Source organism: Bubalus bubalis, chromosome 3 (assembly GCF_019923935.1).
Source record: "Bubalus bubalis isolate 160015118507 breed Murrah chromosome 3, NDDB_SH_1, whole genome shotgun sequence".
NCBI classification, from domain to species: domain Eukaryota; kingdom Metazoa; phylum Chordata; class Mammalia; order Artiodactyla; family Bovidae; genus Bubalus; species Bubalus bubalis.
In genome coordinates, this window is record NC_059159.1 from 162,148,479 (window position 1) to 162,373,070 (window position 224,592).

The following is a 224,592-nucleotide window of genomic DNA, read 5'->3' on the forward strand; positions in this document are numbered from 1 at the left end:
GAGAGTTCCTATTGCTCCATATCCTTGCCAGCATTTGATGTTATCATTCTTTTAAATTTTTGCTATTCTAATAGGGGAGAAGGAAATGGCAACCCACTCCAGTACTCTTGCCTGGAGAATCCCATGGATGGAGGAGCCCGGTAGGCTACAGTCCATGGGGTCACAAAGAGTCGGACACGACTGAGCAACTTCACTCATTCTAATAGGTTTATGGATATCATCACTGACTCAGTGGACATGAGTTTGAGTTGGTGACAGACAGGGAGGCCTGGCATGCTGCAGTCCATGGTGTCACAAAGAGTTGGGCATGACTGAGCAACTGAACTGACTGACTGATTGAATAGGTTTATAGTGATATCTTGTTCTTTTACTTGGATTTTCCTTAATAACATATGATGTTGAGCATCTTTTTGTATGTTTGTTTGCCATCTATATATTTTCTTTAGTGAACCACCAGTTCAGGTTTTTTACCAATTTTTAAAAAATTGTACTTTTTAAATTATTATTGTTTAATATTAAGAGTTCTTTGTATATTTTGGGAGAGTGCTTACCATCATCTTTTGCCGGTATTTTCTCTCAGTCTGCAGCTTGTCTTCTCATTCTCTTGACAGCATCTTTCACAGAGCAGATACTTCTAATTTTAATTTAGTTTATCAATTATTTCTTTCATGGATCATGCCTTTAGTGTTGTATCTAAAAAGTCCTTGCCAAACTTGAGGTCTTCTAAAGCTTTTTTTTTTTAACCTTTGTTAACGTCTAGATTTGTCGTTTTGCATTTTATATTTATGTCTTTAATCCATTTAAATTTTTGTGAAGAGTATAAGTTCTGTGTCTAGATTCATGTTTTTACACGGGGATATTCAGTTGTTCTAGTACCATTTATTTAAAAGCCTACATATGTTTCATTGTATTGGAACAAATCTTTGTTCCCTTCTCAAAGATCAGTTAACTATGTTTGGGCAGGTCGACTTTTAGGCTCTCTATTCTGTTCCATTGATCTACTTGTCCAATAATTCACCAGTATCAGACTGTCTTGATTTTAAAGTTGGATAGTGTCAGCCGGACTGTCTTGATCTTAAAGTTGGATAGTGTCAATTCTCCAATTTTGTCCTTCTTAATTATTACATTGGTTATTCTGGGTCTTTTTCCTCTCCATAAAAACTTTAGAATCTGTTAATATCTATAAAATATCTTTCTGGGATTTGGGTTGAGACTGCATTGAATCTATAAATCGATTTGTGAAAAACTGACACCTGACAATATATACAAACTTGGAATATCTTTCCATTTATTTAGTTTTCTAATTTTTTAATCAGAATTTTTAGTTTTTCTCATATAGATCTTGTCCATGTTTTGTTAGATTTATATCTAAGTATTGAGTTGGTCAAAAAGTTCGTGTGAGTTTTTCCATAAGATTATGGAATAAACTTTTTGGCCAATCCATTATTTCATTTTGGAGAAGGCAATGGCACCCCACTCCAGTACTCTTGCCTGAGAAATCCCATGGATGGAGGAGCCTGGTGGGCTGCAGTCCATGGCGTCATGAAGAGTCGGACACGACTGAGCGACTTCACTTTCACTTTTCACTTTCATGCACTGGAGAAGGAAATGGCAACCCACTCCAGTGTTCTTGCCTGGAGAATCCCAGGGACAGTAGAGCCTGGTGCGCTGCCATCTATGGGGTCGCACAGAGTCGGACATGACTGAAGCGACTTAGCAGCAGCAGTTCATTTTCTTCAGCACTAATGTAAATGGTGTTGTTTTTAACTTCACATTCCACTTGTTCATTGCTGTAAGAAGGTGATTAACTTTTGCACATCAATCGTAACACTTACCTTTCTATAATTGATTAGTTTCAGTTTTTTGTCGATTTGTTCAGATTTTCTACGTACGCATACTATCTGCAAGCACAGTCCGTTGTATTTCTTCCTCCTTCACCTGTATATCTTTTTTCTTGGCTTAGCACACTAAAATAGTAATTTTTTCTTTTCTTCTACTTACTTTGATTTTAATTTGCCCTTCTTTTTTATTTTCCTAAAGTAGATGCTCAGATGATTGATTTCAGATCTTACTTCTTTCCTAATATACACATTCACTGCTATAAATTTCCCTCTAAGCATCGCTTTCACTACATCCCACAAATTTTGTTAGGTTGGATATTCATTTTTATTTAGTTCAAGATACTTTTAAATTTTCCGTGAGATTTCTTCTTTTATGCATATGTTATATAGAAATTCTTTACATCTAAGTATTTGGGGAGTTTCCACCCAAACTTTTAAAGACACTCACAGCATCTAGTATTGGTGAAATAGTCTCATACATGTGGGACCATAAACTGATATGATTTTGGGGGGTATGTTTTCTGCTATTCTTTACAAAAAAAATTGTTTTAAGGTACATTCCCTATGATACAGAAAAGCTAAACAATTAGAAACCTAACATTCATAAAAATTTAATACTATTTATTAGTTATTATAAGCTATGTTGCAGTGACAAATGAACCACAAAAATCTTACCATACACAGAGTAAATGTTTATTTCTTGATCATGCTATACATTCATTATAAGTTGGCAGGGATTTTGCACTACAGAGTCATTCCAGGTCCCAGACTCATGAGGACATCATTCTCTTCATGTCCACATCACTGTGCTTGGCTTTCAGGGGGGAAAAAGACCTGGAGAGTAGCACAGGAGCTTTTTACTTCCTCCGCCTAGAAACGACACTGGTCAACATCTGCTTACAGGCTACTGGCCATGATGTGTCACATGGACCTGCTGACCAGAACTGTAGTTTTCCTACAGCCCAGGAAGGAGAATGTAAGACATTAATGGGTTCTAAACATCTCTACCTCAACTATACAATTAGGTAGATACATATTTATCAACTTTGGATCTATCTCTGTAATGTACTGTCAAAAAAAAAACCCCAACTACCACCAAATATGCTGTATTTAGCTAACTTTATTTTGTGAAAGAAATATCTCCAAGCCTCTGGAAAATATTTTCAGTTATTAAGTTCTGCTCTTTTATTCCTCCCCATTTCCTTGCTTTTCTTTCTTTCTATTCAGACAGGTCAACAGCTCTGGTGTGTCCTATCTTGAAGAGGAATGGGAAAGATGACAGCAGAGGACTATGGACTCCAAAATCTGGATCTTCAGTCCTGAGAAAGCACGCTGAGCTTCATGTATCAATCACACAGCCACTTCCCAACTGCACAGCTCTCCTTGGGTGGCTCAGATATTTCAAAATGTACCGTCTTCTTTCCGTAAACGTGCTCATGACCCAATGTTCCTTAGTGTCACCGAGGCCAAGGTCATAACCCGAGGAATGACTTCATTACACAATCACCAGGTCCCAGACATCTCGTTCTCCAGCCATCTCCTCTACACCTCCACGACCACCTTCATCTTCCATTAATGTGACAACCTCTGATCCTGTCATTTGCCTCCAGGCTTCCTCCTCTTCAATTTATTTTGACACATAAACCAGACTCTGTCACTCCCTTTACGTAAGTCCTTTAATACAGTCCACTTATTTCACAGGATAAAATCACTTTCCAAATCACTCAGACATCATACCTGCTGCCTTTCAGGCTTCTTTCTCATAGTCCTTCTTTCCAAAATGCATGCATTGTCTCGCCAAGCACTTACACATTTTGCCTGGAATTCCTACCTATTTATGTTGGATTCATGTCCATTTTTCTAATGGGGTGTTTTCATGGGCGCTGGTTATGTGGGTAGAAGTTGAAGAGCCTGGCAGAGCCACTCCTTCGTGCAACTCAGGCTCAAGGAGTGGGCTTTGAGAGGACAATTCCCGTCCCAAGAGGAAGGCTTTTTAGACTCTCAAAGGTAGTTCCTCTCTCTGCCTTCTTTATCCTTTATCTTCCTTTAATTTCTTTGGCATGCAATACTCTCCTTCATAGCATTTAATACAACTTGTAATTTTACTTTTAACTTACTTCTCCCCATTATCTCCCTCACTCTTACTGAATTTTAAGGTTCATTAAAGATCTTGCGTATCTCCTCTACAGCAGTATCTCATGGGCCTAGTACATAGAGGACCTCAAAAATGTCCTTTTGGATGCATAAATTAAAGAACAAGTGATAGTAACAACAATGACAACACCTAATTATGTTCTTCTAGTTCTCAGTCAAGAAGCATTTAGTAAAGGCATCGTATTTTCAGCTTTGTTCTAGTCACTTGAATTCATTTAAAGGAAGTGGAAAGTACCAGTCTATCTCATTCTCAAAGAATGTATAATCTAGCTCAGGATATAGGTATACTTGCAACAATGTCAACCCTACAGAGAACAATTCAGGTGCTGCCTATGACCTCATATTATCTATTACTTTTACTGTACTAGGTTCTTTAAAGGACTTTTTAAAATGCAATGCATTGTACTGATCAAGAAACTCATCATATGTTTGGCGAGCCAAGATAAGTACATATGAGGAATTAGGAATTACAAGATAAAAAATAAATAATTAGGTTCAAAAAGTTCTCTAGACAACAAATATCAGACCCCCAATTTTTCCTTTGAGACACAATTTCCTCATGCCTAACAATGTCATTGCAAAGATCAAAATACAAATTATATAAATGTAGATAACACTACAGATTCAAAACATAATAACATTAAATATCAAAATAAGTTAAATAAGCCACAGAAAGCACAAATGTTGTATCATTTGCAGCCCTTGTCCTTGTTTTTTCATTGCTCCTACTTAATTTTAACTGCAACATTCTTACACATGAAGGGAAACCTTTTATCAGGCTTATGGAACTAAGGAGCATTTCTTGGTTAAGAATACCTTTTCTTGTGGCTCACCCATTTTCTTTCATTTAAACAAGCGAGTATTAATAAGTAGTACCATTTAGCACTGTGTGAGGTGAGGTGGAGAATACAAAGTGAAGTAAGATTCCTTTCCTGAAAGAAAGATTAAAGTTAAGAGATAAGATGCAAAACAGGCAGCAAGACTGAAGCCTCGCTCCTGATGCCAGTGGGAAGACACTGAGAGTTTCAGGAAAGAAAACATAAAATCGCTTCGTGACAGTCTGACAGGTAATGTGCTCAGCCAGCGTCTGTGGTCTAGCTTCCATCCCGCAGGAGACAGTCTTACTTTTTACTTACTTCTGTATTCCTTGAAATATTGTTAGGTTTGTGTAGCTTTTACAATCACAAAACTCCCTCTCTCTCTGTATGGAGAGTACATAGCAACAACAACAACTTCTAGGGAAGTATCAAGACCCACATTCTGAAACTATTGTCATATATAGAGAAGTTTTTAGGAGTTTCAATACCAAAAAAGTTAAAATGTAACTGCAATGAGAACAGATTAGTGATTGCTAGGAGTCAGAATGGGGGTAAGGGAGATAGTGTGTTTATAAAGGTGTAACAGGAGAGAGGCTTGTGGGGGCCAATCCTTGTTCTGTACCTTGTCTGTATCCATGTCAGTATCCTAGCTGTGATGTCATACTCTGGTTTCACAAGATATTACCACTGGGAGAAACTGAATTAAGGGTATAAGGATCTTGTCATACTATTTCTTACAACTGCACATGGACTTAAAATTATCTCTAAAGTTTAATTTTAAAATAACAGCAACATTATAACCAACTGGATAAAATCAGAATTCATGAGCCCATATTAGTATAAATAAATGAATAAATAAATGGGAGAGGACAAAGCTTTTTTTCAAAGTAGAGAGCTAACTAATACATTTTAAAAAAGAGAATTAGAAATTCATTTGGCAACCATCAGTGAATGATTCATTCATCTAAGAAATATCAACGGATGGTAAAATCAGATGTTAAAATTTGATGAAGAACAGAATATTTCCTACAACATGCTTATTATAAAAGAAAAAACAGGTGTTCCCCACCCCCCCCCACAGTGGAGAAATATGGCAGACATCATCTTAAGAAATTGAGTTAACGTTACCAGTAATGCAGTGAGAAGAAACACAGTAGCATCTTACTTATGGACACTGAAATCTGAATTTCATATAATTTTCAAGTTTCAAAAAATATTCCCTTTCCTCCCTCAATCACTTTCAAGTGATTTTTAAATGTAAAACCCATTCTTAGCTCACAGGTCATACAAAAACAGGTAGATTTGGCCAACAGGCCGTAGTTTATCAATCTCTACTTTAGATTTGTAAATGATCTTTACCTGCCATATCATTAAACAGATTAACAGTAAGTAATCTGTGAATATGAGCACTATCAATCAAAGAATCAGAGAATTTTTATCTAGACTATACAAAGTACAGAAGAATGTTAGAGACTAACCGATCCCCACTGTGGAAGACTGGACTTGCTTTGGCTCTTCACTACACACATTTCTTCTGTCAGATGGTGCCTAAGTTCAAGTCCATCCCAACACAAAGAAACAAACCCAAGCCTTCTGAGCGTTTGGGATCAGGTGCAGCTCACTTTGTGTTAAAAAATAAGCAATTTGTTTCCAAAGGTCTTGTAATAATGAAGGGACCTGATAAAGCATTTCTACATTTTTTATCTAGCACAAGTCACACTCTGGGTTTAAGAAGAAAGGCTGGAAACAATATCACAAAATTCCGTTTTAGAAGTTGAGAGACTCATGGAATAAATGAGAAAGATAATGAACAATGGAGCATAATGCAATGGTTAACTGGGAAAGAACATGAGAAAACCAGTAAGACTCACTAATTGTATAATGTTAGCTGAGGTTTCGAATCCAGGAAATTATGTTTTCACTGGAAAAAAAAAAAAAAAAAAAAAACAAACAGCAACAAAACATGGTTAATTAGTGAATAAAAGTTTTAAGGCATTTGATTTCTAACAGTCTTACAACTACCTAAATTTAAATGTTTAGAATCCTATTTTAAATACTCACTGAGACATTCATTTGAATAAACCCCTTGTTATTTTCCTCCAACATCTTAGCAATATATGGAAAAGAATATATTTAGCATATATCTGGGAGGTAGCTATCACTTTTATCTTCTTAATTATTAAAAACATAAAGATAACCGTAAGTTTATAAACTCCTGGTGAGAGTTTACCATAAAGTCATCATAAAGTTTTTATAAAATTAGTTTTTCCAAAAGAAACTCACTCACATAGTTACACTGCTGGGATGAAGTATTATCCTAAGATGTTATCTCTCCTTTCAGACAACATAAACCACCATCTCTCGGACACTGAAGAGACTTATGACTCTGAAAAACAAAAAGCAATTCTGAGCTGGGGAAGCATATGGTGGGTTTCCCTCTGAGTTTAGAAGCCCCTGTGACAGGAATAGAGAAGAGGTCACAGAAGCAGACGCCATGCGGCACAAAGATGACTCTTGCACAAGAGAAGCAGCACTGACTAGAACCATACGTTGCCAAACACTGGTTGAGAATGATTTATTAAAGTCCAAGTAGCATGTTTTTAAATTTCAAATAGTCCACATCTTCAAAGTGTGCATGAATAAAAGTCCAAGTTCATTTCTTTCCTTCCTCTATAAAATGCTCTATATTTTGCATAAAATCTGTGCAGATACCTTCTGCTACCTGGTTCCCCATACTCCTTCTGGTTTGGGCACTTGTTAAGTGTGCTCTCTGCTCAAATGGGTGACCATACACTGACTTCCTCCTTCCTGAACAGACGTTCTTCTCCTGGACATCTCTCTCTTAAACGTACTCCTAACTTTCCCACACCTGCTTCATGACTGTGACTTTACTGGTTACATATTACTACAAACTGGTGCAATAATTAGTTGAGCTGGACTGTTAAATAGGTATCATCTAACATGGTGGGGTGGCCCTTAAGAACACACAGTAATCATCTAGTCACACACCGACACATTCAACCCATTTGCTACAGAAGCTGTTTAATATGAAGGTGATCCTTTATTCATTCGGCATGTTTGATTTCTTTGCATTTTCTTCAATTCCACATTAAAGTTGTGGTTACCAAGAGCTGGGTCATTGTTGCTCAAATGAAATCTGGAATTGCTAAGCATATTAAGTAGGGTATCCTGGCGGTTTGTGACCACAGACTGTTTCTAGTCCATTTTGTTATATAAAAAAGTCACTCTCAACTAAAGTAACCACTGTGTTTCCTTTGTAAAAAGGTAATTTAACTGGCTTTCCTCACTGTTGCCACCCACATAGGGCAAAAGTAGGAAATCTCCTTTTATAAAAGGTAAGAGCATAAAAAGACATTTCACATTTTTTAAAAAAACATCCTTCACGGCAATGTATCCTAAGTAAATAATCAATTATATGGACAAAGTTTTATGTACATAAATTTTTGCAACATTATTTATAATAGTGAAAATTAGACATAAAATCGTGAAAATTAGACATAACCAACAATACAGGAATGGTTAAACTGAGTTGCATCCATTAAATGGAATATTATATAGCCACTAAAGTCATGTTTTTGTAAAATTTTTAATGCCATAGGAAAATGTGGCAATTCTGCAGTGGAAAAAAACAAACTGGTTATAAAATTGTTTACAGTATGACTGCAATTATATATAAAGGTATACAATATACATAGCATACACGGGGGAAAAGCTGTTAACTGTGGTTACTTCTGGGTTGTGATATTATCAGTATTTTTTCTGTTTTATACATATCTGCATTTTTCAAGTTTTCTACAATGACTGTGTATTATAATACAGAAAAACACAGGTTATTAAAAAAAATTCCTCTGATGAACTGATAATTAGAATGTACTCGGGTACCATAAATATGTGGGACCATACCACTGTGCTCATCTTCTATAACTTTTATAGAGTACATATTCTTCTGATAATAAACTTACATTTCCTGTTTTATACATGTTACAACACTTTAATAAAAAAAAGGTAATATTGTGATTAGATCATTGTTTGTTTCATAACCTAAACAAATACTGGCTTTGACATCTAGGTTTTTCTACTTCCTAGAACATTTAAAATTAACACTCTTTTGTCTTTTTAAGTATGGCATACTGCACACACAGATTTTCATGCGTGCTTTCTAAAAACGTAATTCTAATTTACAGTTTTCCTAACATAAGGAAAAAAATGGAGTTATAAATCATTTAAAAACAGTCTACAGTCTTATCCATCACAAGCATGCTGATAGGCATAAACATGTTTATTAAATGAAATGTATCCTTTAAGAAGAAAAAAAGGGAAGCCTGCATGTAAATGAAGTTGTGGATTCAATTAGTCAGAATTTATTCTGACTTGCACCAAATCATACAAAAACTTTTGAAGACTAGTTAGTGTAGTGTATACGAACACTCCAGAGTCTGTGTATGAATTCCATTGCAAGATCTCCACTTTCTATTTTCAAAAGGAATGGGAGCAGGATGAGGGGTATCACATAAGCTAATTTTTCAATATATGTCAAGTCTTGGTGGGTCAAGGAACAAATACTGCCATGGGTTAGTGTTTAAGTACATGAATGTATTTTTCCTGTCTTTCTCACACCCCACCCTGCCCTGGCCTTTGGGGAGGGGGAGGCTATTCATCCCTCAATAGATGATGGCCGCCTCTCATCTTAGTTTCTTTCCTAAACCACGGAGTGGTCATTGCTGTGAACTCCAGCCAGGATGGTGTGGTTGAGGGAGGAAGCCGAGCGGTCCGAGCCTTCCGTGGGGCCGCTGGTGTTCTCACTGCGCTGGCAGCAGAGGATCTGCCTGAAGGTGGCGCTCATCTCCTTGTCACGGTAGGAGTAGATGATGGGGTTCATGGCAGAGTTGAACTCGGCAAGCAGAAGGAAAAATTTCTCATAGGCCAGAACGTCACACTGGGGGCAGCACACGTCGAGAAGTAACAAGACCAGTCCAGGAGTCCAGCAGATGATAAAGGCACCTGTAGGGTCGGGGAGCGGGAACGGGAAGGTTTAAAGAGAGAACAGAAAAAGAGAATGATGAAGGGAGCATGGTGAAATGATTTCAGCTCAAGGTCAAAATAATGAGCTCCAAAGGCATCAGATCATCATTTGAAATAAAATGTTCATTTTCTGAAATAATCAGAAAAGGTTCTGACAATAAAATGAGCAATTGAATATAATCTTATTAATTCAGGACCTTACTAAATTGACTATTTATGAGACACTGATGATTATTTTGAACAAAACAGAGTTTGCTAAGCAATCGAGATACGAAATAGAGATATTCAGCATTTAGGATACACACTTTGATGCTTATAAAAAATGTCATGTTTTATAGCATAAGATTGTTCTCAGGAAAAACCACTGTGACAAATGTCCTCTCATTTTAGTTAAGGCACAGTTTCTGGATTCAGTTTGACCTCAGATCCTTGCTTTGCTATTTATTAAATTGGATGAATTTAGGCAAAATACTGTCTTTTTTATTGAAGTATAGTTGTTTTACAATGTTGGGTTAGTTTCATGTGTATAGCAAAGTGATTCAGATATATATACTTTTTCAGATTCTTTTCCCATTATCGATTACTATAAGGTTGTTGAATACAGTAGCCTATGCTATACAATAGGTCCTTATTGTTGGCAAATTAGTTTTCTTACCTGTTTTCTCATCTGAAAAGTAGAAATAATTACATTTACCTCATTTGGTTTGTTGTAGGAGTAAATGAGCGAGTCAGTGAAAGTTGCTCAGTCATGTCTGACTCTTTGCGACCCTGTCCATGGAATTCTGCCAGGCTTCTCAGTCCATAGAATTCTCCAGGCAATTCTACTGGAGTGGGTAGCCATTCCCTTCTCTAAGGGATCTTCCCAACCCAGGGATTGAACCCAGGTCTCCTGCATTGCACACGGATCCTTTACTGTCTGAGTCACCAGGGAAGCCCAAGAATACTGGAGCGGGTAGCCGTTCCCTTCTCCAGAGGATCTTCCTAACCCAGGAATCGAACCAGGGTCTCGGGCATTGCAGGCGGATTCTTTACCAGCTGAGCTTCCAGGGCTAAGAAAATAATCACTCCATGTATCTTATCAGAAACAATAACAATAATATCACTATTATCTGCTCCATAACACAACCCTGTTTGGAAGTAGCAATTTCCAGTGATAAAATGTATATTTACTTTGATTTTTAATCAGCTGTCACTTAAATGGGGCTTTTCTACATGCTTTACAAATATTAACTCATTTCATCTGCACCATAGCCATATGAGATAGAAACTCTTATCCCATCACACAGAGGAAGAAACTGAGAAACAGCAAAGTAAAATACCCTGCTCAAGGCCATGGTCCTGGAAATCTGCAGACCAGAGGCAAACCCCAGGGTTTCTGCTCTTAAAGCCTGGCTCCAAAGTCTATGCTCCAGAAAATGTTATATTCCCACTTCTCAAATTAATAAAATTAAATTTCTTAAGCCAAAATTGTATGCTTTAGATGTTTTCCTATTTAAATTCTCTTGCTTTCCCAACTCTTCTAACTCATGAAGATTTTACTGTTACTATAAAAGGATGGAAAATATATTCTTAATTCCAATTTATTTAGCTACTGAAGTCATTCATTTGGCTTCCAGAGAAAAAGGAGGTTTAGAAATAGTGTTAAAATCTACCACTGTGTTACCCCCAGGATGAGCTGGGGATCCTTGGCTAAGAGAACATGACGGGGTGGGCGAGGTCTTGTCCCATTACATCTCCCTTGATGGGCCCCTTATGTGTTAATATAATCAGGCTACACAATGAGCAGACAGGGAGTGGGGATAATCCCAGAAGTGCACTGGAATATTTTGATTTAAATGGTACTGGCCTAGGGGGAGGAAGGCTTGGACTGGGGTCGAGAATCGGACTAGCCTCAAGGAATGAGTTTCACAAAATGTAAACAAATGAGAGTTAGTCTCCCAAACAGCCCAGTATTGAATGTGAGCTTTCTTTTTTGAAACTTTTCAGCGGGGAAATGAAAATAAAGAAAGGAGCAAAGTACCCCCATAAAGCTCTTTGTTCTAAACACAAATGTCTATTGGTTTTAAACTGCTGTTCACTTTGAAGACTGGCCAAGGTGCTTCATTTTCTAATAAATACAATACCTTACAGTTTCCTTAGAGAGAAAAGAAAAAATATTTCAAATATCAGGAGATAATAGCCATGGAGCTATTTGTACTTCAAGTAAAAATGTTAATAAAGCATTCATTCCAAGTCCTTGAATTTCCTTGCTTGAAAATCTCTCAGAAAGCTAAACATAAAGGAAAATCAAAGGAATGCCTCTTGAGTTTCAGATATAATGCATTATTCATTGAGAAGCTGGGAAGGGAATTATTCTCAGGATGGAAAATGCTTGGATGGAAAATACATGGTCCCATTATTCCATTTCCTTGGAAACTAAACACATGCAGGCCTTTCATGAATGGCAGAACATTCTTTCAAGACTCCTTTTCCCTTTCTTTCATCAAAGCTCTAATTGAGCTCAAATTCAGAGCTGGATTAGATACCAGCAACATGCATCTCAATAGATTTATTTTAATTAACATGATCTTTTTTCCCTTCCAGGCAGCAGAAGGGAACATCCTTATTCTCATGGATTGGCTCAAACTGCCTTTCTTCAAAAGTAACAGAATTCAAATACAGTCATTTGTTATTTTTAACTTCTTCTAATTTTTAAATTCAAAAAGAGCAAGATCTTTGTGATAAAAGCCATGGTCTCCAGAACTAGTCCAATGGGTTTTACCAACCATGCAAGAAGCCTTGCCAGGTTACAGAAGGGAAGTGGGAACTCCGTGGCCTCACCGGGAGCTAATACACATGGGTGTTTCATTGAAGCACTCCAAGTCCTCTCCCTTCTTCACAACCACACCGTTCCAACACTCAGTGTTTGGATCTTCAAGACCCGACTAATTTAAGAGACTCAGGACAGACCTCAAAAACTAACATCTAAAATCAATCACACAGAGCTTTTCTTTCTTTTCCCTTCCCCACTCTTTCACAGAAGTGTGAGGACCAAACTGACTGAAAGCTGAAGGTGGACTATTGCAGTGGAAAAGAGGCCCTGGAAATTCCTAAGTGATTAGAGACTTCTCAACAATAGTGATTGAATAGTATGAGATCAACTTTGTTCAAGTTATGGATTTACCATCTGGCTTCTTAAAACAAAAGCTACATCCAACCCCCTTTGGTAAAAAGGAGCCAACCATAATCCATTCAGGTCAGAGAACTTGAGAAGTGCATTGGGGACCCTGGATCTATAATCTGTGGACAGTCTACCTATACATAATCTGAGGAGAGTCAAGTGCACACCCATAAGGCAGGTTGATAAGAATGAAAAGAACCCCCAATCTCCACATGTGTCAAGTAGAGAAACAATAGCTCCCAGCCCCCTCCACTGGGTATGATGAGGATCAAACCGAGATACAACATGTAAAAGTACTGCTCCTCTGCCTGACCACACTACCTTTTGCCGTCACGGGAGGCGTAACGCATGTAGGCTGGTGTAGCAGAGTACGAGGGCAGAGTGCCTCCAGGCAAAATGTGGAAGCATGTTCCACACCATGAAGACCTGGCATTTCAAAAAGTTCTGACACCACCCCAATTATAAGAGATTCCTAATACTTGAAGATGGATGTGACAAGAATAACAAGAAGGAAAAGAGAGGAACATAGAGAAGCACAGGAAGCCCCACGTCATTTTGGAGTTTCTCACAGGTCGACTCAGTACCTACTGAAGATAATGGATAAAATATTGTGGTACTCAATAGAGACAGTTCTTTACGTAGTTTGTATATTTCCAGAACATTTCTGATGGATGAATCCCCACAGATTAAGGCATAAAACCAAGGAATGTTATGCAACAGCATGAAACAAAGAGGAAGCACAAGTCGTTTGTGGTGGCTTATTGTAAAGTCAGAAGCAGAAGTACCAGAAGAGAAGATGTTCAAGATCTTACATAGCCTGGCAAAGACATCTGAAGCTTTTCCAGCACTAACTCTCAGAATAGCCACATACTATGATTTATGGCTGCAGAACATATAAGAAATACTGATCTTCATCTACCCTATCAGATTTTACTTTCATCAGCCTCACTGGCCAGAATCTGGTTTAATATACAACACTGGAAGAGAAAGGAAGAAAAAAATGATCGAGGTAAAGATAAAAGCAAAACCAGGTATTTCCAAATTCTAGAGGAGAAAGAAGAACCTGAACAGAGGCAGTGGCAATGAGAAGAGAAATATGAAAAGACTGGCAAAGTATTTTAGAGATGAATTGAGAATGATTTCTAGATTTTCCATTTGGGAGAAGGAAGGATGGTGCTACCTTCCACTGAAGGAGGAAACACAGGAGAAGTGTTGGCTGGTGTTTTCTGAGGGGAGATAAGGAGAACGCAGATGATGCCCTTAGTTCTATTTAACTTTAGCTTGATTTGAGCGCCGAAGAATTGATGCTTTTGAAGTGTGGTGTTGGAGAAGACTCTTGAGAGTCCCTTGGACTGCAAGGAGATCCAACCAGTCCATTCTGAAGGAGATCAGCCCTGGGATTTCTTTGGAAGGAATGATGCTAAAGCTGAAACTCCAGTACTTTGGCCACCTCATGCGAAGAGTTGACTCATTGGAGAAGACTCTGATGCTGGGAGGGATTGGGGGCAAGAGGAGAAGGGGACGACAGAGGATGAGATGGCTGGATGGCATCACTGACTCGATGGATGTGAGTCTGAGTGAACTCCGGGAGTTGGTGATGGACAGGGAGGCCTGGCATGCTGCGATTCATGGGGTCGCAAAGAGTCGGACACGACTGAGCGACTGATGAGATCTGATCTGAACTGCATGAGTTCAGATGGGAGATGCCCTAAAGGCATCCTGATGGGCTCATGGCAATTTGAGTCCTGAAAGACACTCTAGGTGGGCTGAACAGGAGTGGTTACATTCTGCACGATTTGCCAACATTACAAGTAACATGGGGAGAAGACTACTCAAAATATATTGTGGGTTGGGATAAATAGCAGAGCAAGCTTCAGTCCTTTCTTCTGCATCTGTCAAATCGATCGGTGAGGGCCCCGGTGCCCACAAAGATGGAAGGAGAGGTGCTGGAATGTAGAAGCAGAAAACAGGGAGGAAAGAGGCTGTTTTAGAACAAGAGGTCACAGCTGCAGAACTAGATCAGATTACCACACCTTCCCCGAAATCTACACACCCCCATCAGCTGAATAATGCTTACCATCTGGTCTCACAATTAGAGGCTTTTTTTTTCTAGAGGGACTTTTTCCTAACTAGTTGAACTTTGTTTACATATGGAACTTAAGAACTAAAGTTAAAGAGAAAAAAAATGTCTAAGAGAGAAGACCTTGTGGGAGGGAGTCCAAAGTTTTTGATGAAAAAAACAGAAAACACTTCCAGTCTGGCAGGCAAATTTGTGCTTTTACAAAAAATCAGACATCCGCAGATCTAAAATCAGTCAAGGCAAGTCCATTCTATACCACTGCTGTGTCCAAGTTAACCTTTCCTTGGTCACGCTTTTCATGTTCCTCAAATGAGGATCTCTGAAACAGTCCCCCAACCTTAGAGACGTGTGGCAGAGATCAAATGGGAAAAAAAGCATTCAAACACATAAACTACTCTTTCTAGTTGCCACTAAAGTGTGTATTCTTTCAGAACAGACATCAATCGATTTTAGTTTATTTCTGTAGTTATAGTTTGATTTTTGCTCTTAAGGTGCAAATATGGCTAGCTAGGAAGTCATTCTAAATTATAAATCTTAGAGGAGAATGTTAGGTAAAAGACCACAGATACAAAGCTTATTGCTAGGTCTAACAGTAAAGGGGTCATTGCAGGAGAAGTATATGAATGGCTTTTAGAGAAAAAAGTTTTTCTAAAAGAGTAAACTATATTCATTATAAAATCTTTTCTGGAACACAGAAAATGATATTAATGCAAATGAGATATCTCCAAAAATAAGTCATTTCTATCTTAATACCAATTTTACTTCATTCAGTATAACGCCTACCACTTCTATTTCTTCATGGTCTTAATAAATGTTTCATGCATTTAAAGTTTCGTGATTTCATTCATTGTGTGATATATTCTAGTGTTTCTTTCACTTGTTCCTGAGAGCAACATTTATCTTTTGGAGAAGGACGTTAACAACACACAGATCTTCAAATCACAGTAGAATACTCATTATGTTCTCTCTCTTTTTTTAATATTCCTGTGCATAAGTTTTGCCCCATAATACTGTCTTGCTCAACATGATGCTGGCTTCCATATACACAGAAGAAGGCCAACGGTGCCTTCCTTCTGGCATTTTATATACTCTCCTACACATTAACCAGTCAGCAGCATACACATACATGCTCCATAATCTACAACAGACTCTAAATCTTGTCCTACAACCATACTTTGGAAAGCACAGGCTAAAGTGGCATGCATACTAGGACTAGCTCTTAAAGAAGACCATCTGTGCTTGAGAACAGCCAGTAGAAACCACTTCTCCACGGATACAAATCTAGCCAAGTAAGCAATACATTTTCTTTGCCTGTTGCTATAGGCCCCTAACCAATTCCTCTTCCTCCATGCTTCTTCCCTAAAGTCCAGCATGCACAGAACAGCCAGAGTGATCTTTCAAAAGCATAAATCAATTCACATGACATCACTTTCCTACTTAAGACTCTGCAAAGCTTCCTACTTGAAATCCTTCCTGTGATCCATAATGTCCGACATTACTAGCTCCTGTCAGACTCTTCAGCCTTGTCTCTTTCCACTCACCCCTCATTCACTGGGTTCTAGCCACACACATACCAAGCTTATTCCTGTGTCAGGATCTTTGCATGCATGTGTTTTCATCTTGGAATATTCTTTCTGTAGATCTTCATGTCTTCTTACTATTAAATATCACTTCCTCAAAAGCCAAACCTGACTATCCTAGGGAAAGCAGCACATTCTCCCCACTAACTATCTCATGTTATCATCTTCATTTCCCTTACCCATACCCCAAAATATCTTATATATTGGTTTATATGTTTATTTTCTATCTTCCTTCAATGAGAAGGTAAGCTTCATAAAAGAAGGAAAGGTAGCTCTTGCATGTCAGTATTTCTGGCATCTAGAATAGTGGCTGGCAAACAGTGCTACTCAATATTTCTGCCAAACAGAGTGGCAAATCACAGCTAACTACCTAATAGACATATCCAAAATGAGAAAAATTAATTAGAAAAGTCACTTAGCTCTGTTTGGAAAACAGTAACACATACACTGTACACGGTCTTTAAATGGGCACTATGAGACATTCAAAGGAGCATGAGGTGGATCCTACAATGTAAAAGTCTCTACATATGCACTTGTTACTCTAGCAAAAACTGGCCTGTTGCTTCTCATTCTGATGGGTGTCCAATTACCTACAGAATCGACTGCGCTTTAGGGAAGCAGGTCCGGTCAGGCAAGAAGGGAAACCAGCATCAGCCAAGTTACTGCTAAAGGAATGTTTCAACAGGATGAGGCCGCCCCATTAGACCCTGGATTTTGAGGTCGCTTCCTGGGAACAATCACTAATTGACCCAACATACCTCTCTGTTAATCCCTCAAGCTTCAAAACTCCCCTCAGGGAACTTTGACCTTGCCGCTCTTTACTTAGTCTCATATCCATGCTCTAGCTATCAGGAAGTAGGGAAAAAGAATACATCCTACCCAACAAATACATATTTTACCATTTTTAAAATATAAATTACAGTTCTGACCAATGTCCATCTATAATATTAAGCTTAAATATACACAAGATTTTTTTCAAGTGTAATCGGTTCAGTTTAGTCATTCAGTCATGTCTGACTCTTTGCAACCCCATGAACAGCAGCACGCCAGGCTTCCCTGTCCATCACCAACTCCTGGAGTCCACCCAAACCCATGTCCATCGAGTTGGTGATGCCATCCAACCATCTCATCCTCTGTTGTCTCCTTCTCCTCCTGCCTTCATTCTTTCCCAACATCAGGGTCTTTTCCAATGAGTAAGCTCTTCACATCAGGTGGCCAAAGTATTGGAGTTTCATCTTCAACATCAGTCCTTCCAATGAACACCCAGGACTGGTCTCCTTTAGGATGGACTGGTTGGATCTCCTTGCAGTCCAAGGGACTCTCAAGAGTCTTCTCCGACACCACAGTTCAAAAGCATCAATTCTTCAGTGCTCAGCTTTCTTCATAGTCCAACTTTCACATCCACACATGACCACTGGAAAAACCATAGCCTTGACTAGATAGACCTTTGTTGGCAAAGTAATATTTCTGCTTTTTAATATGCTGTCTAGGTTGGTCATAAATTTACTTCCAAGGAGTAAGCGTCTTTTAATTTCATGGCTGCAATCACCATCTGCAGTGATTTGGGAGCCCAGAAAAATAAAGTCAGCCACTGTTTCTTGAATATTTTTTTGCAGAGACTCAAATTGGCAAGTTGTTTTCACATATTTATGGCCTGATAATTTGTAGTACTGTTTCCTGAACTCAAGGAACACTTATAATTTATGCAAGGACAATAAGGATAAGTCTCATTAATCTAATTTTTCTTCCTGGAATGGTATATCAGCTGTTTTTCATTTCCTGATAGATGTCTAACTAATGGTATGAAGCTAATTCCTTGAATTATACTTTTTCCTATAGAAAAGTTTGAAAATACAAAAAGTATAAATAGGGAATGTAAACATAATTGTGCAGTCTCAAGCCACTTTAGTACATGACCCTGCACATTTTTTAAATGTTTCTTTTAATTCTAAATGTGGGATCTTTTTTTGAATTGCAAATGAAATTAACATAGAAAGATCGTTGGTTTATTAGTGGTGGTAAGGGATGCAGGCAATCAGATGTTATATTTTCAGAAAGATCCCCTGGAGAAGGGAATGGCTACCCACCCTAGTATTCTTGCCTGGAGAATTCCATGGACAGAGGAGCCGGGGGGCGGGGAGCGGGGGTGCCTACAGTCCATGGAGTTGCAAAGAGTTGGACACAACTGAGGGACTAACACTTTCACACTTTTGTTTCCATGTAAGATACTTCAGACACACAAATGCACTGGTGGGGGACAGGGGGCACCATGTGTCAGAGACTGGCTGTCCACCGTGCAGGAGATTTTCCTGAATGCGGGACCTCCTGGGAAGGCAGCACAGTGAACTGCCACCGAAGTCAGTTCTTTCCATACCTAAAGCATCCAGTGATGCCAGCTAATGCACAGGCCATGGTTATATTAGACAATCACATAAGGAAAGATGTGTTCCTCTGAAACTTTCTACGAGTAGTGAAATGAAGTTGCAGTAACATTCAGTACAGAATTAGTATGGCCATTCTCATCAGCTCCAAATTCTAAAAAATCAAGAGATAGCTAGCAAATTAAGATGCACTAAGTTATGCATCCTTACAAACAAACACCCATACCACTTCCAACAGTGGCCCATGTTTTCCTGGAGATATGACCCCTGAAGTCTCTGTGCAAGCAGACAAACAGCAAATGCATTAATTTACTTTCAATAAAACCAATGCGTGTTAAACTGTGGGTCACCATCTCGTCTCTTCCTCTCTAAACATGTTTTCTGACTTCTGCACAGCTCTTAGAGTGAAGTAACTAGAGTAAGACTGGCTCACCAGACCGTTATTACCCACTAATAACTAAAAAACAGTGCTACTCCAAATGCCTAGCAAAGGCTTTTCTTGTTAGCCCTTATCATTTTTAAATCAGATATATTTTAAACTTAAAAAATACACACACATATACTATATAGTGAAAGTTGCTCAGTCGTGTCCAACTCTTTGCGACCCCATGACTATAGAATCCATGGAATTCTCCAGGCCAGAATACTGGAGTGGGTAGCCTTTCCCTTCTCCAGGGGATCTACCCAACCCAGGAATTGAACCCAGGTCTCCTGCACTGCAGGTGGATTCTTTACCAGCTGAGCCACAAGGGAAGCCCAAGAATACTGGAGTGGGTAGCCTATCCCTTCTCCAGTGGATCTTCCTGACCCAAGAATCAAACTGGGGTCTCCTGTACTGCAGACAGATTCTTTACCAACTGAGCTATCAAGGAAGCCCTATATTATATATACTACATAAATGTGTGTATGGATTTATATACCCACACAGATTCACAACAGTCACTGCATCTTAGTAGCTTAAAAAAGACAATGAGATTTGGGACTTCCCTGGTGATCCAGTGGCTAACACTGAGCTCCTATGCAGGGGGCCTGGGTTCAATCTTTGGTCAGGGAACGAGATCCCACATGTCACAACTGAAAGCTTCCAACTAAAGATCATGCTGCAGTGAAGACTGAAGATCCCTGTGCCGCAACTGACATCTGACACAGCCAATATAAATAAATATTAAAAAAAAAAAAAGACAACAAGATTTCTTTTTTTTTTTTTTTTTCACAAAAGAACCAACAAAAAAAGGATAATGTCACTTATTCTTCACATAGGAGATACTTCACCATTCTCAGAAAAATTAAATTAGTTTTGCTGCCGAAACATAGTGATTACACAAATTTTCAAAACACATTTCCCTCCCTTATTTTAAAAATGGTCAGTCTTATATCACACAGTAAACCAGTCTTGTCAACCACTGTTCAGCACTGTCTAACTCAGAAAGTGATACCAAACATATTGCATGACTGTGGTCTAGCTGTTACCAAGGTGATGTAAGTAATATTTATCCCTTAAAGAGTAAATGAAATTCCCCCCATCCAGAATATTTCCCTAGGAAAAGTTCAGCATAAACAGAGAATTTGTAATTGGTTTTACAACATACTAAATTTTTCAGCTATGAATTTAGATTTCCCTAAAATGGTACAAGTCTAAACAAGTACCAATATCTGGCTGAAAGTACTCACAGAGTGTAACTGATGATGGAATCCTATGGATTTTATTCTTTGCAGTTCATGAACTACTGGTATGGATCAGCAAGATATGTGTCACTCAGAAGATAAAACTCAAGGACAAAAAATATAATGGAAATTTAGCTTATAATTCATAATTTTACTAATGAAATGAGGGAAAAAATAAAAATTTAATCCAAAAGAAAAATCAGAAATATTCTTGCAACCTAAAAATGTTTATTTAAAAATTATATTTATTTTATTTATGTATGTATTTAATAGCTGAAAGACCCAGAAAGGCAGAAATTGTAAATATGATAATTCATTTTGAGATTGGCTATGTCTCTTACAGTTGCTAAATGTCCTGGATTGATGTTTATGAAGTACAGATTCTTGACAGAGTAGGAAGGAGGTACAGTCTGTTTTACTCTAGTAAACAGCTGTGTGCCTAAGATATTTCCTGTTATGAAAAACTTTTATTAAAAAGTTTAAGTTGCAAAAATGATTGGGAAGTGGGTATTTAAAGATTTCCAAATTAAAATCACAAACATATTTTTCTACATAAATTTCAATCAGTTTAAGTACATGTTCAGAGTAAAATACTGATGGTTCAAAACTAAGACAAAATATCACAAAGCAAATTCTAACACATAAATCCTGAACAAAAATCAATGAGTTCTAAAGCATCAAAATAGACTGCAATAAGGTCATTTCTCAGAATTTATCCTATAGATGCATTTACATACAATACAATTACATATATGCCAGGAATTCTTTGCAGCACTTTTTTAAAAACTGGAAATAATCTAAGTAATCAGTAGTAGAGAAGTAAAATAAGTTGAATTCATAAAGTGAGATGCTATTCAACTTTCTAAAGTTGTTAAGAAATTCTATCCTTACCAGATGATCTCCAAGATACACCGTTAAGCAAGAAGAACAGATATTAAAACATATGTATAAAATGGTATCAATCATGCTTTAATGACTGCAAAAAAGAAAAATGTGTATACACACACACAGATACCCTATAATAAGCTTTAGGGGAGGCTAACAATCAATTAATTTCAAAAATGTTTATAACATAAAATTATAAAAATGATACCTTCAATGTTTTACTTGAATTTACAATGCCAACTTGTGTTCATCTGCCAACCCTTTAACCTAGAGCCAAGGCTTTATATTTGAACACTGGCCTGTTAACTGGAGCTCTGCATCATCTTCCAAGCAAAGCCACACCAATGAAGCGTCACAGACTAAAAACTCCCTCCAAACTGGCTTCTTCAGAGTGAAGTCAGAACTTAAAATTCTTGCAAAGCAATCTGAGTACAAAACAACCCTTGCTGATTTTTTATGGTTTTCCCCTACATGTACAGTTGTTCTCCTCAGCAAATTTCAAGCAATTTCTTTTTGCAATTTTCCCCCACTGAATATTAACAAAGCCTTCCCTTCAGCTTTCCCAGAAACATTTTCTGATTGCCCTCTTTTTTATTAAATGATAATGTGGTATTTACCTAGTTACATTTTTGTTATAATAATCTGGCACAAATAACTTTAGGAGTTAAAAAAAATTTTTGATTCTTCGTAACTGTCAGAGGCTGAGAGAAAGACTTGGCCTGAAGGCCTTAGTTGACTAATTTTTAAAAAAACCCTCATGTGTGTAACTACATATCAGGACACCTCCAGGCACTAAGGATGCCTCAGTGAATGCGACAGAAAACTATCGTCCCTCATCTGCATTTAGGCTCTAGGAAGGCTGTGAGAGACAACTAACAAAATGAATCAGTAAGGTTTCTTTTAGAGGGGCACAGTATTTGGAGAGGATGGGAAAGCAAGGAAGGAAGAGGGCAACTAGAGAATCACACAGTGATCCACGTAAGAGTTGAGGGCAGCTTTGACCACGAGAAGATGGTGACCACAGACACCGGCTGATGGTAAAACTGACATGATTTGCTAATAGACTGAGGGCTGGGAAGAGGGAAAGGAGGGGAGGAAACCTGTGAGCTACGGAAAGAAAAGGTTTAGCGACAAGGAGATCACTGAAGACAGTTCTGTGAGTCTTGGGAATGAAGGCTGACTGGAGTAGATTCAAGAGTGAACAGGACAGAAACTGGACACTCCAAGTACAGACCAAGCTTTTAGGCAGTTTTTCTGTGAAGCAATTTAGAAAGAAGTGGTTATGGGTATAAATTACTATCTTTACCAAGTTTTTGTTAATAGGTAAGAGAAAGCTAAGAATAGGTCCACGCTCTGTGTGTGTATGTATCATACATTCTCCACCGATATGTTCATTTTTGTTCAGATTTTTAGATCGCTAAACCATAAGTTGATCATTAACAATTATATGTAAATTGTACACTTTCAGTTCAGTTCAGTCACTCAGTCGTGTCCAACTCTTTGCAACCCCATGAACCACAGCATGCCAGGCCTCCCTGAACATCACCAACTGGAGTTGGTGTCCAAGAGTCCACCCAAACCCATGTCCATCGAGTTGGTGATGCCAACCAACCATCTCATCCTATGTCGTCCCCTTCTCCTCCTGCCCTCAATCCTTCCCAGCATCAGGGTCTTTTCCAGTAAGTCAGCTCTTTGCATCATGTGGCCAAAGTACTGGAGTTTCAGCATCAGCATCAGTCCTTCCAATGAATACCCAGGACTGATCTCCTTTAGGATGGATTGGTTGGATCTCCTTGCCATCCAAGGGACTCTCAAGAGTCTTCTCCAACACCACAGTTCAAAAGCATCAATTCTTTGGTGCTCAGCTTATATGTAATTTGTTATACGTCAATTATACTTCAATAAAGTGGGGGAGGGGAGGAAGAGGTGGGAAGGGAGGAGAAGGAAAGGGAGAGGGAGAGACTGACATTGAGATAACAGAGTGAACTAGCACCAAATCATCTTTAGTTTCTTTTCCCCATCTGTTGGTAGGAAGCATCTGTCTGGCCTGCTCAGAACCACACAGGAAGCTTAGTGGTGCAGATTGTGTGTCTGGGGTGGGGTGTGGGGTTGGCCTATGGTTGTCAAGCAATGTCCATGGCTGGGTAGTTGAGCTTTTCAATCTAGAATGAAATGTTACCAAGCTCTTTTGACTTTAGATCTAAAGCTCACCTGTATTAAATATTATATTCTTATCTTAAAAAGAACAGCTAACAGACTGGGGAAGATTTATAATCTGATTAATGACAAAATAAGTAATAAATCCATAGATTCACCCATATACTGTTGACAGAAGAGTCATCTAACAACCTTTTTGGAGGCAATTTGGCAATGTCTAAACTTAGGATGGGCTTCCTTCATGGCTCAGACTGTAAAGAATCTGCCTTCAACGCAGGAGACCCGGGTTCGATCCCTGGTTGGGAAGATCCCCTGGAAAAGGGAATGGCAACCCAGTCCAGTATTCTTGCCTAGAGATTTCCATGGACAGAGGAGCCTGGTGGGCTAAAGTCCATGAGGCTGCAAAGAGTTGGACATGACAGAATGACTAACACACAAACTTACAATGTTCCATCTATCAGTTAAGAATCCACCTTGCAATGCAAGGGACACCAGTTCGATCCCTGGTCCTGGAAGATTGCACATGCTGTGGAGCCACTAAACCCGTATGCCACGACTACTGAGCCTGTGCTCTAGAGCCTGCACGCTGCAGCCCCTGAAGCCTGCATGTCTAAAGCCCAAGCTCTGCAACAAGAGAAGCCACTGCCATGAGATGCCTGTGCAGACAACTAGTGGGTAGCCCCCGCTCTAGAGAAAGTCTGCAAGCAACAACGAAGAAGCATCACAGCTGAAAAATAAACACATCTTTAGAAAAGAAAAAAAAAAAGAAATGCATCACATTCAGAAATACTAGAAACAACATATAAAGTTATAAACACAGGATGTCTGGTGAGGCAATATCTGTACCAGTGTAGAACTATAAATCTAAACATTCATTGATGCTATACGTAAGTGGAGGAGCAAGCAGCCATCACATAGACTAACATGCCTCTACTGCACTGACCTACGTCAGAAGACACACAAATTAAATATTAAGTCTGTGAAGTTATACCATGCACAATATTACATTTATTATAAAACATCTATAAGTACTTATATACATATATACCCCACACATTACTACAAAAAGTCTAGAAGAATACGCATCAAATTGTTGACAGGAGTTACCTCGGGGAAGCAGGGGTGGTAATACGGACTTCAAATTTTAATGTAAATATTTTTGTAATTTTTGTTTGTTGTTTTTACAAAGAGCATGTTTGTTTTTAATAATTAAGGAAACCGTTGACAAAATTCAGGCATTATTCCTACAGGCCCTCAAAAAGCTAGCTGGTGGGAAAGAAGACAGACTGGGGCTCCTTGGAGATAAAACTTCTTTTAATTTCCTGGGCTGTGTGACTGGAGGGTTTTAAAGGCCCTGAACTCTCATATGCTTCAGGCAGAGGGGAGAGCTAGGGGCCACCCCAGCTTTTGCTGCTGCTCTTGTGTTCTGGAAAAGGAGGACATCCCTCCGGCTTTGGAGATAGCCTGGGAACACAGTGGACTGGAGAGCTCTTCTCTGAGCCTGTGCAGAGCTGGCAGCCGGTGGGGTTTCTGGGCAGCTTGCTCCAAGTTTCTCTGGGGTGGACTGGGACCTGGCCATGCGGCAGTGTGGGCCTCTCTATTAAGAAAAGGCAAGACTTGAGTCTCCAGGTCAAGGCCCAAGGTGGAGGCTAGATCTTCCTCCTAACTGAGAACTAGGGAGGGGCTGATGAGTTTTTAACGACTGGGCCAGACTGGGCTGAGACATCTGGGGAAAACAGATAAGGCTGGGAAGGAACTTCTTCAGGGGATGGACTCAGGCCTCACGTCCCTGTTGCTCACAGGTCACAGCTGAGGAGGCGGGTGTGGGGTCAGGTCAGGCCTCGAAAGCACCGAGGGTGGGTGGTCAGCGTCGGATGCCCTCCCGCCAACTCAGTAGGACTGGACCCCACCCTCTTGAAACACTGGGGCCGCTGGTAAAGGGCCAGGGTTGAGAGAATTCCATCACAGCCTAGTTTTGGCAAAAGGGGAAAAGAAAACAGATAAAACAAAAAATAATTTCCCAAAGAACAAATGAAGTCTACAGGGTTGCACGTTTGCTTTTGTAAGGAAAGGGAAGGAACACTTTGGACCACCCTTGGACATTTATTTCTCTGGCTTTTCTCACTATATTCACCCACCCACTTCGTATATTAATACATTTCTTAATCAAAGATCTTAATCAGATCGGGCTTACAGAGAGAAAAATTCTGTTAAGGAAGAGATAAGCAGTGGCGATTCATTGGCCAACCTCTTGCTCCAAGTTGTCAGTGAACTATCTGCTTCCAGTTCAGACTGGAGAGAGAATGGACTTTTGTCGATTTCATCTAGGGCTATGACACGGATGAACAGCTTCAAGTCTGATTTGTAATTAATCTTGTTACCTCTTAAGGTTTTAAACTCTGCTGATACTTTCCAGGGCTCTAATGTTTCAAAAATTACTACTGATGGTTTCCTTTTAATAAACCTTTATTTTTCAGACTTCCTGCTATTTCTTCCAGTCTTCTGTGGCTTTCTGACCTTAACTATGTAAAGTTTTAAAGTTCAGTTATCCCTTTCAAATGCATTTCTACAAGGTATTGTTTATAATGCTCAGCTGAACCTATCAGGGGCAACCCACACATGGAAGATACACAAGGCATCTCCAAGTGTGAGATGTAGTTGCTTGGTCTGATTCCTGACAGCTTATTTTGCAGTCTGCACTTAAATATTTGATTTTTTAGAATTCCCATTGTGCTCTATGGTACAATGTGCAAAGTAACCCTACACTTAAGTTGGTAGGAAAAATGAAGTAAAGGATCAGCAAAAACAGTACCATTGCATCTTATTAGATGGAACAGTACAGTAAGATTAGAAAGTTCCAGTAAGATGGAACTATCATTATTCTAATGTTATAATAAGAGTGAGGCTGCTTGATTAAAGGCTTCTGAAGACTTTACTACCACATGAAAATTTATCAAATAAATAATACATTTAAGCATGGCTTAAAAGTTGGGGCTGAGAGTGAGTAACTTGTATATGGACATACAACTTTTTAATCAGGGAGAACTTTTTTCCTGCATCCTGCCTTCCCATCAACCGACTCCATTAGCAGCTGGCAAAGCTTCAGCAGATCAGACCTGCAGACCGAGCATACGGGGAGAAACCTTTGTGTTAGTGCCAACTCTTGCTTAATTTATAGGCATCTATGTTCTCCAAATGAGAGCATCCCTGTCAGCTTCTTTGATAATCACAGACCTAGAGTAGATCAAGACAACTAGAAAGACAGGGAGAAAGACAGGATAAGTAGAAAGAAAAAGAACTGGGTATTAACTAAAATGAGCTCTTTAAAAATTTTTCAACTAAGCAAATACCCACACCACTTGTGTTAATTACTGTCATCTCTACACCACGACTATCAAATTTTCATCATTTGGGGATTATTTCATAAAAGGTACATGAAGTCCTCAACTATAGAAATTTCAGAGGAAGAAAGAAAACATTTAATAGAAAAATAGGGGATTCAAGAAATCCTACTAATAAAACTTGCTATCTTGCACAGGTCATGTTCTCAGAGGCCCTCAGATTATATATATATTCTTATACATAAAAAATTTCAGGAGTTGAAAAGACTGGTGGTTCTTAGTCATTTCTATGACTTCAGCCCCTCGCAGAGTCCAATGAAAGCCAATGCTCTACCCTGAGGGGAAAAAAGTATCCTAAAACAACTTTTTGCTTCCAATTCTAGGCAATCTACACCAAAATTTCTGGACCAAATTATTCTTTTCCAGTGCTAATGTGCTTTCAGGAATTTTTTAAAAAGTCTGTTTGACTTTGTCTAGTAGTTTGGAATTGCAGAACTATAACCAAGAATTTATACAATTTGGCACTTTTATTCATCTATATATGAAATTAAAACTTTTTAAACATAGATTAATATGTGTAAAGAAACATGAATTTAAATCTAACTTCAATACTAGTGTTGTGATGAGGGTTTGAATCCCAGATAGAAATAGTCTACAGAGAGGCAGCGTGAAACTATAAAAGGAACATTACTTTTAAAATAAGGAGAACTGGATGAAAACTATTTTCAAAGTTCCTAGGGGCACTCAAGGATCTTCGGGTTCATCCCATGTTTCATACATTTACGAGATAAAGACACGAGGTCGAAAAGAAAGGTCTCCCATGTTGCTCTCTCCACAAAACATAAGAACGGGACCATCTTTATCCCCACATTGACTTCTCTGGGCTCAGTTTCCTTACTTGCAAAATGAAAGAGAACCCTTACCACCCGAACAGTCTATAGCCTCTACACCAAATCCTCTTAGGTGTAATTAAGCTATTTCATTTGCTCCTTTGCTACAACAGTTAATTCTTATGCATGCTAAAAGCTGAAGCACTCATAAATCAAGTCATTCATGGAGTCTATGTCACCTTAACTCCAAAACATCTGATGAATATTTTCATTGCACTGGTGCAAAGAAAGAGTAAGTGAATTCCTTGCAGTCGTGTTTGTTGTTCAGATGCTCTGCTGCTAAGTCACTTCAGTCGTGTCCGACTCTGTGTGACCCCATAGACGGCAGCCCACCAGGCTCTGCCATCCCTGGGATTCTCCAGGCAAGAACACTGGAGTGGGTTGCCATTTCCTTCTCCAGTTCAGATGCTCAGTTGTGTCCAACGCTGCGACCCCATGGACTGTAGCCTGCCATGCTCCTCTGTCCATGAAATTTCTCAGGTAAGAATACTGGAGTGGGTTGCCATTTCCTTCTCCAGGGCATCTTCCCACCCCAGGGATTGAACCCATGTCTCCTGTATTGACAGGCAGATTCTTTACCACTGTGCCACAGGAGTTACCACATAAAGTAACAAATTTTGACTGATACTAAAAAAAAAAAACAACAAAACAAAACACTGATAATCCTTTTAGGTGACTCAAACATTAGGCATTTATTTTGTAATGCAATATAAAATAAATTAGATATATGGACATCGGTAATATTAAGAATAAAGATGCTGCTACATATTGTTACACAAAGAAGAATCTGAATACAGCATACTATTATGCATTCTCTTCTTTACATTGTGGAATCACTAGGAACCTTTGGTGGTGGTGCTCAGTCATGTCTGACTCTTTGCAACTCCATGGATTGTAACCCCCTAGTCTCCTCTGTCCATGGAATTTTTCAAGCAAGAATAATGGAGTGGGTTGCCATTTCCTGCTCCATGAGATCTTCCCAACCCAGGGATCGAACCCAGGTCTCCTGCATCTCTGGCACTGGCAGGCCACTGTGCTACCTAGAAAGCCCAAGGAAACTTAAATTCACAACATTTGAAAACTTTTTTTTCCTAATCAAAACTCTAGGAAATATTCAAATTAAATTTCAAAGTAAAAGGTACAAATAGCCATCCTTTTGGTTAAAAGAAAAAGGATCTATACTAAGATTTTTTCAGAAATTCAGTTCAGTTCAGTCGCTCAGTCATGTCTGACTCTTTGCAACCCCATGGACTGCAGCATGCCAGGCTTCCCTATCCATCACCAACTGCTGAAGCTTGCGCAAACTCATGTCCATCAAGTCGGTGATGCCATCCAACCATCACATTCTCTGTTGTCCCCTTCTCCTCCTGCCTTCAATCTTTCCCAGCATCAGGGTCTTTTCCAATGAGTCAGTTCTTCGCATCAGGTGGCCAAAGTATTGGAGTTTGAGCTTCAGCATCACTCCTTCCAATGAATCCTTGGGCAGATTTCCTTTAGGATTGATCTCCTTGCAGTCCAGGGAACTCTCAAGAGTTTTCTCCAACACCACAGTTCAAAAACATCAATTCTTCAGTGCTCAGCTTTCTTTATAGTTCAACTCTAACATCCATAATGACTATTGGAAAAACCATAGCTTTGGCTAGACGGACCTTTGTCAGCAAAGTACTATCTCTGCTTTTTACTGTGCTGTCTAGGTTGGTCATAGCTTTTCTTCCAAGGGAGCAAGCATCTTTTAATTTCATGGCTGCAGTCACCATCTGCAGTGACTTTGGAGCCCAAAAAATAAAGTCTGTCACTGTTTGCATTGTTTCCCCATCTCTTTGCTATGAAGTGATGGGACCAGATTCCATCATCTTTGTTTTCTGAATGTTAAGCGTTAAGCCAACTTTTTCACTCTCCTCTTTCACTTTCATCAAGAGGCTCTTTAGTTCCTCTTCACTTTCTGCCATAAGGGTGGTGTCATCTGCATATCAGAGTTGTTTCAATACAATTCAGCCCAGAAACAGTAATACTAAGAAACCATTTTGTGCAAGACAATGTGTTCAATGTCTTGGAGGGGTGGGGGGGCTGGGGTCGGGAGTGGATACAGAGATAAAATAAGACATAATTCTGGCTTGAAGAGACTAGAACTAATGTTGGAAAGAAAGGCATTTGTGCAGCTAAAAGGGAAACAGAAGCAGAAGGAGCACAAGAGTGGAGGAGAAAGAAAACAAGGCAAGAGAAAGTCACTGAGACTTTTCAAACTTAAATGCGAACATGAATCATCTAGAGATCTTATTAAAATAGAGATTCTGATTTTACAGATCAGGGTGGGATCTGAGAGGCTGCATGGTTAACAAGCTTCTAGAGAATGCTGACTTTACTTGTCCATTCATAACACTCAATGCAGCAATGGTATGAAAGACTAGTGCAACCCAACAGAACTTCCTGCAATGATACAGTGTTCTAATCAGAATTACCCAGTATGGTAGCCACAAGGCACTGTGACCAGTGAGCTCTTGAAATCTGACAAGTATGACAGAGAAACTTCATTTTAAAATAATTTAATTTTAAAGAATTTAAATAGTCATATGTCTAATAGCCATCCTTGTGGAGAGAGCAGGTCTAGATTATGCAGTTAATTTAGAGCCAAATGCATGGTAGACCTCAACTTTCTGTGAAAATCAACTTAGTTCAGGACTTCTCAACCTGGGCACTCAAGACATTTTGGACTGGATAATGTTTTCTTGTCAAGATGCTGTTCTTTCCATTGTACGATGTTTAGCAGCATCCTTGGCCTCTACCCACTAGATGACAGTGGTACCCATTCTAATCATGAAATTAACAGTGTCTCCAGACTGTGTCCAACGTGGGGGAGGGTGAAGTCGGTGGTTGACTAAAGCTTTTACATAGGAAAGCATGTGAGATGAACAGTGACCTCCTTAAGCACAACCTAGGTATTTGCATTAGTTTTCTACTGCTGCCATAACCAATTATCACAAACAAATTTTTTAGATTTTTGACCAAGGAATGGGTCATTTTCAGATACAAAATAATTAGTGATTGTGTTAATTGAATCAAATTATTGTTCAAAAATTTAAAAATAAATCCTTGAATCTGTTCCTATAAACTGCTCTTAAGAGTAAAAGCCTGTATCTGCTTAGCTTTTTCTAAGAGGTGGGTGATGAAGAGTAAATAAAGTCAGATGGCATTTACACTGAAGGTTTCTTTCTCTTTTTGAGTTTGATGTACAAGATGTGACAAATTGTCTTTAAAAGCCCATTTTCCTAGGCTTGAGAAGTTAAGCTTGGTGAGGTTGACAAGGAGGAAGGTGTAGGGAGAAGTGGTGGCCCAAGGATAGAGTATTTGCTGACTCACTTTCCCACCACAAAGAGTGGCAAACCGAAATCAGGCTTTAATTTAACTCTTTGTTTGCACTTTCAAAGATACAAGCACTTCCATTCATTGAAGCCTATGGTGGTAACATGATTAGAGAAGTAGAAGGAGGAGCGGAGGAAGAAAGAGAAGGTAGATTGTGTTCTGGTTTTGTTTACAGGGAATGACGAGAGATAGAAATGTACCAGAATAGAGTATTTTCTGCTAAAATAAAGCCACTGACCAAATTCGTACTTTTGTATTATGGGCAGTCTGAAGGGTTTCCCTCCCACAAAACTCCATGAATAAGACTTCTGATCCAGACAAGATGGTACAAACAGCTTTCTCCCTGCACCTCCCAGCTAAGTATAAACACAAATCCTGGCGAAAAACACAAGAAACAACCAAAGAGAACTCTGAAATGCAGAAAAGGAAAGTGAACCAATTTGATTATGAGATGTCTTGAGGTGGATTTCTTTGTATTTATCTTCTTTGAGTTTCATACTGTTTCTTGAATCTGTAGGCTTATATATACAGGGTGTGTATGTATACATACATATATGCCAGATTTGGACATTTTAAACCATTGTTTCTTCTAATATTCTTTTAAGTTTGCTTCCGTTTTCATGTCCTCTGGAGCTTTGATGATGTATATAAATGTTGAATCTTTTGTTATCACCGTGGTCCCTGCCACTGTGGATTTCTTCTTTTGTTTAAGTCTATTTTATTCCTCTTATTCAGATTGAGTAGATTCTGTTGATCTGTCTTCAGATGAATTGATATCTGTCATCTGCTTTCTACTATTTAACCCACTCTTTATTCTTGTTATTGCATATTTTAATTTTAAACTTCCATTTGGCTATTTTATTAAAACTCCTAGCTCTTTGCTGAGATACTTATTTGTTCTAAAGAATTTGCAGTTGTGTGCTGAAGAGTTTTTATGATGGCGGCTTTAAAATTCTTATCAATAGTTTAATGTCTGATCCAGCTCAGTGTTAGCATCAGCTGATTCTTTTCTCAGTCAAGTAGTGATCTTCCTGATTTTTGATGTGATGGATGATTTTTCCATTGTAAACTAGACATTTTAGCTATTATATTTGGAGATTCAAGGTCCTATTTTAATTTTTTCTTTTATCAGTCAGTCATCTCATTTAGACTTAGCATTTTCAGGGACTTTGTGGTGCTATTTTGGTTGATTTGGGCTATTTCGGGTGGCTCAGATACCCAGAGTCCCTGCTGGTTCCACCTGAGGGGTGGAGGAGTTTCCCTGGCTGTGACCTCCCAGCGTCTCTGGTTGGGGTGGAGAGAAGATTTCTTTGGCGTGAGAACAAACTACTTCCTGGCTCTTGCTGTGCCAGGATGATCCTCCTTTCCTCTCTCCTCCCCATGTTGCAGGGAAGAACAGCCCTTCCCAGGTGGGACTTTTTCCTGTCAGAATCTCCCTTTCTGGTGCTGCCTGGTGCCCACAATCCCTCACTAGGCCAAGCGAGTCTCAGGTCTGGGGAGTAAAGGGAGTGCTTTCCCTGGCCACTTCCTGTCAGGGGCGATCCTGATCCAGCCCTTTTTGCCAGTGCTGCCGGCTTGCCTGGTGCTGTTGGTGACACCCCATTTGATCTGGGGGAGGAATGAGCCCACCTGGGCTGCCTTCGGTTGGGAATCTGGAAAGTCTTGAGCTTGGCTGATCTTCTGTTAGGTCTGAGATTGCGAGACCATTTAGCCCTGGGGTCTCTAATTGGTCTGCATCAGTGGTCCCCAAAATAATTTACCTTTGGGAAGTGCTAGTCATATATGGATGGTTTGGTACACTGGACAAATAAATCGATTTAATACAATCGATTTAATACAATGTTTTATAAACAAGTATAAACATCTTAACTTTATTATAAAGCTTTAAACTTGTTTTCTTATCAGTAAGTGTAAAGATTAAAAAGATTCTATGTAAGAAATTCCCTGGTGGTCCAGTGGTTAGGATTCTGCGCTTTCATGGCCCACAGCTTGAGTTCAATCTCTGGTCAGGGAACTATGATCCTGCAAGTTACATAGTGAAGCAAAAAAAAAGAAAAAAGACTATAAATTTTTGTCAATCTCTTATGTTTTGTGACCAGATAAACAGAATTAGATGGAATCACTCAACCTGGCAATCTGGCTTTGTGGTTAAGAGCTCGGGCTTTGATGTCAGATGTACCTGGACTAGAAAACACCCTGATCTGTATTCTTGCTGGCTCAGTGTCCTAGTTTAATATCCTGGGTCTCAGTGTATTCATTCGTAAAGAAGATATGATAGTATCTACTGCACAGGACTGCTGTAGGCTGCACACAAATAAGGCTACACACATCAAGTGCTTGGTATATGCTAAGCATTGTACTACAGAAACTTTGTTGTCAGAGGCACGCATAATTTTGTAAACAAAGTGAAGCATTTTAACAGGTCAGATCAGTAATGGTTATGGCACAAAAATACAAGTCCTTAGAGATGTTACCTCTGAAGCCAAACTTCTCCTGTGTTAACATTTGAGACCCTGAGATTGTTTACCACCTGACTACAACACTGGACTACTTCCTATATTAGGATAAAGAGCCTCTTGATGAAAGTAAAAGAGGAGAGTGAAAAAATTGGCTTAAAGTTCAACATTCAGAAAACTGAGATCACGGCATCTGGTCCCATCACTTCATGGCAAATAGATGGGGAAACAGTGGAAACAGTGGCAGACTTTATTTTGCTGGGCTCCAAAATCACTGCAGATGGTGACTGCAGCCATCAAATAAAAAGACGCTTACTCCTTGGAAGGAAAGTTATGACCAACCTAGACAGCATATTAAAAAGCAGAGACATTACTTTGTCAACAAAGGTCCATCTAGTCAAGGCTATGGTTTTTCCAGTGGTCATGTACGAATGTGAGTTGGACTATAAAGAAAGTTGAGCGCCAAAGAATTGATGCTTTTGAACTGTGGTGTTGGAGAAGACTTTTGAGAGTCCCTTGGACTGCAAGGAGATGCAACCAGTCCATCCTAAAGGAGATCAGTCCTGGGTGTTCACTGGAAGGACTGATGTTGAAGCTGAAACTCCAATACTTTGGCCACCTGATGCGAAGAGCTGACTCATTGGAAAAGACCCTGATGCTGGGAAAGATTGAAGGCAGGAGGAGGAGGGGACAACAGAGGACAAGATGGTTGGATGGCATCACCGATTCAATGGACATGGGTTTGGGTGGACTCCGGGAGTTGGTGATGGACAGGGAGGCCTGGCGTGCTGTGGGTCATGGGGTCGCAAAGAGTCAGACATGACTGAGTGACTGAACTGAACTCCTTCCATACCTGGTGTAACATACTGATAAAAAGGGTAAAATTCTACTTCATTTGTGTAATATAACTACTGGTGGTTTCTTAAAAAAAGCTTATTTAATCCATGTGTTCTTTTCTTTGAGAAAAAACTAAGTATCAAGACATGTATTCATTAAAAACAGCACCTTCATAATTTCAGCTTGTACTAGAAACGTAAGCTTATCTTCTCTTTTTTTAACACTAACCCAATAGATGCCAAATGGTCACCTCAAAAATGATCTAATAAAAGCATACATTCCAATCATTCTGTGGTAGAATTTTTTTCATATTTAAATATTTTCCTTGGATTTGACTCTCATAACCATTAGGGTTGATAATCAGTTATCAAAGTATTTTAAAAACAGCTAGTTTTCTTCAAGGCCTCTTCTAGGATAAGACTTTTTAAATTAAAATGATTTCTATGTAAAAAATATAAATGCACTTAGCAAATATAAAACATAATAGACATATCATACAAAATACAAGTAAGACCCAAGCTTCTATAGTGATATTGCATACACTTTAAGGGGCCAACTTATGGATAAAGGAAGTTTCTGAAAATTACTATGTGGAAAAATCCTTCATTGATGCAAAATAGACTTGGAGTAATAATTAAATTTTGTAATTTTTGAAAAAACCTAAAATTAAGAATAAAACAACTTTTATCAATGTCTATACAGTTTCTGTTATTACAGTGTAGATACCTAATCACAAAAGCTAATGCATGCCTGAAAATATTAAAAATGTATTCATCATATCAGCTTAACAAAGAGGAGAAAAGGATAACACTGTATGAGAAGAGGTCAAGTCTTACTTAAGAATTGATGGCAATAATGTCACGGACAATCAATATTCTTGATAACGTGCTGACTAGGGAACAGCATCACAGAACCATCCAGGGAAGGGTAGAAACAAACTAAGACTAACAGACATGGGTGGAAGACAATCTAGATTCCTTAGAGATCTGGCAGGCTTCTGAGGCACAGATAGCCTCCAGTCCCCTTAGCATTGTAAAAAGGTAGGGGGGCCTTCCCAGGTGGTGCTAGTGGTAAAGAACCCTCCTGCCAATGTCAGAGACATAAGAGATGTGGGTTCGATCCCTGGGTTACAAGGATCCCCTGGAGGAGGGAATGGCAACCCATTCAGTATTCCTCCTGGACAGAGGAGCCTGGCAGGCCACAGTTCATAGGGTCACAAAGAGTCGCACATGACTGAAGCAACTTGGCACAAAGGTTCCAGGCCTCCAGGGGAACAGCTCTTTGGTCAAGAGAAGGCAGAGATAGACGTACAAAGATCACAAAAGAACCATACATGAAAATAAAAAGGTTACCCATAAAGCAAGAATAAGCAGATCGACCTCAGACTCTTCTAAATCAGAAGAGTCTTCTAAATCTACCTTGACCCATTAATTCTATATTTTTTCCCATCATTTATGTGTCAGAACAACAGAAAGATGTTCTCAGATAAAAGATATGTTACTGTCTGTGTGATGGGACTATATGAGTGCTGCTGCTGCTAAGTCGCTTCAGTCGTGTCTGACTGTGCAACCCCATGGACGGCAGTCCACCAGGCTCCCCCGTCCCTGGGATTCTGCAGGCAAGAACATTGGAGTGGGTTGCCATTTCCTTCTTCAATGCATGAAAGTGAAAAGTGAAAGTGAAGTCACCAGTCGTGTCTGACTCCTAGCGACCCCATGGACTGTAGCCTACCAGGCCCCTCCATCCATGGGATCTCCCAGGCAAGAGTACTGGAGTGGGTTGCCATTGCTACTAATATTTTCTTTCTTTTTTAATATTACCCAATTTATATGTGTTGATCATATACTATGATAGAAGAAAAATAAACATCATTTAATAAAAAAACTTAACCATTAAAGCAGAATAAGAAGCAAGAATCACAGAGAATAGAAAGATGGCTTGCTGTGCAAAGAATATTTGAATTGTCTGATTTATATCAGTTTAATCATCCCAAAGTTTTCTACCAAGAAAGATATCCTTAAAACACACACACACACACACACACCACATTCACATACCCCTTTTCTGATTTCAGAATGAATTCATTTAAAAATTATAGTAGAAAAAGTTTAAGCTCTTTCCCAATCCAAATAGGTCAGCCTCTCATCTACTGCTCTTTATTTTTTCTTAGGAAACAATTACTGTTTTTCTTATTTTCTTTTTTCCCCTTAAGCTTATTTTAAGAACATTTTCCACTTAAATTAGTAATTAAAATACTATTAATTATAAATGATTTTATTTAAATATTTAGAAATACTTAGCTATTTTAAAATATTTTTATTTTTAGTTTTTCTATTTTAAAATTGTTTAGACATTTTAAATAATTTTACAATGATCTTTTTGGGCTCCAAAATCACTGCAGATGGTGACTGCAGCCATGAAATGAAAAGACGCTTATTCCTTAGAAGGAAAGTTATGACCAACCTAGATAGCATATTAAAAAGCAGAGATATTACTTTGTCAACAAAGGTCCGTCTAGTCAAGGCTATGGTTTTTCCAGTGGTCATGTATGGCTCTGAGAGTTGGACTGTGAAGAAAGCTGAGCGCCGAAGAATTGATGCTTTTGAACTGTGGTGTTGGAGAAGACTCTTGAGAGTCCCTTGGACTGCAAGAAGATCCAACCAGTCCATCCTAAAGGAGATCAGTCCTGGGTGTTCACTGAAAGGAATGATGTTGAAGCTGAAACTCCAATACTTTGTCCACCTCATGTGAAGAGTTGACTCATTGGAAAAGACCCTGATGCTGGGAGGGACTGGGGTCAGGAGAAGAAGGGGATGACAGAAGATGAGATGGCTGGATGGCATCACTGACTCGATGGACATGAGTTTGGGTGAACTCTGGGAGTTGGTGATGGACAGAGAGGCCTAGTGTGCTGCGATTCATGGGGTCACAAAGAGTTGGATACGACTGAGCGACTGAACTGAACTGATTAGCACTTAATAAAACATTCATAAATCATTATTTAGATGGGTATTTTTACTATTAACTATTAAAATACCTTAAATATAAGTTTAATTGTAATGATTAATATCTTAAAATTGTACTCCTATGTAAATGAATGCCTGATCACATAATATCTTTACAAGAAACTCAGAGGGAAAGTGTAAAATAAAATAATAATCTAAGAGGATAAACACATTTTAGTAACTGCATTGAATAAAACATGCCAGACTCTAAGAGAGAAATTCATTAGGTAGTGGTGTTAACTATATACGGTAAAGAAATGCCTTTTCCTCTGTGGACTAGAAACTCCCTCACATGTGCACAACTGTCCAGGAAGCCTTATGAAATTTAAACCCAGCTCCGCAGGGTGCTGGGAAGCCCATGGTGCAGGCAAAACCCTTGCTGAAGGAAAGGACAGGCATATCCAGCAACCCTTCAGCACAGCTGGTATGTACCATGCACAGGGAAAGCTCAATGGGATTTTAAGTTTCCATTTCAGAAGGGACAAGGGAACTAGAGACTAGACACCAGAGTGGTAAAGATCTGTATCATCTGACCTCTTTTGTACCTTCTCCATATTCCTATTACCTTCTTCTCAGTCGAGACTGGAATTTAACACTTAATAATATACAAAAGTTCTAGATGTTTGTATAAGGGTCACAAGACTCTTCAGAGTCCTGTGGACTGCAAGGAGATCAAACCAGTCAATCCTAAAGGAAATCAACTCCGAATATTCACTGGAAGAACTGATGCTGAAGCTCCAATACTTTGGCCATCTGATGCGAAGAGCTGACTGACTGGAAAAGTCACTGATGCTGGGAAAGATTGAGGGCAAAAGAAGAAGGGGGTGGCAGAGGATGAGATGGTTAGATAGCATCACTGACTCAATGGACATGAGTTTGAGCAAACTCTGGGAGACAGTGGAAGACAGAAGAGCCTGGTGTACCAGAGTCCATGGGAAGGCAAAGAGTCAGACACAACTTAGTGACCTAACAACAACAATAATAAGGGTCAGCAAGAAAGCAGAGAGGCCAAGGAAGATACTATCTCAGTCTAAAGTAAACCTCAGAGCAGAAAACCCCAAGTGAGACAGGAAGTGGACGGACAGATGCAAAACCATCTGGGTCACTGAGGACTGGGGAAGGAGAAAAGCAAGCACAAAGGCAATGCAGAAGCAAAACAGCTAAATCACAGGTTTTCAATACTTCAGAGCAGAAAATGGAAAGAAAAACACAATGTCTTTCCAAACACACCCAGTTTCGACCACCCACAAGGCCAGATCTCTTTGCTCTGACCCTCTGCCTCTGTAGAACTTTGTATCATAATACCTTGGAACTTGGGAGGATGGACACTGCCAAGAATCTCCCTCCCTCAAAACCAATTCTGACCTCTTCACAGATGCAAATGTCTGATCCAAGATCCAGAGACAGAATATAAAACTTTGAAAAAGGAAAACCCTTGTCTTTTAATGACTGTTTATTAAAAAAGAGAATTAATAGAGGTTAAACACTTTTTTGCTGACTGAAGAGTTCTCATTTAATTGTTTTTACTCCTAAAAGCAAAGAGAGAAGAGGCAAGATCAAACGAGCTTCTCCAATAAAACCTGTTTTAAGATGTTCGTCCGTCAGACTGCATTGAAATGCTGTTAATGAAGTTACTGTTTGGGTGTTCACGTTTTCAATGACCACAAAAACTGGCAATGTCTAAATCTGGACTATTACAATATAACCCTATGTCTCCTGCTGAAGACAACGTCTCAAACATCACCTTTTTCATTACTTAGGAAATGTGCCCAGAAGAAAGGACTAGAGAGTCCATTCCAAATGTCACCAGGACATTGCCCTTTTTTCATCAACCTGCAGATGAAACTGGCCCCTTTTAGTTCACAAGGCTCTTGCTAATCTTGCCTCACTTGGGATGCCCCAACTAGTGAAAAGGTTGATCTCGATTGGACTAAGCAACTGGTCAACCTTATGAAAGTCAGACTTCCAGCCACAGGAAGGACCAGCCCAGGAACAAGAACTCCATGGCAAGAATGTTTTACATTTACTCTTCAACACAGTGTATTTAGTTGGATCAGTTGTCTAATTTCCAATGAGGAACTTAAAAGTTGAATTCAACTGACTTGTCAAGCTACCATTTCAACTGAAATCTGTGTTCAAATCCAGATATACTATTATATTCCCAGACCCAGTAATTCACCTGGCACACAACAGGTACTATCAATCTATTTGCCTGCCTACCTACCTACCTTTATGGAAATAAAGTGTTGAACGGATTCCAAGGCAATTTGCCACCAGACCATGCCACATGGAACTACAGACTTTTAGAGCAGTCATTACATTAGGCGGAGAAGGGAATGGCAATCCACTCCAGTATTCTTGCCTGGAAAATCCCATGGACAGAGGAGACTGGAGGGCTACAGTCCGTGGGGTCGCAAAGAGTCGGACACGACTAAGGAACTAATGCTACACTTACATCAGGTGCAGATTTGCAAAAGCAGTATTTACCACTAATACCAGTCAGTCTTAGAGCTAAATCAGAAAGGTTCATCTTCTTGAGAGGAATGAAAATTAGCACCAACTTGTCATTTTACACACACACACACATATATACACAAACACATTTGATTCCAAGAATCTCTTCATCAAGGTTTTATAGAAGTATTATGAAAGGTGTTTTAAATATATTTTAAGTATATTCATTTTTAGCTTTAGATATTACAAACCCATGTAATAACCAGACTAGATCAACAGATAAGAATGATACACCCAAGAAATAATACCCCATTTTGGATGAAATAAAGCAAGTGAAGGGAAATAAGTCTGAGGAACAGGTTGCAAAGTGATTTTTGGAAGGATGAGATTATTAGGGTAAGAGATTCAGCTTTCCCTCTTGGGCCGTGGGGATGACCCATTTGCATTATGGATTAGGAAGATCTAAGCACCTATTCTGCAGGAAGTACAGGAAGAGTGAGATGCTGAAAGTGGAGAGAATGGGTAAGAAGTTTGGTTGGGTACCTGTTACATTCTTCCACAGAAAGGCTGTTATTGGATTGCATTAATGGGACCTGTCCAAGCTTGACAAGTATCAGTGTCCTTTATCTCTGGCAGGAGATGAGACACAAAAAGGTTTCCACTGCTTTTTTCCCCCTAGGCTCCTGCCCACCAAGGATGCCATCATCCCAAAAGGTACCTCTTCCCAGGGGAAAGCAAGCTCCACACCCAAGAATTTACAAACTCCCACTGGATTCTAAACATACTTCTCTTTCTCTTCTTATGTAGCTGCCTAACTTTTAAACTGCTTTATCTTTGAGTATGTAGAGGGAGGGAGGAGGGAGGAGGGTTCAGGATGGGGAACACATGTATACCTGTGGCGGATTCATTTTGATATTTGGCAAAACTAATACAGTTATGTAAAGTTTAAAAATAAAATTAAAAACAAAACAAAACAAAACATATTTCTACCAAACATTTAGAAGAATCCTGGTTCAGAGAATAATTCAAGACCATCTTCCTTTGCAGATTAGAGGCCAAAATGGATATTCCGATAATTACATGGAAGATGTCTGACACAGTATGGATACAAAAGTCTTCTCTCTTTCCACGTCTTTCCTCATTAAATACTCAAAAAGAAGCTTGCTTTATTTTGCTTGCTGAGATGCTACTTCTGGCTTTCACTTCTCCTTCAAATAGGTAATTTTATCTCTTCAGCTCCGTCTTTGCTAATCCTTGAAAATGGAATCTTTCCTTAGTTCTAATAACCACCTGGCTTGCATAGGAACTTGGGTGAAGCAGATTTCTCAAGTTAAAAATAAAAGTCTACCTCATTAGAACTGATTCAAATGTATTCTTTTTAATGGCTGAGTAATACTCCATTGTGTATATGTACCACAGCTTTCTTATCCATTCATCTGCTGATGGACATCTAGGTTGCTTCCATGTCCTGGCTATTATAAAGAGTGCTGCGATGAACATTGGGGAACATGTGTCTCTTTTAATTCTGGTTTCCTTGGTGTGTATGCCCAGCAGTGGGATTGCTGAAACTGGAGCCTATTATACAGAGTTAAGTAAGCCAGAAAGAAAAACACCAATACAATATACTAACGCATATATATGGAATTTAGAAAGAGTGTAACGACAACCCTGTATGTGAGACAGCAAAAGAGACATAGATGTATAGAACAATCTTTTAGACTCTGTGGGAGAGGGAGGTGGGGGATGATTTGGGAGAATGGCATTAAAACATGTATAATATCATATAAGCGGAGAAGGCAATGGCACCCCACTCCAGTACTTTTGCCTGGAAACTCCCACGGAAGGAGGAGCCTGGTAGGCTGCAGTCCATGGGGTCGCTAAGAGTCGGACACGACTGAGCGACTTCACTTTCACTTTTCACTTTCATTCACTGGAGAAGGAAATGGCAACCCACTCCAGTGTTCTTGCCTGGAGAATCCCAGGGACGGGGGAGCCTGGTGGGCTGCCGTCTGTGGGGTCACACAGAGTCAGACATGATTGAAGCAACTTAACAACAACAACAATATCATATAAGAAACGAATCGCCAGTCTAGGTTCGATGCAGGATACAGGAAGCTTGGGGCTGGTGCACTGGGATGACCCAGAGGGATGGTATGGGGAGGGAGGTGGGAGGGGGGTTCAGGATGGGGAACACGTGTACACCTGTGGCGGATGCATGTTGATGTATGACAAAACCAATACAATATTGTAAAGTAAAAAAAAAAAAATAATAATAATAAAATAAATAAAAAAAAAATAAATAAAAGTCTGAATTCAGAGACAGTAATGAGGATGTGTGTCATATGTTTAATGCAGACATTGTCCTCAAGGATACTTTAGTCTGTTCTTAAACTCTGTACTCTTAAATGACTATGTTCAGCATTTTATAGCTCTTCTTTATGTTTCATTAAAAAAATACATTATTGCTATTTTGTGATCACAAGAGTCCTATACAATATAGAATCCTTGAAAATGAAATATATAACAAAATTTATAATTCCATCTTTGAAATCAAACCTGTGAGCAGCACATGTACATCTATGTACATGCATACATATACATACAACCACTACATATCTTTATACACATTTTTCTCCTCAGAATAAATTCCTAGAAGTACAAAGACATAAAAGGATACAAATCGTTTAAAATCTTTAGACGTAGCTTTTAGCTTATGTTCTGTACTTCCTATCATGGACAATGAAACAGTCACTGACTTTCCTAAGAAGAGAAATTGAACAAGTTTGCCTTCTTTTAGGTCTTCCTGTTTACCTTCCGAGTATCAGTTAATATAATCATTTAATAAATTATCAAACCATGGTAACAACATGAATAACCAAAATAAAGCAAAAGCAAACAGGTAAGTTTAGAATGAAATAACTCCATGATAAAACATTAGGCAGACTTTAAATATGAAAGGCAGCTGTATGAAGTATGATATCAATTATGTAACACAACTCTATCTGCTTACATGCATGTTTACAGACTCATGATAGCTGCTGAAGGCGTCTGCCATGTGCCCTGTACTGTCCTAAGCTCTTCACATGCGCCTTCTCATGTAGTTCTTCCAATAACCTCAGGAGACAGACACTCCTACTGTCTCTATCTTACAAATGAGAAACTGAGGTTCAGAGAGCTCAAGAGGCTTTTGTGGGCCACATGACTGAGAAATCATGGATAGAGTTGGGATATGAGTCCAGGTCTGAATCCCTCCAGAAGCCTTTGTTCTGAGCCACAAGACCACACTGCAATAGGAAAACACACCGGATGGAAATACATCCAAATGGTGGTGGGCAAAAGCAGGGTGGCTTTTTATTCTTATTTAAATGTTCGTCCTTTACGAAACATTGCCATTAAATATGATTTACTTTGCTAGGCAGGTGTAAATCAGTGAAGAGGAAATAAAGATCACATACAGCCCCTGTGAGTCAGGGCCATCACTGCTGATGATCCCAGGACATCATTATTATCATGAGGAGATCCTTTGCTTGACATGGTTCTCCTCGTCCTCTCCTTGCAGTTGAGGTGGTACAGTCTTCTAAGGAGGCAGGTATCTCTTCAAGCTCCACAGGTTTTCTCTAAAGAATGTTAATTACCACCCCCCACTTCCCAGCCCTGCCAAAAAGTCCTCTACTATAACTTCACAAATATTCTATACTTAACTCAAAATGTAAAAATAACAGTAGTCCAGATGTTATCAGGAAATATCATTTGGAAACTAGATCCTTGAAAAAAAAGAACTATAATATGCTTGATGAACTCATTCTTCTAAATTAGGTAAAATAAAGATTCTTAAAGGCCACTGAGAGAAGATAAAGCAGAATTCTGAATGCTGGGCATATTCATTTTTTATGCTGTAGCAACTCTATAGTTGGAGAAACAAACAGCTGCTTTTCAAAACATAATCCAAGGTATGGAAAATAAAATTTTTTTCAAACTTTGAGGAATAGGACAGTAAGTTTTTAAGACTAAGGAACACTCTAATAAACCTCACTCTAGACTGAATCAACCAATACATTAGTAAATCAAGCCCAGAAATGCTTTCATTGCACTGTACTCTGGAAGCCGACTCCCAGCCTTCTCTAAGGACTATTACAAAAATGTTCTCATGGGATGTGGTACTGCATGCGAACTGTCCAGTACCTCACACCATGACCTATGCATCCATCACCGACTAAGAAGACCCATAAGAGAAATCTCCCTCTGGGCTCAGTATTCACAAGTGCTATTTCTCCTGATATCTTATAGTCACAAAATCATCAATTTAATTGTGTTTATATCTGCATTAATTGCTAGAAAGTATATCCTTACATGGCACTTTCTCATATTTATTTTTCCCTTTTTTTCTTTTTTCTTGCTTATTTTTAACTTTATCCTCTGAACTGTATACATTCTTTTAAGCTGACTTAAATCCTTTTTTTTATACAAGGTTAAATATAAACAAACACAGGCAGACACTCTGTACACATCTGAAAGACTAGTTATGTCATACTACCATTTAGACATAAAAATCACACAACATGAGTGGTATCAGCATGTCTCCTACAAACCAAAAAGGAGCAAAAAATTTTTACTTCTATTCTAACAGTGAGGTCCAGTCTAAATTCTGTCCTGGGCCATTCAGCAGACACTCAGATGACAGCTAACCCTAACCCCAACTCAGTGGCTGGCTTATCTGCAGAGTCACAACTATATCCTGATTATGTGTTTCCAAGCCACTATGCTCAGGAAGTAAGTGGTCAGGGATATAACACTTCTGCTATCCTTGAGGTGAGTAGACAAAGGAAATTGTCAGGCTGGAGATGTGACATTTTAAAAACAAACAGTGCATGGAGGAAGTGCAAGTGAAGGGATGAGGCAAAAGATAGGAGAATCAGGAAAGAGTAACGTCTCAGCGGCCAAAAGAAGAGAAAAATTCAAGACCAGTGTGTTCAATGATACATTCTTTATGGAAGAACAAATATTTATGAAGCAGATAGCTTTAAATGTAGATTTAAATACATAATGTTGCATCCTTAATCTTCCATCAAATAATAGTAATTTCTTTTAAACTGGTGCTTTTCAAAAGTCAATTCTTCTTCCAACCATGCTCATTTTAAAACACATGGCACATGTATGGTGGGCACACTTCTACAATGTCCCTTCCCTGAGTCACAGCCTTGTACATACAGCCCCCTCCCCTCATGTGTGGGAAGAACCTGTAACTTGCTTCTAAGAAACAGAATACAGCAAAGGTTATGCATCAATTTCCCTGATGGTTTGGTTATATGGCAAAGGTGAAAGGATTTTGTATATGTAATTAAATTGACTTTAAGTGGAGCAAAACATAAATTATCCTGGGTCTGCTGGACCTAATCAAGTAAGCTCTTTTAAAAAGAATCCAGAGGTCAGACACTGGAAAACTGTGAAGACTCTGTTGCTCTTTTCTTTCCCAATTTATTTTTTTTTAATCGAAGTATAGTTGATTTACAATGCTGAATTAGTTTCAGGTGTACAGCAAAGTGATTCAGTCATACACATACATATATGTGTGTGTGTGTGTGTGTGTGTGTGTGTGCGTGCACGCGCACGTGCACACTCAGTCATGTCTGACTCTTTGTGACCCCATGGACTGTAGACAGCCAGGCTCCACCGTCCATGGGATTTCCCAGGCAAGAATACTGGTGTGGATTTCCATTTCCTTCTCCAGGGGATCTTCCCTACCCTGGGATAGAACCCGCGTCTCTTACATTACCTGCACTGGCACGTGGATTCTTTACTGCTAGTACCAGCTGGGAAGCAGGTTATAGGTTATAACTGCTTATAGGTTATTACAAAATATGGAGTATGGTTCCCTGGTTCCCTGCGCTATACAGTATAAGTAGGTCCTTCTTGTTTACTTTGAAGAAGCAAGCTGCCACGATTTCCACAGCTGCAAGGAAATGAACTCTGTCAACCACCTGAGGGACCATGGAAGCAGATCTTTTCCTGGTCTGGCCTCCACATGAGAAGGGAGCCCATGATGACTTCAGCTTGGTGAGACCTTCAGCAGAAAAGCCACTATGGTGTGCCTGGAAGTCTGATCAAACCTGTGTGATAATAAATAGATGTTTTACCACTAAGCATGGTAATCTGTTACACAGCACAGAAAACTAACACAACATCTAAACAGTCAATTTGCATGAGAATTGCCTCATGATGCTAACAGGAAAAAAGCAGAATGGAAACTTCAGAATCTTTGTGAGTTTCTAGGTTTTTAGCATTTATATTCTTTCTTTGTAGCCTTAATGTTTATATTTTTAAAACTCTTTTTGAAGTACAACTGATATCAGACTCTTTTCTTATATGTTCATATTCTACTTAGCCAAGCTCTCCCACATTAAACATTCCAGATACTTAAAGCTTCTGCTACAAAGCCCATGACGCTAGGCTGGAGGACCACAGATGCTGTCCCTGTGAGGGTTCATTGCTTGCCTGCCCAAAGAGCCTTGTCTCCGGTAGGTCAGGAAATGTTTAGCTTGCTAGCCTGTGACTTCCATAATCTTCTAAGAAGCCAAGAGGGAATCAAGCTACATCTTTACATTGTTACAATGACTCAGCACACGGGATTCAATGCCTTCCACCTCGAAGCTACAAGACCACTGGTTCTCCCTTCACCTTCTATTTGGGTTTGAAAACGACATTAAGTACGGGCCAGCAAACTCCCTCCAGACCTGCAAGGAAGCCAAGGTTTCATTTCCATTTTTACACTGAGATGAAAATACAGTCTAAGGCCAGGCTATTCAGCTAAGATTTGGTTCCATAATAGCATGTTCTCTCTGTTGTGTGTAAAATTATACAGTGATGATGTATTTCCACGCCACTGTGCCCAGAAAGTGGCTAGGCGGCAACGGCTATAGCGAGGGTGAAGGGTTAGGCAAGTGAACACTGGGGTAAAGGGAGAATGGGGGAAGGGACAGCTTGTCTTTCTGAAGCACTTTTCTGTCAGTTGGATATTAAACTTTAAAAATGCTTGCCTTGTATTTTTGAGAGATGAATACAATGTTTTTGACATGTAGTCTGACTAAGACCACAAGGCACCGTCTCTCTCGGAATTCTTTCTTTTTTTTTTTTTAATTGGAAGCTAATTACTTTACAATATTGTAGTGGTTTTTGCCATACATTGACATGAATCAGCCACGGGTGTATATCTGTTTCCCATACTGAACTCCCCTCCCACCTCCCTCCCCATCCCATCCCTCAGGATCATCCCAGTGCACCAGCCCTGAGCACCCTGTCTCATGCATCAAACCTGGTGATCTGTTTCACATAAGATAATATACGTTTCAACGCTATTCTCGCAAATCATCCCACCCTCGCCTTCTCCCACAGAGTCCAAAAGACTGTTCTATACATCTGTGTCTCTGTTGCTGTCTCGCATACAGGGTACATCTGTGTCTCTGTTGCTGTCTCGCATACAGGGTCATTGTTACCATCTTTATAAATTTCTCAGATTTGTTTCTAATGAAGCACTGGCAATATTTTTTTCCCTCAAACTTGTGATTCTTCTACACTAAATTAAAACTACTGTAATGAATGTACTAGAAACAGCAAAAACAGCAAATTTTCATTGCTTAGAAAAATCAGAGAGAATAACAGTCTTTCTTTTTCTTTGTTTCCCTTTCCTTCCTTCCTTCCTCTCTGGCTTTTAACATTTTAAATATTAAAGGAAACAATAAAGTAAGGAGCACTGGCACTAAAATTACAAATCTGGAGTTTGGGTGTGGGTTCCAGCAAATGTTGGATTATCTTCAGCAATTCACATAATCTCTTGAGCCTCAGTTTTATCATTTCTAAAACTGGCAAAATGTCAAATGCATAAAGTATAAACCTATTATGTCATGAAAATCTTTACTATTTAGCGTACTTTAATTATATAAATAAAATGTGAGTGTAAGATTATTTTTTCATTTTAATATTGACTTCCCTTTCATTGACTGGTAAAAAGATATTAAATTTTAAAAATGAATGGCTTGTTTCTTTATTCCTAACAAAAGTCAGAATACTTGAAAGTAAATTTTATAGTTACTGTCAGAAAAAAAAATAGTAACAGTTAACATTTATTAAGTGCTTTAATAACACTTATTAAGGTCAAGCATGGTGCTAAGAGGCACCAGATCTTACTTTACTTCATTTCCTCATTTTTCATACAAAGTAAGTCCTATTATTAATCTCCATTTTACAGACGAGGAATCTAAAGTTTCAGGAAATTGAGCAGTAAGTGGTAACCTAGAATACAAAAGCAGGAGGTCTAATCCAGAGACCACAGTTAACCACTCATTCGCGTCAGATGCGTTTTCTGGATTGACATGCCGAGAACAGGGACAATGAGATGTGGCCTGGCCAGGTCTTTGTTGCTATAAGAATTGGGAGGTCTGGGTAGGACAGTGTGCCCACCCACACCACAGGGAGATGGCCACAGAGGGACACCCAAAGACACAACCCAACACTGGCCCTCCACTTGTATGGCCTGTGGAGGAAAGAAGCTCCCTGAAATTGTGAAATGAAGGAGTCCCGTAAGATCGCAAGCACCGTGACTGGTCCACAGCCAGAACAAAACCACATGAGGATTGCCCAGGCTACCTCTAAGACTGTAAAGGTTCGCAAGTAGCTCCAGAGACTGCTGCTGCCTGATGGAGACTAGGTGGAGAGAGGCTCTGGGCAAACAGGAAGGAAATGGGACAGCTAGAACCAAAAACCAAACAGAAGCAGGAACCAGAGAACAAGAGAAAGTGAGTAGCCAAAACAAAACAAAATAAAACTGAAGTAAATCCAGAAAGTAGGAATACAGCAGGGCTCTGGGCTTCCCTAGTAGCTCAGGCGGTAAACTATCTATCTGCAACACAGGGGACCTGGGTTCGATCCCTGGGTTGGGAAGATGTCCTGGAGAAGGAAAGGGCAACCCATTTTGGTATTCTGGCCTGGAGAATTCCACAGAGAGAGGAGCCTGGTGGGCTATAATCCGTGGGGTCACAAAGAGTTGGACACGACTGAGCGGCTAACGCACATCAGACTAACACACACTGGTTCCCAAACTGTGCCCAGAGGCACCTTAGGGTTCCAGTTGATTTAGAAGAACACAGCCAGGTAGACAGCCAGGCAGACAGATAGATACAGAAATATGTCAAATGTCACTGTTTCCCTCCCCTTTATAGATAGATAGATAGATATAGAGAGTCAGAAACCATGTGAACCACTGGCTTGAAGTAGTTCACAGTTTCAGCATTAGATGGCATTGCATTCCTTTCTGTGACATCGTGTCTCGGCAGTTTGTGTGCTGTTAAAAATCAAGTATTGCCCAAAACTCAGTGTGGAACAAGAAATGAGGATGGCAGCGGCCAGTACCAATCAGGTTCTAATAAGCTGCACAGTGCCCAACAAAGCACTCACATCTCTCAGTCACTGCTGTTAAGAATTAACAAAAAATGATTTTCATCCTTTCAGAGTATGTGTTTTTGCTTTGGTTTATGAAATGGCTACTCATTCATCAGGACCTACCTACTTATTAAGTTGATTAAACCACTTAATAAATGTACTTCTTTCGGCCTAAAAGCACTATGAAAAAATAACTGAGACGAGAAGGGCACTGAGGGATTATGGGAGCATCTGCAATAGGGATTAGAGTGGTGCAGGGAAGACAGAAACGTGGGGGAGCTCAGAAGAAAGTTGTGTTTCTGTCTGCAGAGTCCTTCGGGATCCTTTGACAAGGAAAACCTGTCCCCCTGAATCCCGAAAGCATGATGGGTCTTGATCCTTCTGGGCTGCCCCTTCTTCTCACATCAGAATGAAGATTTACAACGTGAGGATTAATCCAGGGACTTTAGGTTTCAACACAGCAATATTCAATGAAAACACCATGTTATGTATTTCATAATAGTATCTACCAAGTCCTTACACGCCTGGCGTCTTATATAATAATCTTACTTAATTTTTTTGAGGTTTTACTGTTTCTGCCCTGCCTCTCGTCGTACAGACAAGGAAATGAAAACTTGGAGCAACTGAGTAGGTTGTTTAAGTGAACTCTGCTGGTACAAAGAGGGTCAGGATTAGAACCCAGGCAGTGCACCTCAGAGATAACACTTGTTATCCCCTGTGCTATACTGTTCAGCTGTCAGGCCTTTAGGTCTCTAAAGAAATAAATCCGTTTTAGACTTTTACATAGGATAAAGTACTTCAAAGTAGTGCATATATTTAAATGGAGCTAAAAGCATTTCTTGGAGAAGAAAATGGCAACCCACTCCAGTATTCTTGCCTGGAGAATCCTGCAGACAGAGGAGCCTGGTGGCTGCTGTCCATAGGGTTGCACAGAGTCAGACATGGCTGAAGCGACTTAGCATGCATGCATGCATTGGAGAAGGAAATGGCAACCCACTCCCGTGTTCTTGCCTGGAGAATCCCAGGGACGGGGGAGCCGGTGGGCTGCTGTCTATGGGGTCACACAGAGTCGGACACAACTGAAGCAACTTAGCAGCAGAAGCAGCAAAGGCATTTCTATTTTTGTTTATTCTTAGTTTCTAAGTCCCAGAAAAAGCTTCCATCTCTTTTAGAGGTTTGTTAATATCCAGCCTCACAAATAGAAACACTGTCAATGGTAAAAATATGACACCATTAAGAGAGGAAAAAAAGTCACCCAATATTGGCATGAATGTAACAAGATAGTCTTATCCCCTTGTGTTAAAAAGCATAAATTGGTACAAACTTTCTAGAGAACATTAAATTGCAGAGTCTCAGTGAAGAAAGCAGAAATTTGTATTAGATAATATTTATCTCAATGTTATTTGAAATAGCAGAGAAAGAGAAGAAAACCTAAATACCCAATGATTATAACATTTAGATGTACTGAAATTTGTGAAGAAAACTCATTCTTTCAAAGATTACTTGTTGGCATGGTAACATGCACACTACTTTTAAAAATCATACAACAAAGAGTATGTACCATATGATTCCAATTGTACAGTATTCATCAGAACAAAGGACTGGAAAGAAACAGCATATTCATTTTAATATTTTGGTTCTCTGAATAGTTTAGAATTCTAAATTTTCTTAATTTTTATTACTTAAAGTTCTTAATTTTGCCACTTTCCCCCTTAATAAATGTATTACTATGGTAAACAAAATTATTATTAAAACAGGATTTAGAAAGAGGGTGAAAAGTGAAAGTGTTAGTCGCCTCCAACTCTTTGCAACCCTATGCACGGTAGCCTGCCAGGCTCCTCTGTCTATGGAATTCTCCAGGCATGAATATTGCGGAGCGTAGCCATTCCCTTTTCCAGCGGATCTTCCTGACCCAAGGATTGAAACCCAGGTCTCCTGCATTGCAGGCAGATTCTTTATCGTCTGAGCCACCAGGGAAGCTCACTTAAGACGGTAAATGCAGTCTAACAGATCACCTCACTCCTCGAACATCATCCACGATTCAACACTCAACTCAAAACTCATTTACATAGTTTTCCTGATTATACTACTGATGGGATTCTCTCTACTCTACATTGCCAAAAAGCTTTATTCAAACTTATTTTTGGGGTATTTTTGTCATCTCTTGCCTTTTATAATAATCATCTACATACATGTGGCATCTTTCCTATCAGATTTCATGCTTTAGGATGGCTGGGTCATATTTGCTTTGTAACTGTATCTGTCTTAAGCCTTATTCCCGTTCTGCCTTGTAATTTAGTCATACTTGTAAATGAGTAAGGATTATACATTTTGGTATTTGTTATCCCAACACATAAGAGGCAATGGATGTCACTTGAACTGAACTGGTTTGCACATAGATACAGTGTTCTTTATGGAACCAAAGGAAAAAGAACTAGATATAGTGGGTGGCACCCTAAAATATAGCTTTTTACCAGATTTTGGCTCAATTTATATAACAGTCCATCTATATGTCCTCTTGGGAGATAAGAATGTTCCCTGCTGAAAGACCACATATCATTACTACTGTACAGACAAGCCAACCCTGGCTTTGGAAGAGGCTCTGATGCCATAATTTATAGTCTCACCCCACACCAGGATTCTATATAGATTCATTGGTTAAATGAGCAATTAAGAGATGAATGGATGGATGAATAAACAAACCACAGTAATGGGTTGAGTTCCCATATAGGATACTCAGTTTCATTTCTATGGGCAGACAGTGGGGAAATGCCACTAGTGATTATTTATGTCTATAAAACAGGGCAAATGGCACCAAAGGATGACCATTCCAGGAAAACAATTTCAAAAGACCAATGGCTACTGGTCAAAGGTGGCACTTTGATGAAAGCAGAACAACAGGTAAGGCATGAGATCTTTATGTTCACTGTAACATGTGCCAGCAAGCATTTTCTAAGCACATTAACACCTACTAACTCACAGAAATGTCCCCAGTTCAGGGGAGAGTGGTAAGTAATGCTCTCCCCAATCATCAATGGGAAACAGCTCAGTAACGTCAAGAGGAAAGTCTATTCAGTGTAAAACATCAATTGTCTTTAATAATAAGCTCTTCAAGAGCCAAGAATTTTACCTTACTAGTACTGTGTTTGGAGAAGGCAGTGGCACCCCACTCCAGTCTCTTGCCTGGAAAATCCCATGGACGGAGGAGCCTGGTGGGCTGCAGTCCATGGGGTCGCTAAGAGTCGGACACGACTGAGCCACCTCCCTTTCACTTTTCACTTTCATGCATTGGAGAAGGAAATGGCAACCCACTCCAGTGTTCTTGCCTGGAGAATCCCAGGGACAGCAGAGCCAGGTGGGCTGCCGTCTATGGGGTTGCACAGAGTCAGACACAACTGAAGCGACTTAGCAGCAGCAGCAGCAGCAGCAGCAGCACTGTGTTTTCCTCCTACCTCCACCTTCCTTTACCTTTTCTCTTCATCCTCTTATAAGGCAGGTGTACAGACACTTGTGTGTGAGGGTGATCACAGGTCCTCACTATTTAAATGATACCAAGCATGTGTTCATTTTGGTAGAAATGTGAAAAACAGAGCTTAGAAATGAGAATAGACAGATTCAATGCCAGGGGCTTCTCTGGTAGCTCAGATGGTAAAGAATCTGCCTGCAATGCGGGAGCTCCAGGTTTGACCCCTGGGTTGGAAGATCCCCTGAAGAAGGAAACGGCAATCCACTCTAGTATTCTTGCCTGGAGAGTTCCATGGACAGAGAAGCCTTGCAGGCTACAGTATGTGGGGTCACAAAGAGTCAGACACCACAGAGGGAGTTCCATTTCACTCACTCATGACTGAACTATGGATGCCTGGAAACCAACACAAAGATTATGCTTCAGGTCCAAGAACCAGCACATAAGCAACCCAGGTGATTCAGATGCAGGTGGTCCTTGGCCACACCTGGAGAAACACAGATGTAGCAGAGCCCTTCATGGAACAGATGAAGAAACTGTCATAAAGGTTAAGTAGGTTGCCCAAAGTCACACCAATCAGTGAGTGGCAAATCTAGAGTAAGAATATAGTTAATGCCTTTCCAACCACACTCCATCACATTTCATGCTTAGCAGTCCAAACTTTTATTTTTCTTCATTAGTGCTCTAGAAGCAGCAGCTGCAAAAACATTCATAGCTAACATTTATGTGACACTTCCATAGGCACTATCATATAAGATTATCAAACAATATAGTATCTGTATCTGGGGTAAGAGGGAACAGAAATTCAGAGTTTAAGATGCTTCCTTAAATTTTTATATAATATAGATTTGAGGCAAAGTAGACCACCTGACCTGCCTCTTAAGAAACCTGTGTGCAGGTCAGGAAGCCACAGTTAGAACTGGACATGGAACAACAGACGGGTTCCAAATAGGAAAAGGATTACGTCAAGGCTGTATATTGTCACCCTGCTTATTTAACTTATATCCAGAGTACATCATGAGAAACGCTGGGCTGGAAGAAGCACAAGCTGGAATCAAGATTTCTGGGAGAAATACCAATAACTTCAGATATGCAGATGACACCACACTTATAGCAGAAAGTGAAGAAGAACTGAAGAGCCTCTTGATGATAGTGAAAGAGTGAAAAAGTTGGCTTAAAACTCAACATTCAGAAAACTAAGATCATGGCATCTGGTCCCATCACTTCATGGCAAATAGATGGGCAAACAGTGGAAACAGTGATAGGCTTTATTTGGGGGGGCTCCAAAATCACTGCAGATGGTGACTGCAGCCATGAAATTAAAAGATGCTTGCTCCTTGGAAGAAAAGTTAGACCAACCTAGACAGCATATTAAAAAGCAGACATTACTTTGCCAACAAAGGCCCATCTAGTCAAAGCTATGGCTTTTCCAGTAGTCATATATGGATGTGAGAGTTGGACTATAAAGAAAGCTAGGCACTGAAGAATTGATGCTTTTGAACTGTGGTGTTGGAAAAGACTCTTGAGAGTCCCTTGGACTGCAAGGAGATCCAACCAGTCCATCCTAAAGGAAATCAGTCCTGAATATTCATTGGAAGGACTGATGATGAAGCTAAAACTCCAATACTTTGGCCACCTGATGTGAAGAACTGACTAATTTGAAAAGGCCCTGATGCTGGGAAAGATTGGGGGCAGGAGGAAAAGGGGACGACCGAGGATGAGATGGTTGGATGGCATCACTGACTCAATGGACATGAGTTTGAGTAAACTCTGGGAGTTGGTAATGGACAGGGAGGCCTGGCATGCTGTAGTCCATGGGGTCGCAAAGAGTCGGATACGACTGAGCGCCTAAACTGAACTGAGTTGGACTTAATGAGTCAATGACTAGTAAGCACTCAAATGTTAACCATTATTATTATCTCTATTTTTTTTAGAAACTGTCAAAACTATAAATATTGACCTTTGAAAAACTTAAATTGGTATAAAAGTTAATTAAAAATAAAATGAACAGCCAAACTACACAAAATCTATTACATCTTAAAACCAAAAAATATCAATTTTTTAAAAATAAAACTTAGCTGTAAAATAATGCCAAAGAAAAGTAAATGTGAGAAGAAGAATGAAAACTCACAATGGTAGGAAGTTTGTTATAATCTGGTTTGTTCCCCCAAAACCAATGGGTAAGTTTTCATTCTACAATCTATACAAAAACATTTCTCATGAAAACTTCAGTTAAACTAAATCTGGAAAAATGTAACAAACTAGAAATGTTTTACTGTGCTATATATTAAATTGTTGAAGGGATTAACAGACTAATATATGCTCTAGAAAATATTTTCTCAATCAAAATTGAATGTCACTCTAAGTCTGATTTAAATATCTATAGTCACAAAGATAGGATGAAAATGTCAAGACTGGATCAAAACAATGGGTAAAGCTACCTAGAAATAAAGCTACACACAGCATTATTAATCTGTAAACCAACAGTTGCAAAGGGACAGTACATTGACCATACATCACATTGTAATATAACAGCAGTGAATCACATACTATTCGATACACTAGAGACAAATCAAGATATATAAATGAATGCATTTTCAAATTCTATTTTCAATTTTATTCTGTTCCTGCTTCTCATGTCTTTCAAATGTATGTATGCTTTAGTGATAGATTTCTGGCCTTAAAAGCTGTAGAACCAATTCAGATTAAACTAAAATATTAAGAAATTTCATTATGAAATTATATCAACCTTACTATCTTAGCACAGCAATGTAAGTGTCTATACTAGAGTAAGACTTAGTATTCTAATTTGATGTATATGACATTTAGTATTTGTAGATACATTAGAGTATGTTAGAGTTAGCAAGGGGCTTAGAAATAGTGTTTTTTAATGAAAACATCTTCATTTTTCCCAAGATATAAGAATTTGCCAAATTAAATAAAGCTAGTGCTCTAATCTCTACAACTCTTGTTTATTTGATCATTATATATGGCCTTTGCAGGATGTCCAAATACAGGCCTCCCCTGTTTTCGTTCAGAAACTCAGATTCCAGCGCTTCGATTTATGGCTAGGCTTCTCCTCTGGATCTGGGGCAATTACACAAAGGAGCATTCCTGGGTATCACGTGCTCAGCAAGGTTAGCAAAGCAAATCCCTTCAGCAAATCATGGGTGAATCACTCGCTGGCCGCAGCAAACACAAACGCTTGTCAGCTTTCCACCTTGTCAGTTTCCTGGGCAGGTCCTAAAAGGCTGGACTCCTGAGCGACTGTCTTCTCTCTCCCTGCCTCCCCTGAGAAAGGAAAATAACTCAAGCAAACGAATCCCTGACTGCCACATGAAGAGAAGCTTTCTGAAGTGGAGAAATACCCATTTAGAATGAACTCATGGAAAACCCTACTTAAAATGCAGCGCTCTTTGTGTCAACAAAAAGTCTACTTGGGCAGGATAAATAGGTGAAGCCATGAATTTCCAGTCTCCCGATGCCAGACTAAATCCCACTTCTTCAAAAAGACCCTGTTATTGCTCTGTCACCCTCTTAGAACTTCGTATTTGCTTTGGATCATTATAATAACTCCTCTATGGGTGGAGAAGACCAGCCAGGGTTTAAGTAAAGCCATGACCACACTTAGTCTAGACAGTATCATCTTCACTAAAATACATGAATAAAAAGTAGCTTCTTGGAGCATAAGGCTCTAGCTTAGGGCTTAAAGAAAAAAAAATCAAAGGTATAGACACAAGAAAAAAAAGGTTATTTCTATGGAAAAACACACTGTTAAAGTATTTTTTCAAAGAATACGACAAAGTATATGTAAAAGGAGAGACGAGTTTTGTTTTGAACTGGAGGTATACGTTACCTTTTCGTAAACATAATTTCAGAGAAACAAGTATGAGATTCTATAAACCAGATACGTCCCTTTATTTCCAGACAACTCAAAAATCAGAAATATTAAATAAGTGAAATCCCTGCGTACTTAAACTGACCTCCAGGGTACAGGTAAACCTGTAGTACAAAGCAAAAAAAACCCCCAAAACCCACAAACCTATGTATAGAGGGTTGATTGCCATCTTAAACACTTTATTTCCCATTGAATGCTGTGTGTATCGGGATTGCCAGATAACATACACAATGCCAAATGAATTTCAGACAAACAGTGAATCTTTGTTAGTATAACTATGCCCGTGCAATTATTTTTATTTGCTAAATTTGGCAATCTTCATCCCTACACTTATCGTAAAGGTAGGTGTCCACATCTCCGGGCAATGACCTTTCAAGTCCTAAAACATACATGTCACTACAGAGCCCTTCTTACTTTACACAAATTGTTAATTTGTACACACAAAAATAGCCCTTTCCTTATAGGTTAGTAACCATTCAAACTCATTTACTTCATAATCAATTTAATGTGAATCTGATTAACTACAGTCAACTCAAAAAATGAATCATATAGTGGAAGATGCAGGGAATAAAATTATAAGCACAATGTCTTAAAATCAAACAAGCTTTCCCTCCCACAAAGCTGAACAGGGGTTATTTCCATATCTAAGCAACGTAATAATTGCAATATAGGGAAGTAACAACACTTAATTCAATTCAGAGTGCACAGAATACCTAATAGAAGTAATTCCTTTGCTGGGTTCACATGGAGAACATGAATAACATCACCAAAGATGTTACTCCTCTAACCCCTTCATCATAAAGTTTCCTGATTTTGCCTAATGAGACATCAGCACTCCCATAGCACTTTTCATATTTTATTTACCAAATCATATTGTCTTTATTTATTTAAATTATCTATTATGAGCTTCTAAATAATGAGGGTTCCTTGAGAACAGAATCCATATTTTCATTGACCTCTGCATCCCTACTACTTAACAAAGACCCAAATAGACATTTCATACACGTTTATTAACAAAATAAACTATTATTTACAAGCTCATACTAGAACTTAACCTAAAGAAATGTCGTGGACAGGCAGGATGTGGAACTGCCTAATTATAACTATCTTTTAACAAATATTCTTTTCAATGAGACTCAGTATTAAATTCCATTGAATTTCAAGCAATGGGCTTCCCTGGTGGCTCAGACGGTAAGGCAGTGCAGGAGACCCAGGTTCGATCCCTGGGTGGGGAAGATCCTTTGGAGAAGTGAATGGTAACCCACTCCGTATCCTTGCCTAGAGAATACCATGGACAGAGGATCCTGGCAGATGTCCATGGGGTCACAAAGAGTAGGACACGACTGAGTGACTAATACTTTCACTTTCAAGCAACACAGGTATGATTCTATTGTTACTAGGGAACCTATAAAACTCCACCCAGAAAAAAAGATATAGTTCATTTATTCATTCAATAAATATTTAGACTTTTCCAAGTGCTGGGCCCTGTTCCAGAGATGGGAAATAAGATAAAGCCTTGCGATCACTGAATTCCCATAACAATATTCCAGAAACAGATGAAGCAGCAGTGGGAGATTAGAAGGGGAGATAAATATCTTTTCCTTTCTAGGTGGACAGTCATGGGACCCAGACTAAAGGAATCGAAAGTGGTCACACGTTAAGTTGGGGAACAGCAATAAGGACTCATGACCCTGTCCACTCGCCATTTCTTTCATTTATGTCAGACACGGTCTTTCATTGTGGATCAGAAGAAAACAGAACAGGGCCCTAAACGATGCATGGTGGCCAGCTGTGCCCTGAGCATGACAGGTCCACTGGAAGGAGCTGATAAACCTTCTTAAGAGATGTTGACAAAATGGCCTATTCTATTTAAAAACTCATTTTAATAGTCAACACTATTTAATCTGGAGATATCCAGAGGGTTACCAGGGGAAAACTGTCATTTATTCTGGGGCTAGCAGGACTTTTCATACATAGGGCCTGAGGCTCAACAAATAAGATGCAGGCAACTCTGAAGTACAGATGTATCTTTGGAAAAGCAAAGGCCACTTAGAATAAAATTTACAGTCTGTTATTAGAGCTAACAGTTGCTAAACCATAACAATATCCTTATACCATGTCTTAGAAATGAAGCACCATCACAGCCACCAAATCCAGTATTGTATGTATGCTGGTGTGTAGATGAGAGGGGAACATCAGAAAGAAGAGGGAAATGGCAGGGCGGGGACAGGGGCAGAAAATACACATGCAGACAAGACCTCATGGTAATGACGATATAGTGCTGTACATTAGCCAGATCCTGTGCTAGGTGTTCTTTATAGAAATTCTCATTCTAGTGCTCATGGTCACTTAATTACAGAAAGGTCCTACTACCCCTATGTTAATTAATTCTGAAACTGAGGCTCAGAGTTCAGTCATTTTCTCAAGGCCATGAAACTAAAAAGTGAGGAGTGGGGATTCAAATTCTAAACTCTGGCCTATTTTATTCCAAAACAAAGCTCTCAAGCCCTAAGCAACAGTGATTCCCAGGGGCTACCACAATTTCTTCAGGAAACCTTTGCATCTTTTATGACCTTTAAGGATAAGGACAAATGACTGGGTAACCTTCATTCTGGACTGACAGGCATCTCAGCCAGATGTGGTCTGAATCACTCTCATCAAACCTAAAATAAGACAGAGCTTCATGTTCTGCCTGCTGTGTCCACATCTCAGAAGGAACTCTGTTAGGTTCATGCGGTATTTTTGTTTTCTGTTTCTGTTTTAAAAGTTTCTTATGAGTAAAAATATTTGAATGGATTTGGGCAACAAAAGGGTACAAAGAGCTGGTATTTGAAAGTTGTTTTTGTGTTTGACCGGGCCCAGGATTTGGGGTCTGGGCAGCGCTGTGGGGCTTCTGCGGGGACTCTCTCCTGACCACACCCATGGTGCCAACCAGCCCATGGCTGAACCAACAACGGAGGCTCTCATGAATGGCCTCCCAGGCCCTTCCTCAAAGGGGCCTTAACAGGGACACCCAGGGACCTGAGGAGACTCAGGGTAGCTCTAGTTCCTCTTCAGAGCAACAGGATGTGCAGTACGTCACCTGTGGCCAGGGAATAAGAGGCTCCTGTGTCCAGTCCCTTCCCTGACAGGACTAACTGGGAAACCTTCCCTTCTTGCTGCACAGTTCTCTACTGCAGAGTCGTGTTTTAAAAAATCATTTCTTTGAGCCTCTCCCCTATAGGCGTACCATCCCCTTTAATGGGGCAGAGTATACCTAAAGCTAATTACTCTAAAGCTGATATGAAGAAAAGTCATAATTCCTTGCTTTTATATTAATTCTAGCTCTGTGTTTTCCAATAGAAAATTCTACATGGCTGATCCACAGGAGTTATGTCCTTATCATTTGAATGTATATTTCTAAGTAGAACTCTAAATAACCTTGGAAATCAAATCAGCCAACTCCATCCTGCAGAAAGTGACCTGCCCAGAATCACCCAGACAGTTAATAACAAGAGTCAGGATTAGATTCCAGAGGCATCCTACCTCAATGAATGTAAGTGGGGAAACACATACACACACGGGAAAATATAAACAATAAAAACCAAGATAAATGAGAAACTAATACAATGCTCTCCTTAATAAAGCAAACAGGAGGGTAATATGTGTAAAAACTATATGATGTGCCGGTAATTCAGTTTCCAATGACTCTTGTTAACACTTCATTTCAGAGATCACCAGTTGTTTATAATAAAGCCAAATTCAAGAGGACCCTTTCTGTGGGTTCCAGGTACCTTTATAGCCACACTGTTTACACCTAACCCTGGGTAGCCACATAAATACATGCTGATGTTCACAAGCAAGAAAATGATGGAAAGTGTGGGTGGAACTGAACAAGCTGGAGGCCTCGGCAGGGGGAACAGCACCTAACTGGGAGTGAGCCCACTTCTTGGTTTGAGCCACCAGCTAACACAGACTTAAATTTCTCAATTAACTTGGGAGCTTCAGTCTCTTTATTTGTAAGATTAGGAAGTTGGATAGTGTGATTTTTTAAAAGACATAGTGTGATTTTTGTTTTCAACTCTGCTGCTGCTGCTGCTAAGTCGCTTCGGTTGTGTCCAACTCTGTGTGACCCCATAGACGGCAGCCCACCAGGCTCCCCCATTCCTGGGATTCTCCAGGCAAGAGCACTGGAGTGGGTTGCCATTTCCTTCTCCAATGCATGAACGTGAAAAGTGAAAGTGAAGTCACTCAGTCTTAATTCTAAATCTGGACAGTCCTTGCTATATTAAAAAAGAAAAAAAAAAAAGAAGTTGTTCTTTACTATCCTTACACAGTGGAACAAGTCCACTGTCAAGCTCTACATTTAAAAAGCCAAAAGAAAACCTAAAAGGAATATAAACAAACAGAAAGCACGGTCTGGAAAGAGGGCCACCGTAGTCTGGCTTGACCAGACTAGTCTCGGTTTCTGCCTGTTGTCCCGGTGTCCCAGTTACTGCCTCTTCTCACTACCAAAAGGGTCACAGTTTGGACGATAAATTATATGGTTACCCCTACAAAGAACTGGTATTCTTTATCTCAGGGGCTCCTGCAGTGCCTCTGAGCACCTAAAGGCTGAAACTCAAACTCCTTAGTATGTTATGCTGACTCTGAGTCAAAAATCTATCCAGTATACCCACCACATGGTAATCACACCCAACTACTTCCAGTTTCCCAGAGGGGAGTTTTTGCTGAGCTTCTCCTCGACCCCCACCTTATAGGAAGACAAACTCCTCCACATACATCAAGATTGAATTCAACGCTGCCTCCTCTGGGAGCCCTCCTTTCCCTCCACTCTGCCCAGATATCAACTAGCATGTGGGTCCCACTGCTTTTGCAACTCTTTCTTAGTCTCCTCTAATACACTGTAAGCTCAGTAAAGAATGTATTATAAAAGCAAAAATAAACAAGTAGGATTACATCAAACTAAAAAGGAGGACTACATTAAACTAAAATGCTTCTGCGCAGCAAAGGAAACCATCAACAATACAAAAAGACAACCTACTGAATGGTAGAAAGAAAAAGAAAGAAAGTGAAGTCGCTCAGTCATGTCCGACTCTTTGCGACCCCGGAGACTGTAGCCTTCCAGGTTCCTCCATCCATGGGATTCTCCAGGCAAGAATACTGGAGTGGGTTGCCATTTCCTTCTCCAGGGGATCTTCCTGATCCAGGGATCGAACCTGGGTCTCCTGCATTACAGATAGACACTTAACCCTCTGAGCCAACAGGGGTGAAAACATTTTACTGAATGGTAGAAGATACTTGCAAATTATAAATCTGATAAGGAGTGAATACCCAAAATATATAAAAAATACTCACACAACTCAACAACAACAAAGTCTGATTTAAAAATGGGCAGAAGAGCTGAACAGACATTCTTCCAGAAGACAGATAGTCAACAGACACATGAAAAGATGTTCAGATCACTAATTATTAGAGAAATGCAAATCAAAACCACAATAAGATATTACCTCTTGCCTGTTAGAGTGACTATTATCAAAAAGAAAGAAATAACAAGTATTGGAGAAGATGTGGAGAAAAGGGAACTCTCCTACACTGTTGGTGGGAATGGAAATTGGTACAGTCACTATGAAAAACAGTGTGGAGATTCCTCAAAAAATTAAAAGTATAATACCATATGATGCAGTTATCCAACTCTGGGGTATTTATCCAAAGAATAAAAAGACACTAATTTTAAAAGATATATATACCTCTATGTTCAATACAACATTATTTACATAGCCAAGATATGAAAACAATCCAAGTGCCCATCAACAGATGACTGGATAAAGAAGATGTAGTATCAGACACAATGGAATACTCAGTTCAGTTCAGTTCAGTCGCTCAGTCGTGTCCGACTATTTGCAACCCCATGAATCGCAGCACATCAGGCCTCCCTGTCCATCACCAACTCCTGGAGTTCACTGAGACTCACGTCCATCAAGTCAGTAATGCCATCCAGCCATCTCATCTTCTGTCATCCCCTTCTCCTCCTGCCCCCAATCCCTCCCAGCATCAGAGTCTTTTCCAATGAGTCAACTCTTCGCATGAGGTGGCCAAAGTACTGGAGTTTCTCAGCTTTAACAGCATTCCTTCCAAAGAAACCCCAGGGCTGATCTCCTTTAGAATGGATTGGTTGGATCTCCTTGCAGTCCAAGGGACTCTCAAGAGTCTTCTCCAACACCACAGTTCAAAAGCACCAATTCTTCAGGGCTCAGCTTTCTTCACAGTACAACTCTCGCATCCATACATGACCACGGGAAAAACCATAGCCTCAACTAGACAGACCTTTGTTGGCAAAGTGATGTCTCTGCTTTTGAATATGCTATCTAGGTTGGTCATAACTTTCCTTCCAAGGAGTTAAGCGTCTTTTAATTTCATGGCTGCAGTCACCATCTGCAGTGATTTTGGAGCCCAAAAAAATAAAGTCTGACACTGTTTCCACTGTTTCCCCATCTATTTCCCATGAAGTGATGGGACCAGATGCCATGATCTTCGTTTTGTGAATGTTGAGCTTTAAGCCAACTTTTTCACTCTCCACTTTCACTTTCATCAAGAGGCTTTTTAAGTTCCTCTTCATTTTCTGCCATAAGGGTGGTGTCATCTGCATATCTAAGGTTATTGATACTTCTCCCGGCAATCTTGATTCTAGCTTGTGCTTCTTCCAGCCTAGCGTTTCTCATGATGTACTCTGCATATAAGTTAAATAAGCAGGGTGACAATATACAGCCTTGACGTAATCCTTTTCCTATTTGGAACCAGTCTGTTGTTCCATGTCCAGATCTAACTTTTGCTTCCTGGCCTGCATACAGGTTTCTCAAGAGGCAGGTCAGGTGGTCTGGTATTCCCATCTCTTTCAGAATTTTCCTACTCAGCTATAAAAAAGATGAAATTTTGTCATTTACAACATGGATGGACCTTTGAGTGTATTATTCTAAGTGGAGTAAGCCAGAGAGAGACAAATATATGATTTCACTTATTGTGGAATTAAAGTAATGGTTACCAGAGGGGAAGGATTAGGGAGGAGGGTGAAATGGATGAGAGAGATCAAAAGTATGGTGATAGATGGAAACTAAAAGTTTGGAAGTGAGCATGCTGTAGAAATATACTGTTGTACACATGAAACTTACATAATATTATAAACCAATGCTGTCTCAATTTTTTAAAAATGGTGTTTACCTTATTCATCTTTTTATCCCTTAGTACATATTTAACAACTCAACAATATGTTTGTTGAATTAAATTGAACACAGAAGTACATAATGATTTGCTTATAAGGTATTTGCTGAATTATCTTTCATCACAGTAACAAGAAAACAATGTGCTCTCCTTGGTGTAAGGCACAGGGTACATCAGTAATAAGCAGTCGTCTAGCTTCAGTGGTGATCATTTCAAGCCAGAAGGGATCCAACTAGAAAAACAGTGTCTCTCTCTTCTTCCCTGAAGAGACAGGCTCCACCTGGATTTATTTTGCTTTATGTTCCTCACTCTCTCCCACGATTACAATGCAAAAACCTCTACACCATAACCATTATTTTCTCTTTCCAAATCCTGGTTTCCCTCTTCTCTAATTATCCCCAACAGACGTGTCCCCATCACAAAGAACACAGCAAGAAAGGCAAGGACTTATAACTCAAGATAGACTGTGGTCAAATAAGGAAGAACTTGACTGCCATTCTGAATCAACTGTGGAACAGACTCAAAAGGAATTCTTGGTAAAATGTCAAGTGGGGAGAATTCAAGCCTGGGGAAAGGATAACATGACCTCATGCTAGGACAATGAACCTTCACGTTAACTACACCTTGAACTAAACACTCCCTCAATCAGAAGCAGTCAGTGCCTGGCGCTCCAACACCAAACAATGAAAAAGAGCCTATGAGATGAGAGTCGTAAGCATCATCATCAGAAGAAAAAGGAGGAAAGGCATGCTCCCTGAAAGTTTTCTTCTACCCAGGACATAGAGCACAGGCAACTAGGCAGTATCAAGAGAAACAAACGGGATTACAATGTTTCAATTTACCTGCACAGTGCTGCTCAAGCCTTGTATCGCCATCTAGCATGTTCCAGGAGTTGTTGGTATTACAGAGGCAGGAATAGAATGGAGGTGAAAAACACGTGGGCTCTGGAAACAGACTGCCTGAAAATATCCTAGTCCCTGTACTTAAGGAGCTGTGTGACCTTGGGCAAATTACCTAATGTCCCTGTGCCTCGGTTTTCACGTCTGGAAAATGAAGCTAACAAATAAGATAATGGTACCGGGAAAACTCTGAGGGATGCTCTTTACAAAAAGTCATTTCTAAGGCACAGTATAGCTTGGCACCCGATTTAAATGGTCTATGTGTTTTACAAATGAAACTATTAAGATCCTATACTCACTCAAGAGCAGCTTATACACAACCTTGTGCTTCAAAACTGCTCCTGGTATTGCCATCATAAATCTCAAAGACCCTTTTATTTTATGTTGACTCCTAGAAATTTGACTTGTCGACCAACAAATCCTTTTAACTGAAGGATAAATAACCAATAAACATTGGTTTATTGAACTGAATAAGTCTAAAAGCCAGAGGTCACTCTGACATGGTGAAATACAAACCAAAGGTTTGACACAGTTAAATCAAACCATAGTCATCACCAGAATAAATGAATAAGGTAAGCATTATTTATTGAGCAGCCACTGTGGTCACTTTCCTAGCTGTAGTAAATATTTGATGGGAAGGCATAAATTGTGACAGGGATGTAACCAGTCTTGGCTTCTGCCACACAACTGAACAAAGGGCATCACTTAGTACATTCACTCTGGCTTCTTCTGGTCCTCAGTTTTGAAGGCTCAGAAATTTGGTTTTGTCACCACATTCATTTATTCAACAGTTACTTGACAAGCACCTACTTTGCACCAGATCCTACAAGAGGAAATGTGGAGAAAGTGGATAACACATCATTACAATCCCTGCCCAAAGTTGCAAAGTTGACAATTTGGCAGAGAAGACATATTAAAAACCCAAACGTGTACTACAAAGATACCTGATTGTCAATAACCTAATTTACAATGAGAAGAGCTTCAAGTAGACTAGAAGTTTTGTTCCTACAGACCAACTCATCTCTTGCCAATCATGACTACATAAAATTCAAGCAGGGGAGTATGTTGTGTGAATGGGATCCAGGCACCACATTGATAAAAACCCCAGAATGTTTAGGGTTATGACTTACCTATTCTCCCATTCTTGCCCCTTTTCTCCAGAAGTCTAAAGTCCACTTTTCAAATTTCTCCTTCTTCTACTACAATCCCATACATTATCTTGTCTCACCAAATTTCTTCACCTATCACCCTGATTGACATTTTCCATGTTCTAAAACTCCCTCCATCATACACCTATAGAAATAGTGCCACTTATTTCAGAGGCAGCCACATATATTCAATCTTTGTTGAGTTCACCAGTTTAACCTTAGAGGGTAGCGTGGTATCTGTTACTTTCACATTAGGGGTTGGTGCGGTGGGGCAGAAGGGCCACTTAGGACCATTGTGCCCTGAAACTGCTGCTTCATAAATCCTCAAAGTAGTTCTCATTTAACCTGCAAAATCACCCAATCAGGCCCAAAAGTTAACTTTATATGCATCATTGAGCATATTACACACTGGAAAATGCTAGGCATTATACAAAGGTCAAAATTAAAGCAAGAACTTGGCAGGTTCATAGTCCAAGTTCAGGAGTTATTTTCTGTTGGTCGTTCTATGAACTATGAGCAGTACTTGAGATAATAGTAGAAAAAGTGCATGCATATGAAAAGTTTCAACCAACACTCAGATCAGCAGTAAACGAATACCTGAGTCAATACAGAAGTGAAATATTTCATGTTATTTAATAATAATAATAATAAAACACCATCTATGGTAAATAAAGACATGTTTCATCCCTACCATGGAGAATGTATATCTGTAGCACAGGAAAGCACAGGCTTTTGTTGATAATTAAACATAGATGGAAACCATTTTTGTACTTCAACTGAACTTTGTTTGATGGATAATCTCACATCCGAGGTGACGGGGGCCTCGGTAGGTCATGTGTACCACCTACGTGTGCCAGTTAGTCATAGTGTCGGGCCTTTACTTGTGTCGACAATCCCAAGACCTGGTCTTTATCCTGGGAGCCATAATTAGGGCTCTCTTTCCCATAGCTAAAATTAACATAGCTCCCAGCATTTCAGAGGATCCACATAATCCCAGGTTCCATCCACTCAACCCTGCTTTACAAACTGGAATAAAGGGCAATAGAGGAACTTGCCACTGAATTTTCATGGAGAAAGATGAAATGCTTAATATTTAAAAAAAAAATTTTAATGTGATGAAACAGCAACTTGAATACAGTCTATGGAGAAAATGTAATTACAGAGGGTAATTATTTAAAATGCTTAGTGGATGAACTTTTAAAATAGGCTCCCCAAGTTCCAAAAGAAATATTCTGTGTGTTTCTTCATAGACACATTTCCAGGAGTCAACACAAGGCCTGGAAGTTATGAGGTGTTCTTTAACTCTTTTCTGAAAACATAAATGAATAAATATATTCCTGTGGATCACTAACCATGAATTTTTCATCCAGGAAAAATAATAGTTATTTAAAGACAAAAATTATTCCAGTATACATCACATAAAAGAATAAAACCTTGTTTTTCACCTTGAAAGATGAATTAACTTTCACCACTAAAAACAGGCTCAATGGACATGAGTTTGAGCAGACCCTGGGAGATAGATAGTGAAGGACAGGGAAGCCTGGCATGCTGCAGTTCATGGGGTCGCAAAGAGTCGGACATGACTTAGCAACTAAACAATAACAATGAAAAACAGACAATTAATGGGAAAAAAATTAGTTTTCATAAAGATGACTGTCACAGATGGCATTAATTCTAAACAATTTTGTGCAATAAATATATAAAAATCTTGGTATACTTACCTATATGCATGCAGTAGCAATGACTGAATGTGAAAGGTGTTTTATTAGGAAATAGACTCATAAAAATGACTATATATGAAAGAATATTCATAAGAAACTAAAAATCTTTCTGGGAATTTGTAATAAACAGACGATAGACAAAAGTTCCATAATTTGGGTTGTAATAAAACCTTTCAAAAGCAGGTGTTTGTCAATACTTGATAGCCAAACTTGTTAATAAGATCTTCCCCATCATCATCATTTGTATCACATCACTAAGACATTACTTCCCTGAGACCAATTCTGTAATTCTAGGAAGACTGGGATGCTGACTTTATCATAAACATTTGCTATAAAGATGCCTGGTCCCCTTGTAATTCCTGCATGGAATGCTCACACCTCATGGATGTTCACACTGTTGTTTTTATCACAACCATAAACTGATCTGGTTTGTTTACGGTAACTCACCAAGCACAATGACCACGGTCTTCAGAAGACTCATCATGGTATCCCGATTCCGTCGGGGTCCAGAACTATGCCGAGACATCCTCATAGTCCTCTGGCGAACATAGCCAAAGATATGAGCATAGAGAACCACCATGACAACAAAGGTCACCAAGTTGAAAATGGCCCAGAAGACCAAGTAAGAGTCACTGTAGAGGGGTGCCATGTTGGAACAATTTTCAATATCACAGATGCAGTTCCAACCCACACTGGGTATAGCCCCCATAACAATGGCCATGGTCCAGATGACCACAATCACCACCACCACTCGCCGATTGCTCATCCGCGTGTGGAGCTGCATACGGAAAACTGTAATGTGCCTCTCAATTGCAATGGCCAGGAGGTTGGCCACGGAAGCCGTCAGGCTGGTGTCAATGAGGCCCTGACGCAGGAGCCACGTGCTGACAGTCAGTCTCCGAGTATTGGGCCCTGTGTTGAACATTAGGTAGAAGTAGGCCAACCCAGCAAAGAAGTCCGCAGCAGCCAGATTCGCCATAAGATAATAAATAGGAAAGTGGAAGCGGCGGTTGACATAGATCGCCACCATGACCAGGAGGTTGGCCAACATGATGAAGATACAGACGGTGATTCCAAGCCCCATCACCAGCTTGCTGACTGTGTTCCATTCTGTGGCAAGATACTTTCCACTCCGGTTATAAAAGAAGGCAATGGACTCATTGTAGAAGCACTGCGGCTCATTCATGGCTGTGAACTAAAAGAGAAAGGAAGAAAGATGAGAAAAAGCGAAAAACCACAGATCCAAATCTAAAGATGTATAGATAAAGCAAGGCTTCTATGGTAAATGTGGCCCCCAAAAAGCCATAAGCAAAGAATCTGAAAATCTGACTCTGTGTAATGTTCTATGATTATGCTGAAACCCCAAGATTTCTTACAGTGTTACTGTCCTCAAGATTAAAGAGAGTTGGAGTTAAATAAATGACAAGGTCTGTGCTTGGTGGTTGCACATCAATGAAGTCTACTAGAAAAGCCACATGACCCAGAAATCGTGCTTAAAATACATGAGACAGATGAGAATTTTGCAAGAGTGTTGCAACTGGAATATTTATCATAGTGCAATCTATTTTGACCTGTTATTTAGGGAATCTGTAAACACAGTTGGTTTATAGATAGGGTATTATTGCCCTATTATTCTGCATTTCTGTTCTCACATAGCATGTTCAATCTGTGTCAGGCATCTTGTAACGTTAAGTCCCCACAGGAACTATCAGTGCCAACATTTCAAAGAGGTCACTATGCATCAAAGCTTCTTTGCCCAAAGCCAGCGTTTGCTGTTCAACATTCCTGTGGTCAGCACTGTCTATCCCCACAACTACTTACCCCAGAATAGCATTCATCAATGCATCTATGTTTGAGAACTTTTTTCTTTTTGGAGGACATAAGAAATATATTAACTAGTGTAACCTTCAAAGAGCAGTTGCTATTTGGACACTTTTCTAAAGTATATCTTTTAAAATGATAATGAGTGATTCAGTTCAGTTCAGTTGCTCAGTCGCGTCTGAATCTTTGCGACCCCATGAACCACAGCACGCCAGGCCTCCCTGTCCATCACCAACTCCTGGAGTCCACCCAAACCCATGTCCATTGTGTCGGTGATGCCATCCAACCATCTCATCCTCCGTCATCCCCTTCTCCTCTTGCTCTCAATCTTTCCCACCATCAGGGTCTTTTCAAATGAGTCAGGTCTTCGCATCAGGTGGCCAAAGTATTGGAGTTTCAGCTTCAATATCAGTCCTTCCAATGAACACCCAGGACTGATGTCCTAATGTTTTATTATGTGTTTTCTTATTTTTAACATCCTCAATTGGAATATATTTCCTTATTAACTACTTCAACTCTTAATTGAATCCAAAAAGTATTGAGGAGGTTTGTAACAGAATGATATAGGCAGTCAATAAAACTATTACAATAAAATTAGAGAGTAAGAAGTAACATGAAGGAGAAACTAGAAAATTACACACCAAATCAACTTACCTAAAGACTTAAGTTTACCTGTGACTCCTAAAATTGGAGAATAATTTTTGAAGACAGCTCACAACTAACCTTTTTATCTTGCAATGCATTTGATAAATAATCTAGCAAATACAAATTTTTTAAAGCAAATATAGTTTTAACCACTAGTTTTGATCAAATATTCTACTGAATATCTGTGGATTGTGCATAAATGTTTACCAATCACAGAAACCTCCAAAAAAGTGAGATTCTTCTTGAAGGGTTAGTCTCTTGACTTGTTCAGACATCTAGGGTCTCTTTCCTCATTTATACTTAATGGACTTTAGATCATGCTTCTATAATCATCACTTACTATGCTGTATAATTATTTATCACCTTGTTTCTTAAAAAGATGACACTCCACAGGGAGAGTGGGGACCTTGCCTTACACATCTTGGTATTTCATGTACCTTCCAAAGAGAACCCCTCATTGGGGATCTGAGAATTTATGTTTCATTCCACTTCAAATCTTGCCATTACTCTGGGTAACTCATCTAATTTTCTAGCTTCTCAGTTTCTTGATCTCATCACTCATGCCCTTCTATTCCTGTAACTCAGCTGCCCACTCCCCTGGTCATACCCTGAACTTTGTAATTGTTCAAAACTGTCTCCCTTTGGAAATAATCAATTGATACATTCAATATTCTTTACATTTGGATTACTTTTCCCATTCTTTCCAATTTATACATTCTATTCCCTCACTTCCCATTCTTCCCAATTTCTCATTTGATCCCCGATACAGCAGTTTTTTGAAGCCATCTATTTCCTTAAGCATCCTACTATTTCCCAGTAAATTACCTATCTTACCCCCTTTCTTTATCCATCTCAGGTTCCACAGTATATCATTTCAACCACTTTTTTTGCTAACACAGGAACATATTCTCTTCTTGAAGACTCTGAGGTCAGGTTTCCTTCAGAATTTAAACATTTTCTGGTTTTGTTTTTGCTTTTGGCCACTAAGATGTCGATCGTAGTCCCCCAACCAAAGATGAAACCCGCACCCCCTGCAATGGAAGTACAGAATCTCAGTCACTGGATTGCCAGGGAAGTTCCCCCGAATTTGCTGGTTTTAAGCACAGTTATAGAGGACATAATCCTTATCTGATATAACAGCACCATCAAAATTTGGGGCAGCACTCCATAATGATACACATTAATTTCTAAAATAAAACATGAATGTTGAGCTGTGTGCTTAGTCACTCAGCCATGTCTGACTCTTTGAGACCCCCTGGACTGTATTCTGCAAGGCTCCTCTCTCCATGGAATTTTCCAGGCAAGAATATTGGACTGGGTTGCCATTTCTTACACCAGGGGATCTTCCCAACACAGGGATCGAACCACATCTCTTGTGTCTCCTGCATTGGCAGGCGAATTCTTTACCACTTGCGCCACCTTGGAAGCCCTAAAATATGAGTATATACACTAAAATTGATAAATAAAGGTTATAAGTAGCCTCATATTGATTCATTCAGAGCAAATTTTGCCATTTATTTAAGAAAAAAAATCTTCCATTTTCAGACCTTCTTGAATTTTACAATTTCAAGTTAGGAAGCAAGACCTTTATCTTTTAATCGACTTGCTCCACTGTACTTCTGTAACCATTTCTTAGAATAACATCAGTCTTGGATGAATACAACTGTTTCCTGTAGTGGTAAAGAACCCACCTGACATTGCAGGAAACAAGAGATGCGGGTTCGATTCCTGGGTTGGGAAGATCCCCTGGAGAAGGACATGGCAACCCACTCCAGTATTCTTGCCTGGAGAATCCCATGAACAGAGGAGCCTGGTGGACTATAGTCCATGGGGTTGCAAAGAGTCAGACATGACTGAGCAACTGACACTACTCCATACTTATGTCAAAGCTTCTGAGAAATGTTAGAGGAAATCTGAAACGCCTGGCGGGCTTCCCAGATAGCTCAGTTGGTAAAGAATCCACCTGCAATGCAAGAGACCTCGGTTCAGTTCCTGGGTTGGGAAGATCCGCTGCAGAATGCATAGGCTACACACTCCAGTATTCCTGGGCTTCCCTTGTGGCTCAGGTGGTAAAGAATCAGCCTCAGTTGAGACTCTAATGCCATAAGAAATCTGATTTTCTCCCTAATTATTATTCTGTGTCTTCTTCACAGTAACTATTTTAAACTTTTCTATTATTCTCTCGAGTCCCACCTTCCATCTCTCCTCAGCAGTTGCCAAAAGGGGAAACTTATTGGAACTCTTACCTTTAAAATTACTACTCAAGAATCTCTCCTTCCTTCTCCTTCTGTTACAATGGAAAAGGCATACCCTTTGTCTCCAAGTGTTCTGAATCCCATCCATCCCTACTATTTCCAGAACCTTGTTCTATAAACTGCTTCCTTTCTCTTCTTCAGATCTTCAGTTCCCCCCCTCACTCATTCTTCTCCCCCATGAATCTTTCCTATCTATAATCAAGCTGGTTTAATCTCTACCAAAGACAGAAAGAAAGCCTTACAATAACTTCATGTTCACTTCCAGGTTTGATGATTCCTTCCCCTTCATGGCCAATTGCTCTCTTTTGTGTCTCACTGGCCACACACTGGTTTCTCAATTACCTGTCATATGGCTTCTCCTCCTACCCCTCCATGAAAACCACTCTAGCCAATCCTTGAGTTTCACATAACTTCCCAAAGTCACACCAATCTGGTAGCTGGTCCAGTGGAAACTTTTCAGTCCTCACCACACTAACCCCTCAGAGCATTAGACACATGACTGGAAGCTTCTTTTTAATAAAATCCTCTTTCTTTGACTTTCGTGACATCATATTCTCCTGGGCGCTGATCTCTGTCTTGGGCTGGTCCTCCACAGTCATTTCCAAGACTCCCAATCCTCTGTGCAATGTTACTATTTCTACCCTATATTCTCCTTTAACACACTTGTACTCATTTTTCAAAAATGCCCTCCAAGATTTCAGTTATCTTATATATCTCAAATATTTCCATGCCCAGTCATTCAGTCGTGTCCAACTCTTTGTGACGCCAAGGACTGTAGCCTGCCAGGCTCCTCTATCCATGGTGTTTTCAGGCAAGAATACCGGAACTTCTCCAGGGGATGTCCCGACCCAGGGATCAAACCAACATTTCCTGCATCTCCTGGATTGGCAGGCTGATTCTTTACCACTCACCCATCTGAGGAGCCCAAATATTCCCATACCTATACATTTAACCCCTATTCCTTTCCTGTGCTTTAAGTAAATATCAAATTTCCCACCATTATCTCTGACTATCACATACTCTCTGTGTTCAAAACCAAGCTCAAACTTAAAATCTTCCCCAGCTTGTTCCTCCTGTGGTCTCTATTGCCAAGGCTGCTGCTGCTAAGTTGCTTCAGTCGTGTCCAACTCTGTGCGACCCCACAGACGGCAGCCCACCAGGCTCTGCCATCCCTGGGATTCTCCAGGCAAGAACACTGGAGTGGGTTGCCATTTCCTTCTCCAATGCATGCATGCATGCTAAGTCGCTTCAGTCGTGTCTGACTCTGCGCGACCCTATGCTAGAGAACCACTAGCTTTCCAGTGGCCTGAGTGCTATACCTGGGAAATTCCTTTTTCTCTCATCCTCATCATTCAATCAGTAACCACATCCTATAAATTCTTCCCCAGTATCGGTTCTCTTATCTGGAGAATCCCAGGGACAGAGGAGCCTGGTGGGCTGCCGTCTATGGGATCGCACAGAGTCGGACATGACTGAAGCAACTTAGCAGCAGCAGCAGCAGTGTCTGTTCAACCTGTTTACTATTCCACCCTCACGGCCACCAGAAATACTACTGTGCCAGTTTCCCAGGTGTTCTTTCTCCCTAGCACTAATCTCTTCTCTAGTGATCTTTCTAAAAGACAAAATTGCTCACACTGTTCCTCTCCTGAAAGTGTTTCAGTGGCTTACAAGAGCACATAAGTTAAAGATCTAAACTCTTCAACCACTTTATCAGACCTCTCTTGCCTCTCCTGCCTCAACTCAAGTTATTAATGACTTCAAGCTCTCTGCTTCACCTGTTTAATGTAATCTCTTTCACCTCTGGTTCTCAGCATCACCGAGAATGGAAGTTTTCTGCATCAGCATCCAGAGCATTTGTAAAACACAGCTTGATGGCCACATCCCAAGAATTTCTGATTTAGCAGAGCTGAGATGGGGCCCAGGTGATACTGGCGCTGCTCGTCTCAGGACCACACTTTGAGTAGCACTGGCCTAGAACAATCTTTCCCCCAGTTTCACCTTATACTCATTCTTCATGTACCAGTTGAATACTATTCTTTCTAGTTGTTCTCCCAAGATCTTCCCACGTCTTGGCAAGGTGCTTCCTCCACAGTTCCCTGCATCTCACCTATAACAACACACAATGTACAATAACTGCTTATCTACTGACACCTCCCCACACTGGACTAAATATCATGAGGGCAGAGGGTCTAGCTTTCTTGTTAATTGTTGTATAGCATCCAACTATCAGACTAGATGCTAAATACATATTGATTGCTTTAATAAACTAAAGCTAATTTCAAAAATGTTTACATTTCAAGAGTTTCTGCAAAGGATATTTTTTAAAATGTAAATATAAATGTTGTATTTCACAGCATTCACATTTCTGAATGCCAACTGCCAACAAAGTCAAGCAGTGATATATACAGCTTCATTGCTTTTCCCACATAGAAAAACTGTATCATTAATAATTACAATATAAAGTATAAATTGTCTTTTTAAGCCACAGTACACTAAGATAAATAAAATTGACAAATTTCTTCTAAAGGCATCCAGTGTTTACTTAGCAATGGCATGTGACCTGGTTTTATGCCATCTCTTATCTCTTATAAAAATTGAGTAGTGATATCATAAAAAACATACCATATTTAATGACATAAGTTACATGATTTGTTTGAACCTTGGTTTTATCATCTGTTAAATCAGAAAATTGGACTAAATTATACAAAGGTCTATTTCAGATTTTAAATTCTATTCCAAGAATATTCTGGATAAGAATTCAATATTTAATAAAATCACCAGCTAAATAGTAAACCAATAGAAAATATACTAGGAATTAAAAATAACAAAGGTCAATAACTCCTGTGGAGGAGATGACAACCCACTCCAGTACTCTTGCCTGGAGAATCTCATGAACAGAAGAGCCTGGAGGGCTACAATCCATAGGGTCGCAAAGAACTGGATATGACTGAAGCAGCTTAGCAAGATAATGCCAGAGGAAAAAACTGGAATTTTAGCTAGATTTAGTACAATAGAACTGAACTGAAAGAAGCATTAAATCTTTTCTCCTATCATCTACAAAAATCAGCAGATCTAGAGAATAAGCAAAAGAGACTCTGGTAGCATCTTCAACGGTATTCAGAAAGGTAGTGTGAAAGTACTTATTTACTTTTTCAGGACCTGATGGATGTAAGCAGAAATGCACATCAAGCTCTGGGAGTATCCAATTCAACTATGCCTGGGTGGACTATAAGCCATTAAGGTAGTCATGGTTACAAGGATAAAGCAAACAGGAAAAAAATTAGCAAACACAACGGGGAGAAAGCAACTCAGAGGAGACGGCCATATGACACAGAATGCCTCCCCTTGAAGCAGATACATGAAAAAAAAAGGGGGAGTGGTGGGCAGAGGGAGAAGGGGTTAAATGCCAGGATTTGTATTTCTAATTTGTATTCTCAAAGTGCTTTGTTAGGATACAAGCACTGAAAATAGAGAAAGTCATTGTAAAGACAGAAAAAAAATATTTCAGAAAAAACTCCATAGAAATTATATTAGCTTCCTATTACTAACATAACAAATTGCCACAAATTTTGTAGCTTCAAGAGACAAATTTATTATCTTATAGTCCAGGAGGTCAGAAGTCCAAAGTGGGTCTCACTGGGCTAAATCAAGGTGTTGGCAGGACTGTGTTCCTTTCCAGAGGCTCTAGAGAATTTTTTCATGTCTTTTCCAATTTGGAGAGATGGCCCACATTCCTTGTCTCCTGGCCCCATTCCAGCTTCAAAGCCAATAATGACCAGTCAAGTCAAGCCCTTTTCACACTGACATTATTCTAACACTGATACTTCTTTCTCGATCTTCCACATTTAAAGATTCTTGTCCACCCAGATAACCTAGGATAATCTCCCCAACACAAAATATGGAACTTCATCACATATGAAAAGTCCCCTTTGCCATGTAAAGTAGCATATTCACCGGTTCCGGGATTAAGTACACAGTGGACATCATCAGAACTCCATCAGTGTGGCCACGAAAGGGATGAAAAGCCATTTCTGAATTAAAAGCAGTAATTCAGGCACTGAAATGAAGTGTAAAAATTTCAGAAAACTGAAATGACAAGCAGAAAACATACTTAGGAAAGTTACTCAGTGCTCAGAGAAGGTCTGAGATAAGATTAAAAGGAAAGAAGGCACATACAGGAAAAAATTCCTAACGTAACTACTCTTCCAGCTAAGACTAGGACAAAGCTTAAGTAACACAGCTTGACGTATATGAAAAGTTACTGCTTAAAAAGAAAGACCTCAAGTTACTGATGCAAGTTTACATAAACTACAAAGGAATTAATTAAAATCAACTAAAATTCAGATATAGCTAGGTTAGATTTTGGAATCTCAGGGTTAAAATTCTAAATTCTAAAAATACAAAAAGTAAACAAAAAGCAAACAAATATGGAGAGAAAGACAGAAAATACAGTATTTCCAAACTTCTGCTGTAGAATTTCAAAGGACAGAATACAACCAATTAAAATCTCCATTACTTCAACTGTACTTCAATTTGGAAAAAAAAATCTCCATTACATGGAGACAGTGTTTGAGATCCATAAAATTCTACAACCACCTATACTTAAATTCTCATAAGGGGATAATAAAGAACAGTCCCGAGATGTGGGAGCTCAGAACGATCAACATACACATTTCCTTCCTAAAGAAAATATAAATGCAAGTAAGCCATGAAAAAAGTAAAAATAAAAACCACAATAGAGGGGAGGACTCCCCGTGCGGTGCGCGGCTAGAAGTGGGTACTGTCGCTCCATAGGTCTCGGGACCGAGGGCTGAGGGCACGATGGTGCCCGGCTGCAAAACTGAGTTACGCAATGAGAACGCTTTCTAACACCATACACAAAAATAAACTCAAAATGGATTAAAGATCTAAACGTAAGACCAGAAACTATACAACTCCTAGAGGAGAACATAGGCAAAACACTCTCTGACATACATCACAGCAGGATCCTCTATGACCCACCTCCCAGAATATTGGAAATAAAAGCAAAAATAAACAAATGGGACCTAATTAACCTTAAAAGCTTCTGCACATCAAAGGAAACTATTAGCAAGGTGAAAAGACAGCCTTCAGAATGGGAGAAGATAATAGCAAATGAAGCAACTGACAAACAACTAATCTCGAGAATATACAAGCAACTCCTACAGCTCAACTCCAGAAAAATAAATGACCCAATCAAAAAATGGGCCAAAGAACTAAATAGACATTTCTCCAAAGAAGACATACAGATGGCTAACAAACACATGAAAAGATGCTCAACATCACTCATTATCAGAGAAATGCAAATCAAAACCACTATGAGGTACCATTTCACACCAGTCAGAATGGCTGCGATCCAAAAGTCTACAAGTAATAAATGCTGGAGAGGGTGTGGAGAAAAGGGAACCCTCTTACACTGTTGGTGGGAATGCAAACTAGTACAGCCACTATGGAGAACAGTGTGGAGATTCCTTAAAAAACTGGAAATAGAACTGCCTTATGATCCAGCAATCCCACTGCTGGGCATACACACTGAGGAAACCAGAAGGGAAAGAGACACATGTACCCCAATGTTCATCGCAGCACTGTTTATAATAGCCAGGACATGGAAGCAACATAGATGTCCATCAGCAGATGAATGGATAAGAAAGCTGTGGTACATATACACAATGGAGTATTACTCAGCCATTAAAAAGAATACATTTGAATCAGTTCTAATGAGGTGGATGAAACTGGAGCCTATTATACAGAGTGAAGTAAGCCAGAAGGAAAAACACCAATACAGTATACTAACGCATATATATGGAATTTAGAAAGATGGTAACAATAACTCTGTGTACGAGACAGCAAAAGAGACACTGATGTATAGAACAGTCTTTTGGACTCTGTGGGAGAGGGAGAGGGTGGGAAGATTTGGGAGAATGGCAATGAAACATGTAAAATATCATGTATGAAACGAGTTGCCAGTCCAGGTTCGATGCATGATATGGGATGCTTGGGGTTAGTGCACTGGGATGACCCAGAGGGATGGTATGAGGAGGGAGGAGGGAGGAGGGTTCAGGATGGGGAACACATGTATACCTGTGGCGGATTCATTCTGATATTTGGCAAAACTAATACAATTATGTAAAGTTTAAAAATAAAATAAAATAAAATAAAAATAGCTTAAAGGAAAAAAAAAAAAAAAAAAAAAACCACAATAGAATAAAAAGACTAGCAGCGAGCATTGAAAACATACAAAAGATAACCGAGTCTAAGTAACTGCTCTTCATATGGTTATAACACAAAGCAAACATCAAAAATAACTTGAATGTGTATTTATTGTAAAAACAGTAATAATCTGGAATTAAAATCATGGTATTGATGATAAAAGAGAAAACATTTAACACTAAAATGTCAATAAATACACATGTATATACAGTGGGCACATAAGAATGACTGTGGTTCATAATGAGTGTTTTCATAATGAAAGTAACAGCACTGCCCCCCAAATCCTTGCATTGATAAGACTTAAAAATGGGGCAAGAGAAGTATGTAAATATCTGTTTTATTACTTAGGCACAAATCAAAGCATACTATTTAAGCTGTAACAATAATTTTCAAAAATAAGTTTCAACGTGATTCAAAACCCACCAAATTGAGTAATTAACATACTAAAAATAAGATGACTACTTTTCATATTCCTGGAGAAAACAGAGAAAAATAGGGGGGGGAAACAAACTATGTAAAGAATGACAAGTCTGTGAAATTTAAATATTTGTGAAATTTATATAGATAAAACTATAAATGATTTCCCTTTCTTCTTTAGAAAAGTCATATGTGTTGCAAGAATTTAGGGGAAAACAAGAATATAATCAAACAAAACTCAAATACTTTTTAACGTCCATTATTCCAAAATCTCAATCACTATAATTAGAAATTTCTCTGTAGTGAGTTACAGAATTCCACCCTGCCCAAGAAACAAAGACATAAATAAAACAGAATGATTCCAAAAATAAACTGCCCTCAACGCTAAAAAGAGAAGTCCACATTCATGCCCTTTTCACATCTACCAATTACATCACAGGATGATGGGGCTGGGGGAGGAGGCCTCACTGGCTGCTCTACAGAACAGATGTTCCAAATCTCAGAAATTTACCTCACCTTATCATGTGATCTCAAAAGAAGTCATAACAAATCTGCCAAGCCTGAAGTCTGAAGAGGCACAGAGGGTGTTCATCTTCGTTACACACTTCATTTGTTCATTGGCACATTCACAGACATTACTGGAATGCCAGGTACAGGAAAGGCACTGCACCAGGCTACGCCTTCCAGGGGTACCAAAAGGATACACCTGGGTGCCTGCTGTGGGGCCACTCCCGTTCCATCCAGTGTGGTCTTTAATCTCTTGAAAGACAGCTACATCTTCATTAGCCAAGTGAAGGGAATGCTTAGCTCGCAGACTTACCAGCTCGCAGACCAGTAATTAAGTCTATATGATTTAGTAAGTATTTAGATAAGAATGAAAATATGCACTCTGACAGACTAAAAGGAGATTTTAATCTATGCAGAATAAAGGACCAGTAATAAGACCTAAATCGGGCCAGTTTGGGTTCCCACTTCTGTTAAAGTAAAACAATGGAGTGGGTGAGGACCTCTTCCTGATTCTGATGCTCACCAGCTAATCTGGTCTCCAGTAAGTCTCACAACATCTCTAAGTGTCGATTTCTCATTTGTAAAATAAGACATCTCTAGTCAAAGTGTTAGTTGCTCAGTCGTGTCCTACTCTTTGCGACTGCATGGACTGTAGCCCACCAGGCTCCTCTGTTCATGGGATTCTCCAGGCAAGAATACTGGAGGGGGTAGCCGTTTCCTTCTCCAGGGGATCTTCCCAACCCAGGGATCAAACCCAGTTTTCCCACATTGCAGGTGGATTCCTTACTGTCTGAGCCACCAGGGAAGCCATGAATACTGGAGTGGGTAGCCTATCCCTATTCCAGGTATCATCCTGACCCAGGAATCAAACCAGGGTCTCCTGCATTGCAGGCAGATTCTTTACCAGCTGAGCTACCAGGGAATTCAATTCTAGTTCTTAAAGCTAAAATACTCAGACTTCCCACACATTTCCTGCCTCATTCCCTTCTACCCACAAAAAAAGATTGAAAAGAGACAGCACAGAATTCAATAAATGTCATTAAGTCTCTAATTACAATAAAAATATTTCTTACACTTTTTAGAGCCTCAAATGAGAAACAATAAAAAGAAAAAAAGGAATGATCCACCACTAGAATCAGAAAACAGGCCACAAAATAATGCTGATGCAAACCAAAAATGGTTTAAGTTAGAAAGTCATATTCCAAGTAGTTGAAGAACATGCAATTACTAGATCTTTTTAAAAGTTTATCTGAAAAAGTACATAAAATACTACTTCTTATACAGTAACAATGTATGCGAATATGATGTACAGACATATAAAAAAGAAAACTATGGAAAACAAACAGTAAATCAATGAAAACACTGTGTATCTGTTATTCCCTGTAACAGGCTGCATGAGTGACATCATATTAGCTGAATTTTCAGAGAGAATTTTGAGTCAGGCCCAAGAGGAAGAAATGGAAAAAAACAAACAGACTAAAAACCAAACAAACACTACGACACGCTAGAGAAAAATATAAGTAGTGTTTTAGATGCGCTGCTGAGCTCCAAGGGAACAGCAGACAGAGGTGACAGGATGCCCTGGTAGCAGACTGTCAACATTATGGAGACACGACATTAAATATTACTGGGAAAAAGAAGATGAGCCCTTGGCCTTCACTGAGGCAGTGACTTAGAACTGAGATCAAGAGCCAAGCTAGGAGGCTTGAAGGTCTCCCTATCAGTAAAAGAATGAACCAGAAAACATAATCTACATAGGCCCACTGGGGAAAACAAGTAAGTCTGTCTCATTTAGGCTCCTGGTTGGGAAATAAATACATTGAAAGACTCCCTTCAGAAATTAAGACCCCAAGCCTATAAATCACACACAGATGGGATCTGAAGTTAGACCTGTTGCCAAGTGTGAGAACCCACAGGAGGAGAAATTAACAAAAGCCACAGCCCTTCAGCTTGTGATATCTCTGCCCACCCTCCAACCCCCACATCCATGTGCCTGGCACTAGCAAGCATCAGACCTCTCCAGAGGGCCAGACATCAATACAGCCACACAGGATTCTCTCTGGTCAGCCCCACTGATGAATTAATCATCCCAAAGAATAAAAACACCCAAGAAGGGTACCATGTGTGAGAATCAGCAGAACAGTACACAGTAGGATCGGATCCAAGAACATCAGACTAAAGACAAAACTGAACCGATGGAGTTTTTGCATTCTCCCTTCTCTACTTCAATTGGTCCCAGTTACATTTCCATTTCTATTCTTTCATGCTTATTTTTAATCTTTGAACATGCATACTTGATGTCTACAGGAAATCCTCTTCCCTTGGTGAGCGCTCACTCCAATGCCTCCAGCTCCCTGTGGTTCAGCATTACTTCCATCTGTTTTGAAACCTACCTAAAATTACTTGATATTACATTCTCAGTTTATTTGGTTATCTTTGTATGATGCCAGCACACCCATGTTACGAGCACAAAAGGAAGATTAAGAGTGAAATAAATTGTCAGCCAGTATTATTTGAGAACAAAAATAAAAAGTTCCTAAATAAAATAATTATATTTATATATCTAGATCTACATAGGGAAAGAGAGAGATGTGACTAAATAGAGTTTATTCCAGAATGCAAACGTGATTTAACATTTAAAAAATCTGGTAATAGAAATCATGACGTGAGCAAATTCAAGGAAAGAAAAAAGGCCAAGGATCATCTCATTAGACATGCAAATATGTGTTTGGTAAATTTAAACAACTTTCATGATAATTTGCCAATCTAGGCTTAGAAGGAAATTTCCTTAACTTGGTAAAAGGTATATGTCATATTTGATGGAAATATTTGTCATATTTGATGGAAATTTGTCATATTTGATGGAAATATTAATATTCCCTTTTAAGAAACAAAACAAAGCTGATTTGATCACCAGTTGCCTTTAGCATGTATTAGTGATTATAACCAAAACAGTAAGAAAAAAAAAGAACTGGAAAAGAAAAGCTTAACTCTCTATCACAATGATTAATTATTTACATATAAAATACCAGATGATCTATAAACAAACTGTACTAACAAAGTTTAGCAAATTTGCTGAATTAAATATCAAGCCACATGAATTAATTGTGTTCATATAGAAATACCAGAAAAAAATTTTAATTATTATTTCAAGGACAACACATAATAAAAAAAAGGTTTATTGATTCTAGGAATAAGTCTAAATACTCAAAAACTTACAAGGAAACCTAAATAATTAAGAGATAGCATTTAATGGGCAGAGAAAGATGTTAAGATGTCAGTTTTCCAAAACAGTAATACATAAATTCAGTGCAATAAAATGAAAATCTCAAAGGGTTTTTCATGAAGCTTTACAGACTCTCTGAATACTGCTGCAGAAGTACAAAAGAGCCGGAGTACACAAGATAACTTGGAAGTCAAAGAACTAGATGCCCTAAGGAAAACCATGCTTTATTTCAAAGTGATAGTAGTAAGACATGATATTGGCACAGAAAAGCGAACAACCAATGATGTAGAAAAGAACCAGAAATACACACTTTCATGGTAACTTGATATAAGAGACATGGCTTTACCTAATGGGGAAAACAGCATTAACTGTTCATCTGTGTGAAAAAATAAAAGTAAAACAAACTGTCTTTTCCCTATCATACACAGAAATCAATTTCAGTAAAGACATGTGTAAAAAAGGAAATTAAAAAAATATATTTATAATTTGCAACTAGGGGGGTTTTTCTAAACAAGACCAAAATATTGACAAAATTCAAAACTTCCATGCAGCAAAAGACTTTCTAATCAATGAAAAGAAAAGTTAAAGAATAGTAAAAAGTTTGGCAGTGTACATAATAAAGGTTTAGTCCACAAATCAAAATAGAAAAGCCAAACAATCCCATAGCAAAATAGGCAAAGATGGGGACAGGCAATTCATAAAAGAGGAAACTAAATGGCCAATCATCACATGAAAAGATAATTACTTTCCAAGGAATCAGAGAAAATTAAATAAAAACTACAGTCAAATCCAATTAACCAACCATTCCATTGGGTGGTTAAAATTTAACAAGTCTGAAGCTATCAAGAGTTGACGAAGACTGCCATACAGTTATTTTGGGAATAAAATTTTAATACAACTGATTTGTAAAACAGTTTGGCAAAACTCTCTTAAATTAGATATATTCACACACATGACTACACGATTCTAACACTAGAAAACCTCAAACATGTGCCTGAGGAGACATATACAAGAATTTTCACTGCTACTCTTTTTTAATATCAAAATATTAGAAATAACATAAAATATTTAAACGGAGAAAGGACAAATGGTGAAATAACCAGAAAGATAAGCTATAAAGCAGCCAAAATGAACAAAGTATAGCTTTACGTATGCTGATGACTAAAGCAACTTGCAAAGTATACAAGCACTACGCCATTCTTAGAAATGTCAAAAAAAAATTACAGAAATATACTATATATTGTTTAAACATTTCCCTGACATATGTATATATCACAAATATATGGGAGGAGATGATAAGTATGAATTTATCGTGTGAACCATAGGGGAGGTTAATTGACTTCAGAAGCAGTATAAGAGGCTCAACTTTATTTATAATGGCTCATTTGTTTATTTATTAAAGCACAAAATATTTTCTTCAGTTCAGTTCAGTCGTTCAGTCATGTCCGACTCTTGGCAACCACATGGACTGCAGCACGCCAGGCCTCCCTGACCATAACCAACTCTCGGTCATTGGTCAAACTCATGTCACTGAGTTGGTGATGCCATCCAACCATCTCATCTTTGGTCGTCCCCTTCTCCTCCTGCCTTCAATCTTTCCCAGCATCAGGGTCTTTTCAAATGAGTCAGCTCTTCACATCAGGTGGCCAAAGTTTTGGAGTTTCAGCTTCAGCATCAGTCCTTCCAAAGAACACCCAGGGCTGATCTCCTTTAGGATGGACTGGTTGGATCTCCTTGCAGTCCAAGGGACTCGCAAGAGTCTTCTCCAACGCCACAGTTCAAAAGCATCAATTCTTTGGTGCTCAGCTTTCTTTATGGTCCAACACTCACATCCATCCATGACTACTGGAAAAACCATAGCCTTAAATAGACAGACCTTTGTAATGTCTTTATTTTTAATATGCTATTTAGGTTGGTCATAACTTTTCTCCCAAGGAGTAAGAGTCTTTTAATTTCATGGGTGCAGTCACATTCTGCAGTGATTTTGGAGCCCAAGAAGATAAAGTCTGTCACTGTTTCCATCGTTTCCTCATCTCTTTGCCATGCAGTGATGGGATCAGAAGCCAGGATCTTAGTTTTCTGAATGTTGAGCTTTAAGCCAACTTTTCACTCTCCTCTTTCACTTGCATCAAGAGGCTCTTTATTTCTTCTTCACTTTCTGCCATAGTTCAGTTCAGTCTCTCAGTAGTGTCTGACTCTTTGTGACCCCAGGAATCACAGCACTCCAGGCCTCCCTGTCCATCACCAACTCCCAGAGTTCACTCAAACTCACGTCCATCAAGTCGCTAATGCCATCCAGCCATCTCATCCTCTGTTGTCCCCTTTTCCTCCTGCCCCCAATCCCTCCCAGCATCAGAGTCTTTTCCAATGAGTCAACTCGTCTCATGAGGTGGCCAAAGTATTGGAGTTTCAGCTTCAGCATCAGTCCTTCCAAAGAACACCCAGGGCTGATCTCCTTTAGGATGGACTGGTTGGATCTCCTTGCAGTCCAAGGGACTCGCAAGAGTCTTCTCCAACACCACAGTTCAAAAGCATCAATTCTTTGGTGCTCAGCTTTCTTCACAGTCCAACTCTCACATCCATACATGACCACTGGAAAAATCATAGCCTTGACTAGACGGTCCTTTGTTGGCAAAGTAATCTCTGCTTTTCAATATACTATCTAGGTTGGTCATAACTTTCCTTCCAAGGAGTAAGTGTCTTTTAATTCCATGGCTGCAATCACCATCTGCAGTGATTTTGGAGCCCATAAAAATAAAGTCTGACACTGTTTCCACTGTTTCCCCATCTATTTCCCATGGAGTGATAGGACCAGATGCCATGATCTTAGTTTTCTGAATGTTGAGCTTTAAGCCAACTTTTTCACTCTCCTCTTTCACTTTCATCAGGAGGCTTTTTAGTTCCTCTTCACTTTCTGCCATAAGGGTGGTGGCATCTGCATATCTGAGGTTATTGATATTTCTCCCGGCAATCTTGATTCCATCTTGTGCTTCTTCCAGTCCAGCGTGTCTCATGATGTACTCCGCATATAAGTTAAATAAGCAGGGTGACAATACACAGTCTTGATGTACTTACCTATTTGGAACCAGTCTGTTGTTCCATATCCAGTTCTAACTGTTGCTTCCTGACCTGCATACAGATTTCTTAAAAGGCAGGTCAGGTGGTCTGGTATTCCCATGTCTTTCAGAATTTTCCACAGTTTATTGTGATCCACACAGTCAAAGGCTTTGGCATAGTCAATACAGCAGAAATAGATGTTTTCCTGGAACTTTCTTGCCTTTTCAATGATCCAGTGGATGTTGGCAACTTGTTCTCTGGTTCCTCTACCTTTTCTAATACCAGCTTGAACATCTGGAAGTTCTTGGTTCACATACTGTTGAAGCCTGGTTTGGAGAATTTTGAGTATTACTTTTACTAGCGTGTGAGATGAGTGCAATTGTGCGGTAGTTTGAGCATTCTTTGAGCATTTGATCTTCCGGACTCAGGGATTGAACCCAGGTCTCCTGCATTGCAGGAGGTTCAGAGGTTAAAGTGTCTGCCTCCAATGCGGGAGACTTGGGTTCGATCCCTGGGTTGGGAAGATCCCTTGGAGAAGGAAATGGCAACCCACTCCAGTACTCTTGCCTGAAGAATCCCATGGATGGAGGAGCCTGGTAGGCTACAATCCATGGAGTCGCAAAGATTCAGACATGACTGAAAGACTTCACTTTCACTTTGAGCATTCTTTGGTATTGCCTTTCTTAGGGATTGGAATGAAAAATGACCTTTTCCAGTCCTGTGGCCACTGCTGAATTTTCCAAATTTGCTGACATATTGAGTGTAGCACTTTCACAGCATCATCTTTCAGGATTTGAAATAGCTCAACTGGAATTTCATCACCTCCACAAGTTTGTTCATAGTGATGCTTCCTAAGGCCCACTTGACTTCACATTCCAGGATGTCTGGCTCTAGGTGAGTGATCACACCATCGTGATTATCTGGGTCGTGAAGATCTTTTTTGCACAGTTCTTCTGTGTATTCTTGCCACCTCTTCTTAATATCTTCTGCTTCTGTTAGGTCCATACCATATCTGTCCTTTATCGAGCCCATCTTTGCATGAAATGTTCCCTTGGTATCTCTAATTTTCTTGAAGAGATCTCTGTCTTTCCCATTCTATTGTTTTCCTCTATTTATTTGCACTTATCGCTGAGGAAAGCTTTCTTATCTACTCTGCATTCAAATGGGTATATCTTTCCTTTTCTCATTTGCTTTTGGCCTCTCTTCTTTTCACAGCTATTTATAAGGCCTCCTCAGACAGCCATTTTGCTTTTTTGCATTTCTTTTTCTTGGGGATGGTCTTGCTCCATCTCCTGTACAATGTCATGAACCTCCATCCATAGAGTGACTAGCTTAGAGGAAAGCAATAAGAGGTGAGGCTCAAAAGAGGCAGCTTCTAATATTTTAAATATTTAATGAAATTTAAAAAATATTTTTCTGGGAAAAAAATCATGCAAAAAGCATTCTCATAAGAATAAATGTACATTCCTGATACATCTTGGGGTAACTAGGACTACAATCTCACAGATTCCCTATCATTCACCACCTTACTCTTCCTGTCTTGTCTTTCCAGAGTTGGACTTCCAGCTATAATATAGGCTGTGTGGCTCTAATACAGCCCTCCCCTCCTGTTTTCCCAGGTGACTTCAGTAACCTGATCAACCATAATTCTGCTGCTGCTAAGTCACTTCAGTTGTGTCCAACTCTGTGTGACCCCATAGACAGCAGCCCACCAGGCTCCCCCGTCCCTGGGATTCTCCAGGCAAGAACACTGGAGTGGGTTGCCATTTCCTTCTCCAATGCATGAAAGTGAAAAGTGAAAGTGAAGTTGCTCAGTCACGTCCAACTCTTAGCGACCCCATGGACTGCAGCCCACCAGGCTCCTCCGTCCATGGGATTTTCCAGGCAAGAGTACTGGAGTGGGGTGCCATTGCCTTCTCCCAACCATAATTCAGGTAATGCTAAGCACTTTTAGAGTATGCAAAGCCTTTGGAGTTGGGGCTCAAACCTGAATCCAGATCAATGACTTTTCTTTCCAGGCTTCAACTAAGGCTTCAGACCTCCTCCTGCTGTCTGGTGGAAGCTCATCTCAGTGCAGATACTTTTAAATCAGGCAGCTATCTTGTCTACCAACAACCACAAGGTATACCCAACTGAATGCAGAGTTCCAAAGAATAGCAAGGAGAGATAAGAAAGCCTTTCTCAGGGATCAATGCAAAGAAATAGAGGAAAACAATAGAATGGGAAAGACAGAGATCTCTTCAAGAAAATTAGATATACCAAGCAAGATATCATGATATCATGAACTCCTTCTTGGAAAATTCAGACTTATATTGAAGAAAGTAGGGAAAACCACTTGACCATTCAGGTATGACCTAAATCAAATCCCTTATGATTACACAGTGTAAGTGACAAATAGATTCAAGGGATCAGATCTGATAGACAGAGTGCCTGAAAAACTATGGACAGAGGTTCCTGACATGGTACAGGAGTCAGGGATTAAGACCATCCCCAAGAAAAAGAAATGCAAAAAGGCAAAATGGTTGTCTGAGGAGGTCTTATAAATAGCTGAGAAAGAAGAGAAGCTAAAGGCAAAGGAGAAAAAGAAAGATATATCCATCTGAATACAGAATTCCAAAGAATAGTAAGGAGAGATAAGAAAGCCTTCCTAAGTGATCAATACAGAAATAGAGGAAAACAATAGAATGGGGAAGACTAGAGATCTCTTCAAGAAAATTAGAGATACCAAGGGAGCATTTCATGCAAAGATGGTCACACTAAAGGATAGAAATGGTATGGACCTAACAGAAGCAGAAGATATTAAGAGAAGGTAGCAAGAATACACAGAAGAACTATACAAAAAAATGTCACAAGCCAGATAACCATGATAGTGTGATCACTCACCTAGAATGAGACATCCTGGAGTGCAAAGTCAAGAGGGCCCCAGGAAGCATCACTATGAACAAAGGTAGTGGAGGTGATGGAATTCCAGCTGAGCTATTTCAAATCCTAAAAGATGATGCTGTGAAAGTGCTGCACTCAATATGCCAGTAAATTTGGAAAGCTCAGCAGTGGCCACAGGACTGGAAAAGGTCAGTTTTGTTCTAATCCTAAAGAAGGGCAATGCCAAAGAATATTCAAACTACCACATAATTGCACTCATTTCACATGTTAGCAAGGTAATGCTCAAAATCCTTCAAGCTAGGCTTCAACAGTATGTGAACCAAGAACTTCCAGATGTACAAGCTGGATTTAGAAAAGGCAGAGGAACCAGAGATTAAATAGCCAACATCCGTTGGATCATCGAAAAAGCAAGACAATTCCAGAAAAACATCTACTTCTTCTTCACTGATTACTCTTAAGACTTTTTGTGATCACAACAAACTGTGGGAAATTCTTAAAGAGATGGGAATATCAGAACACCCCACCTGCCTCCTGCAAAACCTGTATGCAGGTCAAGAAGCAACAGTTAGAACCAGACATGTAACAAAGGACTGGTTCAAAACTGGGAAAGGAGTACTTCAAGGCTGTATATTGTCACCCTGCTTATTTAATCTCTATGCAGGGTACACCATGCAAAATGCAGAGCTGGATGAATCACAAGCTGTAATCAAGATTGCTGGAAGAAATATCAATAACCTCAGATATGTAGATGACACGTCCTTAATGGCAGAAAGCAAAAAGCAACTATAGAGCCTCTTGACAAAGTGAAAGAGTAGAATGAAAAATTTGGCTTGAAAATCAACATTCAAAAAACTAAGATCATGGCATCAGGTCCCATCACTTCATGGCAAATAGATGGGGGGAAAAATGGGAACAGTGACAGACTTTATTTTCTTGGGCTCCAAAATCATGGTGGACAGTGACTGTAGCCATGAAATTAAAAGATGCTTGCTCCTTGGAAGAAAAGCTATGATAAACCTAGACAGTGTATTAAAAAGCAGAAACATCACTTTGCTGACAAAGGTCTATATAGTCCAAGCTATGGTTTTTCCAGTAGTCATGTACAGATGTTTGAGACTTGGACCATAAAGAAGAATGAGTGCCAAAAAAATGATGCTTTCGAACTGTGGTATTGGAGAAGACTCTTGAGAGTCACTTGGACAGCAAGATCAAACTAGTCAATCCTAAAGAAAATCAATCTGAACATTCATTCGAAGGACTGATGCTTAAGCTGAAGTTCCAATACTTTGGTCACCTGATGCGAAGAGCCAACTCATTGGAAAAGACCCTGATTCTGGGAAAGATTGATGGCATGAGGAGAAGGGTACAAGAGAGGATGAGATCATTGGATGGCATCATCAACTCAATGGACATTAGTCTGAACAAACCCTGGGAGAAGGTGAAGGACAGGGAAGCCTGGCATGCTGCAGTCCATGGCGTCGCAAAGAGTCGGACGGGACTGAGCGACTGAACAATAACAACACACCCTACTCCTCTTCCTACAGGACAGGAGCTCTGGTTCCCAAAGGTTGCCTGAATCTTTGAAAGGTGCTTGATAGCTAATCTCACCTTTCAGGAATTCATCTCCTTCATGGCCCTTTCAGAAATATTTTATCTAATGCTAAGGAACAGGTAACAACCGCTTCTCACTTCTCTCCCAGCCTGAGCCTGTCTAGGATAATCATTTACAAAATGGACTTAAGTCTAACTCACTGGCAGTTCTTCACAGGATGCTGTGTGATTACCAAATGGCAGTACCATCATGTGGCAAATGAAGGTGGAATTTGTAAATGATGGTCTTATGACAGTGAGATACAGTTCTCCAAAGACATAAATCCCCAGACCCTATGATTACCATCTCCTCAGCTGGTGAAAACAGCAGGGTGTTATCCCACCTTAGCATATATTCATGGAATAGCTATAACTAAAGTTCAAAGAAAAATAACTAGAGACAGCTAGGAGAGTAAAAAGGAACACCGGCTAAGAACACCATCATGGGTCATGAGAGGGCGGAAGCCTCACCCCTTTGAAGGATAAAGAATTGACTCATTAATCATTAAAGACTAAACTGATTAGAAAGGATGTATTAGAAAAAGAAACAAATATTAATGTCTCATTTGTGGTTTACCCTAGGTATCCCAGTACAATTTTGTCTTATGAACTGAAAACTCCAAACGTGCCCTCAGATTGCGAAATAAGATATCCTCTCAAACTTTATCTGTGTTTATAAACACAAAAGGGGGCAGAGATGAATTCAAATTGCAATATGAGAACAAATTTAACTTCTAACAGAAACATGGTTCAAGATGGAGTAAGTCAGAAATCTCAATGTTTATCTCCACATGCATTTATTCCTGGCAATACATTGGAGTTTTCCATAGAGTGTTTATCTAACTTGGCTTTCCTGTGATGGATCTTCTGGCATATTACATAAGTGCGTCATACACACAGACCATATGTAGAGGTAACCACTTTCTCCCTGTTAAAAAAAAAAGAAAAGGGAAAAAAAAAAAAAAACCCTCCCAGAATAATTATGGGGGAAAAGGAAGGAACTAACAGTATGTATGTCAGTGGTCTGTTAAAAGATGCTGATACTGTACAAAGTATCTAACATATTTTGCCATTTAAATCTGTGAGCACAGTGTCTATTATTCTAGAGATTAAAAAAAAAAAATTAGCTGAAGCTACATCTATATTGAAAGAGATTTAAACCTAGATTTGAACCAAAATTCACCTGGGTCTAATCCTATGCATTCTGGTTTCTCAATTCCATGTTTGGTGAAGTCAGATCACATTACGTCTTCATTGTGTGGCACTGGAAACATACCTCACGCTGCAAGCAATTGTTCACACTGTAGTCCACAAGAAAGCGCTATCAAGACAACCATGATCCTTTACTTTAGGGACTGATAATTTAGTAATTGAAACAATTCCCTTTGTAAACCTTAGAAAGTCATTGAATAGTTTCAGGCAGAAGAGTTAACTAATCTAATCAATGTTTTTAAAAGATAACTCTTTACACACCAATTGCAAAAATACTTCTGAGAAAAGCAATTGGGAAATTCTGAACATAGCTGAGTAGAAAATGATTTTAAAAGTTGTTTTTAATTTTACTCTGTGGAGGAATGGGACTGTGGCAATATAAGTGAGTTCTTTCTTAGAGATGCATATTGATGTATGAATATGAGATAAAATAACAGGATGCCAAGGATTTGCTTTAAAATATTTAATCCCCCCAAAATGAGAGAAAGTGAATCAAGTTTGGCCAAATGCTAATGGTTGGGTCTCAGTGATGGCTATCCTGGGATTCACTCTATTATTCTGATTTTGTGTGTGTGTGAGATATTTGAAAACTGCATAATACAAAATTCCCAAAAAACAGAATTCTTTCAATCTCAAAAAACACAACGCATTGAACATAGAATTCAACTGCTTTAATCTAAAATTATCCACTCTCTAATATCAGAAATAAAACCTCTAAAAACCTATTAGTAATGATGTTCAAAAATACCTGTCTTCCAACAGACACCAAGCAGATACTTACTTGTTAGTTAACTTACAGCACTGGGTAGGAACTAGGGGAACAAATATTTTGAAAACATTGAGCATCTACCCAAATGCATGTTTTTAATGAAAGCTACTGGAAATCACTTGAAGGGATCAAAATATCTTTGTTTCTTTGACTTAAAACCAGGACAGCCACTTAGCAAATGAGACAGAATACCTTGTAAAATACTGATGGCAAATATTCCTTCCTTGCTGGAATCACAGTTCTGAGATCTGAACGCTTCAAAAACACCTCTTCTCGTCTCTAATACCTGGGTTTGAGAAAGACTGAACCACCCATACACAGATTGAACTATTGACCCTTCCATTCAAAAGTAAAATAAAGCTTTTAATCCATACTCCACCCACAGTAAGCAGATGAACCACCATTAAAGTTCTGCTCATAGAGTTCTAGATACAGAAAAGGATCATTACGAGTGGCAAGCTTTTTGCTTACCCATTCTACCTCCATCCCCTCCATCCTCCCAGCCCTGCAGGGTAGGAGCACGTTCATTAATTTAACCAAAGCACAAGCATGTTCCTGTCTGCAGACATCTCCAGAGCTTCCTTCAGGAGCTCTTTATTCTGAACTAGCTGAACTATTCAACATAAAAGCAGCTACACACAGTCTGCCTGCTGCTGCTAGTCTGGTTTCGCCTCGGTATCCATCCAGCTTCAGAACAAGGTGCTGTCTTTCTCAGCCTGAGCAAACAAAAATCCATCTAACAGTCTGGGCAGGAGTCAAGCAGGAATACAAACTTGTCCCACTTCAAAGCACCAGGCGTATCTTTCACTGACTAAACAGCAATTCCAGCATGAATGACAATGAAAGCTTTCTTCCCTATTATTGTAGGAAACAATCACCAGCTATTCTGTTCATATTAATTAGTTTATATCTAGTATTAGGCAGCCTTGATTAGAAAAATGCTCTTTGTTACCAAGTGAATAGAGAGTAACAAAACTGAAAGCTTTTTTTTTTTCCAATTGTTTTTGTCTTAAGAAAGGACTGTCAGGCCTTTCACACTTGAATGTGGGTTTATCTCTGCACAGGTCCCTGAAATCACCCTGAAAGAATTCGAGTTGATGTGCCAGACAATACCAGGCAAAGCTGACTGAGTGAATGGCTTATTACGCCTTGCCTAAGGAGATCTGTATTTAAATTGCTTTTACCTTCTCTGAACCTGGGGAAAACTTGATAATAGAGAATACATGAATACAAGCTTGGGGGCAAGGGCAAATCAGCCTTGGATTAAAAGCTGACTGCACAAATTACATGGGAAGGACTGACAAGCAATCATGAGGTTCCTCATGGATGAGAGGATCCTGGGAACCAAGTGACCCACTGGTCTGCATCTCTCCAGAAGGGTAAGCTGCCTCTCTCTGTGACCTAACACCTCAGCTTACAGCTGACTCCTTCCAAGGGGCTTGAGTTTCCCCAACTATCAGAGTCTCTGTGAAAATCATGGGACTCACTTCCCTGGTTGTGATTCATTAATAAATTGGTTCAGCACAGTTGTCAAAAGTAAGGTTTGAACCCAAGCTCTAAGACTCATGAGCTATGTAAGTTTCCTTGAGATTAACGTTAAAAATCTTCATGTGGCTTCCAAGGCCCTGCAAAATCTTCTCCAACTCTGTAACCCACCCCTACCTTTTCTACAACCTGAAGTATGCTGATCAGTACTTAACAATGGGCTGTTAGGTACCAGGGCCTGTGCTTGCCAACTTCCATGGTGTAAATACTCCACCCTGGCTGATTTCAAGCCACAAACATAAAGTCAGTCAGCTTATGAAATTCCTTTGAAAGCTGAAACATCAGATCTTGTGAGCTGGTACAGCTGGCTCCAGACATCACTGCTCACACCCTCACACCCACTTTACTATGACCGAAAGCTGTGAGCTCTCCCACCCTGGGACACTTATATTCACACGGGCTGTGTCCTCTCCCTTACAGAATAACTTATACTCGTGCATAAGCTCCTAGCCTGCTAGTCTTCCTTTGAGACATCTTCCCTAATCCTACACATCATTCCACTTTACCCCAAAGAGCACCCATACTTCCCGTATGACAGCGTTTGTGACACAGCACTCTAATTTTTTTGTTTCCTTATCTGGGTATTTCCCCTTACATTTCTAAACTCTGACAGGGCAAAGGCTGTCTTTATCTTGCATCCCCAGGCCTGCCACAGTGCTTGCTGAACAATACTGAGATGTACCGAGAAATATATTAAATACTCTTCTAAATTTTACACACATGATCTCATTTCCACCTTAAAACCACCCTACGGATTTGGCTTTTTCATGATGATGCTCATTTTCCAGATGACAAAATGGAGGCACTGACAGAGTGAATATTTTTTTCTCCCCTCCCACCATGGACTCAGTTAGTAAATGCTGGAACCAGGATTGGAATTGAGGCAGTGTGACTGCAGGGTCTTGTGCATCCTTCTAGACCAGCGTTTCCTTTTTTTTTTTTTCTATTGGTGACTCTCAAGGAAGAAATTTTAATTAAATTCAAGTTCTCCCTAAGGAGAAACTAAGTACTTAGGAATAGGTTTTCATCAGGCAGGGTTAAGCTCTGCAGGGATTTTTCATCTCCCAAGGTCCATTTTTTGCCCTCTTGGGGGCAATTTCGTTCCTGTGGACAATGTGTATTACAGACTTTTCACTATATGCGTTTATATTAATGTACCATATGTTTATCCCTAAGAACATATGGTCTTGTTTTACAGTTTTAATTATATTTTCCTATAAGTATTATTCTGCATCTTGCTTTCTTTTCCCTCCATTAGATATCTTGAGGAGACAGAGTTGTGTTGAGATAATTGCTGTATTTAAATCATATCAATATGACTGACTTTATTAAGTCCTTCTACTACTGAATATTAGAAAGTTTTCTACTGCTTGGTCTTCAACTAATGTTTCAGGGAATATCTCCCTGCACATATCCTTAGAATCATGTTTTTCTAACATAAGTATCTAGATGGGAACAGGGGATGTGCAAAGGTCTATAATTTTAACAGATACTGTCAAATTACCTTCCAGAGTGATTGGACCAATTTACTTCCCCACAGAGACTTTACAAGAATACACATTTCCTCAAGTGTTTATGTTAAATATGACGTCTTTCTACATAGGGTGGTGCTAAACATTTTCATTAAATGAATCATTTAAAAATATTTATATCACTCACCGGCTGATAGTAGCTTGTGTAAGAGCAAAGATGTGTAGATAAGATGATGCTGTTGGAAATGCTGACAAATGAGAGCAGCAAGGCTAGGGTGCTGAAATGTCCTGTCCGGAAAACCTGTATCAGGGCCTAACTTACTCCACAAAAGGCTAAGAACAGTCATTGCAAGGGAACAACTCCAGTGGACTTTGAAATGGTGACCTTAGGTAACAGGCACTAAATCTGTTCACCCATTTACCACGTCTCTCGGGTACCAAGAACACTATTGAGGGGAATGGAAATCAAACACCCAAAGTAAATGAAGTGTTGAAAAGGCAATGATCCATTTACCAGAAAGAGAAATACACATGATGGTGATAACACTAAGCATTCTGGAAAATGACACCACGAACTTTATAATGCTCAGGAACAGCAATGACTACACCCATGTGATAAAATCCCAAGTCTTTTAGAGAAGAAGAAAAATATTTACAGTAAATACAGTAGAAAAGCTCCTTTTTCTTCTTTCTCCCTCCCTCCCTTTCTTTGCACACACACAGACACACACACCCCGACCTAAAATATATGCAGCAGGGGCCTACTCTATAGCACAAGGAACTACATTCAATATTTTGTAATAACACATAAGGGAAAGGAATATGAAAAAAGATTTTATATATATATCTCTCTCTGAATCATTTGGCTGTACAATTGAAACTAATACAAAATGTAAATCTACTATATTTCAATTTAAAAAAAAAACAACTTTTTTTAGAAATCAGGCCAAAAAACAAAAAAAATACTCCAGTATAAAAATATGTAGTTTTCTTTCTTCAGATCTTCATTTCCTTATGAAGGCTCCCATATCATATAAAATTTATATTCCATTAAATAAAGAAATATATACAAAATTTAGTAGCCTGAAAAATGATTCAAAGAAAAAAAGGTGTAGAAAAGTATTTTGTATCATAAACATTCAAATTTCAATCAATATGACTTTTTCTCAAAATCATGCTTTTTTCTTCCACCTTGGCCCTAAAAGTGATTCTCATGAATGTGATCGGAGGTCACAGTCTAAAAGGAAGAGAAGAGACTTCCCCGGTGGTCCAGTGATTAAAATTTCATGCTTCTAATGCAGGGGAAACAGATTCAATCCTTGGTCAGGGAACTAAGATCCCACATGTGTGCGGTGCAGCCAAAAAATAAAAGGAGGAGAAGACAGTGAAAGAAGAGCATTTGGGAAATCACACTTGCTGATTTGTGCTTTGCATAGATCCTCTCCTTGAATCCCTATAACCGTGCTGTGAGGGATGACTACATGAGAAGACATGGAAGTTGAGTGAGGTCAGCATGACTAAGGCCCTTTATCCAATAATTGAGATGTGAACACATGTCTAATGACTCCAAAGTCTGTTTCCCCGCTGTACCATGCTGCCTCCTGAGACTGAAAGGGTTCAGTTAGCATTTCAGTAGATCAGATTGTAAAACAGTGAAAACAGTGTTCCTGCTGTATGACTGTTGTTCTCTGGGCAGTAACTCACATTACTGTGGTTCAGAAGTTTCTGGAATTGCATTTCCTTCTCAAAGTTATCAGAACAGGTCAAGGTAAAATAATCATCATTATAGGAGGAGGACACCAAGACAACATTCAGAAAACGTGTTATAAGATTAGATCAGTTCTGAGATAAACCCTAAAAAAGCCAACAGGGGGATCTGCTACTGACTGTCTTGATTTGGAGTTGGATGCCTCCAGTAGCAGCCAGCCATCCTAGGTGCCAAAAACAAGCACCTCCCTCACAAAACACTCATCCAAATCCCCACCAAACGAGAACTCAGAGGAGACACGTGTGATCTCCAGAGTCAAACACAGGTTCTGAAACTCAATTGAAACATTCAACAAAACGATGATTAGCCCAGACCTATGTGTGTCTGAATCACATACCTGGGGCTGTGAAACGACAGGGGAGGACGTAAAGGCAGCAGCCATGGCAGCTCCGGAGTCGTGGGCGGTGACCAGGCCCCAGCACTAAGGTCCACAGCAAGGGAGTCAGATTCTCCTGGCTGCTGATCAGATCGTGGTCATGCTAGGAGCAACTGTGGACCTGGAAAAGGATCGGAAAACCCACTTGAGCCTCAGAGGACTAGCACATGGGAGTGAAGCTCCTTTGGCCATGGGCAGCGAAAACAAACAAACAAACAAAACCCTATCTCAAAAGCCAACCACAAGCGTAATGCAAAGAGGAACCCAGGAAGGAGCAGCTTACAAAGCAGCTAACATCTCAGTGCCAGGATCTCTGTACCATGTTAAGCTGATACGTTTTCATAAACCTAAAGCCAACTTGGCATGTGAGCCAGATGTTTGCAGCAGGTGATTTCAAGTTGTGAAGAGGAGGAGAGTAGCAAGGGGGAAGGGCCATCTTGTCCTTAAATAAGAAACTGAGTAACTCACAATTAAGAGCCTTCACTATATAGGCAAAGAACAAATAGAATAACAGTATCAAGTATCAAGTGGCTTCCCTGGTGGCTCAGAGGTTAAAGCATCTGCCTGCAATGCAGGAGACCTGGGTTCGATCCCTGGGTCGGGAAGATCCCCTGGAGAAGGAAATGGCAACCCACTCCAGTATTCTTGCCTGGAGAATCCCATGAATGGAGGAGCCTGGTGGACGGGCTATAGTCCACGGGGTTGCAAAGAGTCGGACACGACTGAGCGACTTCACTTTCTTTCATCAAGTGTCTTAGAGACACACCCAGTTCAACCCTGCCCATTAGCAGTTGAAAGCCTGAGGGCTGATGAAGAGAGATGAGTGGAATCATACTTTTTGTTCATAGAGAATCAGTCCTAGAGCACCAAGTCCCAGTCCCAGAGGAGATTTAAGCGAATGCGTTCCATGTTTACATTTCCTTAGGAAACTTGTTACCATTTTCAGAATTAAAGAAAGGCAAGATACCCCAAAGTTAAAGGAGTGGGTCACAAGAATAAGTACTTGGATGGGCAGTGGGGGAGGGGGCTTTGTAAATCAAACTTCCACAGGTGTGAGGAAGAGTCCATTTCTCAATTCCTCTCAACATTCTTAGAGGATGCTAGATGGATGTGACTTATTTCCACATCTCAATCTAGTACAGATGGGGACGATTTTTCATTTTAAGACCTTAAGATGGGAGGGAGGCTCAAAAGGGAGGGAATGTATGTGTACTTATGGCTGATTCATGTTGAGGTGTGACAGAAAACAACAAAATTCTGTAAATTATCCTTCAATTAAAAAAATTAATTAAAAAAAGACTTTAAGAAAATACTTTCATTTTAAGACAATTTTTCACTTTTAGGTTGCTTTCATACCACCTAACAATATCCTTTCTTTTACTCAAAACGTATTTATGGAACATCCATAGTGAACTAAGGGCATAATGAATAAAACTGAGCTGAACCTTGCCTCAAAAAGGCAGCATTTGTCCGTAAATACACTTTCTGGTTTCCCCAGCATGCAAAATGACGCCAGAACGCTATCATACTATTGGGAAACGATACTCTTCATACAGTAAAAGTCACGAACCAGGTTCACAAAATCCAAGTCAGTAATCTTGAGCAGTTAGTAATGGTGGAGATGGATATCTAAGCCAAGTCTCTGCAAATCCTCTGGCACTATTCTCTATTAGCTGAATGATGCTGGGCAAGTCACATAACCTCAGAAGAACTGTTTCCTAAGAAACAATCTAGGCTTGGCAGCAGCTTCTTTGAACTTGCTATTCTGATTTTTATCCTGTCTTCGTCTATTATCCTTCAGACTACAGTTTTCATCACTTTAGGTTTTCATTGTTCACAAGTGTGGCACCTTTCTACCTTCCTCCTCTAACATTCTGTCAGTGACTATTTTTTATTAACAAATAAAAGTCAAGCTGCCAAGACGTTTTGGTCTAATGATCCACACAAAATTCCATAGCTACCCTGAGACGACAGTGATGTTCTCTTCAGTCCCAGTTTTAGGGAGGAAAGACCTGCTGTTCATCACACTGTGAAGTTAAATAAATAGCCCAGGAGGAAGGCACACATCCACAGAGGGCCTCTCTTCTGTGAGGGCTGTCGGAAAGCCGACCCTACCCTAGGAAAGTTATAGCGCCCCACGGTGCACTGTTTTGTACTGAACTTATTCCTGGCATCATTTGGTGCCACGCCTACTTTTTTCCCCTTTTTTCCTTCTCACATATTTACAGTTCACACCATCTTGTTCTATGAATATATGAACAGCATGATAACCAAAAAGAAATATGGAAGGCGAGTGAGATTCTATTCTTAAATATTCATGTGGGTCCAATATCATTTCTGCTGAGTCACATCATTAAGCAATATGACCCTAAAATGTTTCCCACATTCAGAGTACAAAGAGTTGCCCAAAATGTGAATGCTGGGTACCCAGCCTACAGTCAGAAAAAGGATAAAGAAATGGGTGTAACAAATGCCATATGGCATCACTGCTGATAGCAAAAGGGGAAAGGGTGGGAGACTGGGATTTAGTGAACAAGATGCTGAGAAAGGTGCAGTCATTTCACACACAGTTTGAGGTAGATATTGTCAACTCATTTCACAGATAAGAAACTTGAGGCTTTGAAGGGTTTACGTGTCACCCCAGTCATGAGTCAGGAAACGACAGAGCTGAGATGTGAACCGGGACCCCCCACAGGGCCTTTCCACTGATGAACCTTCCAAGTGAACAACAGTTAACCAAGAGAAAGAACTTGGAGATTTTCTAACCCAAAATTCCAGAAAGTTCTGAAGGAAGCAAGATGCAAGTCAGATGTCCTACAGAGTACCTATTTCCCCAAACCCTGCTCTCATCCACATAAAATGTTAATGATGTCCCCCTAGTTTTGATTTATGTGACACATCTCTGTAGACAGTACAGATTGTTAGTTTCCTTTCTGAAGAAGAAGATCAAGACAAAACATTAACTGTCTTCCCCTAAAGCATCGAAGACATATCGAGTTTAGATGCTTTTGTGTTTGAACCTTTCCTTTTTTCAGACGAAGAGACTTTACTTTTTTGGGCTAATAGTGTGTAACACTAGAAGATTCATAAAAGTGTATGTTGAACCTGTTCTTACACTATGAGAAGCCCTTTATAAGATGGGGTATGGTTACTTAACTCTGAAAATGTAAGAGCTAAGCAATACTACCTCAAAGAGTATAAAACAGCTCTCTTGGGAAGCAACGTCTTAAAATTACATTCATGAAACCTATGTACTGCTCAACTTAATTACAAAACCGTACAAATCATGGGGGAAGAGATGTGATGACACCAAAGACAGTCTCCTAAGTAATGATGCCATTCAGTCTCTGGCCAAGTAAGCCAGATTACTTTGACATATCGTCTCCTGCTTTCTCAGAGCCCCAGACTGCCAACTACAGAGCTGCACAGAATTAAAAAAAAAAAAAAAAAACTCATCCCTCTTTGAACTCTTCCAAGTATTTAGATATCTGTCCTGACGTTCTTATAACCAGCCTAACTCTCTATTTCCTTTGGGCTCTTGATAACAGGAAACCACAAAGCAGTGTGAGTTGGCTCCATTAACCCCAGGTACCCTCGGCCATCACTCTTTTCCCTTCTCTTCCTCCCTAGTTGTCCCCATGTTCCATTCTAGGCATGATTTCTAATCTCTATTATCCTTCTCAAAACCACAAACCCACACCTAATGCTGCTAGCAGAACACGAGCTTTGTCACCGATTGACATGCCTATTCATTCATTTTACAGTCACTGGCTATGAATTACCTCAAAATCCCTCCCCATAGCTCAAAATTGACATACACACACACACACACACACACACATTATATAGTCAACAAAGACCTACTATATGGCACAGGGAACTATACTCAATATTTTGTAATACCTCACAAGGTAAATGAATCTGAAAAAAAAAAAAAAAAAGATATGTATGTATGTCTAACGGAATCACTTTGTTGTACACCTGAAACTGAAATATTGTAAATCAACCATATTTCAATTAAAAAAATATTTTATAAAAAATGTTTAGATAAAATACAATCTACAAGTATGAAAGCCACATTGGCTCATGGTTCTGTGCGAGATTAACAGGAAATAACCAACTGAATATAAGAAAAGGAAATATCCTGACTCAATCCTAGAAGCCACAGATGGATCCTACCTATTGCTCAAACTTTCAGAACTATATACTAGCAAGAATCAACATGGAAGGCTGGAGAACATTTAAAGCTCAACATTGCTTTCATGTGAAACTATAATTACATGGACAGAAAATAAGTAAATGAGACCCCAACAGACTCACAATGATGCTCCCTGTTAAGAGGGATGAGGGCTGGAGTGAACTAAGCCATGGAGCATTGGAGTACATTTAAAATACATTCAGCTCCTTAAAGGGGGTTCCTGGCTCTGACTGAGCAAGTAATCTCTGGCTGTATTTACTTCTAATTTACATGTAGCCATAATGACTGGCCCAGAAAATATGTGGGAAAAAAGCACTACCAGCTGGCTTCTGATATGGGCAGCCATGCCAAGTGACAATGATCTTCTAATTACTGAGTGCAACACCAAATACCTTAAAACAAAGTCTCTGGTTCTGAGGCAACTGTTTCCTTTGATTACTTCTGGAGCTGATGCTGGCTCTTTTCCTAGGCCTCATAGGAAGATGAATTTCTAACTTGGCAAATTTATCTATTATAAATCTAACCTTTTTCCTTCATCTGGACTTAAGTCAAATAATGACTCATCTCAGCCCCTTAAAAGAATACAGGGCAATACCTGACACTGAATATACACAGACTTCCCTCTCTAAGGATAAGACACAGAAAAATTCATATCCACCAGGCAAATGAAAAATATTGTTCAGCTCAAGAGAAGGAAGACTCTAGAGTCAGAGCAAACATTTACTTAAGAAATAGGTATACAACATAAAAGGTAACTTTAGGAAATATGAGATCAGACATGAGTCAACATTAACCAAAAAATTATGAATTACAGACCTGAATGAAGGCAGTCAATAAAGTAGAAAACAGAATAAAAAAGCAGAAAATGGTATTAGTGAAGGAGAAGATAAACCACAGCTTTGGGTGGGGCCTACAGGACTTCCCTGGTGGCTCAGAGGGTAAAGCGTCTGTCTACAATGAGGGAGACCTGGGTTCAATCCCTGGGTCGGGAAGATCCCCTGGAGAAGGAAATGGCAATCCACTCCAGTACTATTGCCTGGAAAATCCCATGGACAGAGGAGTCTGGTAGGCTACAGTCCATGGGGTCACAAAGAGTCGGACACGACTAAGCAACTTCAATTTCACTTTACATGACTAAAGATTTCAAAGCTTCCATTCCCCAAATAAGTAGATGAACATAAAGTACCAAAAGAGGAAAGAAGTCATCAATGCTGAAACCAGGAATGGATACATTTATCCTCCAAATTACACATAAATAGAGCCAGTTAGATCAGGGAGGAAAATATTTCAGATTTCATGTATCCTTCTTCAGAGAGTTCTATACTCTCTAGTCCAGCAGAAACTAGACAAGAAACTCTTAACCTCAAACCTGGATGAGCAAGATGAACAAGAGGAAGGTCAGGGCTATAGCTTGTCTTGCTCAGTATTTATCTATTTCTATTTATCTATTTATTTACCTTAAGCATCTGAAACCAGCCTTATATCTAAAGGCTAAGTCTGGAAGAGTCTTCTCTGGAATCTGAGTAGATGAAAAGATCTTAACAACAGTAACATCAGGAAGAAGATGCTGTGCCCATTCAAACAAAAACAGGAGACTTAAAAACCGGTAACTGGAAATGCAGGAGAAGGACTGGAACATAAAGTTAAGAAACTTCCCCAAAATGCAGAGCCAAAAGACAAACTGAAGGAAAACAGAACAGTTAAGAATGAGAAAGCTGGAGGACTAGTCCAGGAGATCTAACAGCCAAACAAAAGCAATTCCAGAATTAAAGAAAAAAAAAAAGGAAATGGAGTGGAGTGGGCGGTGTAAGGGTGGGTCGGGGAGATCAAGTAACAAAATCAAAACATTTCCTAAAGTGACAAGTCCTAAGTTTGTTGACTTGTAAGGTCCACTGATAACCAACATGCCCACTTCTATCCATTTTAATATGCCCCCTTTAAGCACATCATCATGATTTTTTTTTTAAACACAAAAGATTTTTTAAAAATTCTTGTAACTGATCAGAAAGTGATAGGGGGAGCTCATGGACAAAGGATTAGGAATCAGAAAGTCTGCATTTCTCAACAGCAACCTAGAAGCTGGAAGACAATGGACAATGAAGAAAGTGATTTACAATCTACAGTCTCATTGCAGGATGTCCTTCGCAAAGTAGGGAGGAAACTAGTCAAAATGAAGGCGTGAGATACAGGAACAAAAGTTCACTTCAGGAGAAAACTAAAGGGAATTCCTGGCCTGCTTGTGAAAGGACATTGCGAGATGACAAAGTAGACTGGACAGACTAACTGTCTGTCTGAGTATGTTGACAGATTTCTAGAACTGATAGCTTGGGACTGAAAGAACACAAAGACTCCTAAGCATATAGAACAGAATAACCAGCACACGGAAAAGTAAGCACATATAAGAAGAAAAATGAAAATTTAAAAGAGAATTTACAGAAGAAGAAAAGGATTCACAGAGTTCTAGATGGCTCAGCTGTGAATGATATTGTCAAGGTCATAATAACATTAACACTGAAAACTGACATGATCTACAACCTAATGTATCAGGATGGAGAGGTTCAGGAGGGGAGTATGCGTGCAACACGTCTTCCACAGGAATGTCTATCAATACTTGAAACTGACATATCCAATAGTACAAGGATAAATCTTAGTGATATAATGCAAATACCCAATGAAGCAACTAAATCAACTGAAAATGGTAGTTATGGGGAAGAGACAAGGCAGGAAGGGAGAAAAAACTCCTTTTTCTTAGAAATCCTCATATAGCTATTTGACTCTTTATAACATTGATTAAAAAAAATAAATAAAAACAAAAAAAGAAAATAAAACTGTTGAAACTAAAAATGTATTAAAACTACAACAGGCAGAAGTGTTACTATAGAAGACCAAGTTGATGCCATGGAAGACAAGTTTGAGAAAAATCACACATGCTTTAATATAATAGTTACTAGAATGATTAGAAATTATGGCTGTGGAGCATAGAAAATACAGATTCAATAGAAGAAGAATTGATACATCCAGAAAGAACAAATAGAACATAAGTTATTTAACAAGAAAAGTAAGCTTTTCCTAAAAGACGTTCTTAAGCTTAAAGAACACAAAGAAAAAAGATAAAATGCACTAAATCAAAATTTAAAACTCCTGTGCAAAAAAACACAATTGAGAATGAAAAGATAATCCATGGAATGGGACAAAATATCTGTAAATCATATACCTAAAAAGGAATTGATATCCAGAATATATAAAGAAACTCAACAAGAAGAAAATCAAACAACTGAACTAAAAAATAATACTTGAATAAACATTTCTCCAGAGACATTCAAATGGTCAAAAAAACACCTGACAAGATAGTCAACAGCACTAATTGTTAAGGAAATGCAAATCAAAACCACAATGCGATAAGAACACCTCGCATCAATTAGAATTGTTGCTAACAAAATAAGCAAGGTTGTGGGGAAATTGGAACCTTTATGTATTGCTCATGGGAATGCAAAATACTTCAGCTGCAGTAGAAATCAGAATGGCAGTTTCTTAAAACATTAAACATAGAATTTTTTTAAGCCCACAATTCCACTGCGGGGTATATACACCCAAAATAATTGAAAGCAGGGTCTCAAAGAGATATCTGAACACCCATGTCCATGGCAGTGTTATTCACAATAATAGAGAAAAAGGTGAAAGCAACTCAAGTGTCCATGGACAAATACATGGATAAACAAAATGCAGTACTTTAAATGCATATCATGGAATATCAGTCAGCCTTAAAGAAGGAAATTCTGGCATATATTACAACATGGGTGAACCCTGCAGACATTAAGCTAAGTGAAAAAAGCTTGTAACAAAAAGACAAATATTTTGTGATTCCACTTATATGAGGTACCTAGAGGAGTCAAATTCATAGAGACTGTGTGTAGAATGGTGGTTGCCAGGGGCTGGGGAGGGAGAGGATGAGGAGTTGTTTTTTAATTGGCAGAGAGTTTCAGTTTTATAAGACAAAGAGAGTTCTGAAGATCTGTTCCACAACAATGTAAATATACTTAGCTCTACTGAACTTGAAAATGTAAATTATATGCCATTTATATGTTACGACAATTAAAAGAAAGAGCTCATTTCAGGAAAAATATGAAGTGCATGATCTATAACTGAAATGCAGGTTTGTTAAATAAATAAACTTCAAGAGTTCAAAGAATTCCCATGAAAAAACAAAATGGGGAGAAAATCAAAATCACAAAGGGAAAAACTTAGGCTGGACACAGTCATCAACTTGGCCACAACAGCTGACAAGACATAGAAGCAACATTTCATTTCGTCAAAAATGCAGAATGACTCAAACTCTACATTCAGCCATGGCATCATTTATCTGCAATAGCAAACACCAGGCACTTGTATTAAATGTAATTAGGATATATTACACCCTGAAATTTCCACAGATGACATAATACAGGTGATAAATCAAAATAATGTGCTCAGGAGAGCTTCGGCATGAGTTTCTTATCAATCCATGTAAACAAGGAATGTCTGTGATAATAATGCTGAGCAAAAAATGTAGCTATTATAACTATTAAAAGAAACTGTCCAACTGAAATGCATATAAATGTGATGAACTAATATTAAAAACTCCAGGAAATCACAAGAAAAAGGAAAACATTCTTCACATTTTGAGATTCATACATACAATACTTACACTTTGTTGTTTAGTCATTAAGTTGTGTCTGACTCTCTCTGTGACCCCATCCATGGGATTTCCCAGGCAAGAATACTGGAGTGGGGTGCCATTTCCTTCTCCAGGGGATTTTCCCGATCCAAGACTCGAACCTGCATCTCCTGCATTGGCAGGCAGGTTCTTTACCACTGAGCCACCAAGGGAAGCCCTCAGTTTATACACTGAAGACAATATATTTCATATATATTTCATGTTCTTAAATCTTTCCTTTTTCACAAAACTGATAGGATCAGTTTTTCCATTTGCTTGTCCAGCTTTTCAATCAAACTTACATTTGGCCTAAAAGTCTACCATTCTTTCCACATGGCAATTGGCTAATGTGTTCAAACGCAGGAATACAGCTAGCCCATCGTGCTCGCACGACCTGCACAAAAGAAACCCAAGCACCAAAACTGCACTGTTTTATGTGCACTCTGACAGAGCTCAAGACTCTACAGATTAAAGAACTGGCCAAAAAGTATTTAAATAAACTCACAGTTCTGATTTCAAAGACTGTACTGACAGGTGTATAGTTTTCCCTTTTGGAAAGTGCTCCTGCTGGGGAGAGATGCTATCCTGAAACTTGTCCAAATAACCAGGAACTGTAAAAACACAATTTTTGAAAAAAATCTTACAATGGTCTTCACTACTAGGGCCAAGGATGAATTAGTCAAACTCTGTTTACATGCCAAGCTAGTTTGTGCGATATTATTTAGAAAACAGGGGTAACCTGAAGTTTAGGAATAATGGGTCAGAAACTGGCCAAAAGAGAAACGTATCCTGTAAGTTAAAAAAAAAAAAAAAAAAAAAAGAGAAAGAAACTCACGAGTATGCTAAATCATAAAGGAAGAGAGCAAAAAGAAAGGGATGAGAGCAAAGGAAGAGAAGTCAACTAAAAGATCTAAAAAATCCTCTTGAAAGGGCAATGAAAAGAATTACTCTTTGAATAAGAAAAAGACTTACAACCACCCTTTTTCTTTCCATTACCCAAGGCCACAATGTCCAAATTCCCAAACTCCTTGTTATCTGCATGCCTTGACCCAGCCTTTTGCATAGGGACCCAGAGCCTGCAAAGACTTTAGGCAATCAAGAGTTCCACCCAAGAAAGTAAATATCCCAAAGCATAGATAGGGTGGGTACATTTCTATTGAGGGATGTTTATGGAGAGAGCCTCTGAGCTATGTTGGAATGTCTGCAGTCCACAGGTTTCAGGACAAAGAGATTACAACTTTATAATCAACCCTCAGGATGAGCTAGATTCTTCCAACCAGAGCCAATGGAGGAGTCTTGAGGGATATTTTCTTCTGAGAGCAAATGCATGTTTCTAAAATCAGAAGTAATTCCCAAATTACTGAGAATAGAAGGGTGTGAGGGAAGGGGAAAGAAGGAAAAAGGGAAAGCAAATGGGGGTGGAGGCATACAGTCAAAATAGCTGGCCAAAATATAGAAGTCTGCAGCTGTGATAAGAAAAGCATTCAGCCCAGAATAACAGCAAAGGATTCTGTGGACAGAGGCATCTTCCACTATTTAAGGTTTCCAGTAGCTTAAACTTCAAGTACTTTTCAGAAAATAAGTCAAAATAAATTCTGAGTGCCTGAAGAGTGATTTAAAACTCACTCTATGTACCTCATATTTATGGTCGCTCATATTTGTGGTTGCTCAGGGGGGAACAGGGGCAGCGGGAAAAGATGGATTGCGAGCTTGGGGTTAGCAGATGCAAACTATTATATATAGAATGGATAAACAACACGATCCTAGTGTATAGCACAGGGAACTATATTCACTATCCTGTAATAAACCATAATAGAAAAGAATATGAAAAAGAATACACCTCTCTCTATATATCTGAATCACTTTGCTGTACAGCGGAAACTAACATTATAAATCAACTCTACTTCAATAAAATAAATTTAAATCTTTAAAACTACAACTGCACCTCAACATAAAAAAGTTATGCCTGGAAGATAGTTTTCTGATGTGTTTCCCACAGTGTAAGAGAACAGACACATTTATTTCTGGTGTAGACAAACTATATAATCTTTCTGGAATACAATATGGATGAGTGCATGTGTTTGTGTGGCTTGCATCAAGATTCTAAAAAGTACACTGGATCAGAGACTATGTAACTCTACAACTACAAATTTATACCGTGGAAAGAGTTCATTAAGGATGAAGATTTTACTACAAGAGGGCTTAATACAATAGCATATAAGACTAGAAAACTTTAGCAATGAATAATACAGTGCTTGCCAACTGAATTATTAAAATTATGTTCCCATGAAATTCAATTTATATACCCAATACAAATTAAATTGTATTTAAATTAGGTAGCTATATATTTATCCCATTTAGGAAACATTATCTACACAGTAAGGTTTTATATTATATATATATACATCCTGCAGTACTGTGGATACTTTAATTTTCTACAGAAAAATAATATACAGGGCTAAGATAAGAGGAACAGACCAGATGACTGCCTGTCTTAAAAAAGAAAAACAATAAAATATACAAAATACTGAACATGTCAGAAGTAGGAAAAGAACAGGTAAGCACTATGATTGACCCAGACTTCCCTGATAGCTCAGTTGGTAAAGAATACACCTGCAATGCAGGAGACCCCAGTTCGATTCCTGGGTCGGGAAGATCCGCTGGATAAACAACAAGCGACCCACTCCAGTATTCTTGGGCTTCCCTTGTGGCTCAGCTGGTAAAGAATCCGCCTGCATTGTGGGAGGCCTGGGCTCAATCCCTGGGTTGGGAAGATCCCTTGGAAAAGGTAAAGGCTACCCACTTCAGGATTATGGCCTGGAGAATTCCATCAACTGTGTAGTCCATGGGGTCGCAAAGAGTCTGACACACTGCGCGACTTTCACTTTCACTTCACGATTGACCTGGCTTCCTGCCTCAAGAGTGGCCAGCCACCATACAGGGGGAATCCAGGTGGAACCCAGAGAACTTACTGAGTTAAAGAAGCATATCTGGGAACACAAGAAGCTCAGAGCAGCTAGTTACCAGAACAGAATACCATAGAGAAGAGAACCAGAAAGAAAACCCCAGAGATCTGCAGCCCCTCCATCCCCTGCCTTGAGTACTCACCAGAGAACAGATCAGAGGAGCACACAGGAATCTGTGAAGAGACTGGAGTGGTATCTATTAGAACAGTCTCTGTTTCCACTAGCAAGACTGGACAACCTCATAATTCACAGAACCTTGGCTAGAGCACTCAGAAACATTTTGCCCCAGTAATGAAGAATAATCAGTCCTAGAACTCAACACTGAGTTGATCCCACCTAACAAATTTTAAAAGCGAGACCTAAAAAGATCAAATTCTTTCCAAGTAATTAACTATGACCCAGAACAAAGCCTGAGAATATTTATGGGAACACAAATATCTAGCACCCAACAAGGTAAAATTCACATAGTCTGGCATCCAATCAGTAATTACTAGTCATGCAGCGAAGTAGGAAAATATGACCAACATAAGGAGAAAATAGTTTCACAACTGAAACAGAAACAAAACTGAAATAGATGTGAGAATTAACAGATAAGTAGATTAAAACAGTTATTACAACTATATTCCAAATATTAAAAAAAGTAGAGACATAAAGGATTATTAAAGAGACCAAAATCAAGTTTTTAGAGATGAAAAATACAATGCATAAAATGAGAAATATACTGGATGGGATTAACAAAAATCTGGCATTGCAGAAGAAAGGATTAGCAAAGTGAGAGAAATAGACATGATCCAAAATGAAACACTGAGAGAAAAACAAGAGAGTAAGAAAAACTAAAAGAACGTCAGTGAGTTGTGGGAAAATTTCAAACAGACCACTATACATGTAGCTGGAGCTCCCAAAGGAAAGAGAGAGGGCTTCCCTGTGGTTCAGATGATAGAGTCTGCCTGCAATGAGGCAGACCTGGGTTCGATCCCTGGGTCGAATGGCAATCCCCTCCAGTACTCTTGCCTGGGAAATCCCATGGATAGAGGAGCCTGCTGGGCTGCAGTGCACGGGGTCACAAAGAGTGGAACATGACTGAGTGACTAACACTTTTAAAGGAAAGAGAAGGATATCTGAAAAACAAAGGCCAAAAAGTTCCAAACTTGAATGAAAACTACAAACTTACATATTCAACAAGTTTAATAAACTATGAACATAAAAAACAAAGAAAACACATAAAGGCACACTTAATCAAATTTATCAAACATAATGATAACAAGAAAATCTTTAAAGCCACCAGATAAAAAAAGACGTGTGGCACAGAGAGGAATTAGGATAAGGAGGACAGCAGATTTTTCATCAGAAATATGGCAAGCAAGACGATAGTGACCAACATCTTTAAAGTCCTGAAAAAAATAACCCTATCAATATAAAAGTCTCTGTCCATGGAAAATGTTTTTCAAAAAGGAGAATTAAGCAAAAACATTTTAAAACAAAACAGATGAAAGGATTCACGGTAAGCAGACCATGGACTATAAGAAATGTTAGAAAGAAATTCTATCAGGCAGAGGAAACTTTTATCACAAGGACAGATGAATTTTCACAAAGAAATAGAGAACACCGAAACTAGTAATTAAATGGATAAATATAAAAGACAGTTTTCTTATATGTCTCTTTAAATTATAATTGAAAATAACTCACAAAATGAGAGAAATAGCTACAAAACATATCTGATAAAGGACATGTATACAGAGTATATAAAGAACTTTTACAACTCAATAATAAAGACACAAGCCAATTTTAAAAGGAGAAAAAAATCGGAATAGACATTTCCCAAAGGAACTAGATAAATGGCCGGTAAGTACATAAAAAGATACTCAACAGCATTAGCCACTGGGGGGGGAAAAAGCAAATTCACAATGAGATACCACTTTAAACTCACTAGGAAAGCTATCATCAAAATAACAGATAAATAATAAGAATTGGTGAGGATATGGAGAAACTAGAACCCTCAAACATTGCTGGTGGCAATGTAAAACGGTAGAGCCACTGTGGAAAACGGCCTGGTAGTTCTTCAGAACATTAAACAGTGTTACCATGCCGGTACAGTCCTAGGTGTATACCCAAGGCAAGTGAAAATATGTATCAATACAAAAGCTTATGGAAGAATGTTCCTAGAAACATTATCCATAACAGTAAAAAAATGAAAACAACCCAAATGCCTACTGACTGATAAACAGACTAAAAAATAAAAATCCTACAGTAAGTCCCCTACACATGAATCTTCAAGCTGTGAACTGTCAAAGATGAGAACATGCATTCATTTGCATGTACAATTATGTAAGTTAGCTCATATGTTTGTCATGAACTACAGTACTTCTGTACTTTCCAAGGTACTACTGCACTGTAAGATTTAAAATATTTTGTTTGTTTTTTTATGTTTTATTTGTGTGAAAAGTGTTATAAACTTATTACAGTACAGTATTATATAGTCAATTGTGTTAGTTGGGTTACTAGACTAATTTTGTTGGACTTACAAATTGGACTTATGAACATGCTCTCAAAATGGAAATTGTTCATATGTAGGGGACTTACTGTACGTCCAAGCAATAGAATCTTAATGCGCAAGGGAAAAAATGATAATAAATGCTATCATAGCATGCATCAACCTTAAAAAACATTATCCTATGTGAAAGAAGCCAGCCATACAAGGCCTAATACTAAGACTCCATTTATATGAAATGTTCAGGATAGGCAAATCTGAGACATAAGAGTAGACTGGTGTTTGCCAGGGGTTTGGAAAAGGATAAATACAGAATGATGCTTTTGAATTGTGGTGCTGGAGAAAACTCTTGAAAGTCCCTTGGACTGCAAGGAGATCAAACCAGTCAACCTAAAGGAAATCAGCCCTGAATATTCACTGGAAGGACTGATGTTAAAGCTGAAGCTCCAATACTTTGGCCCCTGGTGTGAAGAGCCAACTCACCGGGTGCGAAGAACCAACTCTGATGCTGGGAAAGATTAAAGGCAAAAGGAGAAGAGGGTGGCAGAGGATGAGATGACTGGATAGCATCACTAACTCAAAGGACATGAATTTGAGCAAACTCTGGGAGTTTGGCATGCTGCAGCCCATGGGGTTGCAAAGACTCGGACATGACTTAGCAGCTGAACAACAAATAGGGAATGACTGGTAATAGCTGCGGGGTTTCCTTTACGGATGGAGAAAATTTTCTAACATTGTGGTAACAGTTCCACAACACTGAATATATTAAAAAAAAATTGAACTGTATTTCTTAAATAGCTGAATTATATGTGAATTATATCCACAAAGCTACTAAAAAGATACCTGACAAAAGTAATAATGATGGGATTTATTATAGAAATAAAATTTTAGAAAAGTCAGGAGGCAGAAAAGAAAACATATTTTAAGATTTTTATACTATAAAGAGGAATAATATCACTTAAAAGTATCATTTAATATAACCAACTTAATTAAATAAATATAACTGAAAGCCTATTACAAATGCTGAAATCAACCACTAAAAATAAAACAAGGAATTATAGCTAATATGTCAAAGAAGAAATAAAGTTATAAAAACCACCAAATGCAAAAAGAGAGAAAGAGAAACAAAGAATAGACAGGACAAATAAGCAAACATCATCAGATGAGCAAGATGATGTACTTAAATATAACCATAACAAAATACACACACATGCAAGCACCCACGCACGCATACACACACACACACACACACACACACACACACACACACAGAGGAAGTGGTCCAAACACCATCAATGAAATGGCAGAAGTTGTCAGGCTGGATAAAAAAGCAAGAGTCAACTCCTATACATTTCCTACATGAACCATACTTTAAATATGAAGACACAAGTAGTTTAATAGGAAAAGGAAAAAGATGTGTCAAGATGACACTAAAAATGAAATTGGAGTCCCTATACTAATATCTGGCAGATTTTAGAGCAAAATATATTACCAAGAACAAAGAGAGGCATTTACTACTGATAAGTGGTCAATTCATCAAGATGACACAATAATAATTAAAGTTTATACATCTAATGAAGTGGAGAAGGAACTGGCAACCCACTCCAGTATTCTTGCCTGGAGAATCCCATGGACAGAGGAACTTGGCAGGCTACAGTCCATATGGTCACAGAGTCAGACATGACTGAGCAACTAACATACACACACGTCCATACAATAAGGGAACTTCCAGTGATATGAAGTAAAAACTGATGATAAGAGCAACAAACAAATCTGAAATCATAGCCAAAATCTCAATACCCCTCTATAATTAATTGATAAAACAGAAAACCAATAAGGATAACAAGAACTTAAACAACATAATTATCAACTTGATTCTGATTGACATTTTTAGAACACTTTATTTGATTACCAGCAGAATATACATTTTCCTCAAGTGCAAAATGAACTGGTACCAAGACAGACCCTATCCTGGGCCATGAAACAAGTCTCAATAAATTTAAAAGGATTCAAGTCATACAAAGTATGGTCTCTGACCATAACTGAATTAAGTTAAAAATCAGTAACAGAAAGATCTTTGGAAGACTACCAAATGCTGAACAACTATCATCTCTTTAAATACCTTATGCAATAAAGAAACTGAAGGGGGAAATTTGAAAGTGCTTTGAACTGAATTAATATTTTGAATGTTTTGAATTGAATGAAGACAAAAACAAAGCATCAGTTCTTGCAGGGTGCCACTAAAGCAGTACCTAAGAGGAAACTTACAGCATTAAACACTCTTAGTAGAAAAAACATCTGACATAAACGACCATCAGAAGCCAGAAAAAGATGATCTAATTAAACCCAAAGTAAGCAGAAAAAGAGGAAACAATGAATAAATCAGATAATAATATAATAGTGTGTGTGTGTGTGCTCAACTGTGTCTGACTCTTTGTGACCCCATGGACTGTAGCCTTCCAGGCTCCTCTGTCCATGGAATTTTCCAGGCAAGAGTACTGGAGTGGGTTGCCATTTCCTAATCCAGAGGATCTTCCCGACCCAGGGATCGAACTCACGTCTCCTGTGTCTCCTGCATCAGCAGGCAGATTCTTTAACACTGGGCCACCTGAGAAGCCCATTAGTAAAAGCAATAAACCCAAAAGCTATTTCTTTGAGAAAATCAATACAGTTGTTAGGGAAAAAAGATAACACAAATTTCTAATGGCAGAAACAAAAAGAGGGGTGGTCACTACTAACCCCATACACATTAAAGGATATAAAGAAAAAAGATAGAATGGGGACTTCCTTGGTAGTCCAGTGGTTAAGAATCCATCTTGCAATGCAGGGGATGGGGTTCCATCCCTGGGAAAGGAACTAAGATCCCATGTGCTGTGCAGCTAAGCCTACGCGCGGCAACTACTGAGCCTGGGAGTTCTGGAGCCCACGTGACACAGTAGACAGCCCACAGTTCACAGCTACTGAAGCCTGCACACTCTGGAGCCTGCCTGTCACAACTAGAGAGTCCAAGCGCTGCAAGAAAAGATCCCACATGGAAAAATGAAGATCCTGCATGCTGCAAGTAAGACTTAATGCAACAAATATATTTTTTAAAGAATAAAGACAGTGTGGTATGGGCCTAAAGAAAGATATATAGATTAATGAAATATAACAGAAAGTAGATCTATACTTATATAAGAAAGTTTCACAAAGGTAAATAGGTGACACAGTGGACAAAGAAGAGCCTTTCCAATAAATTGTGCTAAACTACTGGATATCTGAATGCAAAATAACACAAAAAACAACTTCTGATTCACATTTCAAACCACGTATGAAAATCAACTTAAATGGCAAAGACCTAAATGTAAAACTTAGAACTATAAAACTGCTAGAGGAAAACAAAAGAGAAAACCTCTGTGGAGTTGGATCAGGCCAAGTTTTCCTAGGTAAGATATCAAAAGTATGATCCATAAAAGAACAAACTGAAACACAAGTCTTCATCAGAAGCTCTTCTGCTCTTCAAAGGATACTACGTAAATTTAAAAAGCCACAAACGTGGTAAAAAAAAAAAAAAACAAACTTTAAAATCATATCTAAGACTTGTATCCAAAACGTATTTTTAAAATTTCAAAGTTCAGGAAGAAACCACTCACTTTTTAAACTAGGCAAAAGATCTAGACACTTCATGGAAAATAATATACAGACAGCAAATAAGCACAGAAGAGCAACTGTGAAAACCCAAATTAAAACCACAATAAAATACCACTAGATATTAACAGAATAACCAAAATTAAAAAGACTGACCATACCAAGTGTTGGTGAGAACATGAATCAACTGTAACTCTCACACACTGCTGTGGGAACAGAAGATAGGATCAATCTGGAAAATGATTAGACCATTTTTTAAAATTAAATATGCACTTACTATCCAATCTAGACATTTCACTCCTAGGTACATACTCAAGAGTAAAGAAAGCATATCAACACAAAGACTTGAGCACAAATGTTTATAGTAGCTTTATCTTTAATAGACAAAAACTGGAAACAGCTCAAATATCAATTCACAAATAGATAAACAAATTGCTATAATGTCCATACAATGGAATTACTACTCAGCAATGAAAACAAATGAACTAGTTAGTCATAGACATAATAGCATATATATCAACTCAAAATAACTACACTGAGTCAGAGAAGCCAAACAAAATTCAGCATTTACTATATGATTCCAGTTATATAAAACTATAGAAAAAGAAAACTAGTCTGTAGTGACCAAAAGCAGACCAGTAATAGTTGGGAGAATAGGAGGGGAGGGTAAGACAACAGAAGGAAGGACTTCAAAGGGAAGGAGAAAATTTGAGGGGTGATAGGTTTGTTCATTCTTTTGATTGTGATGATTATTTCAAGGGTATTACACACATCAAAACAAATCAAACTATACATTTTAAATATGTGCAATTCATGTATGTCCTCAATAAAATTATTAATAGAAAGTCTATGTCTTATAATAATAAGGAAAATGCCATGTTATAGATTTCCAAAATACAATTTTTAAAGAATATTTTCCTTGGAGGGAAAACACTGGATTAGAAGAAAATCTGAGCACCAACTATAATGTATACATATATCAGTAACAATGCAAGAGCAACCCAGTGCAGTGTCAGAGACTAAAGGAGGTGAGGAGGAGGTCCTGGGAAGGCAGCTGAGAGCACCTGTCAGAGCCTAAAAGGTAAGAGAGCATCCAGGAGAGGAGGGGACAGAGGTACAGACTCATGGTTTTCAAGAGCTATAGAAATAAAAACAGAAGTTTAAGAGTATGTGTAGTGAGGTGTAACATGTGTGTGCATGCAAGTCAGGGGATTTGGAGCCGCGACACCCCAAAAACAATGAGTGTGCCAGGACTTAGATCTTGGTCTCTAAATACCATTCTTTACTGAAAGGAGCCAGGCTCTTGGGAGAAATGCTTGAGTCCAGGGCTGGAGGTCAGGGAAGTACATGATGACTTGGAACATGTTCTTGCGCCAGAAAGACAGACAGCACTCAAAGAATTATGAAGATATGTTAAAAAAAAGAAAATTAGATTGAAGGGTTCCTTCTTGGCCTAAAGTGGACATTTTTGAGCTTCAGAATGAATGTCAGAACATATTTATAACCCTTTGAATAAAATAGGAATTTATGAGTTCATTATAATACAAATTAACTAATAAAAGTTTGACTAGAACTAGGATATTTACATAGACCCAAATGCTTTCCCACAAAATTCTTAATACTTACAAAGGAAAAACAGTAACTTTACAGTGAAGAAATCGAGAAGACACTACCTTTATCAAATGATCAAAGTAAACATCACCAGAAACTGGGACAAATACCAACATCACTACAGACAGTGACTGCAGCCATGGAATTAGAAGATGCTGGCTCCTTGGAAGAAAAGCTATGATAAACCTAGACAGTGTATTAAAAAGCACAGACATCACTTTGCTGATGAAGGTCCATACAGTCAAAGCTATGGCTTTTCCAGTAGCCATGTATGGATGTGAGAGTTGGACCATAAAGAAAGCTGAGTGCCAAAGAATTGATCTTTCAAACTGTGGTGCTGAAGAAGACTCTTGAGAGTCCCTTGGACTGCAAGGAGATCAAACCAGTCAATCCTAAAGGAAATCAATCCTGAATATTCATTGGAAGGACTGATGCTGAAGCTCTAATACTTTGGTCACCTGATGCAAAGAGCCAACTCATTAGAAAAGACCCTGACGGTGGGAAAGATTGAAGACAAAAGGAGAAGGGGGCAGCAGAGGAAGAGACGGCTAGATGGCATCACCAACTCAATGGATATAAGTTTGAACAAACTCTGGGAGACAGTGAAGGACAGGGAAGCCTGGTGTGCTCGTCCATGAGGTCACAAAGAATCCGACACAGCTTAGTGACTGAACAACACAGTGTGTGCCAGCTGATAGGATGCAATGAGAAGAACACAGCATCACTCTTGTGATATTCCTGACAAAGTTTCAAACTCTGAGTTTAATTTTTTTTTAAAAAGGGGGTGGATGGTCAAATCCAAATTGAGGAACATTCTACAAAATAACCATCCTATAATCTTTTTAAAAGATCAAGGTCATAAAAGAAAAGAAACTAAGAAACTGTCCCATGCTAAAAGAAGACTAACAAGAGACATGACCAGGTAATACAATGCAAGATTCTGAACTGGATCCTTCACTGGTAAGGGGAGACAACTTATACAACTGGGGGAAACTTCAATGGATTTGAAAATTAGCTGATAGTACATGGTGACCACAGCCATGAAATTAAAAAATGCTTACTCCTTGGAAGAAAAGTTATGACCAACCTAGATAGCATATTGAAAAGCAGAGACATTACTTTGCCAACAAAGGTTCGTCTAGTCAAGGCTATGGTTTTTCCAGTGGTCATGTATGGATGTGAGAGTTGGACTGTGAAGAAGGCTGAGCGCCGAAGAATTGATGCTTTTGAACTGTGGTGTTGGAGAAGACTCCTGAGAGTCCCTGAGACTGCAAGGAGATCCAACCAATCCATTCTAAAGGAGATCAGTCCTGGGTGTTCCTTGGAAGGAATGATGCTAAAGCTGAAACTCCAGTAGTTTGGCCACCTCATGCGAAGAGTTGACTCATTGGAAAAGACTCTGATGCTGGGAGGAATTGGGGGCAGGAGGAGAAGGGGACGACAGAGGATGAGATGGTTGGATGGCATCACCGACTCGATGGACGTGAGTCTGAGTGAACTCCGGGAGTTGGTGATGGACAGGGAGGCCTGGCGTGCTGCGATTCATGGGGTCGCAAAGAGTCGGACACGACTGAGCGACTGAACTGAACTGAACAGTAATGATGTTAATTTCCAAAATGAAATGCTTGTTTTGTGACTATGTGAAAGAATGTCCTTGTTTTTAGGAAATACATTATAAAGTACTGGAGGATGTTAGGACATCATGTCAGTAATTCATCCCTAATGGACTTGTCAAGATAAAAGGTTCTTTCATTTTTGTACTGCAGTTGCCACTTTTCTCTAAGTTTGAGAGAAAAGGAAGGAGGAAGGGAGGAGCAGGGGGAGGAGGCGGAAAAGCCCCATGATCTAAAATAAAATGTGTTTAATTGAAAGAGAGTATTCATGTGTCACTACTAACCATAAGACTAGGCATGCGCAAGAAGAAACTGAATTAAAAAACATTTTTTAAAATCTGGTTAGAAGTTACTGTTACAAATTACATGACTATTCCAGACACACATGTGCCTGATTTTAGAGAAGACAGGAAGAGACGTCTCAGACAAACGGCAGAGTATCAGAGGCATGCTGCCAAAAGTCAAATAGGTCTTTTGAAAAAGGAGAAGTCTGGACCACAGTAAACAGTGCAGGCAAAGTCATCCCACCAAGTTTTGCTGTATTTCCAAAAGCTAAAGAAATATTATACAGAATTAGAAAGACACATTTACACTCAATGCAAAACAAAGAAAGGGGCAGATACCCCACAAAAGTGGCCCTAAGAATGTCTTCTGTTTCCAGGATACAGGGAAAATGTGACAAGGTACCATGCTCTTTGAAGACGATGGATTATGAAATTCCTTCTGCCAGCTAGTGAGAATAATCTCTTCCAGATGTTGTTTGGCCCACAATGTGTTATTCAAAATATGAAAGTTTTGTTTATTTTCAGAGTTCAAGAGCCAAATAAGAAATCTCCTTTCCTTCACTAACTTCTAACTAAATCAGAGATTAACAGGTTTTTGTGTTTTTTTAATCAGCATACATCCTAAGTCTAGACTTATACATCCTACTCAAAGTTTTAAGGGTGAAAAAAATCAAACCTGTTGAATACAACCTTAGTATCTACTTCATGATGGGGGCAAATTGAGGTACTTCATCTCATTTCCTTTCTTGCTATAATAAAACATCACTTTTCTTCAGTGAAGTCCCTCTTGGCAATAACTTTTAAAACAGTAGGCAATACAGGGAAATCTAAAGGAAACTAGTATTGTGCTGCACGATGAGTTATTCCCCGCTGGGCTAAGAAAATGGGAAGACTAAGTTTTCCTGAGAATTCTCGGCCTCGTTCATTAATATAACAATGCTGTGAGTAACACTTCAAACACTATTACCCTGTGGATGAAATCAGGAATGTGAAGCAAGAGGAATCAAATGACTCTTCTCTGTTCACAATAATTCAGTAACCATGATAACAAATAAACAACAAAAATAGGGGGTTCCTCCCTAACTTTCACGTGAATGGTATTCGAACTCTTGTTTTCCTTCTATGAACAAGTTTTCAAATGTAACACAGGGTATCTTTCTAAATTATCACTGAAGCTGTTTATCTCAAATGCAGCAGAATATGAAAAGGAAAAGAAGTCTTTTTATAAGCTGTGAGAAGATAATAAAACCACAAGTAGCCACAAGTCCCTCTGCTTGAGATATGGCCTAAAAGCCAACTGGAGACCTAAAAACAGCTGTGAGGCACACTTTAAATTAGACTTCTAACCATCTAACCATCAGCCTGAACGATGCTGTCCTGAATGTCCAGAAAAAAATCATGGGGAAATCCAAATATATGGAGGATGAAGAGTGTCACACAGAAAGCTCCTAACTAGTGTGAAAGGGATCATATGGCCACTCCAAAGAAAAGATAAGGCATTAGAACGTGAAATTCCGATTATGAAAGGGATCAGAAAAAAGAAAAAAAAAAGGCTTTGCTAAACTGTTATTACCTAAAAAATCTTGGGAGATGAAGAAACAACCAAACAGACTCAGTGGCAGAATCTCTACCTGACCAAGAATTTCCTGAGGCTTGAAAAGGAGTGTGCTACACGACCAGACTTAGTGTGACTGCTGTTTTAAGCCAAGTCACAGAAATAAAATAAGCAGACAACACATCTATAAATCCTTCGTGTTCCAAGGTGTCGCCATTTTACACTACCGTAGTTGTGGGTTCCAAGAAACTGCATGTAGAATTCACCCTGCTGCAGAGAAGTGGGTCCAGAGGGAAACAAAAGGTCACCTCAAACCACACCAGTTTCTTTGGGTGATGGCTACAGAGGTGACCAGGATGACAAGTACGGACACTTCTCCTGCTGGGGCCTGATGGTTTTGTTTTGGAGCCTAATCTCAGATCCATGTTACATGAACTCCTCTCAGTTGGAGTTCAGAACACCACATGGATTTCTTTTGGCCTCAGTCCCATAATTGCAGCTGTTTGTACTTATTTGAGGTACGGTGTATTTTGAAACAAAATGAGCCAGACTTCCCCTACTGCCTATGTCAGTGCCTGGTACTAGGAAACATTAACTCTTTCACGGCCAGGCAACTGATGATTGTAATACATCCATCAACTGGAGGAAACATAGAAACACTGACCAAGATACGGGAAAGGTTCTCCAAACAGGAAGCTCATTTCAAAGCAAAGGCAAATATTCCATCGTTTACTTAGTTTCTGGCTTTCCCGATAGCTCAGTGGGTAAAGAATCTGCCTGCAATGCAGAAGAATCAGATGCCATGATCAAATGGGATTTATTTCTAAGATAGAAGAGTGGGTCAACGTAATGCAAAATCTATTAGGACAATATACCTTTATTAACAAAATAATGGCTAAAAATCATATGACCCTCTCAATACATGCAAAAAAAGCATTTGACAAAATTTAACATACACTCATGATTAAAAACAAAAACTCAAATCTGAGTAGAGCAGGAACAGATCTCAACATAATAAAAGGTATGCATGATAAACTGACAGCTAACATCATACTCACTGGTAAAAAAAAGATAAAAATTTTCCCACCAAGATCAGGAACAAGACAAGAATGCCCACTCTTACCACCTCTTTTCAACACAGACATGTAAGTCCTAACCAGAGCAATTACACAATAAAAATAAAAGACATTCAAATCAAAAGAAAGCAGTAAAGATGTCTCTGTTTGCAGATGATATGCTCTTATATAAAGAAAATCCTAAAGACTCCATCAAAAACTTCTAGGTGTAATAAACTAATTTAGTAAAATTGCAGTATATAAAAATCAACATACAAAAATCAGCTGTTGTTTCTATACTCTAAAAACGAATATATGAAAAATAAAGAAAAGTCCATTTAAATAGCATTTAAAACAGTAAAATTCTTAGGAGTAAATTTAACAAAGGAAGTGAAAGATCTATACACTGAAAATTACAAGACACGGATGAGAAAAACAGAAGACACAAATAAATGGAAGGATATCCTGTGCTCATGGATCAGAAGAATTAATACGGTTGTGACATGGGCTTCCCAGGTGGCGCAGTGCTGAAGAATCTGCCTGCAATGCAGGAGACTCATGTTCGATCCCTGGGTTGGGAAGATCCCCTGGAGGAAGAAATGACAACCCGTTGCAGTATTCTTGCTTGGAAAATTCCATGGACAGAAGAGCCTGAAATGCTACAGTCCGTGGGAATCTCAAAGAGGGACACAACTGAGCAGCTAACACACACTATCCATACTACTCAAAGCCACCTACAGATTCAACGCAATCCAAATCAAAATTCCAATGGCATTTTTCACAGAAATAGAACAAACAGTCCTAAACAGATATGGAATCACAAAAGACCTCACACAACCAAAGCAATCCTGAGAAAAAAGAATGAAGCGGAAGCATCACAATTCCTGATTTCAAGCTTCATTACAAAGCTATGGTAATCAAAATAGTACGGTGATCCAGATGGCCGAGTAAGAGGATATGGAGTTCACTGTCCCCCACAAACACTTAAAAAATACTTACATGTAGAACAATCCTCACTGAAGCCTGGAAACTGGCAGAAGGACTCCTGCACATCCAAAGTTATAAGAAAGACACAAAAGTAATCAGGAAGGGAAGAAAAATCAGGTTGGGACCTGTGCCCCTGGGAGTGGATCCAGAGAAAAAGGGAGATTATAAAAGTGGACACCTGCCCTGGGGAGTAAGCAGGTCAGAGCTAATATGAGCTCACCCCTCAGGGTTTCTGCCCCAGCAACTTGGGATAAGACCTCATCCCCAACAGGTCAGTGACAGCCACTGAGCAGAGAGGAAGTCCTATGTCACACCTAGCTCGGCTCTAGACCCTCCATTTCCAGCCCCACCCCCTACCAAGTTGAAAGCTACCAGCATACCCTCAGAGGAAGTACAAACATGTTGTCCATGGAATTCTCCAGGCCAGAATACTGGAGTGGGTAGCTTTTCCCTTCTCAAGGGGATCTTCCCAACCCAGGAATTGAACTCAGGTCTCTCACACTGTAGGCAGATTCTTTACCAGCTGAGTCACAAGGGAAGACCAAGAATACTAGAGTGATAGCCTACCCTTTCTCCAGGGGATCTTCCTGACCCAAGAATTGAACTGGGATCTCCTGCATTGCAGGTATATGCTTTACTAACTGAGCTATCAGGAAAGCCCCAGGAGCCTAAGCAACATGCTACTAAAAAACCAATGGGTCAATGTGGAAATCAGAAAATAGAAAACACAACACTGCAAAATCTATGGGATGGGACAAAAGCAGCTCTGAGGGAAGTTTACAGTAATACAGATTTGCCTCAAGAAACAATAAAAATCTCAAATACACAACCTAACATAACCACATACAGCATTAAGAAAAGAAGAACAAATAAAGTACAAATTCAGCAGAAGAAAATAATAAAGATCAGAGAAGAAATAAGTAAAACACGTATCAAAATGCAATATAAAAGGTCAATAAAACGAAGAGTTGTTTTTTTGAAAGGATAAACAAAATCAACAAATCTCTAGCCAGGCTCACCAAGAAGAAAAAAGGAGGACTTGAATAAGCAAATTAAGAAATGAAAGAGGAGAACTAACAACCAATACCACAGAGATACAAAAATCATAAGAGAATATTACAACAATGATAAACCAACAAACTGGACAACCTAGAAGAAATGGACAAATTTCTAGAAACATACAACCTACCAAGAGTGAATCAAGAAGGAACAGACAACCTGAACACACCTATCACTAAAAGTGAAATTGAATTTGAAATTAAAAAAAAAAAAAAACAACTAAAAATCTCCCAACAAACAAAAGTCCAGGACCAGATGGCTTCACAAGGAAATTCTATCAAACATATCAAGAAAAACTAGGACCTATCCTTCTCCAATTATTCCAAAAAACTGAAGAGAATAGAACACTCTCATTCATTCTACCAGGCCATCATTATTCTTATATCAAAATCAGACAAAGGCACTACAAAAAAAGAATATTAGAAGCCAATATCTTTGATGAATATAGACACAAAAATCTTCAACAAAATATTAACAAACCAATTGAACAATATTTTAAAAGGATTATACATAATGATCAAGCTAAATTTATTAAAAGGACACAAGGATGGTTCAACATTTTCAAGTCAATCAGTGTGGTACATCACATTAACAAAAGTAATGATAAAAATCATATGATCATTTCAACAGATGCCAGGAAAGCATATGACAAAACACAACATCCATTCATGATACAAACTTTCATCAAAGTGAGTACAGAAGAAACATCTCTAATCTTAATGAAGGCCATTTATGATAAACCCACAGCTAACATCATATTCATAGTTGAAAGTCTTTCCTCTAAATTCAGGAACAAGACAGGATGCCCACTCTTACCGCTCCTATTTAACATAGTACTGTAAGTTCTAGCCACAGCAATCAGACAAGAAAAAGAAATAAATGGTATCCAAACTGAGAAGAAATAGAACTGTCATATTTGCAGATGACATGATACCTTATACAGAGAATCTTAAAGTCTCCACTGAAAAACGATTAGAATAAATGAATACAGCAAAGTTGCACGATACAAGATTAACGTGCACAGATCTGTTGACTTTCTATACACTAGCAATTAACCCTCACAAAGAGAAAGTTAAAAAAAATAAATAATCCTGTTTAAAATCACATCAAAAAGAATAAAATGCCTAAGAATAAATTTAACCAAGAAAGTTAAAGACCTATACTCTGAAAACTATAAAATACTGATAAAGGCAACTGAAGATGACACAAAGAAACAGAAAGAGATCTCACGCTCTAGGACTGGAAGATTGTTAATGTTGCTAAAATGGCTATGCTACCCAAAGCAATCTACAGATTTAATGCAATCCCTATCAAAATGCCCCAGCCATTTTTCATAGAACTAGCAAGGAGATCCAACCAGTCCATTCTGAAGGAGATCAGCCCTGGGATTTCTTTGGAAGGAATGATGCTAAAGCTGAAACTCCAGTACTTTGGCCACCTCATGCGAAGAGTTGACTCATTGGAAAAGACTTTGATGCTGGGAGGGATTGGGGGCAGGAGGAGAAGGGGATGACAGAGGATGAGATGGCTGGATGGCATCACTGACTCGATGGACCTGAGTCTGAGTGAACTCCGGGAGTTGGTGATGGACAGGGAGGCCCGGCGTGCTGCGATTCATGGGGTCGCAAAGAGTCGGACATGACTGAGTGACTGATCTGATCTGATCTGAGCATAATCTGAAAATTCATAGAGAATTACGAAAGACCCCAAATTGCCAAAGTAATCTTGTGATAAAAGAGCAAAGCTGAAGGTATCAGGCTCCCAGACCTCAGACCTACAATAAGTAAAACAGACACATAGATCAATGGAACTAAGGAGAAAGCAAGAGTCCACAAATAAACCCACCAGGGTTCAATTCTTGGGTCGGAAAGATCCCCTGGAGAAGGAATTTCCCACTATTCTTGCCTGGGAAATCCCATATATAGGGGAGCCTGGCAGGCTACAGTCCATGGGGTTGCAAAGAGTCGGACACGACAGAATGATTAACGCTTTCACTTATGTCAATTAACCTAAAACAAAGGAGGCAAGAGTATACAATGGAGAAAAGACAGTCTCATCAATAAGAGGTGCTGGGAAAAGTGGACAACTATATATATCAATATGCATTGTATATTTATTATAATATATAATATATATATAATAAAACAATGAAATTAGAATAGTTCCTCACACCATATACAAAAATAAACTCAAAATGGATTAAAGACCTAAATTAAGACCTGAAAATGACTATAAGAGAACATAGAAACACTGTTTGACATAAATCATAGCAATATTTTTTGGATCCATTTCCTAAGGCAAAAGAAATAAAAGCAAAAATAAACAAATGATACCTAATTAAACTTTTCTTTTTTAATTTATTTATTCAAGTATAGGTGAATTACAATGTAATAACTTCTGCTGTACAGCAAAGTGACTCAGTTATACATACACATTCATTTTCATATTCTTTTCCATTACGGTTTATCACAAGATATTGAATAGAGTTCCTTGTGTTATACAGTTGGACCTTAATGTTCATCCATTCTATATATACTAGTGCATATCTGATAATCCCAAATTCCCAATTCAACTCTTTCCCATCCTCCACCCCCTTGGCAAGCACCAGTCTATTCTCTATGGAACCTAATTAAACTTAAACACTTTTGTACAGCAAAGGAAACCATTAGCAAAACAAAAAAGACAACCTATAAGCGAAAATATTTGCAAATGATACTACCAATAAGGGGTTAATGTTCAAAATACATAAACAGCTCCTACAACTCAATATAAAAAAAAAAATCAAAATATAGACAGAAGACCTAAATAGATATTTTTCCAAAGAAGACACACAGATGGTGAAAGGCACATAAAAAGATGCACAACATCATTATTAGAGAAATGCAAATCAAAACACAGTGAGATATCACCCCACACCTGTCAGAATGGCTATCATTAAAATGTAAACAACAAAAGTTGGGAGGATGTGGAGGAAAGAGAACTCTTCTACAGCAACTGTTAGTGGGAATGTAAACAGGTGCAGCCTCTGTGAAAAACAGTATAGAGGTTTCCCAAAAAACTAACAACACGACTACCATATGATCTAGCAATTCCACTTCTGGACATTTGTGTAGATAAAATGAAAACACTAATTTGAAAAGATACAGGCACCCCACTGTTCACAGCAGCACCATTTATAATAGCCAAGACATGGAAGCAACCCAAGTAGCCATCAACAGATGAATGAATGGATAAAGAAAGAGATTTGCAAATGATATGACACTGTACATACATACAAACTATAAAAGACCCCAAACTATAAAACTACTAGAAAAAAACATAGGGAAGAAATTCCTAGACACACTGGTCTTGGCAATGGTATTTCAGATATAGCACCAAAAACACAAACAATGAAAGCAAAAACAAATGGAACTACATTAAACTAAAAACATCTGCACACTGAATGAAACTATCAACAAAATGAAAAGTCAATCTATGGAATCGGAGTAAAAAACTGCAAACCATCTATGTGATCAGGGGTTAAAAGGAACTCACACAACCATGTCAAAACAACAAACAACTAATAATGGGAAAAAGCCTTGAATAGACATTCCTCTACAGAAGACATGCAGAACAGATACATGAAAACATGTTCATCAACATGTTCATCGCTAGTCCTCAGAGAAATGCAAATCTGAACAACAACAATGTATCATCTCACACCTCTTAGAATCAGTTCAGTTCAGTTGCTCAGTCCTGTCAGAGTCTTTGCAACCCCATGAATTGCAGCACGCCAGGCCTCCTTGTCCATCACCAACTCCCGGAGTTCACCCAAACTCATGTCCATTGAGTCGGTGATGCCATCCAGCCATCTCATCCTCTGTCGTCCTCTTCTCCTCCTGCCTCCAATCTCTCCCAGCATCAGTCTTTTCTAATGAGTCAACTCTTCGCATGAGGTGGCCAAAATATCGGAGCTTCAGCTTTATCATCATTCCTTCCAAAGAACACACAGGACTGATCTCCTTTAGAATGGACTGGTTGGATCTCCTTGCAGTCCAAGGGACTCTCAAGAGTCTTCTCCAACATAAAAAGAGACAAGTTTTGGCAACATGATGGACAAAAAAAGAACCCTTGTACCCTGTGACAGCAATGTAAGTTGGTTCAGCCACTACAGGAAACAATATGAATTTCCTCAAAAAATTAAAAATAGACCTACCATATGATCCACCAATCTCACTTCTGGGTATACAGCCAAAGGAAATAAACTATCTCAAAGATATCCCAAAGAGATAGCTCACTATCTCAAAGAGATAACCATACTCCCATGTCTCCTGTACCATTATTTATAATAGCTGAGACATGCAAACAAGCTAAGTGTGTATCACTGGATGACTGGATAAAGAGAATATGGTGTATATAATATACATACAATGGAATATTATTGTCATAAAAGAGAAAGCATTCCTGCCATCTGCCACACCACAGATGAACCCAGAATGCACTATGCAAAGTGAAGTAAGTCAGAAACAGAAAGATAAAATACTATGAGATCTTATTTAATCTGTGAAATCTAAAAAAGCAAACTCAGAAATAGCAGAATTAGTGGTTATCAGTGGCAAGTGGGTGGGGGATATGGGGAGACATTGGTCAAAGGATACAATTTTCCAGCTATAAAATGAGTTAAGTTCTGGGGATCTAATGTACAGCATCTAATGTACAGACAGTAATTAACATCCTACATTATATACTTGAAAGTTGATGAGAGTAGATCTTAAATGTTATCACCACCCCCCAAAAGCTGATTTTTTGAGATAATGGATGTGTTAACTAACCTTATTGAATAATGATTTTGCAACCTATTCATGTATCTGTTCATCATGCTATACACCTCAAGCTTACACAATGTATCGATAATATTGCAAAGAAATGGGAAAAAATAAGAGTCATGGACTGAAGTGGGCAAAAGAAATAGATTATTTCAGAATGTTGTACAAAATTTTACTCTAAGCTCTCTGTTAATTAAAGCAAAAGAAAAAAGAAGAATTGCACATTAACTATCAGGAGAGAGACACTATTCTCTTCTACTAAATACTAGTAATAGTTTTATGGTAAAAAATTAACAGAAATAAAATGATATGATAACTTCTGTCAATTTCAATGAAATCTGAAAACAAAAGTTCATGGTTCTCAGGGGGCATTTCACCCATGAACTTAGAAATACACACAAAAACAAGAACTTCTCACTCCTAACCTGACCTCTTGATATAGTAGAACTCAGTCTCCTGTATTTTTTAAGTCTCCTTAAGTAATTCAAAAGTAACCTCTGATTATATGCCATTGTCTTAAATCAAGAGTTCTAGAAAGACTTTTACAGAGGAACCAGAGCATTGTATTCTCTATGTAGAGTGACTAATCTGACACAAAGGGAAAGCAGAGGTTCCCCAAGCAGGCTTTGCCACCAAACACAGAAGCACTGATCCCTGGGCCCTAACTGAGGCCTACTGAATCAGACTCTGCACAGGTGGGAACCCAGAACTTTCATTTTAACAATTATCCAAAATGAGCCTAGGCTGAAAGCCAGATGTGTTAACTCCTATATTAAGACTAGCGATTCTCAAACTGTAGCATGCAGCCTCCAGAATTCGCTGGAGATCTCCTTCCAACAGTCAGTATTTGGGCCCCACCCTCTAAGTTTTGAGGCAGTAGGTCTGAGATGGGCCTGAGAATTTGTATTTACTAACAGGTACTGCTAGTCTTGGGACCACACTTTGAGAACTACTCACTGGACTGTCCATTTAATACTACGCGATAATATTATCAGTTGCTTCAAATGGCCTTAGAACTAGAAAGGTTGATGACTCAAGACTGAAGTCTCGGATAAGTGTCAAGTTTAAGAGGCCGGTCTGTTAATCAAAAACCACTTCCACGTACTTTTGACACCAGGTATTTGGAACTTTAACAAAATCAACTGGATTACAATCCAAATTGAGGGTCAGGGGATAGCTAGGAATTTTCTCAGGAAGGAGTTTTTGGATTATTTAGTAAAGACTTTTAACTGAAACGCCACAGAAAAATGCAGGGCAGATATATAATCCTTGGACACTTTTCTTTTAAAACACACTTAGTGAAGATGCTAAGAACATGTGTTTGAGCAGGACTTGATCCCAGTGTGTGTCCATAGGAATAAAAGAGCTGCAATGTACCCATCACATTATCACATGAAGTGACCTGCGGAGTGAAGCTGTTTAATGCTGTCCATCTGAATGGTGAACCATGTCTGCCAAAAGCAACTGTTTTAAGTTTCGACAGTGTTCACACCAAGCTCTCCTTTAGCAAAGGACTGGACAACACATCTGAGATTTCTTGAATTCATTTCCTGTTCATGAGCATAAGATATTATAGCTCTACTGGAAAGGCAATATCTAGCTCATATAGAGGGTTCTTTTAAGCTATTAAATTATAAATGTGAAAAAAGGCAGAGGGGTGTGGACACATGTTTTATATCATTTAGAAGTGGAATCTGATCTGTTAAAAGGTAATTCCTGTATACCATGTGACCCTCAGTGCCTTTCTGTTAATCCTCTTAAGCAACATTAACGTCCAAAATCTTTGAGATCTGCCAACTCAACCCAGAGGCATTTCCTCATGATCAAAAGCTATGATTAAACAACTCATAGTGTAAATGGTCATAAACCGACTTCTGAATAAAAATGCTATAAGCCCAAATTTCCTGATGTGTTCCCACCCAATTTCCTGTTGAAATGCATGTAAATAAAGACAAAAAGACAACAACTCAAAATGGCTAAGAAATCAAGAAGAGTATCCAGCCATTTATAAGAACCTGGGAATAATATACATTAAGTACAGTGTAATATCTATGAAGTGCAGTGAAGATGGAACTGAAAGCAATCAGTGTCCAACGAATGCTTTGCGTGATGAAAACAAACAGGAAGAAGTAAGTTAGAAGGAGCAGATCTTCCCCACTCCACCTCATTTTCCAGAAAAAAGGGTTGGGGACCAAAGAGAGCAGCAGGGACCAGCCCCTTACCATGCAGCTCTGCTTTCTGAAATGCAGCAATGACCAGACAGTAATCCACTATTCTCCTTTTCTCCCATCACTTTAATAAGTTCTATGCTAAGACATTTGTTCATAAATCAGTTGGTAGTGGTGGTGTTGTTTAGTTACTAAGTTGTGTCCAACTCTGTGACTCATGGACTGTAGCCCCCCAGGCTCTTCTGTTCATGGGATTCTCCAGGCAAGAATACTAGAATGGGTTGCCATTTCCTACTCCAGGGGATCTTCCCGAACCAGGGATCAAACCCACAATTCCTCCACTGGCAGGCAGATTCTCTACTGTTAAGTCACCAGGGAAGCCCTCATAAGTCAGTAAGTACAATAAATAATCCACTGTCTGGTCCATGGCCTCCCGAACATAGGAGAGCAGAAGTCTAGTTCTAACCGATGTGGGTAGAGGGAGAATGGTAACACGAAAATTTTCCTGTCCTTAGCCAGGCCCCTCAGCACTGATTTATAACTCAGGAATGAATGAGAACCCCCTTCCTCGGAAAGACTTCTTGGGGATACGGGATCAGGGTTTTCTCCTGTTTTAGCTGTCAAGGTGCAGAACCTCTGCGGTAGTCAGAAGGGTGGTCCTCGTCACTTCACAAGGGCACATGGCTAAGTGGGAGAGTTAGGTCTGGAATGCAGCCAGTGATGGTCCACTTGCCCAGCTGTGTGCCCTGCTGTGCAGCTATGTCTGTCCCAAAGAAGAACCTTTCTGAGACTAGTCAGGAGACACACAGCTAACAAATGAAGAGCGGTTTTAACTCCAAAGTCAAAGCCTGCACTGTTCAATATGATCGTCACCTGCCAGACGCGGACCATATAGAAACAGAACATTTCCATCTCTGCAAAAACTTCTATTGGGCTGTGCAGGCATACTGTGCACAAAAGCCATGATGTAGAAAGAAATGTTGTCACTTTTCAATTAAAATGGAAGAAGCTTTATTCTACCAAATGGGCTCTCCAGAGAGTTCTGTCATTTTGGAGTCAGCATGAGACCTAACTAGATGCATCAAGAAAAATGTAAACATTAAGACAAGTGATTATAACAAGCTCACAGCTAACCCTTCTTTCTCACCATGTTTTCTAACTTTTAATACATTAAAACCAAACACATGGAAGCACTGAGATGTCCTATCTTCCTTAAAGAGGAAGAGAGTTCTAATTACATATTCATCTATATTCACCTATTATCCTTTCCTCAGAAAATTCCCTTGAGAAGTCAATTTTCAACCTTATTTCTAATCCATCTCAATCTGTACCCTAATCAGTAAATCAGTATGTACTGTAGTTATAAGGCAAAATAAACAATTGATTTTACCAGTCAACACTCACTGTATGTCAAAGTTAATCACACAAAACCAAAAGCAAGTAAGAACATATTTCAGAAGGAATTTGTCTTTTAAAATAGGGGAAAGTGTCATATGATGTAAACTAACAATGGGTGGGGATGGAATCTAAAGAAAAAAAAAAGATTCAAATGAACTTATTTGCAAAAGACAGACTCACAGGCTTCAAAAACAAATTTATGGTTACCAAAAGGGAAAGGTTGAGGGGAGGGATAAATTAGGAGTTTGGGATTAACACATACACACTGCTGCTGCTGCTGCTGCTGCTAAGTTGCTTCAGTAGTGTCCGACTCTGTATGACCCCATAAACGGCAGCCCTCTAGGCTCCTCTGTCCCTGGGATTCTCCAGTCAAGAATACTGGAGTGGGTTGCCATTTCCTTCTCCAATGCATGAAAGTGAAAAGTGAAAGTGAAGTCGCTTAGTCGTGCCTGACTCTTAGTGACCCCATGGACTGCAGCCTACCAGGCTCCTCCGTCCATGGGATTTTCCAGGCAAGAGTACTGGAGCGGGGTGCCATTGCCTTCTCTGAACACATACACACTGCTATATATAAAATAGATAATCAACAAGGACATAAGAAACTCTACTCAATATTCTGGAATAACCTATATTGGAAAAGAATCTGAAAAAGAATGGATATACGTATATCCATAGCCGAACCACTTTCCTGTATACCTGAAACTAACACAATATCGTAAATCAACTTTACTGCAGCATAACATAAAGAAAAAATAAATAAATAAGTGGATATTGCTATTACAAGTTTTTTAAATTAAGTTGGCTGAAAAGCAAAAAACTAAAGTAAAAAATGTAAACTATATCACATACTGATCTGTTATGTTGTAATCTGAAACTAACATAATGTTATACATCAATTAAATCTCAATTTTAAAAATTAAACTATTACAAAAAAAAAGGATGGGGAATAGTGAGGGTGAGTGTAAAGCAATATCCATTGTCTTGTGAAAGCTAGATAGGAAGGCATTCTTTTATCCCTAATCAAAGTCAGATAAGCCAGAGGATCTAAAGCCACAAATAGAGAGAGGATGTTTCCCGCCAAGGCCAAAAGAACAAAGAACTATCAGTAAAAGAGGAACCCAAAAGACAGGCTCTAGAAATATGTGGTTTTTCCAAACTTCAAAGTTCTAGGGTTGTGCAAATAAACAAGTACTGGTTATAAGAAGCTAATCTGCACACCTAAATCAGGAACTCTGAGAATCCAGGTCATTTAGAATGGAAATCCCTAAGTCCTATGGTTCTACAGGAAAGTATTTAAACCACAGATACCCATTCTCAAACAGAGAAGGAGAGACTATGGCTGCCCCAATCCCTGGATTTTAGTAGACAATCCAGAACACTCCACGGTCGGAGACAGTTCACAGGGGCACACAAGTGCTTGTTCAGCTAAAGGCTGGCAAGAGTGACACCAGCATGGTGCCATACAAGACACCCTAGAGCCCATCCTCTGGGGTAACCTCATGTGATTTGCTTAATGGAAGGTACCACTAATTGAAAGAGAAAGGCTATCTTTGGCCCTAAACAGAGATATAAACATGCAGACATCTCTGAAAATAGCTTAAAGAGTTTTCCTACTTTAAAAGAAAACTCTCTGTTTCGAGGTGTTTCAATAGAGAAAGGCGAACTATTACTCAAGGGGCAGTACCTAAAACGTGGTGGCAGCAATCACAGAATGGACAGCGTCGTCCGGGTGCCCTGCAACTTGATGGGGTCAGGAGTTTCCTTCCTTCCCAGAAGCACGATCCCATAGAGCTGGAGCATGAAAACTAGACAGTCTTTGTGGAGGTGAAGACAGGATACTGGAGCCACATATCTTAGTAATCATCCCCCAAAACTTTGACTGTACTTTAGGTTCTTGTAGTTCAAAGAAACAAGAATGTAATGGAAATCAGAATTGGGCTGTTGAGCAATAACCCAAATGTAACCAAATTTACTTACAAACACCTCTGAATATTATTCCAAAGAAAATTTAACATTCTTATACTGTTTGTAGTGTTAAAGACATATCAGTGATCCAATAAAGGTTATTCCAACTATTCAGACTTAGGGGAAAACATCCAACTAATTTTTCCACGAGGACATAATCAAGGCAGCATGCAGCACATACCAATAGATAGCTACCAGACAGTTATCAATGTTTATGCCCATATGCACTGGTGAAATGCTTGCCTTGAAAACCTGTATCTTCCAATGATAAGAACCGTCACCAGTTTTGGCCAACACTGACTTTGTAAGACATTTCTCCCACCCATCCCTGTCCCCAGTTGGCCATGTGGAGTTTAGAACCAAAGTTGACTTCATTCGATTATTCGGTCTTCTGGACCTTCAGCTTTGTTCTCTCTTCAGTTCCTAGCACTCAGAATAAAAACATGCTATAATTCCCACTTAAAAAGAATACAGAAAGAAATACTTATTGACCCCAACTACCACTACTTCCCCTTCCCCAGCTCCTTGCCCCCTCCCCCACCCTCTTCCTTTTCAAGGCCAAGAACACTGAAGGAACAGTTTGCGCTCACTTCTTCTGCATCCTTTTATGATGGACCACGGCTTCTGCCCTCACTGCTCAAAATTTTGAGCGAAAATCCTTTTCCTCTAAATAAGGACATTTCTGCGTCCTTATCTTGTGTCTTTAACGACATTTTTACATTGTTAATCACTGTCTTAAAAACTTGCCCTACTTAATGACTGTATGCTCCTTTGATTCCTATCCAACTTTTTGCTAGCTTTTTCTCAGGCCTCTTTGCAGGATGCTCTTCCTGTGAGAGTCCGGAAATGTTGGTGCACCCCCAAGTCCTTTGCTTAGCCCTTTCCTACTGGTGCTAACTCTCCCTAGGCCATCTTATTCATAGCAACGGATCCCACAAACACTTGCAGGCTGATGGTGCTTAAATGTGCATCGTGAGTCCAGAACATAATCTCCCACACTCCAACTGACCCGTCTATAATTTTAAAACCTCCAATTCAAAAATAGCCCAAACACAACTTATTTTCCTACACTGAGCATGTTGCTAAATCCTGTTGACTACACTTTTCAATGAATTCAAATCCATTCTTTCTCCTCCAGCCCTCACCGTCACTTTATTTAGTTCAGGTCATCTCCCTAGGACAATTGTAAGGGTCTCTATCTCTAATCTTAGTTCACTTCTCTGTCTCTCTCCAGTTTAACCTCCCTTAATGATCTAACTAGGGAAAAAAAAAAAGAAAGAAAGAAACTGTGGAAATCCTTTCAATTGTTAACAATTGGGAGGGAGGGAAGAAGCAAACTTCAGATTCCTTCAGACACACCACAAGACCTCCCATGATCTGGCCTCTGCCTCATAGTCCATTATTCACCAACCAAACCACCTGAGGTTCCTAGAAAACATCATGTTATTTCCTATCTTTTCATGGTCTATTTTCACGGATTGGAATGCCTTCTTCCACTGCCTATCCACAAGGTAAACTCTCCTTTATTTTTCAATCTTTCATTATCAAGTCTCAAAAGTCTCCTTCTTAGTCACCCCCTGCCATTCACATCAGCAGCCCTCTTATATCATGTCAGTCATGCCCTCTTATATAACATCATCTCTGTACCATGCACATAAGAGACAGCTTCATTGCACTAAACTCTATCCATTTGTGAAGCAATTACTGGATCTGAGCTCCCTGAGGACAAAGTCAGCACCATAATTATTTTTTTTTATCCTAATGTTCAGTGTGTCTGGCAGACAGTCCTTATAAAAGGCATGGTGGACAAAAGAAGAATGCAGAGAGCCACTAGAAATAAAAAATGAACCAAACAATTGGTTTACTCCAAAATACACAGTATTTAAACATGGTTCTATTTCCTAACCAGGGAATCTCCATTCATTCATTCATGCAACAAATACTGATTGAGCACCCACTGCATGCAGAAAAGCCATATCACACAAAAAACAAAGTGTAAGTAATATAAAGTCTTCCCAGCTTTTTCAAATCATTGCAAACCCCGACAATTCAAGAGCCTTTTGGTCCATCCCACACATTCTATTTCCAATGGCAATTAGGACAACAGAAAACAGAAACGGGTGGGAAGATGACCCCATGACGGTTAAGCCTGAGAGTTAGCCTTCTTTCTGTTGTGTGCTCAGTCGTGTCCAACTCTTAGTGACCTCATGAACCGTAGTCTGCCAGGCTCCTCTCTCTGTCAATGGGATTTTCCAGGCAAGAATACTGGAGTGGGTTGCTATTTCCTCCTCCAGGGGATCTACCCAGCCCAGAGATCAAACCCACATCTCCTGCATTGGCAGGTAGATTCTTTACCACCGAACCACTGGGAAGCTGTCTTCTTTACCACATCCCTTAACTCATTCCCTCTTTATTAACACACTTTCCTGCTTTTCTCATCACAGATTTAGAAGTCACCACTGCCTACATCAACATCTACATTCCCAATTTCATATCATGCCAATTCTATACTATGTCATTTCCATTTTCAGAAGTTACGGCCTCAACATGAAGAAATTCCCAAATGATCTGGCTTTATCTAAATCATACCACCAAACAGGAACAGGCAAATCAACCTGAATGAGAAATCCATAATGGTATAAAGTGAGAGACAGACCTTCCCATTACATAAACAACTAAATAAATTTTCAATGAAAAACAAAGCCTTAACATACCTAAGGGAAATCATAATAGAACATTTATATAATCCTAGAGTAGGGGGAGGCTATTTTAGCATAATGCCAAAATAAGAAGCCTAAAAGATTGATAAAGTGGACTAACATTTAAAGCTTCTTTATATTTAAGAAAAATAAATGCACACTGAAAAAAAGTCTTATGAAAAGCCATTAATATCTTAAAATTTTTAAAGAATTCTATGTATTAAGTATATAATTTAAACAAAAAATCTGCACATAAGCATCCTAGAAGAAAAATGATTATAAACATGAACCCAAACTTTATAAGAAATACAAATGTTCAATGCTAAGAAAAAGTTATGCTTAACCTCTCCAATGACGAAAGAAATCTGAATTTTAAAAACAAAATGCCATCTCCCCTAGAATGTTGATGACTTAAGTGTGTAATACTCAATGGTTAAAGAAGTGTGGCATTTGCAAGTGCTGTGTTAGGAAGTTTCAGTGTAGAACAATTACCCTCATCCTTCAGGTTGACTCTGGTAATATCTATCAAAAACCAGACAAGTATACCCTTTGACCCAGCAATTTCGCTTCAAGGTATTTATCCTGAGGAAACATCAGCAACCTATGCTGAGATATCTAAATGAGGGCATCCTTTGTAACGGAAATTGAAAGCAACCTAAGGTTCCGAGGAAGAAGATTATTTAAGTAAATAAAAATATAATTGAGGGATGAATTATGCCCTACTATTAAAAAGTCATATTGTAGACTTCCTTTCCAGGAATACTGAAGACAAAATACCCTGAACACTCTCCCAATACAAAAACAGCTAAAACTGCTGGGTGTGTGAACATATGAAAATGTGTACACACACACATACACAACACATACATCCCTACCTACCTTTTCAAATGCTTAGCCAAGTTGGCCAAAAAGTAACAAACCTCCAGAGAAGCCAAAATATGTCAAGACATCAGTCAAGGTAGAAGAACACATAACCTAGCAACCAGGTGTATCCCAATCCCACTTGACCCTAGTTTTGACTTTTACAAGCAGAAATCAAGTGGGAAGTTAAAGTCAGATCAAAAAGCTGGGACATTTCACCCTCAATAAGTGTAAAGGGGGAAAAGTACTAACGCATGTCACATAGGGAGAGGATAAAGAAACAGGACTGTCTCAGATTTAGATCTAGGCAGGAAGGCGCCTTCTCTGAAGATTTATACCCAGACACTTGCCCCTAATATTACACTGGAGGCGTGAATTCATACAATTGCTACGGCCACCCAAAAAACTCAACTGATATTAAACTGATGTGGACATGAACTGATAGTGCCCTTAGGGCATCAGTAGAAGCAAATACCGGAGAAGGCGACGGCACCCCACTCCAGTCCTCTTGCCTGGAAAACCCCATGGGCAGAGGAGCCTGGTGGGCTGCAGTCCATTGGGTCGCGAAGAGTCGGACACGACTGAGCGACTTCCCTTTCACTTTTCACTTTCATGCATTGGAGAAGGAAATGGCAACCCACTCCAGTGTTCTTGCCTGGAGAATCCCAGGGACGGGGGAGCCTGGTGGGCTGCCGTCTATGGGGTTGCACACGACTTAAGCGACTTAGCAGCAGCAGCAGAAGCAAATACAAGTTTTTTATATTTCACCTTAAGTTCTCAAAGAATTACTAGAGGAAAACTTCCTAGAAACATGAGCTCATGTACAAAAAGGAAAAAAAAAAAAAATTCACAGAACACATGAAGAAGCAAGCCAGAACATACCAGAGACACAACAAACAACAAGTAGCAGAATCAGACCTATAAAGTCTACAGAAAATGGAATTATCAGATACAGACTATAAAATAAAAATGTTTAATATGTTTAACAAGAGGATGTAGTAAAAGAATAGCAATTTTTTTAAGACCATGCAAATTTGAAAAAGATTCAAATAGAGTTTGTAGCAATGAAAACCATAGTATTTCAAATGAGTGCATGAGATAAATATCTGATTAAGTGCAACTGGTGAGAAAATTAGTAAATGAGACTGTTACTACCCAAAAAAATCACACAGAACAGACAGAGCCTCAGAGATGAGAATTTGAAAGTGAGGTTCAGAGGCAGGAATGATACTGAAAAGGTCTCAGAATCATCTAAATGGAGAGTCAGAACCACAAAACTATCAGAAGTATTACTCTAAGAACTAATGAACAAAAATGTCCCAGAACTAGTGGTAGATATGAATCCTCAGATATAAGAAACAGCAAGATCAATAAAAAAGAAATTCAAACCAAAACAAACTTAATAGTGTAATTATTACCAAAAAAAAAAGTTTTATACATTTCTAAGGTTTTTTAACCATAAAAAACCTACAAAGCAACTATATACTCTAGTATTTATAATTTTGTAAAAAGTATGCATTTATAGATGTACATACTTGCAAAAAGGGCTTCCCTGATAGCTCAGTTAGTAAAGAATCCGCCTGCAATGCAGGAGACCCCGGTTCGATTCTTGGGTCAGGAAGATCCCCTGGAGAAGGGATAGGCTACCCACTCCAGTATTCTGGCCTAGAGAATTCCATGGAATTACATATACATGTATATACATGTAGAGTCCATAGGGTTGCAAAGAGTCTGACACAACTGAGTGACTTTCACTTTCTTTTTTTTTTTTTTCAATTTGTTTCAACCTTGCACATTGATTTCTTTTTTTTTTTAATTTTATTTTATTTTTAAACTTTACAATATTGTATTGGTTTTGCCAAATATCAAAATGAATCCGCCACAGGTATACATGTGTTCCCCATCCTGAACCCTCCTCCCTCCTCCCTCCCCATACCATCCCTCTGGGTCGTCCCAGTGCACCAGCCCCAAGCATCCAGTATCCTGCATCGAACCTGGACTGGCGACTCGTTCCATATATGATATTATACGTATTTCAATTTTCACACTTGAAAAAAAAGTTTAAAAATGGTTAATGTTTATTTTTAAGTGGAAAGACTTCTGTCAATTTTTTATTTATGTTTTTTATCTTTTCAAAAGTTCTGAATTGCATATGTATCACTTTTAAAATAAAAAAATTACTAAAAATTAAAATTTTAACAATATGAAACATATCAATGTATTTAAATATATGAAGAGACATATACCAAAAATATTAAGAGTTAGTATTCCTAGTTTCTAAGAATTTGGATTTTCCCCTACAGTTTGCAATCAACGACCAAATCATATGTACAAATACAGAGGGGGAAAGAACTGATATTTAAAAACATTAAAAGTGGTTTTATTATGGATGCTTAGCATGCTTTATAATTTTTATATTTCACAAAATTTGATTTCTGTTGTTTCTGTTGCTTACATTTTATACCTTTTCATTTATTGTTTCACTGTTAAAACAATTTTTAACATATGCATGTAGATACATAGATGAGTCATTTAGCCTTAGATTCTGGGTAAAATGTTATACAAGAAAATCTCATTTAAAAAATAAAATTTTATAAATCATCTGTACTCCAACAGGGTTTCCCTCATAGCTCAGTCGGTAAAGAAACTGCCTGCAGTGCAGGAGACTCAGGTTCGATCCCTGGGTCGGGAAGATCCTCTGGAGAAGGAAAAAGCAACTCCAGTATCCCTGCCTGAAAAATCCCACAGACAGAGGAGACTGGTGGGTTGCAGTCCATGGGGTTGCAAAGAGTCGGGCACAACTGAGTGACTAACACTTTCATACGCCGATAAAGAAATAAAAATAGAAACATACAACCCTCCTCCCAAAATAAAATAATCAAATTGAAAATCTGCAGCATATCCATATATTTATATATAATGTTTTCAGAGACTTACAGTGTTATCAGAAAGTGCTGCTTTAAATATTCAAATTTTAAAGCGCACAACAAGAATACATGCCAATCTCATTTAGAACCTGCAAGAGAACAACAGGCAGAAATACTAGAACACTAACAGTGGCCTGGTGTCGCAGTTCCCTTCGTGCATTAATATCAAGGAGGGAGAGAACAAGAGAGCCAGTCAGGGTTTCTCAATGTTGACACACATCTGGCCTCAATTTTGAGTCTTGGGAACAAGGGCAGTGAAAGCAAGAGAACCAGGAAAAAAGACAGGGGCTGAAACTACCTATCTAAAAACATTTCAAATTTTACAATTATTGGCAGTTAGAGGGGGAAAGTCAACATCTACTGTGGCCTTTCAACATAAAGGCAAAAGACTGATGCAACTAAGAAAAAGGGAGGAAAGCTAATAATGCCTGGCTGCTGCCACTTCTCTTTAATGACATCAAAATCCACATCGGATACATGATTTGTGTGTTTATGTACAATATCCTTGAACTAGAAACCACAGATTTTAATCTCTAATTTATTCAGAAATAAAAATTCAAACCATAGGCAACATACTTTTATGTGATTTTAAATATATGTTATTAGCTAATGATAGGAAAACCTCACATTGGCTCATGAGTTCACACGAAATGCCACGACTCTCCCTCTTTCCATAAGCAGCTCTCTGAAGGCAGATCTCTAGGCAAAGAATAAGAATCTACAAAATATCAAGAAAAAACTCTTAATTTATTTCATCCAGCCTTCCTCTGATCTTTAAAAGAGTGACTCTGCAGTGCCTTCCAAATTCACAGCAGACCTTATGTATAAACATCAAATCATCAAAGACAGTTCAAGACAGCACTTCATGTCTCGAAACGTTACAAGCTAAAACTAAGAGCTTCTACACCTGCAAATAATAAACTTCAAAGACAACCCAAAACTAGCCTGGCATTTATCATTTGTGAGTCTAAGATGGTGTGGGGTGTGTGTGTATAATCCATCGACCAGCTAGAGTTTACTTAGATTTATTTTAGCTTTGGATTCCTGAACAGTGTCCTAAAATTTTTTAAGTGTGTTGTTCATAAAATAAGTAGCATCTCACAACTGGAAGGAAACCGCTGAGCTTCATAGCTTCACCCCTTCCCCAGCGCTCTCATCTTATCTACATTCTCCAGTATCAGCTGGAACACTTCCAGGACAGGAAGCTCACTCCCTTCCAAGGCCAGCCATGAAGTCCTTGGGCAGATTGCTCACTAGAAATTCTCTTAAGTGTGGTTCAAGTCACCTGGCTGAAAAGCCCATCAAGGGGACCCAGCTGCTCTTCTGTAATCAAACTGAATTTCACCTTTCCAACACCGGAAGGTGGATCAGGCAGATGAAGGCAGAGATCGAGTCACCCACTTATTCCTTTCCTTTCTCATAATTCTTCTCTCTCAGATCCTTGACCAGCTCCTTCCACTCTCCACTGAGATACACATATTCTTTAAAGGACAACGTCTAAACCACAATAGAGTACTCTTGCTGTGTGCTTCTGGCCAACCCAGACATGGTGAAACCAACATCTCACTTGCTTTCACTTTAATTTTCACATATGACATGCTTAGAGAACACACTATCATGAAATAAAGTCTACAGTTGGAGTTAACAGCCATCTTAAATGGGTCCAGCCCTGAAAAATGCTATTACTGTGAAGCTGAGAATTCTAAAATTTAAAATCCTACAAGTGCCGGGAGCCGGCATATTGCATATTGAGTGCATATTACATATTGAGTGAGGATCTGTAATAGCTCAACTGGAATTCTATCACTGCCGGGAGCCAGCGTGAGACACTCCGCCCATGACAAAGGTCATGAGGAAGGAGGCTCGGCATACGCAAAGGCGGGATCGAGCCTCAGGAGTCCCCCTGGAAATTCTCGAGCATCTAGCCCCAAAACCAGAGTCTGCCTACTTTCTGCTTTGTGCTTTCACCTACACCTCTGACTTTACGGGGGGCTGTCCCCCACTACCTCTCTCTGAAAAAAGAGTTAGCTTACAGCTCCAGTTAATAATTCCTGGGTGTGACAGTGTTTAACCTACAAACTCCTTTGGAAATCCTCTAGCCTGCCTGAATAGGTTTTTCCGGCCACATGTGATTGTTCAGAGCCTCCCAACTGTGAGAGGCAGGAGATGTTCTAAACTGTCTAAACACAGATTGCTTTGAGTAGTTAAAAGATTGATTAGAAATTGTATTGGTGAAGGGTTTTTCACTTGTTGGGCCAATGTTTGCTGCTAAGTCTCCATACTCCTTACCTACTGTGTCCTTGGCAGTGTATTGATTGATATAATGGGTGTATAGAAATGTAAAATGCAGCTTTGTTCAATGCTTTTTGGAAGGCTGGCGCCTGACTTTGGAATAATCACCTTTAGAGAAAGATAAGTTTCTTAAAATGTTAACAGGCCTCCGGGCCAGAAGATGATGTCTATCACCTGAACTTTTGCATATGATAAGTTTACAGGAAAAAAGCCTGGCTTGCTGCATGACTCTACCCCTTCCCCCATTATCCTCTATGCATAACTTAAGGTATAAAAACTACTTTGGAAAATAAAGTGCGGGCCTTGTTCACTGAAACTTGGTCTCCCCATGTCACTCTCTCTCCCAAATTCCAGCTGAGTGTCCATCTGGAGCGTGGATGTCCTCTGCGACCATTTATTTGCCTGGGCTTCTAAGACCCACTCGAGAAGGTGTCTAAGGTGGGGCACCTTCCGCTATTCGAGAGGGCGCCTGCGGCCTCCGTGGTCAGAGCTAACCTGGTGTCACGGGTTATATTGATTTTCCGCGTAAACCAAGCCACTCAGCTTCTTTTCTCCACTGAATTTTCCTACTGAGCTATCCTTATTTCAGCTGCTTTTCTCCACTGAATTTCCTCACTGAGCTATCCTTATTTCAGCTTCTTTTCTCCACTGAATTTTCCTACTGAGCTATCCTTATTCTATTACTCTTTATATCTTTGATAAATATTTATAAATAAATAAGTCGCCGACGCCGTCCCCGCTTCGAATACCCTGGATCAGCCGGGGCTGGACCGCGGCACTACAAGTCTCTCAGTTGAGTTCATTAAAAACACAGAATCCTGAGTTCTTCCCAGATTGCCTGAATCCGAATCTCTGTGAGAGGGCCCAGGACTTAGCATGGCAAACATGCTCCCTGGTGATTCTGATGCAAAGTAAAAGGTGAGAACCAACACCCTACCTTCGTGGTTGCCAAAATGGTTACCACTTCACCATACGCAAATCCGTCCGTTCTCTCTCATCCTCTCCTTCTCCTGTAGGTCCACAAAGGCAGGATCAAAATGACTAGTACGATGTGGGCTGGCTTCAATTGATGGTTAAAGTGGGATTAGAACCAAATCCTGATAATCCCTTCTTTTAGTTCCAGTCCAAACTTGTCCCTGAAGGGAGAACAGTATATGCGATGTAGTAGGAGGATGAGAGAAGGGCAGAGTGTGAGACAGGGCTGACTTAAGGGAAATAAATATCCGAAGGCAATTATTCCCTAGCACTTGATCATTAAAGGTGGGTGGTAAAAAGCTGAGAAACTGTTCAATGTGGAGGACCTTGCTAGAAGAAGGAAGAAAAGGAAGGTTAGGAATGAGAAGAGAGAAAGAATTAAACCCCAGGCAACAGATGAAGGGGATTTCTTTGACTGTACAGGACACTCCAGTTGGATTCAGCCCATAGCCTTGTGAAAGTTCTGGAGTTTCACTCGGGTTTCTGTATTGATACTAAGTTTGATGTGATTTAGAAAATGTTTTTTCCCAAATGAGCAAACTCAAAATCAAAGCTGTTGACATCTGCCTTTGCTGCAACAACAACTATGAGTCATTTTTATATGCCAGGATGAGAATCAAATTTATCTTCTCCAGTATCCATGAGAAATTCTACCACTGCACATAAGATGTGCCCTCACAATTGTTTCCATTGTTTTGGGTCCTGGTTTTAAAAACGATACTTCATTCTCATTCCAAATACAGATGCAAACTGCAGACAAAACATCCTACCACAAAAGTAAAGTGCCCAGGACCAACAAATCCACAATAAAGAGGTTAAACTCCAAACCCCAAATGGTAAATGTAATAACGATGACCTTTCCCATGCGGTAAGCAGTGAATCCAACTAACGTTACCTTAAAATAACTTCAGTAACTCCTCTCCTTCCTGTCGTAATTCCTCATTACAGGCCCCAGAAGCCAGCTGTTTGGTGGGGACTTTCTGACCAATGCACCACGTTCACCCTGCGTGAACCCTCAGACACACGCATGAACAGATTCCAAAGGCATGTAAAGAGGCCATCATCAAATATTTACAATTACAAGGGGATCAATAAAAATATGTGTTAAATGGCTACTTTCCAGATTGCTGCAGTCTGATCCCAAAACAACTAAAGGGAGGGAGAAAAAAACCATAGCAGTGACTCAAAGAAAAAAAAAGACATTTTGTTGAATCATAAAAGCTGAAAGAGGCCTTAAAGGCTATCCAGTAAATCCCTCCTACCCTCCATTCCCTCCTTCAAACAACTTAGCACGCAAGTCAATATCAAGGGTAGTTTCAACATGTCCCCAAATCTGACCTCTCTGCTTAGTCCCTCATTACCCAAAACTGGCCCCTGACACTCCAAAATCCCCTAACTGGAACTATACATCCGTACAGCTGTGAGCGCTCACATACACTCTGTCTGCCCTTGGATGTCAAAATATCCAGCTTCCTGCCCCTCCATTTTCCCCTGTTCATCAGCCCATCCAGCCTCAGTTCCCAGAACATTCAGCCTAAATGTCACAGGCCACCCCACCACCAGCCTGCTACCTACCACATTCCCTTCTGCCTTTTAACACCTCAATCTGGATTAAACTCCAAACTTCCTGTTCTGCCCCCATTCACAGCTTCCAGAAGCCCCCCACAGAGAAAACGTATGGACAAGATGAAGAGGGCACTGCTCATCAGACACTTTGATCTCAGCAGAGCCCACAATAATCACCGCTATGGTGTCACTGTTCTTTGCTCTCTTCCATTTCCCCCAGTATCTCTTCTAAGCCCTTATCCTCTCAAACCCCATAACTTTCATATTCTTCATGGACAAATTAGTGGACATTGGGCAAGAAGGCTCTTAAATTCTGCTCTTCTCCTTTCCCACCCATTACTAGAGTGATCCTGGCCATCTCTGACACATCTCTGGCTCACACATCACACTCCCCAGACACTCCTCTCAAACTTGGGACGCACGTTAGAATCACCAGGTGGCTGCTTCAGCTTCCGTCCCTAAGACGGGGTCAACGCATCTCAAGTGGGACCCTACGTGGGGTTTATTCTAAAAGACCCCCTCTTGGGCGATTCTTAAAATAAGACAAAGTTGGGTACCTCGATCCAAGATAACTTTATCCACTCCCAGGTTTTAACTACCAAATCTGGAGCATTTTCTGAGCTGGGCTCTCACATCTCTAAACACATTCCAGAACCACCACGGCATATCCACAGGGATCTCAAATCCAACATGTGCTAACTATGACCCTCATCCTTCCTGTCATGGGCTGAACTGTCCCCAGAGATTCATATGGTGAAGGCCTAACACTGAGTACCTCAAATTTGGATACAGGGTGTTTAATGAGGTAATCAAGTTAAAATGAGCTCTAATCCAATACAGCTGGTGTCCTTACAAGAAAAGGGTAGTTTCAACATTCCCCCAAAACTGACCTCTCTGCTTAGCCCCTCATTACCCAGAACTGGCCCCTGACACTTCAAAATCCCCTTTCTAACTGGAAGTATACACTCGTACAGCTGTGAGCACTCACAAATCTGGACACAGACAAGCACACACAGGGAAAAGATCATATGAAGATACAGGGAAGGGACCCATTCTCAAGCCAAGAGATGCCTCAAAAGAAACCAATCCTGCCAACACTTTGACCTTGGGCTTCTAGCCTCCATAACTGTAAGAAAATGTTCCATTATTTAAGTTACACTAATCTGTGGTATATTGAAAAGCAGAGACATTACTTTGCCAACAAAGGTCCGGCTAGTCAAGGCTATGGTTTTTCCAGTGGTTATGTATGGATGTGAGAGTTGGACTGTGAAGAAAGCTGAGCGCCGAAGAATTGATGCTTTTGAACTGTGGTGTTGGAGAAGACTCTTGAGAGTCCCTTGGACTGCAAGGAGATCCAACCAGTCCATTCTAAAGGAGATCAGCCCTGGGTGTTCTTTGGAAGGAATGATGCTAAAGCTGAAACTCCAGTACTTTGGCCACCTCATGAGAAGAGTTGACTCATTGGAAAAGACTGATGCTGGGAGGGATTGGGGGCAGGAGGAAAAGGGGACGGCAGAGGATGAGATGGCTGGATGGCATCACCCACTCGGTGGACGTGAGTTTGAGTGAACTTTGGGAGTTGGTGATGGACAGGGAGGCCTGGCGTGCTGCGATTCATGGGGTCGCAAAGAGTCGGACACGACTGAACAACTGAATTGAACTAAACTGAATCTGTGGTACTTTGTCCTGGCAGCCCTAGCAAATTCATACACTTCCCATACCCTCCCTACTCTCCTCCTTCTCCATCTTAGTCAATGGAATCACCATTCATTCACCATTACTTCCCACCTCCCCCACTCCACCTACATATTTACTCATTCACTCAATGATGTCAACTCTTCCTCCTAAACATCTTTCATATCTGCTTCCCTCCCTCTAAACCCACGATCACTGCCTTAATTGAGGCCCTAATTATCTCCCCTTAGCAGCAGCTGCGCAGCAGCACCATATTCTAAGTCCCTTCCACCGACCACCACTTCCCTTGGTTGCGTGGGAATAATCTTCCCAGAACAGAAATCTAGCATGCCAATGCTCGGTTTTAAACACTTCCGTAGTTTCCTATTGTTTCCAGTTCAACTCCTTGAGCACAGAATACTGAGTCCTCCAGCTATTTCCCACTTCAGCAATACCATACTCTGTTCATGAGCATCAGTTTCTACTGAAAGCTCACCTAACACACAATGCTGACCACACAAGTGTCTTTACACATGTACCTGGCTCTTCCTGGAACACCTTCCCTTGTCTGAATTCCATGCCCCCTTCATCCTTCCAGTGCCAGCCTCAGAACCACCTTTTCAGAAAACCTTTTATGATCCTCCTCCCCCCCCAGAGTAATCACTACCTGTTTTACGCTGTCTCTGAAAGTTATACGAATTTCCCTTTATACTGTAACTGCAATTTGGCAGGTGTCACAAACACAAATATCTCTAGGGACCACCCAGGCATCATAAATAAAAGAAGTATCTAGTAAAAACATATCTTAACTTTGCATAATAAGAACCAATCATAATCCCTTCTTGGCTACGTCACCTTTCAAAACCTTATACTGAACAAAGAAAATACATATGGAGCCAAATCCATGTAGCACACAGACTGCCAGTTTTGCAAACTCCAGCCAAAGGCACAAAATGTCAGGGCCTTCATCTCTCTTCCTTCTACTCCTTGAAGTGAGATTACCGAACATGCTTGTAGTTATTCCCATAGCCTGAGGTCATAGACTGATCCTTGTTTGTGCTATCCAGTGGGGCTGACTCGTAAAACACTCAGTCCCCACTTATCTGACTACAAGGAAAGGATGCAGAGTTGAGCTGTATAATCTTGAACTCACTGTTACTCAATATTAGCAAAAATATTCCTTGCAAGGAATAACATTCACAGGCTTATCCTGAAAGGTATCTAGCCCATCATTCCACAAGGAATGTGAATAATCCTTGGATAGAGCCACATCAGCCAAGAGCTACTTGTCTAGCTTTGGCTCCCATAGAACTGCTTTTCTGAGACAAGCTTTGGCATGATGCCATTGACCTCTGTTGAGCAACGCTGTTGTGTTTTTTTCCCTTACTCCAACAGTTATATTCATTGTAAAGATTGTGTTTGGAGACATTGCTCATTATATTAACATACTAAATGTTTAAAGAACCATTAAAATCCTCTCTCCTCCCAGCACCATGAAGGGCTGTGCCCCTTTTAGCCCTTATCCTCACAGGCTCTCTGGATCATACAGCTGGCTGTGTTTCCTCTTTGTGTCCCCTTCTAGCAAGGACAGTGAACTGTGTGGTCTTTTCCAAATGTGTGAATAGGACCCTGAGGGGGCCACTCTGACTTGGTCTCTGCTGAAACGCACACTCTCACTTTCTCTTTCTGCATTTCTTTCCTGTGCTTACTAAATTTATTTTCAGTAGGGAAATGTACAAGTAACTACTTTCCAGCAATGTATTCATCACACAGTATTTTTCATTCAGTTTGCAGCTCTACTGCTTGTGAGTTTTTTAAAGACAAGGCCTCCATCTTACTCACCTTTGTATCTCTGGAGTCTAATAAATGATCATCAATTGAATGGAAAATTGAACTGAATTTCATGTGATTACTTCTAGTTATGGAGGAAACGGTAAATTAACTATCTCTTAAGGAAGTTCACTTAATTTCCCCCAAAGAGCAAAAGTCGTCCCTGGACTCAAGACCAATGACATCTGGAGAAAAATAAAGTTTATGGAGACTAATACAAAGAGTACATACTGAACAAGCACGGATATAAATACTATTCAATTTTTAATTCTCTGCTATCCATTTTGTTTCATTTCCTAGTAGTTAACCATTTCTTTTGCAGAAGCATATTAACCTGGAATATTCCACAATCATTTGAGAGAGTAAATGCAGTTAAAACCAAAATGTTTTACTGCACATTAAAATCTGTGCACTGGAAGGGTACAGGACTAAGGAAAGCTGGTTAATACAAAACTGTGGAGGAGTGAAGAGTATCACTGCAGCGGAGAGAAGCACATCCATCAATAAGTCTGATCAATTTCACTACCAAAGCTTCCTGTTGCTCTGATCATTTTCCAAGTTTCACAAACCTACATTACGTTCAGGAAGATTTCTATTTTTCAAATTTTCTCAAATTCTGCTGAAAAGAGCATGAAGTATTACCATTAGTTTCTGGAAATTCATCATTTCTCACCACTAGTCAAAAAATCATCCCTATCTTTTGAAGCAGCAAATTCTAGAAATGGGAATCCATCCCAAACAAATCCTCTGAAACTCAGACAAAGCCTCACACACAGTTCACTGCAGTGAAGTAAAGCTACTAAACGGAAGTAAGGTCACCTCTAATTATGATATACTGTTGAGAAAAATCAGGATACTCAATGCTACTTCGTAGGATTTCAACCAGTTAGCAAAATGTGCAGAGAAAATATTAGAAGGAAATGTCACATAAAGTTGACAATGGCTGCCTCAGAGGGGGCTACAACTACTTTTTTTCCTTCTTTTATATTTTTATTTGTCTTGTACAATGAACACATACTAGTTGTGTAATTTAAAGAGTTTTTCGTAATAACCTTTCTAAACATACTTAGAAACCAAATGATATTTATTCTCAAATTAGTGATCTCCTTCTTAGTCTCAGACAATTACACAGAAAGTCGTTAAGTGTAGTGTTTTCTAAAATAGCAAAGAAATGAGAAATAAAATTAAATGTCCAAAAAAAGGACAATGGTTGAATGAATAGTTTAACAACAGAATGGATTAATATTAAGCTGTTAAAACTATAATGATTCAGACCACATTGCCACATATAACAGTAGTTAGAAAATGGCCAGTAGAAACAAAAACATATTTGTTACCTCTGTTGCTGCTGCTGCTAAGTTGCTTCAGTTGTGTCCGACTCTATGCGACCCCATAGACGGCAGCCCACCAGGCTCCCCCGTCCCTGGGATTCTCCAAGCAAGAACACTGGAGTGGGTTGCCATTTCCTTCTCCAATGCATGAAAGTGAAAAGTGGAAGTGAAGTCACGCAGTTGTGTACAACTCTTCGCAACCCCATGGACTGCAGCCTACCAAGCTCCTCCACCCATGAGATTTTCCAGGCAAGAGTACTGGAGTGGGGTGCCAATTGCCTTCTCCGTTGTTACCTCTAGGTAGAATTATATCACAAAATAGACCATAATGGGAATAGACTATAAAGCTAACATGATTAAGTGAAAAATATATTATATTAGGGAACTGCGAATATGAGTAGGTCTGTTTAAATATTGTCATGATGTGGTTTCAAGAATAAATTTTAAAACATTTTTAAGAATATTCTAAGCCACTTTTTTACATAGAAATAAATATTTTTAAATGAGTTGGACAGTTTTAAATACTTTAAATATGAAAAAAAAAACTTTAATATGTATTTACTGAAATGTTTTCTACCAGCTGAGTTATTCCACCATCAAAATGGGATGAAAATGAAAAAAAGGAAGGTGTTCAGGTAGTTAAAAAATTCTGTGCATCCTCCCTGTATTAAGTAAGCCCAAACAGTCCACTAACCTCTGTTGTAACAGATACTGGCCAGGGTTAATACTTATTTTCCCTCAAATTAATGGAATGTTAAATTTGCTTTACAGGAAATCTCTTGCAGAAAGACACGAAACCTGGGCTGCTTTCTGCTCCTGGAGAAGGTATTCAATAAGGTCTCTAATCCCTGAATCAAACAAGAATTTGTCATCTGTGTCTCTCCACTGTGAGGTGGCCAAACGCTTGGAGGACTGTGGGGATTGTGCTTCCCAAGGTCATCATGATAAAGCCCTGTTAGAGCATCCAGGTTCCCCTGAACAAGCAGAGATGGTCAACAGATGCTCGGATCTTTGAAAATAAAACTCCTCCAGTTCAGTTCAGTTCAGTTCAGTTCAGTTGCTCAGTTGTGTCCGACTCTTTGCAACCCCATGAATCGCAGCACGCCAGGCCTCCCTGTCCATCACCAACTCCTGGAATTCACTCAGATTCACGTCCATCAAGTCAGTGATGCCATCCAGCCATCTCATCCTCCGTCGTCCCCTTTTCCTCCTGCCCCCAATCCCTCCCAGCATCAGAGTCTTTTCCCATGAGTCAACTTCTGTCTACACAACTTCTCTCTTAGGGCTATCCAGGATGCCCTGCCTTAAAATGTTAGTACTCGGTGGTACAGGAGAACACTCTATGCCGCTTCCTGCCTCTGTTGGCCTTGAACATAATTTAACCTCATGACTCCAACCCCTTCCGATTCAAACTATTTCTTAGTACCAGCCTTGAGCAACAGCCATATCTATTACCTGCCTGGATCTATGCCCAATCTGATCCCAACCACGGTCTGTGAGACCTGCCCCTGCCTTGTCCCCAGTCAGGAACCTGAGGTACCGGCCAGGTTTCCACACAGTGTGAGCTTAAGGAGAAGATATTCAACAGCAAATACAGGCAGATAAGCTGATGAATCAACACCAAAACATACTAAGTAAAATACCCAGTTACCTGGACTTCCTGAATAAATATTTATTACGAATAAGGAATTAAAGTGAAAGTGAAGTCGCTCAGTCATGTCTGACTCTCTGTGACCCCACGGACTATAGCTTACCAGGCTCCTCCGTCCATGGGATTTTCCAGGCAAGAGTACTGGAGTGGGTTGCCACTGCCTTCTCCAGGGGATCTTCCCGACCCAGGGATTGAACCCAGGTCTCCCACATTGTAGGCAGAGGCTTTTCCATCTGAGCCACTAGAGAAGTCCAATAAAGAATTAGGTGGTGTGGGCTTCTCTTCTGGTTCAGCTGGTAAAGAATCCGCCAGCAATGTGGGAGACCTGGGTTTGATCCCTGGGTTGGGAAGATCCCCTGGAGAAGGGAAAGGCTACCCACTGCATTATTCTGGCCTGGAGAATTCCATGGGGTCACAAAGAGTCAGACACTACTGAGCGACTTTCACTTTTCTTTTGACTTTCACAAAAAGAAAAAGCATGCACTTTTGTTTCCTCAAATGTATTTTCCTCAGAAATAAGAACAAGTGAAATAAAGTACTTGTAAGTAGGACTGGAAGACTGAAAATTATTTTGAAATTACCAAAACTAATGTATTTTACTAACGTATTTTAATCAACTGATTTAGTATACTGGTAAGAAAGGCCAAGGACCTTTCATTCCCTTCCCCAGAAAACCCATTCTTTACCCAACAGTCCTTAAACATGGAGTAGTCATTAAAACTGAATTAATATTCCGTGGGATTCCTTAGGCCTCTAAGTCTTTCTGAAATAAGATCATTACTGTTCCATGTTTTTATAAAATATAGATTATATAGAACAACTTAGATATTGCTCATTTCCCCCAAAGCAAGCATCCATCATGAAGCCTAAGATAGTGATTTTTTTCACCTTCACTGAATCTGAAAGGTTAATAATCAATGTAATTTCAGCTAATTTAACTATGGTGTTAAAGTCCGAAGACTTTATTCAGGAAAGTCCTCTTCTTGGCCTTCCATGTTTCCAGAAGTATCAGTGCTGGTGGCCAGTGTCAAAGTATAGCACCTGAGCCTCCCTTCACAATACCCATAGGATGTAAATACCTGGAGTTCTTCCAGATTTCGCTTGAGCTTGTCAGACTATACTAGCTCAATGGCACAAAAACATCAATTCTCTGAAGATGAAACAGAGCAAAGTTGAAAATAAAAAGCATGAAGTCACTGCATAATACGATAAGGAGAATGATTTGTGTGCACTGATTTCAAGTCTTCTATTTCAAGATAGGGCTTCCCTGACAGCTCAGTTGGTAAAGAATCCACCTGCAAGGCAGGAGATGTGGGTCTGATCCCTGAGTTGCGAAGATCCCCTGGAGAAGGGAAAGGCTACCCATTCCAGTATTCTAGCTTGGAAAATTCCATGGACTGTATAGTCCATGGGGTCGCAAGGAGTCGGACACGACTGAGCATGAGTGGACAAGATATCTTATTCCAGGACAAGGACCTGGAGACCTGGAAAGGGTGGGTCCAGACAAAAGCCCGATGGATAGCGGTGGGAAGACTGATACTTGAATCATGGTCACCTGCCATGCTCGGTTCTCAGTCAGTCCATTTTATTTATGGATTTGCAATATAAAACAGCTTCCTAGGTGGTGCTGTGGTAAAGAATCTGCCTGCCAGTGCAAAAGATGCAAAAGACACAGATTTAATCCCTGGGCTAGGAAGATCCCCCCAGAGAAGGAAATGGCAACCCACTCCAGTATTCTTGCCTGGAGAAGCCCATGGACAAAGAGGCCTGGTGGGCTACAGTCCATGGGGTTGCAAAGAGGTGGACACGACTGAATGACTGAGTACACATGCATGCCATTTAAAATATTTTAAAACTCATCACCCAACTTTAAAAGGAGGGGGTAGGGGAAAGAATCCTAAAACCCAATCATGGAAAAATAATAAGAAATAAAAATCCTAATGCAGCAATAATTTCAAACCATTATTTAAAAATCACCAAGCTATGAAATGCTCATTCAATCATCAGATTGACACTTACTGAAACTTAACCAGTAGTCTACTTTCCTACAAATCATGCATAGTTACTAGATTGGTAACTACACTATAGGAGTTTGTTTTTTTTTTTAATCCAACCAAAACTACTTCTCCATAGCAACACAGAGCTTTGTACAGTTTCTAGTGCAGAGCATAGCTTCAACAAATGCTATTACCTTTCAGTCGCTCAGTTGTGTCAGACTCTTTGCGACCCCATGAATCGCAGCACGCCAGGCCTCCCTGTCCATCACCAACTCCCAAAGTTCACTCAAACTCACGTCCATTGAGTAGCTGATGCCATCCAGCCATCTCATCCTCTGTCGTCCCCTTTTCCTCCTGCCCCCAATCCCTCCCAGCATCAGAGTCTTTTCCAATGAGTCAACTCTTCGCATGAGGTGGCCAAAGTACTGGAGTTTCAGCTTTAGCATCATTCCTTCCAAAGAACACCCAGGGCTGATCTCCTTTAGAATGGACTGGTTGGATCTCCTTGCAGTCCAAGGGACTCTCAAGAGTCTTCTCCAACACCACAGTTCAAAAGCATCAATTCTTCGGTGCTCAGCTTTCTTCACAATCCAACTCTCACATCCATACATGACCACTGGAAAAACCATAGCCTTGACTAGACGGACCTTTGTTGGCAAAATAATGTCTCTGCTTTTCAATATGCTATCTAGGTTGGTCATAACTTTTCTTCCAAGGAGTAAGCATCTTTTAATTTCATGGCTGCAGTCACCATCTGCAGTGATTTTGGAGCCCCCAAAAATAAAGTCTGACACTGTTTCCACTGTTTCCCCATCTATTTCCCGTGAAGTGATGGGACCAGATGCCATGATCTTTGTTTTCTGAATGTTGAGCTTGAAGCCAACTTTTTCACTCTCCTCTTTCACTTTCATCAAGAAGCTTTATAACAGCAATACACAAAATAGCTGTAACACAAACTGCTTCAACACACTTGCACCCATCTCCCCTCAAATATCTTTTCTATTCTTCTTTGGCTTTTATTGGGGGGAAAAAAGCCATAAACAAGAAGGCCCACTAAGTATCACAAAAATGCCAACTCATCACACTAAAAGGCCTGCCTTTCATCTGTCTGTCCTTCACTTCCAGTACTCTATTTTGCTTACATTACCCAATTCTTCCATGACTCTACGATCCCTCACACACCCCACTTCGACCCTTCACTGAGTTAATCCCTTCTCATTCTGCAGATTTAATCAAATGTCACTTTCTTAGGAAAATTCTGAATTACCCTAACATCAGATGAGGTTCCCCATTTAATAATTTCTTTTGAAACTCCCTGTGCCTTTTCCCTTGTAACATTCATTGCATTTTGTCCATGATGGGTGCTCATTTGGTTAATGTCTTCCTTCCCACTGGACTGTTTCAAGCCTCCTATGATAATAGCCACTTTATTCCCCACTCCAGTCCAACTATTAGCATAAGAATTGGTACCATGTATATAATAAAGACTTATAGAACAATGAATAACCCTAATTACACACAGAATAGCAACAAACTCAATCAGTGTTTTTCAAACCACTGTTCACAAACAGATTAGTGTGTTCAAACCTTAGTTATGACTAACACTTCTTTTAAATGAAAATGAACAGACTACAATACAAATAGAGGGGAAAATCAGTAGCATATGTAGTAATCTGCATGAAACTGTCATTTTCTTCATGTATGTATGACCTTTTCTAACTATGGGGGCACGGTCCAAAAAGTTTGAAAGCCATTGAACTGGATGTCCCAACATGACTCCTCCCAACCTCCCACCAAAATGCTAAGGTACACAAAATGGCAAAATTGGCAAAATCAAGGCATTATTTCCACTAACCACATTCTGTGAAGGATAGGTAAAAAGAACATGAATCTGAAGACTCACACGGCACTTTTGGAAATTCAACAAGTCAGACACTCTGATGAACGCAGAAAAATCCTGAGTATAACCTAGGAATTCAGAAGATACAACTGGCCAGATAAAGATGAGGGCATTATCTCAACTACATGGGAGGTACCTTTCAAGCTAGCGTAAGCAAGGGGACCCCAAGTGCAAATGAGGGTCAAAACTAACTAGAGACACATACAAAATATTGCTGTAGACTTTATTACAAAACAGAATGCAAAAATCTAAAGTCTATACTTGAAATTTAAGTTATACACTGAAATATATATACTGTATATATATATGTGTGTGTGTGTATATATGCATGTATATACATATATATATTTATATAAAATGCAAACTGAAACATGGCAAGAAGGAAAAAGAAATAAAGGCACAGTAAACTGTACAGAGGAGTGGGATCAGAAGTTTTTTAGTTCTCCAGGAATCAGAGAAACAGATTTTATGAATGTATTTGAAAAACAAAGATAATCACTAGTAAGCTAAAAACCAGATTTGGCCATTTAAAAATACTCTGGATATATGAAACAAATGATACATAGAAAAAGACAGAAAGCATGTTAGATTGAACCGTAGGAAGCTGCCATTTTTATAGGTCAAAGCGGTAAAATAATTTCATATGGCTCAATATATCAATGATAATGTCAGGTAATCTGTTCAGCATGCCAGGCCCTTTTAAAGCAGTAACTGAAGATTTGTGTGTGCACGTTGCTTCTTTACAAATAAAAAACCGCAGTCCTAGAGATTCTATGTAATTTATCTGAGACAACACAGCTAAATACTGGTGGGAAAAAGCAAACCAGTGCATTTTAAAGTACCTCTCAAAACAAAAAACTTAAAAGAATTAAGATCAAACTTTTTGGTCTTAACAATAAATATTAAAGAAGTAAGTTTCCCTTTAAGAGGTATGTTAAAATTCAATTAAATGATGCTTACAAGCAAAATGATATGAAAAAAAAAGACAGACACCAAAAGTTTAAAATTAGGATGAGTGAAGTCATTTTAGACAAAGAAAAAAAGAAAACACTGGCAATATTAATATCAGGAAAACAGTAGAATGTACTTTCAAATGCAGAGGGTTATTTTATACTGATAAACATAATAAAGGCCTAACAGTAATCTTTATGTATTTAATACTATGTTAACACACAGAAATTCCTATAAAGAAACTGACAAAAGCCCATTCATAGAGAGAGGCTAAAGAACCATTATTAGTCTATGACAGCTCAAGTATAAAACCAGGACACAGAAGATGTGAATGGTATTACTGAATTAATAAGCATATCTGCACTTGTCACCTATAGAAACCATGTTCTTTTCCATCCTCAGAACAAAGAAATCCTTAATAGACAATAAGTAAAAACTGTACAGACCTCAATTACCATGAAAACTAAAACTAATAGTTGATGCAAAAGTTTACTTGTAAACAAAATAATAAAGCAATATTCAGCCAAGTAACACTTGGCTGAATGAGTCACTAGTAGCAATCCCAGTAAAGTGAGAATGTTTACTTTCCCTACACTCTTAAATTTTTAGTGAGTACATCAGCACAAAACATAGAAATAAAGCTAGTTTTATTATTTTAATTGCCACTTTCAGATTTTTATATGAATATTCCTATTCCTCCTCCCCCAGTAACTACAGATTCAAACTTTTAAAATACTGCTGATTATTTCAAAATCATTGAAAATAAAGTTGTATACATCAAAAATGACAACAAAGTCAATCAATGCCTAACTTTTCATTTAAAACAAATGACCTAATTTCAACTCAAGAAGTGAGAAGCAGGGACTTCCCTGGCAGCCCAGTGGTTAAAACTCCACAGTTCCAATGCAGGGGGCTCAGGTTCCATCCCTGGTGGGGGAACTAAGATTCCACAAACCACGCAGCACACAGCACGGCCAAAAAAAAAATTTTTTTAATTGTTTTTAAAAATGAAAAAAAAAGTGAGAACCAGAATTCCGTCTATTTTCTTGACTCCCCCACCCCCAGCATCAGATCAGTCCATTGTTTTTTTTTAAACAATGTCTCCCTTCTCTTTTATCTTCACTTCCCAGTTTCACTAACCTAACTCACTAACCTAACTCAACTCATCTTTCAAGCTTCCATATAAATGGCAGTTTCTCAGAGAAATCTTCCTTACCCTTGCAGGCAAGGTCAGTCTCCATGTTAGATTCTTCCAGGACACTCTGCTTTCCTCCCTAATTCCAGTCACAGTTGCTGGTAGTTGTTCTCACTGGATTGTAAATCTCCTGCAGTCAAGACCGTGTCTTATTTACTGCAATATGCTCAGGAGGTGGCAAACATACTGATTTTTGTATTCAAAAAATTTCAGTTCAAACAAAATTTTAATTCAAAAAATTTGAGTTCTACATGCAAGGTATTATACTAAGAACAGGGAAGACAGCAGTAAATAAAATGGGATTTTTTTTTTTCAGTTAATCTTTTCCCTTATCTAAGAAGTCCAAAGAAAATGCATGCAATGGAGAAGAAAATATCAGGCAAGCTGTATAAATGGGAAGAGGCATACATACAATTTTAAAAGTAGTGATAATTAGAAAAGGCTGCACTACGAAGGTGACGTGAATTAAGACACGAAAATGATGATAAAGCAACCATAGGGATACCTGGAGACAGAGAATACCAGGAAGAGGTGACAGTCAGTGGCAAAGGGCTAGAATACACAGTCTGCTCTATAGGTACCTAGTACTCTTGCCTGGAAAATCCCATGGACGGAGGAGCCTGGTGGGCTGCAGTCCGTGGGGTCACTAGAATCGGACACAACTGAACGACTTCATTTTCACTTTTCACTTTCATGCATTGGAGAAGGAAATGGCAACCCGCTCCAGTGTTCTTGCCTGGAGAATCCCAGGGACGGGGAAGCCTGGTGGGCTGCCATCCATGGGATCACACAGAGTCGGACACAACTGAAGCGACTCAGCAGCAGCAGCAGCTCTATAGGTAAGTTCATACTTGGAGCCTGTTTAAAGTAAGGACAGAACTCTGGGAACATCAGGACAAGGCCTTAAACAAGTAAAGAAGCCAAAAGAGACAGGAAATAATTAACTATGATACATATTCAGTATTGTGACTATCATGTGGTCGATGGAAATTTAAAATGAAAGATTTTAATAGTATATGTACTTAATATTCAGCATGATCAAATATTTTAAAAACTGCAAGAGTTACCCTGAAATGGAATAAGGAAGTTATCGCTGAGCAGTGAAACTATGGATGAGTCTCCTGGACTTTTCAAATACCAAAATAAGCATGCACTGCTTTTACAACTTTCAAACGGAAATGAGTATAATTTTAAAGAATCATAATGGCCTAGAGAGCAAAATGCTGATAACAGATTCCCCTTGCTCTATCTTACTACAAAAAGGCAGGCCAATATAATTCCCTGACATTTTGTTGTTCAGTCGTAAGTCGAGTCCCTTTGCGACCCCATGGACTGCAGCCTGCCAGGCTCCTCTGTCTATGGGATTTTCCAGGCAAGAATACTGGAGTGGATTGCCATTTCCTTCTCCAGGTCATTTTCCTGACCCAGGGGATCGAACCCACGTCTCCTGCATTGGCAGTCTGATTCTTTACCACTGAGCCACCAGGGAAGGCATGCCAATATAATTTCTTGAAATGGAAATATTCAACGAATTCTTAATTTAAAATAGGCTTTTTTTTTTTTTTAACCAAGTAAAGAGCAAAGTTGTACTGTATCCTATTTTTAACCTTCATCAAGCAATTAAAGCTTACATTTACTTGACCAAAGTTTATAAATCACCATGACAAACCTGTTGGGGTTTCTCAAAGTCTGGTCTTTAGGCTGAGAGGTTTTTGGCTTGTCTTTTATTGCAGCGATGACAGTAATATGCACAACACTTCTGTAATTTCAGCAAGAACCTGCAACTGTATTTGCAGCTCCTCTCAGGCCCCAAATCACCACCTACCTTCTGACTCTTTTCAGGATTTATTTTCCCTTGCTGGAATGGATTGTTTCAGAGGCTTTTATTCCTCTCAAAGGAACATCAAACTGAAATTCTATCTCCTTTGTATCATCCCAGAACCGCCTCATCAAGAGAAACTCTAGTGGATGTTCAGTAAATGTCTGACAACTGACAAAGCTATCTTAAGCACTTTCTGGAAGGAAGAATTACCTGAAGAACCAAAATAGGCCTTATTGCCCTTGTTAAGACACCTAGTATGTATATCAAAGGGGGAGAATCCTTTCACAACGTGTACATATATCAAATCTTCTCATTGTACACTTTAAATGTATTTGTTTTATCAACTATACCTCAAAAAAAGCTAGGAGAAAAAATTTGCTTAATAATTTTAATTTTTAATTGTCTTTAAAAATTTTTTAAAAAAAGTGAGAACCAGAGTTCCATCTATTTTCTTGATTTTTACCCCCATCAGACCAATCCATTGTTTTCTTTAATCAATGTCTGCCTCCTCTTTTATCCTCACCTTTTAAAGACAGAGTATATATCACTCTTCAGGCTCCAAAACTTCTCTCCAGCTTACCACGTAAATTTCACTGGTATTTCCTCTGATATGTAACAATTACTCCTGAATACTGCCACGCTTTGGCTTCTCCGCTAAACTTCAAACTCAAATGTCCAGCTGAAAATCTCACTGCCTCACTGGAACAATCCTTACACTCTCATGTCCCTACTCTCTGCTAAGGGCTTTGATGTGCCTTTTTTTGATCCCCAACAGCTCCCTGAACCCTTCTGTTAGTCCTTCAACATGGACCCAAAGTGGACCACCACTGGGCCACAAATCGCAACCTGTCACTCACTCACGTGTAGCTGCTCCCAGACCTCCCTTACGACTCTTCTGTGTGGAATGACATTCTCAACCCACTTGCCAATGAGGCCAGAATACTGCTGCAAATCCTTCCTCTCCTCCAAGGCAGTTACTCTCTCTGTCCTCAAATATTCAGATGGCATTTCATTTAAACCTCGGTTTACAGTATTTATCACTGTATGCCTGATCTCAGGCATCTTCATCCATGGCTCTCCATGTTGAGGAGAGCAGGGAACCACACTTTCTTAGTGCTTGCTTTTCCTTTTTAAATTTGTTTTTAACACCGTAATGTCCTCAGCCAAGAAAGCAACTGTTCACAGTAGCGCACAAAGTCTTTTAGCTCATGAAACTGAACTGACAAGGTCCCAGATAAAGGGAGGAGATCACAGATCCCACTGAATCTGGAAACCCAAGTCATCCTGCCCTAGCTTCTGAACTTTCTAGTCCCTATGTCTACTCAGAAAGTAAAGCAAGCAGTTCTCTGTGGAATTACAATAAACACTGAGTACAGAATGAATTTCTCCTTTTCTCCACATGACAATAATCCCTCTCTCAACAAATCACAGTCCAACATGGCAAAGCAGTCCCTTAACAAAAGGCAATCCTGTTTCAACTGTGCTGCCCCCTCCGTAGGACTCTTCATCCTTATCATCTGCAGATTGCCGGCTTCCAGGGGGCCCTTGTTTAATGCTCCCACAATGAAACCTGCCTATAATAAGTAACTCCCCCTATCTGCTCTGCTCCGGAAGCGGTTGATAGTGCAAAGCACGGCAGCTGGGCAAGGCCTAACAAAAGGTTCAAGGATGCCAAACACGTGCTCCTAAATGCCTCTCCTCCCCTGCCTGAGACCTGATGAAACACAGTCCTGGTGGAAATAAAAGTCCAGGCAATATCTGCTGCCGTGGTTGTCATGCAGCTGAAAATCATTTTGTTGGTTACATTCATAACCTTCCTATTTCTGAGACAAGAATTATTCTTTTCTAATTGGAGTACAGTTGCTTTACACTGCTCTGTCAGTGTCTGCGGTACAGCAAAGTGAATCAGACATACATATACATATATTCCCTTTTTTTAATTTCCTTCCCATTTATGTCACCACAGAGCACTGAGTAAAGTTCCCTGTGCTATACAGTAGATTCTCAGATAAATAGTTATCTATTTTATACATAGCATCTATAGTGTATATACTTTCATCCCAATTTATCCTCCCCACCCCCGCTTTCCCCCTTGGTATCCATGTTTGTTCTCTACATCTATGTCTCTATTTCTACTTTGCAAATAAGACCACCTATACCATTTTTCTAAGATTTTACATAAATGCATTATATGTGATATTTGCTTTTCTCTTTCTGACTTACTTCACTCTGTATGACCAGTCTCTGGGTCCATCCATGTCTCTGCGAATGACACAGTTTCATTCCTTTTCATGGCTGAGTAATATCCCATTGTATATATGTACATCGTCTTTACCGATTCCTCTGTTGATAGGCATTTACGCTGCTTCCGTGTCCTGGCTATTGTAAACAGTGTGGCAATGAACACTGGGGTGCATGTATCTTTTTGAATTACAGTTTTCTCTGGGTATACGCCCAGAAGTGGGATTGCTTGATCATACAATATCTCAATTTTTAGTTTTTTAAGGAACCCCCATACTATTCTCCATAGTGGCTGTATCAATTTACATTCCCACCAACAGTGCAGGAGTGTTCCCTTTTCTCCACAATCTCTCCAGCATTTATTGTTTGTTGATTTTTTGATGATGGCCATTCTGACAGGTGTGAGATGATACCTCATTGTAGTTTTGATTTGCATTTCTCCAGTAATCAGTCATGTTCAATATCTTTTCATGTCTTTGTTGGCCATTTGTATGTCTTCTTTGGAGAAATGTTCTATTGAGGTTTTCTGTTGGGGACAAGGATTCTTAATCGAGTCATAGCACACTGTTCTGACTCAGGAAGACCCATGCAGGTTCCTGGGACCTCAAATGTCTGGCCTGTGATGGCAGCCTCATCCACAGCCTGTCTGAAGCCAACAGAGGCAGGAGGGAGCATGTGCCCACACAGACACACACCCCACATGCATCAATATACTGGATTGGCCCAAAAGTTCATTCGGGTTTTTCCGTATGCTCTTAGGAAAAATTCAAATGAACTTTTTGGGCCCAATGCAACAAATAAACACAAACATTTTTGGAGGTTTGTATAAGCAAAAGAAAGGTATGAAAGGCTGTGTAACAAGCTGATGACAGAGGGGTTGGTTTCATCAGAAGAGAAAGCTTGAAAGAGCAAAGGGATATTACTCCATTTACGTTAGACACATCCATAGTTTTTGAATTATTACAAAATCCGTATCTTTCTATAAATGAATGCAGCATCTTATTCTGGTGAGAACACTTTCTACTGTGTTCACAGCCCTGAGAGACTTAAACAGGACAAGCAAAATGTAGTAATGAAGCAGAGTCACTGTGATGGCATGACCTCAAAATAGGTCTGACTTCCTACCAAGGCTAGATATGGATTATTCTAGGAAGCAAGTCATCAACTGAATAAAGAACCTCAAACACAAACTGGGTCGATATTAAGAATATCCAAAATGAGAAGGAAGCAAGCCAGGGCTACAGATAAGACACAAAGTTATGTCTGTCTCTAGACTTGGCAACTGGTAAATCCAGGTAAAAACATTTCAAGTTTAAAAAATGAAAATGAGAATACTGGAATCCATCTCGTTCTCATCTTCTCAAGAAAAGCAAACTGATCTGAAAACACTGGGCCTAGTTTGAAGAAAACATTCTTAAAGTTGAAAAACAATTCAACAAACATGCTCCTTATCTGAAGCTGTTTCAGAAGAACCTCCGTCGTTAACGTAATATGATAGAATGCAAGCTCCCTGAGGAAAGGGACTTTGTATGTCTAGTTTCCCACCATTCGGTCCCCCGTACACGGTACCTACTGCACCGGGAGTAAACGAGCAAATTCAAGATCAAGGAAAAAGTAAACTAATCTAGAATTAGTAACCAGATAGTATCAGTGCCCATTCTTAGTTTACAGGGGCTTCCCCAGTGGTAAAGAATCTGCCTGCAATGCAGGAGACGTGGGTTCGATCCCTGGGTCTGGAAGAGCCCCTGGAAAAAGAAATGGCAACCCACTCCAGTATTCTTGCCTGGAGAATCCCATGGACAGAGGAGCCTGGTGGGCTGCAGTCCATGGAGTCACAGAAGAGTCGGACATGACTTAGCGACTAAACAACAGCAACATTCTTTTTTTACAGATATAAAAAGAAAGCAACTTTGACCCATTCAGCAATAACAACACTAGAAATAAAAAGCCTCTTGAGTCCCTCTCTCTTCATCTCTTGTTTCTCTTCTGGGTCTCTTGGTTCATCTCTGAGGTTCCTCCCAGATCCTCATCTCCTAGGAGCCTCATCCCCACCCCCACACCCGAGAAGCAAGGGCCCCTGCTTGGTGCCCCCATAGTACCCTGAGCTTATCTCCCTCATCACACTTATTACCCTGAACTGCAATCATCATGTAACTATGTCTATAAGCTCAGCTTCTTCTGGAGGGTAGGAACCCTGCTTATTCACCCCCACTCCCTGCCTCCATCTAGTACCTAGCACAATGCTTGCGTTATAGCAGGGTTATAGTTCAGTGCTGCTAGGAGTAGAATAGAACTCGTTTCCTCTGACCCCAGATCATTTCTCCTTCCAAAGATCCAAGAATATCTGTTAGGGCTGAGTTTCAGAATGAAGGCAGCTTGGGTATTGGTCACGAAGAACCACTGAAAGCATGGTCGAGTATAGAGGACTTACATAAAGTCAAATCCAGTCTATTGTCTGAAATTTAAGAAAATGGAAAAAGGAAAGCTTGCTAAGAAGGAATGGTTCACAGTAGCCCTCTCTGTATAATGAATCCTAAACCTTAAGAAGCAAAGGCACACATGATGGCCATAATGAACAAGATTTCCCCTAACAACAGTCTCAGCCTTGGAAATCCTACCCCAGAGAGATCCATAACCAGGTTTTATTAGTCCAACTTTCTCTCTTTTAGACAAAGAGGCGGTTTTGAAATCATTTTCCTTTGTCTCCATATTAAATAAAGCAAACAACCTGATTTACCTCATTCAGGCTTACACATGTTTGTTTTAGCACTGGACTAAATTTGAGAGTCTGCCCTGTCATTACATCACTTTTTAAAAATAGTACCACAGAAATAAAAGTATAACCTAAATCCATGTAGTAGTAAAACAGTCCTCTCATTTCTGGAAGAAATTTGAATGTTACATGAACTTCAAAGTTAAAGTTTCTATAGTGCTGATTAGATAACAGGAGCCAACATCCAAGTACTGAGATACTTTTCTTTGCCCCACCCCACCCCCAAGTCAATAACGACATTACTTGTAAATCACACTAACCTGCTGGGGGGAAAAAAAGGCCAAGAAATTTAAATAAAATCACCACCAGCAGCACTTCCCTTCTCCCTCCCCCCAAAAAACAAAAAACTTAAGATTCCTTCAACTTAACTAATCACCTTAATTAAGTTAACTGATTAAACTTGCAAACCCAAGTTCGCTTGTGGAAGATAAAACACACAGTTGGGAGGATCATTCATTCAAACTGTATTCAGAAGATGGTACAAAGCAACTGGCCAAATCTTTCATCATCTTTCTCCTTATTGGCCCAGCACCCCCAGATTTGAAGGCAATTAGAAGAATAACGGAGAAGGCAATGGCACCGCACTCCAGTACTCTGGCCTGGAAAATCCCATGGAAAGAGGAGCCTGATGGGCTGCAGTCCATGGGGTCGCTAAGAGTGGGACATGACTGAAGCAACTCAGCAGCAGCAGCAGCAGAATAACTCCAGTCAGTTCCACCTTGGACATGCAGCTGAAAGGCTACCCACTCCCACCTTTGACAGGAGGTACTGGGACATGAGAGGAAACTTCCAGAATTGCTGGAAGTGAAGTGAAGTGAAGTGAAGTTGCTCAGTCGTGTCCGACTCTTTGCGACCCAATGGATTGTAGCCTCCTCCGTCCATGGGATTTTCCAGGCAAGAGTACCAGAGTGGGGTGCCATTTCCTTCTCCAGAGGATCTTCCCAACCCAGGGATTGAACCTGGGTCACCCACATTGTAGGCAGACGCTTTACCATCTGAGCCACCTTGCTGGAAGTCTCTCCCAAAAGAAGCCCACAGAGATTCTTCCTGTCTAGAGATAATGAGCTACACACCTCAGCTCTAGAGATTTAGTGGGAAAAAACAAACCCAAAAAAAAAAAAAAGCAGATGACCAGAAAGAAGGTTCTTAAGTATTCATCTACAGAACTAGTCAAGGCTTCCCTTGTAGCTCAGCTGGTAAAGAATCCGCCTGCAATGTGGAAGACCTGGGTTTGATCCCTGGGTTGGGAAGATCCCCTGGGGAAGGGAAAGGCTACCCACTCCAGTATTCTGGCCTGGAGCATCCATGGTCTATACAGGGATCCCAAAGAGTCGGACATGACTGAGTGACTTTCACTTTCACAGAACTGGTCAAGCTCCTTCCATTGGAGGTTAAACTTAATAAAGGCTCTGGGGGGCCTGTGTCAATCCTCAAGGTAACAGCAACAGTGTTTTTCTCCTCTCTCCTTAACCCTGACCTTTTACAAGGGTGTCAACACCATTTTTAAACTAGTAATAATTCTCTTCTGTGCTACAAATATTCAATTACCGTGGTTAAACACTATGTATAACATAAACAGGGTTGAGAATGTCAGTTGCCATTAGTCATGTTTAAATTAGTATTAACTAGCAGGCCCCTCCCTAAACAAAAACAAAAGGAAACAAAAGGCTTTCTTGGTCAGCTCTGCAATTTTAAACCACATGCTTCAAGGGCCTCACAAGGTCCAGGTGTAACACAAAAACATCATTACTTTTCACTATATTAAATCTCTCAAAAGAGCACTGTCAATTTGGGGCCAATCTGTAACCTTTATATAATCTGCATAAGCTGGCAGCAGTGCCCTAACACTCACTCGCCCTTGAGTTTTACAAAGGAATGTAATGGAATCGCGGCCCAGGCACCTCTCAATCATTTCAGCCCTCTCTACGCCCCGGATTTGTGACTCAGTGTCTTCCTGCATCATAGGGTTAAATCACACATGCCCCTCCACATCCCTAGGTAGCACAATTCCTTAAAATAATATCCAAGGTCCCCCACAATTTATCACCTTGTACCTCTCCAGCTTCATTACTCCAGATTCCAACAACAAGTTCACGCCCCACTATTCATCTTTTAAGAGACACATCATTTTCATCTTCACGCTCCTCTGTGAAGTCTTTCCCAGAGCCAGAATTCAGTTTTCCCTTCCCTGGCATGCCAAGGTTCTTAGACTCTACGGCTGCCACCTAGTTATGCAACCCAGCTGCTATATACTGGAAGTTGGCCGTATTTTTTCCCTCTGTACTGCAGCTCTTTCTAGAGCCTTTTTCTCATCCTTGTCTCTGCCACTGTCAAAGGAATTCAGTAACTACTTATTCAATTAAAATATCCTCCTTTTCTCCCAACTCTCCAAGGCATCCATAATAGCTCTCCATGACATAGTTAAATAACACGCTACGGATTGGGAAGGTAACGTGATATGTAAAAATTAGAAACCAAACAAGATGCTGAGTTAGCAAGGCCAGAGCAAGCTTTCAGACTTTAAACCAAGTTTTACGGTATCACAATTCACTTAAAATAGATCATGTCCCTCAAATGTGTATCCATACGGGTACCAAAAACAAAGAAAGAAAAGGAAAACAGGCCACACATCAAGCACAGATATAAAATCGTGACCTCAAACAAAATTCAGGTCTTTATTTGCTGGACACTTAAAGCTTCCCAGTGAAAATGATACCATATACTCCACACAGGTTGCAGCTTCCCTGACTGAGCATCTGAAATAAGATTCTTGGGCCTAAAAATCATGAACTTCAGACTGACCGTCATTACGTATCAAAAAGGCTTACCAAGTGAGAGTTTTACTTTCTTTGAATTTTTCAGTAGGTCTTAACAGAATAGATTCAGTAAAAATTTGCAAAGTTTATGGTAAAGTCTTTTTTTCTTAAACTACTTTTCAGAAAAGGTTAGCTTCAAATAAAAATAGATGTTTTAAACTGCAGGTGTTGAAAAGGGTGGCCACTTACATTCCCATGTCTGATATCTTTCCCCATCACTTGCAGGGATTCTGAAATCCACTGAGTGCCCACAGCGGAGTGCTACTGCTCATCTCCAGACAATGATGCAAATGGGAAATTGGTTAGGTCAGACTGGGAACTCCAGGTCAATTTTATGGTTAAGTAGGCTCACCCACTTTAAATAAAATGGGTAATGGAAGACTGACTGGAGTGGGAAGGGAGCAGGTATTACTGATGTCCTTGTGGATGAGGAAAACAAAAAAACAGAGGAAAAATCAACTCCTAGCTGTTTTTCCCCCTCTCCTGGCATCTCCCACTGCTGGTTTTCTTACACCTTCTCAGTCTGCTTGCCCTCCCCCGTACCTCCCAGACTAACGGTTTATACTCCCCTTTACTCACTTCCTACTGTTCTAACATGGGATAACCACCCTCCAGTTTCTAGTTATCGCAAGGAGCTGGAAGGAACAGCAAAGATGATCAAACCCTTCCATTTTCCAGATGAGGACACAGGCAGGGAGAAGGACTGGTTTACCCAACTGGCTAAGGTCGCACCGCTAGGGGGCGTGGTGTGCCTGTAGCTTATTGTGATAACCCAGTCCTCCTGCTGGTCCTTCAGCCTGATCTTCCTGCCACACACTACCTCTTCTCTGGCTACTTGGCTTCTTTATCCTCAAATTAAACCGTATCAAGGAAAACGCAGTCTTAATAATGGTGATCGTTATTCACAATTTTGCATTTGGGACAAATATTCTCCAGTCTCCCTGAATTGGAGAATCAAGGGCAGAAACAACCGGATGACATATGTGTGTTAACACAATTTAGTGCCGTCCAAATAAGCATAGCTCCAGTACACACCCTTTTTCCTTGGGGCTTTACTACTCTTTATCTGTCAAGGAAATAGTTTCTTAGGAGAAGGAACTTTGCAGGTTTTCCAGTGCAGTCTCTCTATAACCGGAATTGAAAACTTTGAATCACAGACCTCCTGCTTCACGGTTATACGTAGGCTGGGCAAATGACACTTAAGCAAATAGGTGAAAAACTCGGACTGTTAAAGCCTGAAGGAATAGAGGATTTTGCTCTCCTAACTGCAGTTACCTGTTTCAAGATTCATGTTTGTAAATATGTGTTTATTCCAATAGAAAACAATGCGTTCACAGTGAAACTTTAACAAGCCAGCGCTCACTGGAAACCCACGTTTACAAAAACTCCATAGATTTCAACAAAAAGGAAAAGAAAGAGAAGTAGCAGCAGAGAGCAGGAATCTCAGGCCCCACACTGAAGGCAGCAACAAGTCCTGGATACCGTCATTCTTACACATCGAAGTCCAAATGGCAGCAAAGAAAAAATGGTTAAGTCCATTCACGACAAACTTGTCCTACACACACACACACACACACACACACACAAGGAGCCCGTCGATTTCAAAACCACCAACTCAAAGCCAGGTCCCTCCCTTGCTTTAGACTTCCCAGTTACTTGATAAACGTGTTTATTAGGCGGGTGAGCAGAAACTTAAGCTTAAAGTCCTCAGCCGGGAGAGACGGCTGAGTAGGGGTGAGAAGCAAGTGGTGCGGGAACCCGGCGCTGCGGGGCGCGAGGACCCCCGGCGGCCCAAGTCCACCCGGACACGGCTTGGGGAGGACGTCGAGCGCCCCCCGCCTGCCTTCTTGTGCCCCCACCCAGTCCCAGGTAAGCGGGGACCACCTACGTGTCACTTGGGCGGGTCCCGATCGCAGGCACAGAGCACAGCGTGGGCCCCGGAGCGCGCTGGGGACCGGAGGGCGGGGGCCCCGGGCGGCTGCCGCAACTGCTCTCCCGGGGCTCGGTCAATTGGTTGGGGAGGCCGTCAGCGCCTCGCTCCTACAGGCTGGCCCGCGGGCATAGACAACCACCCACACCCGGCACAGGCGCGCGCGTATACACACACACACACACACACACACACACACACGCACGCACGCACCCACAGCCACAAAGCGCGTCTGCCGCCTGGAAGCGCGATCCCGGGACGCCCTTTGGCCGCAGAAGGGACCCGGCAGCCGCAGGCTCGGCGCTCAGAGGGTACAGTCTTCCCGCGCCGCGCCCGCGCCTTTACCTGCGCCCGCCGCCGCCTCGCGTCCGGCTCCCGCCGCCCCCAGGCTGGCCTCAGGCTGCGCGGTCAATCCCCGCAGCCCCCGCCCCGCGGCCCGCCGAGCCCGGCCCTCCGCCCGCCCCTCGGCCGTCGCCCGGAGCGGGGCCGCCCCCTGCGCCCACCCCGCCGGGGTCCCGAGCGCGGCCGGGAGGCCGGGAAGGGCTCAGCAGCGCGGGGACCCTGGCCGCCCGACAGCGGGCGGGCTCCGCTGGGGGACAGGGGCGTCGCGGCTCGGGGAGCGTCTACAGCCGCTCCGCCTGGAGTTCTCCGGCTTTGGCGCGCTGGCAGGGGCGGCGGGGGAGGGGGTGCCGAGGGAGGGCCACGGGAGCCGCGCCGACGCCGGCCGCCTTCTTCCTCCGCCTCCTTCTTTTCTGCTGGCTCCACGTAGCACAAGTCAGCAAGTCCTGCACCTCCCGACTCCCTCCCCCTGGCTCATTCCCTTACCTGGCGCGACGCCCCCCGAGCCCCGACCCTCGGCGCTCCTCCTCCCCCATTCAGTTGCTGGACTTCCAGCCTCGTCTGCAGAGCGGGGGCGGAGGGTAGCTCAAGCCTCCCATTCATCATCTTCCCAGCGCTCCCCACCCGGAGAGAACCCACCCGGGGCCCGAGACCCTAGGGCCTCCAACTCCATCTCCCCACCCCGCACCCGCTCCCGCGCTCACCTCTGCGACCGGCAGCTTGCGGGACTCGGGTGGCCACCCCCACACGTTGCATTTTCATTTTGTCGCTCTTTTCTTCCCACTTGAAAAGCTCTGGAAGACATTGCCGGGCCCGCGGAACCCCTAACGTCTGGCCTCTCGCGTAGTTCAGTGTCCAAACTTTCCAGCAGGCACAGTTCTCCCAGCGCAGCTTTTAACTCGAAGCTGCGAAGAACGCGGAGTCAATTTTGCTGCCCGAAAGGTGCACACGTTTCCATTTCTGAGTTTGCGACTGACTGGGTCTGCAGACCAAAGCAAATGTATGACTGTGCACCCCTAGTTCTCCATATCCATGATTATACATTTCTCTTCCGCTTTCCCAGTTTGCACTTGCACTTCGCCAAGCCAAGTACAAACTATCAATTTTAGAAGAGTAATTAAGGGCGGGGAATACACACCTGAAGATGTGGGCGGGAGCGGTGCGGGACTAAGGCCTGGGGATCCTTCTCCGGAAAGAGGCAGCCGGAGAAACTCGCCCGGGTTCTGAACACCTCCCAGTCCACGGCTGGGGGCGGCCACAGGGAGGACGAGAGTGCTCTCCTGCCGCGCCACCCCTACCATCTACCACCCTTGGCTTCCAGGAGTGTTGGCAGTTCTCTGCCTCTGGCTTCACTGCTAAAGCCGCAGCACAACAAAAGTAGCTGCTTACTAGTAAACACTGCAGACTCTGGCCTGAAACGGCACGTGGGGGCCACGCCAAGGAACTTTGGCAGGACTGATCCAACTACCTGTAAGAAAGAAAGGCAGAACCGCGAGGGAGGGCTGCGTTGGTGCCGGTCACTCGGTAACCTAGGGCTTTGCAGAAAAGAGAGGTCACTGGAAACCGCAGCGAGTGGGGAGAGGAAGACTTCTTGGAAGGCATGAGAACTTCTCAAGCTTCCAGTGAGGTATAGCTTCGAAGAGAATATGACCACCTCCCCCAAGTGACTGACTGCTGAGAACCTTCAGTGAGTTGGTCTCGTGGTTTTCACAGGATGCTCAAGGCTAAAAACCAAACTGCTCGTCAATTACTATCTTAGGCTGTTTCCTTTTTCAAACAATGCATCAAATCCCCTTTGTTAAAAAATCAGCTTTAAATGACTGCCTTTCCCCCTTTCCTACCAATTTATAATTTCTTTTATAATAGATAATGTGAAAAATTATAGATTTTAATACATGCACAGTGCTAGTATGTTCATTTACAACATGCAGAAAGTATATAAAAACTCTTATCACACGAACAATGAGAGCTGATCTTAAACTCTAATACACCAGGATGAATACGAAAACATCCACTATATAATCTAAGTATAATACAAAGTATATATTGGTAAGAAAAGAAAGAATATACTTGAAAAGGACTTTTGTTTTCAACTATCCAGTTCAGTTCAGTTCAGTTCAGTGGCTCAGTCGTGTCAGACTCTTTGCGACCCCATGAATCGCAGCACGCCAGGCCTCCCTGTCCATCACCAACTCCCGGAATTCACTCAAACTCACGTCCATCGAGTTGGTGATGCCATCCAGCCATCTCATCCTCTGTCATCCCCTTTTCCTCCTGCCCGCAGTCCCTCCCAGCATCAGAGTCTTTTCCACTGAGTCAACTCTTCACATGAGGTGGCCAAAGTACTGGAGTTTCAGCTTTAGCATCATTCCTTCCAAAGAACACCCAGGGCTGATCTCCTTTAGAATGGACTGGTTGGATCTCCTTGCAGTCCAAGGGACTCTCAAGAGTCTTCTCCAACACCACAGTTCAAAAGCATCAATTCTTTGGTGCTCAGGTTTGTTCACAGTCCAACTCTCACATCCATACATGACTACTGGAAAAACCATAGCCTTGACTAGATGGACCTTTGTTGGCAAAGCAATGTCTCTGCTTTTGAATATGCTATCTAGGTTGGTCATAACATTCCTTCCAAGGAGTAAGCGTCTTTTAATTTCATGGCTGCAATCACCATCTGCAGTGATTTTGGAGCCCAAAAAAAACAAAGTCTGACACTGTTTCCACTGTTTCCCCATCTATTTCCCATGAAGTGATGGGACCAGATGCCATGATCTTTGTTTTCTGAATGTTGAGCTTGAAGCCAACTTTTTCACTCTCCTCTTTCACTTTCATCAAGAGACTTGTTAGTTCCTCTTCACTTTCTGCCATAAGGGTGGTGTCATCTGCATATCTGAGGTTATTGATATTTCTTCCTGGCAATCTTGATTCCAGCTTTGCTTCTTCCAGCCCAGCGTTTCTCATGATGTACTCTGCAGTATAGCTCTACCCGACTCAGAAAACTCACTTAGCTAATTTTCCTGTCTTTCTACTAAACACTCAGTATTTACTTTTGGGTTTCTCAATACTAAAACTTCTATATTTAGCAAAAAGAATACTTTAAAATTTTATTGAATTTTATTAAAAATACTTATATTAATATAGCAGTAAATAGTATCAAATAATCATTTAATTAATTTACAAGTTAATTATTTCTATGTTTAGGCCTTCCTCATAAATCAAAGGTAAAGTGTGAATGAGTTTCTTTTGAGCCCTCAGCTTGAATGTTTCCAATATATATATTTATTTCACCTCCAATATATTTATTTCAGGAATATGGCTGCTTCTGCTTTGACTACATATTAACTGACCAAACTGCTCTCTGGTCCTTTCTAACATCAAATGAGGAATTCTGTCCACACAAGATGAGTATACAAGAGTTCCAATTTATTTGCTTTAAAAAATTTTATTTCCTCTTTATTGGCCTTGCAAAGTACAAGGTCAGCCTGGACAGACTTGTCTCCCTGACATGTGCAGGCCTGCCTGAAGGAGACTGCTCTGCACCCAGGTTTCGTTCAATAACTTTAAAATCAACTCTAGGTTGTATGCCCATGTGTAAACAGAGAGAGAAAATGAAATACGATACAGAATCCAGTTCATTACAGAGATTAATCCATCAAAATAAGTACTACATTTCAAACAAGTCAGTTTTCTCATCTGTAAAATGGGATGATAATACTAATTCAGTCTACTTTATTGGGTTCCACGCTGCCTTTATCAAAGTAAGATAATATATTTGAACAGACTTCAGACACAAAAGTAGATGATGTGATTTCAAAAGAGATGCAGAAGGATATCTTGATTATACTCTCTTTAATGTTTTTATCTGTCTGTGGCCCTCTTGCCATTCAAACTGATTCCCTTTCTTGGATAGGCAACTTAATGCTTTTTGTCCTAACCTTTCTCTCTTATCCTTTGCCGAGCAATGTTTCTCTAGATCTGTTTCTTCAAATGACTTCAGCAGAGGCAGAGACCCAGAGACAGTGGTGCTGTCAAACATGAGAAAAAATATTTTTAGCAAAATGAAGAGAATCTGAGTGGGGAATACTTCCAGAACGGTTTACGTTAATATCTTAAAGGATAACAGTAGACTTTGTCAGGTTATTGCTGTTATCTAGTGGTCCAAGGACTATAATTTGCAAAGCATTTAGGACTGAAACACTGGCTGTCACTACTTTGGGCTCTATTATTTGTTCAGAGGGGGCTACTATCATGCCAGTTCCCTCTGCCTCCCCACATTTCTTCTGTCTGGCAAAAAGCCTTTGAAATTTTTTTACTAGAGAGTAATCAAAACTATCAGCAAAAAAGATCTGTTGGAAACTTTCCCTCCAGTCTGTGAATGTAGAAAGTATATTCTGTGAAACAATACCCTGAGAATTCAGCCTGCTTGGGGAAGTTTTTCAGATGCCTCTCAGACAGAGGTTTCTTCCTTTTTAAAATGGTATATTTATGCCTCTTCTGGTGTTTTTCCCCTTGACCAGAAAGAAATCATTCTCCTTCAGAACCTTTCTATTTGAAAAGGCTAGTGGCAGAGGAGGGTGAGGCAGCCCAGTGTAGTAACAACAAATAAAACTCTTCAGGGTAATAGCGACATCAGAAGACTCTAGGAATGGAGACTAGAAGGTGGGCTTGTGTGTGCAGCAGCCCTGCATGAGGACCAGACTGCGGTGAAATGAGAGCCCTAAACAGAGTCTCTCTCTGCTCACCATTTTCTTATCACCTATTTCTGCATGAATAATCTGGGTAATGTCTGAAATAGATCAAGGTCAAACAATCTTTTTCTTGTAGTCCCCTTCACCCAAATTAAAAGCTTTGGATCTAAAATGATGTGGTGGTTGGGGGTGGGGGGGAATGAAGAAGAAAATATATATGTGTATTATATATATAATTTTAGAGTTAAAAATAGACCTAAATATAAAAAAAATCATACAAAGGGTCACAAAACAAAAAGTTAGTTCTATAAATCAGTAATAAAATTAGTGGATTTATAGGTGGCACCACTGGTAAAATTCTGCCTGCCAATGCAGGAGATGTAAGAGACATGGGTTTGATCCCTAGGTCAGGAAGATCCCCTGGTGGAGGGCATGGCAAGTCCAGCATTCTTGCCTGGAGAATCCCATGGACAGAGGAGCCTGGTGGGCTACAGTCCATAGGGTTGCAGAGTCAGACACAACTGATGCGACTTAGCGCACACACACAGTAGGCTGATAGTGGGAAAAGAGAGAAAAGAAACAAGACTATGATTTAGATTATAATCATACTTTTGCCATCATGTCATGGTAAATAAATGGGGAAACAATGGAAACAGTGAAAGACTTTATTTTCTTGGTCTGCAAAAATCACCATGGATCATGACAGTGGCTATGAAATTAAAAAGATGATTGCTTTTTGGAAGGAAAACTATGACAAACCTAGACAGCATACTAAAAAGCAAAGACATCACTTGCCAACAAAGGTCCATATAGTCAAAGCTATGGTTTTTCCAGTAGTCATGTATGGATGTGAGAGTTGGACCATATAAAAGGCTGAGCACCAAAGAACTGATGCTTTTGAACTGGGGTGCTAGAAAAGACTCTTGAGAGTCCCTTGAACTTCAAGGAGATCAAACCAGTCAATCCTAAAGGAAATCAACCCTGAATAATCATTGGAAGGACTGATGCTGAAGCTGAAGCTCCAATACTCTAGTCACTTGATGCGAAGAGCCGACTCATTGGAAAAGAGTGTTGCTGGGAAAGATTGAAGGCATGAGAAGGGGATGACAGAGGATAAGATGGTTGGATGGCATCACTGACTGAGTGGACATGACCTTAAGCAAATTTGGGGAGATAGTGGAGGACAGGGAAGCTTGGCATGCTGCAGCCCCGTGGGGTCACAAAGAGATGGACACACCTTAGCAACTGAACGACAACAACAACAGTACACATTGTAACAGAAGTGAAGTGAAGTCGCTCAGTCGTGTCCGACTCTGTGCAACCCGTGGACTGTAGCCCACCAGGCTCCTCTGTCCATGGGATTCTCCAGGCAAGAGTACTGGAGTGGGTTGCCGTTTCCTTCTCCATTGTAACGAGGTAACTACAGTATCCATTCTTGCCTTTTAGGACACCAGCTAGATTAGATTTCCAGCCTCTTTTGCAGTTAATTAAGCCCACATACCTGAGTTATCTCCTGTAGAACTTGAGCAAAAGAGACTTCTGTCGAGTCTAGGATTACCAAAGACTCTTCTTATGTGTGCTCCCTCAGGTTCTCTGTCCTTCTGTTGATGAGGATGGTGATGCCCACGCCAACCTTGGAAGCCACCAATCAAAGATGGCAGGCAGCCAAACTCCTGACGCTTGTATGTCCACATGGAGCCTCTCTACCAACCTGAACATCTCTCTGGATTTTCATATGAAAAAGAAATTTTTTGTTCTTTGAGCCACTATATTTGAGAACTCTGTTACCTTGGCTTAACTGATATACATATATGTATACTATATATACATATATATATATGAATAAAATACATAGTCTATGAATATATATATACATAGACATATATATTATACATAGACATTTTTACTATAATCTCAGGGGTTCAATGATACCCTGTAACCTAGACTGTGGCTTGATCTGAGAAAAGGAGAGATTTCTGATGACCTGCCCTCTGGAGTGGGCATTTGTCAGAAGTGGGCACATTAGAGATGTTACAAACTCTAATGTACAAACTCTTTGTACAAACTCTACCTCAAAGCACTGGTTACATTTAACTGAATGCCTCTACCAATCAGCCTGACTTCTCTGACAACATTAACTCTGCCAGAAGAAGAGGCAGAGTAAATCCCACAGAGTAAATGATAATTATGGACATTAATGGAAGACTAGTCAGCAATATCAGGACCAGATTCCTGATATACACAACAATATGGATGAATCTCAAAAACATGCTGAATAAAATTAGATCCATAACAGTGCATGCTATACAATTTCATTTCTATGAAGTTCCTGAACAGGTAAAACTCATGTGTGATGTCTGAAACAGAACAATGGTTGCCAAGGGACTGGGGATTGACAGAAGAGGCACACAAGGAAATTTCCTGAGGTAGGAGAACTATCCTATATCTTGCTTTGTGTGGTGGTAACATGGGTGTACTAAGTGTACAAACTCATTGAACTGAACATTTAATGTTGATGCAACTGATTATTTGTAAATTACACCCAAATAATATACTTTAAAACACAAGTATACTTATCTGGATATATCCATACAATGGTATTTCTAAGGCAAACTGTTATGGAATAATACTCAGCCATCACATACATCCTCTGGGGGCTACTGTTGTGAATGAACATATATAAACACTATGACATCCTAGAGAATGATTGTACTCCTATAAAAAACTGAGATAAACTATACACATGTCCTAAGAAAAATTAACTTTATAATAAGTCAGGATAAATAATAAGTTCCTACTATATAGTACAGAGAACTATATTCAATATCTGATAATAACCTATAATTAAAAAGATATATATATGTATAATTGAATCAGTAGTATACAGCAGTAGGAGAAGGCAATGTCAACCCACTCCAGTACGCTTTCCTGGAAAATCCCATGGATGGAGGAGCCTGGTAGGCTGCAGTCCATGGAGTTGCTAAGTGTCAGACACAACTGAGCGACTTCACTTTCACCTTTCACTTTCATGCACTAGAGAAGGAAATGACAACCCACTCCAGTGTTCTTGCCTGGAGAATCCCAGAGACAGGGGAACCTGGTGGGCTGCCGTCTATGGGGTCGCACAGCGTCGGACACGACTGATGTGACTTAGCAGCAGCAGCAGCAGCGGTATACACCAGTATCTTACACAACAGTGTAAATCAACTATTCTTCAATTTTAAAAGTTTTTAAATAATAAGTCAGTAGATTATTCCTATGTATGAAGCCTGTGATTTTCCATGGCTACTATTCTAATTTTATATAACCATAAAATATATAATTAATAGCATGTATCTTCTGGCTTTAGTGAATATAATAATTATATGACCAAACAATTGACCAAATATGCCCAAAATTTTGAGATTTTTATTCTACAATTTCTTCTTCCTGTAGTTCCACTTTCCTTCTCTCACTGTTGAATCGTATGTTCTGTATTCATTGCTCAGGAAAATATGTAACAAAAGAGAAAATAGAAAAATGAAAAATCTTTATAGAAAAACCTGACCTCCTAGATGGGGATTTACAGGCATAAACAGTATGTATAGACCCGAAGGAAAAACAATACTCTTGGAGTGGGAGAGCAACAGAGAGAGGTCTGTGTATCCTGAGAACAGACGGCTGCCATTACAAAGTACTACAGACTGGGTAGTTTAAACAACAGAAGTTCATTTCCCACTGATCTAAAGGATAAAAGTCCAAGGTCAAGGATTCTTTCCTCTGAGGCCTCTGTCCTAGGCCTGCAGATGGTGATTTTTCTCCAGATGTCTTTACTTGGTCTCCCCTCAGTCTGTGTGTATCTGTGCCCTAGTCTCTTCTTATAAAGACAGTCCTATTGAACTAGCGTTCACCCTTATGACCTCACTTTACCTTAATTATCTCTTTAATGACCCTGCCTCCAAATACAGTCACATTCTGAGGTGCTAAGGGTTAGGATTTCAAGGTATGAAATCTTATTCATGATTGCTAAGAACCTTTAGCCACCCTGTATCTGCACCATGGGAAGATTACAAATCTAGAATAGAAATTAACTTGATATAAAATACAGCCACAACCTTGGGAGGACGGCTCTACAGATAAGACATGACCTCACAGAAGTCGCTGCTAATATGCAGAATACAGAGCCACAAAGGTGGGGGGGAGGCGGGTGCACAGTTGAAACAGCAACACAGGATACTTAAAAAACCCCTGGGAAGATGCAGTATGATCAGGAGGAAGGAAGTAATAGCAATTGAGCCTTGATATAATTTGCTGATGAGGTTAATTTATCTCCAATTTCTGAGAAAATATCTAGAAAAAATATCTCTGAAAAGTTATCTAAGAATCTGTTTCTGAGAGCTTAGGTTTCTAAAAGATGAACAGCAATAACAATAACTGGACTTCTTCCCAGAGAGAGATCTGAATTGACTTGTAGGAATTTACACTAAGAGGTCATAGATCTGACCCATTAGGGATAGGTTTTGACAAGAGTCAATTACACTGAGTATCATCATATATTCCAAGATGAACTTGAATGAACATGATCCTCTCCCTTCCATAATTCTTCCAACTGGTAAAGGAGAGGGAAGAGGTGGAATTCCTGCTCATCTCCACAAGCAGGAATGCTGAGCCAACCTTTGTCGGCACCACCAAGGCCATGTGAATAAAGTGGCTACCATGGCAGAGAGGGAGGCTAAGCATGAGTATGACAGAACCGACTCCCACTTACCAAAGCTGATCTCTCTAATGCTGCTTCTGAATGTCCACACTGCCAGCTAAGGAGACCAAATCAAAGCCTGAAGTATAGACATAGCATGGATCAACTCTGAGCCTCTGGTCATAGTTGTTCAATCGCCCAGTCGTGACTGACTCTTTGCAACCCCATGTACTGCAGTGTGCCAGGCTTCCCTGTCCTTCACCATCTCCTGGAGCCTGACTCATGTTCATTTAGTCAGTGATGCCATCCAACCATCTCATCTTCTGTCATCCCTTTATCCTCCTGCCTTCAATCTTTCCCAGCATGTGGGTCTTTTCTAATGAGTCAGCTTTTCGCATCAGGTGATCAAAGTATTGGAGCTTCAGTTTCAACATCAGATCTTCCAATGAATATTCACTGATTTCCTTTAGGATTGACTGCTTTGATCTCATTAGAGTCCAAAGGACTCTCAAGAGTCTTCTCCAACACCACAGTTCAAAGCATCAATTCTTCAGTGCTTAGCCTTCTTTATGGTCCAACTCTCACATCTGTACATGACTACTGGGAAAACCATAGCTTTGACTATATGGATCTTTGAAGCAAAATAATGTCTCTGCTTTTTAATATGCTTTCTTGGTTTGTCCAAGCTTTTCTTCCAAGGAGCAAGTGTCTTTTAATTTCATGGCTGTAGTCACCATCCGCAGTGATTTTGGAGCCCAAGAAAATAAAGTCTGTTATTCTTTCCCTTGTTCCCCCATTTATTTTCCATGAAGTGATGGGAACAGATGCCATGATCTTAGTTTTTTGAATGTTGAATTTTAAGCCAGCTTTTTCACTCTCCTCTTTCACCTTCATCAAGAGGCTCTTTAATTCCTATTCGCTTTCTGCCATAAGGGTGGTGTCATCTGCATATCTGAAGTTATTGATACTTCTCCCAGCAATCTTGATTCCAGCTTGTGCTTCATCCAGCCCAGCATTTCACATGATGTACTCTGCATATAACTTAAATAACCAGGGTGACAATATATAGCCTTGATGTACTCCTTTCCCAATTTTGAACCAGTCTGTTGTTCCATGTCGGGTTCTGACTATTGCTTCTTGACCTACATACTGGTTTCTCATGAGACATGTAAGGTGATCTGACATTCCTACATCTGAACCTCTAGTATGAAATATTTCTTAAGGAGACCAACTGGTAATTTGTTGAAGGTTGACTAGGTTGGGCTTCTTTCATCCTTGAAGAGTTTGTGGTTCATTTTCAGAGGAATGGTCATCTCTTCTGGATATGCCTTTCCTGCCCTCAAGGGTATCAGCCAGCATCACTATCCAGGGCTTATGGCATGTCTGATCTACAAGGTTGGAATCCCATACAACATTCAACCAAGGCATTCAGTTTGCAGTGAAGAAGGCACAAGAATGGACCATGTAGTCTTATTACATACCACCCCACCCAAAAACTTCCTGTGGAGGGGATAGAATGTCTTGTTGAAGACACAGCTGAATCACTAACTTGGAGACAACAGCCTGCAAGGATGGAAATTATCTTTTAGGATGCACTGTATGCCTTGGCACAGAGACCTTTATGTGGTGTGTTATCACCAATTAGAAAAAAAAAAAAAATGGGTTTGTGAAGTTAGAGGGCGGAAGCAGAAGGAACCCCAAGGACCCCACTTACCATAAATCTCAATGACCCACTCTCAGACTTTGTGCTTCTCTTTACACAACTCTGGGATCTGCAAGATAGAAGTTCTGAACTCTTACCAGTGGCACAAGTCTTACAGCAAAAGTCCCATTGAACTACAAGCTGTAAGTACTGCGTGGGCAGTTTGGGATTCTTTTATGTAAAGTCCAGCAGACATGAAGTGTAATCACCATTTTTAAGGAATACATCACACTGATAATTCACAGGAGAAGACTATTTTTGGTCAGTTACACCTAATAACCACTGTTACTTAACAGGGACAGGGAGGGAAATGTGTGGAATTCACGTGACTCAGGTAGGTACCTCTTGATGTATTCCCTTGCCCAGTTGTGAGTGTGAATGGACAAATACAGCAATTAAAGAAGTGTGTGGTTACTAAGGACACAGGGTCACCCCATGAAGTAAGTTACAAGGACTACTGGAGATGTTAGCTGAGAGTGAGAGAAATTTAAAATGTTTAATGGGGGGAAGGAAGGTAAATACCAGTGATGGCCCTGAGATGAACTGCAGCGATGAAGGCTGTGGTTAATCCCACTAAGCTCTGTTTTCTAAGTTTTTCCTCAGGAAGAGAAGCCCACTGTGTGTGTGGAGGTGCTGCTCCCTTCAGCAAGTTTGGAGAAGTAGATCCACGTGGAGCAAGCAGTGGACTACGGCAGATGTGGAGATGTGCCATTCAAATCCATTCCAAGAAAAAAAACTCATGAGCCAGCTGCAAAGGGTGTGGTTAGTGGATGGTCTATGGCTTTCAGCACTTTGAGGGTCCCCTGTAGCTTTTAAGGTGAGACCACATTCTTCTTAGGGCATCCCTTTAGGCAATGAGTGAGCAGAATGATAGCCAAGATTACAGTCTTCTCATGGTCAACCCAGGCCAATGACTGAGCAGTGGTGTGGTACAAGGGTGTAGCCATTTTTGTCTAATGAGGGACTTCTCTAATGGACCATCTGTGTTCCCCATATCCATATTGGGCTAGTGAGGACTTCAATGGGCCTCCAACAGAGTCGGGTAGCTCCCTCTGCCCTCTTCTGCTTCTCCTCCTTTTCCTTTCATAGATGGTACTCCGCAGTAAGCGCTTTCTTTGTTCTCCTGCCTCAGCCTCAGCATCTACATAGAACCCAACCTGCACAGCTATCTTCCACAGTTACTGTCCTATTTATCTTTAAATGATCGCCATATAATAGTCTTCTTGTTGAGATTTTCAAATTGCTTGAAACAGAATTGTTAGAGTCTTCACCATTTATCCTAGTACTATAGATGATGCGTGTGTCTGTATATGTGTTTTACTGAGTTGCTTTGCTAAGGGCCTTTTTTAACTCTTTACAAAAAAAGAAACAGATCTAGGGTGGATTTATCATTTCTATTCATTTCCTGGTGTGTATCTCTTTAGCTGTTTTGTTCATAGTTAAATCCTTCCTACTGACTTCCTTTTGTAAATCTCCTTAGTTTCTGGTGCTGAATGTTTAATGCATTTTTTTTATTCTTTCTCTTCAATAAAAAATTTTTCATTATACTTTTAAGTTTATATGTTTATCTCTTTTGGTTGCGCTGAGTCTTTGCTGCTGCACAAGCTTTTCTCAAGTTGCGGCGAGTGAGGACTGCTCTCTAGTCACAGTGGGCAGACTTCTCATTGTGGTGGCTTCTCTTGTTGTGGAGCACGGGCTTCGGTAGTTTCAGTGCATGGGCTCAGTAATTGTGAGCTCTGTCCCAGGCTCTAGAGGACAGGCTCAATAATTGTGGAACAGGGGATTAGTTGCTCCAAGGCATGTGGGATCTTCCTGGAGTAGGGATTGAACCCATGTCTCCTGCATTGGCGGGTGGATTCTTTACCACTGAGCCACTAGAGAAGCCCCAATAATTTGGTACACAACTCAGTCACTTGGACTAATTTTTACATTTCTCAAAAAGGCTTTATGGTAGCATATATTTAGTCTCTGTGTATCTTTGAATATTTTCTGTTCTCTTCAAAAAAAGAAAAAGTAAACGTTGTAACCTAGAAACTACAAATCTACAGACATAGGTCTTTATATAATAAATGTATAAGTTGTTTTATAACTTTATACAATAAGTTCAGAAAACATTCTTCTACTATATAGTTAATTGTGGCCTTTTCTTTATTTGTTATATCTCCTTCAGGAATAGCCTTATCGATACACTAGCTCTTTGTTCTCTGGTCTCTATTCAGTTACTCTCTTGTCATTTTTATCTCTTTGCCTTTTAAAAAAATCTTTTGCTCTCCATCTTAGAAGAGCTTATAAAGTGTGAAATCCACTTGATTGATTTTATTATCCATAGTTTATTTTTCTTTCTAATCACTCCAATGTAGATTTTATTTACATTGAATTTTAAATTTTTGTGCATGTCTCCCTTTTGTCCTTATAAAAATCTCTCATGCTGTTAACATTTTATATCAAACTGCCCTTTTTATTATACCTGTTTTCAACTCTTAAAACTCATCTTTTTACACTCTATTAAACAGGTATGCCTCATGCAGTATCTAGCACTTAGTAGAGGCTTAGTAAATACTTACTGGATTATTAATCTTAAGTGAGTGAATGAACATTCAACAGTAGGTCAAGTTCCAGTTCATTCAAAGAAAAGTGAAATATCATTATTTCTATGTTCTGAGTTCTATTCAAAATCAGTTGTTAAAGTATGATAAGAAGATGATCTAATATTTAATTTAAATCTGTTTAGAAGAGATAATAGATTATCAGCAAGACTGAATCCAGCCTATGCAACAAGGCACCTCTTTTTGAAAAATTGCCTTCAAGAAAAAACTTATTACTGAGATGCTGAAATCTCCTACTCTCTCTTTGCACTCTACAAATATATCTCATGTTCCTTCTTTCTCTGTTCTCTTGGAAAAAAAAGTTCAAATTTGAAACATTAACAGTGAAACAGTTGGGGAAAAAAAAAAAACCCTCTTCTGGTAATATTAACCAGCCACAAATGGCCAGAGTAAACTTCCTTCATGAAAGCTTCTTGCCTAGAGGTGGGATTGGGTCATTATGTCTGCACAATAACCTCCCTGCAAACATATGAATGCCAGATGGTTGGAACTGTTCCATTAAGAAACTGATGTTTTCATTGTTTGGAATTTGATTTTGTAGCTTTCTCCATACAGTGATTTGACTGCAGCGTTTAGAAGCCTAGAGAGCTTTCCCATAAATTATTCCACCTCTCGAATGTGAAACTAGGTTAGGCTTATTAGCCTGTTTTTCCATTAATATGTCATTCCCACTTTCTCGCTCAGATGTGGGTAATTTAGGCAGGATTCATAAAAATAAAATGTGAGTTTTGTGCTTTAGTTGTTTCTTCAAGGAACTTGCTACTGAATAATACTTCCCTCACTTTGTTTACTTGAATATTTATATATGAACATTCATTAAAAGTAAATAGTAAGAGCTAACAAGGTTCTTCACTATGCACTTACATGGATCTTTACTTTCATAGTTCTCACACTATACTAAATATTTTATATATATGAACTCATAAAAGCATCACATCAACTCTGTGAGCTCAATACTATTATTGTTTCTACTTTGTAGATGAAGAAACTAAGGAATAGTTAAGTCAAGTAACTTAGGTCAAACAGGCCGTGAGTGGTAGATGTAGAATTTCAATCCTGGGGAAAAAAGTCTGAGAGTCTTAACTACCTCACCCTACACTACATTTACAGTCCCAACTAATCTAGCTTGCTCCAAGAGAACAATGGTAAACCTGGAGTCCCTGTTCAGTCCTCATTAATGTGAACAAGATTTTGATATTATTGAGCAAATGTCTTATTGATTCCATGCCCTTGAGACTGGCAGGGTATAGAACCAACTGTCAATAGCATCAGCTTCCACTGCATCTTAGAGAGATCTATTATTCTACTTAAGAAATAAAAGAGATTTTCTTTCTTGAAATCCTCTACAAATTACTCTTGTTACAGATGTTTTAGTTTTGGTGTCCCTCATATTCAAGTGGGACGTGAAGTTTTTTTAAGTAATTCATTTCATTAGGAATAAACAAGAAGTTACAGAAAATGGAAGCAGGCTGTAAGATGAAAACTGTAAGAAATTACAGCTGCAAGATGGCACTTACTGTGATGTAACTTGTAATCAGTAGGTCCTTGTAAGAAGGCATATGTCTGCCCTTAAGATGAAAGGACATGAGGACATGTTAATGACAAATTTGCAGTATGACTGCAGGAGGAAGGCTCAGGGAACTAAGTAGTTTAAAGGCCTTTAGAGAATATCCTTATTCAAAGGCAAATATTTAACTGTTATCCTATTATAAGACCAGTTTGGATATGTCAATTTCATAGGCAAAGGGATAGGCCGAGGACATCTGTTGTGGTTTTGTTGCCCAGCATCCATGCTCCCTTCTGCTAACAGCACTCTGAGATTCCTTTCTACCATTTTGTGTTGACTTAACCTTTTCAGGCACACTGGTAAAGAACCTGCCTGCCAATGCAGGAGACGCAAGAGACGTGAGGTCGATCCCTGGGTTGGTAAGATCCCCTGGAGTAGGAGATGGCAACCCTCTCCAGTATTCTTGCCTGGAAAATTCCATGGACAGAGGAGCCCGGCAGGCTACAGACCATTGGGTTGCAGAGTTGGACGCAACTGAGCATGCAAAGATGATACGCTGAACTTTTTCCTCTAATGTAGTGCTGAGCATTCAAAGCACCCAATTCCACAGTCACACTGACTGATTCATACATGAGCCAGTGACCCTATCAGAGCCACTGATGTGCAATCTTGGATACTTTTACTTCAGCTGAGCAGAAAGGGGTATCTCTTCTTTTCCTGCTACAATAAGAGCTATGAAACTGAAAGCCTGAAATGTTGGAGGCCGACAAGAATGAGAACTTGCCAGAGGAGTAAGCCAACACTCAAAAAAGTAGCACTGAGAGACAGAGAGAGAATGAGATAATATCCTGATGACATAATTTGAACTCCTGGATCAAAGTGTACCTGTAGTCTGTCCCTTGAACTTTCACATTACATAAGCCAATAAATTCCAATATTTATTTAAGCTTTTTGAGCTACCCAAGAAGTTATGGCAGAAGGGGAGAACTTGGAGTTCTCGGCCCCTTTGGAGGGGGTTTGCCTGTGTTCCTTTGTGAGGAGAAACAATGGAGCACTTGATGAAGGCTCTGGAGAAAACAGAAGGCTGAGATTTGAGGATTTCCCTGAGCAGACCTAATCTTTCAGGGCCTTAAAAGAGAGGATCTAGATTGTGCCTTTTAGAAAAGCAAAGAAAATATTCTGGACTTTCACATATAACCCTTGGGGATGAAGGGAAGAAAACATGATTTCAACAACAGTTGAAGTTTTACGGTGGTAACCAAAAGGTTCCATTTGCATTGTTGTACCAGACTTCACAGACTTGCCTTTTGGCTCATAACCCACAAAGATGGCTTTGGGCTCTTAGAGAAAGACATTACTGACCTGGGTTTCCAAACTTTTAAAGAGTTTTAATCCCTAGTATGGATCATCTCAGAGTGGCTTGCTGCTAGTGGTTACCAGAAAGCCTTCTTTGCTTCTTCCTTCAGTTCAGTCGCTCAGTCGTGTCCAACTCTTTGCAACCCCATGGACTGCAGCATGCCAGGCCTCCCTGTCCATCACCAACTCCCAGAGTTTACTCAAACTCATGTCCATTGAGTCAGTGATGCTGTCTAACCATCTCATCCTCTGTCATACCCTTCTCCTCCTGCCCTCAATCTTTCCCAGCATCAGGGTCTTTTCAAATGAATCAGTTCTTCCCATCAGGTGGCCAAAGTATTGGAGTTTCAGCTTCAACATCAGTCCTTCCAATGAATATTCAGGACTGACTTCCTTTAGGATGGACTGGTTGGATCTCCTTGCAGTTCAAGGGACTCTCAAGAGTCTTCTGCAACACCACATCAAAAGCATCAATTCTTCAGCACTCAGCTTTCTTTATAGTCCAACTCTCATAGCCATACATGACTACTGCAAAAACCATAGCCTTGACTAGACAGACCTTTGTTGGCAAAGTAATATCTCTGCTTTTTAATATGCTGTCTAGGTTGGTCATAACTTTCCTTCCAAGGAGTAAGTGTCTTTTAATTTCATAGCTGCAGTCACCATCTGCAGTGATTTTTGGAGCCCCCCAAAATAAATTCTGCCACTGTTTACACTGTTTCTCCATCTATTTGCCATGAATTGATGGGACCAGATGCCATGATCTTTGTTATGTGAATGTTGAGCTTTAAGCCAACTTTTTCACTCTCCTCTTTCACTATCATCAAGAGGCTCTTTAGTTCTTCTTCACTTTCTGCCATAAGGGTGGTGTCATCTGCATATCTGAGGTTATTGATATTTCTCCCAGCAATCTTGATTCCAGCTTGTGCTTCATCCAGCCCAGCATTTCTCATGATATACTCTGCATATAAGTTAAATAAGCACGGTGACAATATACAGCCTTGACATACTCCTTTTCCTATTTGGAACCAGTCTGTTGTTCCACGTCCAATTCTAACTGTTGCTTCCTGATCTGCCTACAGATTTCTCAAGAGGCAGGGCAAGTGGTCTGGTATTCCCATCTCTTGAAGAATTTTCCACAGTTTGTGGTGGTCCACATAGTCAAAGGCTTTGGCATAGTCAATAAAGCAGAAATAGATGTTTTTTGGGACTCTCTTGCTTTTTCGATAATCCAACGGATGTTGGCAATTTGATTTCTGGTTCCTCTGCCTTTTCTAAAACCAGCTTGAACATCTGGAAGTTCACAGTTCACGTATTGTTGAAGCCTGGCTTGGAGAATTTTGAGCATTACTTTACTAGCATGTGAGATGAGTGAAATTGTGCAGTAGTTTGAGCATTCTTTGGCATTGCCTTTCTTTGGGATTGGAATGAAAACTGACCTTTTCCAGTTCTGGGGCCACTGCTGAGTTTTCCAAATTAACTGACATCTTGAGTGCAGCACTTTCACAGCATCGTTTTTTAGGATTTGAAGTAGCTCAACTGGAATTCTATCACCTCCACTAGCTTTGTTCATAGTGATGCTTCCTAAAGCTCATTTAACTCCTTAACCATGGAATTTTACCTGAAATGTGGGCATTCAGCTCAGAGCTACTTCAACTTCCCAGCCTACTTTACAGCCATTATGATCAAATGATTTGTTCTCACCAATGGATGTGGAAGAGTATGAGTGGACGAAATGTAGGCAGCTTCTATATTATTTGCTTGAAAGGAAATTGCCTGCCCTCCATCTCTTTACTTTCTCCTATCTGGATCCAATTTCAAAGGATTAATGAAGACAACACCCTAGGGATTGGAGAAGCAATAGGATGGAAGAAACAATGTTCCTCTCCCACCAATCTGGACTACTCACCTCTAGACCATTTCTTGACAGGGAATAAATGTCTGTTAGTTGAGCCCCTGTATTTTAGGGCTCTTTTTTCCTATAGCTCCTTAGCATCTATTATAATATTGCTGTTTTATGAGTCTTTCACTATAGCCTTCTCCACTTTTTCAGAGCAGATAGTTTCCATCCTACAATGTCTCCTTAATTACACTCCATCTGGTCAGGGTCTTTTAGTCTTTTTAGGTTCTATAGGTTATTGCAGCGATCACCTTGTTGCTTTTTCCTCAGACCTTGCTCAGTCGTGTCTGATTCTTTGTGACCCCATGGACTATAGCCCGCCAGGCTTCTCTGTCCATGGAATTTTCCAGGCAAGAATACTGGGGTGAGTTGTCATTTCCTTCTCCAGGAGATCCTCCCAACCCAGGGATCAAACCCATGTCTCTTGCATTTCCTGCATTGGCAGGTGGATTCTTTACCACTGCGCCACTTGGGAAGCCCTCTCCTCTAACAATCAAGCTGAAATTTTTATCGAACAGTATTGAAAACTGTTTCTGCTCAAATGTTAAGAGAGAAGCCCCTCAGCTATTTGAATTTCTTTTGATTCATATCTGAAAGATTTGCCTGCTTGGATTTTGTAAGGAATATGTTTGTGTCATTCTTAATTACCAGGAAGACTTCAACTACACTGCCAGTGATGCTCACTGAGTATTTCAGAACAAAATGCTGTCTCTCTCACTGCAATTTTAAGTGTATCAAGTAGAAGGGAAAATGAAAGTTGAGAAATTTTTTTTTCCCATAGAATATCTGACAGTTTTCTATTTTCTCAACTTCTGAAATGCACATGGTCTGATGATTAAGAACCCAATCATCTTCCCTCAAAAGTCAGAGGATGTAATTGCTGAACATCCGTCCATGTGCACTCCACTGCTCTGAGTGACCTCACAGAGACTAGAACTGGATCTCAGAGAGCAACACGTTGGTAGTACTTGCTGTAAAACAGCCTTTCATGTGGCTCCATTGTTACCTCCATCTCTGTTTTCTCTGTGTCTTCTTGCTTCTTCTACTATCAACTGATTAATCACCCTTGACTGTACATCTTTGATTTAACTGAAATGTTTTCTGCTTCTTCATAACTTTAACTTGATGGTACTTTCTAAACTATCTCAAGATCCCTCCATACACCCTTTTATCTTCTGTTCTTCCTGCCACTTCTGATTCTCACTATATTTCCTCATTTGAACTATTCAGAGTGAGAATCTAATTGGACCAGCTTATCCCTGTTTGGACAAAACCTTTTGGTTCCAGGTATCCTTATAGGACTGGCTACCTTTAAGTTAGATGCCCTCTCCTCTCCCTGAGTAAATTGGTATAGTACTGTGATGTCATGTTAATTGATATTGTCATGAACCATTATACCACAATAATGAATCGAAATGAATATAATGTTGTACAGAGTGGCCAATTCTGGTGTTTATTTTCATACTTGGTTTGGTGAGAACAGTTCAGATATATAAAATGGACAATTCTCTGTAGCAGGCTTCCAAAGTAGAGTGAAGTCAAAAATTCTGCTCAGTAAAACTTTCCACCACAAAACCACATGGGGAGGTGGGGGTGTGTGGCAGGGACAGCTCAATATTTCAATAAAACCCCACTCATGCTTAGTCATGTAACCTCTCCTGTTTCCCACTGGAAACTACATTTCAAACCTGCCGTCAATGTCCCTGGAATCCCAAGAGCAAAGGCTGTGTGAGTGGCAGGTTGAGGATCAATCACCAGAGAGCAAACCGCAGGATGTTGAAAGCCACTCTGAGTGGCCCACATACAGACGGGTTGGCATATCATTCAATCTGAACTTCATTTGGGACAAGTGAAGTTGAGCAGGAATTTGGCCCCTAAGAACTCACTGAAGGGGCAGTTCTGAGACTGTTCCTCAGGTCTGCTTCTAAGCTTGCACATCTGGAAAAAAAAAAAAAAAGAAAAATTTTTGACCCAGCCCAGCCAACTCAGCTTATCCAGGATCTTTACACCTACCTGCCCTCGACGAGGCAGGAAGAGAAGAGGATTACCAAGGGATGATCAACACAATCCAACAAGATTTTTAAGGAAACCCACGTTGGCCTCTGGTGCCGATTATTCTAACCCTTCACTCATAAGTGAGTGGACAGTGAGAAATAACTAGATGAAAGAAGAGATTCTGCCACCAGACAGAAGAGTGGTTCTCTTCTGAAGAGTCAGAGAAAATTACCTCTATTAATACTAGTCATGGGGGGAAACTAAAGAGAACTTTAATTCTAACTGATAACTCCCAATGAGATTTCAAGGACAATGTATAGATAAAATGGTTTTCCATTAGACAATATTAGAAGGTAATCATGAAAAGAAAGAATGAATTTTTATAGATTAAAAAATATGATTGCAAATAAACAAATAAGAGCAAAACCGACAAGTGGCAGAATGAACATTTCTGGGAATAAAATTAGTGGGTTAGAGGCACCACTGGACTTCTCCTAGAACAGTATAACAACAGTGTGTGTTGTGATGGGGTTGCAGAGGTTGCAGTTAGATGATCTGGGCTCAAGTTTAGCTCCACTCCTTTTTAGCTATTTCTTCTTGTGCTGCGAGTTATCTTTTCTAGGTGTTGATTCTAAGTGCCAAGTCTTTATCTATGACATTAAGCAAATAGTGCTTCCTTCATTGGATTGCCATGAGGATTAAATGAGTAATTTATGTAAAATCTAAATATTTGATACATAAAATATTTAACAATGTTAGTGATCATTATCAATACCCAGTAAAAAGCAAAGAAATAGAATTTTTAATACAGGAGATAGTGAAAGGGAGATAATAGGGTGTTGAAGAAAACTTTTCCAGTTTTACAAAAATGGGTTACTAAGGCTGGCAGCTAAAAATAAGGAGATTCTGAGTATGTGGTTTCTACAGAGAAACACTAACAAGAAGGGACAGATGTGCCCAGTATGAGAGATGGCACAACAGCCCCTAACTGCTAATGGCATCCTGTTCCCCAGCCTCAGTCTATGCCAGGAGAAAGCAGGAAGGTGGGGTTTTCAGGGAGTTCACCTGAATGACTAGACATGATTCCCACTGACTGTACGTACTGCCCAGGGTAACCACTGTGAGGCTAAAGACACAGCAGGAGCTGCAGGGAAAGATACCTGCACCAGACTCGGGCCAGCATATTGATGAAGCCTGAGAAATGTAAAGTAAGTGGGAGGGTACCAGTGAAGAATACCATTCACCGTCAAGTCCAGGGACTCTTTCTTTTTTAAACTGAAGTGTAGTTGAGTTACAATATTGGTTCCAGGTGTACAACATAGTGATTCAGTATTTTTGCAGATTATACTCTATTACAGGTTAGGGACTAGAATGAAAAAGTAGGAAGTCAAGAGATATCTGGAAAAACAGGCAAGTTTGGCATTGGAGTAAAAAATGAAGCAGGACAAAGGCTGAGTTTTGCCAAGAGAACACCCTGGTCATAGCAAACACCTTCTTCCAACAACACAAGAGACAACTCTACAAATGGACATCGCCAGATGGTCAACACCGAAATCAGATTGATTACATTCTTTGCAACCAAAGATGGAAAAGCTCTGTACAGAGCTTTTTTTTTTTTTTAAAGGCTGAGTGTTTGAGTAAAATAACAATTATCTGCTGCTTAAAAGAAGCAGACCTAAAACAAATAAAAATTTGAAAATAAGCAGAACAGGAAAATACTAGGCAAATGCTAGTTTAAAACTTGGGAATGGCATTATTAAGATCAGAATAAATAACAGTCAAGGAAAAAATGAAATGAGATAAAGATGGGCAGTTCAGATGAACCAACGGTATATTTATCAAAAAGATGCAATGAGGCAACTGGTTATCAAACAGTACCACATCATCTTATCTAAAGTAAAAATTATTGGAAGTACAAGAAGATTTTAAGACAGTAAAAGAAAGTAGAAATCAATTTGAACTGACAGCTACAGATAAAAAATAGCAACATTTTAAAATACATGGCAGTATTACAAAATTTCAAAATAACTTCATGAAATTATTTCTGGGAGTTTAAAAGTGACTTGTAATTTCATTCATAAGTCATCTCAAAATGAGGTCAAAAGAGAAAACAAGCTACATCTGAATAAATGCAGAAAAGTCCCATTTTTGGCCTTGGAGACACAACAGTGAACAAAGTATAGCCATCCCTCAGGGAGCTTACAGTCCAATGCGAGGAAGCAGAGTGTCAGCCAACAAGCAGATGACGTGTCAGGTAGCAATAAGAGCTCTGAAGGGGGTTAGAGAAAAGCGAATGCAGAGTGATTCGGCACGGTCAGCAAAGACCTTTTGTAAAGATGGCACACGAACAGAGATCTGAGGAAAGTGGATAAGGGGGCGATAGAGTGGTGGAGGGCCACATCCCAGACAGAAGGGAAGGTAAAGGCAAGTCTTAAGAGGGCAGTTTACTCAGTTTATTCAATAATTGCCTCTAAATAGAACAAGTGACACTTTTAAAACAATAAACTGGAGAAATAAGTGCTAGATGAACTGTTTTTGAAATATTTTAATGTCCTTTTTGGGCAGCCATCTGATTTGGATGATGGTTAGGGGTAATTAGGACTTCTAACAGCAGGAATGCAGGAGAAAGAAAGGTCAGTGTTCAGTTTCTGTCAAATGGCTTTGCCCAGAGAGAAAAGGGTTTTCTAAATTCCTTGATCTCACTTTCCTAACAACTAATTTGATCATAGACTTCCACTACAAGTATTAAGCAAGGAGAACTCAGAAAGCAAAGACCACAGGAAGGAGTGAAAAGTCCATCTTTTCTTTTCCTAGTGGAGTCTGCGGAAAAAGAAGGATGAAGCCAGAGCCTGGGAATCTCATTTTTCCTTCTATTAGCATAGGTGTCAAATAAAAAAAAAACATCCAGAAATCATCAGGGAAACTGAGGACCCTGGAGCTAGTGGACTGCTTCCCTGGATCTAGGGAAGCCCTATCTAGACTTGTCCAATGCAAAGTTCATCAATGTGTGATGTGTGAGGGCTATAACACAGCATCAGCAGAGGAGGTGGCTGGAGAGATGGCTTCCCAGACCTGTATGTGCCGTTCAGGGGATCAAGACATTCCTATGAGCCTTCACATGAGTGACCCAAGGGCACTGGTTGGACTGGCAGACCAGTGAGCATCTGCTGAAGTGGGGGAAAATGCCCACCTTGCTTTCTTTCAGGTGGTAAGGTGTGCATGTGTCATTTCAATGTCTTTGTAGTCAGCTTAGTCCCCTCCAGAATGCAGGCGATTGATTATCTGTCTCTTTAACACCCATGTTTTCATTTTCTCTGTGGTTTCACAGCTATTTTAGTGAGACTTTATGTGAGTTTGCTTCGGGGAATAGCAGCCTCATTACTGGAACTTCAAAAAAAGAGACTGGACTTGGAATGGCTTTAGCCACCCCACCTACCATCAATAATTTCCATCACCCCTCACTCTTTGAGGTGAACAGCTGACTTTCTCAAACTTATGTAAAGTGCTATACAAACCCAACTCCAGCTCCTTCCCAAACCTATTTCTGCCTCCAAGTCCCTTATACAAAGAAATTTTATAGTCATCAGTGGCTAACCAGATACCATTTTGAACTCTAAACTCTTAAAATGGACATTTGAACTTTGACATTTTGAAGTTTTCTGAGGTGGGCAATAACAGGCTTCCATCTTTCCATTGGCAACTTTAGATCCTATCTCTTCCGGATCCAATTTTCTTCAATTATTTTAAAATTCCATCTTCCTCTCTAATAAAAGGCAGTTGCCTCAGTAGAACTTCTTGGAAAAAGGGCAAAGAATTCAGTCATTTATTTCTAATAATACATTCTCATGATTTTCCTATGATATAGTAAGTATCACAAAGGTAAATATTGGGACAGAGGACTTATTAAATGAGCAAGGAATTCAGCCTTAAGTTTTGGTTAATTTTATTAATGCCTTAACAGCAACTTGGTCATCTTCTATGTCTTCTCATTTTCCCGTCTTCTATTTCATTTCATCAGGCAAATCTGGATGTTAGAAGGTAAAAAGAATCTCTGTTGGTACTCACTTTCTCTTTTAACCCTCCTTCTCCTGCATCCCAAGAGGTCTCTTGTTTTGCTCCAAACACGCTCTTCTGACCACATTCCCCTGGTTTCCTCTCAAATGTTCATTCTTCTTTCTGCTTTTGTGACTTAATTATGTGCCCGTAGGAAGGAATGATGCTAAAGCTGAAAGTCCAGTACTTTGGCCACCTCATGTGAAGAGTTGACTCATTGGAAAAGACTCTGATGCTGGGAGGGATTGGGGGCAAGAGGAGCAGGGGACGACAGAGGATGAGATGGCTGGATGGCATCACTGACTCGATGGACATGAGTCTGAGTGAACCCCGGGAGTTGGTGATGGACAGGGAGGCCTGGCATGCTGCGATTCATGGGGTCGCAAAGAGTCGGACATGACTGAGTGACTGATCTGATCTGATCTGATCTGAGGCTTGCTTCAGGCAACTTCCACAGGCACCAATACCTGGGAGGAACTGCCCTTCAACATTATTAAGACTATTAGCTTGTTTCTTGTTAAAAATTCAGATTCCTGAGCTCCAGATAAATCAGAGACCATCGAGGAGTCTTAGAATTCTCCATTTTACAAGCTTCCCAGATGATTATGATATGCACTAAAACTTAAGAAGTAAAAATAGATAAGGCCTTCAGTGCTCTGAATTCCTGATTCTTTTGTTCCTTTCTTTCTCTCTTCCTTTTCTCCTTCTCGGGAAATTAACGGAATACGGTGGGCTCATTTTCTGGTCTCTAGTCTTTCTTCCTCCTTTTTTTTTCATTTATTCATCCTCTCTCTGTCCCATCCTCCCTCCCTCCTCCGCTCTGTCTCCCCAGCCCCGTCCTACCTTGACCCGGCATTTAAGAACATAGCAGTATGCAGAACCTTGTATATAATACTCTTTATAAAATTTTTAAAAAGGAAAGAAAAGAAAACTCACTTGGGCAAGAGCTGCTGGAACAAAATCTCCCTTGAGTTTTGGACACATAGAGTACAACCTAGAGAATGGCAAAGAGCCAGGAAACCCCAAAACAATCACAGCTGGGACCCATAAAGTCCCCTCCCTCTGATTCAGGGAGAAACATGCAAATAGCTGACGTGCTACTCCAGCATTTCTGTTCCATCATCTGGAACGTGTGATAAAGAGCTGTTTAGGAACTAACATGGGTCTGCCTCCTTACCCTTCATGACAATTTCATTAATTATTTTTTGAGAATGCTTCCATCCTATGGCCCCTGAGTAAAAGGCTTCACTCTTCCTCATGGTTTAGAGGTCTGAGTAGAAAATGAAGCAATCTCTTCAAAACCTGTTGGCTGCAGACGTGGATAACACTGGCAAAATCTGTGGTGGCTGTTTTATTAAAAACAAAAAGCTAAAAGAAAACTGTTTAGAAATTTACTTTTTTTTTTTTTTGCAATCAATGTTACTAAAAAGTTGCATGCTAATTAAATTACAGTTAATAAAAGTATACTTAAACTACATTTTGTAACTTAAAGGAATTATATAGTAATTTGAGGTTCAAATAATTAATTATTTTCTTTTTTTTAATTAATTTTATTTTAAACTTTACATAATTGTATTAGTTTTGCCAAACATCAAAATGAATCCGCCGCAGGTATACATGTGTTCCCCACCCAGAACCCTCCTCCCTCCTCCCTCCCCATACCATCCCTCTGGGCCGTCCCAGTGCACTAGCCCCAAGCATCCAGTATCATGCATCGAACCTGGACTGGCAACTCGTTTCATACATGATATTATACATGTTTCAATGCCATTCTCCCAAATCCTCCCACCCTCTCCCTCTCCCACAGAGTCCACAAGACTGTTCTATACATCAGTGTCTCTTTTGCTGTCTCGTACACAGGGTTATTGTTACCATCTTTCTAAATTCCATATATATGCGTTAGTATACTATATTGGTGTTTTACTTTCTGGCTTACTTCACTCTGTATAATAGGCTCCAGTTTCATCCACCTCATCAGAACTAATTCAAATGTATTCTTTTTAATGGCTGAGTAATACTCCATTGTGTATATGTACCACAGCTTTCTTATCCATTCATCTGCTGATGGACATCTAGGTTGCTTCCATGTCCTGGCTATTATAAACAGTGCTGCGATGAACATTGGGGTACACGTGTCTCTTTCCCTTCTGGTTTCCTCAGTGTGTATGCCCAGCAGTGGGATTGCTGGGTCATAAGGCAGTTCTATTTCCAGTTTTTTAAGTAATCTCCACACTGTTCTCCATAGTGGCTGTACTAGTTTGCATTCCCACCAACAGTGTAAGAGGGTTATTTTCAATGTGCAAATATTTATTCTATTGTGTTTTATTTTTGCAAAACTCCATTTTCCTTAAAGTGGGGGCCTTTCTATCTCACTGAGTGTTTTGCTTTAAATGTTAGGGGAAACACAATCGCTATAACTGTGTTTACTTTGCATAAGAAACAATGGTAATTATATGTAAGTTAACCAGTGAGTATCACAGTTTATAGAAAACATTATGTAGAAAGTGGACTGAAAAATGTTAGTTGGCTCCAGAATCGTCTCAGATGACCAGGCTTTGTGTCCAGGAACTAGATAACTTCTTTCACCTGAAAACAGATCTATTTCATCATCATCAGTTGGTTTTTAAAATAACACATTCTGTTTTACTTGCAAAAGTTCACAAAGAGACCTATTTGATTTGCTGATTTAAATAACTTATAGCTTTCCTAGAGATAGGAAGGAGGGAGAAGGCAATGGCACCCCACTCCAATACTCTTGCCTGGAAAACCCCATGGACGGAGGAGCCCGGTGGGCCGCAGTCCACGGGGTCGCACAGAGTCGGACACGACCGAGCGACTGGCCTTCCCCTTTTCCCTTTCACGCCTCGGAGAAGGAAATGGGAACCCACCGCAGTGTTCCTGCCTGGAGAATCCCAGGGACGGGGGAGCCTGGTGGGCTGCTGTCCATGGGGTCGCACAGAGTCGGACACGACTAAAGTGACTTAGCAGCAGCAGCAGAGATAGGAAGGGGAGAAGAGGAACAGCAGTACCCACGGAGAATTGTCTCCCAAACACCACCTCTATGTCTGGAGTTCACATCAAGATCTGGCAAGCAGACAGTACTGGAATCGTCAGCTCTCTGAAATAGTCATGTCCATGTCAGTCAGAGGTTTCGCAATTGAATAATTGCAAAGTGTGCTTGCCTGTATGTGCTAATTCGCTTCAGTCGTGTATGACTCTTTGCGACCCTCTGGACTGTAGCCCTCCACCTTCCTGACCCAGGGATGGAACCAGTGTCTCTTATGTCTCCCGCAGCGGCACTAGTGGTAAAGAATCCGCCTGACGATGCAGGAGACATAAGAGACACTGGTTCAGTCCTCGGGCGGGGAAGGTCCCCTGGAGAAGGAAATGGCAACCCACTCCGGTATTCTTGCCTGGAGAATCCTGTGGACAGACGAGCCTCGAGGGTTACAGTCCAGAGGGTCACAAAGAGTTGGACATGACTGAAGCAAATTAGCATGCCCAGACTCGCACACTTCTCCCTTACATGAGGGCCTCTCAGGTGGCGCTAGTGGTAAAGAACTCAACGGCCAATGCAGAAGAAATAAGAGCCTCGGATTTGATCCCTGGGTCGGGAAAATCCCCTGGAGGAGGGCATGGCAACCCACTCCAATATTCTTGCCTGGAGAATCCCATGGACAGAGGAATTTGGCGGGCTACAGTCCATGGGGTCACAAAGAGTCGGACATAACTGAGCGACCAACACACTTTGTCCCTTACGTAGCAACCCCTCTTGAATTCCTATTCTTCTCACTTTCTTCAAATTCATCTTTATTGGAGTATAGTTGCTTCACAATGTTGTGTTAGTGTCTACTGCACAGCAAAATGAATCAGCCATGCATATACATATATCCCGTTCCTTTTGGACTTCTTTCCCATTCAGGTCATCACGATGCATTAAGTGGAGTTCCTTGGGCTATACGGTATATCCTCATTAGTTCTCTGTTTTATATGTAGTATCAATAGTGTACACGTGTCCATCCCAATCTCTCAATTCCTCCCACCCTCTCCTTTCCCCCTTGGTATCCATACACTAACAACTTTATTGATTGCCACCTCTACCTCCCTCTGTGTGCAAACTCACAACAGGAAGTATAGGCAAGGGACCTAGGCTGGTAGGAAAAAAACAGAGTGTGTATGACAAAAAGAAGAAATGAGCAAAGAAAGCCCCATCCTCTGAATAGCTTCAATATGCCCATCCCAAGTCTGATAAACATCTCTTTCATATTAAATATTGGCTGGAAGTACTTTTACATAAAGGGAAAAGAAGACCTTTTTATGCCTTTGAAAGGTGAGCACAAGATCAAAGCAGCCAGGATGGAAGTTTCTTAACTGGAATTCCACCAACACAGATGGAAAACCCATTAAAAAAAAAAAATCAAATCTATTCACAAATAAAAATAAGCCACTAGGTTTTAAGAGCTCTGGCCTGTGTTATGTGGGACATCAGGAACCAATTAAATTGCTCTCCCCTTCTTGTTTATCCTAAATAATATGGTCTTTTCCCTCCTCTGATTATACCAGCTCATACCCCTGTGGCGGGGGTCGGTTCTCTCACTCTTTATTAAAGCTCTTTCTCTGTAGCACACAGGAGTCAGTAGAAGACTGAAAGCCTGCATTTTTATCATGCTACAGAAAAATAGTTAAATATCTATCTTCTAGCATGTAATATTTTCTTTTGCCCCCAAAATACAGTTGGCTGAGCGCATCAGTATGTTGAATCACGATAGCCAACCATTGACAATGATTCTGTTTTTCATTTGTTTAAACTTTTCACCTCCCTCCTGAGCTTATAATGGAACATATTCTTCATGTTCTGCTTTTAGTTTTTCTTTTTAAAGCTTGGGCACATGGTTCAGTTCTGAGAGGACAGAAAGCCAGGCTTAGAGCCTTATTGTGAAATACGGACTATAAAATGACATCAATCTTTCCAGTTACTGTCTGAGAACAAACCACTCAGCGTGTCTGTTTCCCGTCTGTCCACCAGGACCGCAGCCCCAGTGGAGGGGACTATGTCTCATGTCTACACATCAACACATCTACATATATGCTCTTAGGGTTTATTCCAAAGAGCAGGGTGGATATTACACATTGGAAAGAGCTACCGGCGCAGCTTACAAAACCACAAGTCACATGGCTCTTGTACGATAGGCAGACAGGCTCATCCTTGTACATTTTGCCATAAAAAACAAGTGGGGAAAAAGAAGGAGCTTGAGCCAGTGCCTTTCTAAATACCCAGAGTGACTAAGAGAACACTGGAGCATCAGTGTGCTTAGGTAAGTGTGTACAACAACCTCACAGACTTTTGGAGAGCTTCTGCCACCTGTGAATCCCAGCCGGTGTGTTCAAAGTTCAATCATGTGTCTTGTTCATGTCCAGGTAATTATGCCGGAGAATGATGGAGGAAATATTATCTCTAAGTTGAAACACAGCTTTCATCTTATATCCATAATAACCCAAAGGCTTATCTTCCCCAACTCAGGGGCTCACCAAGAAATACTTTTTCCTCAATAAATGCCTTCACCCTTGCATTCAGATCTGCTGTGTGCCGGCCATTTATGACTATACAGTATCTCATACTTTTCTGACTCCACCACTGGACTAAAGTCTGTATCATCAGGAATAGTTTATTATCTTTTCGCCTTGCTGCCTCCACACAAGTGCTAGTTTGGGGGCTTTTCTAGGCAACAGAAAGGAGTAGTTGCCTTCCCAGAAACTGCCTAGTGACCCGGCATGACCAGATGCGTCCAAGCCTACCAAGGTCAGTCAAACTCCAGTGGCAACAAAGTGTAAGCGGGGAGGAGGGAGGTGGGAATCGTGCAGGTAAAAGGACACCTAAATTTGGCCAAATCTCACTTTCAAAGACAGCACCTAATCTCTAGCCTCAATGTTGTCAATTATTAAAGGGATACAGAAATTAACATTCACAGAGTAGATGCAATATTCCATGGACTTCCAAGAATTTCTTTTATATTTCACAAAAAGCCCTTGCACAGGAAGGTTTTCTCTCCCCATGTCATACATGAGGAAACCAGAGCTCAGAACGTTAATATGCCCAGGGGCACGATGGAAAAAAGTAGCAGAGCAGAGATTTGAATCTTTGTCTGGCTTTAGAGCTGCTGACTCCCCTAAAAGTCCATGTAAAAGCATTATGCTCATTATGCTTGCGAAAGGTTCTTTTTCCTTCCATATTTCCTTCTAGCTTTAAAATACAAATTCTATTGCAAATGCCAAGTTTCAGACCTATTCATTTATGCAAATCATATAGCTCACTGCACATTTATCAAGGCAGTATCTACTGAATTCCCCACTTTTAATTCTCACCTGACTACCCTTCCTTAAAACATTTTCATTTCTTTCAAGCTAAACTTCTTGCTACCCTTTTATTCCAATGTTTCCACATTCTCATTTTTGATTCCCTGTCAAGTTATGTGTTCCCCTCCAATACCATTTGCCAAGTTCTGACCCATTTGCCAAGTTCTGTATGCTAAGAGCTCTTGAAATGTCAACCTTCATTAGAGGTCTTTTCAGAATAAGTTAAAGTAAGCATAGTAATTCCCTGACCCCTCAATGACCCACCTGACAATTGATTTTCCTTACAAAATTATATTCAAGTAAAAATATACAATATACTGTGTGTTACATCTATTAATTATATTGAGTCAGACACAGCTTAGTGACTGAACAACATATTTATAGCATAATGTTATATATAATTATAATGTTATATATAGTTATAGTATTATATATGGTATATAACATAGGATATTGTATATTTTATATATAAAAATATAATATGAAATATATAGCAATATATAGCATATACTATATACAAATCAATCAATATATAAAACATATATTTATTATTTGATAGTGATAGTGAATCGCTCAGTCGTGTCCGACTCTTTGCGACCCCATGGACAGTAGCCAACCAAGCTCCTCCATCCATGGGATTTTCCAGGCAAGAATACTGGAGTGGGTTGCCATTTCCTTCTCCAGGGGATTTTCCTGACCCAGGGATCGAACCCAGGTCTTCCGCATTGTAGGCAGGCGCTTTACCATCTGAGCCACCAGGGAAGGCCATGTATATATAGCCTGTGGAATAACTGAAAATATACACACACACAAATACACTTCATAAGAAAACAACTATTCTTTTTCACTTAAAAATTTTTTTTCCATTGGAGGATAATTGCTTTACAATGTTGTGTTGGTTCCTGCTGTACAACAAGGCAATCAGCCAAAAGTATACAAGAAGCGTCCCCTTCTTCTTGAACTTCCCCCCAGCCCTCAGCTCATCCCAGCCCTCTAAGTGGCTGTAGAGCGCTGGGCTGAGCTCCCTGTGTCATAGCTGCTGCCCTCTCGCTATGTGTTGCGTGTTGGTAACACGTGTGATTCAGGGCTCCTCTCCCAACCCGTCCCACCCACTCCTCCCCCGGCTGGCCACAGGTCTGTCCCCTGTGTCTGCAGCTCTATTCCTGCCCTGCAAATAGTTTCGTCAGTGCCATTTTCAAGATTCCACATATATATTAATATATAATATTAAGAAAAACAAATACTTTTTAATATCAATGCAGTCTAAGTCATACTTAGAAAAGCAGCACTTTCCAAAAGGAAATAAAATCTGCCAAGATTCAACTCTGCCCACAAGGATGTGAACCTTTTATAGGAATAGCAGAGGATTTTTGTCCTGGAAACCATGTGGTCTCACAGTTCTCCAATCCAAAATGAGGTATTTGTGATGGTCTTACTCTGATAAAGGAATGTCTCCCACATGCACACACAAAGCAAAGCACTGAACTCTGAAGTGACGTTTGAGCTAGGAATCAAGCTTCCAAACTGTGGGATGCTCTTTCCTCAGCAGCCTTTCAGAGGGAAATAACTTTAGCCAAGTGCCTGGCCTGGAAAATGGAGCCAGACCCTAAGACTTCCTTCCCTTGGGTAGCAAACCCTAGAGGTTCTGACCTTTTTTCCCTGTTAAAGTTACTCTCATACCAAGACATCTATTTCTCCACAATCTTATATTCCTCTTTTTCCCCCAAACACATAGAATGTGTGAAAAAGGGTATCTTTTCCAAATCCGACCTTAGCGATGCTGCTGTGCTACTTTTGGTTTTGAATTTGAACAATTTTACTTTGATGTTTTACCCCTTATGAGAAGGTAGGTTGGGAGAAGGCAGGAGAGGAATACTCCAGGTAATGGAAAAGAAATCCTGCAACTATCTGTGTACTTTCCACGAGTGAAATTCCCCGAGATGTCTATTTTAGGTTATTTTAATTATTTTTAAAGGTTCCATCTATTGCCTCAGGGAATAGCACTTGTAGACTTTTAAAATTATTTCCCTCCCACCCTGAGCTGAAGAAAAGAAAGAAAAACAAAGGAAATCTGGAACCTGTCACTATTTCTCTCTCCTTGTTGGCTTTTTCTCTTACTCACTTCCTCTTCTTGCTGACCAGGGATCACAGCCCAAACCCTGCTCACAGGGACTGGTCAGTGAGCAAAAGAAACCATCTCAGCACTCTGCACACTCATACTCTCAACACTAGAGTCTCATTAAACTTTTAGAGTGAGTTATACAAGCCAAACACTCTTCTCAGTTTAAATGCATCCTATTTCCTGGAAAAAAAAATGCTAAATCACACATGAGAATGAGCCCTATCCTAAATATATCTTCAACGTGCTTCCACAAAACTCTTTTGCTGCAGGAAATAAGATTCCAACTTTCTCATCTCCAATTCTATTCTTGTAGAATAGAAAAATTGGGGGGATGCTGCTCTACAAAGGCAAATCAGGGCAATCAAAATCCTACTCATAGGAGACTGGGGGCAGGGGAAGAGATCCTAGTCTCTGGGTTTTTTCCAGCTTCAGATATGGGCTTCCCTGGTGGTTCAGACAGAAAGAATCTGCCTGCAATGTGAGAGACCTGGGTTTGATCCTTGGGTTGGGAAGATCCCCTGGAGAAGGGAATAGCTACCCACTCCAGTATTCTGGCCTGGAGAATTCCATGGATTGTATAGTCCATGGAGTCACAAAGAGTCAGACATGACTGAGTGACATTCACTTCACTTTACTTCAGATATGTTAGGTATCAGGGAAATAGTTATTCAAGAATACGACCAAAAATATCCCACTAGTCAGTAACGATAGCACTCTTTCTACTGCACTCTTCCCCTTGCACTAACTCTGGCAGAGGGTGGGATATTGTGATAAGTAATACCCTTGCCCAAGGAAGAAGAAGAACTGCAGAGAATGCCCAGAGCTATCAGTAACAGGAACACCCTATTTGGTGATGGCTGGTAGATAGGGGTGACTGAGAAAGGAGTACTGACCATCCTGAAATGAATGGTTTGGTTCTGGAACCCAACTCAGAGGGAACTTTCTACTCTAAGAGAACAGGTAAGTTACTTGTCAATTTAAACATTTATGGAGCGACATGGAAAAACTAAAAAAAAACATCTAATTTCATTAGAGGATGGTTCTGGAAACCAATCCAAACAGAGGGCAGATGCTAAATAAATGGAAAAATGAACTTGGTTGAAGGGTAGGGTAACTTTCAAAACAGGGATGATAGTACATGGCCCATGGCTTCCAGGAAAGTAAAGAGGCAAAGCTGACCTCATCAATAAGAATCTTGTGAGATCAGATGAAAAAGGCCTCTAGAAATCCTCAGAAAGACCTATACAGCCTCTTTTTAGAAGGCAATGACTTTGAGGATTGAATCCTGCTCTTGGGAGGATATTCTGCTGGCCTCACACCAATTCTGAGGTCACTTTGTCAGGCCAACAGTCATTTAGAGAATGAGTCAATTAAAAAGAAAATCTGAGAGATGGGGGATTCCCCCCAACTTCCTAGAGCACATGGAAGCAAGGGACCTGAAGGCCTTGGCCCAGATCTCTCTCTTTGGGCTGGATTTGTTGAGGGAGAAGTTGAATCCCAGGCAATCTAAATATCTGGTTGAATTTTAAAATAGCATTGATGTGCTCTTGATTAAAATGGAAGGAAGAGACTGAACTCAAAGAAGCCACCCTATGTGATCAGCAGGAACTCCTTGGGGTTTGGTGGAAAATTCCAAGTGCTCCTCAAACCATATGGTTTCCTTAATAATTCTAGGAAAACTCCTTAAGCCTAGATTCCTAAGAATACTGATATAGTTCGAAGTAGAGAAATATCAATAACCTCTGATATGCAGATGATACCACCCTTGTGGCAGAAAGTGAAGAGGAACTAAAGAGCCTCTTGATGAAGGTGAAAGAGGAGAGTTAAAAAGCTGGCTTAAAACTCAACATTCAAAAAACTAAGATCATGGCATCTGGTCCCATCACTTCATGGAAAATAGATGGGGAAATAATGGAAACAGTGACAGACTTTATTTTCTTGGGCTCCAAAATCACTGTGGATGGTGACTGCAGCCATGAAATTCAGAGACGCTTGCTCCTTGGAAGAAAAGCTATGAGCAACCTAGACAGCATATTAAAAAGCAGAGACATTATTTTGCCAACAAAGGTTCTTCTAGTCAAAGCCATGGTTTTTCCAGTGGTCATGTATGGATGTGAGAGTTGGACCATAAAGAAGCTGAGCACCAAAGAATTGATGCTTTTAAACTGTGGTGCTGGAGAAGACTCTTGAGAGTCCCTTGGACTGCAAGAAGATCAAAACAGTCCATCCTGAAGGGAATCAGTCCTGAATATTTATTGGAAGGACTGATGCTGAAGCTGAAACTCCAAGACTGTGGCCACTTGATGCAAAGAATTGACTCACTGGAAAAGACCCTGATGCTGGGAAAGATTGAAGACAGGAGGAGAAGGGGATGACAGAGGATGAGATGGTTGGATGGCACCACCAACTTGATGGACATGAGTCTGAGCTATCTCCAGGAGTTGGTGCTGGACAGGGAAGCTTGGCATGCTGCAGGCCATGGGGCTGCAAAGAGTTGGACACAACTGAATGACTGAACTGAACTGAATTGAATCTGCCTAACTTTTGTGTACATAAATTTGTTGTCATCTCCAGTAGATTTATTCCCCAGGTTTTTCGGAAGGCAAAGTAACCATGTTAAACTGAATGACAGAAGATGGGTAGTTCTAATGTTGATTAGTCTCATGACCTTGGGAAAGTTACTGATCTCTATTCAAAATGGATTTGATAATAGTGCCTGCCCTATAGAGTTGCTGTGAGGATTAGCTAACGTGACATACATGTTACTGGGCTGTAAGAGCTCTTCCATGAATGAAGTTCCCCTCTGAGATGTCTGGCTGGTAGACCCTCTGGGACTCTTCTGTTTCCCATCTGGCATCATGTTGGGAAGCCACGAGCTGAATATATTATTGGACCTTCTCAAGTTTTTGTTATGTTCTTTTCCATTCTCAAATCTAGAAATATGCTATGATTCCTCCAGTAAAGCCCGGGGTTACCTTCTCAGCTTCTTCAAAACTTTGTTCCTCAGCACTGCACTGAATATGATTTCCTCCAAGTTCTTTCTGGCCCCCATTTCATGCCCCTTACCCTCCTGTGCTTGCAGCATTTTCTAACTGTAACATTTCTCATCCTCTTTGGGGGTTCCACAGCCGCTGCCCACAATCAGTCTGGCTGCAATGCATTTACCTATGATGACTTCAGCAACCTTCTCTGAGTGAGCAGCTTCCACAATGAGACAGTCCAGCTCTCAAGAGATTTTAAAAGCAATGGAAAAAAAAATAAAGATAGTATAGACATTCAGAGGAAGCTAATCCATAATTCAGTGCTGGGAGTTAAATGCAGAGTTCATGGAGAACCAGGAAATGGCTTCGCTTCCACTTCACCCCAGGTTCTTCTCCAATTTGAGCAGACCTGTTGGAGTTCTTACTGGTATAAGTCCCTAAGTATTTTACAGAGATTGCCTTACTTTGTTTTAAGCTAAGTGTATCAGTAGACACACATTTATGATTATCATCTCATTTTATCAATGTTGAAACTGCAGCTTAGACTGATATTCAGAGATATTAGTCTGTATTCAGCCAGAGAGCAACTCAGATATTCTGACTCCAGGCCTGTCCCCTTAACCATTGCTCTAAACTCAAGGGTTCAAGGTACTCTGGTTTTCAGGCTAAGAAAAAGTAACCATCTCAGCCTAATGAGTTTTTCTAAGACTTTGGACCCTGATTATCTTACTAGAGAAAATATCTGACAAAGATAAAAATCTTAGTACACTGCTCTCAGAGCTCCAGAATTTTCCATAGTATTAACATAATAAAAATTATAGCTGCCATGGAGTATTAACTATGTGATGGTGCTAATGTAGCCTTCTTTACGTAATTCTTAAAATGACCCTTCTGAGTACTTATTATCCTCACTTTATAACTGAGAAAACTGAGGCTTAAAATCCTTGAGTAACTAAGTAGCTGAGATGGGATTTAATTCAGGTCTCCCAGTCTCCAAAGCCCTTGTTCTCTCCAAGATACTGTCTTCTAATTTTCTTTACTTTTAGAAAAAGCATGTATTGCAGTCTTCTCCCTCTAGTCTCTGACCTATGACCATCTTTAATTCTGCATGAAAAGATTTAAATGATAAAGAGATTTAAGTGATTCAAGTAATCAATTTCTGATTATCTCAAGTTGCCAAACAAAGTGAATTTGTCCCATGAGCCAAGACCTTTCACCAAGAAAAGCAATAAAACAAACACATTATTTTATCTTTCATTATGTGGTTTTTGACTCCCAGTGAAAGCAACTCAGCTGTAAAATTAAGAAACGAAAACCAAATGGTTCACAATGAAGTTCTGGAATCTGTTCTCTTTAACAGGTAAGAGAATGGGGAGGGGGTGAAACTGGGCTAAATAACTAAAGAAATATTGGAAAGATCATAGTCCATGAAAATAGCAGGAGGATTTAGGTTCTAATCCTAGTTCTGCACAAATCATACATTCTTGAATCAACCTGTATCAATCACTTTAGTATCCTTATCTGTAAAACAGAGGGAATATCTACCTTGCTTAACCCATTAGATTGAAGAATTAAAACAAATGAAGGTATATGAAAGTTTCTTTTTATAATTTATAAAGTCTATTTTTTATAATTTATAAAGTCCATTTTAATACATTGCTTTTTGCCATTATCATTGCCTTTGGAGTTAGATGGATTGGTCCTAATTCAGTCACTCACTATATCTGAGATGTTGGTCAGGTCACCTAGCCTCTCTGTCCTCCCACTTATCATTTATAAAATAGAAGTACTGAATATATGTTAGTTACCTACCCCAGAATTTAATCCCTGCTTCCGTCATCTTAGCATTGTCCATACTTTTCACTCAGGAATCCACCTCTCCCTCATAGAGTTTGAAATACTTTAGGTCACCTGACTCCACCTCCGGTTTCAAAGGTGAGTCTTGAATAGACCAAGCAAATTAGGGACTACAATCCACTTTGTCATAGGGACTGATTTATAATTAGCATAATCTGATAACCAAAAAGATTGATTCAGAAATAAGCAAATTTAATATCCCCCTCCAAACAATGAAGGGCATTGAAAGTTTGCAGATGAACTGGAGCTTTGGGAAAGAAGCTTTTTAGTTCTTAGAGATAATTAATATCTTAAATAAAGCCTTTACATTTCCATTTCTGACCATGATAGAATAACTGATACCAGATTAGCCTTCCACAGTAAACAATTAGTAAACTGGACAAAATTCATAAAACAACTATTTCTAGATACCATAGAACTGGGCAGCACAGGATTGTGACCCCTGAAAGAAGGAAAACAAGGGAGTTGAATGCAATGATGACTCCGGCCTTCTACATGGAAACATTTACCAGACGCTGACAAGGAGGAAGAAGGCAAGCAGAGAGCAGCAGTCTTGATAAGCGGAGGTTACAAAGATCAGAGTTTAGGAGGGCCAAAGTGGTTAGGCTTTGTATGGAGCACCACAAAGGAATGAGGTGCTTAAAAATTGCTTGGTAAATCTTCATGGGAATCTTGAATGTCTGATGAATAATAAGCAGTGTATTTAGAGGATGAGAAAACACAAGAGCCAACTACTACAGAAAGAAAACTTATATGGAGCTGTAAGTTGAACAACTACCGGAACTTTTCAGAGTTAAAAAACCTTTCAGTCAGACCAATCAAATTGGAGAAAGCTCACTGCATACTAAGGGAATCCACTAGAATCTATACTTTAGGAAAGACAGAGTGAAGGCTATTTGAGCTTTAAAAAATGCCTTGAATGGATCAAGATCTAGAACTACAGTAACTGCTTTCCAGAGTAAAATCCAATCCTGATTAAAGGAAGACAACAAAACCCAGACACTCAATAATGTTATCATCACAATGTCTAGAATCCAATAAAAATGATTATACTCAATACCATCAATCATTAGATAAATGAAAATGACACTCACTAGAATGGCCATAATAAAAGAAAATGGGGGAAAACAGACAAGGATTGGTAAGGATGTGGAGAAATTCCCACATTGCTAATGGAAGTGTAAAATGGTACAACCATTGTGAAAATAGTTTGGTGGCTTTTTAAGCACATGCTGTGCTGTGCTTAGCTGCTCAGTCGTGTCCGGCTTTTTGTGACTCTGTGGACTGTAGCCTACCAGGTTCCTCTGTTCATGGCGATTCTCCAGGCAAGAATACTGGACTGGGTTGTTATGCCCTCCTCCAGGGAAGGCCAACTCAGGGCTTGAACCCAGGTCTTCCACATCTTCCGCAGGCAGATTCTTTACCATCTAAGCCACCAGGGAAGGCCCTGAAACAGTCTACTCTCCTTTGAATGCCTTGAAAAGTTCACATCTTAGCAATCCAGAATACATATTGCCTTGCTTCTCACTGTACACAATGTCCCTATAGAAACCTTATAGAAATGCGCTACAACTCCTGAAGCCCACACACCCTAGAGCCCTGTTCTGCAACAAGAGAAGCCCCCGCTCAGCAAAACTAGAGAAAGCCTGCCCCCAACAATGAAGAGCCAGCACAGCCAATAAATGAATAATTACTAAAACAAAAATCTAGGAATAAAAGAGATGATAGAATAAGCAAACAAGACCTTTAAAACACTGATTATAATCACTTTATTGTATTAGTTATCTGTTGCTCAACAACCCAAAATTTAGCAAAGTAAATAGCAAAAATACATTAGCTCATATTTTTAAAGAATCTTAAATTCAGTTATACATTAGCTAGTAGTTCTAGCTGAGAACCTAATGATTCCTTAAGCATTTAATATGATAAATTTTGCAGTAATATAAAAGACAATAAAATAGAAAGGGCAGTAAAAGTAAACATGATAAATACAGTAATAAAATGATAAGCATGGCAGTAAATATAAAATACCTTTTCTGATTTTTAAATTTCTCCCAAAGATAACTGGAGGAATTCTCTAGTGACAGATTAAGTCTCCTCCCCTCTGCAGAAACAAGATAAAACTTAAATATGATGCAATACTGGAAAAGAAAAAGGTAGAAGGGAGGGAAACTGAATAAAATATGTCATTGCAATAATTAATGTATTATTATGTGCTCACTAATTATGACAATTCAGTAGAAAACTAGAAAGAGAATAAAAATTGAAATAAGAGAAAGGAATCAAGACCATCCCCAAGAAAAAGAAATGCAAAAAAGCAAAATGGCTGTCTGAGGAGGCCTTACAAATAGCTGTGAAAAAAGAGAAGCGAAAAGCAAAGGAGAAAGGGAAAGATATACCCATTTGAATGCAGAGTTCCAAAGAATAGCAAGGAGAGATAAGAAAGCCTTCCTCAGCGATCAATGCAAAGAAATGAAGAAAAACTATAGAATGGGAAATACTAGAGATCTCTTCAAGAAAATTAGAGATACCAGCGGAACATTTCATGCACAGATGGGCTCAATAAAGGACAGAAATGGTAGGGACCTAAGAGAAGCAGAAGATATGAAGAAGAGGTGGCAAGAATACACAGAAGAACTGTACAAAAAAGAATTTCATGACCCAGATAATCACGATGGTGTGATCACTCACCTAGAGCCAGACATCCTGGAATGTGAAGTCAAGTGGGCCTTAGGAAGGATCATTATGAACAAAGTGAGTGAAGGTGATGGAATTCCAGTTGAGCTATTTCAAATCCTGAAAGATGATGCTGTGAAAGTGCTGCACTCAACATGCCAGCAAATTTGGAAAACTCAGCAGTGGCCACAGGACTGGAAAAGGTCAGTTTTCATTCCAATCCCAAAGAAAGGCAATGCCAAAGAATGCTCAAACTACTGCACAATTGCACTCATCTCACACGCTAGCAAAGTAATGCTCAAAATCCTCCAAGCCAGGCTTCAACAGTATGTGAACCAAGAACTTCCAGACGTTCAAGCTGGTTTTAGAAAAGGTAGAGGAACATCACTGGATCATCAAAAAGGCAAGAGAGTTCCAGAAAAATATCTATTTCTGCTTTATTGACTATGCCAAAATCTTTGACTGTGTGGATCACAACGAACTGTGGAAAATTCTTAAAGAGATGGGAATACCAGACCACCTGACCTGCCTCTTGAGAAACCTGTATGCAGGTCAGGAAGCAACAGTTAGAACTGGACGTGGAACAACAGACTGGTTCCAAATAGGAAAAGGAGTATGTCAAGGCTGTATATTGTCACCCTGCTTATTTAACTTATATGCAGAGTACATCATGAGAAACGCTGGGCTGGATGAAGCACAAGCTGGAATCAAGATTGCTGGGAGAAATATCAATAACCTCAGATATGCAGATGACACTACCCTTATGGCAGAAAGTGAAGAAGAACTAAAGAGCCTCTTGATGAAAGTGCAAGAGGGGAGTGAAAAAGCTGGCTTAAAGCTCAACATTCAGAAAACGAAGATCATGGCATCTGGTCCCACCACTTCATGGCAAATAGATGGGGAAACAGTGGAAACAGTGGCTGACTTTATTTTTCTGGGCTCCATAATCACTGCAGATGATGACTGCAGCCATGAAATTAAAAGATGCTTACTCCTTGGAAGGAAGGTTATGACCAACCTGGACAGCATTATTAAAAAGCGGAGACATTATTTTGTCAACAAAGGTCCGTCTAGTCAAGGCTATGGTTTTTCCAGTAGTGATGTACGGATGCTAGAGTTGGACTATAAAGAAAGCTGAGCACTGAAGAATTGATGCTTTTGAGCTGTGATGTTGCAGAAGACTCTTGAGAGTCCCTTGGACTGCAAGGAGATCCAACCAGTCCATCCTAAAGGATATCAGTCCTGGGTGTTCATTTGAAGGACTGATGTTAAAGCTGAAACTCCAATACTTTGGCCACCTGATGGGACAAGCTGACTCATTTGAAAAGACACTGGTGCTTGGAAAGATTGAGGGCCTGAGGAGAAGGAGACAACAGAGGATAAGATGGTTGGATGGCATCACCGACTCAATGGACATGGGTCTGGATGGACTCCAGGAGTTGGCAATGGACAGGGAGGCCTGGCGTGCTGCGGTTCATGGGGTAGCAAAGAGTCGGACACGACTGAGCAACTGAACTGAACTGAAGAGAAATTTATTATTTCAAGTTGGAAACCTAGAAGAAATGAATGATTCCTATAAAAATACACATGAACAAAATGGACCGCAAAATAAGAACAATGTAAACACCAATTAGCATAGAAAAGCTTGGAATGGTGCTTAGAAACCTCCCACTGGAAAAGATCCTGGACCACTTGGGTTCACAGTTAATTGCTGAGCATTAAATGACCTTTAACAAATTCTGAATTTTAACAACAAAGTTTAATATGCTTACATATTTCATTTAGTATAGGATTTCCATGTTTACAAAATAGACATACTTTATGTAGTATTACAAATAGTCTGCCTATAAATGTGACTTTCTCAACAAAAAGTTGTTAATGAGTTTACTTTTATTAAAGTCTGAAAAGAAAAAGAAAATACTTTTTTTTTTTTTTTTAAGGAGGAGTTCCCTGGTGGTCCAGTGGTTAAGAATCTGCCTTACTATTGAAACATGTATAATATAATGTATGAAACGAGTCGCCAGTCCAGGTTCGATGCACGATACTGGATGCTTGGGGCTGGTGCACTGGGACGACCCAGAGGGAGGGTATGGGGAGGGAGGAGGGAGGAGGGTTCAGGATGGGGAGCACGGGTATACCCGTGGCAGATTCATTTCAATGTTTGGCAAAACTAATACAATATTGTAAAGTTTAAAAATAAAATAAAATTAAAAAAAAAAAAAAGAATCTGCCTTACAATGCAGGGAGATGGGTTTGTTACCTGGTGGATAAACTAAGATCCCACCTGCTGCAGGGCAACTAAGCCCATACACCACACCTAGAGAGCCCACGCATCACAAGAAAAGATCCCACAGGATGCAACGAAGATCCCCATGCTGCAACTAAGACCCGACCCAGCCAAATACATAAATAAATATTTGAAAAACTTAAATATGAATAGAGTGCCGAGACCTTTATCCTAAGACAGAACCCAGAGGACTCAAACAGGCAAGAAAGACAGAAAGCTCATGCCTCACCTCCAACAGGAGACACAAAAATCGCTAGGTAAGGCTCGTTTGGTTATGTCATAATCTGGAAGAACCTCAGAAGAAAAGCAATAGAAATCATGTAAAAAACTTAGACTGGACCCAACTTAGCACACACTGGGGGGAAAATGAAGCTCAAACCAAACAGTGCTGGTATATGAATTTATTTTTAGGGCTTGTTCATAAACCAAAATCTCTATTAGATCACCAAGGAAAAAATGAAATATCTGTCCTGATGGAGTTAAACATGAAGTAAAATTCTAAAATTCTGCCTCTATCAGCTCTTCCATGGCATCAAACGGATGAGCTTCTTGCCAGCTGGGATGTTCCCAGCCCCTGATAACCAAGAGCCACTTGAGAGCTGTGGGAAGTCCTTACAGACAACTTCTTAGACAATGTCATTGAGCTTCTTGTTTCCATGAGCACCAAATTATTTGTTTTAAAAACATTTCCTATGACCTCACATGTTTTTAAATTTGGGGACTTCATGTCTTATTTAGAAAGTCAGCACAGCTCATGTCTGAGCAGCATAACATGACATGAGATATTAACTGGGCATGTGGTTCAGTCCAGTCAGGCTTGGGACAGAAAACTGCAGAAGCATGTGAGTCTTTGCCATGGGTGTGGAACAAAGAAGGAGTGTGGAGGGGACTGTGGGAATACCAAGGGAGAATGACGTCCCCTTCAACCAAGTGAAACAAGTTAAGATGCAAAAAGTCAGTGATGCTAGATTTTGACATCATGTGGTTTCAACATGGTTAAAATCTCTGTCTTCTTTGGGATTTAAATAAATTTAACAACCCTCTCCTACATTGGTTCCCAGTCCTTGACATACATTGAAGTTAACTGGGGAGCTTAAAACACTACTCATGGCTGGGTCCCATTCTCAGATATTTCAATTTAATTGTCTAGAGTGCTGCCTGGGCAACAGCTTATTGTAAAATTCTCTGCTAATTCTAACAGGCAGCAAAGTTTGAGAACAAGGTCTTTTCTGCTTTGTTAGTGAAAGTGTGGGCTGAGGGCCTGGAGGCTCATTAGAAATGCAAATCTCAGGCATCATCAGATACACAGAATCAAAATCTCCACTTTAATAAAATCCCAGGTAACTCGTATGCACATCAGAGTTTGAAAAATGCTGCTCTAGTACTCTATGTGTACATGCTAAGTCGCTTCAGGTGTGTCTGACTCTTTGTGACCCTAAGGACCATAGCCTGCCAGGCTCCTCTGTCCATGGGATTCTGCGAGAATACTGGAGTGGGTTGCCATGCCCTGCTCCAGGAGACCTTCCTGACCCAGGAATTGAGCCCATGTTTCTTACGTCTCCTGCACTGGCAAGCGGGTTCTTTACCACTAGCACCACCTGCCAAGGCCCTAGTTCTCTGTGAAAGTGAAAGTCACTCAGTTGCGTCCAACTCTTTGTGACCCCATGACTATACAGTCCACGGAATTCTTCAGGCCAGAATACTGAAATGGGTAGCCTTTCCTTCTCCAGGGGATCTTCCCAACTCAGGGATCAAACTCAGGTCTCCCGCATTGCAGGCAGATTCTTTACCAGCTGAGCCACAAGGGAAGCCCAAGAATACTGGAGTAAGTAGCCTATCCCTTCTCCAGCAGATCTTCCCGAGCCAGTAATTGAAGCCGGGTCTCCTGCATTGCAGGTGCAGGGAAGCCTCTGTACCCTCTTTCTATTCTGCAGAGCAAGAGTTTTCATCCTGGCTATACATTAGAATCCTTTGGTGAGCCTTTAAAAAGTATTGATGCCTGGTTCCCTCCAGAGTCTTTGTTAGAGTGTGGCCCAAGCATGGTTTTTATTTTTATTTTTTAAATCTCCCCAATGAGTTTTAATAAAAACTCAAGACTGAGACCCACTGCTATAGAAAGATAGCTTTCTTCTATTAATTTAACAGTCTTTGGTACAAAGGTTGCTTATTTCTGTGAAAAATTAAGGGTATCTAGGAAGAGTAACACATCGGTCTATTTTTGGACACTGGTTGTCAAATGTAAAAGTGGGAAGGCAACAACTAAGTGCTTGTTAAAATGCAGACTTCCTGTAACAAAAAAGAAGCAGATTCACAGATATAGAGAACAAACCAGTGGTTACCAGTGGGGGGCAGAGGGTGAAATAGGGGGAGGGGAATAAGAGGTACAAACTATTAGGTATAAAATGCAAAGAAATAGAGGAAAACAACAGAATGGGAAAGACTAGAGATCTCTTCAAGAAAATTAGAGATACCAAGGGAACATTTCATGCAAAGATGGGCTCGATAAAGGACAGAAATGGTATGGACCTAAACATTCTGAAGCAGAAGATATCAAGAAGAGGTGGCAAGAATACACAGAAGAACTGTAAAAAAAAGATCTTCACGACCCAGATAATCACGATGGTGTGATCACTCACCTAGAGCCAGACATCCTGGAATGTAAAGCCAAGTGGGCCTTAGAAAACATCACTACGAACAAAGCTAGTGGAGGTGATGGAATTCCAGTTGAGCTATTCCAAATTCTGAGAGATGATGCTGTGAAAGTGCTGCACTCAATATGCCAGCAATTGTGGAAAACTCAGCAGTGGCCACAGGACTGGAAAAGGTCAATTTTCATTCCAATCCCAAAGAAAGGCAATGCCAAAGAATGCTCAAACTACCATACAATTGCACTCATCTCACATGCTAGTAAAGTAATGCTCAAAATTCTCCAAGCCAGGCTTCAGCAATACGTGAACTGTGAACTTCCTGATGTTCAAGCTGGTTTTAGAAAAGGCAGAGGAACCAGAGATCAAATTGCCAACATCCACTGGATCATGGAAAAAGCAAGAGAGTTCCAGAAAAACATCTATTTCTGTTTTATTGACTATTCCAAAGCCTTTGACTGTGTGGATCACAATAAACTGTGGACAATTCTGAAAGAGATGGGAATACCAGACCACCTGAACTGCCTCTTGAGAAACTATATGCAGGTCAGGAAGCAACAGTTAGAACTGGACATGGAACAACAGACTGGTTCCAAATAGGAAAAGGAGTATGTCAAGGCTGTATATTGTCACCCTGCTTATTTAACTTATATGCAGAGTACATCATGAGAAACACTGGGCTGGATGAAGCACAAGCTGGAATCAAGATTGCTGAGAGAAATATCAATAACCTCAGATATGCAGATGACACTACCCTTATGGCAGAAAGTGAAGAAGAACTAAAGAGCCTCTTGATGAAAGTGAAAGAGGAGAGTGAAAAAGCTGGCTTAAAGCTCAACATTCAGAAAACGAAGATCATGGCATCTGGTCCCATCACTTCATGGCAAATAGATAGGGAAACAGTGGAAACAGTGTCAGACTTTATTTTTTTGGGCTCCAAAATCACTGCAGATGGTGACTGCAGCCATGAAATTAAAAGACGCTTAGTCCTTGGAAGGAAAGTTATGACCAACCCAGACAGCATATTGAAAAGCAGAGATATTACTTTGCCAACAAAGATCCATCTAATCAAGGCTATGATTTTTCCTGTGGTCATGTATGGATGTGAGAGTTGGACTGTGAAGAAGGCTGAGCGCCGAAGAATTGATGCTTTTGAACTGTGGTGTTGGAGAAGACTCTTGAGAGTCCCTTGGACTGCAAGGAGATCCAACCAGTCCATTCTGAAGGAGATCAGCCCTGGGATTTCTTTGGAAGGAATGATGCTAAAGCTGAAACTCCAGTACTTTGGCCACCTCATGCGAAGAGTTGACTCATTGGAAAAGACTCTGATGCTGGGAGGGATTGGGGACAGGAGGAGAAGGGGATGACAGAGGATGAGATGTCTGGATGGCATCACTGACTCGATGGATGTGAGTCTGAGTGAACTTCAGGAGTTGATGATGGGCAGGGAGGCCTGGCGTGCTGAGATTCATGGGGTCGCAAAGAGTTGGACACGACTGAGCAACTGAACTGAACTGAACTGAAGCTACAAGGATATATATACTGTACAACATGGGAAATATGGCCAATATTTTGCAATAACTGTAAATGAAATATTTGTTGTTGTTGTCGTTGTTGTCCAGTCACCCAGTTGTGTCTGACTCTTTGTAACCCATGATCTACAGCACACTAAGAGTGCCTGTCCTTCACCATCTTCCAGAGCTTGCTCAAACATATGTCCATTGAGTTGGTGATACCAACCAACCATCTCATACTTTGTTGTTCCATTCTCCTCCTGCCTTTAATCTTTCCCAGCATTAAGGTCTTTTCTAAATGAGTCAGCTCTTCACAGCAGGTGGCGAAAGTATTGGAGCTTCGGCTTCAGTATCGGTCATGTCTCTACTTTTTAATATACCATCTAGGTTTGTCAAAGCTTTTCTTCCAAGGAGCAAGCGTCTTTTAATTTCATGGCTGCGGTAACCATCTGCAGTGATTTTGGAACCCAAGAAAATAAAGTATGTCACTGTTTCCACTGTTTCCCCATCTATTTGTCAGGAAGTGATGGGACTGGATGCCATGATTTTAGTTTTTTGAATTTGAGTTTTAAGCCAACTTTTTCACTCTCCTCTTTCACCTTCATCAAGAGGCTCTTTAGTTCTTCAGTTTCTGCCATAATGGTGGTGTCATCTGCATATATGAGGTTATTGATATTTCTCCTGGCAATCTTGATTCCAGTTTGTGCTTCATCTAGTCCAGCATTTCTCATGATGTACTCTGCATATAAGTTAAATAAGCACGGTGACAATATACAGCCTTGACGTACTCCTTTCCCGATTTGGAACCAGTCTGTTGTTCCATGTCCAGTTCTAACTGTTGCTTCTTGACCTGCATACAGATTTCTCAGGAGGCAGATCAGGTGATTTGGTCTTTCCATCTCTTGAAGAATTTTCCAGTCTGTAGTGATCCAAACAGTCAAAGGCTTTAGCATAGTCAATAAAGCAGAAGTAGATGTTTTTCTGGAACTCTCTTGCTTTTTCCATGATCCAGCAGATGTTAGCAATTTGATCTGTGGTTCCTCTGTCTTTTCTAAAACCAGCTTGAACATCTGGAAGTTCACAGTTCACGTACTGTTGAAGCCTGGCTTGGAGAATTTTGAGCGTGTGAGATGAGTACAGTTGTGCAATAGTTTGAGCACTCTTTGGCACTGCCTTTCTTTGGGATTGGAATGAAAACTGACCTTTTCCAGTCCTGTGGCCACTGCTGAGTTTTCCAAATTTGCTGGTATATCGAAAACAGCACTTTCACAGCATCATCTCTCAGGATTTGAAATAGCTCAACTGGAATTCCATCACCTCCACTAGCTTTGTTAGTAGTGATGTTTCCTAACGCCCACTTGACTTCGTATTCCAGGATGTCTGGCTGGTGAGTAATCACACAATCGTGATTATCTGGGTCATGAAAATCTTTTTTTGTATAGTACTGCTGTGTATTCTTGCCACTTCTTAATATCTTTTGCTTCTTTTATGTCCATAACGTTTCTGTCCTTTATTGTGTCCATCTTTGCATGAAAAGTTCCCTTGGTATCTCTAATTTTCTTGAAGAGATCTCTAGTCTTTTCCATTCTATTGTTTTCCTCTATTTCTTTGCACTGATCACTGAGGAAGGCTTTCTTATCTCTCCTTGCTATTCTTTGGAACTCTGCATTCAGATGTTTATATCTTTCCTTTTCTCCTTTGCCTTTCGCTTCTCTTCTTTTCACAGCTATTTGTAAGGCCTCCTCAGACAACCATTTTGCCTTTTTGCATTTCTTTTTCTTGGGAATGGTCTTGATCCCTGCCTCCTGTACAATGTCACAAACCTCCATCCATAGTTCTTCAGGCACTCTGTCTATCAAATCTAATCCTTTGAATCTATTTGTCACTTCCATTGTATAATCATAAGGGATTTGATTTAGGTCATACCTGAATGGTCTAGTGGTTCTCCCTATTTCCTTCAATTTAAGTCTGAATTTGGCAATAAAGAGTTCATGATCTGAGTCACAGTCAGCTCCCTGTCTTGTTTTTACTGACTGTATAGAGCTTCTCCATCTTTGGATGCAAAGAATATAATCAATCTGACTTTGGTATTGACCATCTGGTGATCTCCATGTGTGGAGGCTTCTCTTATGTTGTTGGAAGAGGGTGTTTACTATGACCAGTGCGTTCTCCTGGAAAAACTCTGTTAGCCTTTGCCCTGCTTCATTCCGTATTCCAAAGCCAAATTTGCCTGTTACTCCAGGTATTTCTTGACTTCCTACTTTTGGATTCCAGTCCCCTATAATGAATAGGACATCTTTTTGGGTGTTAGTTCTAGAAGGTCTTGTAAGTCTTCATAGAACCATTCAACTTCAACTTCTTCAGCATCTCTGGTCAGGGCATAGACTTGGATTATAGTGATATTGAGTGGTTTGCTTTGAAAACGAACAGAGAGCATTCTGTTGTTTTTGAGATTGCATCCAAGTACTGCATTTTGGACTCTTTTGTTGACTATGATGGCTACTCCATTTCTTCTAAGGGATTCTAACCCACAATAGTATTTATAATGGTCATCTGAGTTAAATTCACCCATTCCAGTCCATTTTAGTTTGCTGATTCCTAAAATGTCAATGCCCACTCTTGCCATCTCCTGTTTGACCACTTCCAATTTGCCTTGATTCATGGACCTAACATTCCAGGTTCCTGTGCAGTATTGCTCTTTACAGCATCGGACTTCACGTCCATCACCAGTCACATCCACAACTGGGTGTTGTTTTTGCTTTGGCTCCATCCCTTCATTCTTTCTGGAGTTATTTCTCCCCTGATCTCCAGTAGCATGTTGGGCACCTACCAACCGGTGAGATCATCTTGAAGTGTCCTTTTTGTCTTTTTGTACTGTTCATGGGTTCTCAAGGCAAGAATACTGAAGTGGTTTGCCATTCCCTCTCCAGTGGACCACATTTTGTCAGAACTCTCCACCATGACCCGTCCATCTGGGCGGCCCTACACGGCACGGCTCATAGTTTCACTGTTAGACAAGGCTGTGGTCCATGTGATCAGACTGGTTAGTTTTCTGTGATTGTGGTTTTCAGTCTGTCTGCCCTCTGATGGAGAAGGATAAGAGGCTTATGGAAGCTTCCTGATAGGAGAGACTGACTAAGGGGTAACTGAGTCTTGTTCTGATGTGGGGGGGTGGGGGGCATGCTCAGTAAATCTTTAATCCAATTTTCTATTGAAGGGAAGGGCTATGCTCCCTCCCTGTTATTTGACCTGAGGCCAAACTATGGTGGAAAGTGAAAGAAAGTGAAGTCACTCAATTGTGTCCGACCTTTTGTGACCCCATGGACTGTAGCCCACCAGGCTCCTCCCTCCATGGGATTCTCCAAGCAAGAGTACTGGAGTGGGTTGCCATTTCCTTCTCCAGGGGATCTTTCTGACCCAGGGATCGAACCCGGGTCTCCTGCATTCCAGGCAGACGCTTTAACCTCTGAGCCACCAGGGAAGCCCTATGGAGGAGGTAATGAAAATAATAGTGACCTCCTTCAAAAGCTCCCATGCATGCACTGCTGCACTCAGTGCCCCCAACCCTGCCATAGGCCACTGCCAACCCACGCCTCTGCCGGAGACTCCTGGACACTCTCAGGCATGTCTGGGTCAGTCTTTTGTAGGGTCACTGCTCCTTTCTCCTAAGTGTCACTGATGAATAAAGAAAGAAAATGTGGCACACATACACACACACCGAAATATTATTCAACTGTAAAAAAGGGAAATTCATGCACTTGTGACAACATGGATAAACCTAGAGGACGTTAAGATAGGCTAAGTGAAATAAGCCAGACCCAGAAAGACAAATACTGTGTTATCGATGGTCTCAATTTTACATGCAATTCAAAAAAGTCAACTCACAGAAGCAGAGGCTGGAATGGAGAGTCCCAAGGACTGGACATAGGTGGAAATAGGAAAAGTTGCTGAGAATAAATCTTAAGTGTTCTCACCACACACACACATTACTACAGAAATCAATGTCGATGTGTTAATTAGCTTGATTGTTGCAATCATTTCACAATGTCTCATCTTATACACCTTCAGTTCAGTTCAGTTCAGTTCAGTTGCTCAGTCGTGTCTGACTCTTTGTGACCCCATGAATTGCAGCATGCCAGGCCTCCCTGTCCATCACCAACTCCTGGAGTTCACCCAAACTCATGTGCATCAAGTCGGTGATGCCATCCAGCCATCTCATCCTCTGTCATCCCCTTCTCCTCCTGTCCCCAATCCCTCCCAGCATCAGGGTCTTTTCCAGTGAGTCAACTCTTCGCATGAGGTAGCCAAAGTATTGGAGTTTCAGCCTCAGCATCAGTCCTTCCAATGAACACCCAGGACTGGTCTCCTTTAGGATGGACTGGTTGGATCTCCTTGCAGTCCAAGGGACTCTCAAGAGTCTTCTCCAACACCACAGTTCAAAAGCATCAATTCTTCGGCATTCAGCCTTCTTCACAGTCCAACTCTCACATCCCTACATGACCACTGGAAAAATCACAGCCTTGACTAGACGGTCCTTTGTTGGCAAAGTAATATCTCTGCTTTTGAATATGCTATCTAGGTTGGTCATAACTTTCCTTCCAAGGAGTAAGTGTCTTTTAATTTCATAGCTGCAATCACCATCTGCAGTGATTTTGGAGCCCCCAAAAATAAAGTCTGACACTGTTTCCACTGTTTCCCCATCTATTTCCCATGAAGTGATGGGACCAGATGCCATGATATATGCAACTTTTATTTGTCAATTATACCTTACAAGATAAGAAACACTATAGCAGGGGAAAGGGCTTGTGATTTAAATGAAAGGAGGACACATGACAGTTCATATGGTCATTATTGGATTAAATGAGAAAGTGTATTTAAAACATTAGGACACTCCCTGGTACATAGTAATATTTAAAAACTGTTAGGTATTATTTTTCCTATGATGACAGAATCCACAAAACCTATACCTCAGAAGATCCCTCTGTATCATCCCACCTCAGGGTTATAACCAGTCCTGGGAGATTTAAGTCTATTACATGAGAATTTGCAGATGGACACATTCTCAGGCAAAGTCACAATCTGTCAGTAACTGACCAAATGCTAACCCCCTAGAGAAGACTGGAGAAATCCAGGGAAATCCAGACCCCGGTCTCCATTGCTAAGGAGCCTCATGATTCTTTTTTCCCTAACAAATCTATTCATAAACCATTTGGTCTCATTCAGTGAGGGTTTACTATGTAAAGATACAGGTTTAAGTCTCATTTAATTTCTCATGGTTAGTACTTCCTCTTTACTGATGAGAAAAGGTCTGCTGCTGCTAAGTCGCTTCAGTCGTGTCTGACTCTGTGCGACCCCAGAGACGGCAGCCCACCAGGCTCCCCCGTCCCTGGGATTCTCCAGGCAAGAACACTGGAGTGGGTTGCCATTTCCTTCTCCAATGCATGAAAGTGAAAAGTGAAAGTGAAGTTGCCCAGTCGTGACCCCATGGACTGCAGCCCACCAGGCTCCTCCATCCAAACAGTGACAAAGCAACCACTAAGAGCTGGGTCTCTCTGTATGCCTAGCCCAGGTTGTAACCATTCTACCTTTCCCTTCCTCGGGACCCATCGTCCTAAAAAATGTTTGGTTTGTCACACTATCAAGACAAGCAAAGGGAAGCTGTTTGTAACGTGACACTCAGCCATGCTACACGAGACCAAAGTGATCTCAAATGTCAGAAGGAAAGGCTCTCTCTCTTTAAGAACCAGATGTCACATAAGAAGTTGGAAAGATACTGGTATTTGTTCAGGAGCTCAGAAGACCTCTTGACTCACGTGAGCCTGATTTTCCTCTTTGTGGGTGAAGTGACATTCTTAATGATGATTTGAGATGTCAGGCAGAGCCAGAAGACAGTCACCCACTGGCAGCCTCCATGGAGAATCTGAGCCCTGTCCTACCTGGTGAACTTATACCTGGGCCTGGCCTCCCTCCACCATTAGCCCAGCGTGCAGTCTGGAGACCCAGCTCCACAAACTTTGCCCCCGTGTGTCCCCTGTGAAGGGCAGACAGCGCCAATGAGGTGATTTGACATATGTATGCATTGTAAAGCGGGCACCGCAGTCAAGTTCAGTAACACACCCATCACCTCATGAAGTTGCCATTTTGTGTTTGTGTGGTGAGAACACTTTAAGATCTACTCGCTTAGCAAAGTATGACTATGCTATGCTATGCTATGCTAAGTCACTTCAGTCGTGGCCGAGTCTGTGCGACCCCATAGACGGCAGCCCTCCAGGCTCCCCCGTCCCTGGGATTCTCCAGGCAAGAACACTGGAGTGGGTTGCCATTTCCTTCTCCAATGCATGAAAGTGAAAAGTGAAAGTGAAGTCGCTCTGTTGTGTCCGACTCTTAGCGATCCCATGGACTGTAGCCTACCAGGCTCCTCCGTCCATCGGATTTTCTAGGCAAGAGTACTGGAGTGGGGTGCCATTGTCTACAACACAGTATTTTTAACTATAGTCGCCATTCTATACATTAGATCCCCAGAACTTACTCACATTATAACCAGAAGTTCATTCCCTTGGACCAGCATCTCCTCATTTCCCCCATCCCTAGCTCTGGCAACCACCATTCTAAGTCTCTGTTTCGGCTTCTGGGAATGAACATTGTTTAGAATCCATATAAAAGCAAGATCACCCGGTGTCCCGCCTCCTTCTTAGTTGAGGGCTCCATCTGTACTGTCTGGCAGTCTCTGGTTTCAGGTTGGAGATTCCATTACGCTATCTGTCCCAGTGGGTTTTTTCAAATGCCGAGGACTGACATTTGGGGGGGATTTACACCCACAGTAGGACCACAAGATGAGAGCAGCAGGACCAGGTAAGCCAGTTCCAGTGTCCGGAGCACTTAAGGAAATGAAATCCCAGCAGGTTTCAGATTTTCCCCTTAATTAGCTTCCTCCGTTCCCTTAGGCATTTGTTCCCTTAGTTTATTCCCATAAACTTTCCTTTGTCTGGTTGGAGGGTGTTAAGTAAATACCCGGCAGCCACTGCCCACAGCTTTACAGGGGTTTTTGCAGCCCACAGCAGGGCCCCTGGCCTGACAGCTTCTGCTAATGCTAATGGCAGGGCTTGATCACACTCTGTCTGGAGGAGAGGGCTTCAACAGCACTGCCCAGCCTGCCTAGATCTCCTGCCAAAGGAGTCCGACAGTCTCCTGCAAAAAGCTTCTATCATGTGCATTTATTCCTGGCAATTCTCCCAAAGGGGCGGCAGGTGTTTATTTTATACACTTAATTTTTTTAATTTAATTTATTTTAATTGGAGGCTAATTACTTTACAATATTGTATTGGTTTTGCCATACATCAACATGAATCCACCATGGGTGTACATGTGTTCCCCATCCTGAACCCCCCTCCCACCTCTGTCCCTGTACCATCCCTCTGGGTCATCCCAGTGCACCAGCCCCGAGCATCCTGTATCCTGCATTGAACCTGGACTGGCGATTTGTTTCTTATATGATATTATACACATTTCAATGCCATTCTCCCAAATCATCCCACCCTCTCCCTCTCCCACAGAGTCCAAAAGATGGTTCTATACATCTGTGTCTCTTTAAGGACTTGTTTTCCCATATTTCCGGTGTTCTGAAATGGAACAGTCAAACAACAAACGGAATAAACCCAGCCACAGGACTGGAAAAGGTCAGTTTTCTTTCCAATCCCAAAGAAAGTCAGTGCCAAAGAATGCTCAAACTGCTGCACAATTGCACTCATCTCACACGCTAGCAAAGTAGTGCTTAAAATTCTCCAAGCCAGGCTTCA

At 40.1% G+C, this 224,592-nt stretch overlaps 1 protein-coding gene and 1 long non-coding RNA gene across 8 annotated transcripts; one reads left to right on the forward strand and one right to left on the reverse strand.

Annotated features, from left to right (window-relative positions):
• Nucleotides 1–7,359: 7,359 nt before the first annotated feature.
• On the reverse strand, nucleotides 7,360–170,715 carry LPAR1 (lysophosphatidic acid receptor 1). Of its 7 annotated transcripts, XM_006048667.4 has the most exons (5): nucleotides 169,885–169,937; nucleotides 107,033–107,138; nucleotides 97,598–97,757; nucleotides 68,313–69,060; nucleotides 7,360–9,835 (listed from the first exon to the last, which is right to left on the reverse strand). In XM_006048667.4, the coding sequence occupies exons 3-5, from the start codon at nucleotides 97,640–97,642 to the stop codon at nucleotides 9,534–9,536; spliced, it is 1,095 nt and encodes a 364-aa protein (XP_006048729.1). In that variant the 5' UTR covers nucleotides 97,643–97,757; nucleotides 107,033–107,138; nucleotides 169,885–169,937; the 3' UTR covers nucleotides 7,360–9,533. The 7 variants fall into 7 exon arrangements, with proteins under 7 accessions (XP_006048729.1, XP_025138003.1, XP_025138004.1 ...); XM_025282218.3 differs by lacking the exons at nucleotides 107,033–107,138; nucleotides 169,885–169,937 and adding an exon at nucleotides 170,583–170,715; XM_025282219.3 differs by lacking the exon at nucleotides 107,033–107,138 and having other exon boundaries at nucleotides 169,885–170,139.
• A 717-nt stretch (nucleotides 170,716–171,432) lies between these two features.
• Nucleotides 171,433–176,864, forward strand: LOC102393734. The gene is made up of 2 exons (XR_003107582.3): nucleotides 171,433–171,565; nucleotides 176,155–176,864. It is a non-coding gene; the product is annotated as an uncharacterized LOC102393734 (long non-coding RNA).
• Nucleotides 176,865–224,592: the final 47,728 nt, after the last annotated feature.

Excerpts from the sequence above, each read along its gene's own strand:
- LPAR1 (XM_025282218.3), bottom strand. The coding sequence starts at position 97,642 with ATGGCTGCTGCCTTTACGTCCTCCCCTGTCGTTTCACAGCCCCAG. Across the intron at positions 69,061-97,597 it reads CTGTCGTTTCACAGCCCCAG|TTCACAGCCATGAATGAGCC; the intron begins GTATGTGATTCA and ends TTTCTCTTTTAG. Across the intron at positions 9,836-68,312 it reads GACCGTGGTCATTGTGCTTG|GTGCCTTTATCATCTGCTGG; the intron begins GTGAGTTACCGT and ends CCGACCCTACAG.